The 288,358-nt window shown below is 37.8% G+C and overlaps 2 protein-coding genes across 3 annotated transcripts; one reads left to right on the top strand and one right to left on the bottom strand.

Annotated features, from left to right (window-relative positions):
• Nucleotides 1–108,885: 108,885 nt before the first annotated feature.
• Mei4 (meiotic double-stranded break formation protein 4) lies at nucleotides 108,886–253,733 on the bottom strand. 2 transcript variants are annotated; one of them, XM_059268291.1, is made up of 4 exons: nucleotides 253,478–253,733; nucleotides 223,612–224,123; nucleotides 175,582–175,713; nucleotides 108,886–109,449 (listed from the first exon to the last, which is right to left on the bottom strand). In XM_059268291.1, the coding sequence occupies exons 1-4, from the start codon at nucleotides 253,731–253,733 to the stop codon at nucleotides 109,198–109,200; spliced, it is 1,152 nt and encodes a 383-aa protein (XP_059124274.1). In that variant the 3' UTR covers nucleotides 108,886–109,197. The 2 variants fall into 2 exon arrangements, with proteins under 2 accessions (XP_059124274.1, XP_059124272.1); XM_059268289.1 differs by having other exon boundaries at nucleotides 223,612–224,150; nucleotides 253,502–253,733.
• On the top strand, nucleotides 135,250–151,330 carry LOC131914592 (zinc finger protein 431-like). Its single transcript, XM_059267209.1, has 3 exons — nucleotides 135,250–135,442; nucleotides 135,779–136,075; nucleotides 151,257–151,330. Exons 1-3 carry the CDS (start codon nucleotides 135,250–135,252, stop codon nucleotides 151,328–151,330), a joined length of 564 nt encoding a protein of 187 aa, XP_059123192.1.
• Nucleotides 253,734–288,358: the final 34,625 nt, after the last annotated feature.

Here is a 288,358-nt window from a genome sequence, read left to right as displayed (position 1 = left end):
GAAGCAATAAGCATGGTCATGCAATAATATCTGAGGTAGACTGATTTACTTTTTCCAGTACAGACCCTCAAAATACTGTAGCTGGATCACATGGTAGATCTATTTTGACTTTTCCAGGAAGCTTCCATACAGATTTCTATAGTGATTATAAAATTTGTATTAAAAAAAAACCTGTATCTGTTTATTTTTATGAGTGAGTGGTTTTGCGTCAGTGTGTGCAATGCATGTGCACTATGTGTGTGCCTTGTGCCTTGCAGAGGCCAAAAGAGGGTGTTAGATCCAGTAGGGCTGAGGTTGTGAGCTCACAGATATTCCTCTGGGAGATCATCTAGTGCCTTTAACTGCTGAGCCATCTCTCCAGTCCCAGGTTTATATTCTTAACTGAAGTGAACAAGGGTTTCTTTTTTCCCTACATTTTCACCTGCATTTGTTTTCATTATGGCCAATCTTATTGGGGTAAAGAGAAGTCTGAAAGCATTTTAACTTGTGAATCTCAGATGTTGATCAGTTTTTAAACATTTATTGGCAATTTATATTCCTTTTTTTAACCACTTATTTTATAAAAAAAAAAGAACTTGATTATATTCCAGTTTTTTATAACTGATGATCCAGCTTATTAGTCTAATGACTAATTGGATGTTTTGGTTTCTTGATGTTTGTGGTTCTTTATGGACCCTAGATATAACTCACCTGTCTGAGACATGGTGAAGTTTTTTTTCCCATTGTATAGGTTATTTCTTTCCCCTGATGATTGTTTCCTTTGCTGTCAGAATCTTCTTAGTTTCTTTTATCCAATTTTGTCATTTTTAAAAAATATCTACTATGCTATTGACATTTCTCTGCTCATGAGTTCATATTGTAAAAATGGCTAGATTAACAAAAGCAACTCAGAGACTCAGTGTAATCCACATTATGATTCTAATGACATTCTTCATAGAATGAGAAAAAAACCTAAAACTTATGGAGACACACAAAAGGCCCTGAATAGGTAAAGTAATCTTTACCCATTTACCTATTTACACAAAGAACAAAGCTGAAGGTGTTCCAATATTGGATCTCCAAGTGTACAATAGAGCTACAGTAACACAAAGTGCATGGCACTGGTAAAGCATAGATACTGGGACAGAAAACCAAGAAGAAATGAACTCAATTACTGCCTTTTGACAAAGTAGACATAAAACAGCCTCATTAACAAATCATGCTGGGAAATTAGATTTACCGACGTGATCAAATCAAAGTAGATACATATCTGTTATCCTTCACCAAAAAACAGTTAAAAATGAATCAAAGGCTTTAATGTAAGACCTGAAAGTTTAAAAAGGCCAGAGGTAAATAGATGAAAAATACTTCTGGATATAGGCTAGACCATTGATTTTTTTTTTTGAAAAGCAATACTTTTCTCATTAGCATGCAATTGATAAAGATACAAATACATAGCATAGCCCACTAAGATACTTACGAAGCAAATACAATATTTCAGATAATGCTGTAGCCTAATCTATGCACAAGCCTAATTTACTTTAGGGACTTCCCCAAGAAAACACAGGGCAACTTCTAAATAACTATATAACTTATTGATTTGTTTGACTGTCACAGGACAATATATATAATTTCTTTCTACTATTATGACCTTAAGACATGACACCAAGTCACCCCTGCCCATGACTGATGCCCTTTAGTGGTTACATCAGCATGACTCAATATTTTTATTAATTAATACTTCATTTATTTTACATCCCAACTACAGTTTCCCCTCCCTCCTCTCCTCCCATCACTTCTTCCAAACTCTCCTCTGCCCCTCCACCCCAGAATCCACTCCTTCTCTTTTGTTATCCCAAAAGGGGCAGGCTTCCCATGGGTGTCTACAAAGCATGGCAAATCAAGTTAAGGTAGAACTAAGCTCCTCCACTTGTATTTAGGTTTGATAAGGCAACCTAGTATGAAGAATAAGTTCCCAACATCCTTCCAAAGCAGGCCCCTATCCCACTGCTAGGAGTCCCACAAGTAGACCAAACTACCAGAACTCTCACATTCTTAGAGGGGCTAGGTCGGTCCCATGTAGGCTACATAACTGTTTCTCCAGTGTCTGTGAGCACTATGAGCCCAGGTAGTTGTCTCTGTGGTTTCCCTTGGGATAACTTTGACCCCCCTGACTCTTATAATCCTTCCTCTCTTCAACAGGATTCCTGTAACTCAGCCCAGTGGTTGGCCACGGACCTCTACACCTTCTTCCATCAGTTACTGCATGAAGGCTCTCTGATGACAATTAGGGTAGTTACCAATCTGATTACAGGAGAAGGCCAGTTTAGGCACCTCTCTACTATTGCTAGGAGTTCTTGCTGAGATCTTTCTTGTAGATTTACATTAGTTTCCCCTGCATTAAGTTTCTATCTGACACTGAAATCTCTCCCCGATGAAGATATCTCTCTCATTACTCCCCCCTTTATCCTGCCCCCAACCTAATCCCCCATGTTCTCATCTCAACCTGCCCCCAGCTTACCCAGATCTCTTCTATTTTCCCTTCCCAGGGAAATCTACTCATCCCTCTTTGGGGCATCCTTGTTACCTAGCCTCTCTGGTGCTGTGGAATATATGAAGGTTATCCTTTACTTTCCAGCTAAAATCTGAGTATATACTTTTTTGTCTTTCTGAGTCTGGGTTACCTTACTCAGGCTGATTTTTTTCTAGTTCCATCTACTTACCTTCAAATTTCCTGATGTCATGGTTTATAACAGCTGAATAATACTCCATTGTATAACTGTACATCATTTCTTTATCCATTCTTGGGTAGAGGAGCATCTAGGTTGTTTCCAGGTTCTGGCTTTTATGAATAATGCTGCTATGAACATAGTTGAGCAACTATACTTGTGATATGATTGAGCATTCTTTGGGTATATGCCCAAGACTGGTATAGCTAGGTCTTGAGGCAAATTGATTCCCAACCACAATATTGATTTCCAAAGTAGCTTTACAAGTTTGCACTCCCATGAGCAGTGCACAAGTGTTCCTCTTGCTCCACTTCCTGTCATTTGTATTTTGATCTTAGCCATTCTAACAGGTATAAGATGGAATCAGTAGGATTAACATAGAAGAAATGGTCACCTTACCAAAAGTAATCTACAGATTCAATGAAATCCCCATCAAAATTCCAACACAATTCTTTACAGACCTCAAAAGAACAATACTCATCTTCATATGGAAAAACAAACAAAAACAATCCAGGATAGCTAAAACAATCTTATACAATAAAGGAACTTCTGGAGGTATTACCATCCCTGATTTCAAGATCTACTACAGAGCTATAGTAATAAAGTGACTCAAATCTTTTATGTTTAGTCATTAAGAAGTTGACTCAACTAGGACCACTGAAGCTCATGTATGCTTGTTCTACCAAACAGCTTAGTAGGGTAAACATCAGTAATCTCTCTCTTCAATTATGGCTATTAATTTCGGGACACAGGACTTGAGGACTTTTTCATGTGTAATTCCTAGACCAAGATAGTCTAGGAGTCTGAACATCTATAGGTTATTAAATATTTAGAGAGGCTATCCAAGAACAATCTGCATATTCTACATCATTTCATTCTCTTATACATCATCAAACTATATTTTTGGGAAAAGCTGTAGAATTCTTTGTGTTTTAATTTTGTTGAAAAATTGTTTTCAATAGACCTCTGTCTTTCTCTTATAAATATGAGTTCTAAAAATGGAAGATAAAATGAAAAAGGACCAGTTAGGCTACCTTCTGCTAACTCTCTGGCATATACCTTAGAACTCTAGTTAGAATTTAAGATATTTGTCCTGCATTGCCCTCATCTTTGACAGGTTAGCCATGACATAGGGGCAGAACAGAATATCCTCCTGCACCTCCTAGTTTTGGGTAGAAGAGAAGCTATTTGCAGCAAATACATTACAGGGGCTAATTTGCCTAAAAGTTAATGAGACATAAACCCTTAGATGTGTTGTTTACTTCCCAAGGCCCTTTGCTTCATTTTGAGTTTATCATTTTATATTAATCTCCTTAAAGCTATCTTTCTGCAAACAAGCTCCAGTGCCCACAAAAATTGTATCTGTTTCTAAAGGTGTATGATTAGATAAAAAGCATAGTTCTCTCTCATAAGCTGTGACAGAATTGTTAGCTAAAGCCTTTTGGAGAAGAAAGGAATTTAAGGATTGTACATTATACTGGTAGAAGGAACCAACTATCTTGGGAAGAACCCTTATGAAGGCAGATAGCCTGCTCCATATATACTATTTTTTTTTTGTATTAAGAGATTTTCTATTCGTTTTACATATCAACCACAACTTCCCCTGTCCTCCCTCCTCCCACCCCCTGCCTTCCCCCCCACAATCCACCTCCTCCAAGGCAAGGTCTCCCCTGGGGAGTCAGCCCAGCCTGGTAATTTCAGTTGAGGCAGGTCCAAGCGCCTCCTCCCTGCACCAAGGCTGAGCAAAGTGTCTCAGCATAGGCACTAGGTTCCAAATAGCCAGCTCATGCATTAAGGACAGGTCCTGGTCCCATTGCCTGGGGGCTCCCTAAACAGTTCAAGCTAATCAACTGTCTCACTTATCCAGAGGGCCTAGACCAGTACCATGGGGGCTCCTCAGCTATTGGTTCAGTTCATGTGTTTCCACTAGTTTGACTAGTTGTCTCTAATCGTGGTGTCTATATCTCTTGCTCATACAGTCCCTCCTCTCTCTTGGCAATTGGACTCCTGGAGCTCCACCTGGGGCTTGGCCGTAGATCTCTGCATCTGCTTCCATACTTCTTTTTTAATATTGGAAAAGTTATTTCTACTTTAAAATTTTAATTATTGGAAACAGAAGAAAACATAAACAAAATTCAATCTGTGTTATCATCAAAATAGTTGTTACAGAAATTTATTTTAGAAAAGGGCAGAGTGACCTGATAAGGCAGCATACATACTTCTCACCTCAGCCCATCTGTACCTTGCATATGATCCATGAATATCAATGTTCTTTTAGCAGCCTCTTGTAATGTCCACATCCCAAAGAATCACCTTTCCAGGATAAATTTTATGTAATATAATACTTAGGGATATTTTGTACATGAATTCTTTTATATTTCATCTAATGAGCTCATTGACAACTATCTTCTCTGTATTCCTTTACTTCATTCCATATTTACCTTTAATCTCACTGTTTTAGTTCCATTTTTCTTCATGAGGTCAGAAAACATATTAAACACTTCAAAAGCATTTAATGTCTTGGTTGCATTTTTTATTTCTTCCTTCTTGAACACTAAATGTTTTCTACTACTTTTTAATGTGAAAACTTTCCTTGAAATGCTTCCCTTTTATGTCAAGCATTCTTTCTTTTAAGAGACTGCCAATCTCCTTTTTGTCTAGTGCCTCTTTGTTTCTACAGTATTCTTGTCTTGTGGGAAAATCAGTGTCAAGTGGGACTTTTGGGTATCTTCTCTGTTTACAGGGATTATAAAAGTCCTTACAATCATGAAATGTCCACATTGGCTTTCATGGTGTTGTGCTCTCCCAGGATCCGCTTCTAAAAAAGATGAGCTATTTTTTTAAATGCACAACCCTTTGAGCTTTGAAAGCTGTCTTTCAGCGTCCCCTGAAGACAATTAGTGTTTCAACCCACCGGGGACACTGCCTTTGTGTGCTTTATTTCAGAATACTATCTTTGGTCATTTCCATTCCCGCTATAGGATAAGCCATGAACTTGAAGTCAAGAGACAGCTGGGAGAAGCATAAGAAATATGTATGTGTAGAGTGTTAGCAACTTGATAGATATAGTTCTCATTAAAAAAGAATATCACTCTAATAGCATGTATGGGTGACTTGAAAGACTCTTATAAATAGTTCTGTGATGGAAGGTGGCAACATGCTGCCGTTGGGGATCAGGTTGATGTCTGTCATGTGGGCTGCCATCGGCAACCACATTAAAGTCCATGATCCATGCTGCCATTGGAAACCATGTGGGAGTTTACGATCTGAGCTGCTGCAGGCTGCTACAGGAAGGAGGCTTTTATGCAGTGGTATCAATGACTGCAAACTCATAACTGAGAATGAGAGACATTGAAGGCTTCTGTGGCAACCTTCCTTTCCCTGCCCCCCTCAAAGAAACAGTCTATACAGGAAGCTATTGAAGAGAGTCCTTAAAAACTGTGATGAAGATTCCAGTGTAGCTCTTCACAGTTGATAGTTTCTTGAGGGTTGGGGGAGAGGGGAGGACTCAGTTTTTTTTTTTTAAGGGCCTGGTCACTGGGGATTTGACCATCCTCCAGTGAGTATATGGGCAACACAGATTGGACTTGATAGTTTTCTTGTTGGGGGTACAAGAGTGGGAGGGTGGACTTGGGAGGAATGGTGAGAGAGTGGATCGGGGTCATTGTACAAGCTTCCCAAAAATTAATAAAAATATTATGTTTGCGGGGAAAAGTGAAAAGCAGGAAAAATAAAGTACTGGAAAATAATAAACATTTGCTGTGATCTCATTCTTTCCCCCAGTAAGATGCTGCTTCTAAAATAACTCTGTATCACATATAGAAATAATGAACACACATGTATATGTACAATGAAGGTAAATACATATGTGTATATACATACATTTGTAGTTCCATATATTGGTAGCAATACAATGTGTTAGTGAAATGCTAAAAGTGTTCACAAATCTAACTAAAACTCTTTTTTTCTTTATTTCAAAAATTTGATATTCAGTCATCTAAAAATCCTAAAAATCTGTTTCCATTATTTTTTTCCCAAATATAAGGACATTAAATATACCCATTGTTTACTTTTAAACCCATTTACATTTCTAGGCTCTCTTTTAATGTTCTAACATCTGAAGAGTCTATTTGGTGCGTGAAGCTGATGCCAAGTCATATCAAAGCGAAGACAATGAAAGCAGCCCCGCTTCTGAAAGCACATGCAGAATCGTGAATACTGTCGGTGATCCAACCCTCAACTCTAATGTAGCATTTTAATTTTGTTTCATCTTCCCTTCCAGCTCATAGTAAAAACTCTTTTGAAATTTATAGGGTTCTTTTCATAGAAAATAACTAAAAACTTTCATCTTTCAAGAGCATAATAAAGTGTTTTCTAATCACAGATTTGTGGCGTTCTCGATATGTTACTCCTCTAATTGGATGCCTTAAAATAACCATTGCAATTCTCTTAATCTATTTTGCTAAAATGACAATAATGGAGTTAGAGGATGAATGCTAGAATGAAAATCCCTTCTCTAAATGAAGAATAATTATTCATGCTGGAAAATTATCAGAAACAATATCAAGCTTCATTAATAACATGGGAGGTGAATTGTGACATTCTGCACAGTTGGAAATATTTACTACTTACAAATCACTGCAAGAATCAATATGGCTGTAGAAGCTGAGTGTGAGGGAATATAGAAGTATACTTTCGAGTTCAAAGGAGCTGAGTGGTAATCCAATCTAGATTTACTAATTTGTGGTTGTCTTATCCACTGTTTTGTTGCTGGAAGGCGGCAAAACAGCCAAGGAAACTTACAAAAGAAAGCATTTAGTAGGAGGCTCACACCCAGTACTACATTCGCTAACTTAGCCCCCATTGCCCTCAGTTTTGTTGAGCACCAGGTGATGTTTTGTATCAAGGAATTTCTTGGTACAGAGCCAGGATAACAGCCTTCTCAATTGGCTCCTTCTCATTGAATGACAGAAATGATCATTATTTACAAAATGTTTGGGACTCAGTTTCCATGACCTTTGTGGTGGCTTAAATATGAATGGCTCCCATAGCTTTATATACTTGAGTGTTTGGTCCCCAGTTAATGGAACTGTTTAGGAAGGATTAGGAGGTGCGGCCTTTTTGGAAGTGTGACACTGAGGGTGGGCTTTCAGGTTTCAAAAGCCCATACCAGGCACGCTGTAGCTCTCTCTTCCTCTTGACTTCAGATTAGGGCATAAACTCTCAGCTATGCTGCAGTTCTGGCTGCTGCCAGCTCCCTCCCCTGGTGATCATGAACTTACCTGCTCAAGCTTTGGGATCTGAGCAGCCCAGCTGACAAGATGCCAGAACTGATCGAAAATATAATAAAGATTCTGAAAACTTATTTCTTCGCTATTAACTTTGGGTTTATGAATATTATTTCCTAAGTATTTTCAATATACCTTGTATATTGTTTAAAAACTCAGGTCTCATATATCCAAAACAAAATGAAATGGGAGAGTCTTGATTATTTTAGTTTGTTGTCTACAGTCATTCAAACCATCTTTATATTCTAATTTGTCTGATTTCTTGAATGGAGCATCAACACGAGAGAGAGAGAGAGAGAGAGAGAGAGAGAGAGAGAGAGAGAGAGAGAGAGGAGAAGAGGAGGGGAGGGGAGGGGAGGGGAGGGGAGGGGAGGAGAGGAGAGGAGAGGGGAGGGAGGAGGAGAGGAGAAGAGAAGAGAAAAGAGAAGAGGAAGGGAAGGAGGAGGAGAAGAAGAAGGAGAAGAAGAAGGAGGAGAAGAAGAAGGAGAAGGTGAAGAAGAAGAAGAAGAAGAAGAAGAAGAAGAAGAAGAAGAAGAAGAAGAAGAAGAAGAAGAAGAAGTGAAGAGGAGGAGGAGGACCTGGACCTAAGTTTGAGTTCTACATCTGCAAATCAGTGATTAAAGGATATTTGCTGGTGAACAACTCTGGCTCCCAACCAGGAATTAGACCTACATCTGCTACTGTGTCTATATCATTATGGATACAGTCACAATGGTTATTTTTACTGAACGAATGCAAAGTATAAAATCCTCTAAAATGCCTATGAAGGTCTTCTATCCTTTTAACCAGTTATCTTTTTCTAAGTGTGTGTGTGTGTGTGTGTGTGTGTGTGTGTGTGTGTGCTCACGCGCACATATGTGGATGCAGATGTGCACATGTGAAAGTCAGTCCTCTGATCCTCTCCATCTTTTGTTTGAGAAATGGTATCTCATTTGTCTGAGTTTTCTATTTAAGTCAGGCTAGTAGTCCTGTGAATTTCCTGAGATCCACCTCTCCCTGCATCCCACCATGTCATTTTGGGGATTATAGGTAAGGGATCCTGTACTCATTTATATATGGGTTCTGAGGATCCAAGCTCAGGCCTTAATGCTTCCAAGGCAAGCACTTCATCAAATGAGCCATCTCGGGGGGTGGGCTGAGGGGAAGGGGAGGGGGTCGGGAGGGGGGAGAACAAGGGAATCCGTGGCTGATATGTAGAATTAAATTATAATGTAAAATAAAATTAAATTAAATTAAAAAAATGAGCCATCTCCCCTGCTTCTCAATTATCTAGAAATACTCAAGATTACAATAATACTGTAGCTGGTTCTCCACAACCATCTTTAAAGAGATCTGTCAAAAGAGTGAGTAGTAGAGAACAAATAATCACTTTAACAGGTGTGTGTATGCACTGTTGATGCACAGGAAGTCCAGGGACAATCTGTCTGGTACTTGTGTTCTCATCTATGGCGTCATCTGTTTCTTCTCTTACATCTGCCTGAGCAGTTTTCCTATTTCTCATTTCCTCCCCTGAGTTGGTCTATATCAGCATAAAAGGTGAGCTAATCTACACAGAGGATAATGAATATTGATCTTCCAATTTAGCCCCATAATATGAACAGCAGTGGATTGAGTTGGAGAAAATCAGGTGTAAAAAAATCTCATGGTCAAACTGAAAACAGCTGCAAGCTGTGCTTTGTGAACCATGTCCTCAGCTGCATGACTTCTGCCTTCTCTACAGATTTCCAAATGAAAAACACATCAAAACTTGGCTGGTTTGGGACTGACACCCAATCTTCTTAAATGGGAAAAAATAATAATGTGAATATTTTCAAGCCACAGGGGCTTTATACTAACACACAATTTTTAAAAGCATACATAAAAAAAACAAAGTGATTTGATATTCTTCCCTAATTCTATCAAATTCACATAGGAATTTGATCATTAAAATAATCTGAGATATCTAGACAGCAGCTTGTAGATTTTCCTTTTGTTTCTTCACTTTTTCTATCTAATTTTTCAAACATTTCTGATCACATGCTACATGATATTTGCACCCTCACCCATTTTGTAGACCCTAGATGCCAGTGTTTAAAAATATAAGCACTACAGTGTCTTTATAGCACGCAGACTTAATTTTAAAGGGCATGAGGTAATCACACAGTAGCCAGAGGTGGTGTGTTATGAACACATGCATCCTTCCTCCCATGCTTAAACCACCCGCCTCTCCCACTCTTTCTCGGACCTCATATATCCTCACCTAGAAACTGACCAACAGTTAGTTCTTTGAATGTTCACTGCTAGTTCCTGCCCTGACTTTCACCAATGAGAGGCAAAGCTATTTAAAGATTGATGTGGGATGTCTTTCTGTACACTGTGAATATGTGTTGCTCCCATTGGTTAATAAGTAAAGCTGCTTTGGTCTATGGCAAGGCAGGATAGTGCCAGAGAGAAAAGCCAAACTGAACAGATGGAGAAAGAAGGTCAGAGTCGAGACAGACATGATCCAGCCGCTCAAGGAACAAGATGCCAGTAGACCGGTAATGCCAAGGCGACATGGCAAAATACAGATGAATAGAAATGGGTTAATTTAAGATGTAATAGCTAGCTAGCAGTAAGCTTGAGCCATAGACCAAACACAGCTTGTAATTAATGTTAAGCATCTGAGTGATTATTTTATAAAAATGGCTGCTGCCTGGCCAGACCATGTGGGACTGAGAAACTTCAGTCTACAGAAGACTCAGTTAAGGTGTGAATACTTCCATGAAGCTTTTCCTGGATGTATAATAAAAAAATAAATCTTCATCCTTTGATTTTCCACTTTTTAGTATATTCAACATAATTTCATTTATCATATCTGACTGCCAGAGCAGATTATAGTCACATTTAGGATAAAACTTTGTCTCTGTCTTAGGACCCAGTTTTCCCTGGTTGATACACTACAGATAGCTGATTGTTAGGAAGCATGCATAGGCACAATTTTAACTATATAGATTTATTGAATACTTATGGACACTGGATGGACTATTTATACCACAGAGTTATGACACAAGAGTCACAACAACTTATTTCTGTGATGAGAGTGAAAGTCACATTGGACGATTAACATGCAGAGAAAAGAAAACATGTTTAAAGACATAAGACCAAATTAATATCCACAAGTGTTGTATAGTGTGTTTCCTGTAGATTCACACACACAAAATAATGCTGATCCTTTAAACAACAGCAGTATATCCTCTCTCAGTTCTGCACATCAGATATCAGTGAGACTGGGCTCTATTCTCCATAAGAAGCACTCACTGGTCTACTGGCTCTTAATAACTAACAAATCCCTTCTGATAATGGCTCCTTTATTCTCTCTATCCATTGGTCACTATGTCTTTCCATCTTTGGTTCTATTATTCTGTTCATTCTGTTCATTATTTATTTGGGCACTTTGGATTTTATTTAGGTCTCAGGCAAGATAATTTGCCATCTCAAGATCCCAACATGATCAAACACCTTTTTTCTTTTTTTTTTAACTTTAATTTTTTTTTGAGAATTTTATCCTTTTTTCAATGTAACTTTTTTATATTTTTATTTTATAATTAATTTAATTTTACATATCAGCCATGGATTCCCCTGTCCTCCTTCCTCCCACCCCCCAGCCGTCCCCCTCAACCCACCTCCCATTCCCACCTCCTCCATGGCAAGGTCTCACCTGGGGAGTCAGCCCAGCCTGGTAATTTCAGTTGAGGCAGGTCCAGTTCCCTCCTCCCTGCACCAAGGCTAAGCAAAGTGTCTCAGCATAGCCCCTAGGTTCCAAAAAGCCAGCTCATGCACCAAGGACAGGTCCTGGTCCCACTGCCTGGGGACCTTCCAAACAGTTCAAGCTAATCAACTGTCTCACTTATCCAGAGGGCCTGCTCCAGTTCTGTGGGGGCTCCTCAGCAATTGGTTCACAGTTCATGTGTTTCTGCTAGTTTGATTGTTTGTCCCTGTGCTTTTTCCAATCATGGTCTCGATAACTATTCTTGAGTACTGTATTTATATCATTTCCACTCCATATTCTACCCCAAAATTTCGTCCACAACTCCTTGACTCTCTCTCTCAACTTTATGGCCTCTTTTGCCTTAATTATTATTCTTACTTATTGTTTTACACATACACACACACACACACACACACAACACACACACACACACACACACACAACACACACACACATACACACACACACACACACAATGTATTTGAAATTATACTGGTCTAGGAAAGCAGTAGTAGTAGTCTGTCTATTAGGAACCATGATTTCATCAGCCTCTAGAAGTTGGGTAAGTTATAGTGCTTCATAGAATTTTGATAGAACTGCCTGCATCAATTGTCTCCTTCTGAGAAGGCTTTAAGTCCATTTAGACTGCTGTTGGTTATGCTACAGACAGAACTGCTGCTATTGTATCCTTGGTTTCATAGGCTTTACTACTGGATGGGACTTGCTTTCCTGTCTTGGAAACTTATGTAGCATCTTCTGGTACTATGAGAGCTAGTCCTCAGAGATAAGGCTTCCAGGTCAGTTCTAGCTTGATTTCTCCAAGTAAGCCCTGTGTCTGAAACATGCAGTGGCTTTAGCAGTAGGGTCTTACCTTCAAGTCATGGTAGGCAACCCACTGCAAGAGCAATAGTGGACCTTGTATTTGGACTCTATTAGACTACCTTGGCCAACAACTGGAAGGGAAGTTTCCCATGCCTGGCACTGGGGTTTTTGTTAGCTAGGTTATTGCTTTTCAGGGGAGCATTATCATTCCAGTGGCAAAACTTTATTTAAATTATTTATATATGTATGCACAAAAACTTATATATCATATGTGTAAATTAACGAAACATAAAACAATATGCTTCTCTGTGGATTTTTCAAACATTCCAGTGTTACTTATTCTTCATCTCTCTCCTGTATTGCCCCCCGCTCTCTCCCCAGATAAAGTCTTCACCCCATTTTTTCTTATTTCCCCCATCATAGAAACTGTGTCCTACTACCTGCCTCTCTAAAGATCCCTCCCACACTCCCCTCAACCCCATGATTTCTTTTTACTTTTCTGGTTTCTGTGGTTATTCCAGGCTATATACTTCTATCTAAAGACTCAGAACTGGGATCCATAAATAAGAAAGAACATGTGATGTTTGTCTTTCTCATTCTGAGTTAAAATACTCAATATGATCTATCTTTACTGTGGAATAGTATTCAATATTGTATAATACCACATTTTCACTGGACACTCATTAGTCGATTAGGTTGTTTCTATTTCCCACTTATTGAGCATGGAGCAACAATGAACAGGGCTGAGCAAGTATCTGTGGAGTAGGATATTGAGCCCTTTAGGCATATTCTGAAGAGAAATGAATGGATCATATGGGAAATCTACTTTTAGCTTTATGATAGTGCTCCACACTGAATTCCAAAGTTCCCACACCAAGTTGTAATCCCACCCACAGTGAATAGGTTCTCCTTTCTTCCACTCATTATAAGCATTCATTACCAGTTGTTTTCTTGCTCTTAGCCATCATGGCTATAGTAAGATAATAATCCAAAGTAGCGCAATTTGCATTCTCCTAACTGTTGAGGATATTGAACACGTCTTACAATTTCTTATTCATTTTTGTGTATTCCTTCTGTTCAGACCAAGAGCCCACTTTTCAATGGGGGTCATTGTTTTTTCACTCTGTTTATGAGTTCTTCATATATTCTGGATAGTAATCATCTATCAGATGTATAGTGGACAAAGATTTTCTCCCACTCTGTGTGCTTCCTCTTTACTCAATTGTTGCCTTTGCTGTGCAGAGGCTTTTTAGTTTATGACATCCAGTTTGCTCAGTTTGCCTTAATTCTTGAGCAAATGGAGCCCTGTTAAGGAAGTCCTTTCTTACACCTATATCTTGTAAGGCATTGCCTATATTTTCTTCAGAAATTTCAGAACTTCAGGTTTTATATTAAGGTCTTAGATCCATTTGGAGTTGATTTTTGTGCACAGTGATAGATATGGGTCTAATCTCATCTTTTGTGTGTGGACATCCATTCTTCCCAGCACCATTTTGTTGAAGATGCTTTCCTTTCTTTAGTACATATTTTTTTTACATCTTTATCAAATATGAGACAGCTGTCACTACATGTACTCATATTTGTATCTTCAATTTTATTCTATTGATTTACATGTCTTTTTTTCTGGCACCATGTATTGAGCATTGCTATAGTTTGTATTACAACTTGAAGTATGGTGTGGTAACTTTTCCAGCATTGTTATTGGCTATTCAGTATCATCTTCAATTTCATATGACTTTTAGGATATTTTTTTCTATTTCCGTGAGGAACTGTGGGCATATTACATTTATAGTTTCTTGAGACTGGTACTATATGATAATAGGTGAATTTTATTCACTTTGCTACAGGCGTTATTTTATGGTTTGGCTCAATCTATATGGCTGCTTTGGGAAGTAAAAATTATCCTGACTGAAAAGATAAGACTCCTGAAGTGCCAGGGTTTGGGTGACTCATTCAACAGCAAAAGCAGCAAGTGGTAGAGACTCAGTTCAAATCCAGAACTGTCTGCAGCTCAGCACTGTCTTCCTATTACATCCCGACAGCTTCGTAATACTAGACACTGACAGATGCATATGTGGTTATAAAAGAAAACTACTGACATTTTAAAGTCTGTTGTTTTATCAATTTCTAAAAGTCCATCGATTATTAAGCATTCTCATATAATAGCTGTCTCCCTAGGAAGTGTTTTTCTTGACATGAGTGCAGAATTGTCTCCAATGGGCTGCACAAAGGGTGAGAAGCAATTTCATCACTGTACCACAACAGTGTAACTTGAAAATTTTATTTAGAAAGTTAAAAAAAAAACGTTGAAGCTTTTGGAATACGCAAATATAAACTACAGTTTAGACATGCTGATACCATACACCTTCAATCCAAGTGAAAATGACTAGAAGTCAGTTGTGTTGTCACTATAAAATGATGAGCTTTCAGTAAACATTGGACCTCAGGTTCAAACACATGCAAATAATATTGTGCGTTCTCCCCGATTTCCCCTAAGCAAACCCAGAGGCTTTGAAATTGCATTAATGAACTCTGATAATTAACTCTATACTTTTTGGTGAATATTTTAAAGCTTCACTTAGTAAAATGATTTTTAAAAATTCAGGAAGCAGTACCGGGTCCTTCCTACCCCAGTCGCTTATTTTGCCTCTTTTTCTGGGCCCTTGCAAGCACGAATTAGTTTTCTCCTGCTTGTGGAACAAATTGCCCCACATTTAGCAGCTCCAACCATCACATGTTATTAACTCACAGTTCTGTAATTCGGAAGTCTCAGCAGACCTCTGCACAGCTAACTCTCTGCCCAGTGATTTCACATGATTGGCAGGACTGTATTCCTTCTTGCCGTCTTGAGAAATGAATCAGCTCCTCATCTCACTCAGGTTGCTGACATCATGAAATCACTTGTCTTTGTAGGACTTAGGTTCCTCATGCCTCACAGAGAGCTCAGTGGTATATTTGCAGCTTCTAGAGATTTCCTGTTTCTTACTCCAGTGGCCTTTCCCCCCATCTTCAAAGGCAACCATGGCAGATGGCATCCTTCTTATGTTTCAGATGCCTTTGATCTCCCTTTTTGTCCATATCTCATTTACTCTTCTACTGCATCTTTTTTTTTCAGACGCTTTTCTACTATTTCCATCTTCATTTAAAAAGTTGCAAGTGATTACCGTGGGTGCAGCAGGGTCCTCCAGAATATACTGTTTATTTTACAGCCATTTTAATGGTAGTATTAATTTCATCAATCAAGTACATTCAAAAGTACCAAGATTTAATTTAGAAGTTAATTTAAATGTGGACTTTTATATATTATTCCAGATGTATGGCTATTTACGAACTCACAATATTGATTATTTTCAGGAGGCAGTCAACATCTCTGCACATGAAGACAAACTACATTATATTTTTGCAATACTGTTTTAAAGTTAGCCTGTAAGGGAGATGATGAAGGTAAATGAGAATATTGGGTCACTGCCTAGAATTTTGCCTAAAATGGATTGTAAAATGCACTGTATACTTTTATTCCTAATTCTATATTACTTGCTCATTTTCCAACTCCAGATAAATGGGACGGGATGGATATCTGCCTGAATACAACTAATGGACACAATCTGCACACACACACACACACACACACACACACACACACACACACACGCATGCATGCGCGCGCGCACACACACACACACACACACACACACACACACACACACACATTGTCATGGGTTTCACAAAGACATTTTCACAGGTATACGTAATACACTTTGTCCATGATCACTCCTACCCTCCTTTCTCTCCACTCCTGATGTTTCCATCATTGCCCCTGATAGTCTCCTATCTACTTACAGGTCAAAAATGATTCTACCTTTCTATATAAAACCTAAGATCTACAAGTGACAGAACATGTTATATTTTTCTTTCACCATCACTTATTTTGCATAATATGATGATCACCATTACATCCATTTTCCTGAAACGGATGTTACTTCACAAAATTTAAATAAATACAGCCATGTTGTCATATTGCATGTGGGAAGCAAAGGTTTGATGTAATCTACTTAAAACCATGTATTCTCAAAAGTGTATATATCTAACACATCAAGAGCAATGGACACGGGCTACTAAATAGAATAACAGTATATATTAAAATCTTTAATAAGGATTGTCAAGAAAAAAACATTTACTACAAATAGAGATTTTTAAAAAACGCTTTACTATAGGCTGGTTAATGATTTTTTTTTTTTGAGACAGGGTTTCTCTGTGTAGCTTTGCGCCTTTCCTGGAATTCACTTGGTAGCCCAGGCTGGCCTCGAACTCACAGAGATCCACCTGGCTCTGCCTCTCGAGTGCTGGGGTTAACGATTTGTAATATGTCATCCTAGTATGGTCTTGTCTTGCAGCAAGATACCACTATTCCTTTCAAATGCTTCTTTTCAGACTTATCCTAGCTAGTGATACGGGAATTATCTATAAAATGCAACTAGACATTGAAAGATGGCTTCTGTATGTCAATTGATTGTAAACCAATATAGGCAAAACATTTAGACGTTTTAATAAAATTTACTTCCTGAAAAATGAATTAATGCTTTTTATTAATATTCAAATGCCATTATTAAATGTATCATCCAGATTTAAGACAGTTTTAAACCTTGGATAATAACTGGTTACTATATTATCCAAAGAGTAAGGATGCTAAGAAACCAATTTTTTTTATGAATAAGACAACAGAGCCAATGTTCTAACCACAGTGACAGTTTAATTTTAATGTAGCCTTTTATATATTATTCCAGATTCAAGATTATTTACAAAATCACATTATTGATTATTTTCAGGAGACAATCAACATCTCTGTAAACAAAGGCAAATTGTATTATGGTCACACAACACTGCTTTACAGTTAACTGTAAAGAGACTAATGAAGGTGTTAGGGAACTCAGGTTCAATAATTAATCAGACTGCTCATTAGGAAAACATATGAGACTAATAATTTGATTATTAAATCACTGTCTTAATAGTATTTATTCAAGTTGTTCAACAATCATTTACTATTTTACCAGAAACAACAGAGGATGTGGCATAGGTACAGGCAGGATGAGGGACAAACAAAATACATTAAGTTTCTGCTCTAGTGGAAATTGCTTGTTAACAAGGGTACACAAGAAAAGAATCAAGGAAAAGAGGGAGAAAGTATTTACATATGGCTGCTAAGTGTTTTTTGAATGAGTTCATAGATTTCTAAAAAAAAAATAAAAATAAATGTACAAATGACTGGAAATTAAGATATTCCCAATAAGTGAGATCTTAATCCAGAAAGAGAACCACTTTAAATTGATGGAAATAGGAGTTTCCTGTAGAAATTAGACACTGTGCAATAGCGGAGGAACTAGGAGAATAAAGGTTCATAAAGAAGAGCTGGACATCGACTAAGCAGTTGCAATGTCAGTAAACAATTACTTTTTGAAGGCATCTTTACCAGTAAAGTCAGTAAACACAAAGCTAGAAGATGTAAGATCTCTTCTTTTCTTCCTGTGATTTTGCATGTTGCTCTGCTTAGTTCCCTGGTGCTAGGCACTTGGCAAGCATCATTTAAAATTCTTAGGAGATCCCCAGAGGACTGGCAATATGCCAGAGCAGTTTTTTTTCCCCCTGACTTTTCTGAAAAGGGATGGGAAGTGAGAAGAAATGTGCTGGCCGGTGTAACATTTATGTCAGTGTGATGTCCCACAGGATGTCAGCCAGCCGACTGCTCTCGTCACTGCCTGTGCAGGGAGAACAATACTCTCTGATGCCAGAAGTCAGAACGGAATCATTGGATGGAACAGATGATCTGAACGTGTGATGCTTCCTCATCCTTAAGAGCATGAAGCATATCCGTGCAATAAATATCATTTTCTAGAGGGTGTTAAGAATGGAGAACCATATCTTCAAACTGGCAATCTTTGTAGCATAAAAATAGATCATTGCACATTTTAAACTGAAGGAACAGGTTGACACATAATTTCTAAAATGTGATTTTAGATTTTTTGGATGTCTGGAAATGGATGAATTTTATTTCAGTAAGCCTTTGGAGCTTTTCTGTGCCAGTTATGCTATTTTTCTGCAACAATCTCTTTTCTTGTTTTCATTAGTTCTTTGAGAATTTCATATTATGTGTTTGATCATAATATACACTTTCGACCCCAAACTCCTCCCAGATCTACCTCCTCCCCTCTTCTACTCACACAACTTTGTATCTTTGCTTCTTTCTTAATAGAGTCTAATTTGTGTCACCCATGTATTCTTGGGTGTGTGCCCTTCCCCTAGAACGTGGCTGACCCACCAGGGGCAATCAGTCTCTTATTCTTTGTATTTTGACCAGTTGTGTGTTTCATTGTTAATTTCCACCTATTCTGCAAATAGCTTTGCTGAATATCAACAGATGCACTAATCTATGATATAACAAATCATTAAGAGTTGGTTTAATATTAAGCCCATTGAGTAGATTAAGGAAAGCATATTGAAAACTGTAAAAGAGAAAGGCCAAGTTACCTTTAATGGCGAGCTCATTAGAATAACACTTGGTTATACCTCAGGAACATTTAAAGTCAGAGAATGTACAAAGATGCACTCCAGTTTGGAAGGACCACAACTATCATCCCAGACTATTATACCCAGCAAAACTGTTTGTTAAAACTTAAGGAGAAATGAAAGTGTTCCATGGTAAAGACAGATTACAGGAATTTGTGACTATTAAGTCAGCCCTACAGAGGATACTAGGAAGAATATTTCAGTCTGAAGACAAGAGTAAACATACCCAAGATATCAGGGAACAAACAAACAATTATCTTTTTGTTGTTATTTCAAATTGCCCTACAGTTTGCTATGTAACTAATTCTGGCCTGAAATTTATGTCTATCCTCCTGTTTCAGTATATTGAGTGGTAGAATTACAACTGTGGAACTTTTCTCCAAGTGTCAATAGCCCTAGTGAAAAACTTAGTTTTTAAATGTTTTATCTTGTGTATTTAGATATTACTTATTAAAAATAAATCAATTTGAATCATAAAGGAATGTAATATTAAAAACAACATCCTAAAATTTATTGTAATTAAAATGCACTGACTTTTTATATTTTCAAGCTGAGTATCTTCAGACTTCTATAAGATAATATCTATATCAGGGAGCATTTTGAATTGACAATTGCTAGAAAATTGAAATGGAAAAATGCAGGTTTGGCTGCAGAGGAATTGTTACCTTAAGGGCTGACTAAAAGCATTTTTTTCTCTTTCTCTATCAAGTGGATTCAGAAAGTGTCATTAGAGTGAAAGTAGCCACTGCATGTCATTGTCCCAAGGTGGCTGGGAAAAATGCTTTAAGAGGAGGTAAATTACATACTAAAGTAACCAATTTTATTAAAATGTGGACATCAAGTTGAAGGAACTTCAGCAAACCTGGTAGTTAAGCTTCCTTGGGTATGCTCTTTACTTAACAATTGGAGAAATTACTACTCATTGCACCAGTGTTAAAGGTATCTCTATAAGTAGCAGATGACAGCCCTCTCTGAAGCAAAACTAAGCTACACATGGTGCCTTTGGCATAAAAGTCTTACTAGGAAATTTCATATTTTCTAATTTCAATATGAAAGTGATTACAGCAGAGCAACACAGCTGTTAACAAAGTAAGGTCAATCTGCAATTTTTTTTTAATTTTTCTTTATTAAGAAATTTTCTACTCACTCTACATACCACCCACAGATCCCACCTCCTCCAGATCCCACCTCCTCCCTACCTCTCTGCCCCAGCCCTCTTTCCCAAGACACCCCGTAGCCCCACATCCCCAAAATCGAGGTCTCCCATGGGGAGTCAGCAGAGCCCAGCACACTGAGCCTAGGCAGGTCCAAGCCCCTTCTCACTGCACCTAGGCTATGCAAGGTGTCGCACCACAGGCACCGGATTCCAGAAGCCTGCCCATAGTCCAGGGACAGATCCCGATCCCCCTGCCTGGGTGCCCCCCAAACAGTTGGAGTCAAACAACTGTCATCTGTGTCCAGAGGGCCTAGTCCAGTCCCATGGGGGCTCCACAGCCACCAGTCCACAGTTCATGGGCTTCCACTAGTGCGGCTGGTCATCTCTGCACGTCTTCCCATCATGATCGCAATGTCCCTCGCCTGCAGTATCTCTCCGCTCTCTCATCAATTGGATTCCTGGAACTCAGCCTGGTGCCTGGCCATGGATCTCTGTATCTGCCTCCATCTGTCACTGGACAAAGGCTCTATGATGACAGTTAGGTTATTTGCTAGGCTGGTCACCAGAGTAGACTGGTCCAGGCACCTTCTGGACCACTGCCAGCAGACCAAGGTGAGGTCAACCTTGTGGATTCCTGAGAGCCTCCCCAGCACCCTGTCTCTTCCTATTCCCATAATATCCTCATCTATCATGGTATCTTCCTCCTTGCCCTCCTACTCTGTCCCTGTTCCAGCTTGACCCTCCCATTTCCCTATGTTCTCATCCCCCACCCCTCGCCCTCTGCCACCCCCCCATACCCAGTCCACTCATGTAGATCTCATCCACTTCTCCTTCACAGGGTCATCCATGTGTCCCTCCTAGGATCATTTCCTGTTAGCTAGCCTCTCTGGAGCTGTGGGTTGCAGTCTGGCCATCCCTTCTCTCACATCTGGTATCCACTTATGAGTGAGTACATACTATTTTTGTCCTTCTGAGTCTGGCCAACATAGTAAAAATGACAATCTTACCAAAAGCAATATACAGATTCAATGCAATCCCCATCAAAATCCCAACACAATTCTTCACAGACTTGGAAAGAACAATACTTAACTTTATATGGAAAAACAAAAAACCTAGGATAGCGAAAAGAATCCTGTATAATAAAGCCACTTCTGGAGGCATCATGATTCCCAACCTCAGGCTCTACTATAGAGCTATAGCAATCTGCGATTCTTAAAGGAGCATGTTCCCTTTCGATTTTCATCCTATGTTTTACGGTGACCACAACAATGAAGACCTGATTAGCACTGGAGTACACAAAGTCAGATTATGGACCAATTTTTACCACTGTTAGATTTACTACCTCATTATTACACACTGAATAATTCTTAATTTTCATAAGCATTGCTAAAATTAAGTGATATAATCTCATGTTTGCTTACTATTGAAATACATTGTGTGTGCACAAGGTGTTTTTCCTCCCTTCCTGGGGTTTATTCATTATGTCTCAACCTCCTAAATGAATTTCCTATATAAAAGAGTTTATTGTAATACAACTTCATATCTTGCTGCACTGTTCTGACCAACATTGATACGTGATATCTACCCAACATTCCTTTAATAGCTCTTTCCTTTCCCAAATAATGATTGCTGTGGTATCACAGGACTTAGATATGGTCTTTGGTCCTATCTGTAGTTTCAAGACTCATCAGAGAGGCTTAGAACATAGCCCCTCACATGGAATAGGAGTAACTATTATAATTCATCCCTTTACCCACATTTTATGTCCCCAAACTCCTCATATACAACCATCTCCAGGAGGTGATTTTTTTGTCTTTCGTGAACTCATTTATTTTATTATTATATGTGTGTGAGTATTTTGCCTACATGCATGTATGTACATATGTATGTATGTATGTATGTATGTATGTATGTATGTATGTATGTGCAGGCACCATGTCTGGTGCCTGGGGAAGTCAGAAGAGGGTGTAGAGTCCTCTAAGGACTGAGTTAGAGATCTTCATGAACTGACTATGGATTCTGAGAATCAAACTGGGTAACAAGTGCTCTTAGCCACTCAGCCAACACTTTAGTTCCAGCAGACCTCATTTCTTAGTCCACAGAGAAAGAACCAGCTATCGTCTCCATATCTCTTTACTCACTGGCATCTGAGACAGCAGATTTTGCCTTTTTAGCAGTTACTGCTAATGTTTATAGCTCAGACATCCATCCATTTTAGTCCCATGTCCTTTCCTCCTTTATCTTTCTAAGCACATAGCTCTGGAGAAAGCCTGTCTTCACTCGGTGTTACCACTGTTACTGTTGCGTCCTGTCAGTCCTATCATCTTCATTTGAGTGTAGATATAGAATGTACCCTGAAGGTTGAAGGCTGGGTTTCCAACCAGCGGGTGTTATTGGGAAGCAGTGCAAACTGTAAGAGCAATTAAGTCAATGGGAGCATGATGTTCCCACCATGATGTTAGTCCTACCTTAGACTCAGACATGGGACCCATGGATCATGGACTAAAACTAATTCTCTGAAATCATGAGCCAAAATAAACTTTCCCTTTGTATCGTTGATTTTCTCAGGTTTCTCTTTACAGCAATGGAAACATGAATATAACCATGCCCTGCCCTAAAATTACCTGATCTTGCATGGTCTCAGAAACGAATACAAATACGCAAAACTTGCTAGTGTTTCCACATTAACCACACATTTCATTCTAGATATAACAGTGGAAGCCAGGTCCCTGTCTGAAGCTGTTTCTAATTTGTTTATTCCCATTTTCTTTTTTATCCAGGACTTAACTCCTATCTAACAATAATGTTACTTTTGAGATCACAAACTTTTATACCTAATTCTAACTTCTTAATTTATTTAAATCGATGTCCTAATTAATGATTACCTTACTTTCCTTATGCAATTTTATGTTCCATTTGACAACCCAAGTGGAATGTCTATAATTATCATGACCAAATCCAGAGTCCTCTCCTTCAAGCCAAACCTGAAATCAAGAGTTTTCATGAATCCTTCAATATCAACATCATCCTGTTATCACAGAGAGATGAGGAATGGATCTTGGATGTTTGAGGTAGTTTTGACTTCTGTACTCTCTACCTCATGGATATCACTAAAACTATATAATATGGGAGTCACACTCTGATAATCTCAGCATTTGATTAGCTAAAGCAGGAAGACTATCAAAACTAGGCTAGCCTGGGTAATAAAATTACACCTTATCTCAAAAAATTATTATATTAAATTAAATTACTATAAGATAGTAAAGCTTTACAACAGTTATACCCATGACTTTCAACTCCACGTGGGTGGAAAAAATCTGACAGTGTCCACAGGCTCTACTTGGTGTATTCCTAGGACTCCAAATTTATCTCCTACTTTTCTCTACTCTACCTAAGAAGAAACAAAAATGGATAATAAATTCCTTAAAAAGTTTAACATGATTAGCAATTACAGAAATGCAAACTAAAACTTTGAGATTTCATCCTACTCGAGCCAGAATGACTAAGACCAAGAATATACTGATTTTTAAAAGTGAAGGGTCAACTTGTTAATTTGCAGTGGAGAATATGCCACTCACCAAGAACTATATTTGCTGTGTTCTTCCCAAAATATACCCTCCACAATACTCTTCTAACTTGAAATACAATGTTACACTCTTGTGTTCTAACTCCTATGACTGTAATGCAACTTTCCAGTTTGAGTCCAATGTTCTAACAGATGACAATGATTGTTCAGTGTCTTGTCTTAATCTCAGTTTGTTTTGTATAATTTAGTTTCTTTCTCCATTCTTTCATTTTGGATTAAAAATTTCAGTTCTTTCTAGCATCCCTGCCATAGATACTTTCATGGGATATGCAACAATAAGCCTCATATAACGCCTGAGCAAGAGAAGGAGGGAATCTTTGTGGATTTCTGTGGGCCTCTCTAGCACTTTGATTCTTCCTATTCTCATGTGGTCTTCATTTACCATGGTCTCCTATTCCTTGTTCTCCCTCTCTGTTGTTGATCCAGCTGGGATCTCCCACTCCCCCAAGCTCCCTTTCCCTCGATCCTCACCCTTCATTACCCCCACTCCTGTCCAGGCTGTTCATGTAGATCTCATCCATTTCTCCGTAATTGGGCGATCTCCGTGTCTTTCTTGGGGTCCTGTTTTCCAGGTAGCCTCCCTGGTGATGTGAGTAGCAGTCCAGTCATCTTTGTTCCACATCTAGTATCCTCCTATGAGTGAGTACATACCATGTTTGTCTTTCTAAGTCTGGGTTACCTCACTCAGGATGATTTTTTCTAGATCCATCCATTTGCCTGCAAACCTCATGATGTCATTGTTTTTCTCTGCTGAGTAGTATTCCATTGTGTATATGTATCACATTTTGTTTATCCATTCTTCAGTTGAAGGGCATCTAGGTTGTTTCCATGTTCTGACTATTACAAACAATGCTGATATGAACATAGCTGAACAAGTGCTCTTGTGGTATGATTGAGCATTCCTTGGGTATATGCCCAAGAGTGGTATAGCTGGATCTTGGGGGAGATTGATTTCCAATTTTCTAAGAAAGTGCCATATTGATTTCCAAAGTGGTTGTACAAGCTTGCTGGTAATGGTGGAGAGACAGCCCGAACTGACCTACTCTGGTGATGGGATGGCCAAACACCCTAATTGTCATGCTAGAAACCCCATCCAACTACTGAGGGATCTGGATGCAGAGATCCATGGCTAGGCCCCGGGTAGAGCTCTGGGAGTCCAATTAGCGAGAATGAGGAGGGTTTATATGAGCAAGAATTGTTGAGACCAAGGTTGGATAAAGCACAGGGACAAATAACCAAATGAATGGAAACACATGAAATATGAACCAATCACTGAGGGGTCACCAACTGGATCAGGCCCTCTGAGTGGGTGAGACAGTTAATTGGCTTGATCTGTTTGGGAGGCATCCAGGCAGTTGGACCTGGTCCTGTGCTCATTGCATGAGTTGGCTGTTTGAAATCTGGGCCTATGCAGGGTCGCTTGACTAGGCCTGGGAGGAGGGGAATGGACCTACCTGGACTGAGTCTACCAGGTTGATCTCAGTCCTCAGGGGAGGCTTTGCCCTGGAGGCGGAGGGAATGGGGGGTGGGCTGGGGGGAAGGTGAGGAGGGTGGGAGGGGGGAGAACCAAGGATTCCGTGGCTGATATGTAGAACTGAATTGTATTGCAAAATAAAATAAAAAAAAAGAAGAAGAGGGAAAACAGTCGGATTCTCTGTTTTCCTGACAGTGAAATAAACCTCACCAGTAGACTTGGTTACTACAGGTTCTGTGACTCTTTCCCATTGTGTACCACATAAGATACTCAAAATTTTAGAGAAATTATTCATCTCTGAGAATTTAGACACAACAAACTTCTCCCTGTTGACTCCATACCCTGTGAGCTATCAGGAGCTGTCAAGACTTCTCTATTCATCTCTCTTCCTTATCCCTGCCCCTCTCCTCCCCTCCCCTCTCCTCTCCTCCCCTCCCCTCCCCTCTCCTCTCCTCCCCTCCCCTCCCCTCTCCTCTCCTCCCCTCCCTTCTCCTCCCCTCTCCTCTCCTCTCCTCTTCTCTCTCTCCTCTCCTCTCCTGTCTTCTCTTCTCTATTCCTCTTCCCTCCCCTCTCCTGCTCTTCTCTTCATCTCTCTCTTCACTTTCTCCCTCCTCCGTTATCTTCCTGTTCTCTCCTTTCTTCTTTTGTGTTCCCTTTTCCTTTGTATTTCTCTGCACTTGCTTCTCTCCATAGCTGTAATTTTACCCTTGTGGGCTGAAACCTAATTATTTTTTCTATTTCAACATATAATATCAGTGCCCTTTCTTTACAATGAATCCTTTACCTAACTAGCACCTTTAATTTCTGATGGAACAAACTAGGAAGATTCATAGTTCTTGACCTATATTCCTACACACAACAACTTACTCCCAAACAATGAGCACAGACCTTCCTGGTTATTTAAACAAAAATTAAGGGGTGGAGGAATTCTGCCTTTATATCAGATATATCACGTGTCCTCAGTGAGCCACACTCTCCCTAAGTTTCTGAGCATCAGATATTTTGTAGCTTCCTCCTGCATGCATTTTCTTCTTTGTATTTCCTACATAATTCTTTATATTTCCTAAGCTTGCAGCATATCCACTGTTTTCTGTCTCCTTTCAGTGACGTTTTGTGTCTGACCTGCAGTATATGCGACATGACAGAGGAAGAGGGAAGGATGTTACAGCAGACATGTTCAGGCTGAGGTGCACCTGGGAGATGACATATCCCAGAAGGAGGAGCACAGGTCCATTAAAAATCCAATATAGATCTCTGCATTAAATGATAGTCAAGATTAACAATGTCTTAGGCAGATAAATATAAGCATGTTGTATTTTATAGTTTATGTATAAAATAGCCCCAGAGCTCATATGTCAAAGCTTGGCACTCTGCTTAATGTTTACAGATTAGGCTTTGGGGAAGTATTTGGATTTATAGGGCTCTGACGTAATTAATGAGTTAAACCATTGATAGACTCATAGTTGATGGTCTTATTGTGAGGTGCTAGAATCTAGGAGATGGGGCCTGTTTGAGGAAGTAGGTCACTGGTGAATTCTGGGCCTCCTTCATGTCTTTCGTTGAATCCTGACTATCTCTAGGTAACAGCTACCCTCAGCCATGCTCTTCTCCCTTCCTACAGGCCTGAAAGCAGTGAAACCAGCTGAGCACAAAATGAAATCTCTGAAGCCATGAGTAAATTGTTCTCTCAAGGGTTTTGGTACAGAGACAAATGTAACCAACATTCTTTTGCTACTACCTTTCACACACATATGTATGTTGAGGATATTTTGTTTAATACTTACATGATGTGCTGACTACTCTGTGACCTTGAAAACACACACACACACACCCTCTTTTAGTGGTCTCCAGTATCTAATTAACTCCAATTATTTATGCATGGAAGCTCTCATCTTAGTGCTCAAACACCGTGTTTTAGATCATGATCCAGTTCATTATTCCCCAATTTACCTTGTAATAATCAATGAGATTCGTGAGACCAAGTAGCTAATACCTGTTAGTATTTTGCACTTCCTGTAATCAGCAGAACTTCTTCGAATAACTTGTTCTAGAGATGTCTTACTTCTAGAAATTGGTGGATGCACAAACATATTTTACCAAGATTATGGTTTCTCCTAACACCACAGAGTGGCATTTTCTGGCTTTGTCCCAGGATTCTAAGGAAGGATCCCTGTGTTTACTGATTAATGATAAAGTGCAGAAACTTCCGCTTAAACTCTTTGGGAAAAAGTTCTAGTAAGAAGAGTATTTTTTTTAATCAAAAATAAGAAGAGATTTTTTTTTAACTCAGAGGTGTTTATTGACCACTATACGTAATATGAACATCTTTACAGCCTCCGTTTTCATAGCCTTTACCTTCTAAGGTCCTAGATAGATACAGATTCATCTAGATTGACTTGCTTTAATGCTGTTTACATCACTCCTAATCTTGTCAAGTTACTAATGTAATGGTATTTAAATGTATAGTCATAGTTTGGTCATTACCCTGACTTCTCATCAGCTATTGTTCTTGTTTACTTAAGAATATCGAGTAGCTATCCTACCAATCAAATCTAGACAAGCTACCCCTCACCCCTGGGCATTCTATAGAGACAACTTGCAACACGCTTTTTTGTCAAGGTTTTTCCCATGCAGCCTCTCTCCTGGCCATTTTGTACTTTTTACCTGTTGTTCTAAGCATGCCCACTTCTGTTAATTCTCCAAGCTTTTGCAAACACTGCACGTTCTCTAGAATGACTTTCTTCATGTCCTTCACATCTTACATGCAGCCGGATAACCAGAAAAGCATCTCCAAGTACCAGAGTCACACTCTTTCCACGTTTGTGTCCCACTCCTCTCCTTTGTACTTCAAGTCAATTCTTCTGTGATAGCAATTTTTGGATTGCTACACTATCTCTTTGTCTACTGAACTTCCCACAAGGTAATTACTTATTTTGACAAGTATCGATGTTTGTAGAGACTATCTATTCAATAAGTATATATTGAATAAATTAGACAATCTTTATGATTTTTCCCTTTCCCGAATCTTTTCACAAATAAGAATTATCAAATTTTTAAAGTTAAAGTCTTGCTAAAATACAAAGCTTATACCTTAGGATACGCTAAAATTTCTAAAACCTGTAACAGCAAAACATCGTTGCCTTTAATTTTAAAACTATTTGAAGATCTTGCTAAATAGTTACGTCAAGTTTTCCTCAATACAAACTTAAAATGAGTGCCGTGAATATAATAAAAATACAGCTCTCCTCTGAATATCCAATGCTTTAAAATTTTTAATGTAGACTGTATAGTGCAATTTTTATTTTTCCAAGTTCTCAAATATTTCTTCAGAACGATCTTGCTAGTATATTACATTCACCGCAAGTCTGCAATAAAATCTGGAAGGTTTAAATACAATGTGTTGCCCATTAACTCTGTGAATTAGGGCAGCTTCTAAAGGAAAAACAACTAAATTGCAGTCAGCATGAAGAAATTGCACTGGGTTATGATTGCTGTCTGTAAGCTGTGGCCTTACATTATCCTGGCATGTGCCTTAAGGGCACAGAAAGTGTTACTAAATTAATTTTAGATGATACACAGTTATGTTTCCTTTAATCACAGAATCTGAAAGCAGTATGTCCCTTGATGCTCTACAATCATGTTTGGAATCCTTGGAACATCATTTTACAAGGTGACTTATTTATAGGAAAATTCTCCTTATTTTGCCTCAAGAAATTTTCTTAGATATTGGCAGTAAGATTCACTTCTTACTTCCTCCTAATGTGACTGTGAAATAAGACACACACACACACACACACACACACACACACACACACACACACATACACACACACACACACACACACACACACAGGGTGGGGCACGGCACATATGTGCACATATTTCATATATCTCATCAAATTTCAGTTACCCTATCTTCTCCTGGTGTTTCAATATACTCTAGAGCTGCTAATAACAGATAACCATAATGCTCATGAAGAGACTTTGTGATTCCTTTCTCATTCTTTATGTTTAATTAAATTTTCTTTATTTTGACATGACTATAGATCCATTTGTTACTCACTTTCCTCCAGGGAACATATCTTACAAAGCCACTGGAAAAAAAAATCTCCTAACAAGGGCATGGGTGTTGATTCAGTTAATATATACAAATACAAATGCCTATCTCAGGAAACTAGAGCAAAAAAAATCTTAATTTAAGCACACACTAGAAATAATGAAAATTAGAGCAGAATTAAGGGAGATTGAAGTGGAAAAATAAACAAAAATAATTTAAAACGGGTACTTCAAAAAGATCCATAAAGTTGATAAGCATCTAGTCAAGCTAGCAATGGAATATGTATAAAAGCTCTAGCATCCATGAGAGGAGTGAAGACAGAATCATCATTGAGGAGCCTTTGAATACTTAAGGATGATAAGCAAATATTATGAGAAAGTTTATGGCCAAAGGTTTTAAAGTCTTAGATAAAATAGCCAGTTTTATTAAAGATATGGCTACCAGAACTCCCTGGAGAGAAACAGATAATTTGAATATGTTTATAGTCATTTAAGAAATCAAATTACTAACACTAACTCTTCCTAAATGGAAAGCTCCCGGTCTAAGTGATCAAACTGGTGGATTCTAGCAGACATCTAGAAAGGAAATGACACCAATTTATCCAAATACCATCCATAAAACAAAAACTTACCATGTTCTCACTTATTTGTTGAATTAAGCATTGTTCAGATATCCAAACTAGATAAACATTTCCCAAGAAAGGACAGCTATAGATAAGTACCCTTTACAAGTGCTTATGCAAAAATTCTCAACAAAATTTTATCATATACAACAAACAAGTGAGACTTATTTCAGGTACACAGAACTGATTGAGCATTTGAAAGTCAATGAATGCAATCTTCCTTATCAAAGATTAAAAAAAAAGAAAATCGATGACGCTCTCAATAGACACAAAGGCACTTCAGCTTCACAACGCCAATCTTAAGGAAAAGAAAACCCCTCAGCACTCTAGGGAGCAGCCCTCTGCTTGCTTGATTTACAAAAGAATATGTACACAACACCTACAGATATTATCATGCTTAATGGCAAGAGAGAAGCTGGGTGTCTTCTTTGCAAATAGAAAGAAAAAATGAGAAAGCTGCAAGGCTCCTGTTCAAAACATGCAGAAAGTCCTAGCAAATATAAAAAGAAAATGAAGGCAAACAATGTATAAATTGGAAAGAATAAAAAGAAGCCCCTTTTTAACTAAATGAAGTGATTATCTACCCATACAGAAAATTGGAAGTAATAAAGATTTGAACAAAAAGTTGCAGTCTACTAGGTTAATATACAGAGTATGTGAATTCTCATATGCCAAAGATAAACAATGGAACTTGAAATTGAAATAATGCCACTATAGTTGCACCAAAAAAAGGCAAAATAATCTAGCAAACTACGGGTGGTGGTACAATTCTATAATTTCAGTGTTCTGGAGTTGGATGCCAGATAATCATTAATTTGAGTCTAACCTTGGCTACAGAGAAAATTCCAGGTCAGTCTGTGCTATGCAGGGAGACCATGTCTGAAACCAAATAAAGAGCAGAGTTACAAAATACGGAGAAATCTGCCCAGGATTAGTATGTAGAAACCACAAAACTCTAAGGACATTGGAGATTAGCTTAGTCCAGTGCTGTTCCAGGGTTTATTTTTTATCCTGTCTGCAATGTATTGTAGCACATTAGGATGCCTTTGTTGTAACATTTTATAAAGAGAGAAATCTTTTTTTTTTTTTTGTAAAGAAAACAGACTCTAATATTTCCAGCACTAGGAAACTGAAAGTTTTAAAGTGTTTTCCATTAGATTTGCAATTATTTAGAGTGCAGATTCAGTGGCAGAAAATGACAGTTCTGACATCACATAAATACTGCAGGCAGATAATGATGTGTTGATAGCTGGCATCACAGTTGAGTCACTAATGTATATACTTCTTTCAAAGAGTCTTTCCTGATCATTTCAATCATCTTTTGAGTGATATGCTTTAATGCTTCAATTCCACCCTTTCCACCAGTACCTTAGACTCTGAAGTTCAACGTGTACTCTCTAGAGTAAGACTGGAGATATTTGCCTTGCAAGGATTGGTGATGATCAAAGGCCTTGTGCATACCTCACGTTGCCCATAACAGATGATAAGTGAAGAATGGTGTGGATTTCCAAAACTGACAACATATGCTGCTAATTACAGAGAACGTTGGTGATGCTGAGGGCTAATGGGGTATTGGGAGTAGAGCAGAACAACTATTCCTTAAAAACCAAAAGGAAAAGTTTGATCATTCTTGGGCCTAATGGTTTTCCTGTGTGCAGCTTACAAAGCAGTCAAACTTTATGTATAGATGCCAAAATATTGATCACTAATACTTCACAAGCCCTTTTCCAATTTGTTATGTTTTCATTTCTATCAATCCCCATTGCTGCTGAAGAGAGCCTGTGGAGACACATAACCTTGAACAAAGGCATGTGGGATGTATACAGATGAGCAGGTGCCTTCCAATCAGCCATATGAGGACATCAGGAGTAGGTTAAAAAAAAAATACTAACTCTACCCTGAATACCAAGTATGTACGAGGCAGATGGCTGAAAATGGCCCCTTTCCACATATTTGTGCAAGCAGTCCGAGCTGATCAAGAGTTTTACAAAGCCTGGAGACTTGGCAGGCAAAAAGACCACTAATGTCTCCATTCCCTGTGTGTCTCAGAACTAAAGCATTCATGCAAATCAGTGTGAGAACTCAGTGAATCTTAGCCCTCTAACACTTATTTTCTATAAACTTTGTAATTGCATCTTCATAACAGCTCTGTGAGGTAAATTCTATCAGCATTATACAGGTGCAGAAATGAAGCCTTAGGGATGTTCAATAACTTGATCAGATCACACAAGCAAAAGGTAGATGTAAGACTTGAAGCAACAACTGTCTCAGCTCAGCCCCCCAAAGTTTTGACTATTATTGTGAATTAAGACATGAGTTCTTTGTTAATTAAGAAAAATTTTAATTCATTTTATATACCAATCACAGATCCCCCTCTTCCCTCCCTTCCAGACCCCCCCTGGCCAAACCGCTCCCCATTCCCTCCTACAAGAAGGTAAAGCTTCCCATGGGGAGTCAACAGAGCCCAGCAGATTCAGCAGAGGCAGGTCCAAGCCCCTCCCCCTGCCTCAAGGCTGTGCGAGGTGTCTCACCATAGGTAGTGGACTCCAAAAGAGCTCTTAACAGCACAGAATGAGTTCACTTTCAGAGTAATGCCTGAAATCCGTTGGGGGTTTCCTTATTAGTTAGTTAATGTTTTTATTGCTGTAACAAAAATAAACCTGACAAAAATAACTTAGGAAGGGTTTGTTTTGGTCTTCAGTTTGAGTCCCTCATGGTGGGGAAGGTATGGTCACCTTACATCAACAGCCAAGAAACAGATAGAATTGTGGTACCCAGATGATTTGGTCCTTTTCCTAGTTCACCCATCGTTCCATCTCATGGAATAGTTCTTTCCACCCTCAGCGTATGTCTTCCACTTTTAGTTAGTCCTGTCTGGGAAAGCATCCACAGGCACACTCAAAGGTGTGCCTCACTCTTGTCCTTGACATTGACTAATCTCACACGACTGACAAATTAATTCGCTACCACAGCACCTGGCACAGTTCTGATACTGCTCTGCCCACATGATGTCACTCACTTTCTAACACAGCACTGGGATCTAGGTTTCTGTTTTCCCATTTTACAATGGAATGTTCTAAAGCTCATAGGAGTTAGGTTATTTCACCCAAGAACATGGGTTCACAATGTAAGGGCATAGACTGAATCTTGTTCTATCCAATTCCCAAGTCCGTGTTCTGTATTTCCAAAGAATGAATGTCAGCATAGCCAGATCTTAAGAAAACAATGGCCTTATGTACATACAAGTCCTCATTTCATATGGGCTATAAGATAAAATAATCATGTCTACAAAGCATGGCAACTTACAGGTACTGCCTTGTGACTTTATTCCCAGTTGTATCTCTTCAGTACTCATTTACTGAGCTTCAACTCTACACAATGCTCAGCATTCTTCACAAGATGGATTAGGTTAACCTTGTCATTTTCCAGGACAGAGGCTGCTGCAGTTCTTAGTGGAAAATTTCCTTCACAAAGCTAATTTTTTTTGTCAGGGTTAATTTCTTTTACAGCACAGACTAACTATGCCCTTGTTCCTAGAGAAACAACATTCATCATATGGTTTGGGGTATCTGAATGACAGCATGCCCCAAGTTGATTGGTTTTTCAGGTGATGAATGAGCATGCCCCTTAATTCTGCAGAAAAGCAAAAATCCTCTCTCTGGCCCAAATCTCACAAAACTTATCCTGCTCCAGGTTTTCAACACAACAGATCTTTGAACTTAACAGAAACAAAATATTGTAGGAATGAAAAATAGCATTAATTAAAAGGGTCTGTTGATTTCCAGGCAAATTGCTGTTGTAGTCAGAGCAAAGAGAATGGGATGCTGAGATTTTTATGAGTCAGAGGAAAACTCCTAGTGTTATTTATAAATCATTAGCAAGGCTTGTCCACTGCTTCCAGGACCATCATGATAGACCCACTTTTAGGACATAATCATTACCACCAAAACAATGTGTGAGCAAAAGATTTAGTAATAAAATGTGTGTTTCATTGACAATAAAAACATTACTGATGACTACAGAAAGCCAGAAACCCTTAGAAAAGTATGAAGAGAAGAGGCAAATTGCTTGTAACCACTGATTCCAAATGTCTTTTGACAAATCATAATTTTAATTGAATTGAATTAAAAATCATAATACATAGTAAAGTTTAACAATGATCTAATAATTAATTTAACTTAATTTTAGCATATTTTTTAAATTGCTAATTATATATAAATTTACATAGTTGAGATATAATTAGTGGTTTTTTTATAATATATATTTTAAATTATAAAATAATTAAATCATTTTCCCTTTTCCTTTTCCTTTTTCTAATAGCACCCATGAACTTCCCACTTGCTCTCTCTCTCTCATTTTCATGGTCTCAGCAGTGTTTTAATTTAGTATCACATGGTAAGCACATTAACACTCTTCACAGTTATAATTTCTCTTGCTGGATAACGGGTGTCCTGTTACATGATTGTGCATCAATTTTAAAGAAAATGAATGTATTTACGTAGAAAATGTTTTATATAAAACCATAAGCGGGAGAACAAGGGAATCCGTGGCTGATATGTAGAACTGAATTGTATTGTAAAATAAAAAAAAAAATGAACTAAAAAAAAACAACAAAAAACCATAAGCTGATCATTTATAATAATATAATTGTTTTCATTTGCTAATGTTGTTTCCATCAACTGTTAAACTGCCCTCCTTTGAGGGACACCTATCACTCTTCTGATTAAAAGGACCAGTGAACATTAATTTGAATGCTGGACCACTCACTCACCATTGTTGGTCTTCGAAATTCAGATTCACTGTGTCAGGCAAGTTAGTGCTGCCTAACATCCATTTGCACTTGTAAAACATGTGGGAAGTGTGGGGATGTATGCTTGCAAATTAGATGAGAATACTTAGCAAAAAGTAACTGTGGATTTTCTCATTTGCTCAGTATTTTTTTTTTAAAATGGGATTCCGGACTGCAAAATTTAATCTCTTCGCTTCCTGTGCATAAGGAAGGGGGCAAGTTTAAATTTATTTTTTCTTATAGAAGACAAATTATGATTCCCCACAAAGGGACGATCATCCAATCATTCTAGAATCACTACCCACGACCATTATAAAAATCGATGAGAAATGATACTGAGCTTTAATGTCCAGGTATCAGACCCTCTTTTTTCTTCCTCTCTTAATCTAGGCCTGATGTTTCTTGAGGATAATGATCTATGCTGATATCATTTGGATTTTTTTAAACATAAGAAGCAAAATTAAACTGTACAATAGACTTTTTTTTTAAGTTGTAAAAGAAATAACCACTATGGTGCTAATTTATCTGATTTAATGCTTGCCCAAAGGATCAATAGGAACATGTTCATTAACTGATAAATCAAATGTTCCTACTTATTTGTGCATACCATACCAGAGAAACTTACCTTTGCCTGAGGGTCCATTTCTGTTAGAACAAATACCAGTTGAGTTTATTTGAAAGCTAATGAACCCCCATAGAAGAGGGAAGATGTCACAGGCCCAGAGAACAGTACACTGAATTCTCTACAATATATTGATCTTGTGTGACAGTTCCTTATTCTTTAAAAGTTCTTTTCCATGTAGTCTTGTCAGTTATGACCAAGGACCTACTATTTTCTTCCTGTTTCTTATGTCGCAGAAGGTAGAGTACTACACATACTGTGACAATGAGACATGTCATGTGTACAAAGAACTCTCCTTAAGATTTACTTTTGCTTCTTTTTGGATTAGAACCATGCTAACAATTACACACAGAACTCTTATACACAGAGAACTCATACACTCAGGTATAGGCTCTTTGGTAGACATTTAAATTAAGAGAACACAAATTTGTGTACATTATTGCCTGTGCCTTGCTCCTTACTTGATTAAGTCTGTGTTTAGGCCCTTGTTGTCATCTGCTTGAGTGCAGTGCTAGTGTTGTCCATTAGGTTAGCACAAATTAAAAGATGTGAGGAGTCAGTATAGATTGCCTTCCGCTACTGTACTGATTAGTGTAGTGCTGTGGGATGTTCTGTATGGCAAATGTGTTGCTAATTAGTCAATAAATAAAACACTGATTGGCCATTGGCTAGGCAGGAAGTGTAGGCGGGACAAGGAGGAGAATAAAGCTGGGAAGTGGAAGGCTGAGTCAGAGAGACACTGCCAGCCGCCATGATGAGAAACAGCATGTGAAGATGCTGGTAAGCCACAAGCCATGTGGCAAGGTATAGATTTGTAGAAATGGATTAATTTAAGCTGTAAGAACAGTTAGCAAGAAGCCTTCCACGACCATACAGTTTGTAAGCAATATAAGTCTCTGTGTTTACTTGGTCGGGTCTGAGCGGCTGTGGGATTGGCAGGTGAGAGAGATTTGTCCAGACCGTGGGCCAAGCAGAAAAACTCTAGCTACAGTGTAGGGACAATTGTGTCTCATCAGACTATTCCAAACTTTGTTATTAAATGTGAATACACTAGATTTTAAGCCTTTAAGGCATAATTTCAAAAAAAAAAAAGATGGAAAAACCAATTGTAGGGAAATTCATTAAGTGTCAGCTATATTTATTTACTTCCATGTTTAAAAACATACAGGGTATTTTTTGAAATAAATTTAAATAAATAGGAAATATAATTCATCTTCCTATACAATATATGATGTATTTAAATGCGATTTTCACTAAAAATTGTATAGTTTTATAGCATAATCAACCTAAAACAAAAATAATTGCCTGAGAAATATTTATAACTCACATGACAGACAAATGACAATTGTATTTTTGCGATAGCCAACCTAAGTATTTTTCCTAGATTTTTAGTGAGGTCTCCAATTTAACACAAATTTATAATTTATGGTTGGTGAAATACCATCTAATTCCCCAGAGTTTTAGTTCCAATTAATAACACCCTTGTTCACACCAGTAACTCAAACATACATGTCTTTAGCCTGGTCTTCCATTTTGCCTTTTTTCTATTTTTCTCATAGATCATACTGTTATTGTTGTTGTTTTGGTTTTCTATCACGTTCCTAATCTGTCATCCAAAGGACATCTTAAACCATGCACTTCATTCCATCCCACTGCTACCGATAACTGTGAACACTCAGGTGAGAATTCCTTGGCTTCTCTCATGCCACTATTGCCTAAATTTTCACCAGAAATGTTAATCTTTGTACAGCAAGAAGGTTTTTGTATCTTTTCACCAATCATACTGTATCACTTTATAGGTGCTGCAACCTGATAGATCTGTTTAATTGCTTCCTTCCCTTGGCAGCATAGTATTTGAGTCTCTTCTAGGAAAGAGACCCTTTATTGTTCAGTCAGAGTGGTCAATCTTGAAACCATATACATATCAACGTCAATGTGATATAATTATCTTTCAATTAAAAACAAAATAAATGGGTTTGTCAGGTTGTATTTATATGTATTTGTGCATACATGCATGTGCACATACACAAATGTATATAACAATAGTAAAGAAAAAGAGGCTATTAACTTGGGACTTGGGAGACATGGAAAAGTTTGAGAGAAAGTAGCTGGGAGAGGCTAGAGGGAGGTAAGGGAAGAAAAAAATGATACAATTTTATTTCAATTAAAAGCATATTAAAAAAAATAAAAAATATAACTACCACATGACCAAGCAATACCACTCCAGGGCATACACCCTCAAGACTCTATATCCTACCATAGAATTGTAGTTGTTGTTTTTTTTTTGCTGTTTTACTCTTTTGGGGGCCTTCCACCCAGTTTCCAAATAAATCACACACAGAGGCTTATTCTTAATTATAAATGTCCGGCCTTAGCTTGGTTTGTTTCTTGCCAGCTTTTCTTAACTTTAAATTATCCTATCTACCTTTTCCTTCTGGGCTTTTACCTTTTCTTACTTCTGTAATCTTTCTTTTACACTGTGGCTGGCTGTGTAGCTGGGTGGCTGGCTCCTGAAATCCTCCTCCTTCCTCTCTCATTTCTTCTCATTCTCTGACTACATCTTCCTTTTCTTTTTTCTACCTTTTATTTATACTCTCTGCCTGCCAGCCCCGCCTATCCTTTCTCCTGCCTCACTATTGGCCATTCAGCTTTTTATTAAACCATCAGGTGTTTTAGACAAGCACAGTAACACAGCTTCACAGAGTTAAACAAATGCAACATAAACAAAAGTAACACACCTTAAAATAACATTCCCCAACATAGAATACTTGGGTATCCATGTTTATTGCTGCTCTATAAATATAATCACTGCCAATCAGTGATTTATTTATTGACCAATCAGCAACACATTTGACATACAGACCATCCCACAGCAGGGGGTAGTTGGGAAAAGGACATATGGAATATGAATAATAAGAAAATGAGGGGAGGTTACTTCAAGGGAACTCATAGGTAGCAGGAAAGGAAGGGAAGACATGAAAATATGTTTGTTTGAAATTGTAGAAAATACATTTGACAAAGTCGTTGAATTCTCACATTTGGCTGTTGGTGAAACAAAATGGTTTAGGCACTTTAGGAAGATACTTGCTGTTTCTCAGAAAGTTAAGCATTATACTACCATTTGGAACAGAACTTGGAATTATATGTATTTCTTCAATATTCACAGCTGACAAAAACTGGAAGCAAGCAGGATGATTTTTAGAAGGTGGAAGTATAAGTACAGTACACCATGCTTGGAGTGTATGACATGGAGTGAGGTCATGGAACCTCATGGGTAAATCCTCACTATGTATTTTTAATATAAGAGGTTTGCATGAAGATATTGCAGAGTGCATGCTTATGAATGACATTCTGCAATATCACAACTATGGAAATGTAAACAGATTCAGCATTGCCAGGGATTTAGAGAGAATAGAGACTATATGAATGAAGCACAGAGACTATTTGAAGGCAGTGAAACGGTATTCTTTGTGCCAAAGTATTGATATAATGTGTTTATCAAAACCAAGGGTCCTGTAAGAAAGTGAACTTTAATATATGCAGTTTCTTAAACCCCAGAGACCTAAGAATTCTAGGATAGAATGCAGACTATAACTGCCTTGCAAGTGTAAGAAGCTACCTCACTGAAGTGGAAAATAGTTTGGATAAGTGCTAGACTAAAGAAAATAGTATAGTCTATAAAACTAAAAAGTAGGTGCCTAACACTTTAATTGATAAACTGTTTTCTGTATGAAAATAGATTATCAATATTGATCCATTAGTTATACAGAACTATACATGAATATGCATACAAGTACACACATGCACACACACACACACATAGTTCTTTATTAAGTTAAAGGGAAGGTTGTGTGTTCTGGCTAGTCTTATGCCAACTTAACATGAGCTAGAGTCATCAGAGAGAAGGGAACCTCAATTGAGAAGTGACTCTATATGATCAGACTGTGGGCAAGACTGTAGAACATTTTCTTAATTAGTGATTTATGTGAAGGGGGCCCACCCATTCTGGGTGGCGTTATCTCTGGCTGGTGGTCCTGGGTTCTATATGAAGCAGGCTGAGCAAACCATGAGGAAAAAGCCAATAAGCAGTACCCCTCCAAGGTTTCTGCATCAATTCCTGCCTCCAAATCCTGTCCTGCTTGAGTTGCTATCCTGACTTCCTTCCATGATGAACATTGATGTGGAAGTGAAGCTGAATAAATCCTTATCTTCCCAGGTTTCCTTTGTCATGGTGTTTCATCACAGCAATAGTAACCCTAAATAGCATTTGGTGGTATGAGTAAAAATTCTATTGTTGAAGTGGAGAGGAGCAGATAATCAAAGGCAGATGACTAGTGACCCATGTGGTAGTAGATTAGAGATGGATACATCAGTGTAAACTCACATGTATCTTACATACAGGTGGAGACATATACAAGTACTTGTCAGTATATGCCTGTAGCATGAATCTTAAAGAGTCTTATTAATAAAATCAAACCTGGAGCTGGGTATTGGGGTGAATGCTGGAAGATCAGAGAAGCAGAACAAGCTACAGCCACCTCACCTTGCCAATTCCTCAGCTGATCCTGTTTCCTCAGACTGGAAGCCTCTCATTCCTCATCCAGAATGAATCTCAGCTGAACTGTTGCTCAAAAGCCTAAAAGCTTAATCAGCTCTAGTTCCTGGTCCTCATGCCTTAAATACTTTTCTGCTTTCTGCCATCACTTCCTGGGATTAAAGGCTCACTTCCCAGGATTAAAGGTATGAGTCACCATGCGTGGCTGTTTCCATTGTGGCTTTGAACTCACAGAGATCCAGGCGATCTCTGCCTCTGGAATGCTAGGATTAAAGGCATGTGTGCTGCCATTTTCTGGCCTCTATATCTAGTGGCTCTTCTGTTCTTTGACCCCAGATAAGTTTATTAGAGTGCACAATCTTTCGGGGAACACAATACCACTACATATGCCTTTATATGGATTAGTATATTCATATAGATAGCCTTTCTCTGCTAGCTCAGAAGACCTAGAAATGATGATCTGATAATAACATGGTAGGAACGGGTGGATCTACCTCTTGATTTCTAATACTCTAATGGGAGGAATCAGCACTTAGTCTTAGTGATGTTGCTGATGTTCAGCATTAGATACATATCATAAATTGAATCATCTTACAATGACAGAAAATAAGGAAGAGTAAAAAGACAAACACAAGAAATGCAAAAAAAATCCCTTATTATAGGAGCATATGAAAAAGAGAGATTAGGTAATTGAAAAATCTCCAGCCACCAGAGTTGAACAACTTACACAGAAAAAAATGAATAGCATAGTATTATGCTATAGCTCAAAAATATGAGACAATTTCCATGAATCCATATTACCTTCCATAAATAAATTAATAAGAATGGACACACCCTGATAGAGGAGTATGTAAAACCTCATAGGCAGCCACTCCACCCTGAAGAAGATATAAGTGGTTTCATAATCCTTAAGCATGCCTAGAATATTATGACTATTTTAAAAAACAGATGACAGAATTGAAAGTTGGGAGAAGAGAAAAAAGAGGCGTTCAGTCACTAGGTAAACAGAAGGAGTGATGTCTTCATCAATTTATGTTACAACTTCCACCTGCAGCTTTCAAAACTTCTTGTTTCCCTTTGTTCTACTGAAAGTAATTTCTAGCTAGTGCCTTGGAGTTTTGCGTAATGCAGAATATTTAAATAAAAACATTTATTTTGAGTTGACTCGCTTTATCTGAATCTTAGATAAAAATAAGTCTACTTTGTGAAATTGGGGGGATGATTTTTTTCCTCCACACCCCATAAATTTGATATGAAAAAGACAAGGCTTTATTTGCTTGTCTTGTCCATTTGTTTTTCTTGAGGAATGAATATTTTTCTGATTAAAATCTTTTTCCTTTGTGATTTTTACTTTTGATTCTTTTTTATTGGGCTACTTTCTTTGTGGAAAATGGCCCTCCAAGTGACGTTGGTGATAATAATTCATATAAGTCATGACAATATACAAAATAAATATAATAAAAACAGCTGCGTATGTGGGTATAAAATGCATTTCAAATAATATAAAGATATTCATACATTCCATTTGATTGTGCGTCTGAAATCCTCTCCAATTTAATAAGATGTCAAGAGAGTTATTAATAAATGAGAGCTAAGCACCACGGCGAAGCGTGGGCACTGACTTCTTAAACCCGTGGGAAAAGGACAGCTTTTTAATTGGACAAGATGCTGCAGCGCCAGAGTCACAGGGAAAAATGTCAGATTCCTGAGCAGCAAAATGCTTTCTGTCCATGTCAATGATAAAGAATAAAACAAATATTTTCTTTCTTCTCTTTATGAACTAGAAGACCACATACAGATATTCAGGTCATGTGTGCTTGTTAGTGTTAATGAGGTACAGGGTAGCACACTAGTCATGTGTCTAAAGTGCTTAGTGGTGACCAACTGATGACTTCTCAAACAAATATATTTTTTATTCTCCTCTTCCTTGCACATTCCAGACATCAATGTGGACACAAGATTTGACACGGTGAGACTATGTTTGCAGTATATAAAGTTGATATACAATTTTACCTGAAATACTGATTTTTCTTATTTTCATTTCTTTTTTAAGTAATAAATTTTTTTATTCATTTTGCATACCAACCAGAGATCCCCCTCTTTTCCCTCCTCCTAGCCCCCCCAGCTTTCTCCCCCAAACCACCCCCCAATTCCCTCCTCAGGCAATGTAAGGCCTCCCATGGGGAGTCAGCAAAGTCTGGTACATTCAGGTGAGGCAGGTCCAAGCACCTCTCCTTGCATCTCCCTGCATCAAGACTATGCAAGGTGTCCTTCCATAGGTGGTAGGCTCCAAAAAGTCAGCTTATACACCAGGGATGGATCCTGATCCTACTGCCAGGGGACCTCTTAAGCGGATCAAGCTACATAACTGCCTTGCTTATGTAGAGGGCCTGCCTAGTCCAGTCACATGGAGGCTCCACAGATGTTGGTCTAAATTTCATGAGTTCCCAGTAGTTTGGTTTGGTTGTCTCTGTAGGTTTCCTCATCATAATCTTGATGCCCCTTGCTTATAGAATTCCTGTTTTTACTCTTCAAATGGACTCCTGGAGTTTGGCCTGGTGATTGGCTGTGGATCTCTTCATCTGCTTCCATCAGTTACTGGATGAAGGCTCTATGATGACAGGCTATTCACTGATCTGATTACTTGGATAAGCCAGTTCAGGCACCCTCTCTACTATTGCTGGGGTCATCCTTGTGGATTCCTGGGGACTTCCCTAGGACCTGGTTTCTCCCTATCCCCATGATGTCTCCCTCTATCATGGTATCTCGTTCATTGCTCTCCCATTATCCTATCATAAAAATATTCTTGGCTTCTAAACATCTTAAACAAAGAAGTTGCTCATATAAATTAGATATTTGTATAGCTAAATAACCTGTATAGCATTTAAGTGGGTGCTAATAGTATTAAAAGTAAAGTCTCAGAGAATTTTCCATTTGCAGTAGGTTGTGATTAATACAGTTGTTCAAAGTGCAGATAATAAAAGACAGAGAATGATCATCACTAAATGGAACATCTATACTACATGCCCTCCTCACATGCCTCAGGGAATATTGCAGAATAGGGGCTGGAAAGAATGTAAGAGGTAGTAAATGAATACAAAGAAACAGTGCCCTCCATACACAACAGGGCATCTGCCGCTCAGGAATAATTGTCAAAAAGGGGTAGGGGAAATACTATAAGACCCAGAAGTCGTAGATGACTATGAGGAAGACAACAGAAATGACTCTTCTTAAAAACTAAAAATTGTATACCACTTTGGTAAATTATATTAAGATGCAGATGAATTAGAATAATTCAAAGTACATGTGCAAATTTAAATAGTCTATTTAATCTGAACCTCAAGACACCAACATTATTTTGAGTCGAATGGAAGATAAGGTCATGTTTTTAAAGGAGTAAACAGCTGTGTAAAACAGGTCTGAAGTGTTTCACCATCTCCCAGTTCCAAGCATATGTCAAGAATTGAAAAATTCAGTTCAATAATATAGGTTGTCAGAAACTCCTGAGTTTAGAACATTTTAAATAGAAGATCTTTCACTACTTGTATTTTCATGAATGAGCAAGAACATGGCAAATCCTGTTGAGAGGTTCTGTTTTCTTAAGTTTGTTATTTAAATTTTTAGGAATATAGAATTTTAAATTTAAACTTTTTTCAAAAAGTCTTAGAAACCTACTGAAGAAGCTTCCTTAAAATATATACACACACACAAGAAACACAATTTGGAGTTATTGTATAATGGGGAATACAGTGACCCAACTAGATGCCATACGCTACAAAATAAAACTCACAGTACTGGTTTTATGTTACATCTTTCTGAGTCATTGGATGAAAGGGTACTTATAGACAATCCCAAAAATTACATGCCATTTCCAATGCTATTGGCTACCATCCATAGCCTGATAGTAACACCTCATTGCCAAAGACACCACATATTATGGTATTGAACGTGGGGAGATTGAGCTGGTGCTCAATTAGAATCTTGGCTGGATGCAACTAAATCTAACTGTAGTTGTTGTTTCTCTTATTCTTTGGCTCTTTGGGGGTCTGCCACCCAGCTTCCAAATAAATACACATGGAGTCTTATTCCTACTTATAAATGCCCAGCCTTAGCTTGGCTTGTTTGTTGCCAGCTTTTCTTAACAATTATCCTGTCTATCTTGCCCTTGGGCTTTTCCCTTTCTTAATTCTATATACCTTCCTTTTCTTCTTACTCTGTGGCTTGCTGTGTAGCCTGTTGGCTGGCCCCTGGAGTCCTCTTCTTCTTTCACTTCCCCATCTTCTCTTTCCAGATTTCTCTTCCTATTTATTCTCTCTGCCTGCCAGCTCCTCCTATCCTTTCTCCTACCTCCTATTGGCTGTTCAGCTCTTTATTGGACCAATCGGGTGTTTTAGACAGGCAAAGTAGCACAGCTTCACAAAGTTAAACAAATGCAACATAAGACAAAGCAACACATCTTTTCATCATTAAACAAATGTCCCACAGCATAAACAAATGTAACATCTTAAAATAATATTCTACAACTCTTAACTTTTATGTAGATGTTGGGGATGTGAACTTGGATTCTCAGTCTTCCACATCAAGCATTTTACCATTTATATCCCCCCTACACACACACACACACACACACACACACACACACACACACACACACACAAAGACAGAGTGTTTTTAACTATATAGGTGATGCTGGCCTTGAACTCATGATCTTCTTGCCTCTACCTTCACAAACACTGGGATTGCAAGAGTGCATCACCATACTTGGCTATAAAACCATTTCTTATCTAAAAGGTCAATGTCTTCAATGCATGGAATGTTGTCTGGCACACATTTAGCATTATAAATTACATTTATTATAACGATTGTTGATTCTCACCAAACTCTGTAAAAAAGAAATAAAAGTTACTATACCATTTTCCAGTAGTGTGGTCCCTTCTGCACAAGCAATTTACTAATGTAAACAATCTTACTCTTCTCTAAGAATCCAAAAATAGCTTATCACATAAAAATGGGGAAAACAATACTCTTTATATAGAGAGACAAATACACCATAAAGAAATCAAAGGACTCACAGGCAGCTGAGCTTCCCAATGACCTAACCTAGGTATTCATGTGCATGAAAGACAAGAAGACAACAAAAATGAGATTGCATTGCTCATAGCTGCTTTTACAAATGATCCATTAGATCCTATCTCGTTCTCACAACATAAATATATGAGTCCAAGGCCAGCTTGGGCTACATAGAAGATCAACATCACCTCAAATCATTAAATAAATAAATGAATGAATAAACAAGCATAAAACAGAAGATGGGAGAGGTAACTAGGCTCTATGCAGCTATGAGTTTCAGGATCTGAGATTCTAATACACAGAATGTAAGTTTGGATGGTGTGCCTCAACTACAAAACAGCAAATCCAAGTTCTGAGTGTAGAGGTAGCAGGCCCAGTGTATCATCTGTGAACCTGGCAGGATCAGGAAGCAAATGTCAGGGCATTGAGAAGGACAAACGAATTTCAGGTCCAACCCTAGCTTCAACTGGGCCTTTACATAAAACTTATTAAACTTCTGCCTTCTTTCATCTATGCTGTCAGAACGTTCAATATAATGGAATGGTAGATTTTCTTTAAAATGTCAACCAGAGAAACTGTGTGGTAGGCGTCATTAAAAATGAATATATACACTGTCAAATTTTACTCTGTGATACCTCCCACCTCTAAGGCTTCATGATGAACATAAGGACAATGACATTAAACAAGACTGAAGCAGTGAGGGGACAGATAGACAAAGCAATAGCTATGTCGTGCTGTGATATTAACAGCAGCCGTGGAGGTACTAAGGGGGAAAAACAATCTGAAAATGCCAAATATTAAAATTAGATATAAACTGATGAGACCCTAAAGCATGCTTATATTATTTAGTTCATGCCTGAGCAAAAACATAAGAAGGGGCTCTAATTAGTCTTTCAGTTGTTTCGTTCTGAACGTGTAATTTCAAACTACAGAAGTGTGCTTGAAAGCAGTTATTTTTTCGATTAAACAGCTTGTAATCTATTTTACACTATTAAGTGTATTTTAATATATAAAATTTAAACAATAAAATATTTCCATATATATATTATATGAAGGTAAATGAAGACTCTCAGTTAATGGAAGAATACAGGGTTTCTCATATTGACACTTTTCAGATATGGACTATGCTCACTGTGGTGGAAAACCATGGGTCTGGAGGTATTTTGTTTCCCTGATACTTAACATCAGAGGGTAACGTTTCAGTCATTCCAGAAATTCAATTAAATGTTGAGAAAGTCTTTTCTGTTGTTTCTCTTTATGTAAGAACTTTCTAGCAGTGCTAGAGAAATAGTTCATATTTTAAAGTACATTGTTCTTACAAGGTTGGAAGAACGGAGAGAGTGTGTGTGACAGGGTGGGGTAAACATCTGTGTTTTTAAGCCCTGGGTTTCCTTTATCATTACAAATGTTGGAATAGAAATCAACTTACTCACAGGTTTAGCTCCTGAGTGTTACTGATCACTTTATTACATATAGCAAAAAATGACTGATGTTTGTCTGACAGAAACAGACATGGAGAAGGGGTCTTCTTCGAGGAATCCTACGGGATACTGGATACTCCCAGGGAAGACAAAAAAGTGTTCTAAGAAGCTATCGTTCTGGCTGGTTGAGGACAAGATGCCCTCTGCAAATCATCATTCAATACATATCTCTAACCTTTCTTGCAGACCAACAGCCTTAATCTATAGGAAAAAGTTACCAAAATCTGTTGACATTAGTTTTCATATAAAAGGTCAGCATATAAACAACAACAGTATTTCTTGATATTGAAATTAGAATTAAGAATAATTTCTTAAAACATCACTACTATAACACATAAGATAAAATATTTGGGAATAACTTCTAACACAAGTATTTGGAGAATAATCTCTGTTGATGTGAGAAACGTTTAAAGCCATAAGTGACTGATGAAAAGCTTTGTTCTTTATTAGGAGGATGCAATGCTTTTAAACAGCTTCTCCTTGAGCAGAACTAGAGTCAGTGCAGCCCCAGTCAAAATCCCAGCAGGGGTGTTTGTGGAAACTGAAAATCAGGTTTCAGAATTGATGTGGCCACTCAAAGAACCTAGAATAGCCAAAATGAGTTTGGAGAAGAAATGTGTGCGTGTGCACTCTAAAGACTCAATCTGAAAACTGACTTTATTTTCCCCCATTTCTTTCTTTTTCTTCTTTTTAAAATTGAAAATAGAGTCTTATCTCATACAATAAATTCATACCACAGTTTCCCTCCCTCTTGACCATCTTTTGTAGCCAGGCAGGCTTCCAGTGGGGGAACTGGGTTACACTTGGTTGAGTTTTTGAAAATTTAAACAACAATATTCAAGATTATGGGTTCTAGCAGAAGTGGGGACTATGAATGTATTGATTGGTTTGTAATAGAGATTTCAGCCAATGGTTTAAGGTCAAAAAGTTTTTGAGTATATAGGGAAAGTTATTTTTTTAATATTAGTAACACAACTAAAGTCAATAAAAAGCCATGTATCAATTATTTTACACTTTACAAAAATAAATTGATATAGGCAATATTTAAATATGTCGATATGTTTTGCAGTTTGAATATGAAATGTCCCTCCCCAAATGACTCGTATGTTGCAAGCTTTTTCCCCTATTCAACATCCAGAGATGGATATTGGGGGGATGCAATGATTGGATCATGAGAGATCTGACTTCATTGATGGATTAATTGGTGAATTCTATATATAATGGCTAGAAGGATTAAGTCACTGGGAGCATGCCTTTTAAGGCTATATTTTGTACTTAACCCACCCCTCTCTTCTTCCTGTCCCCCCTCTCTCCTCTCTCCCTCATTCCCTTCCTGTCTTCTGTCTGTGAAGAGATCATCCATTTTTCTTCAGCACATGTTTTGTGACATGGTTTTCTTCCTCAACATGGGCCAAGAAGCAACATAACTTATGTTGGATAAAAACTTCTGAGACTACAATCAAAAATAACCCATAATCCCTGATTTGATTTGTTCAACTATTTTGACATCATGGTGAAAACTTATTAACCCAATAGAGAAAGTCTGCTATCAGTAGGCAAGGACTTATCTGAAATAATGAAAATGTATACACTCCTAGGGATAACACACATGCCAGAGTCACAGAAGGCTTATACTTAAAATGTGGACACTCTATTTTAAATAATTTACATTTCAATAAAATATTGATTAAGGAGGGAACAAATGAAGATCGGTACTACTGGAGGCTGAAAAGTTAAATATACAAGAAAGAAAATTAGATTTTTTGAAGTATGTAAGTCTAAGATTTTGTTAAGAAATCAGGCAGATGTTTGCTACAATTTTAAAAGATCACATTTGATAAGGAATTAGCATGGAGTTGGGGTTCAATCCAGTAAGTGAGGAAACAAGAGTAGAGAGCACATAGAACATTTCATTTTGCTTCCATCATCCCTCTAACAAACCTGAGTTCATAGTTCATTCTATGTCTCAACAGTGCAAGCAGGATGTACTGAGGGATAGTTAATGAGCTTCCTGAAGAGCTGTGAACAGTTGTCTTACTCCACAGAAGTCGATTGGGGCAGTTCTGATACACTCAGTGAGAGAACAGGGAAAGGCAATGGGAGGAGGAGAGAATGATCATAAAACCCTGAGAAATCCAGTTTTCCATTTTTTCTTAGAATATTAGAAATGAACACTGAAAACAGTGATTGGTAATTTACACTGAAAATGAAGGAAGGATTCAAAGGTGAATTACTCAGATTAGTTTGCAGACATCATAGGAAATAGGTTTACAATCTCATCAACCATCATACATGTGGAAATATTCTAATATGTTTACAAGATGTTTGGTGAGCTTAATAAAAATCTAAAAAAGTTAGAAAATAGGCGTCCATAAAGTTTCCTTCTAGAATATGTACCCATGGAAATAATCTAAATATACATAGATACCTGCACAAAGGTGTTAAATAAAGTAGTTTTGAAATAGGAAAATACTATAAATAATTGTAAAATCATTAATAAGTGCACCCACCAGAATTCTGGTTATTTTCAAGTTGTGTCATATCAGGAGAATTTAACAAAAAAGCAATTTGAAAATATATTAACCCTAATATGTTGAGAATGTTGCTAATAATACAAGGAGGAATTACCAGCACTACCTATAGAGAAAAGCAGAGTTGTCATCAAGAGAGGAATGAGGCGTCCCCTTCACTGGAGCTGAGAGATTTCATCAAGTAATACAGGATGCCCATTCCACTACTTACAGAAAGAACAGGCTAAGCATGATGATACAGCTGTAATTCCATCACTTGGAAATATGAGGCAGGAGAATCAGAACTTAGAGGCAGTCCTAGGTTCTGTAGAGATACCTGTCAAAAATAAATTAATAAAATAAACATAACTTTAAAAGAAAAATAAAGCCACAAGGGGAGGAGGAGCAGGAAAAGAAGAGAAGAATGGGACTTGGAGGAAGAGGACAGAATGACGAGGAAGAGGGAAGGGGGAGAAAAGACAAAAGAGTGAAGGGAGGAGGAAGAGAAAAGGAAAAAGGGGAGGAAGAGGAGGAAGAGAAATGGGAGAAAGAGGAACTTCCCTTTTCTCTCCAGCCTGTTACTTGTGCTTTTTGAAAGACAGAAATCAAGAGGATTTATTGGTGCTGTCAATACAGGGCAGCCTCACATGACAGAAAAGAAGACAAATAAGTATGGAAGACATTGAAGGTGTATATGCAAAACAAATGTATAAGAATTTGCATTTACTCATTGAAATAAACTGAAGTGTTTAAAGTTAAAAGGCAGGGAATCATGGCTGCAAGTGGCTGAAACAGGAAGATGAAAACAATGAGCTATAAAATCTATTGAAAGTTCATCAAATACTAGCAAATAATGAGTCTGTCAATTTCCAAAACTCAGTTATCACTGCAGTTTATGAAAATAATAGAAACCAGGAAATTTCGTATGGGTCAATTGTATCCCTCCAAAAGAGTTCTGTTGTGTTTTGGTTTCCTCACACTTTCTCTGTGAGGAAAGGCTCTAAAAGCCCCAGTACCATGTCCACTGTGACACTGATTGTGGAGATCACGCAGATTCGGATCTGCAGTTTTGGATAGTATACCCTTCCATTCTTCTGAGGCTAGGGAAGGGCCATTTCCTTATAGATCCAAACTTAACCATACAGAGGTGGCTGATCTGAGAGAAATATTCAAGCTCTGTGTTGGTGTCTCTGTGCCATGGTTGAAATTTCTCTATGTGTTCTTGCATCACAAAACTTAATTGAAGTGTATACTTGTGGAATCCAACATTCATTTCATAAACAGAGGTGTTTAATAGAAACTGTGAGTCTAATACTTAGTATCAAGAAGTAATATTTTAGTTGTAGCCTTGATTCAGATCTCTGTGATTTGTTGCTCCGTTATCTGAGGATATTTTTCTGTTACTCATATGAAATTATGAGGTAGAAAGCTGGGTTATTTGTTTTTGAAGGACCTAATTGTAATAAAGATTATTTTAATTAGTTTTTATCTTCTTAGCCAGAGTGCAGAAGAGTTAATATATACCAATGCAGAAAGTTCTGAGAAATCTCATACTCTTCCTTTCTCCATTCACACCAATTGTAGATATGTCCCTTTCAGAGACAGAGCCTGAACATGGATGAAAATCATTCAATAGCTGTAAACCCTATGGATTGAAAATCGATTAAGAAATAGGACTTTGTTGAATTATCATGAAATAAATTTAATAAATAAAAGAAAGTCTGTGCCACATTGAAAGATCATGATGATTAAGTCTATGGCTTGGTAATGGCAATAATTATTCATCGAAGTGACTATAACATGCAGAAGAATAACAGTCCCTAATGCAGTGGTTTCAAGATGGACAGAAGTATATCACATACCGTAAAAAGATACCATATAAGCGATAACATTCAAAATGTGTCTTGCATGATGAGTAGGAAACAAGAAGACAAGATGTTGCTATGAAAATGTTAGTAAGTACTGGGAGAAGAAAGAAGATCTGGACTATATTATTGAATCACTTTTGCTGAAGAATACCATAATCAAAGTGCAAGGATCACTTGAACAGGATGGTTAAGGAAAAGCCCTGAAAATAGAAGGCAGGAAAACTTCTTCTGAATTAGTTCTAGCTCATACCAGAAGACATAAAGCCCAGAGAGAGATGGACATAGTTAAAATGAGAGCATCTGTAATTAGGCACACCAGGCACTAAGTTAGACCCAGAACCCTTGTAATGGAAGGTAGCACCCATGTATCTCAGAAGCCAGTTTTGTGCCTAGAACTTAGTAGGGACTCAGTATCTATTGTGAGAATTCATGAGTCAAGGGATGAAGTACAGAGAAGAAAGCTGGAGTCTATCTCATTAAATGAAGGAAACAGAGAATATGAATCTAAGATGAGTCAGGCTTAGCCAGGCATGAGCAGAAATATTAATTCAGGAAAACAGTTTATTTTAGGGATGAATAATATGTTCATTTTTCTTAGGTGGATTTAGAAGAGGAGCCAGAGGACCAGGAAGTCTGCTTTGAGATTGTCTTCTGGAAATGAAAGTTCCATGTTTCATTTTAAATTAGGCTGCTTGTTTTACTTACGTTCATGTTTTTGTCATTGTTATTTGCATATTGTAGATACTAACCATCTGTCAGATGTTCTACTGATTACCCATGCTACCACAACAATATGGTTATCTAACTAAGACCTGAACAATGACAATACCAATAGACATGCTGTGGAATGGAGAAATCCTGTGAAGTTTCACCCCATAGACAAAGAACTACAGGTAACTTTAACTACTAAGAGAGGGAGAATAAGTCTTTCCAAGGGAAGAGACCCTAATTGGTTATCCAGTACAAAGTGGTCAGTCCTGAAAATATATACACCCAAGCAACACTAAAGACTCAGCAGGATATGTGTGTGTGTGTGTGTGTGTGTGTGTGTGTGTGTGTGTGTGTGTGTGTGAGAGAGAGAGAGAGAGAGAGAGAGAGAGAGAGAGAGAGAATAGTAAAAAAAGAGGCTAGCAATTTGAGGGTGTAACATGGGAGGGGTTGGATGGAGAAAAGAGAAGGGGGAAGTGATGCAATTATATTTAAATTAAAATTTAAAAAGTAGACATACAACCTCTCTGCCAAGCTAGATCCTACACATCTTTTCCCAGAGTCTAGCTAGTTGAGTCTGATTCATCCTCTCCTCCAAACACTTTCCCCAAGCCCCCATGTTTATCTCAGGGTGACACATCTAGAGCTTCATCCTAGTCATCCATTCTGCCTGCTCTATTTCCAACTTCTAGCCTTCTGCCAGGACCCTCCCTGCCTGTCCTCCACCTACATGCCCCTTCCAGACCACCATCCAACCCTTCCACCCGGGCAGATCCTGTACATCTTTGCCAGAGTCTGGCTTGGTGAGATTTCTTAATTCTGTCCTCCATGCATCCTCTCCAACTACCACCATATCTACCATCAAACTCCAGGACTGGACCAGAATGGTCATCCTGCATGCCAGCCTCACCCCCTGTACCCAGCTGATTTTATTCCGCCTATACCATATTCACCCATTAGGCTCAACCAGCCTGCACATCCTGTGTTCTGCCTTAACTTGCTCTGTCCATATCCGAAACAAAGCTAACAAAAAAGCTCCACATGCCTATATCTCATCACAAATGGATAAAAGCATTATCTACCCCCTCCCCCAAATTGATCAGTCCTATAGAAATGTTCACCAATGAAAACTACCTAGCTGAACCCCAGGGCACAGAATTAAAAATAACAATCTAAATTTCATCAAATATTCAAGGAGTTTAAATAAGGAAAGTAACAGCTCAATAAACTTGAAAAGAATTAAAGACCCAAACATTAGTGCCTGTGGCCATGCCAGAGGAGCAGCAGGTGGCAATTGACTTCAGGGGATCAGCCCACCAGCATGCAAGGCACTGATGAGTGAATTTCATATAGGAAAGGCCCTGAGAGCCTCAGCCCCAGAATGTCTCTTGCTACTGCTGTGTCTTTCCATGATTGCCACTGACATTTTTCTTGGTATCTAGATGCTGTGAATGGGCTTGGGGAGATGTCCACTGCCCTTAATGTGGTATAATTATCTCTTGGAAATAGCCCATTATACTGGGCATTTTTACCTGTGGATTATTATGAAAATGATTTCATTCTAGACTGTACTGTTTAACTGAAGCAATGATTTTATGTAATAATAATAATGTTAGTTTAAATTTTTATGATTGAGGGTCTTTAATAAATATAGTAAATGATTATGATACAGGTGAACTTAGTGGGAAAACTAATATAGGTAAAAGCAAGATATAGTAGTGCCTCCACCCCTGATAAAGTAGGGCCCAAGGAGGACAAAATATAAGAACAAGGTAATGTCACACAGCAAGTTTCTCTTGAGGAGCTATATATAGACTATGGATTAGTTTAGTGACAAAGAAAAACAAGTGAGTCCCAGAAGCCCAGCTAACTCAAGTTCTTTTATTTTTATTTTTTTATTTTTACTTTTTTTAATTAAAACTTTTTTTATTCATTTTACATACCAACCACAGATCCCCCTCTCATCCCTCCTCTCATTCCCACCAAGTCCATCCCCCATCCTCTCTTTCAAAAAGGTAAGGCCTCCCATGGGGAGTCAGCAAAGCCTGCTACATTCAGTTGAGGCAAGTCCAATCCACTCCTCCCTGCATTATGGCTATGCAAGGTGTCCCACCACAGGTAATGAACTTCAAAAAGCCAGTTCATTCACCAGGGATAGATCCTATTCCCACTTTCAGGGCCTCCTTTAACAGAGCAAGCTACACAACTGTCTTACTTACGTAGAGGGCCTACCAGGGAACTCCTACAGCTGATAAACACTTTCAGCAATGTGACAGGATACGAGATTAACTCAAAAAATAATCAGTAGCTTCCCTATATACAAATGATAAATGGGCAGAGAAAGAAATCAGAGAAATATCACCCTTCACAATAGCCACAAATAATATAATACACCTTGGGGTAACTCTAACTAACCAAGTGGAAAACCTGTATGACAAGAACTTTAAGTCTTTGAAGAAATTAAAGAAGATATCAGAAAATGGAAAGATCTCCCATGCTCATGGATAGGTAGAATCAACATAATAAAAATGACAATCTTACCAAAAGCAATCTACAGATTCAATGAAATCCCCAACACAATTCTTCACAGACCTGGAAAGAACAATATTCAACTTCATATGGAAAAACAAAAGACCCAGGATACCTAAAACAATCCTGTACAATAAAGTAACCTCTGGAGGCATCACTATCCCTGACATCAAGCTCTACTATAGAGCTATAGTAAAACAGCTTGGTATTGGCATTAAAAACCAATATGTGGATGAATGGAATCAAATTGAAGACCCTGACACTAATCTGCACACCTATTGGACACCTGATTTTTGACAAAGAAGCCAAGACTCTACAATGGAAAAAGAAAGCATCTTCAACAAAGGTAATGGCATAACTGGATGTCAACATGTAGAAGATTACAAATAGATCCATATCTATCGCTATGCACAAAAGGGAAGTCCAAGTGGATCAAAGACCTCAACATAAATCCAATAACACTGAACCTGATAGAGGGGAAAGTAGGAAGTAACTTTGAATGCATTGGCGGAGGAGACCACTTCTTAAATATAGCACCAGTAGCATAGACACTGAGAGCAACAATTAATCAATGGGACCTTCTGGAACTGAGAAGCTTCTGTAAGGCAAAGGACAATAAGACAAAATGACAGCCTACAGAATGGGAAAAGATCTTTGCCAACCCTATATCTGACAGTGGGCTGATCTCCAAAACATATAAAGAACTCAAAAAACTAGATGTCAAAATACCAAACAATCCAATTTAAAAATGGGCTATAGAGCTAAACAGAGAATACTCAACAGAAGAATCCCAAATGGCTGAAAGATATTTAAGGAATTGCTCAATATCCTTAGCCATCAGGGAAATGCAAATCAAAATGACTCTGAGATACCACCTTACACCTGTCAGAATGGCTAAGATCAAAAACACTGTAGACAGCTTATGCTGGAGAAGATGTGGAGCAAGGGGAACACTCCTCCACTGTTGGTGGGAGGGCAAACTTGTACAGCCACTTTGGAAATCAGTATGGCGGTTTCTCAGAAAATTGGATATCAGTCTACCTCAAGAACCAATAATACCATTCTTGGGCATATACTCAAGGGATGATGCTTAATCATATCACAAGGACACTTGCTCAACTATGTTCATAGCAGCATTATTTGTAATAGTCAGAACCTAGAAACAACCTAGATGCCCCTCAACCGAAGAATGGATTAAGAAAGTGTGGTACATATACACAATGGAGTACTACTCAGCAGAAAAAAAAAAAAGACATCATGAAATTTGCAGGCAAATGGATGGAATTAGAAAATACAATCCTGAATGAGGTAACCCAGACTCAGAAGAACAAACATGGTTAAGTACTCACTCATAAGTGGATACTAGATTTAAAGCAAAGGATAACCAGATTACAACAAAGAAGCTAGGTAACAAGGAGGGATGCATGGATCACCCTGGGAAAGGGAAATAGATGAGATCTTCTGAGTAAACTGGGGGTGAGAAAGGCAATAAAGGGGAGGGGAGGGAAGATGAAAACATAAGGGAACGGGATGGTCGAGCTGGAACAGGGAGGGGGTTGGAAAGCAATGAAAAAGATACCTTGATAGAGGGAGACATCATGGGGATAGGTAGAAACCTGGTGCTAGGGAAGTTCCCAGGAATCCACAAGGATGACCCCAGCTTAGACTACTGACAATAGTGGAGAGGGTGCCTGAGCTGGCCTACCCCAGTAATCAGATTAATGAATAGCTGTAGCTAGAGTTTTTCTGCCTTGCCCACAGTCAGGACAAATCTCTCTCACCTGCCAGTCCCACAGCCGCTCAGATCCAACCAAGTAAACACAGAGACTTATATTGCTTACAAACTGTATGGCCGTGGCAGGCTTCTTGCTAACTGTTCTTATAGCTTAAATTAATCCATTTCTATAAATCTATACCTTGCCACGTGGCTTGTGGCATACCAGGATCTTCACATGCTGTTTGTCATGGCGGCGGCTGGCAGTGACTCCCTTTCCCTTCCTGTTCCCTTAATTCTCCTCTCTGTTAGTCCTGCCTATACTTCCTGCCTGGCCACTGGCCAATCAGTGTTTTATTTATTGACCAATCAGAGCAATTTGACATACAGACCATCCCACAGCACTTCCCCTTTTCTTTTTTAAAAAGGAAGGTTTTAACTTTTATACATCTCCAAAGCCAGCTTGGTATATTTGGGAATTTGGGCATAGCTTCTCTTACTACTTCCTGCTGGAGGGGGGCGCTGTATCTTATGGGGACACAAGGAAAATTTAAGGATCATGGAGTAGTCCGTGAGGCTGTATCATCTGAGCCAGTTGCCTTGAAACGATTCTGGATGTTGGATCATCTGGGCCACAGTGTCATCAGAGACCTTTCAGGTGGTCTTGGCTGGTCAAACCTGATGTATCTTAATCTGGAACAAATCCATAGCCTCTGGCTTTCTGTGGAAACAAAAGCAGAGCCTCCTTTCCAAAGCAACATATCCTTACATCCAAATTTTGAAGTCAAGGTACCTTTAAAATATACATTTTGGCATAACTCAACAGCTTTTACAATCAAATGTTTTTCTTCAGTTACAAATATCAAAGAGAACATAATCCAGATTCTCTGTGTGGTAGCCATCTTTACGTGGCTTGTTTTTTTATATTACCTTGAGCCTATTGCTTTAAACTGCAGCATTCTAAGACTGAAAAGGCGCAGTGGCTGCTGGCTCCGCCCACTTCAGCTTCCCAACATGGCCGTGGTTCATTTTCCGCCAGCTCTGGGAGCCATCAAGTCTCAGAAATAGTGGGTCTATGTTTTTATCCAAGCAGCGTGTAGCCCAGAAACCTCTTTTATTTTTTTTTTGTACTAGCAAAGGCTAAATCCGCCACACAGCTTAATGTGCCACTTGCAGAGGCCTCATTCCCGCCATACTGTCATCATAGAGTTTTCATCCAGTAACTGATGGAAACAGATGCACAGATCCACAGCCAAGTACCAGGCTGAGCTCCAGAATTACAGTTTAAGAAAGGGAAGAAGGGGGCTGGAGAGATGGCTCAGTGGTTAAGAGCACTGGCTGCTCTTCCAGAGGTCCTGAGTTCAATTCCCAGCAACCACATGGTGGCTCACAACCATCTGTAATAGGATCTGATGCCCTCTTCTGGCATCAGGCATATATGCAGAGCACTCATACATAAAATATAATTAAATAAAATTTAAAAAAAAAAAAAAAAAAAAAGAAAGGGAAGAAGGATTCTATGAGCAAGGGGGCATCAAGCTCATGATGGGGAAACTTACAGATACAACTGAATCAAGCTAGTGAGAACTCATGAACTTTAGATCAACAGCTGTGGAGCCTGCATTGGACTGACAAGTTCTTTTAATCTTCTTTTAATCTTAATGTTGAAATATATGTTCACGGGTTTTGTTGTTCATCATGGCTAAAACCCTTGCATATGACTTAAGGTTAGGTTAAGATGTTTTTTTGTTAATGGCTTTGAGGTAAAATGTCTTAAAAAAATTTAAAGGCATACTTTTAATAGTTGAGTGAGGGATTCATTGAGGTCAAGAAACAAGAACAATGACAGCCTGGGTATTGCTGGCTAATGTACCTTTCTTGCTAGGATTTGTTGGTGATCAAAGATGATGATGAATTCTTTGCACCCATTTCTGTCCTCTACTTCCTGATATATGGGTATGCACTCTGAGGATTTAAAGTAGAGATGACTGATTGTTTTTCATATATATATATATATATATATATATATATATATATATATATATATATATATGTTTGTGATGCTTTTAAGGTTCCTTATAAGATTTCTTTTTGAGGTAAACAATAAAGTGATTGATCTTTTCTTTATAACAACGAAGTGCAGCCTGCCAGTAAAAGAACTGGCTGAGAGAAATACCTTGCTTGCTTATACTCTGTTAACATATAACTAGTTACTTGGATATGAATGTATGTGGGTTCTTGGGATACTTTGTTTTTCATCCATAGTGTGTGGGATGTTTAATCATGTAAGGGAAATAGGAAACATATTTTTAACCTGTATTCATTATAATAATTCACTTGAAAAATAGAATGTAACCATATTATAATTTTCATATTGCTTGAAAGATTTTGCTGGGATATACAAGCTGTAAAGGAAAAATAAAGACATGATGGTAAGAGAGAGAGACTAGAGAAAGACTGTAAGAGTGTGTGTTCTTTCCCTTCTTCACTGACCCTAGAGAGTTAAGTTTTGCCTCCCTCACCGTCCCCAGAGAATTAAATTTTACTCCCTCAGACAGAAAAATCAAGTTGTTTGATAGTGTGTGGACTCAGTAGGTTCTCCCTCAAACCCTGAGCTGCTGGAGGCTGGTCCTCATAGCAGAAAGACATTAGTATGCGTAACTATAGTCATCAAATACCAAAGAATGAAAGAACATAGACTGGAGAAAACAGAGCATCTTCAACAAATGGTGCTGGGGAAACTGGATGTTCATAGGTAGAAGAAGTAAATTAGACTATATCTTTCACAAAACCAATCACAAATCAACCAAAGACTTAACTGTGAAACCTGAGACACTCTAACTTTTAGAAGAAAATACAGGCAGTATCCTACAGGATACAGTGATAGCATAGGTCTTTCTGTATAGAACACCATTTGGCTAGGAACTGAGATCAACAATTGATAAAGAAGAGCTCAGAAAACTAAAAGGCTTCAGCAAAGCAAAAGAAACAGTCAAATGGATAAAGAAGAAGCCCACAAAATAGGAGAGAATCTTTGCCTGGCAATACATTTGGCAGGGGATTGATATCTAGAATATGTAAACAACTAAAACACAAAGAATATTCCAAAAGAACAAACAAAGTACTGGAGGATTTCTTATGATTAGTTGAGAAATCCCACAGCATCCTCATCATCATATTTTATGGGTGAAAGGCAGCCCAGATTCCAAAAGAAGGGGATACCTATAATCATATTTCACTGGAAAGCCAACTTTGGAGGCTATGTGCCCCAATCTTATTCATCCCAGAATTAATTTTAATTTAGAGGAGTAGTTATATGTTCATAAAACACCACTTAGGTCAAGAAACAAACTAACCAGTGCAATAGACCCTCCATCTACCCTCCTCTTTCCTTTTCTGTTCTCCTCCTAATTTTAGTCATTAAAATCTCCATTGGAGGTAATCTCTATTCTAACTTTAGTTACAATTATTTCTTTGTCTTTCTTAGACCTTTACCATTTTTTTTGTACATGTTCTCAGGCAATATGATTTAGTTTTTCTTGTTTTTAATACTTTCATAAATGAATTTTGCTCTGTGCATTCTTCTGAGGATTGCTGGAGATTGTGTTTTCAAGCACAACATTTTTGCATGCAGACATCACTGGTTCACTTACATTGCTTTGAAAAAGCCATGATGTGACTGTAATATTCATATATTGGTTCCAGTTTAGAATGATGTGATATTGGGTTGTCATTTTACATCTGTCAAACAGGATGTAGCTTGAAATACACTTGGACTTACTTCCTGTGCACATCTGCCACTGTTTCTCTCTATTCTTTGAGTTGGAAATGATTGATATTTACGATGAAAATTTTGTGGATGACTCAAACTGATTTTCAAAATGACTGAACTCTTCTTAAATAGCAGTTGGCCTTTTTGATGATGAGTATTCCAAAAGAAGCAACATAATCAATATATGTGAGTTCCTATTGCTTCACTTATATCAACACTTGCTGTTAGATATTTTAGTGTTCACTAAACAAGCAAATGAAAAGTTCCATTTCAAACCATTTTTAATTTGAATTTACCCAATTGTGAATGTGGTATGGTGACTTTTTGTGTACTTACACACCACTGGGATCATTTTGAATGGTCAGGTCAATTCTTTTAATTCTTTTTTTTTGTCTTACTGCTTCATAAGAATTTTCATATTTCATATACATTTTATGAATATTATTCCTCCATTTTGAGGTTTATTTTCTCATTCTCTTATGCATCATCTTATGATAGTTAATCCTTCATTAAATGTATTAAAATTTATCAACATTGTCCTTTATCCCTTTACTACGATGATGTGTTAATGTTCTTCAGAAAGAGCTTGGTCAAAATGAGAATGTCAATATATTGACAAACATTAATAAACTGCTTCAGCTTTTAAAAAACTATAATTGACAGCAAACTTAAAAAAAACAACAACATAGAAGACAGAAAGGAAGCAGAAAAGGATCAAGTATTCAAAGGGTAAATAATGAAGAAAGGGAGTCTATGAGGTTAGGAGAGCAATGAGTGTTGCCCAAGACCTCCAAAGCAGATGGGAGCTTATACAATTATAAGTAATGTTTGATTCTGCCAAGAATCCAAGGACCAGGAGATTTCAATTGGCCAGATTTCTCTTTCATTTCCTATCCTAATTCTATTTGCAGGTGTCCCATTCTTCCCTCTGGTGGTCCATTGACTTCTTTTGCCACCGACCCTTTTATTGCCTGTCTCATGTGATTAACGTATTTCATTTATTAACTTAAGTCATCCAGTCACTTTTTAGGAGTGGGAACACTAGGACTCAGGCTATATGCATGGATCAAAATCATCAAGATAGCGAGACAATTGGACAGTATGTGAATTTCACTTTTAATTACAGTTTTAATACATTATGCTTTAATTATATACATTACACATATACAGCTACATATACATATATTTATTAATACAAAGACTGCAATTATGTTACAGTTTTAATATAATACTTCCATTGCTTCTGTTTCCATCAGCAAAAGAATTCAGTTGTCACCATCTATCCTATTATTTATACCCTGAGGAAATTAAAATAAAAGCCAAAAGATGAACAGCATTACTGATTATGTTAAGGCATGTTCTAGATGCTAATATATTGTTTTGTGAAATGAAAAGCAGATTTTTAATGGAATTTTACTGAATCTCTTGGTCTCATTTTCTTAATTTTATAGCTAATACAACATTATTGCTAAACTACCCAATTTTGTAGATAACTGGAACGACATACAACATCCACAAAAATAGCAAATTAAGAAGTCAGATGAATAAACACTATGTATTGCATTGAAATTTCTTTGCTATATTGGGAGAGATGTCTTCTCTGACTAACAGCATATGATTTGTCTTTCTCTATTAATTTGAACTACAAGGTAATTTTAATGAGGTTTCTCCATAGTTGATAAATATATATGACTACTCACTTAATCTAAAGACAGATGACAAGGTAAAACTATACTTCCAACAAAATATGTTTTATAGGTAAGTTATTCCTTCTTTTGAAACTTTTAATGGAGTTAACTTCTGGGGTTTTATTTAAAGATACTTTAAATGCTTTTCTAGCTGTTACCTAACACTGTACTCTCCATGGGAGACATGAAAGTGCCCATTATTGTGCTGGGGAGTAATATAGTTCTTTACTAATTCTTGGTTCTATACCTTCCTCCCAAATAGCAGGCTGTCAGAATACTTCTGATGTAACTGCAATTGTGATTAATGGCACCTCCCACCACATGTTAGTTTGTTCTTTGTTACCCACTATGTGTTCTGAAAACACAAGGAAAACCTCTTTGGAAATTCATGGTAAACAAAATTCTAGAAGCTTCTGAATAAGCTGGAACCCAATAGATCAAAATAACAGCTCTAATCTTTGGTGAGCATTTATAGTATATAACTCACTCAATAGAAACAAGAATAGACCCTCACATCACATGGTGTTACAAGGGTTGTTGGAAAGGGAGCTATTGAACCATCAGAGGGAAGAATTAACCACCTGACATTTGCATGTATACTAAAGAGCTGGCAAGCAACAGCTTGCAGAAAAACATAATTATAATAGGAAAGGAAATAGAAAGGTGGGCAATGAAAATCTCATGGTCCTATGCATATATATATATATATATATATATATATATATATATATATATATATATATATATATAGTGAATCCTGTAAGATAGGAACTATTATTTTCTTTCTTCTGCAGATGAGATATATGAGGTGCAGACAAATGAGAATCATTGGTGGGCATTAGTCTTTATATTCACTTTCTCAATTAGAAATAGAGAAATTGCATGAGTAAGTAACAGGTGAAAATTATCTACCACAAAACAAAGTAAGGAGAAGTCTTCAGCTCCAACATATAAGTGGAACAGATTCATGAGATACCAGTGATTATATTTTTTTTGGTATGGGGGAGTGCAAAAGGTGAATTAAAAACACTAATTAAAATAAAGAATAGAAAGTTAGAGGGGGAAAAAAAAACCTGGAGGTGTGCACTGGAAAAAGATTTTTTCAGGAGCCTGTTCAGATGAGAAGAGGGTTACAGAAAACAAAGTCTAATGATGATCACCTTAGGGTTCCACTAAGGCTTTAAAACAGAGCTCACAGAGACAGGTGACCTGAGCTCGTGGGAGAGCTCATGAACTCTGGACCAGCAGTTGAGGAGCCTGCATGGGACTAACTTAGGCCCTCTAAATGTGTGTGACAGTTGTGTAGCTTGGTCTGTTTGTAAGGTTCCTAGCAGTGAGATCAGGACCTGGTCCCTGATGCTTAGCTGGCTTTTGGGAACCTTTTTTCCATGCTGGATTACCTTGCCCAGCCTTGGCACAAAGAGAGGAGATCTGTCCTGCCTCAACTTGACTTGCCATGCTTTGCTCAAGCCCACGGGAGGCTTGCCCTTTTCTGAATGGAGATGCAGAAATGGATGGGAATGGGTGTACATGGGAAGTGGGGTGGGGAACCAGAGGACAGGAGGGAAGGGAAACTTCAATAGGTATGTAAAAAAAATTTTAAAAATGTTATTTAAATAAAATAATATTTAAAAAGAGACATTAAGTATATATATAAAAAAACCAGAGCTCAGTGCAGTTATTTGATCCATGAAGTGGAGAAAATGCCAAAAGAATTCAAATGAAATTTGACGACTTAACTTCTAGCTCCAACATAATTAGGTAGAAAAACTTTGAGCTCCATTTGCATTCCAACTTTGGGGCCTTGAAAATGTTAGCGCCAGGCCTGATGGGAGGGGCAAAGCTGTTCTCTGTCCTCAGCTCTCAAGGCCACAGTAGAGATTTTAGGTCATTGCTATGCATTTTCTCCTCCAAACAATCAGGGTATATCAAGCCTGCGCCACACTAGGAAACCCATCCTGCTTAAATTTGATATTAAGATCGCCAGGCAATGTCCACCATCAATGCACTGTAAGAATAGTTCCTATATAGTAGTTAACTTTTTTAAAGAGTGAGAAAAAACTTCTCTATGAAATATTCATAAGTTGTTGCCTTGTCTTTTATTTTTTTTTTTTAAGGATTTAAGGTTATTTAGAAAGATGGAAGATCTAGTGCGATGATACTTTCCATAGTGTAGAGATTTCTTTTTGTGTTCCATCAAGTGAACCGCTAATCCTAGAGAAAGTGATTTCTGCCCATGCTGTCTTCTTTATGGGTAGTATTAATGTTGGGGTTATGAGTAGTTTCATTTATTAATTAAGGTTATATATGAACCATTGTTGTCATGGAACTTTTCATCATTTTCTCCAATAAAACTTACTTTCTTGGGAATATAAAAGAAAGGACTTATCTAACATAAAGTCCTTGAATGTCACAGAACAATGTCATAATTATTCTATCAAAAACAGAAAAAATAATTAAGGATAATATAATTGAGGAGTGTCAGGACTGGGAGCTGGTGTTCCTTAAATGAAAGACTCTAGAGAAGTATTTGAAAATGTGTGATCCAATACAGCAGAGCTCTTCAATGATCTTTCAAGAAATCATTTTCTGGATGGAAGAATTTCCAGGACACTCTAGGAAGCTCTGAAGTTTGTCATAGTAAATCATTACTGATTTGATTGATTAAAAATATTAAAACTATTCCCTGTGGTTCTGAAACTCAGACATCTTAGATCAAAGTGTCAAATAAGCAACACTTTCTCCAAAGATGCTAGAGAGGAGACTTTCTTAGCTTCATCCTGCCTCTGACAGGGGAGGTAGGTTTTGTTGTTGTCTGTTTTTGTAGAATAAGCCCAGTTTCTACCCCTGTCTTCACATTACGCTTTCTTTACTCGCCATTGCATGTACAGCTAACCACAAGCTATAATAACCTCACCTTGAGACCTGTGTTAATCACAGCTGTAACAGCTTTTTTCCAAATAAGGTGATATTGGCAAATTATTTACACATTTATTATCTGGGAACAGTATTCAATCAATTATGAAGACTGATACATGAATCTTAAAAATGAACTCTCCATATAGTTTCTAAAATCTATTAGTAGAAAAAATTTATAACCCTTCAGTATTCCAATTCAAAATAGAAAACCTTCTCAACATATGATACTTCATAAAAAAGAGGAGACACTTATTTTGTGTTTACTCATAAATACAACTAAAAAATATTTTATTAGAATAAAGCAAATTTAGTTTCAGAGCAAATTATTAGTCCACTATTAAACCTCTCAGAATTAGGGACCCTAAATCAAAACTAAGTGCATGTACTAGCAACTAAAAGGCCATTTGTGTACTATAGAAATAAAAGCAAAGATATGCTAGAGGCACTTTGTTGAAATAATTCCACTCAGCATGTCCACACTGGGCTAATACTACCTATTATTTGTATTATTTTTGTGAAATATTACATTGGTTCTCACTGAGGTTCAGTCAGTTGTGTTCCTTTTGAGATCAGTATTATGAAAATATCAAACATAGCTAGCAAAAATCTAAAACAGCTGTAATATTTCTATGTTATGTAAAGAGAAAAAGCTTACTTAAATTTGAGAATTCTTTTCATAATTTCCCAAAAGAAATCAGAAGTTTTAAATAAAAGAGTTACAGAAAGGAGAAAATATTAACAAAATTATTTTTGTCCTTAGAGCATTCAAGAGAGGAAAGAGAGAATGGAGTATAAAAATATAGAGAAAAAAAGAGGAGGAAAAAGAGGAGGAGAGGGAGGAAGAGAGGGAGGAGGTGGAGAGGAGGAGAGGAAGAAGGAAAGGAGAGCACTGGGATGCTTCTGTTCTCTTGTCTGGTAGAATATACTAGTGTTTTCTCTCACCCAAGAATTACCTGCAATAAACAAAAATAGAACACAGCACTGATAAGCCAATTAACTACATTTAAGATTCTTTTGTATGTTTATTCTCTAACAGTTTGAACACAACACACTGAAACTTTTCACTACTTCAAATACACTTTTGAATATAATAAACTTTGGAAGTAATCTTCAGGAAAGGGAATATTTGAAACGAACTGTTGGTTAGAGTTGGTTTTGGAAATGTCTGATAAACTAATTCACCCATTGGAGATGTTCAGTAAGTAACTAATTTCCATTTTATTTGCAGTGACTGGTACTTGCCAGTGCATTTTTAGCTAAAGCAGTACATTTGGTTTCCCACCCAAGGCTGGAAAGTCCTCAGGACTTTCTGCTTCTGATTGCCCCTTTGAGAGTGAGAACAAGGGTCACACACAAATGCTTAAGGATAGAGCTGCAAGTTTGAAATGGCCCAAATCACTGGGTCAGCCATTGAGTTAAGCACCTAAGAGAGTTTCACAGTCTACAGTGACTTTGAACTGCAAGAGGCCTCAACCCTACACAAAGAACTTTAGGCAACTGAGGAGAACTGATAGCAGGTGAGATGGTCTTCCCCAGGGGAGAGCACACAAATTGCTTGGCCAGTACCAAATGGTCATCCCTGGCAAAATACACACAAGTGACATTATACAGACTGAGCTATATCTAGGAATACATATGTGTGTACATATACATATATATCAGCTAATGAAAAGAGAGTCGATGAATTTGAAGGAGACCAGGGTAGAGGGTATGGGAGGATTTGGAGGGAGGAAAGGGAAGGGAGAAAATTTGTAATTACATTATAACTTCAAAAATAAAAATTAAAAAATGCTAAAATATATAACCATTGTCTTGAACCACTGAGATTTAGGATGGAATGTCATCATAGCACACGTATGTTCTAAATAAATTAAATGTCATAATCCATTGAAATGGGTGATTGATCAGTGGGTATAAAGACTGGCAACCTTGTCTTCCTCCTCTGGATGTTTTTACAGCTTGAGACTGCTCACCTACAGAGACCTCCTATTGCAACTAGCTAACCTATCCCCCAGTGCTGTACATGGAAACCACACTGAGGTTCCAAGTTGTGGTGATATCAGACAAAGAACCCCACCTGATTCCAGCATTATTGTCTGTCTGTGTGTCTGTACTTTCCTCATTCTCTCCCTACTTTTAGCCAGCATTCTGGGACCCCAGCCTCACTAATGGTGATCCTTATGTCCCGTGTTTAAGCCTTGGCTTAAATTTGCAGTAGAGCCCTAATAATAAGCTTGCCTGCAGAACTTACTTCTGCTGTAACTGTGATAAAACAGTAACAACTTCCACAAGCACTCTTACCAAGCTAAGGCTCCCTGTAACTGAACAGTTAAGTGTATTTCATCATTCTACTTGTACAGATATGTGCCATTCAATAGAATGTTTCATATATTTAAATGAAAACTGAATGAAACAATTGAGGGATATGAGGGCTTTATTCTTCTAAAAATATTGTTTCTGAAAAGCAGTGAAGCACTCTAATAAATCCATGATATACATTTTTTATGTATTTATTTGTTTGTTTGTGTGTGTGTGTGTGTGCATGTGTGAGTGTGTATACGTGCGCGCACATCTCCATGCATAATATAGTGCACATGTGGTGATCATAGGACAAATTGAAGGAACTGGTTCTTCTTTCACTATGTGTATTTCAAAGATCAAACTCAGGTCTTCATGCTCAGTGATATGCACTTCATGCATTGTGTCACCTCACCGGACTCCCCCCCCAAAATGTAAACACATATAGCTGACTAATTTTTAACAGGGATATAGAGAAGACACTTGAAGAACTAATAATATTAAATAAATTACGTTTGGAAAAATGAGCTTTCCTCATTAACATGAATAAAGGTGCATGACACAAAATACATCAGCTCACAATGGACAGCCAGCCAAAAGTGAGGCCTTGATCACAGGCTCCTAGTAGAATACTGCGAGGATGCTCCTTGACAACCAACTGGCTGATAATATGATATTATACATAAGAGATGCCAAAAATTCCATCAGAACACTTCTAGAAACAATCAACAATTTCAGCAAAGTCACAACTTATAAACAACCAGAAGCCTTTATGTGTACCAGCAATAAACACTGAGAAAGTGGTCATAAGCACACTCAAAGACTATGGAAGTATCTTAGAATAAACCTAATGAATGAAGTGAAAGACCTCTATAACAACAACAAAGCAAAATAAATAAATAAATAAATAGAAATCTCCAAAGAAAGAGGTTAAATAAAACTCTAGAAAATTGAAAGACATCCCATGTTTATGGGTTGGTAGAATTAATATTGTGAAAATGACTATTCTACCAAAAGCAATTAACAGATTCAATGCAATCTCAATCAAAATACTCCTAACATTCTTCACAGAAAAATTAAACTAATATTAATTTGTCTTTTGAAGCCAGAGGTTCACTAAGACAACATCACCATGTAACCTCAATATGGTGACATTTTATTTGTACTGAAATGTGATTTTATTTGTATGTTAATAAATAAAGTTGCCTGGGGGTCACAGCTATTAGCAAACCATAGCAGAAACTGGGCGGTGGTGGTGCACGCCTTTAATTCCAGCACTTGGTAGGCAGAGCTAGGTAGATCTCTGTGTGTTCAAGGATACAGCCAGCATGGAGACACACTCCTTTATTCTCAATACCAACCATAGAAGACCTGGAGGTCTGTACAGACAGGTAGAGACGAGGTGGTCATGTGGTTGGGTTTACAACCAATGAGAAGGCAGAGCAGAAAGTCTATATAAAGACAAACACACAGGAAGTAGTTCTCTTGGCTGAAGAGGATAGCTGCAGAGTGAAGGGTAAGGCTCTTAGCTCTGACCTCTTGGGCTTTCATCTTTGCATTGGTTCCGTGTTTCTTATTGAATAAGACGGTTACTTCTACACCTCAATTGCATAAGCCATTAAATTCTGCCTGTGAAGTTTCTGACACTTGATAGAATCCTAGAGGTACAGATGATAAGAGTTTTTCTATGAGAAATTTAATTACTAAAAGACTTAGCTGCCTCTTCATTTTTTAATTACCATGCATTAATTTTCAGCTTTAGACTACTTTACTTCTAATGTGTTCTCTTCAAAACAAACTCATATTCTACATTCCCGAATCTCAAAACACACACTTTCCCATTAATACTAAAAATGTGATTAATAAAAATAACATTTTATTTAATGGTCACCATGGTAGAAATTGACAAAAATGTAGGCTTTGGTAGATTTGCTTTGTATTAAAGATATTTCACCTGGTGACAGAACAAGGTGATGACTGATATCCTCCAACAATCATCTTCCACAAACATACCAGTTTGAACATCTGTTCACACACCAAACTATATTCTCAAGTGCTAATGATGCCAGATGAAATACCGCAGTCACTGGTTCTGGCATAACAGTAAGAAAACATGCTCTAGGAATTGAGCTCAGTGGTAAAGAAATTACTTAGCTTCCAAGATCCTGGACTTGATCAAACCATCACACATTAAAAAGTGATTGAGTGAATGAATGAAAAAGTCTGTTGGAGAAGGCAGAAAGGAAAGTCTCAGCACCATCTCCAGCTCTCTTCCAATCAATGGAGAGTGATGTCTCATACTTGGGAGAGGTAGAGGGAATTAATTCCGGGCTTTGAAACCTAGTACCAGTCTACTACGTGACCCAATGTGCAGGGGGAAAACTTCACAACCTCTCTCCCAATTACTAAGCACTAGAACTTTAGAACTGTGTCAGCAAGGTAGCTAATTGCCTTCCCCTATTGCCTGCAGCAGACAAAAAAAAAAAAAAAAAAAAAAGAATGAGTGATTCCAACTACTGGGAAGCAGGACATCAAAAGTAGCACAGGACTTTGTCTTTGAGCTCAATGTAAGACCCAGGACATAAGAATCAGCATTAAAAGGAAAGACCTCTGTACCCAGTCCAGAGCTCACACATGGGACCTCTAGATCTGGAGGAACATCAGGTAGAGAATTTTACTTCAGTAGGGCAGATTATAGTTTTGCCTGGGTATCAAGTTATAGCTGCAAGGATCCAAAGGTTTCAGGGAAAGGATGACAAGAAAGATGGTCCCTGGCTGTGTGAGTCAGTATAACTGTGAAACTTAGATGCAACTCAACTTAGCATCAGTTTGCATGAACAAGGAATAGTCCCCACCCAACCTCCCATCCAAACCTCAACACAACTATGTCCAAGCCATGCTTAGGGACTGGCCTAACTTGTGCCCTAGGGCAGAAGGGCTTTCAGAACACATTGTTGTCAATCATAGTACATGCCTGGATATATCCTTTAGACAGTGCGGGTCCTTGCAGCCATGAGACTCAGGGAGGACCTGCCCACATTAGCTTCCGCTTTAGTAGACAGGAGGCTACCATTACAAATAATACTTAAACTTTGGGCAGCAGAGCAGAACAAATACTCAATGTCCTGAAGGTAAGAGAGGGTCCTTAGCTCAGTGGGGACTTTTCACTGGAAGTGCCAGGTCAGAGAAACCTAATGACATTTCCTAATATGGTTTTACCTTTTACTTTTGAGATTAACATAATTACATCTTTTCCCCCTCCTATGTTCTCTCTCCAAGCTCCTCCCTTATACTTTGCTTTGTTCCTTTTCAAATTTATGACCTCTTTTATTCATTAATAGCTATTATATCTTACAGGTATATGTACGTACACATACATTCCTAAATATAACTCCTCGGTCTATATAATGTTTATTAGTATGTATGTTTTCAGGGCTAGCCATTTGGTGTTGGATAGCAACTGGTGCGCTCTTCTCTGGGACAGACTATTTCTCCCACTCTCAGCATTCCTTAGTTGTCTGTAGTTCTTTGTGTAGAGTTGAGGCCTCTTGGGCTTTCCATCATCTACATTGTCATGTCTGTTGCTGTCCTTGTTCACCTCCCATTTAGGCAGTCATATTGATGGGACTTCACAAGGTAGCATCTGACATTACCAGGAGACATGATCTCATAGTCACCTCCCCGATTAGGATTGCCTCGGCACATACTTCGATCGCACACGAATCAGATTCAGTTTTCTCTCAGCGCCCAGTACAGAGGCCATGCAACAAGTTCTGCTGACTCAGCTTTGATTCTGACAGCTCCTGTTTGGGTGCAAATTGCATTGTGTAACTTTTCCTGTGGATATAGAAACAAAGAAAGTCTAGATTGAGTCATATATTGGAGTGACACTAGCTCCCAGGGGGTGTATAAACTTTTCCTAAGTGATGTAAACAGGTATCTCTTCACCTAGGATAGGGCATCAATGTAAGAGCATGGAAATGATTCCACCCAAGTCTGGCTTAGTGAACCACTGAGTTTATTGGAATCACTTTCATTAGTATGAGGGAGGATGACTCAAAGGCAGCTGAATTGCCAAAAACCTCAATCCTGCTCAGGCTATGAGTCACAAAAGCTGAATCTTTGAGCTTCTCTGTTTGCTTACCCCACAGTGTTACTTTAATCTTTGTTGGGGTGGGCGTGCTGGGGGAGACTGTGAATGTTGGCAGTTTCTGGAGTTTCCTAAGATTTGTGAGTTTTGATTACTTCATGAGTTTTATTGGGCTCCACTTCAGGAAAATGTTTCAATTCAGAGGAAACAGCACCATGGCAAGCATCAAGTGTTTCATGGTGCTGGGCACAGCAGTGGAAAGCTTTGTCCAACAGCATATTTGAAGACCTAGGAACTGAAAAGTACTTAGAGTTAAAATGGAACAGATAACACAAGAACAACAAAGAACAACAAGGTCTATTCTCATCAGTATACACAAATTCTGATGGCTGGAATTGAGAGACTGATGGCAGGTGAGCCCATGGGAGGAAAAGACTGCATTTGAATTCAGAAGTAGACTATGCATCCACACAAGGTGTTTTCTTCACTTTTATGTATCCTGAATTTAACATCTTATTTTAATTTGGGTGACCATCTTTTTCTGATCTCCTCCACCATAATTTTTTAGGTATGATGGGGCCAAGGGGTTCACTGTCTTAGTCTTCTGAATCCTGGGAGTGTTCTAGATTACTTGATTTTTCCTTCCCCCATCTTTTCCCAGTTCACCCTTAGCCAAAGCTGATGATCTCCTCTCTGCCTTATTTTTCCAGCTTCTGTCCTTTTCACTTTTCTCATTTTCTTTGCTCTTATATTAATATCTAGTTTTACTCATCTCATTTTTGCTATTATTATCCTCAGTAACTAGCACATTATGATATACTGGACTATGTATGGCTTTTCCTTTATCCATTAAAATTTACTGGAGTTGAAGGGGTCAATGTTCATAGTGGTGGTGGTTACCTCTGCGATTAGTGGTCTATTCTTGAAGTAGTGCTGGATATCACTCCAAGAACCATGAAGATATGAACTGAGCACTTAGCTACTGAGCAGAAACACAAAAACATGACAAATGAAAGCAACATAGTTCTCTGCAAATTACTAATCCCACAGTAATAGATTCTAATGAGAATGAGCCAGATAGCTTCCTAGACAAGGAATTCAAAAGACTCATTATAAGAACACTCAGTAAGACCAAATGTATGAATCATGGACATAAACAATAAGAAGAAATAGAAGTTAAGAGGCTAGAAAATATATACCATAATATCATTGCAGAAAACTCTCAAAATATAAGGAAATACATAGCTATCTATATACAGGAAGTATGTTAAATGACAAACAGAAATGAATCCTACCCTTCTCATGTTCTCATGCTATATTTAAAACATTAAGTAAACAAACAAACAAAAACCCCTGAAATCTGCAAGACAGAAGTGTCAGTTCACATATGAACATAAACATAACAGAGTAACAGCAGATTCCTCAAAAGAAACTCTAAATGTTGGGTAATGGATGAGACGATGTATTTCAGACTCTATAAGGCAATAGCTACCAATCCAACTTGCAAAGTCCAGTAAAGCTATACTTGATTAAAGGGAAAAATATTCCATGGTAAACACAAAGTAAAGGAATTCATGAGAATTAATGCAGCCCTACAGAAAATTAAAAAATCCTACACACTGAAGGCAAAGATAAACACATCTATGAAATCATAGGAAGAAGAAACCACACTGAAATGGTAAATAAGACAATAGAGATTAGAAAACCATCAAATCTAATAAGAATAACAAAACAAGAATTAAGACACATGTTTCAATAACAATTTGGACTGTTCATGCTCTTAACTCTCCCAACAAAAGTTATTGACATGAAGATGAAAACCAGGAACAATCTGTTTGTTGCCTTTAAAAAACAACTTCAATAGCCATCATAAACACAACCCGAGGGTGAAAAGATGAAAAGAGGCATTAAAAATGGAACTAGAATTAAGACTGGGCAGGAGACAAAGATTCACATGCCCTTCTGGGGCTCTCTGCCCTGGGCCAGGAGGAGACAACAGGAGCCTGCCCAGTACCATTAAGACTGAGTGGAACATGAAGATCCACATGCTCACCTGGGGCTCTGTGCCCCAGGCCAGGAGGAAAAAACACAGGCTCTATTATGGTGAGCAAATATAGGATGGGGTATGGAAGAGAGACAGTGTTATGCCCATATCACGGGGACCCCCCAAAAGACCACCACGGAGATCGAATCCTATCTATAAAAGCAAAGAGCCTTTATTTTTCAAGCTCTGAGCTTCGTCTCTCTGTCCAATGCAGCAGTGAGAGCAGAGAGCCCTGAGATCAAGTGGGGTGGGTTTTTTTCATAGCAGAGGTTGAGGTAAGGATTTCCAGAGTTCAGGACCCTGATTGGCTGACATTTGTCTAGGGGTATAGGAATGTTTGGAATGTCAGGTATTTCCTCTTAGATGCAGGCCCCACTGGGTGGGGTCAGCTTATGGCTCTTCCTGGGTCCAGGTGTTGCTTCCAGAAGCTGTGTCTGAGCCTCTAAGCCTGTCATGGCAGCTGTGTAGTCAAGCTGTTTGGGGGCTCCCCACAACAGAGTGGTTCATATCCTGAGGAGAGAGACAGATTGGAAGAGGTGAAGGTGGTGAGGAGTGGATTGGTGGGTGGCCTACTTGCCACTGGGGATGACGGTAATGTCTAGGGCCTGGGCTGCTGCCGAGGGCAGTGCCTTAGCCATGGTCTGTGTTGATGTCCCTTGCTCCTGTCACCACTGAAGGCTGAGAGGATAGGGCAGCACAGAGCTGGTCCTACCCTCACTGGCTGCAGCGCTAAAGAGAGCAGGTTACATACCTCACCTGGGCAGCAGGATAGAGCTGATCCTGCTGACAGGGCCTCAGGTGAGCTGGTCCTGAGTGCCTGAGATGTGGAGAAATGGTCCTGCCTCTCTCATTTGCTATATGGTGGCATGGGTGAGGGAAAGATGCCCTTCCCCCCATTGCCCCTCACCCCTGGCTGCTCGCAGCAGGCTGGAGAGCAGGCCCCTGTGTCATGAGAGTGGAAGAGCTGGTTCTGCCACTCACTGGCTGCAGCCCTGGGGAGAGCAGACCCCGTGCCTCACCCAGGCAGCACAATGGAGCACACCTTGTGGCAGGGGGTGGGGGGTTTGGGGAGTTTGGGGGGGTGGGGGTGGGTGGGTGGGGAAAGGTGAGCTGTGAGTGTAGGAGAGATGGCCTGACTACACATCTGCCATGTGGTAGGGAAGGTGAGGGGAAGATACCCTTTGCCCCTCACCCCATTACCTGCCACAGGCAAGAGATCTGACCTTGCCCCTCACCATCTGTAGCACTCCCAGAGAAGGGACCCTGTACCTTGCCTGGGCAGCACCGTAAAGCTGACCCCATTGACAGGGCTTCCGTGAACTAGCCCCAATAACTGAGGAAGATCTGTCCCCATCCCTCATCTGCTATAAGGTGGAGTGGGTGAAGGAGAGAACCGCCCCCCCCAAAACACACACACACACACACACACACACACACACACACACACACACACACACACACATCCCTCACTGCTTATGGAAGGTGGGAGTGCTATCCCTGAGGTCATGAGCTGGCCCTACTTCTCACCAGCAGCGGCACTTGGCAGAGTGGCCTCTGCACCTCACCTGGGCAACACAGTAGAGCTGTGTAGAGTGGTGTGGGTGTAGGTGAGCCAGTCCCTGGGGCATGAGAGCAGGAGAATTAGCCCCACCCATTGCCATTTACTGCCTAGGGTGAACCAGTCTGGGTGGTACTGGAAAGCTCCCCATGGTGATGAGGATGTGGGAGAGCTGGCAAGCTGGCCAACCCAACAACCACCGCGGCCCAGTACCAGATGAGTTGGCTCATCCCAATATCCACCCCACTTATGATCTACTGGAGCACATGAAGGAGCCAGTCCTGCAGACCCAAAGTTGCAGGATCTCCATGACACAGCACAACAATAGGATATCCAAGAGGAGTTCTGGTAAGGGTGTAGTAAAAACCAAAGGCCTTGAACCAGACCACTGACTCATCGCAATGAACACATACAAGTAAAGATGTGTGAACTAAAGTATATACTGTGTGACTCATTGTGTCACACTACAGTTTCTGCGATGAGATTTTTCTTTTTTCCTTTCCTTTTAACTTTTATTGTTTTTTTTTTCCCTTGGGGGAAGGTTGCAAGGGCAGAGGGTAGATGTGAAGGAATGGGGGGAGATGAGTGTGATCAAGATGCATGATGTGAAATCCACAAAGAATCAATAAAAAATTTAAAAAATGGAACCAGAAAACTGGCAGGCATAGCTATACTAATACCTAACTAAGCAGACTTAAAAACCATTTATGAGAACAGATAAATATAGATTAAAGGAGAAATCTACCAAGAGAATATTACAATCCTAAAAGCATATGCACCATCACACACTGTCAAGCACAAAAGAAACACGACTTGATGGAAAGGAACAGATTAGCATCATGTGGTAAAGGTAGGTGACTCCACTACCCCATTTTTACCTGCAGATATGTCATCCAGTAGAAAAATAAAGACAGGGGTTAAAGGGCATACAAACTGAATAGACATAATAGATATTTACGGAATATTCCCACCACAGCCCATGAAAAATGTATTTTCTGCAGTAGACCATGGGATTTTCTCTAAGACAAACCATATTTTAGTACACAATTCAAGTCTTAACAAATTGAATTTTTAAAAATGAAAAACAAATTATTTCTTATATTCTATCTAAAACAGAGAATAAAGCTAGAAACCAAACAGAAAGCTGTAGGGCATCCATGAACTCCTGAAGCACAAGGGTACTGCATAGACAAAGCAATCCTAAGTGAAATAACAATAGGGAGTCACCACAAATGACGAATACATTATAGAGCTACAGTAGCAAAACCAGTAGAGCACTGCACCAACAGACTAAAAGAATATAGACTAACGGAATAAAATAGAGGATTCAGAATCAAATCCACTCAGCTGTGTCACCACATTTTCCCTTTTATTCTAATAAAAATAAAAAAGAATAAAACATTTATAACTAACATAAGAAAAACTATATATAATAAGTACAATAACTATATACAATATATAATGTGATATTTTATTTATATGTTAATAAATAAAGTTTGCCTAGAGATCAGAGGTCACAGCAAGCCATAAACAAAAGTCAGGCGGTGGTAGCACATGCCCTTAATCTGATCACATGGAAGGCAAAGTCTCTGTGTGGTCAAGGACAGAGCCAAGCATGGTGACCCACACCTTTAATCCCAGTACCAACCATAGAGACCTGGAGGTCTGTATAGACAGGCGGTGAGAGGAAGCGAGGTGGCTAGGTTAAGAGCCAATGAGAAGGCAGAACAGCAAGGCAATAAACACACAGGTTAGAAAGGAAGAAGCTGGTTCTCTTGGGAAGCTACGGCAGTGTGGTGATCTAAGGTTAGTTGGTAACTATTTCTCTGATCTCTATGGCTTTCACTGCTGTATTTGTCTCTGTGTTTCTTATTTAATAAGACTGTTTATAAATTCGTCTACAAGGAAGAGCATGGATTTATCTTTTTCAAGATAATTCATTTGTTCCTTTTACTTATAATACTCTCCTGACCTTTCTCATCCCAACAACTTAGTTCTCACAGGTGCTTTGCTCCTTTTCTTCCCTGATTCCCCGCAGCTGATACTTTTTGAATATTCTAGATACTCTACAAGATATAAAGCGTTCAGTTTCAGCCATACCATCCAGTAATGAAAGCCAGGGTGTATTTAGTGAGCTAGAAAATTGAAACTAAATTTCCATGGGAAGAATAATAGGTGAGAATAGAACATCAATTCCAAGTGTTATATTAAGAGATTGTTTCATTCAAAACAGACTCGAAGCATTTTATCTACATTCTCTCTCTGCTATATCCATTTAAACCTTCAAGTTGGTCTTAGCAACTATATGAGGGACTTTTTTGTATTCTCTGTAATCAAATACCTACTCTCCTTTCAACATTGGAAATGAAGATTTGCCCAATCTGATTTAATTGATTAAAACTGAATAGGTGTTCAAAATATACACAACCAGATAGTCACAAAATCAGTTTTGGAGCAATTGCCATATTAAATTACATTTTTCAAAATTTTATTAAAAATTTTTGAGTTCATACAATATATCCTGATATATTTCTCCTCTCCCAACTCTTCCCAGATTCTCCCCATCTCCATACCATCTGATTGCATGTTCTCTCACATCTCCCCACAAAATAATACAATAAACTTACATACATAAAAAATACATACAGAAAAACAAAAATCAGAAACAAAAATATACAAGCAAAAAAGCCAATAAGATAAAAAAAAAAAGTGCTCAAATAAAGATGTATGAGACAAAATGTCTACAAATAACATTGAGTTCATTTGTAATAGCCATTCCCTCCTTAGCATGGTACCTACCCTGAATATGATTAACATACCCAGAGAGACCCCATTAAAGAAGACTAATTTTTTCCTTTGCAAGCAAGTACCAATTGCAGATAGCTTCTTGGTTACGGGTGGGAGTCCATGTTCTTTTCTGCTTCAGCAGTGGGACCCCATCTGATGTTAACCTGTGCATCCCTATGTGTGTGTTGTCATAGTCTCTGTGAGTTGATATGTGCATCAGCAAATTTGTATAACCACTGTGGAAATCAGTGTGGCAGCTCCTCGGGAAGCAGAAATGTTCCTTAAGATCTAGCTATACCACTTGTGTGCATATGACTAAAAGACTCTACATCCTACTGTAGAAATACTCGTTCATTCATGTTCATTCCTCTAGCCATAAACCGAAAACTGTCTAGACATCTATCAAGTGATGAATGAATAACGAAAATGAGGTACATTTATACAATGAACTATTATTCAGCTGTTAAAAACACAAATATAAAATTAACAAGAAAATGTATAGAGCTAGATAAAATAATCCTGTGTCAGATAACCCAGATCCACAAAGACAAACATTGTATGTTTTCTCTTAATGGTGGGTGTCAGCATTTTGTTAGTTTAGGCTTTTGATATGCATGCTATTATCCATATCACCACAGAGATGAAGAATTTAGTAAGGGATTAGGGGGTGTGGATAGAGAACCTTCCAAGGAGGAAGAAATAGAATATATTCTTAAGGAGGGATCGGGAGAGTGGATTGGTAAGTTTTCCTGGTTTTCTTAATGAAACCAAATCTACAGTTTACTGAAAACTTAGCTTAACTCATCTGCTTCCTACTCTGGAACTATGTCTCACAGTCTTCAAGGTTATTCTCTCTGAAATCCAAAACTAGATCATTCTTTCTATAGATGGGGAAGATTTTACATGTTAGGGAACCACTTTTGATTGGCATTATTTATTATTACACCGAGGCTGGCATAATTTATTATTACACCAAGGCTAACATCACTCTTGAATTATAGCGGTTGTTTCCTATCCTCAAATGACTATTTTGTAAATTGCCAGCTATGTGACCTTTGGCAACTTTGATTGTCGCATCTTCATCATCTATAATGCGAGGATAATTATAGCACTTAAGTGATAGAACATTGTAAAGATTAACTGTATTAATTTCCAAGAGCGATTCAGGCCGATGCCTCACTCATAATGATGGTTCAGTGGACAACAGCTGAGTGCTCTTAGTATTAAGCTGCTTATAACTAGTTTGGAGAGGTTCTCACCTACAGTGTAGGTCACTAAAAGTATGAATTCTTGAAAGGAAAATGCTTATGGAAACTGATTATCTGCAATTATAAGTCATTTGCATAGACTTTTGTGACATTTTCAGGGCTTAGAGTTATAGGAGATAGAGTATTTTTGCTCAGAGATAAGTCTTAGGTAAGAAGAGCACTAACTGTGACATAGGAGAATTCCTGTAGAGCCTGATCCTTGTAGTTTAATGGTGGGAACATCCCCAATTTGCAGTCTTTTCAGCTGGCATTATAATAATACTCAAGATTCAGACTTATGAAGAACACGTTGATATGACATATAAAAAGGCATCTATAAAGCAGCTTGGCTTTGATATGGGTAAAGGAAGTGAAACTTTTCTCCCTCTACCTCCATTACTTTAGTTTTAGGGTTCTTTGTTCTTCTTTTGTAAAACTAAATAAGGAAGATTTTATTTGAGATTTAACTGGAGGTTAAAAAAGCAGGAAGAGCAGTCTCCGTGGTTGCAGAAACTCTTAATTGGACACCTAGAAGCAGAGTGAGTGAAAACAATGCCAAAAGTCAATCTATCTATATGACTTCAACTTCTGTCTGCATTGGAAGTCCAGAGGGTAAATGTCCAAGGGAGGGGGTTGAATTAGACAGGCTTCAGAAATTAGCTGGCTCTTGCATGAATAGAAATTTTAATTTGTCCATTTGTGAACCTTTGTGCTCTCTTAGTTAACTTTTTCTCTCTTGTTTTTATTTCTGAGAATAACCTTTCCTTTCTAAAGGGCAAAGTTACAGCTGGAAGTGGGGTTACATGAGTTCCCAGGGGCCCAGCCAGAGGAAGTCAGCATTATAATAAAACTGAGAATATTCTAAAAGGCAGGAGAATGACACTGGGAGCTACTTAGTAATCTAAAGATTCTGCTGCTACTATTAATTTTAGAAAGCTGGGTTTGGTTATAATTAATAATACCTCATGAGAAATAGGAAAAAGTACTCAAACTTCTTGTCTAAACTATAGAACTTTCTGTTTCTTTAGAACTGCAAAGGAAAATGTGAGTTTGTCAGTAGGATATATGCTCGGAAGCAACATGTTTAGAGAAAGGTAGACATGTTCATAATGTATTTACTGAATTCTTAATATGGTTGAATGAAGTGCATTTCAAAGAATCCTTTGCCTCCTGCCCCTTACCCGTCAGTGATTCCCATCCTCTGCTGTGTAATGAAGCCAACCAGAGGCTACTAAACATAACAATGCTCAGGATTATTCTATTGAAGTTCCCAGGTGAGCGGATACAGACAGGGCTGGCTGGGTCTTATGCAGGGACATGGGTCCCCAGGTTTTAATTGGAATCTTAGCTCATTGTCTCCAGGCTTGCCCTTTGTAGTGATAATAAACAACTAGTCAATGGCATACATGATCACTTAACCAAATATTTGATAGCAAGTCAAAGCCTCAGGCCCTTTTTTTTTTAAACAAAAATTTTTTTTATTAAGATATTTTCTATTGATTTTACATACCAACCACAGATTCCCCTGATCTCCCTACTCCCATCCCCCTAGTCCTCCCCCACAATCCACCCCTTATTCCCACCTCCTCCAAGGCAAGGTCTCCCATGGGGTGTCAGCCAGCCTGGTACACTCAGGTGAGGCACTTCCAAGCCCCTCCTTCCTGCAGCTGGCTTTTTTTTTTTTTTTTATGCCGAATACCGTTTATGGAGGGAGGAGGTCTTAAATACAGGCTTACAGCACAATGGGAGAACCCCGGAGGGCAGAAGTTCACTACGGATGTTTTACAATCTTGCATCTAAGCTGTTAATGTCCATTATGCAGGATACACAGACAAGGAACTTCCCTTAAGCATTCAGGAGGGTAGAACCTGGCAGGGAATTAGCATAGGGAGGATATCAAGGTCAAGGTCAGCAAGCAAGGCAACAGTTACCCAAAGCAGGGACCAGGACCCTACAGGTCCCCCTTTTACTAAAAAATGAGCTTCTGACTTAGGTTGCATGGGATGTCAGCAGGTCACCTTACCCATCATGGAGACGCCTGCCCAGGCCACACAGGCACTCTGTCTTAGGTTGTCTTAGTCAATGTTGGAGAGGATGTGGAGCAAAGGGAACACTCCTCCACTGTTGGTGGGAATGCAAGCTTATACAACCACTGTGGAAATCAGTATGGTGGTTTCTCAGAAAACTAGGAATCAAACTACCTCAAGACCCAGCTATACCACTCTTGGGCATATACCCAAGGAATGCTCAATCATACCACAAAGATACATGCTCAACTATGTTCATAGCAGCACTATTTATAATAGCCAGAACCTGGAAACAACCTAGATGCCCGTCAACTGAAGAATGGATTAAGAAAATTTGGTACATATAAACAATGGAGTACTACTCAGCAGAGAAAAACAATGACAGCATGAAATTTGCAGGCAAATGGATGCAACTAGAAAAAAAATCATCCTGAATGAGGTAACCCAAACTCAGGCCCTTTCTGAGTTAAAACTGGTACTTATACCTTGCCTCTTAGAAACCTTGCCATGCTTTTCATTGTAATTTTGATGCTCATGAGGAGAATTATTATGACTTAGACTGCCTGAAATGTGAAGATAAAGATTTGAATAAAATTAAGTTTTAATTGAACTATTATGGCATCATTTATTATCAATTCCCATATTCCTTTGTGTGTTAGCTTAAATGTAGTTGGTCTCCATAAGTTCAGAGGGAGTGACATTATTAGGAGGTGTGGCCTTTTTGGAGTTGATATGGTCTTGTTGGAGGAGGTATGTCACTGTGAGGACAGGCTTTGAAGTCTCTTATGCTCAGCACCCAGTGTCACAATCTACTTGTTGTCTGTTGCCTTCTGATCAAGATGTAACCAGCACCATGTCTGTGTGCATGTTGCCATGCTCCCCGCTATAATGATAGTGGACTGAGCCTCTGAACTGTAAGCAGCCACCACCTCAATTAAATGTTTTCCTTTATGTGAGTTGCTGTGATCATGGTGTCTCTTTACAGCAATACAAACCCTAACAAGATACTGTGTAAAAACATCCCTGGAGTTATTAGCATTTTATATTTAAAATATTTCAATTAATTCTTTGAGAATTACATATATTGTGTTTTGATATCACATCCACCACCTTTCTCCATCTTCTCCAAGATCCACCCCCCCCCCCATACTTAACTCTTTGTTCTCATTTTTTCTAAACCCATTGAGTCCCATTGATGATGCATTTATGCTTTTTTATTTGTGGCCATACACTAGAGTATTTTAGATCTACCAGGACCCATACCCACTGACAATCAACTTCAGTAGAGATAATGATGTGGGGCAGTACTGCAAGCCTCACTTCTCTGCCGCTTGCTCCTGCTCCAACCACCCAGGAGAGAGCTCGCAACTCCTCTCCTCCATACTTATGCAGTCAGGAAGTACTCAGAGAAGACTACACCCCATAGGACTAGTCAATCCAATACCACTGGCTGGACAGATTGAATTCTCACAACAAGATAACACATTCCTGACATTAGGTTTTTTTTATTTGCTAGCCTGCAGTGTCCAGTGAGTGCATTAATGTGCTTTGGGATAATTCTATGAGAGAGAGAGAGAGAGAGAGAGAGAGAGAGAGAGAGAGAGAGAGAGACAGACAGAGACAGACAGAGAGACAGAGAGACAGACAGAGACAGACAGAGACAGACAGAGAGACAGAGAGAGAGACAGAGAGACAGACAGAGAGAGACAGAGAGAGAGACAGAGAGACAGACAGACAGAGAGACAGAGAGTGAGAGAGAATTTACATTTAGGAAGCATCTGCAGTAATAGATTTTCATATACCTTTTCAGAAGAACTGCCATTTTTTGAAGTGACTGCCCATTGGTGTTTAGTTTACATATTTATATAGAATTCCATGTTTCCTCAAAACTTTTATTGTTGGAGATTTCTCCAGTTTTCCTTAGTCTTCTGTTAGAAAGAGAATGTTGAACTTTTATTAAAATTATTGGAATGGGAGAGGGCACTACTGAGCAGTAAGTTTCAAGTACAGGTTCTGTAGAAAGCTCATTTCTGTTTTATTACTGTAACATAGAGGTATATGAGTCCTGGTTTAAATTCTGCCCGAAGCTTGTTAGATGGAAGTAAAGAAAGGTGAAAAGAAAAGTACCTTAAATTTAAACTGCTGGGTAAGACTACAGTTTCCCCAGAAGCTAAGAAGCATTTAATTTCCACTAGTGTTACTTGGGGAAAATATCAGCAGAAGAAATTTAGAAATGGGAATAGACCCTCCATCTTCTGAGACTCAATTTCATATGGAAAAAAAAAAAAAAACAAAAACAAACAACCCAAGATAGCCAAAAGAATCCTGTACAATCAAAAAAATTCTGGTTTGGGATTTCAGGATAGAAATATTCCTCTCAAAATTGCTGTGTGTAATTTTTTTCTTTTGCTTTTATTTACAAGTTAAATGTAATTGACAAAAGAATCAATAACCGTATAACTCTTTGGGAATTTAACCACTCCAGAAAGGGTTTTGAGAGATGGTTCAGGGGTTAAAAGCATGTACTGCTTTTACAGAGGACCCACATCAGGAAGCCCACAGCTGACTGTAACTCTAGCTCCAGGGCATCCAAACCCTCTTCTGGACTCTGTGACTACCTGTGCTCACACAGTCACACAGAGACAGACATGTATTCATATAACTTAATAACTATAATAAATCTAATCCTTTAAAAATAATAATATATCTATTTACTATGGTACTCTTTAGTAGCTTTCTATGTTAATGTCCATGGGGATACTGGTGAAATATGCAATATATTTTTTATCTAAATCTTTTGATTTATAGAGAATTTCACAACTAAGTACGGGTATTTACATCAGTTTTGCCCCTTGAATTGGTAGTGTCCCCTTTCTCTCAAATGAATGCTCTTTTGACATGACAGAGATACTGTACTGTCTCCATATGCCAATGGCCAGTACCAAAGAACTGAAGTTAAAATTGTGATTCAGCAGGACCATGGGACCCAAGGCCTAATTGTCCAAGAGTACCTTGACTGGCATTCTGTGGAGCTTTAATCTGGGTAATTGCTCAAAGCGGGGGCGCAAAACAAAAACAATGAGACATAAGCAGGGTATTTCTTACTACTATCACCAGATGAACTCAGGAGACAGAAGGTCTCATGTCCAATAGAGGCTACTGGCATTTTGAATGTGTCGAACAGCATTGCTGAGGAAAGGGGAGATTTCTTACCTGAAGCATTTCTGGGAAGGTGGAGTCGATTCTCATGTCCAATAGAGGCTACTGGCATTTTGAATGTGTCGAACAGCATTGCTGAGGAAAGGGGAGATTTCTTACCTGAAGCATTTCTGGGAAGGTGGAGTCGATTCTCCCAAGGAAGTAAACAAAGGCCTAGGGGAGCAGAGTTCACACAGCAGGATAATATTGAAAAGTCCATTATATTGAAGCTACCCTGCACCCACGTCTCAGCAATATGGTTACTTAAACAACACCTCCTAAAGACAATACCAGTTGACATGCCATTAAAGAAAGATGTTTCACAAGACTCCAGACCGAGATCTAGATGAAGAGTTACAGGCAACCAATGGCTGTTAAGATAGAAAGCAGTCTTCTCCAGGGACAAACCCTGTGTCATCTAACCCCAGTGGTCAGCCTCAAGCACAAGTACAGAGGAGCAACAATGGACTCAGTAAGTGATAGGTATGTCTATACACACACACACACACACACACACACACACACACACACACACACGCACACATACATACATAAAGTACAAATACATGCATACACATATACATACATTGTGTATATGTATAATCGCAAAATATTTAAAATAAAAAAACTTTCTCTAAATCTTCTGTGCATTCTTGGAAAGCTCTGTATGAAAGAATAAAGAAATATAACCTACCACAAAGAATGAATAACATCTTAAAGTGTTATATAAGTGATAAATTCAATGTATGTTTTAGGTAAAACAGAAAATAAACAATCATTAGTTTGAGTAGAAGCATATGCATAAATAATATAGAAATAAATTTAAATTTATCTCTTTATAAATGTGTCAAGATATTTCTATAATAAAACTCAGTGAATGGCTGGTCAGATATAAGCATTTGAATTATGAAGTTATAACCATTTTACCTTAATATAACTACAAGGAAATATTATTGTGGCATAAGGAAAATAATGAACTCTGTTGTATGTGTAGAAAAGTTTATCTTGTTTGGTCCAGGAAGGAATATCACATGTGCTAGAAGAGGTTTGTAGTTTTTCTAATGTTTAATGAGGGATCTGGATTGTGTGGGGAAACTAATGAAGCATATATTAAGTTATGATTTTTAAAATTAAGTTGTTAAAGTTACTGTGATCTGTGGTAACTAACAGGCAATATGGTGATGGTTACATAAAGCCAGTTATCATGGCAGTGGTCAACCTTCTATTTTAGTTAAAAAATTTTAACTTTAATATTGATTATTAAATATTGATTTTTTTTTACCTTCCCAAAGAGTCTTTATTTTTACATAGCTGAATTGCAAACCATTGGTGACTTTTTAATGCATGCAGTCAAATTTTTACCCACAGAATGTCTACAAGAATTACAGCTTTAAAAAATACAACCAGTTTTTATATTTTTAAAATATCTGAACTCAAATAAATTAATATCTCAAAAAGTACACTCCTCATACTATTTGTTTGGCATTTACTCTAATTAAACTTTTGTGCATAATGCCTGTGGGACACAGTCACGTCAGCAGTGCAGTGCCCTGTCCCAGTACTGTGACTGCAGCTTGCAGCTTTGGACACATATTCACAGACATGGCGTACATGCAGTAATAAAATAGCGTCTTAGAAAAGAACAAGAGTTCATTGCACACCGTGCTGCTCGCTAACTGCTGTATGCCGCAGTCCAGCCCGCAGTCCAGCTGTCCAGAAGACAGTTTGGCCAAGGCTCCCTGGGAGCTGGTCCATTTCCATGGGGTGTGGTGGCATACTGGTCCCCTCATCTCCGATTGTGGGGCTGCTGCACTGCCTTAGCAATCTTGATTCCAGGAACTTAATTCTCCCTGTCCAGCTGAAGACAGCTACACAGCTCCAAGTAGGGCCTCTGCAGGATGCTTTTCCCCCACTGCTACAGCTCATCTCTTCCTGCTGTTCCTTCCCAAAGCTTTAACTTAACCAAACCATAGTGGGCCAAGGGCTGGGGGAAACTGTTTAAGCTCAAGCAAGGCTTTGTTTTCAGAGCAAAAGAAATCTAATCTCTCCTTTCTGCAGCCTAAGTATGAGTGTGTCCCTTAAAAATTCCAATTTGATCACAGTATTAGGGTAAAGCCAGAAAGCTGGCTAATTTGTTTCAAAGTACAAGCCAAGGCATTTTCTCAGGAACTTTCTAGGGAGAAGTAGAAAGTATCCCGCATGGCCTGCTGCCATGAGGATTTGGTACCTCCAGAGGCCTTGCATACCCAACTGGGTGAGCTACTGCTGCTACCCAACCCAACCCAACCATTTGGGAGATAAACCTTCGTGGCTGTAGCACAGGACATTGGTCCAATATGTAGCACTCAGGCTGGGAAGTGGCATGGACTGAGCAAAAACTCCTCCTTTACTTTAGGATTTCATCATCCGAATTAGTTCCCATCTCATAACCCTAGGAAAGCCAGGAGACCTCCCTTCTCCCTTGCCAAGTATCAAAGCCAGCAGTGCTGTGTGGTACTGGAGGCAGAGCTTCTATCTTGTGTGCATCTTGGCCACCCGCCTGTTAAATATTGATTTTTAAAGAGTCAAAACTACATCATTTGATTAGTGATCTCCATTGTACAGGGTCTGAACTCTTCCTAATGTCAAATCCTTAAGTTGACACCTGCTGTGACTGAGTTCCTGTAGACATTGTGGAGGCCTCTTGCTTGCTCCTTTTTTCTGGGACATTCTTTCCAACCAGCATTTTGGAAATTTGGACAATAGTTCTCTTTATCACCGTGGTTCTCTAGTAGTATTTGATTGACCTAAGGTGGACCTCAAATTTTCATTTAATATACTTTTTTGGGGGTAATACAAAACCAGATGTGTGGCAAATATTTGTAATCCAAATAATTGTGAGCCTAAGACAGGATAATTGCAAGTTCAAGGCCAGTCCAAGTTACACCAATAAAATCTGCCTCAAATGACGACAATGACGACGACGACGACAACAATGACAATGTTTGAAACAAATCTACTGCCTGTGATCTGAGGGACATGGAGTGTAGACTTAGATGCTTAGTCATTTTAATGAATCAACTACAATGGAAGGGCTATGAATATGAACTTTGGATGCTAAAATTTATAGTTTCTGTTCTATGCTATATCAAGAGGGAAACATCATGGGGATAGGGAGAAACTGGGTGCTAGGGGAGTTCCCAGGAATCCACAAGGATGACCCCAGCTTAGACTACTAGCAATAGTGGAGAGGGAGCCTGAACTACCTTACCCCCATAATCAGGTTGGATGAATACCCTAACTGTCATCACAGAACCTTTCTCCAGTAACTAATGGAAGCAGATGCAGAGATCCACAGCCAAGCAATAGGCCAAGCTCCAGGAGTCCAGTCGAAGACAGGGAGGAGGGATTATATGAGCAAGGATCATCAAGATCATGATGGGGAAACCTACAGAGACAACCAAACCAAACTAGTCGGAACTCATGAACTGTGGACCAATACCTGTGGAGCCTCCATGGGACTGGACTAGGCCCTCTGTATAATTGAGACAGTTGTATAGCTTGATCTGATTAAGGAGCCCCCTAGCAGTAGGGTCAGGATCCATCCCCTATGAGCTGGCTTTTTGGAGCTCAAGACCTATGCTGGGACACCTTGCACAGCTTTGATGCATGGGGAGGGGCTTGGACCTGCTTCTTCTGAATGGACCAGGCTTTTCTGACTCCCCATGGGAGGCCTTACCTTGTTGGAGGAGGGCATAAGGGAATGCGTTGGGGAGAAAGGCTGGAGGAGCAGAAGGAGGGGAGAGAGGGGAATCTGTGGTTGGTATGTAAATGAATAAAAAATTTCTTAATAAAAATAAAATTATACTCTAAAAAAAGAGTTATTTATACACTGCTTTAAATTTTCTGTAAAATATCCAATGTCCCAAACTCTCCTCACCTTCTGATGGTACTACTGCAGTACACAAGACTTACTAAAAGGAATTATGGGACTAGGGCTTAGAAAAAGGGTGTTCGGAGTTAGCTAGTCACCTACTCTCCTGAAGATGAAGTTACAGACACTCTCAGAGTTGGAACCTGTGTTCTGACACATAGAAGTGGAGACACAGGTACAAATTAGTGTCCATTACCTCTCAGTGTGTCATTTTGTCTCTAGTATGCACCTATTATAGTAAATTTTAAAATATGTAATAAATTATAATGGAATCCTTGGTTTAGGATTCTTGTGTGTAATGTTTACTCCTATAGATATTAATTTTTGGTTTCTATATTCTGATTATATGGTTTCTTGCTATGGTTTATGAAAAAGAATCACAGATTTTCAACATATTATGTATGGTCAAAGTTCTAAATTTAGTTCCTTTCAGTTGTTAGAAATAAATGAAAATATTAGGACAAGAATGATCCAAAACACATTAGCTGATCATTTAGAAAAATATTTACTGAGGCCTTAGTGTGAGAGACAACTTGATGATTCCTTTCCAACTGAGAAAAATAAAATAAAATATACTTAATATATGTTGTTAAAGTAAGCCCAAGGAAGGGAATGTAGCAAAAAAAAAAAAAAAGAAATACACATTTTTGTACAGTTTTGTAATTTTAGAGTGTAGTCTCATTGAGAGGCTGTCAGTTTCAAAGAAATTCTGGAAGTAAAGAAATGGACTGTGAAAATCCATGGGATTGTCATGTTAGAAAGACCAAACATCTAGTGCAAAGGCCTTGAGGCATGAGTGTGTCCAAAGTACTCCAAAGATAGGAAAACAGTGTGTAGAATGGATCCAAGGGAAGTTCATGGATAGCTGGACAGAAATGTAACAGGTGAAGGGGCATGGATCATACCAGTCCTGCATTCACTTCTCTTTATCTTTTACTTTAATGTGAAACAATGATGGGAATTTGAGAGGAGCAGGAATCTCTGAGTGGCTGCTCAGAGACTGTTGTCCAGCAGGGAATGGTTAGGAAGCCTTTGTAGCAATCTAGGCCATGGAGAAAATGACAGCTTAGAGTAAGGAAAAGGAGGAAGAGTTTGAATATTTCAAGAATGGAGCTGTCAGGATCTATTAATAATATGAAGACTCCAAAATAAATAGAAATTAACAAGATCACCAATGACTTTGTTCTGAATGACCAAAACTAGACTTTCTTTTTGCTAATAGCTACTCTAGAATTAAGACATCCCATAGACTGTTCAAATCATGGCAAAATGGCACAGGTTGAAGGACATTGAGAGCAGAAATTTCTTACATGTTTATCTCAGGTGAAGACATCTATCCTTGATGATGGTCATATTTAGTAAATCAGATAAGGACTGATGAAGATGACATTAAAATCAAGGGGAGAAGACACATCTCCAGAAGCAAGCAGCTCACAGGACTTGGAATTGTATAGGGTGGGAAGAGGAAACTGTGGGGATGGAAGATTCCATGTGCAGGTCAGTTACCCTGAGGTCTTGAAGTGGCATGGGGAGGAAGAGGGGGAGTGAGAGTGGGTATGTGGATTTTCTTATCAGAAACTCTAGAAGTGTTATCACTCAAGTCAACTTTTCTGTCTAGAGTGGAGTTTCTCAGTATACCCGAGGCTTTTAGGTCATTAATTCTTCAAGCACAAATTTCTGAAACACTTTATGGCCATATGGAATCATTCACCAGGAGCTTCTGACTGTGTTGTTGTTTATTTTGTTAGTTTGTTAATTTTTGCATGAGATTAATTACATAATTCTTTTCTTTTTAATTGTACAATATGGTCAAGTGACTCAGACATCCTCATATTTGCCCATTTTCAGTGATTTTCACATCTAAACCATTTGTGATGAAATTTGTTATTCAAATGTTAAATATCTTATGTTAGAGGTTAAATTAAGGATGTTTAATAAGCTCCAATCTTGTGATTGATTCTTGGATGATTAGTCATCTTATTTAGGATTAAAGTTTATTGTTTATTGTTATTTTTCCAAACTTAGCAGAAGGGTATTTGACTAACAGTTAACAGAAAACATAAGGATTGGAGCAATTGATTCAAATTCAACATGCTCTCATTCGTGTGCCAACTTCAAGTACATCTGTGAGCAAGAAATCTTTCTTTGCAAATAAAACTGATTTCTGATGAGAGGCTAATTCTGTTTGACTCTGCCTTGATGATAAACATCTGCTCAGTGATCCTGACTTCTTTGAGAGCTCACCACCACTCAAGAAGTCAGAAGGCCGAGATAATTACTTCCCTCTTGTTTAAAGGCAACATCCATTTTCCACAAAGAAAATTTTCCTTGCTGTTTCCTCTAACTGTCAGCACCTGTTGGTAAGTCTGCAGACAGCATCTTCCTTGTGGCTGCCTGTTCAGTTAGTATTGATGTTTGGGTGGTGCCAAAACTTTCAGTTTTTAAGTAGGGAAACAATACATCTGCACAGCTCACTGCAATCACTCTGCATCCTTGTCTTTCTCTTTCATAACTCATTATTTAGGAAGAGATATGTTCCTTCATCTGAGTTTCTTTTGTAATAGATTTAAAATTTAAATATTATTATTTACTGATTCATTCATCCTTTTGTTATGGTTTAAATATGAAGTGTGTCCCAAAGGACTCTTGTTTGAAGACTTTGTTCCAAGTTGGTGGGGCTATTAAGAAGTGACTGGCTCCAGGAGGACAATAACTTCATTAAAATGTCTATCCAGGGATGATGAAGTGGATAAGCAGTTAAACAAACTTGCTATACAAACCTGGTGACCTCAGTTTGGTAGCTGGACCCAGTAAAAAGGAGGAAGAAGAGAACTGACTCAGTAAATAGTTCTCTCTCTCTCTCTCTCTTTCTCTCTCTCTCTCTCTCTCTCTCTCTCTCTCTCTCTCTCTCACACACACACACACACACACACACACACACACACACACACACACGAGAGAGAGAGAGAGAGAGAGAGAGAGAGAGAGAGAGAGAGAGAGAGAATACTACTAATAATAAACAAATAAATAAATAAATAAACATTTTAAAGAGATCTATCCATTGATGGGGTCCATGATGAATGGGTATAGGTCACTGGGTTATCTTTAAATGCTAATTCTTGCCCTTGAACCTTTCCTGTTTCTCTTTGATTCATGGTCATCATGAGGTGAGCATCTTTTGCCTGCTATGTCCTTTTACTGCTCATGATGTTCTGCTGCAACATAATCCTGAAGTCAAGGGATCCAGCTGATCACAAAGCCCAAGATCATGAGCCAAAATAAACCCTGTCTTCTTTTAGCCTGTTGCTATCAGGCATTTGTCATGGAAATACAAAGTGATTAGCATTCCCTTCCCACCTCCTCATTCCCTCCATCACCTTCTTCCTCCCTTTTTCTTCCATTACATACTCATTGAATATGTATCCATTTATTGTGCCAAGAGTGTGACAGTAAGAAACAAATTATTTTTTAAGGACTTTCATTCAGTAGTTTACAACTAACAATGAAACCATAAATGCTCATATGGAAAATAAATGTCAACATCACTCAATGAAACAGCCTGCTAACTCAACTTCCAGCTTGTATTCCTGAACCCTATGGCTTATTTTTAATATAGCAGACAAGAGAAGTGCAAATGTGGGTTAGGTCAGGGAACTCCTATGTCCAAGCCTTAGGATGGCCTCCCAGCACTTAAATTCTTCCACTTAAATTCCACTTAAACTCTTCCCCAAAGTCACGTCCCAACATAGGAAAGTCTACACATTGGAGTGGATGTGACCTATTAAATGTATTTTAAAACCTCTCAAACACATTCTTATTTGGTGACTCTGCAAATGTTCCCCTTTTTTTAAAATGACTTTCATCACATTTTCTTGTGATCTAGTCTCATTAAGTATGTGATCAAATGACATCATTCCTTTCCCATAGCCAACCTCTCACTGCCACTTTTCTACATTAATAGTTTCCTATATCTCTTTGTCTAGGGGAGGGGACATGCACAGGAGTCAGATTAGAGCTAGATGTGACCTTCAAGCATCCTCCCTGAGGACTAGTTTTCACAATACTTGACTGTGCATGCAAGAAGCTAAAGAGGAGAAACAATCAATAGTCCTACCCAGTTGTAGTGCCTACGAATCACAACATGACCAATGTAGCATGACATCCCTAAAAGTACAATAGTGGCACTCACATCTTGGAGGTAACCAACAGCTCTATAATTGGACTTAAAGTCTGTTCAAGAAGAGGGAACTCTTGCCTTGTACTGGAAACATAGTGGGCCTAGTGATCTCATGTATCTTAGAGAACTTAGTAATGCCACTTTACTAGACCAACCTAATTCCTAACTACAGTCTAAATACCCTCATACCTACAGATAAATGTAGTTTTCACCCCTAATCAAATATGTTTCTCTCTGAAACAGACAGTAAGTGAGTTTTTATTTCCAAAATAAAAATTTAAATCATTTCTGATTCATGTTTGTCCCCAAATGTTATATGCCTTCTAAAATTCTCCCCTTATTAGGAAAAAGTTCATTGCAGATCATATTTTAATTACACTTAAGCTGCTATTTTAAAAACTTGTCAGAAACCCATACTGCAAATGACATTTTAAACCCTTCTCCTTATTATTTACCACAAATGCTTGTTATTTCTCTGACTGATACCTAGGCAGCTTTGAGAGAAAAATCTATTAATATCTCCAAATTTGCATTTTTATAGCAGTTTTCTCAATCCTTCTGCACAGTATAAGAGTACACATTCTGACAGGTCCCAGGCAACCTATGAGGAAGCTGTTATGAGAGGTAGGAAAGTATGAGAAGAACATTTGACTTCACTTTAAAACATCATATTTGGGGCCCGACACAGTTACCATCTGCCCCAGACATGGTGCTCATTAAAAAAACAAAAACAAAAATAAAAAAAAAAAAACAACTGGCCAATAATTTGCTAACTAGAAACCAAATGTCCTGGAAAAGTTAGTCATCAATTACTCTTTGAATGGGTTTTCATCATATTCTCCTATATCCCACCAGTGAATACACTTCAAATACATTTGAACCTGACATAACCTATATGAAAATTCCTCCACTCTACTTTTTAGCTCATGACTTGCTTTACTTTATTATGATTCTGTAATTTTTTGTTGAGATGTTGTCTGACATATTAAATACTATAAATAATGCTCACAGCAGTGTTATTTGGAGCCTAGGTTTTAATATTTATGTTATTTACCAAAATTCTTTCAATATGTAAAGGTTAGAAAATTTACATGGATCAAGCTATAGACTATTTTATTATAAAGTTGAATTTGCTTTAGGTGATAATGACAACTAACACCACAGACAACCACACTAGTCAAGGTACCCAGAGAAGGGGAGTGTGGAAGTCTTAGCCCTTATGGTATGTCATTATCACAGTTTCTCCCCCCAAGGCTAGGGATCACGGCAGAAGACTGTGGAAAGACTGTAAGAAGCAGAGTTGGTGGAGGACTACAAGGAAACAGTGCTTTGGGTATATACCAGGGAAGGTGAAATCATAACAGTTGAGACAACGTGAACAGGACCTGCATACACTCATGCCAGTCAAAATCTCAGCATGAATAGGGGAGATAGAAATGAAGTTCCTTCCCTAGCTGAAGAGCTATTAGCAACCAATAGCTGCTGATCGAGGAAAAGAGTCAGATTTTGCTAGTGGTGGGTTTCCTACTAGGTTGACCATGTTCCAATTGATGGCCACACATCCAGAAGTATATGGTCAGCTCAAATTAGACTCCATGAGTTTAAAATTAAAATAAAAAATGCCAAAGTTGGTTTTTTTAGGGAAGAGTATCTAGATCTGAGAGGAGCTGAAGGAAGAGTGAATATGACTAAAACACATTGTAAAAAATTCTCTAAGAACTAATAATAAAACTACAAAGAAGTAATCTCTAATGTGGAGCAGAAACTTCTGTAATGATGGAGGTATTGTTTTCTCTATAGACATGTTGTGGAGGAGGTACTGAATGAAACATCAAGCATCTAGCCTTTATGGCAATTAGTTACTAAAAGAATAGCCATAGTATCATCTATGGTTTAGATACAGCTTATCCCTTAAAGATTCATAAAGTGGAACCACCCTGTGTTGCTTTATATTTGTTTTTCAAGTGTGATGATATTGAGAGTTGATGGATCTTTAAAAGATGACCCTACTGTGAGGTCAGATCACAGGCACCGTCTTCAAGATCCAGTTAATGTAGCTTCTCTGAGAATGGAGTGGATTCCTAGAGAATGAGTTGTTATAAAGTGAGTTTGGCTGTCTTAACTCACCCTCTCACATGTTCTACTTCTGCATGTGGCTGGTTCCTCCTCTGCTTCTCCACCATGCCATGACACAGCTATAGCATCCTTGTCAGGAGGCCACTGACATTCTGTCTGGAGTTCACAGCTAACATAATTATGAAACCACAAACTTTCAGTTTATAAAGTCTCCAGTAATCACTAAAGTGACTAAGACTTTATCTTCCAGAGTGGCACCTGTAGTGTGGTGTCACACTCCTGGTAGTTTAACTTCAGAATCATTTACCTCCTGAGCTTTTCCTAATTTATACAAATCTAAAGCTACACTTCTAAAAAACAAATTTGGAGAATTTAGGACTACAGGAAAGGCTAATCCCAGTTGATGTGGCTTTACTCAAGAGCTTCCTTACAAAAAATGGTATTTAGAAATGTTTGTGATGTTTTAAATTCTTGGCTCACAGCAGTGTAAGAGAATCAGGATCTTATTATGTCAGCGTCAAAAGTATTTGTCTAAATAGCAAGACTGGGATACCCAAGAATAAGACAATCTGTCTGACGTTCTGAACTGCTGCATTCAACTTAGATTGAACATGAATCTTTGTCATATCTCAGTAACAACATGTTGAATGGAAAAGAATACAACCATACATCCAAAATGGGGACAATGAAGAGGACACCAAACACTGAAGCTCACAGAGCGTTTCATCAGCAGAACAGTATGTATTTCCAGGTTTGTTTCAGTTGAGACTGCCTTGATTCGATATTCCTAAGAGAAACAAATATTCCTTTAGTCAATTCCTGTCATTCTTATGCTCATAGTCCTACAGCTAGAATCAGACAGATGATTTAATTGCTTGCTCAGTTTACTGAGACCTATAAGTAAAGGAGGCATAAAAATACAATTTCAGCAAACTATGGAAATTATATTCATGGATTATTCTGATGACTCTAATCCCTAGATCAATTTCCTGAGAGGTTTCAAAAGATTAGAATACAGCTATTTAAAAAAGGATTGGAAATCCAGAGTGTTGGTATTATTGAAAAGCATGATGGTAGTGGTAAAACTGCTTTCTTTTGAAATTGGTCATTTGAAGACTTTTAGATATTGCATTTGAAATGAGCTCCCTAAGTCCAATAGACTCAGTTCTTTTTTTTGTCTTGTTTTTCTTACAGATTGCTGGAAACTGTACCATTTATAAAGAATGGGGTTTACTTGATGAGGGATGGAGAGTCCAGGAGCATAATTCCCATATCTAGTATGATTGCATGTGCTGCATCATCCCATGGCATATGACAGAAGAATAAAAATGACAAGTGAGGGAAAGAAATGATCTTTAGAAATAGTTTACGGGTTTATATGAATTAGAAAAGGATGAGATCCAGTCTCATGATAACTAAGCACATTTCGAAGAAAATAGTATTAGTCTATCTATGATGACTAATAACAGTTGTCTACTTGACCTTGATCTGTTATCAATTAAAACCCAAGTGACTGGGCACTCCTGTGAGGCACCTTTTTAATCATATTACTTAAAGTAGGGAGATCCAACTTTTTTTTTTTTTTTTTTTTTTTTGGTTTTTCGAGACAGGGTTTCTCTGTGTAGCTTTGCACCTTTTCCTGGAACTCACTTGGTAGCCCACGCTGGCCTCGAACTCACAGAGATCCGCCTGTCTCTGCCTCCTGAGTGCTGGGATTAAAGGCGTGCGCCACCACCGCCCGGCCAGGGAGATCCAACTTTAACATAGGTAGTACCTTCTGATGGCAGACCAAGACCATGTAAGACGGAAACTGATTTTTGATTTTTTTTTTTTTTTTTTGGCTTGTTAGTCTTCTTTCTCTACGTCAAGTTCATCTATCCTGTTGCTGTCGTATTCCTCAGCAGGTGTTGAAACCAGCTTCTTTGGGCTTCTCATGTTGATCCAGGCTCAATAGTTCTCCAGGAACCCTCAAAGCTTATAGCACTATTTTGGGACAGCTGAGACATCTAGCCTTGTAAACTGAGTAACCACCAAAGTCACAGACTCTCAAGTGTGAGACAGCCATTGTTGGACATTCTAGACATGTCACCTAGGATCTTAAGGGAGGTGAGAACAGAGGCAGCCTTGGGAATCTGAAAGGGGAACTAAGTAGGAAAAGGAGGGGGATCAGCTGCAATGAAGATGCTGTGATAAAATTCATGTCTTGTATTTTAACAACAACTTAATACTAAAAGAAAATTATTCACTACAAGAAAAAGGGTGAGACTAGAGGGTTAGGCAAGCTAGTGAAAACTCCTGGTTTTTAAGCCTGATGACTAACTGGGCTCTAACCCTGGAAATGACAATTCCATTCTTGGTGCCCATAAAATGGTGAAAGGGGAGAACAGACTCCTAAATGTTATCCTCTAATCTCACAGGAGCATCATGAGATGCATAGATCCTTTCAATACACATAATGAGAGCATGTGCATGTGGGCACACACACACACACAAAAAAAAAAAAAAAAAAAAAAACCTGGGTCTAATTAGGTTTAACACATTACCAATATCGTCCTACATCTTGCAGTACCAAGAAATGACCAGAATCTTGATATAATATTTAACTGGATTACTAGTGCCTCAGATAGATAAGAGATTGTGATCAACTGTATAAACAAAATGATCAAATGACATTTCACCTTAGATTGTTGCAAACAAAATAAAGCCCAAAGCAAACAAGCACAAAAGCAATGTGTTTCTCAGAACATGCTACAAATTCCAGTTGGGTAACTGCTGATCACATCAGTGTTTCCTTTAAGATGGTGTTACTCTTTCTTTTTTTAAAATGGTGTTTCTTATCATCTGAAGTCACCACAATAAAGCCATGCACTGTCTGGATAAAGTGATCAAGTTAACAGAAGAAATGGAAAATACTCTTCTAAAGATACTAAGTAAAATTTGTTAAAAACAATTAGAGGCTCAGAAGTGCCTGAGAATTTCTATCTATATTTTTATGTATCAATATTTTCACATTTATTTGAACAAGAACAAAGCACTTTTATTGTTGGTACTCAAGGGGTATATGTGAGTGTTTTACTAGAAATTTGAGGTTTATATAGAAAATATTAAAACATTTGCTGGCCTTCCAAACATTATCTCATTGCCTGTTAATTTTTATTCTCAGGGAGATGCTATCTAATTAAAAATAGAAGCTTTAAGGAAAATAGAATTTGCTTTATCAAACTTGTCATAGTTAGTTTCAAATATCAACTTGCCTTAACCTAGAATCCTAAGAGCCTCAACTGAGGAACTGTTTAGGCCAGGCTGACACAGGGACATGATTAGGGGGTGTGGTCTTGACTGTTAATTGGTGCTGGAAGGCTCAGTCCACTGTGGGTGGTGCATTTCTTGGGTTGGATTCGAACTATATAAGACAGGGGGAAGGCTGATGAGAGCAGCAGTAAGCAGGCAGCGTGGGTGCATTCCTTTTTTTTTTTTTTTTTTTTTTGCTCTTAACTGGGGTTACAACTAGATGCTTAAGTTCCTGCCTCAACCTCCACTCGGTGAATTGTAACTTTAATTGGAAGCAAAATAAACTTCCTGCTGTGAGTTGCATTGGTAAGAGTGTCTAATCACAGCAATAGAAATGTGACCAGAATTAAACTACTTCACAGTAAATTGCCCATGTATTCTATGTAAGCTTCAAACAAGTTTATTCCCAGCAAACTCCCACATGAAATTTTTCATGGGTTGTATTTATATCTGCCCCAAAGTCCAAACAAATCCTTTGATAGGTATTCATGGAAATGTAGAATCAGCAAAGTATGGCTCTCTCATAGTCCATCTTGAGGCCTCAAACTGTAGCTCATGTGTCTGATATGCTTATTTCTGTGTTAGTTGTCAGATCAAGGTCACTGGAAGTTAGTACAAATAGGTTTAGTTGAATATGCAATTTGCATGTAAGAGAATTGACCAGGGTCCTAACAGAAACGAGCTGTTATTTTTTCACCATAGTTCTACTATTGCTTTTGTATGTTAACCCTTGGATCATGTCATACAGACTCATTGTTGGCTTATTAGTCATATTCTTTTCCTCTCCCACTGAAATCCTCTAATCCTTCCTCAACTATTCATGAATGAGAGACAAAGCCTAAGCATCATAGACACAATTTACATCTAATTACTTGTTTTATGTTTGCTAATCTATTCCTGTTCCTTCTATACTAGCTCAAAGTCAACATCATTCTCGATTATATAACATGTGCCAAAATTCTTATTTGAAGTATTGCATAATATTGATTTTTTTGAATATTGAAGTTTGCTTGAATTTTAGATTTTATTTAGTAAAACAATTACTGTATTATAGGATACTCTTATTTTGCTATGAGTATTTTCCAGGTTTTGGTTGTTAAAATTTAGAAGTAAACTAAAATAAGGAAAGAAAAGAAATAGGAACAAGTTTTCTTCTCCCATGGCCTCTCAGCATGATCTAATTTTGGCTTGAAAATACCCAATAATATATAATGAATGCAGAAAGGTCACTTATAAATGGTCATGCTTGTGCTTCAAGATCATTTTGTCATAATGCCCTCCATTTTCTGTACACCCTGGGAAGTAAATAATTTTAATTGTAAATAAAATGTCATGCTGACATAGTTACAATCCAATGTTTGTCAGATATGTTATGCTCCAAGGACATGGATCAAAGACACATTTGCCTGGAATTATTTTTAAAAGTTTACTTCATTATAAAGGAAAACTTTAAAAGAAAATCTCCATAATTATAACTACATTACTTCTTTCCTTAGAAATATTTAACTATTTGGATTTTTCAGTATTCTCTATATTACAACATCCTCCATGCTTTTGTATTTTCTCTACTAGCTTGATAATTTTCACAATTGTTAGAATGCCAGTAATTTTATTTCTAAAAATGAAAGTCGCATTATGTTGTGTCTTTTTGCAGGAGGGATCAAGCCTAGTTCTTATGTGACTGCCTGTTCAGCAGTGTACTCCACTTATAAATATGGACTCTTTGATATATGCTTTTTGACACTCTAATGGATTTTCCATATTCCTTCTGAGCAGCAGCTTGGCTCCATCATAGTCTTTTAGACTATTAATACATTCCGGCATCATTCTGCCATGATTGATCAAATTTACTGTGATGGTTTCTTTGCCCCATTTTGAAGAGAAAAATATAGTGAAAATATAGTCACATCTAATATCTTGCGATGAAATACCTCCTGTACTTGTAAAAGAATTATCCACAGGCAGAAAGGGCTTATCTGTCTTTTGAATGGGGCAAAATTTGAAGACGTCTCTGCATACAGAGACAATGAGAAGTGAAGCAAAACTAGATTGTTTCCTTTCTCATTCCCCTTATATTTGTATGTTAATGGTTTTCCTGTTTGCAGAATTCATTTCTTCATTCTCTTGAGTTGGCAATAAATAGAGGTATGGTCTTCTGTAGCTCTAACTCTAGAACAATGGAACAGTCAGTATGGTGCTGCACCACTATATTGTGCAATACTGGCTGCTTGGCCTTTTCTTTTATACTCAACTGTGTCTTATAGGAAGAATATACATAAGTAAACTGTTATTGCTCGACAGTCAATGAAAATCACCTCTACACAACATGGAAATTCTGTGTCCACTGTTTCATTGTCTGAATAATGCCAGAACCTAAGTCCTGTTTTCAGAAAATAATGTTTCCTTTCAGACACTAAAGGAAGGGAAATAAACAAGACACTCCTGTCACTGATCTTTATGTAACTCTTGGTGCAGGGCTCTTCTTCAGTAACTTTATTAAAAATAGAACAAGTAAAGATGGAAAGGATTTGGAGTTTCCAACAACAGTTTGTTGAGACAGAAATGATCATTTGTAAAGAGAATAACTAGAAACTAGAATGTTTTAACTAAACAAGCATTATATATATGATGTTTTTCCTGTGAACAAAAACCATAGTTAATCTGATATGCTTTTTACTGGTGCTTTATTTATAAGTATCCATAATTTGTAGCATATTTTCTAAAACAAAACAAAACAAAAACAAAAACACTTTTTAGTTTTCAGCTCAGTCTACCTAGGAACCAGCATCTACAGAGAAGAGAGAGAAAACACATCACCTGTGCATCCTTGCACATCTGTCTTTAGTCATCCACTTCACGAAGTAAAGGAGTTCCCTAGATCCGCAATGGCAGTGGCTTCTTCAGATGTGTATTCGCCTACCAACCTGTGTACAGCTCATTCACAGTTTAAGAGTTCCATCCTATGGATGATGGGGTATATTACCCTGCAGCATCCACAGGGGAGTGAAGAAATCACTAGTGTGCTTAAAAATCAACAAAGTTTGGGTCAGCTGTCTCTGTGTTTTCCTCATCATGATCTTGACCTCACTTGCTCCTGTGATCCCTCCTGCCTCTCTTCAACTGAAGTCTAGGAGCTCAGCCCAGTGCTTGGTTGTGGATCACTGCTTGCTCAGCCTTCACATGGGGGAGGGTCTTGGTTCTGCCTCAACTTAGTAAGACAAACTTTATTGACTACCCATGAGAGGCCTTACCCTCTCTGCAGAGTGGTTCAGGGTGGAATTGGGGGGGAGGCAGGAGAATGGGAGGGAGGAGGAATTATTGGGATTGGTATGTAAAGTGAAAAAAAATCTTTTAAAAAAGTAAATGAATTTTAAAAAATCAACAAATTTATCTTATCTGCACTTATTGATCACTTACTATGTACCAGAAATGCCTGGTTCCAAGCTTTTCATGGACTCTTCTTCAGTATTAGAATTTTAAGTGTCAATTAAGAACCAATTTTCATCATTTTAAAGACATCATTAGGTCAGTCATTCAACTAACAGGCTATTGTGGCTCGCTCCTTAATATTTCTTGTATGTTTGCCATCTATAAACAAACTAGTGCTGTAACAAGTTCTTACAGTCAATCTTTTGGCATTTTCACAGCTACAACCAGGAACGTCTGACTGATTGATTAATGGATCCACTGGTACATGTCTGACTTGAGTATGCTCACATGCTCCACATGAGATGCAAGGATAAGTGGTATTTCATCTGATGACTGTTGACAGGAAGATAGACTGTTTATGACCTTGAAATTAACAGTTAGTGACTACCTAACTCAAGGGCAAACAGACCAGGTTAGGAGTTGGTTAGTTTCTGGTAGTTTGTGTTTCAACAAGCCCGTGGTGTTTATTCAAAGTGACTCACAATATTATGGTTTAAAGGAGATATATTTTGGTTAATGTAGTTGTCAGCTTCTGGCTGTCATGTCATGGAAAGTCTGGAAGAACTAGAGGAAGAAAATAGTTGTTTGCTCTATCTGTGTTATAAGGGGTGTATATGGGACCAAACTGTTTAATGGGCATATTGTTTGGACACCAGTGGTCCTAAGAAAATGTCTCTCACTAGTGGGGCTAGGAAAGAGATATCATAAGTAAATAACATATAATAGTTCATATATTCAACATAAAAATTAGAGGATCAGGTTGACAAAAGGACAAAAAAACACTCTCCTCTAATGGAACAGTGTGGTTCAACAACTTTATGAGTCTAGTATCCCCATAATACATGAGCTACAACTAGCTTTGCTAATCTTGCACAGAATTCAAATTCCAGAGAAACATTTATCAAGGCTTAAGTTGTATCATGTGATCACATCTCAACTGGGAAAAAGCAGTATATCCATTTGTTAGTCTGAAAGACTGCAGAAAGAGGAAGGGAATTCACAGAACTTAGAACATCGTCTCCAAAAGAAAGCTAACAATTGTGTAATATTCTCAGGGAAAATTGAAGCTGGACTTCAGATCCAACAGGGATCCAGAATGGCAATGACAAGCCAAGGCAGGAAGTCTACCATGGGAGTAGGGCATAGAGGTCATCTCCATGGTGGGGGACACCTGGAATCTGTTCCACTGCACCCTGGATGGTAGAAAAGGGCCTTGCTAGATGCATCACCATCTTCAGAACTCACTGACTCTGGAGTTACAAAGGACGGTTCATCTGTGCAGCACGATCAATGAAAATCAAGTACACTGTAAATTATGAAATCTGCAAAAATATTGCTAATTGAAAGATAACTTATTAATTATCACATTCATCATAGTCACTATTAAATAGAAGTTTAAATCAAGTAGGAACTGGATTTCAGTATGGCTTAGCTATGAGTCCATTTTGAGTGCAGGTAGAAGACGTGGAGTAGAAGAAAATCTGAATAAATAAAATGTAAAAGTCACCTAGACGTGGTGGCACATGCCTTTAATCTCAGCACTATGGAGGCAGAGGCAGGCAGATATCTGTGAGTTCAAGGCCAGCCTGATTTACAATGTGAGTTCTAGGACAGCCAGGGATACACAGCAAAACCAAAAAAAAAAAAAAAAAAAAGGAACAGTCTCTCTGCTCTGACTGTGGACAAGCCACTTAACTTCCCTGCTATTTAGCTATAAAGTGTGGCCAACTGACCTTATAATATTGCCTGGTATTTCAGGAAGATTGGATGTGGTATACAAGTAGATGATTGGAACACTGGTCTGTAACAAATATTATATAAGAACTTGCTCCTCTTAGTGACATTTTCACTTTAGAGTTCTCAAAGGAATTTCTGCATGTCACTTCACATGAAAAAAATCCTATGGTGAGATTTTACTTTTTAAAATATTAATTATGAACAGAAGAAACATTGCCAAAGTCATTTTATGAGGCCACAGTTACCCTGATACCCAAACCACATGAAGATTCAATGAAGAGAGAGAATTACAGACCAATTTCCCTCATGAACATTGATGCAAAAATGCTTAATAGTGGCAAGCCAAATCAAAGGCCACATCAAAAAGATCATCAAACATGATCAAGTAGGCTTCATCCCAGAGATGCACAGATGACTCAACATATGAAAATCTGTCAATGTCAAACACCGTATAAACAAACTGAAAGAAAAAAAAAACCAAATGGATGAGATCTACATGAGCAAACTGAGGGTGATGGGGAGTAATGGAACATCTCATTAGATGATGAAAAAAAAGCCTTTGACAAAATCTAACACCCCTTCATAATAAAAGTCTTGGAGAGACTGGAGATACAAGGGACATACCTAAACATAATAAAGGCAATTTACAGCAAGCCTATATTGAACATCAAATTAAATGGAAAGAAACTCAAAGCAATTCCACTAAAATCAGGAACAAGATAAGGCTGTTCACTCTCCCCATATCTATTCAATATAGTACTCGAAGTTCTAGGTAAAGCAACATGACAACTAAAGAAAATAAAGGAGATACAGACTGGAAAGGAAGAACTCAAAGTAATGCTATTTGCAGATGATATGATGTATGCATGAGCAACCCCAAAAATTTTACTAGGGAATTCCTATAACTAATAAACTCTTTCACCAAAGTGGTTGGATATAAGATTAACTATAAAAAAAATCAGTAGCCCTGAAATCAGGGAAACAACACCCTTTACAATAGCCATAAATAATATAAAATATATTGGGGTAACTCTAACCAAGCAAGTGAAGGACTTGTATGATAAAAACTTCAAGTCTTTTAAGATCGAAATTTAAAAAGATATCAGAAAATGGAAAGATCTCCCATTCTCATGGTTTAGTAGGACTGACATAGTAAACATGCTTATACGGCTAAGAGCAATCTACAGATTCAATGCACTACCCATCAAAATTCTAACACAATTCTTTACAGACACTGAAAAATTATACTTTACTTAATACTAAAAAACAAAAAACCTAGGATAGCTAAAACAATCCTGTACAATAAAGGAACTTCCAGATCTATCACCATCCATAATTTCAAGTTTTGGTGATAAAAACTGTATGGCATTGGAGTAAAAATAGACACATTGATTAATGGGATCCAATTTAAGACACAGATGTAAATGCACACACCTATGGACAACTGATTTTCGATAAAGAAGCCAGAAATACACAACTGAAAAAAAAAAGCAACTTCAATAAATGGTGCTGGTCTAACTAGAGATCAGCATGCAGAAGAATGCTCGTAGATCCATATCTATCACCCTGCACAAAACTTAAGTCCAAGTGGATCAAAGACTTCAACATAAAACCAGATAAACTGAAAACAAAAACAAACAGAAAAAAAATCCCAGATACACTGAACCAAATAGAAAAGAAAGTAGGGAAGAGCTTTGAACATATTGGCACAGGAGACAATTTTCTAAACAGAACACCAGTAGCACAGGCACTAAGATCAACAATTAATAAATGGGACCTCATGAAACTGAAAAGCTTCTGTAAGGCAAAGGACACCATCAAAAGGGCAAAATGGCAGCCCACAGAATGGGAAAAGATTTTCACCAACTTCATATCTGACAGAGGGCTAGTATCCAAAATGTATAAAGAACTCAAGAAACTTGACACAACTAACTAAACAATCCAATTAAAAATGGGGTACAGATCTACACAGAGAATTTGCAACAGAGGAAACCAAAATGACTGAGAAGCACTTAAAGAAATGTTCAACATCCTTAGCCACCAGGGAAATGCAAATCTAAGGACTCTGAGATTCCATCTTATTCCTGTCAGAATGGCTAAGATAAAAAGCACAAATGACAGCTCATGCTGGCATGGGGAACACTTCTCTACTGCTGGTGGGAGTACAAACTTGTATGGACACTTTAGAAATCAATATGGCAGTTTCTCAGAAAGTTGGGAATCAATCTATTTCAAGACCCAGCTGTACCCCTCTTGGGCATACACCCAAAGGATGCTCCATCCTATCACAAGGACACTTGCTCAACTATGTTCATAGCAGCTTTACTTATAATAGCCAGAAACAACCTAAATGTCCCTCAACTGAAGAATGGATAAAGAAAATGTAAATTCACCCAATGGAGTATTACTCATCTGTCAAAGACAATGATACCATGAAATTGCAGGGAAATGGATGGAACTAGAAAAACTCATCCTGAATGAGGTAACCCAGACCCAGAAAGACAAACATAGTATGTACTCATTTATAAGTGGATATTAGCTTTTAAGTAAATGATAATCATGCTACAATCCACAGACCCAGAGAGGCTAAGTAACAAGGAGGGCTCTAGCGGGGGACACAAGGATCTCCCTGGGAAGGAGAAATAGATTTCGTGGGTGGACTGGGTGGGATGGGTTTGGTAACAGGAAGGATCAGGTGTAGGGGGAGGGAGAAAACACAGGAAGAAATGACTGGAATTGTGGGAAATTTGGGGGTGAGGTGGAAATCCAGTGCAATGGAAATTCCATTTAATCTATGAGAGTAACCCTAGCAAGGACTCCTAGTAATGGTCGACATGGAGTCTGAACGGGCCATCATCTGTTACCAGGCAAGGCCTCAAGTGGAGGGACTGGGACACTAACCCATCCACAAAACCTTCAACCTACAGTTTGTCCTGCCTTCAGAGTGTTCTGGGACTGGAGCCTAGCCAAATGTTGTGGTGATATTTTGTGTGTGATAGAACAAATGAAGCTTGTCTGAAGATCAGAGGGCAAAGCCAGCCACTAGTTAGTCAGAGGCCAGGCAGTGGTGGCACATACTTTTAATACCAGCACTTGGAATCTCATGCCTTTGTTTCCAGTAACTGGGTGGCACACAAGTTTTTAATCCCAGCACTAGGGAGGCTGAGACAGGAAGTGATATGGCTGAGAGGACTATAAGGTGGGAGGAGACAAGAGCTCAGCTTTTTTGGCTGTGGAGTTGGTGAGGTGAGAGGAGGTTGCTGTGGTTTGTTCCTTTGTCTCTCTGATCTTTCATCGTTTACCCTGATATCTGGCTCTGGGTTTTTATTAAGACCAATTAGGATTTGTGCAACAAATCATCATCAAAGAGACCAAAGAGATTTAATACAGTGACTGATGGGAGCAGACGCAGAGTCCCACAGCCAAACGTTTGGCAGAACTTTGGGAGCCTTTTGAAAAGGGCAGGGGGGAGGAAGGATCTAAGGAACTGGAGGTGTCAGGGACACCAAGAGAACATGGCCTACAGAATAAATTGACCAAGACTCATGGGGGCTTGTAGAGATCAAGGAGACTGTAAAGGTCTGACCTAGGCCCTCTGCATATATGTTATGGTTGAGTAGCTTGGTGTTCCTGTGGGACTCTTAACAGTGGGAGTAGGTGTGTCTCTGAGTCTTTTGCCTGTTTCTGGGACCCTTTTCCTCCTACTAGTTGCCTCATCAAGCCTTGATGAAATGTTATGTGTCTGGTCTTATTAAGGTTTGTTATGTCATGTTAGGTTGATATTCCAAGGATACATACTCTCTTCTGAGGGAAGATGGAGGAGGGGAAAGGGAAGGTGCAGAGAGGGGAACTGGGGGAGGAGAGAGGAGAAACTGCAGTCCAGATGTAAAGTATGGGAGAAAAATTAAAAAAAAAAAAGAAAAATATAAAAAATACATTAATGATGAAATGGGAATTTTATTTATATGATAGAGACAGGGTGATATCCCCATTTTTAATTCCAAGTGCTATGTTCTTCTACTGAAAGGCTTCCATCAAGTCAGGGGAGACACAGAAGTCCCAATGCCCTCTGGTATTTAATAATAATGCGTAGTTAAATTCACAACTTGGCCTAATCATTTAGGCATGCATTCAAAAGAAACACATTTTCCTAACAGTAGCAGATACTGCTTGTTCTTTACACTTTAAATCCAGAAGACAGATGCCGTTAAGAGAAATATCATGGTATCACTTGTCCTGTGTTGTAAGATGACTTAGTGATGCCCTTGTCTTCTCTTGCCTTCGTTTGCTTTTCATTTATACCTTTAACAATGTGTTCCCCTTTGAACTCCACTGTTGTTTCAATTTGTCAACAAAGGCCCATTTCAAAAGGACGTACATGTAGTGCCATTGACAAGCAGAGGGCAAGCAAAGGCCTTACATGCATTTTCTACATCCCAGGAAAAGGCGTGAACAAGAGCTGCCTAAACTAAAGCTACTTTGGGGAACACATCACTGACACATTTTAAATGAATTAATTCTGCCCATCTTTTTCTCTAAGACGCAGCCTTGAAGACATTTTCTTACTTAAAAAAAAATGGTTTAAAAAAATCAAACATGGGACTGAGGAGACAGCTCAGTTGGAAAAGTGCTTGCCTCCCAATCATGACAACCTGAGTTCGAGTCTCACATGAAAAAGCCATGGTGGCATGTGCCTGTAATGCAAACCCGGGAGAGGCAGAGATAGAATGTCCCTTGAGCCTGATGACCAGCTCATCTAGCCTAATCTGCGATTTCTAGGCACCAGTGAGAGGCCCTGTCTCAAACCACACAAAGAAACAAAACCAAACCAGAAACAACTAAAGGACTGTTCCCAAGAAACGACACTCATTGAACTTTGGCATCCACATTCATGCACATCCATGCATGCACACCTACATACACACATCCACATATATATCCACACATCATACTTGGATGACAGCATCACACTATGGATTATAGTCCTGAAATAGATATTTTTCCTCTGACTGAATAAAAAAAAAATGATTTCATTTTGAAGCTAGACCAAGCTATGCTCAAATGTATTACTTATTTCCATGTCTAAATCTTGGGAGTTAACTCTAATCCATATATGGGTGTCTGATCTTGATCTTTGCATGCTTAAGGACTTAACACATTTTATCCTCAGGAAATATTAGTCATACTGACTTACAAAACAATCAGATACTGGAGTAGAATTTGTATCTATGCCACTTAAGTGAACACCATCAATTGGAAATCTCAACTAAACATTTATTTTAGAAATAAATAAAGGAATATTTAAGTAACCCAATTATGCTTAGTAGCATATAAGATTCTGAGCCCAGTATTGTCTGCTATGCTTATACTTTATCAAGTAGCAAACTAAAAGACCCCATCAGTTGCAGCCAACTATTCTTGGTAATGGACCACAGTAGGAGAGGACAGTAAGTGCTCAGTCCTCTCAGGGGAGTGGCCTGGCTCTGGAACTCATCTAGCACAAATGAACATCATAGTTATCCCAGGGACTGGTCAGTGTCCTGCCTGAAGGTTTGAGGCAAGAAGCCACTGTCACCACCACTTAAACTCTAAGAAAGGAGGTTTTTTTTAATGTAATTAATTGAAGCATATATTTTAAAAATTGAAATATAATCAAATCACTCCCCACTCCCTTTTCTCCCACAATTCTCAGTTACCTTCCCACCAACTCCTCCCATGTCCCCTTCTCATGTTGATAGCCTCATTTTCTTTATTATTATTACATACATATATAGATACATTTATACGTATTCAAAAATATATAAATAGAGCTGCATCTGTTCATTTAGTGTGTGTATGTGTATGTGTGCATGTGTGCGTGTATGCGTGTGGTGTGTGTGTGGTTTCAGGAATGAGCACTTTTCATTGGATAACAAATGAGGGGGCTCATCACTGTGGCAGGCTAATTCTCTTCCTCCAAGCAGTCATTAGTTGCCTTCAGTTCTTTATCTAGGGGTGAGACCCCAGGAAATTTGATCCCTTTCATGTTAATATGTCCATTGATATTGCCATTTTCTGGTCTTGTTTATATAGCCATTTCTTGCAGAGTTTTTTTTATAACAGATTTCCTGGTAAATAATTCCAAAAATAATCCTAGGAGATGATATAATTTTATATACATTATAGAAGAAAATAGCAAAGTTTTTTTTTAGTACTAATGACATCTGGAGATGATAATTAACTTATAAAACAGAATTGCACATAATTAACAAAGGAAAGAAAATTACATTATATTTTCTTTAAACTGCACAATAGAAAAGTACAAAATGTATGCTCATTAAGCTTGTCTGTTATAATTTTAATAACTGAAATGAAGTAAAGAAAATTGGGTAATGGAAAAATTCAACCCAGTACTTTTAATAAGTATAAAGTGTATTTCTTGGAGGACATTAAGATTCATAAAAGCATCCCTAATGACTTAATAATATGCAACTTTACAACATTTTAACAATCATAAGGGCAATAATGTTTTTAATCAACAGAAAATTTGTTTTAAAAACAGACATTTTAAAGAACCAATTAATACTTCAAAAATACTTAACAAATATGTTGATTATGTAAAATTAAAAACCATTTGTTTCCAAGGCCTTTTCTCCTTTTGTAGAACTATTCTTCAAGAGGAAAATGACAGGAGTACAACTACAGAATAAATTTTTATTTTTTTTATCATTTACTTAAACCTTGTATTTAAATGTGTTAAATGACAGAAGTTTAATCTGTATTTCTTTACAATTTGTACATTTATATCAGATGGGAATTTTCACAATTTACTACATATTATGAGATAGACAATTGTTGGTCCATTTTAGAGAACAGAGCTAGACTATTGAGTGAAGTAAGATACAATGCATGAATATGAAGGGCACTGTCAACTGAAATTGCCTGATTGTAATATAGAACAGCGATTCATCTTCTCCTCTGCAAAAGACTTATCACTAAATTTAGTTAATAATTAGGTTGGTCAATCAGTTTAAATTACTCATTTAAAAACATCTTTGAAAAAATTTAAGCACACCATTTTCTGATATACGGTAGACTGCTAAGGAAATGACTCATTCTAAACAGTCTCCATCTCTTCTGAGTTCAAGAGAATGCCCAGTCTCCATAAGTAAAAAGTAAATAAAGGAAACGCATCTGAAAGTCGGAAGATGGTTTCATCATGTTTCTGAAGAAATGTCTGGATTTCTGGGCTGCTGTGATCAATGTGTAAAGTGGGCTCTCCCTGGGTTTCTTGTTGAAGAAGTTGCTCCAGAATCCAGAACAGAGAGAAAATATTTTCATAGCGTGTCACATCATAATTGCCTTGAACCTACAAAGAAACAATAAAATCCATAAAACACTGGGTGGATCAGATAAGAAAATGTTTATATAGGATTATATTGTCAGACAAAAGAAAAGTTTCTGATTGGTTTAATGCCTTCTGTTTTCCTGTTCTTTGGTTGTTGGACTGGGGAGACAACTAGATTGGTGGAGTGGGAGAAAGCAAACAAATACTTAAACGACTTTCCAATCACGGCGAACGATTCCTTTCTTTCTTATTAATTAAATTTATTCATTTATTTTACATCTTAAGTGTAATTTCCCCTCCCTCTACTTCTCCCATCCCTTCCTCCACTTCCCTCCTGTCTCCCCCATCCATTCCTTCTCTGTTTCTGTTCAGAAGGGGGCAGGCCTCCCATGCATGTCAACAAAGCATAGTCTATCAAGTTGAGGTAGGACTAAGGTCCTCCCCTTGTGTTAAGGCTTGGCAAGGCAACCCAGTATGAGGCATAGGTTCATGGAAGTCAGCCAAAGCATTAGGGACATAGATCCTTATCTAAAGAGCTCAACATAAATCCAGCTACACTGAACTTGAGAGAAAAGAAAGTGGGAAAGAGCCTTGAACACATTGGCACAGGAGACAACTTCCTGAATAGAACACAAGTAGCACAGGCACTAAGATCAAGAATTAATAAATGTGACCTCATGTAACTGAAAAGCTTCTGTAGGCAAAAGACACCATCAATAGAACAAAACGGCAGCCCATAGAAAGGGAAAATATTTTCACCAGTCCACATCTGACAAAGGACTGATTTCCAGAACTCAAGAAACTAGACAACATAAAACTAAATAATCCAATTGAAAAAAGAGGATACAGATCTAAACAGAGTGTTGTCAACAAAAGAATATCAAATGGCTGAGATACACTTAAATAATTGTTCAATATCCTTAGCCATCAGGGAAATACAAATCAAAATGACTCTGAGATACCTTCCTACACCTGTCAAAATGGCTAAGATAAAAAACACAAATGACATCTTATGTTGGAGAAGATGTGGAGCAAGGAGGAACACTCCTCCACTGCTGGTGGGTGTACAAACTTGTACAGCCAAGCTGGAAATCAATATGGAGGTTTCTCAGAAAATTGGGAATCAATCTACCTCAAGATCCAGCTATACCACTCTTGGGCATATACCCAAAAGATATATACCACAAGGACACTTGCTCAAGAATGTCCACAGCAGCATTATTCACAACAGCCACAAACTGGAAATAACCTAGATGCCCATCAACAAAGAATGATTTTTTTTCTTAATGGCTTATAAAGCTTGACATCTTTTTCTACCATTGTTCTACACATTATCATTCCTAAAACTCCAATCCAAGCATCTTAAAATCCAAAGTGTTTTGGATCAGAATATGATAGTGTAAATGGAAATTTCCATATGTGGTCTCATATGATGTATTATAGTATAATACCAGTAGATGTACATGGATATACTGTGTAAAATGATTTACAGGCTGCATAATAAAGGTGTTCATGACCCATAAAGGAATTTCATGGTAAGAACTGTGTTCCATTTCCAAATGATCTTATCAGCTGCATGCAAAATCCTAAAGGTTTAAAATCTAAATTACAAAATACTTCTGGCCCCAAGCATTTGAATTAGGAATATTGCTCTTCATTACTTATTTGCATGTAATTACTTACTTACAAGTAAACATCTCAAGTGCTCAGTAAACAGTTTAAACATAATAGTGTAAAGTGTTAAATTCAATCTTGTGTGTACAATTTCCAGTGCATGGCATTCTTTCCAAGAATCATAGAATGACTTTTTTTTTGTGGGTAGGATTGTAGGGACATGTATGGAGGTACAAATGGTAGACTGAAGATATTAGGCAACTAGATATCTTCTCATCCTGAGTCTGCAGAAGTCAGAAATTAGTGCTTAATTGTATAGAATCACATACATGGACGGAAGTACAGATACGCCCTGTAGGAATTATTTGGCCTGGATGGCCATATATAAGCAAGGAAAAGGGCCTAAGAAGTGCAATGGAAAACTTAAGAGAATAGAGGTATCAGTGTGGAAGCATAAGCTTGCTTCATTATTTCCTTATTAATTAAGAAGTAAGTCAGAAGTCCTAGGAGGCAAGCTGAATGCTTATCACCATTTTACAGGCAAGAAAAGAGCCACAGAAGTACACTAATTAGAACTCTAAGTCTACAGATCTTAACTAGGGACTTTTCTTACACAGTTTTGCTGAAGTTCATTAAAGAAAGTATTACAATTGGGGTTAGGAGAGAAAGAACGTGTTGGAAACATTTATCAGTGCAATGCACTGTGATGACACATAAATAGATAAACCTTCTTGCACAGTTAGAGGAATTTACTCTTCAAAAAAGTAGCCTGATAAACCCAATTATAGAGATACAGATTGCTGGAAATAAACACTTCAAAAAGTGCCATGTAATGAAGCCCATCTGCCTCTCTTAGATGTGGCTGAATACCATCAGGCTTCAAGAAGCAGTTACTATTGTTACTCCTTTGCCACACACAGGCATGCTTCATTCCCAAGCTGAGGCCATTAGAGAGCGCCCATACTCTCGACATGGGTTCTGTGGCTGTAACATATATTTCTACAGCTTACAATGGGCCACTGCCATACTGCAACAGTTTGCATTGGTCTTTAAGACCCTAGAGCCTCCATGTCTCGGTGTGCCTATGATCTGGGTCCTAGCTATTCTAACTCTAAACATGTTTGGGTTCTCTTGCTGTACATAAGATTACCAATGCAACTGCATGCTATTATCAAAAGTAGTCAATTATTGTCCAGACCCCAAAGACAGCCCACCCACATGTCCTTGTGCTTCAGGCATCTGCTCTGTAGGTGACTCAACATCTGACTGATGCTGCAAGCACTGTGAAATGTCCTAAAAGACAACTCTGATGCCAAAAGGGACCGTCTCAGACACAATTTCTCTCCCTGGTGAAAGGAAAAAAAGTGACTGGCCAAACCTGATTACCACACTCAACAAATTCACTGCCACAGCAGATTTTGAGAGCCCTGGCTGCTAAGGAGTATTCTGCCGACCTCCTCTTACTCACTGACCTCTGACAGCAGTGTACAGAGGCTACATGGCTGTAGTCCCCCTACTGACTGCCTGCCCCAATGGGAAGAAGACTGCAAAGTTTTACCACATCAAAATTAGTTTGCAAAATGTAAGAGAAACAATTGCTCTATGGAACACATGGACATCAATGTAAATTATCAAGAATTTAACAAAATCAAGAGGCATATTGCCACAGACACAATAATCCTCCAGAATCTACACCAAAGATTGAAACACAAACTGTTTGATGAATAATTTTAAATATTTATTTATGGAAACTCAGTATGTTTAAGAAAATAGAGAAGTCAATAAAATCAAGATATTAAAATTAACAAATTGAAATTATTAAAAAATATTAAAGTAAGTGTAAAGTGAAAATTTTAGTTGGCAATAAAATTAATAACAGCAGCATTTATCAGAGTAGAAAAAAATCCATTTCCAAATAATAAAGAGGGGAGAGGGAGAAAAATAATGAAAATGACTGAGAAAGTATAGATGATTTATAGGGAACTAATGAAGAACAGATGTTCTAATTTTACAAGTAAGAAAGGAAAAAGAGACAGATAATGGACAGAAAGAAAATTTAAATCAACAATAGATGAAAATTTCTCAAATTTACAGATGAATTTACATGCCCAGGTATAGAAAGGACAAGCTAGCCAGTGTCAATGTGAAGAAGACCACACTACTACATATTATAATCAAATGGTCAAAATTAAAAGATGATAGAGATTATGAAAGTATCAAGAAAAAACACATCATATATATGGGGTTATCACTTGACTCAGTGGTAGATTTCGCAGTAGAATGTTCACAATCCATGAGATAGAGGGTAATTTATTCAGACAGCAGAAGAGGAAGAAAAACACCCCCACGAAACACACTTTATATGGTATAGAAGTCCAGAAGTGAGAAATAGATGAAGAATTCCCAGACAAGCAAATCTGAGCATTATTCACCCTTGAGCCTCTCTTTAAAAAACCAATACATGATGGAGGGAAGTCTTCATGCTTAAAGAGAAACACCAGGCTACTCAGTAATTTAGCAACATAAAAAACAGATGAAAGAATAAAACACAGTGGATACACACAGACAGACATACACACACATATATAGTTAAATTCAGAGTACTCTTTTTTCTTAAACATTGCATATAAATCAATTATGTATTTAGTATGAAGATTTAAAAGATAGCTTCAAAAATATTTTACCTGATGAACAACATAAAAAGATATAAAATATGACACCAGAACATAAAATGTAGAAAGTGAATATTGTTTATGAGGTCTAAATTATTATCAGCTTAAATAGCCTCGTCTAATACAGAACTTCTTCTAACTACAAAATAAAAACATAAAAGATATTAGAAACATAAAAAAATACATGTAATCAAAACACATCTCTAGAGAAAAACATGGAATCATGTAAAAGGGTAGCAAGAAGGGAGCAAAAGATATATAAAACAACCAGAAAATATCAACTTGACAGTACTCAGTCAGTACCTATAGATGTTGGATATAAATGGGTTAAATTCAAAATACAGAGTGCTATCTCAGTACCAACTCATAACATCTCCAGCACAACTCTTGCATCTAAGACTCAGGAATCATTGCATAAGAGGTAGAAAGAGTCTAAGAGCCAGAGGAACAGGGAGTTCATTGTGAGATTGTCTCTTCTAGGAATGTTAGAGGCTACACCCATATATTTTCACCAATATGACTGTCGAACCACGGGTTGCACATGGACAATACCAATAAACACACTAACTCGGATGGGGAAAGGTTTATGAGGTCCCAACCCTACACAAAGAACGGTAGACAACTAAGGAATGCTGAGAGGGAGAAATAGTTTTCCCCAGAAAAGAAACTAAGAGGGTCATATCTGATTTCCCCACTTCTTCATCAGTAAAACCCTACATTTTCCCAATGTATCAATGGAACAATTAAACGTTTCTATTCTCTCTATTCTTTAGCATTCATTGCATGAATTATGATGTAAAAGATGGAAGTATAAGTAAGTGATGAGGCCGTTGGGAAAGGTGAGTGCAAACTAAATATACTGGAAGACACTTTTGTCTTTCCCCTTTCATCATTGTTCCCATGGGAATATGGACACAGTCTTAGAGGTAATACTGTCATATGGTAAGCCACAGGATGATTAACACCCATACAGAAAAAGTGCCAGACTCTTTAGGGCACTGTGCAGCCAGGCCCATCCCACACTCAGGGATATGCATACTGTCTGCAGTAGGTTGGAGTTCCTGTTGTCCATTTCCATCTTTTACAACTTGCTTTTTCAGAGTTTAATTAGGTAGTTGAAGCTTCCCAGTTTCCTTGGCCTTGAAAGTTACTGCTTTCTGCTCTATCTTGTACAGAAAAGAGAGATAGCCAAAGGGAGAAAAGGAAAGCCAGAATCTCTGGCAACAGAAACTGTAAAACAAAATAAAAGGAAAGGAAAGGGGAAAAAAAAGGTACTGTACACTTGAGGTTTAGTTTGTGGTTTGGAAGTTTATATTTAACTGCAAAAAATGAAAATGAGCCAGGCGGTGGTGGCGCACGCCTTTAATCCCAGCACTCGGGAGGCAGAGCCAGGCGGATCTCTGTGAGTTCGAGGCCAGCCTGGGCTACCAAGTGAGTCCCAGGAAAGGCGCAAAGCTACACAGAGAAACCCTGTCTCGAAAAACCAAAAAAAAAAAAAAAAAAAAAGAAAATGCTCCAGCTCATTAACAATGTGATAATTCAGGTGTCCACCATGGGGACACAGTGGTGCAGCCTGGCCTGCTGAGACACAAGCAGCCTGCCATAGACAGTGTTAAGACACACACCACATTTTTGTGTTGCTATAAAAGCAGATGTGGAAGGAAATTAGCATGTTAGAGAGAAGAGAATTAAGTCAAAGACTATGGCTGTATAATCTAAATGTTAAATTAAATGTTCGCTGAATATAATGTATCATTAGCTTGGTATTCTATGTGCCAGATTTTGTTGGACAGAAGAAAAAGCAAGATACAACTAAAATTAGTCTTCTCCCAAGAGAATGAATTCAACACAACACTTTAAGAAAAAGGTCAGTTGTCACCATGATAATTAAGTGGGAAAGTTGCCCCTGACCTTTAGTGAGTTATCCATTTTATTTAGGAGACAGCAAAGACAGCAAAGTAGACTTCAGACAAAGATTCCTGGGGAAGAAGTTCATTCTCTGAGCTACTTGCTCAGCTGCTGGCAGCTTCTGAGGCACCAAAGCATACTCCTAGGCAGAACCAAAGCCCAGTGAAGACAGTACCCGATCACACTTGCAGCCATGCATAAGCTCAGAGTGGATCCGCCCATCTACATGACCAATGGACTGACTGCAGTGAAGCCCACACGAATCACACTGTGTCTCTTTTAGAGGTTGCACAATAGGCTTTCTCTCTCCCCACACCCTGTGTTTTGGGCCTATACCAAGGGCATATACAGCTGTAGTCAGAGCAGAGTGTAGTTAATTAAAAAAGATTTTCTACTGTTAAGTTGCAAGCTGTGGTAAAATATTGGTATAGACTCAGGCATCATCCTTTAATCAAAGGCCCTAGGAAGGAGACTTTAAAGGAGAGACACAGTGAGTAAAAATTCTTTGCAGCTCCTTTATATACCAGTATGCTTGCATGACTAAAACAGGGATCCTAGAGATTACTTCTAAGAGGATTTTGTTTGTTGGTGGGCTAATTTAGGTGAAAATTTTTATATTATTAAAATTGTTATGTGGGATTTTGGTATTTTACCTCGTTTCTGTGACAAAGAGTTCAAGTATTCCAGGTTATATTTGCAGGATGGTATTCGTCAATGGAATATATGCAATAAAAATTAAAAATCTGTTTTTCATTGTGAGATTTACTTTATAATGCTATTTACATTAAACAATATTATCTATTTTTCTTAAATCTGTTTCTAGAGGCTGAATTCACATGGTAGAAACAAAACCAGTAATTTTATTTAAGAAGGCAATTTGTACAAAAATCCACACAAAAAAAGAGAATGACAAGTACTTGTCTGACAATGGTATGGACGAAGGCCACGACAGGAACCCACGTGACAAGGCTCCTTGCTTGTGAAGGTATCTGAGATAACAGAATGTTGCTAAGCAAGATATGCGTGAAAGGAAATTGTCAATTTAACATAATTCATGCCTTATTAAATTCACTAGGAAATAATAACAGTCAGTTGTTAAAAGGATTAAAATATATTAAACATTTAAATAACATTAATGATGCACAAATTTTCAGATAAGCATTATCCGTTATGATGTTTTCATAATTATCTTATAAAAAGTGAAAAGAACCATAGAGTCCAATCACTAAGGATGTTTTTCACGTAGAGGGAAGATGTAATTATTGAAGGATCATACTGATGTCAATTATTGGATGCTTTTCAAGCTTCTGTAAATTGTATGCAAAGCCTCATGACTGTACTGTCACCTATTTCCTCTTGTCAAGAATGTCTTTCACACACTGCAAGAGAACAACAATTCCTCCCTCTTTTCTGTGGAAGACTGTAGTACCAAGGACTCTACATGTGAGCCACCACTAGAAGGCCCAAGGAAAGTGTAATTGCAGGATCAACAGTCTAATGGAGTATCAACAAATGTGAAGGGCCCTTTAATCTTCTTCCCTACCTCCAACCCCATAACTAGATATTATGCTTGAAAATCTAACTTCTTTTTAATTAAAAAATTATTCTCTAGTCATCTAAGATGAAGTGTGGACACTCCAAATCTATTCTAGACCTTTGTCAGAAAAAAATCAGGAGTTGGTATATCACTCAATAACATAATGGATACATTCAAAGTATTTTAAGATTTTGTGTTTTCCTTTCCCCCTCGGAGAGTATCTTGTGTGTTGAATTCCACTTAAAACTTTGCTGGTCAGTATATCAGGCAGGTTGGTAAACATGACAGACAGTTGACATCAACGATAATTCTCAGACCCCTTCACTAAAAACAGAGAGCTCCTGAGAGATGGAAATTGCTTTTCTTTGTTACCAGCCAACTTCATGTGGTTTAGCCTGTACTCTTACCACTTTCTCAGGATCTGAGATCTATTGGGCCTTTCAACCCTAGCCACAGAGACTTCCTTACCTTATTTGCAGCAAATAATGGCTGGACATAGGTTTTAAATATGAGTCATTTGTTTATTTTGCTTTGCATCACAAATCTTGACAAAATAATAAAAATCAAGTTGTTGTAGAATATTAAAGATGTATTACATTCATTTATGCTGTGGAATATTTGTTTAATCATGCAAAGATATGTTGCATTCTTTTATGTTACATTTGTTTAACTCTGTGAAACTGTGTTACTTTGCCTGTCTAAAACCCCTGATTGGTCTAATAACGGGTTGAATGGCCAATAGCTAGGCAAGAGAGAGAAACAGGTGGGGCTGGTGGAGAGAGAATAAATAGGAGAAATCTAGAAAAGAGGAGAGGGAGGAGCGACAAAAGGAGAAGGAGAGGAGGATGACAGGGGCCAGCCACTCAGCCACCCAGCCACCTAGCCACCCAGCCAGCCACAGAGCAAGAAGGAAAGAAATATATAAGGAATAAAGAAAGGTAAAAAGCTCAGAGGCAAAAATGTAGTTAAAGAGAAACAATATAATTTAAGTTAGAAAAGCTACCTAAAAACAAGCCAAGATAAGGCTGGGCATTCATAAGTAGGAATAAGTCTCTGTGTATTTATTTAGGAGCTGGGTAGTGGGTCATTAAAGAGTTAAAAAAAAAAAACAAAACCCAAAACTATACCAGGTGATTAAGCTGCCAGTCAAAAGGCCATTGAGGAAGAACAGGGCAGAGGACTGGAACAAATGCAGTTAGACTCTCATGACTAATTTGAGTGGTGGGTGGTGCTTGGAACTTTAAAGTTTACATATTTGTGAGCCTTGTTTTCTCTCCCTTTTATCCTATTGCAAGTACTTGCTGGGTACCCTAGTATGCTTATCCCAAGATGCTAGAGATGCAATGATAAACAGAACAGGATCTCTGCCTAAGAGTATTTCTAGCATGGGTGGAATATTCCGAAGCTAACATGTTTGGGACAAGGTGTACTTAAGATTTCAGCTTTCTATTTTTCCAGAGTATATGTTTGTAGTATATACAACAGTACTTCTAGGGGAAGAGACCCAACTCTGAACATGAAATAAAATAAATGCTACATGAAGGTCTGGGATTAATCTTACACTGTATTTTCATTGTTCCTCAATTTTCAGTGAAACCTGTGGATTCAGGTATGGAATTTTCCACTACCGCATCATGCTGGGACTGAGAAGGTTTCAGACTATGGAGGATGTTGGATATTAGATTTAGAGACATTCATCATATAAATATCCAGGAAGGCAGTGAAGCTGGCAAATAGCAGAGTGCATGCTATAGGAGGTATTTAGGAACTTTTAAGGAGGAAAGACAGCATCTTCAACAAATGATGCTGGGAAACAGAATATCCATAGTCGGAATAATGAAATTTGACCTGTGTCCATTATCTAGCACAAAGATTACATCCAAGTGGATCAAAGGCCTCAATTTGAAACCAGGAATGCTAAAACTGCTAGAAGAAAACAGGCAGAGACCTTGCTATGATAAGGCGCAAGAAAGAACTTTCTGAATAGGACTCCACTTGCCCAAGAATTAAGCCCAACAATTAACAACTAGAACTTCATAAAACTAAAAGCCTCCATTTCCTGGAATCATTTGATGAAGATGCTGTCTTTCCTCCTTAGGTGTTCCTATATAACTCCTATAGCATGCACTCTGATATTTACCAGCTTCACTGACTTCCTGGATATTTATATGATGAACATTTCTAAATCCAAAATCCAATATCTTCCATGGTCTGAAAACCGAGTCCCAGCATGCTGTAGTGGAAAATTTCATACCCGAATCTACAGGTTGCAGTGAGAACTGAGGCACAGTAAAAATGCAGTGTTAAATTAGTCCCATGGCCAAGGGGTGGGTGAGATTAGAAGGGAGTAATTCAATATAGGTAATATGAAGTGGGAAACTGAAAAACAAGATGGAGACTAACTGGGGAGGAGGAGGGGAAAAGATCAGGACAGAAGGAAAAGGAGAAATAAGGAACCAATAACACCAAGGTTGTTTAGTAAGGTGTCAAAGAATCATATTATTTTGTATTTACCTAAAATTATACACCTATAAATATATATACACACACATGAATAATTTGAAGATGCACAGATACACAAATACACACACAGACACACAGACACAGACACAGACACACACACTCTCAAACAGTTCTAGCAGCTGTAATACCCCTGAACAACGAAAATGACCAGCATGGGAAGACTCTACAAAGGTGAACACATGGCATTCACACATGTGTAATAACCAACAGTTGTCTAACTGGATTTAAGGCCCACTCAACAGGAAGGAAATTATGCCTGGTACTGAAATTCTAGCCAGCTTCCTGGGGCCACTAAAGTCAGGGGCAATAGAAAGGAATTTACCTCCATCACTTTGCTAGGCCCACATGATTCCTGACTACCTTCTACATCATATACGTATAACCAAGATAAGGGTCCCTACCACACATTATCAAAAAAAGCCTTTCCTTAGAGCCGATGGAGAACATCACAGAAGCCGCAACTAGACACAATGCAGAAATCAGCAAATCATGGAGAGCCCAGCCCCGATGGATACATCTACAACACAGCTCCTGCATGTACGGCTCAGGGAACATCACAGAAGGGAGGGTGGAAAGACTGTAAGGGCCAGGACTCCAGGAAGTTTGTGGTGAAACAGTGTCTCCAAGAAATGGCTGCATAAAGAAGGCTAGAGCAATGGCAAGATCAGTAAACATGTTAATGTGAATGGTGGAAAACTTTGTGGGTTCATACTTCTAAACAAAGTATTGGAGGCAACCATTGAGTGCCAGGAGAAGAGAGAATCAGCCTCTCCCGGAGATGAGTGCCCATGCTGATGGTCCAATGCAGAGCGGCCAGGCTTGAAATCATATACTCGCTCTCTCTCACACACATACACACACACACAAAAAAAAAAACCCACAACATTGACTCAGATAGTTGTAGTTATCAATGTGTGCATACACTTTTATACATGTATATGTATGTAACAAAAATAACCAAAGAAAAAGAGGCAGCATGGGAGGGGTGAAGGGAGGAATGGGAGGGGGAAAGTAATGTAATTCCATTTTACTTAACAACATACTTAAAAAAAAAGAGAGAAATCAACAAAGAAGTGGGCAAAGATTTGATCAAATACAAACTGAAATAATAAAAGAGTAGAACTTCTGCATAAAGAGAACCGTCATACTTAAGCATGTGATAGCATTTAAAGGCATTTCACGTGCTTTATTACCTTTTATTTACATGATTTTTATTAAATATATGACATTTAGTAATCACATTTGGAACATAATTGCTTGTTTCTTATCTTTAGTCTGAAATTTCAGTAAATTTTACTTTTCTTAGAAACTAAAACATTTTGCTAACATTATAAGGTGACATAGTCTTTATTCAAATACACACCCAAATACAAGGCCTGAATTTAATATAACAGTGACATTAAATAAATCATACAATAAAAACCCTTCAGATCCTCCAAGGAAGTTTTTTTTCAATGAGGTAAATATTAGTATTTTATCCCTAATATTTTTCCCCCTAGGCAACTCATTATGTTTCATGTGTACAAAATGACATTGTTTGCTAAACAAATCACTTATTGAGAATAAAATGCTACTCATCTGGATATCTACCTTCCAAATGTTAAGTATCTAGGATCTGCAGATGCAGACAGTACAGTGACCCCCAAAGACCATGTCTTGCCTCCTATGGCTGGATGCATAGGAGTCTCTGGGCTTCTCTCAACCATATAAGGAAATCATTTTGAGGGCAACAGAGTGGAGAAGGAAATGCTGCTCCAAGAAATTAACAGGAGTGAGAATTGACAGCAAAGGAGGAGGTAGGAAGCGTTGTAAAGCAGACATGCACATTTCTGGGTATTTTAGAATGGGAATGGATGTCAGTATACTTGAATGTGCTTCCACAGACATACATCTAGCAGCACACGATTGAAAAACAGGTAGCAATTCTAAGAAATGTATAAATGGTGGAGACCAGTTCAGTCTTGTAGCTAATGAGTCAATCAATCATTACCTAATAAAAGAGCCATTAAAACTCTGGACAGCTGAGCTCGCTGGAACTTCCTGGTTGGTGAACAAACCAATATACTAAGTGGCTGAAGCAACAGGGAGAAACCATGTAAACATTGCCCTGCACACTGCCAACAGTCACCTTCTGCATCTCTTAAACTGGCTGATTCTGTTATAAATTCTTTGTAATACAAACAAAACAAAACAAACCAACAACACAGGAATGACTGAGCTAGGATACTGTGGGAACTCCCTCACATTTACATCCATTTAGTCCAAAATGCAGGTTCCCTGGAGACCCCAAAAACTGCAAATTGGCTTCTAGAATGAGAATAGTTTTACTAGGTATTACCTTTGACCTCTGGCACTTCTGCAAATTCCAGGTGTTTAACATCAGCACTATGGTGAACTGAATTGAATTTTATCCCACCTGCATGTCTTGAAGTGAGATAAATTTTTGTCAATATGCAAATGACCTTATGAAGTCACAGGCTTTAAAATTTCACAAACCTTTCTGCTCATATTTCCTATTTTAATGGCCCTCCATAATGCTATTTAATTAGGTTACCCCTTTCTGTTTAAAAGCTTTTCATTTCTTTCAGCTCAAAAATCTTCTAACTAGAGAAGTTGGTATAGTAATTACAAAAAGTAGACACACGCAAGTAAGACAAAACATGAGGTAGGGAGAGGCAGGAACACTGGGTTGGGGCAGTCAAAACTGCTTTGTACATTCAAATCTCTGCAGAGGCAGGGCTGTCATCTGGGAAAATGCAAGTAGCTATGAGACTGAATTCATAGCTTTTACAGTTTTGATCCAGGCAGTTACTTAAGCTATTATGTGAGTCAGACAGAAGTCATCTAAAAGAAAAGTTCTACTTTCTTTTGCAATGATTTTATATAATTTTTTGAAAGTGCATTTTACTGTGTGTTTCAATAAACATCAGACCTGGGCGGTTTATTCAGAAAAAGAGCTCTGTCTAAGGAAAGCAGAGAACAGGAAAAATTGAAAGTCTCCCCTTGAAGACACATAATTCAACCTGAAACCTTGATCTGCTTTCAGCAAATGACATTTTGAACATAGAATGACATTGTGTTTATTCATGGAGAATCAGTATCCTGCAGAACACATTACTAAGTCTAGTAAGTGATAAACATGACGAACACAAGATTTAAAAGACACTTCAAATGTTATCATTAGAAAAAATATTAAATGTTTTTAACAAGTCACATTTATTTGACATCACTAAACAAACAAACATATACTAAAGAAATAATACAACATTATGGTGACTGCAGTTTTAATCTTAATTAAAATCCATATAAAATCTGTCTGACTTCCTAAATATAGAACCTAATAGATTTTTTGTTTCAGACTGATGAACCACTAATAAGGTGAGCACATTCTAAAGGAAAACTTGTGCCCAGTTTTCTGACATTGTTTTGCTTATGACTACCATGAGGAGGTCTACCAGCACTCTCCCTGTGTTGTTAGGAGATGTTTTCATCCCTCCACAGGCTGCCTGCTTCTCGATCATGGAAGATGGGTGGTGTCTTCTTTCATAACTAGTGTCACTGAAAAGGTCAAGGACATGCTGTAAGCTCTTTATAGAAACTTGCAGGGTAAGTTAAGGTATGCTTAGCACAAGTCCGTGGAAAAACAATGCACCCTCATTTATTCGCTGCCAAATTTTATAATTAAAACTATGTATAATTTTTATGTGCAATGGTACAAATATAAAGTCCCCTAAATGCTTTTGTTTTTAAAGATGCATACAATATAACTGACAGACAGAGTTCTCGCCATCGCAGGGCTCATTCTCAAGTAGTACAAGCACGGAGTGAGCAGCTGTGTAAATAATTTATCTCTTCAATTGTGTGAAGTGGTACGACGGAGGAATCCGGCTTTAGAGAGTGCTCTGTTTCTGTGGCTCCATTGGCTTTTCTGATTTTCATCAATTATAATGTGTGTCTCATTCTAAGGCACAGTTTCATAACCAGAACAGCTTATTGGGATGGCTTCCGTATGCTGCCCTAACAGTCTCTTTGTTGACAGCTTGCTCCTGGGGAATTCAGGGGAACAAATACAGGTTCCACAGATGGAAAGCGGAGCCCCTCACCCCATAGCCAGGAGGGGCAGTTTCAGAGCAATGGTTATCTTACTAGTATATACTTCTCACAAAGATTCAAATGCTTTCCACTGTCAGTGAATGTCTATATGTGGCCATATGATCACATTCTCAAAAGCATAAATTTGAAAATGCACCTCTCCAGAATACAGGATAGTACTGTCCATTTGCCTCACATTTGCAGATCCGAATTCAATCTCAAGCACTGAAAACAAAGCAAAACAAAACAAAAGATGCCCAGACCCAGACCTTTGATAGATCATGTCAGGCCATATCAGATTTAACTCAATAAAACAGTGGTGTCATATAGTTCAAAGTTTTGTGTGTGTGTGTGTGTGTGTGTGTGTGTGTGTGTGTGTGTGTGTAAATAAAATTAACTGGTTCACACAATAAAAACAAGGGAAACAGAAAAAAAGAACAAAGTCCTGAAGAATTACCTGTATGGCATTTAATACTAAAACACTGAGAATAAAATAAAGTGGCTATTTATAATTTAGCTTTTAAAAACAGCTTTTAGCCAAGATTAGTAATGACCAGCTATCAATTTTATGAAACTTTAAAAATAATTACTATTTAAATTTTGAAATGTCTCCATAATTTCTGCTTATTTCTGAAATTTCATTAAGAAGTATAAGCTCACTCTTTAATTATAGTCCCTTTTAGTTAAACACAGACTGAGGCATCAAGTTGGTGAGACTTTAACTCTAGACAAAGAACCACAGGGAACTGAGGAACACTGAGTCAGTGAAATAGTCTTCCTCAGAGAAGGTGCACCAATCAGTTATTGAAAACCAAAGGGGCAGCCCTGAAAACATACATACAGGTAACAGTACACAGATCAAGCAGGGTGTATTTTTATTTTTGGCGCGCGCGTGTGCGCGCGCGCGCACACACACACACACAACAACAACAACAACAACAACAACAACAATTAATGAAAAAGAGGCCCTGAATTTGAATGAATGCAGCAGAGGACATAGGAAGGGTTGCAGGAAGAAAAAGGAATGGAGGAAATGATATAATTATTTTATGATGTCAAAAAAATTTAAAATTATTTAAAAAATTTCAAATCATTTTCATCAGGAAAACACTTATGACTAATTCATTGTTTAATTCTTCACATATGGGATATTGACAACCATAATATTGACTATATGTTTGCTTTTATTTACCAGTTGAATGTAATAATGTCTTCAGATCACAAGGTTAGTTGTTCATGTTAATTTTATTTTTTGACCCAAAATGTGAAATACAGAAATCTAAGAGGGTTATATTTTACCACAAAACACAATGGCATCACCCTTGATGATCATTCAGTGCCTGAATCAAACAAAAAATAAAATTCTTTGAAATGCAGTCAGTGTGAATTCATTGCTAGATGCATTTTATAACTATGTGCTGTGTCATTGTTAGACACTCGCAATTTATTTCTATCTTGTTCAGTCTGTTACAGCTGGGTCATCTAGTTGTGATGTAGAGCAGTAAGTTTTTAGAATAGCCATAATAGGAATGATCTCTCCCAAGCAACATTCTGGCCTCCTCGCAGATCTTGTATTGTTCACCCACAAAAATAAACATCTTGAGAGGGAGTTGTAGATGTAACCAACCGTCTTATTAAATAAGAAACACAGAACCAATGCAAAGAAGAAAGCCAAGAGGTCAGAGCTAAGAGCCTTACCCATCTGCTGCAGCTAGCCTCTTCAGCCAAGAGACCTACTTCCTGTGTTTTTGTCTTTATATACACTTTCTGTTCTGCCTTCTCATTGGTTGTAAACCCAACCACATGACTGCCTCGTCACTGACTGTCTGTACAGACCTCCAGGTCTTCTATGGTTGGTATTGAGATTAAAGGCCTGTGTCTCCAATGCCGGCTGTATCCTTGAACACACAGAGATCTATCTAGCTCTGCCTACCAAGTGCTGGGATTAAAGGCATGCACCACCACTGCCCAGCTTTTGCTATGGCTCTAATAGCTCTGACCCCTGGGCAACTTTATTTATTAACATACAAATCACATTTTAATACAAATAAAATACCACTATAGGGAGTCATTCCCAAACCACCAAATGTCGTTTTTACAGCTCTCCTCTTGGTGACTTCTACAGAAACATGTTTGTGTTCTACAGCACAGTGTTTCTACACTCTCCAAAGCCAAGCCCCGAGAAAAAGATGCTTCTACAAGTCATGGAAATTAAGGATTGTTAGGTATTTGTTTTGAAAATTTTGGAGCTGACTTTTTTAAGGATCAATATTTAACATAGTCAATTGAGACTAAATCACTAACCTGTTGTATATAAACCTCCAGGGATTGGCAAATGAAGAAAAACATCTACTTCTAGCAACCAGGAACTGAATAGCCCATGGGAAAAGGGCCTGCTTTCACTGTCTTTAGAAAATTGGCAGTTTAACTATTGAAAGATTTTTTTCTGATATATCTGTCCATGAAACTTTGAGCTATTCCATCTGTTAGTGGGCTCAGATCAATAGAACTTGGAAGGAATGTAAAGACTTTAAATGAAATTTGAAAACATGCACACTCACATTTGCAATAAGTGACCATAAAGTTGTGTGATTACATTCATTATTTTTTCTTTTATTGAAAACAGATTGTTTTCTCATACATTATAACCTGATCATAGTTTCCCCTCCTTCTACTACTCCTAGCTCCTTCCCACTTCTGCTATTGAGAATTCTGTTTAGATCTGTTCCCCATTTTTAATTGGATTATTTGTTTTATCAGATGTGGAGTTGGTGAAAATGTGTTCCCATTCTGCAGGTGGCCACTTTGTCTGATAGATGGTATCCTTTCCCTTTTAGAAGCATTTCAGTTTCATGAGGTCCCACTTATTAATTGTTGATCTTTGTGTCTGCACCTGCACTACTGGTGTTCTGTTCAAGAGTTATCTCCTGTGTCAGTATGTTCAAGGTTATCCCCCACTTTCTTTTCTATGAGGTTCAATGTATCTGGTTTTATGTTGAAGCCTTTGATCCACTTGGACTTGAGTTTTGTGTAGGATGATAGATATGGATCTATTTGCTATCTTCTACATGCGGGCATCCATTTAGACCAGCACCATTTGTTGAAGATGCTTTCTTTTATCCATTGTATATTTATGGCTTCTTTATCAAATATTAGGTGTCCATATGTTTTGATCTATGTCTCGGTCTTCAACTAAATTCCATTGATCAACATATCTGTTTTTATGCCAATACTATGAAGTTTTTATTAATATAGATATGTAATGCAACTTGATATCAGAACTGGTGGTACCTCCAGCAGTTCTTTTATTGTTCAGGATTATTTTAGCTGTCCTGGGTTTTTTGTTTTTCCATATGAAGTTGAGAATTATCCTATCAAGGTCTGAAAAAAATTGTATTGGGATTTTGATAGGATTACATTGAATCTGTAGATTGCTTTTGGTATGTCAGCCATTTTTACTATGTTAATCCCACTGATCAATGAACATGAGAAAGCTTCTCATCTTCTGATACTTCTTCAGTTTCTTTCTTCAAAGAGATGAAGTTTTTACCATACAAAACTTTCACTTGCTTTGGTAGAGCTACCCCAAGATATTTTATATTATTTGAAGCTATAGTGAAGGGTGTTGTTTCCCTGATTTCTTAGTCTGTTTGTCTTTTGTATATAGGAGGGCTACCGACTTTTGTGAGTTAATCTTATATCCTGATACCTCACTAGAAGTGTTTATCAGCTACAGGAGTTCTCTGGTGGGATTTTTAGAGTCATTATGTAGACTGTCATCTATGAATAATGACACTTTGACTTCTTTTCCAATTTGTATCCTCTTGATTTCCTTCAGATGTCTTATTGTTCTAGCCAGAACTTCAAGTACTATATTGAATAGATATGGAGAGAGTGGACAACCTTGTTTTGTTCCTGATTTTAGCGGAATTGTTTGAGTTTTTCTCCATTTAGTTTGATAGTGGCTATAGGCTTGCAGTAAATAGCCTTTATTATGGTTAGGTACGTCCTTTATCTCTGGATCTCTCCAGAACTTTTATCATGGAGGGGTGTTGGATTTTGTCAGAGGCCTTTACTTCATCTAATGAGATGATCTTGTGGTTTGTGTCTTTCAGTTTGTTTATATGGTGGATTACATTTACTGATTTTTGTATACTGAACCAACCCTGCATCTCTGGTATGAAGCTTACTTGATCATGGTGGATAATTTTTTGATGTGTTCTTGGAGTCTGTTTGCCAATATTTTATTGAGTATTTTGTATCAATGTTCATGAGGTAGATTGGTCTGTAGTTCTCTTTCTTTGTTGACTCCTTCTGTAGCTTGGCTATTAGGGTAACTGTGGCCTCATAAATATGAAATGTGCAATGTTCCTTCTGTTTATATTTTGTGGAATATTTAGAGGACTAATAATTTGGCTTTAACTCTTCTTTGAAAAAGCTGGTATAATTCTGAATTAAAACCATCTATCCCTGAGCTTCTTTTGGTTGGGAGACTTTTAATGACTGTTTCTATTTCACTAGAGGTTATAGGTCTATTTAAATAATTCATCTGATCTTGATTTAACTTTTGTAAATAGGAACTCTTGAGAAAATTATTCATTTCTTTTAGAATTTCCAATTTGGTGGATTACAGGTTTTTAATGTATGTCCACATGATTCTCTCGACTTCTTGGTGTCTGTTGTTATATCCACTTTTCATTTCTGATTTTGTAATTTGGATAGTCTCTCTGTGTCTTTTAGTTAGTTTGGATAAAGTTTTGTCTGTCATGTTGATATTCTCAAAGAACCAACTCTTTGCTTCATTGATTCTGTGTTTCTGTGTATTGTTGTTTTTGTTTCTATTTTAGTGACTTTGGCCTTCAGTTAGATTATTTCTTGCTGTCTTCAAACTTTTAGGTGTGATTACATTTCTTTGTTCAAGAGCTCTTGGGGTTTGCTGTTAAGTTGCTGGTATGACATCTCCCATTTTTATTTCAAAATTTAAAATGTTTGACTTAGAATGTTTTCAGAGTAAAAAATATTCCTAAGAGATAAAACCACATTCACAATGGCATATGATTAAATTTAGCTTCAATTTAGTGAAATGCCATTTGCAAGGTAATGCAAACTCAACTTACAGTGTAAATATGAAATTACTAATCAGAAGGAAAAGAAAGAAAAAAAGATAGTAGTTGCCCCCCATCTTTGTTTTAAATATAGGCACTAAGTGCTATGAACTTTCCTTTTAGCACTGCTTTCATTGTGTCCTGTAAGTTTGGGTATTCTCTATATTCATTTTCATTGAATTCTAGAAAGTCTTCAATTTCTTTATTTCTGTCTTGATCTATTTTTCATTCAGTAGAGAGTTGTTCAGTTTCCATAAGTTTGTAAGCTTTCTGTTGTTGTTCATATTCAGCTTTAATCTGTGGAGTTCTGAAAGGATGCAAGGAATTATTTGAATTTTGTTATATCTGGTGAGACTTGCTTTGTATCTGAGTATATGGCTAATTTTGGAGTGGTTCCATGAGTACAGAGAAGATGGTATTGTGTGTGTGTGTGTGTGTGTGTGTGTGTGTGTGTGTGTGTGTGTATGTGTGTGTGTGTGTATGTGTGTGTGTTTTGGTGAAATGTTCTGTAAATATCTGTTAGGTTCATTTGGTTTAGAACACCTGTTTGCTCCAGTATTACGGGGTTTAGTTTTTAATCTGGATGACCTGTCTATCGGTAAGAGTGGGGTACAGAAGTTTCCCACTAACAGTGTATGAGGGTCAATATGTGATTTAAGCTGTAGGAGTATCTTTTTATGAACTTGGGTGCCATTTTGTTTGGGGGCATAAGAATTAAAATGTCATTTTGGTGATTTTTTCCTTTGATGAGTATGTAGTGTCCTTCCCTATCTCTTTTGATTAGTTTTGGGTTAAAGTCTATTTTGTTAGATATTAAAATGACTATGCCAGCTTGCTTCTTAGGTCCATTTGCTTGGAATATCTTTTTCTAACCCTTACTCTGAGGTAATCGTTATCCTTGATGTTGAGGTATCTTTCTTGGATGCAGCAGAAGGATGAATCCTATTTTCACATCCATTTTGTTAATCTATCTCTTTTTATAGGGTAATTGAGACCATTGATATTGAGAGATATCAATGACCAATCACTGTTGTGTGGTATTGTATTCCCCCAAATATTGTGCATGCTAATAAACTTATCTGCGGTCAGAGACAGAGCAGCCACAATATTAAACATAAAGGATAGGCAGTGGTAGCACACGCCTTTAATCCTAGCATTCCAGAGGCAGAAATCCATGTGTTCAAGGATACAGCCAGGCATGGTGACTCATCATGCCTTTAATCCCAGAAAGCAAGCCTTTAATCTCAGGGAGTGATGGTAGAAAGCAGAAAGATATATAAGGCGTGAGGACCAGGAACTAGAAGCATTTGGCCTGGTTAAGCATTTGGCTGGTTAAGCATTTGGCTGGTTAAGCTTTCAGGCTTTGGAGAAACACAGTTCAGCTGAGAGCCACTGGGATGAGGACACAGAAGCTTCCAGTATGAGGAAACAAGACCAGCTGAGGAATTGGCAAGGTGAGATAGCTGTGGCTTGTTCTGTCTCTCTGATCTTCCAGCATTTCACCCCAATACTTGGCTCCGGGTTTGATTTTATTAATAAAGACTCTTTAAGATTCCTGCTACACTGTTGACTTGTTATTTTGTTGATTTTGGTGGTGGTAGTAGAGTGTGTGTGTGTGTGTTTTTTGATTTCGTTGTTCTGAGTTTATTTATTCCCTGTGTTTTCATGGCTGTAGTTAATCTCCTTAGGTTGGAATATTCCTTCTAGCATCTTCTATAGGGATGAATTTGTAGATAATTACTGATTATACTTAGTTTTATCATAGGATATCTTATTTTTTCCATCTATGGTGATTGAAAGTTTTGCTGAGTATGGTAGTCTGGGCTGGCATCTATGGTCTCTTAGAGTCTGCAACACATCTATCCAGGCCCTTCTGGCTTTTAGAGTCTCCATTGAGAAGTAGGGTGTTATATTAACAGGTCTGCCTTTATATGTTACTTCGTCTTTTTCCCTTGTAGCTTTTGATATCCTTTTGTGGTTGTATTGTATGTTTTGTGTTTGATTATTATGTAGTGAGGGTACTTTCTTTTCTGATCTAATCTATTTGATGTGTTGTACACTTTTTGTACCATTATAGCCATCTTCTTCTAAAGAAAATTTTTCTTTATGATTTTGTTAGAAAAAAATTCTGGGCCTTTAAGCTGAGTTTCTTCTCCTTCCTCTATACCTATTTTTCTTAGTTTTGGTGTTTTCATAGTTTCCCAGATTTTTTTGATTTTTTTTTTGTCAGGAGTTTTTTAGATTTAACATTTTCTTCGACCAATGTATTTACTTCTATCATATTTTCTACACCTGAGATTCTCTCTTCCATCTCTTGTAATCTCTTGGTGAAGCTTGCCTCTGTAGTACCTGTTTGAATTACTAAAGTTTTCATTTCCAGAATTCCTTCAGCTTGGGTTGCCTTTATTGATTCTATTTCCAATGTAAGGTCTTGAACCATTTAATTTATTTCTTTACACCATTAGTTTATGTTTTCCTGGATTTTTAAAAGGTATTTATTAATTTAAGGTTCTCTATCATAGTCATAAAGGTTGTTTTAAGCTCTTTTTCTTGTGCTTCAATTATGTTAGAATATTCAGGGCCTGCTATGGTAGCAACATATCGCTCTGACTGTTGTTAATTGTGTTTTCATGCTGATGTCTCAGTTATCTGGGTTTGGGATGATTAAAGTATAGGTGCTAATTTCTGGATTTGTCTTTTTCAGTAGGTGCTTTGTTCCTTGGTTTCTGTTTCTCCTTTAAATATTCAGAGTTCGATGGCTGTATATTGCCTGTTTTCCTGGCCAACACAGCTGATGTGTTCACACGGAATGCCTACTGGCATTAGAGGCTGGGTAACTAGGATGAGTTGGGTGAAGGAAGGTTCAAGGAGAAGGTCTTTGTGATCCACTGGAGATGGGTTCAGAGAGGAAAGTGGGAAATTAGTAGAGCTGGTGATGAGACTGGGGGGGAGGCGGATATCAGATTTCAGGAGCAGTAAAAGTGTGGGTCTGCCTTCAGACTCCTTGTTACCCTGGGATTTAAGGCACTTGTGTTAGCAGGGGGTGCCTACTGGAATTGGGGTCTGGGATACAGTGAGTTGGGAGAGGAAATGGTCTGTGGGATTCACAGGAGATATGGGTGCAAGGAGGCAGGGCTGCTGCTGGTGTTCTGTTGTAGCACTAGGGACTAGACTGCTGTGGGATGGGATCTAGGGGAAAGAGAGACAAGAAGGTCTGCTGGCAGCCTACCTGGTTTTCTGATAGTGTCAATTACATTCATTTTCAAGTGACATAAAGCTTATGTGTATATTAATATATACATATTTATGTGAAATATATAGTTAAACTGAAAATGGACATTTATATAATTCTATTGGCATTTAATTTTAAAGCATAATTTTTCTTAAATGATTAATATCTATTTTTGGACTTAAATTGGTGGCTCTTTCACAATAATTTACATGAGATAAATTAGGCCCTTATATCAATTGTTATTACCTTGCTATTTCTAAATTTCAGTTTGTATTTCCCTTCTCCCTCCCTCCCTTTTCATAAAACTTGGATCCAGCCGGGCAGTGGTGGCGCATGCCTTTAATCCCAGCACTCGGGAGGCAGAGCCAGGCGGATCTCTGTGAGTTCGAGGCCAGCCTGGTCTCCAAAGCGAGTTCCAGGAAAGGCGCAAAGCTACACAGAGAAACCCTGTCTCGAAAAACAAAAAACAAAAAACAAAAAAAAAAAACAAAACAAAAAAAACTTGGATCCACTTCACAGAGATCAAAAGAACTCCAGGTAAGTATAGCAGTACAGCTTGAGTTTTCCCTACCTGTCCATTCCTAAGGATGCTATTTTCTCTTTCCTGGTGTTGGAACTCCTCCCCTTCCCAATTACTACTATGGGCCTAAAAGTTCCAAATAAGTTCATAATTTTAATTTATACTCTTAGTTTGAACTTGTCTCAACAGGTTTCCACTTGGCTGGCAGACATCCAAACATCAGTTGCTGACTACAACTTGCTCCAAATGACCATGAGCTCTGGACTTGCTAATGCCTGATGTGGACCAGTCCAGCCAATGTGATTGTTCCCTGTCTCTACAGCTGGATCCGATAACCACATACTTCTGACAAATGCCGCATTGCCCAGCCTTTGAGCTTTTTTGAGCCCTGATAACAATGTTCCATTGTCAGTTCAAAGCAGTTCCAGAAGAGAATACATTGTCCCATGCTCCTTGCCCAAAATAGGTTGAAATGCTGAGTCAAGAGAAAACTCCCTGGCATAGAGGACAAAATGTCTACCTATAATGCCCATTGACATACTAGGAAACTGGGCCCAGAGCTGTCAATTGATAGATTTATTAACTAAAATGGTTCTGTAATAAGATAAGACACTTGACCTTCTTTATGCAGAACCAAAGAGGTATTAAAAGGCCTTAAGAAATTGTTATTTCTATATAAATCATTCAAGATTATAATCTGCTGGTACTCAAAGATCAGAACTACAGGGCCTTAAAAATGACAGTAGATGTAGATACCACAGCCCTAGAAAAATATGTTACACATTTAGAAGATTTGCTCTCCTCTATAGCTGAAATAGTTCTCCAGGATAGAAGAGGCCTTGACCTAAAATTTGTTCAGTTGGTCCCCCTGGTTATCATTCTTTCAATACGGGGACCTACAAAAGGCCTTAGGAGAGCAATGCTGTTTTTATGTTAACCACTCAGGGGTCATTAGAAACTACAGGACCCTGTTGAAAAAGTGGATCTATGACAGGGAAAGGCAGTGGCAACAAGGAAACCACCTTGGTGTCTGCCTTAGCTAGCCCCTTAATGATCTTGCTTCATTTGAACCTTTTTACAGTGGTAGCCTAGGACCACCTGCATTTCAGATGTTTACATTGAGATTCACAACAATGACAAAACTGCAGTTATGAAATAGCAATAAGCCTCAAATATTATGGATTGGTATGGGCTTTTTGTATGATGATAAAAATGTAAAGCTATATTTGATCCAACTCTGGTTTATAATATATTCCATATGACAATAGAAATTGAAAGTTATAAAGATCCATTCAGATTAACAAATGCTAACTTAGAGATTTACACCTGTCTTTGCCAAGCACTCAACACCAAGCTTCTAATGAATTTAAATAAACAATGTCATAGGTCTGATAGATAAAGTATTTGGTAAACAAAATATATATTCTCTAATGGAGTTTCTGGTCCCCCAAGAGGGTCTTTTTCTGAGTTGGGCCATATCTCAACTCACAAGCCCCTTCATCTTATAAAAGCTGCTAACATGTTGAAGACTGTTAGGAAACACAGGTTGATAGTTGGTCATTCATACCTCATAGACAGATAGTCCTCAAATAGAGATCTGCAGAATATGGCATTTAAAATGTTTAATTAAAAAGCTTTTTGTGATAGAGGGACACACCAGCTCCTGGCAGTACCCTTATTTCCTCCAAAGAAGATAGATGGGCATAGAAGAACCTCCAACTGGAACTTGCTGCAGAGTGGCAGCACCAGCCACTGAGCAAAAACTGCCTTTTACCTTAACTACTGCCTTTTGCCTCGATTGCTGTCAGGGCCTTTTTTAGACCATGGACAACAGGACTCTGGGGAATCCATTGCCTCACTTTTGCCTAGACAAGGTAGGTTGGTCCTCCTCACAAGTTCCTACCCAATAACTGTCCGATCTTCTGAGACCTGACGTTGTTGCCCTGAGACCTCTACACTCCATGACCATAGAGGAACCTAGGGTAGCTGTCTAGGTAGCTAGGAGGTAAGTCTCTGTCATTTTCAATCATTAACTCAGGTAAAATGTCCTTCTCAGAACTCTGATGCTGTTTGATGACTAGGCTAGTGATGGCTTTGTATAACAGCAACAACTAAGGCTTCAGCTGCCTTCTCAGTTCTCTTTATGAGTAAAATTCAGGCCACAGATCTCCCTCTCCTAGATCTACTATTAGGTCTAGACATAAGTTACCTTGTTACCATATTAGAAAAAAAATAAACTCACAGAAGAGATTTCAATGTAAATTTTTACTATGGACTGCCCTCAGTAATCAACCAGCTGTGTCTCCTGGTGAATTAGATAAAAGGAATAGGTGCTTTAAAGTTTGTTTATGTACAGATAGAAAAACTGTCTCACTTCTGTTCATTTCCTTACCCTTCTCAGATCTGATGGTGTTTGATGACCTTGGTACTAACAGATTTGCCAATTAACAGCTCTCTCCCCCAACCCTAAGGCTACAAGAACCTTGGTAGCACATCAGTAAGTTTTCTGTTAAAAGTATAGACAGGGAGAAACTGCTGCCAGCAGTTTTGTGAGCAGTGCTGTGAGAGTTGCTGCAGGGAGCTGAGCAGAGAACATGGCTGAGCTGGGAAACCACAACATGAATGCAGTGACCTATAATGATGTGCATGTTGACTTCACTTGGGAAGAATGGACTTTGCTGAATCCTTCCCAGAAGAATCTGTACAAAGATGTGATGTTGGAGATCTACAGGAATCTCACTATTATAGGATACAAGTGGGAAGACCATAATATTGAAGAACATTGTCAAAGTTCTAGACAACGTGAAAGGAATGAAAGAAGCCAAATTACAGAGAAATCTTCTGTGTATTCTCGATGTGGTGAAATTATTGCATGTCAAAATAACCTTCAAAAGCATAAAAGATCACACACTGGAGTGAAATCTCTTGTATGTAATCAATGCGGTAAAGGCTTTGTATGTTACAATCATCTTCAAATGCATGAAACAATACATACTGGAGTGAAACCCTATGAATGTAACCAGTGTTCCAAAGCCCATGCTCATCACATTACTCTTCAAATACATAAAAGAACTCATACTGGAAAGAAATCCTATGAATGTAGTCAATGTGGTAAAGCCTTTTAATGTCACAATCATCTTCAAATACATAAAAGAACTCATACTGGAGAGAAACCATATGAATGTAATCAGTGTGGTAAAGCCTTTGCACAACACTATCATCTTCAAATGCATAGAAGAACACACACTGGAGAGAAACTGTATGAATGTAATCAGTGTGGTAAGGCCTTTGCACAACAGGGTACTCTTCAAAGGCATAAAAGAACACATACTGGAGAGAAACCCTATGAATGTAATGAGTGTGGTAAGGCCTTTGCACAACACAATACTCTTCAAAGGCATAAAAGAACACATACTGGAGAGAAACCCTTTCAATGTAGTCAGTGTAGTAGAGCCTTTATATGTCACAGTAATCTTCAGAAGGATCAAAGAACACATACTGGAGAGAAACCTTATGAATGTAATCAGTGTGGTAAAGCCTTTGCCGGACCTAGTAATCTAAAAATTCGTAGAAGAACACATACTGGAGAGAAACCGTATGAATGTAATGAGTGTGGTAAGGCCTTTGCACAACACAGTACTCTTCAAATGCATAAGAGAACACATACTGGAGTGAAACCATATAAATGTAATCAATGTGGAAAAGCCTTTGCACGTCATGGTTGTCTTCAAATGCATAGAAGAACACATACTGGAGAGAAGCCATATGAATGTAATCAATGTGGAAAAGCCTTTACACGTAATATTTATCTTCAAATGCATCGAAGAAAACATACTGGAGAGAAACCATATGAATGTAATTAGTCTGGTAAAGCCTTTGAAAGTATCAGGAATCTTCAAAATCATGAGAAAATATCATATTGCAGAGAAATCCCATAAATGTAGTCAGAGTGGTTAAGGTTTGTGTTTTACATGTGAGTAAAACTTTGTGTCTAAACAATCACTTAAATCCTTTGCATATTACAATAGTCTTTGACTACCTGAATGTAGTAGAACAGGCCCATAGTGTTGAGGAAATTGGCTCAAAGCAGTTGCCAAGGCATGCACATAGTGCTGTGGGAAGTTCTGTATGGCAAATGTGTTGCTAATTAGTCGATAAATAAAACACTGATTGGCCATTGGCTAGGCAGGAAGTGTAGGCGGGACAGGAAGGAGAATAAAGCTGGGAAGTGGAAGGCTGAGTCAGAGAGACACTGCCAGCCGCCATGATGACAAACAGCATGAGAAGATACCGGTAAGCCACGAGCCATGTGGCAAGGTATAGATTAATGGAAATGGATTAATTTAAGCTATAAGAACAGTTAGCAAGAAGCCTGCCACAGCCATACAGTTTGTAACCAATATAAGTCTCTGTGTTTACTTGGTCGGGTCTGAGGCTGTGGGACTGGCAGGTGATAGAGATTTGTCCTGATTGTGGGCCAGGCAGGAAAACTCAAGCTACAAATGGCGCCCAACGTGGGGCAAGAGTTTCCACCTAAAAACTGAGAAAAAAGATTCTAAAACGGAGCTAGAACCAGCTTCCTAATTGTCTCTCTCAAATGAGCGGCAGCTTCCTTATTGTCTCTCTCAAATGAGCGGCAGCTGCCAGTTTGAGCTACTTGTGAGTTCCTAGTGTATGCGCTCAACCTGCACTGGTGGGAATGAGGCCTCTGCAAGTGGCACATTAAGCTGCATGGTGGGTTTAGACTTTGCTAGCACAAAAAAAAAAGGTTTCTGGGCTACACGCTGCTTGGCTAAAAGCATAGACCCACGATAGCTCCCAGAGTTGGGGCTAAACGTAGCCATGTTGGGAAGCTGAGGTGGGCGGAGCCAGCAGCCACAGCTGCTGCATTTTAAGGCAAGAGATTCACAATAAGACAGATTCAGATGTAATAGTTTACAATGTGTGTAAAATATACGTAGGCTTGAAAGAGACAAAAAAGGTGATGTATACAGTTATATAAAGAAATAGTTTTTAAAAATAAAGTCTTTAAAGAGACAGTAAAGGTAGTATAAAAAATAAGCCACGTAAAAATGGATATTACACAGAGAATCTGGATTGTGTTGTCTTTGGGATTTTTAACTGCAGAAAAACATTTGATTGTAAAAGCTGTTGAGTTATGCCAAAATGTATATTTTAAAGATACCTTGACTTCAAAATTTGGATGTAAGGATATGTTGCTTTGGAAAAGAGTCTCTTTTGTTTTCATAGAAAGCCAGCGGCTATGGATTTGTTCAAGATTAAGATACATCAGGTTTGACCAGCCAAGACCCCCTGAAAGGTCTCCGATGACACCATGGCCCAGATGATCCAACATCCAGAACGATTTGAAGCAACTGACTCAGACGATACACCCTCATGGACTATTCCATAATTCTAAAATTTTGTTTGTATCCCCATAAGATACAGCGCCCCCCTCCAGCAGGAAGTAGTAAGAGAAGCTACGCCCAAATTCCCAAATTATATGTAATTTTACTTTGTTAAGGTTAAAACCTTCCTTTTTGGAAAAAAAAAAGGGGGGGGGAAGTGCTGTGGGAAGTTCTGTATGGCAAATGTGTTGCTAATTAGTCGATAAATAAAACACTGATTGGCCATTGGATAGGCAGGAAGTGTAGGCGGGACAAGAAGGAGAATAAAGCTGGGAAGTGGAAGGCTGAGTCAGAGAGACACTGCCAGCCGCCATGATGACAAACAGCATGAGAAGATACCGGTAAGCCACGAGCCATGTGGCAAGGTATAGATTAATGGAAATGGATTAATTTAAGCTATAAGAACAGTTAGCAAGAAGCCTGCCACGGCCATAGAGTTTGTAAACAATATAAGTCTCTGTGTTTACTTGGTTGGGTCTGAGGCTGTGGGACTGGCAGGTGATAGAGATTTGTCCTGATTGTGGGCCAGGCAGAAAAACTCAAGCTACAACATAGTGTACTTCCTTATGAGACCACTGGGAGTCTGCCTGAGAGCCTAGCAACTGGTGCTGTCAGGGTACCTGATTATGCTGCATCTGCATGAGGGCCTAGCAACAGACACTGTTAGAATTCCTGATAATGTCACCAGATTGGGACACAGTCTGAGTGCTGGGAGGAGGGTATATAAGACCTTCCCCATCATTGAATAATCAATTCTGCTGTTTGCCTTCAACCAAAAAAAAAAAAAAAAAAAAAAAAAAAAGTATAGACAGGTGTGACTCATTCATACACTACATGGTACAGGATAAACTGGTTTCATATGTAGCTTCAAAGGTTCAGTGTTTTAACATTGATAAATGCAATTTTGATAAACTGGTAGAGCACTGACTACAAACAGTCTTGGGAGCCCTTAAATTTCTGTGGGCTTTACTGTTCCCAGCTTTTAGAGACAGGTTAGCATTAGAGAGGGTATAGAAGCCTCCCTCCTCCTCCTTCACTCACTCAACCACTTCCATTTGGAATATTTCCTTTAGTTATAGATTTAAAGATGTGTTTCACTAGGTCGAAACCAGGCCCTAGAAAATGTTCATACATTTTAACTCAAAAGCCATAGCAGATGTAAATCTGTTCCAGTTGTTTTACAGACGCTTGCTGGTTCCTGCACAGATCCACCCCTCCTGCTAGACTTGTGCCAAGGCCAAACCCTCAGGGGCCCTCCAGATACACCACCAGCATGAAGACTAGCAGGTGTGTCACTATATTACTGTAAAATTCCCTTGGAAGGATGTGGGGGCCCACAGAGGCTCCCTCAGAAGAACTTTTTCAAGGTCAGAGGATCTGAGCTTGCTTTACCCAGCAGACAGCATAATAGGATGATTTGGCCATAGATATGGTTACCAGGTATTTTGAAGGGTCTACATTTGACAGTACTTTGTGCTTTGATCTTGAAAAGGGGAGATCTTTTGCCTTGCTCCTTGGTATTGTATAAAAAGCCCTTTGGAATAAACCTCAAGGTGACAAGGTATTGACCCAGAACCCTCCTGAAGCTTTCCTGTGTCTCTGTTTTTCTTGTCATCTACTATATTTCTATCTTACACTTCCTCATTCCTCTCTCCTCCCCACAAGAACCCTTCAACAGGTCAGAGGTGGACTCCCACATATGGTGCTAGAACGTGGAACTTGGGTACAGAAGATAAAAGGGAAGAAACACTGCAAGTTAACTAGGCATGCTCGGATAATTAATTGGGGTGCAGTGATTTTCTTTTCTTTGGGAGTCAAATTGTAAATATAGAATAGGGTAATAGTAGGCTGCAGCAAGAATCTCTCTCTCTCTCTACTAAGTTAGGTCTAAAGTTGCATATTAGTAGATCATAAAAGTTTTTGTGAGATTTGAGAAATGTAGGCTTAGGTATAGTAGAAAGTAATTTAGGAGAGAATAGAATAGGTCTCGAGTGCAGGACCTAGGATGCAGACAGCAGCATCCGGGGCTGAGCAGCCACTACAGACTTAGCAGTCCAAGTGAGAGCAGTAGCTTCAGAAGCCCCCACCACAAACAGCAGCAGCGGGAGCAGCGGCTGATCTAGCATGGGCATCACTGAGACTCCAGGGGCACCATCGCTTGGCAGGCTGAATGGCAGCGGAGATGTGGTGAAAGCCGGGCCAGCCAGAGCTCCTAGCGACAGGGTGAAGTAGAGTCATGGGGCTGCCCTGAGACTAGCATTCGGCTGTGCAAGTAAGGCAGCACCCAGAGGACACAAGGCCACTGGCAGAACAGGTAACCGGACTCTGGGTGCTGAATGGAAGCCTCATAGCAGGGGGGAGGTACCTTGAGTCCTTGTGACATAAAGCAATTGAGAGCCTCAGGCTCCAGGACACTGGGGCCTCTAGGCCGGTGGGCAGAGACAGGAGGCACAGATGGACTAGGATTGTAAAAAAGCCAAAATGGGACGGAGCTAGCAGCCAAGGTTGCACAGCTTCTGTTTGCTGGTGCCAAACAAATGAGTGGCTCCTTTAAGAGACATTCTCCTGGTTCATGTTGGCTGCACAGAGCTTTGTCGAAGAGGTCTGCAGCGGCTCAGTTGCATGTGATTCAAACTTCGCCCTCACAATCATTTCCCAGCAATGCATCCCCTTCCCACATCTCCCTGAGTGCAAACTTGTATCTGTCTGTAGTCTGAAATAATTGTATGGCAAAAGTTGCTTTAAGAAGAAGTCATGTTAATTATCTATTACCAGAGCGCAGTTCAGGGAGGTGTATTCATAAGAAATTCAAAACACAGCTTCTTTAGAAACTGCATTTGTGTGCTGTAAAGAACTAATAATGTGACTTCCTGCTCGAAGCCAGCATATCGCAGCTTCGCCCAGGCCATAATTACATTCATTTTTTGTCAACAGTTTGAATGGCATGTAATTATCTGTTCTCTTCTAATATTGTCCCTGAACTGCTCTGTTCAAATGCCTTAAATAAAAAGTCATTCTGGAATTAAAGGAAGTCAAATGAAAGAGACAACCTTTAGCTTTACAGTTTGGACACAGAGCTTTGTAAATAAGTGGCACTTGTCAGCAGTATCATCTGGGTTAAGCAAGCTGAATTGAGAGGGGTTGTGTTCACTCTTTTTGGGATTCTCCATGTTAACAACACCAAAATGTTTCCTTTGAGGGGACAAGCTCATCTGTGTCCTTCTGCCTCTTAGCTCCCATCTGAGCTTGTTTCTCCTACTTAGGAATACACTGTAAACCTTAACCCCTTCCTCTCCCGTTTTTGTTGGGACAGTTTTGAGAAAAAACAGTATCATGTCTCTGCTGGCCCTGTCCTCAAAAGCCATCCCAGGAAGGAATTTCTGGATTTTGTGTGTTTCCAAGCACATATTGTTTACTCCATCGTCCCCCAATTCATCATGAGAGTACTGAATATCCCCTTTACCATCCAATCAGCCACTTCATGTATTAACCAGATATTTATCCCAAGTACACGGTGTCCTCACTGCATCAAGACTCTGGGCTTGCGGCCCTTTCTCCATTATTTTCTCTTCAGACAATACCCAGCTCATTCCCTTATTTCAGGCAGACTAGCATTCAGATGGCACTTTTCAGAAGTCCACCCTGACTGCATTGGTTTTGCAGGGATGCCGCAACGAGGTAACATGGGTTGGGTGACCCAAACAACAGATAGGTATGTTCTCACAGCTCCAATGGCTAAGTCCATGATCTAGGTGTCAGCAGCATCAGTTTGCTCTGAGGCCTCTCTCCTTTGCTTTCATAGGCCTGGGCTTCTTGGTATCTAATTTCCAGTACCTTATCACTGCACTGCTCATGTTGTACTTCATTTGGGCACGGCTACTTCTGGTCTTCTAGATGACTGCAGGAAGATGAGTAAGCATGGAGAATGCATTTACTCATCCCATCCCCGTGGGGTCTAGGTTATCCAGTATCAGATTCGTTCTCTGGAGTTTTTCTCCACAGATTTGACTATCTTTTGAATGCAAGACCAAGGGAAGGTTTAGGGTCTTGCTTTCATTTCCTTTTCATTATTCTCAGCATCTATAATTATTGGAATCCCAAAATGCAGAAATCAGACATTTTATGTGGAGAAAGAAGATGGGCATATTAAGAACAAAGTTTAGTGAACGGTGTTGTGAATTCTTCTGTTATTAATACATTACTGTTAATTTTACAAAGCAAAATCTAAGGGTATATTTAGTTGTATATATGTGATTTTCATGGAGGACATTTTTTATGAGTACATAATTAATGTATAATGGGTTAAGATACCCAAGTGTTGCCTTTCATTATTAAGGAGTTGTACTGCTGGTCAGTTCACAGGAGCCCTTAAGTCCAGTTGTTAAAATTACATAATTGCAGAACATGCATAACGAGGGAGAACAAATCAAACTAATAACTGCTCTGTATGCTGAGTAATATCAGAACAACAAAGAAAGTGAAACTACAACATGTATCTGCATAAATTGTCCTTAGAACTAAAACTGAAATCAGTACTACAACTGGAAAACAGTTCCCTCTATACACCAAATGCCTTGCCTCATTGCTGCTAGCCTCCACAGCCTCCACTGTTCTTTGGCTTTTTATCTTCTCCTATGTATCTACTGAGGTTTCAGATCCTTCTTAGCCATGAGCATGTCTCAGAGTGTTCTTTCCTAAACTGTTTTTAGTTAAACTCTTTCTTTAGTTGAGGGGTATATAATAATGACAATTACTCTTATGGTATTAGTACACAAAAAAATCATTGTTTCTGCTACCAAGAAAAAAAATGTAAGAGGTCATGCAGTACCTACTAAGTGCCAGGCAATGGGCTAAGTACTTCACACACGCTACATTGTTTTATCCTTATACCTACTGATAGTCCTGTAATAACACACACTGGGCAAATGAAGAAGCTCAACCACAAAGAAGCTACCTAATTCACAAGTTATTAAGTGCTAAGGAATAATCCTCTTGTACACTGTAAAGATTTATCACTCAAATTGGCTTAATAAAATGCTGATTGGCCAGTAGCCAGGCAGGATGTTAGGTGGGACAATCAAACTGAGGACTGGGATGAAGAAGGGCAGAGTCAAGAGAGAAGTGAGTGAGCTGCCCAAGAAACTAGATGCCAGAGAACAGATAAAGCCATGGACCATATGGCAATACACAGCTTAATATAAATGAGTCAATTTAAATGTAAGAGCTAGTTAATAATAAGCCTGAGCTAATGGCTGAGCATTTTGTAGTTAATATAACATTTTATGTGTTTATTTGGGACCGGCGATCGGGACAGAAAAACTACCTTTACAACTAAGCTGTCAAGTCCCTGCATAGCTTTTCAACCACAGCTGCTTGACTTCAGAAACTAAACTTACAACTGCAAACAGCCTCTCAGAATACATCTACACTGATTTTTAGAATGTGAAAGGACACATAAGAATGTTAAAATGTTAAAATTTATAAGAGAAAAACCAGGACATTTTATGGCACAGAGGTTCCTAAAATATCTATAGCTTAATTTTTCTAAAAAAAAAAAAATTACTGATGTTTGATCTAAGATGTAGTTTGACTCTAAACTCTCATTTTAAAGACAGCAATAGCAACTGTTGAATGAAAGATCTAGGCCTTCAAAGCTGTATAGGTAAACTATATGAAGGTTTAAGAGGTAGACAATTCACTTACCATATAAACCTTTGCTATCAAACAAAAGGGCAACTAATGGAGATTGTCAGAAAAGGCAGAAAATAACGTGATCACTAATGAACCCGAAACATGACTCTAGATAAGGCCTATATGGGTAATGGGGTTGAGAGGAATTCCACATCAGAAAAGACTCCTGTGAGAGAAAGTGATGTTGTTATCTGCATAAAGACACTAGAGACCAGCTAGGACATCATGAGACTCGGGTAAACAGACTTTGAAGAACAACAGATTTGAGAAAATCCCTGAGAAGCTTATATAAGGAACATACTCAAGATTCTATCAGGGGTTTGATGCCATGCTCTGAAGCCTAAGAGTTCTTTCGGAAATACTGAGGTTTGGATGAGAAACGTGGATTGTTAAATAAGACAATGCTCCTTAACTAAATAAGGTAACTCTACAGCTTTTCGATGCAGTTTTATCACCCTTGCTAACATTTATCAGAGTGTGAACACAGGCTTTCTAATAAAACACCCTGTCCAGAATGCTTGCTGAATCTTTCTAAACAAGATTATGGCTCCATTTTCTGTGTAGTCATAAGCCAGCTAAATAACAGAATTAGGTACACAGGGCAAATATAAGCAAGCAGTTCTTCCCTCTGACTTCATTCAAATTTCATTCCACAGTTTTTGCAGAACTGCTTGTAGAAAGGCATGCATTTCAGCAGAAAGGGGTGTAAAACAGTCAGAAAGTACAGGCTGAAATCCTTCTGAAATTAATCAGCTTTGCTGATTCCCACTTAATTTCACCTGCATAGTAGGAATATTCAATGCCTGTTCTACCTGTTACAACAATACTGCAAAACCAAATCAAGTTATGTGAACAAAATTCTGGAAAATGTAAGATTTAGTTACCCTGTGATTTATAATTCTTAAAAATGAATGAGTTTAATAAGTCACTAAAATCAAATTGGAAAAATCAATACTATTAGCTAGGAATGTTTGTAAGATTTTCATCTGGTGTTTGATCAATGGCAAGCATCTGACATAATTCAATTGACATGGATCAAAAGCATATGGCTACCAACACTCAGGTAAGTCCACAGCCTTCATCCTCTTTGTATATGGACATTGGGATTCTTGAATCTGCTGTTCAAATGACTTTGGAAATAAAAGACCAACAGCTTTAAAAGTAATAAATAAAAAGACAGCATTTCCAATTATTTAACATACATGGTATTCATAATAAAATTCTCTATTCATAATGTTCACTCATTTCCCACTGAGAGTGTTCAAAATGAAAAGAAAACTATATTAAAAGGAATTATAAGAAACTTAAAATTCATTCTAAATGGTGTAGAATCTCTATGCAAGTAACTTGTGGCTAGAAGAGCTGGCTCATGTCTCTATTCCCCTAACTTTGGAATTCCAGACCAGCCTGGTCTATATAGAGTGAATTCCAGGCCAGCCAGGACTACAAGGTGATACCCTGAATAACAAAAAGAAAACAAAAAATAACAACACCCAACCCACAAAACCCAAACCCCAAACCAAACAAAAACTCCTGCATGGAAATGTAAAGAAAGATATGAAAAGGAATTAGCAATTAATGACTAAATTTTAGTATCTGTAAGAATGTTGCTTATTTCTGAGGCTGAAACTGAAGACTCACTTTTCCAAACAGCAGTCTATATCTGCTTAAATTAATTTATTGTTTTGAACAATACACTAGTCAATAAATGTTCATAATATGATCAAGAAATAGTATAATTAAACGAGTAAGAAATGAGTCTTAATTAACATGTATATAATTTATTAAATTAGAACAGCTTTAAAATGGTTACACAATACTGAAGCAGTTAAATATTATTTGACAAATAAGTTAATGCATCATAATTTTTGGTATAATTAACTTTTAAGAATTCTACTAAAACACACTCTATCTAAAAGGTTCTCATAAATTTTATAAAACTGACCATTAATGGATTAATTGTGACTGCATGTATTTATTAAATGACACATTTACTCTCAATCTGCATCAGTGGCTAAAAAAAATTCCAAATCTTCTTTAAAAAGAAAAGTGTTGGGCCAGAGAATGTAGTGCAGTCCACAGAGTGGCAGCCTGGCATGGAGGAAGCCTTGGCTTGTATTCTTGGCACTGCATAAACTGGGCACAGTGGTGCAAAACCTGTCATTCTAGCAGTTGGGAGGTAAAGGGGGTATCAGAAATTCTACATCCTCCTCCACTACATAGCAAGGTCAAGGACAACCTGGGGTACATGAGACTCCGAGGAAAGCAGAATAAAGGAAGACAAAACAACAGTGCATCAATGAACGTTGATGTCATACTACTTCTTTATCCAAAGCACTTCTTTGCAGTTTTTAAGTCAATTGCTTTTTATTAGATGACTGAAGCAACCTTATAATTTTAGTTAGAAGCATTAAAGTATACTTGAATGAAACTCCTTTCATACTCTTTCGGGCATCATTTGTTAAGATGAAAATATAGCATGGGTGTTTCAAACAAATTAGTAAAGTGCTTGTGCTTGCTGTGGGATGTTCTGTATGGCAAATGTGTTGCTCTGATTGGTTGGTAAATAAAACACTGGCCAGTAGTCAGGCAGGAGGAAGTGTAGCCGGGACAAGGAGGAGAATAAAGCTGGGAAGTGGAAGGCTGAGTCAGAGATACTGCCAGCCGCCACGATGACAAACAGCATATGAAGATGCCGGTAAGCCACAAGCCACGTGGCAAGGTATAGATTTATAGAAATGGATTAATTTAAGCTGTAAGAACAGTTAGCAAGAAGCCTGCCAAAGCCATACAATTTGTAAGCAATATAAGTCTCTGTGTTTACTTGGTCGGGTCTGAGCGGCTATGGGACTGGTGGGTGAGAAAGATTTGTCCTGCCTGTGGGCAAGACAGGAAAACTACATGTGCTCCTTGTGTAAGTTAGTTAGTAGTACCTCTGAGGCAGATGACTTCTCAGCATCAGTGCCTTGAATGTCTGAAACTGTGTCCAAAGCATTCTTTCACACGAAGTTGAAAACAACGGCTCTTCATAGGGAATTATGCATTTCAAGAGTGAACAAATATATCCAAGAACTTTATACGCTGAAAGTTATTTGGGGCAAACACTTCATTTAGCAATATACTTTTATTACTCAAGATTGAATGTAATCGCTGTTCAAAAGGACCTTTGTATACTTCAGAAGATCTAACTTTGCAGCAGGCATGTATATAATTAAAGTGGCCTGAGTGGCAAAAGATTTCATGGAATTCATTGTGGGAAGTATTCCATCACAACTCAGACTGATAGTTTTGGGGTAAAGAACAAGTGAACAATTGCCACTTGAGATGCTGAATCTGTCATTTCTATGAAATCATCTCCAAATTATAAGTTGTGTGATGAGAGAATTTCATTAAAGAAATACCAAATATTCACTGTGGTAAAGGCAATATTACACTCATTAATGATGTTCATTTTCCAACTAAAATTTAATTCTTACAATAATTTACTTAATAGCATGTTAAATTAGTTGAGATGTATACTTTAAACATACCATTTTATGTAAATCTTTTACAAAATACTTATGAATAGTACCAATTATACACTATAAATTATATGACTGTGAAATAAAACATTCTAGGCAAAGTGAAAATATACAGTCATTCAAAACCACTAAAAGTTAAAATGAAATTTCAACTTTTATGCTGTCTCTGAAATGTGTGGGGAGTACACACTTGAGAAAATGAAAATGAACGGATTCTCAAAAAAATGTGTAGATATGAAGATAACTTATATAACACACTTCTGCATATATTCCTACACAGCCAGTCGCTGAAACCAAAGTCCTGGTGAGCAAGTTCAGAAGAATGGAGAATTTAATACAAATATGTAAAGTGATACAAAAGGTGACCTGGGCCAGCAGGCTGTTCTTTGGTGTTAAGTCTCCAAAACAGACGACCATTGGATGGGAAAACAAAGATGTGAAAGCTGGGGTCAAGAGGTCTTGAATAAACTATACCTTTTGCCAAGCAAGTTTATTGAGAAGTACAGCAACTTGTATATAGTTTGTAGGAGAAAATGAGAGAAAGTCAGCAGAAAGCTGTCATACAGTGAGATGAAGTCAGTAGGGAACTAATCAAGCGATCGTGCACAAAAAGTACATGTGATATCCCAAGTGTGTCACAGACTGAATACACAGTGGCCATGGGACTGTTAACCATAGTCCTTTGCAAGAAGAGTTGAGCCTCAGGGTCAGAAGTTACAGCTTGCCCAAGGCCCTGGCTCCAGGCTAATCCTGGCTTTACCATGCATGTTACTTGTATTAGACATGGAACTACATTCTTTCTCCATACATCAGGGTCTCAGGAAAAGCCTTGGATCATCTTGGCTCCCAACAAAGAGTACTAAAATATGGAACTAAATTTCAAGAGAGCACAGATGTGTGATGTGTTCAGGGAAAAGACAGGTAAACAAAATGTTAATGTTTTAGTCCTATTGTTATTTGGGGAAAATACAAATTAGTTATAGATATTGACTGAGAAATTATATACTTCAATATGAGTTTAAATAAAGTAAACCATTTTTTAACTAATTTAAGGTAAACAGACTCTACCAATAAAAGACAGGAGGAAGGGAAATTAAAATAATAGTGAAATATCATGATAATCAGTAGAAAAGATAAGAAGTATGCGATATAAGGCAAAGAATAATACATTAGTGATTTTACTTAACTTGACTTCAACATATGACTCATTTCCTTCCATCATAAGGAATACAAAAACCTGAAATTATTTTTCTATTCTTGGTAATGTTCCCTCTCAGCTCAGCCCCAAAGAATGAAAGTACCATGAGGGACTATTATTTTCTTATTCACTAGGATGTTTAGGAGGTTTATATAGTGTTACATGCTGATTACATTGGACAAATACAAAATAATGAAACACAAGTCATATGGATGGATCACAGAGTGGGCAAATGCTAACATAATCAAAGTAGCCTGGGTGCCTAATAGACAACAACAGTATTCAAGATGAGAACTATTGAATAAGGTTGAAAAGGTTATTTCATGCTGAAAAAACTTATAAAGCACCAGAAATACAAACAAGAATACAAATTATATAGCTGCAAACAACAAAGAAACAAAGAATATTCCACAACAGCATATTTTTATCTAAAATCATATTAATTTAATGTTTCTAAGACAAAAAATTTATGAGGAAATAAAGTAACTAAGCATCCATATAATAAGACAACGTAGTTGATGTACACAGAAACTGTTAACAGAGTATATTCTTTTAAAAAATCCTTGTATATTAAAAAAAAAAAACAGAAAAAGAACAGTAGTCATGTGTTAGATCACAAAGAAAATTTCAAACCATATTAGAAAGTATAATCATAAAGGCCATATTTGAGCATAATGTAATTAAATTGGACTTAAAGCGAAAAAAAGATAGCAATAATGCTCTCAATAAAGTCAAGACACTTGGAAATAAATAGACATAAAATGCACCTTGAAGAAAAGACTTGACATTGCACAAATGCAAATTTTCCTTATGGCAAACCACAGACTCTCTGCCACCCAGGGAAAATTCTAATTGGATATTTTAATAGATCCCAAGTTGACTGTAAAGTTGACTAGGAAGGGAAAATTAATCATCAATAAACAAGTAAAGTATTTTCAATATAGGCTAATATTCATATAACCAGAGATTATAAAGGCTCACAATGCATTGCAAATGAATTGTACTCATAGATGCCCTAGTCACTTCAGAAGAGGCATTAAGTGATCGCCTAAAACAGCAGCCGCAGTGACCCACCAAGCAGTTGTTAACGTCAGAACTATAAATCAGATTTTTCCAATATTCTGATGATTAAAGTAATGAATATACTCACATATTGACTTACCATGATTTGACAGATATCTTTTCCTTCAAGCTAAGGACATTTAGTTCACATACTTGACTTTAGTACTCACAAAACATAGGTGCATCAAATGTATCGTACTGCCCTAAATAGTGTTTCTACTGTTAGGATGAAACACTATGACCAAAAGCCAGTTGGGGAGGAGAAGGTTTATTTGGCTTTAACTTCCACATCATAGTCCATCATTGAAGGGAGTCAGGACAGGGACTCAAGTAGGGCTGGAACCTGGAGCAGGAGCTGACATGGAGGCCATGGAGGGGTGTTGCTTACTGGCTTTCTCCTGTGACTTGGTTAATCTGCTTTCTTAAAGAACCCAGGATGACAAGTCTAGGGATGAGTCCACTCACAGTGGGCTGGGCCCTTCTCCATCAATCAAAAATTAAGAAAATATCCTACAGGCTTACCTATACCCCAATCTTATGGAGACATTTTCTCAATTGTGCTTCCCTTCTCTCAGATGACTCTAGCTTGTGTCAAGTTGATACAAAATTGGCCAGCACACATACTATATAAAGAAATAGCTCCAAATCTCAGTTTGCCAAAATATATGCAGTTGCCAATAACTAGGCTAGAGCTACATACTAGACCTTAGTCAAACTCTTGCATTCTCTACTCAGTAGTCCTGAGGCAGCCAACATATGGAGCCACTGACACAAACTTGGAGATTAAAGGACTTTCCTCAATTCAGACATTATAGACTCATGACACTACATGGCCAACATTAGTTCATTTTCATTAATTATTTATCTATTAATTAATGGTGTTAATACTTTCATAAAGCTTTAGTTCTTGATGAATCTAGGGAACTTTCCATGAGTACAATGGTGTAAACAGGTAGGGTCTCCTGGAAACAGAGGGTAGAAATAGCCAATGGAGTTTAGTGTTTAGATACAAATCTGAATGAGCTTGAGGGATGGGAAGGAGTCAGAAAGGGAGAAGGTTTGCTGGGTGAGGATGCAGCACTTTGGGCAGAAGATCAATGTGGCAGTTTGAAAGAAAATGGCCCCCAAAGGGAGTGGCACTATTAGGAGGTGTGGTCTTTTTGGAGGAAGTATGTCACTGTGGGGGCGGGCTTTTCGGTCTCTTTTGCACAGCTTCCCTCAGTATGACAGTCAGTTGACTTCCTGCTGCCTGCAAGATGTAGGACTCTCAGCTATTTTTCCAGCACCACATCTGCCTGTATGCCACCATGCTCCTTGTCATGATGATAATGGACTGGGCCTCTGAAACTATAAGTGAGGCACTCCATTTAAATAATTTGCTTTATAGGAGTTGCAGCGGTCATGGTATCTCTTCACAGCAATAAAAAACACTAAGACAATCAGTGTCAAGCAGAGACAGAATGTAAAGATGAGAATGCTATATGTAAGGGTACACTGTGGGAAATGAGGCTACAGACAGGAGCATGATCACAGAGCTGATGCACTATGCTGGGAAACTTAGATTTTATACTGTAACTAATGAGGTGCAGGAAGGGATCCAAGTATGAGAGAAATCTATTTACTTTTCTACTCTTAGAATTTACTGTTTTAAAAAGTAAACTTTATTAACAAAAAAACTTGCAAATAAAAAAAATTAAATGTTTTCCTAGTTCTAACTCTGCTGTGAGATTTTTGGTTTTGTGTAGGGATTGAGGTACCTGCCCTCAGCCCCTACCCAGGGTCCTCCGAGAAATGCTTCGCAGGAGCGAGGGAAAAGTGATGGATTTCTATAACTTCACATACATGAGCCAATGTTCTTCATTCTATGGGCTCTTTATTGTTGTGTTCTTTGTCTCTTCCATCTTTATTCTTCTCTACAAATTTATTCTTCTACATATTTATTCTACTACAGCTCTATTCTAAAATGTTATATATCCATTCATTAGCAACTTGTTAGAAAAACTACAAAGTAAACTCTTAGGGACAAGTATTCTGATAAGAGTTATGTTTGGCAAAGACTTGGTCAACTTAATTGGTGATTGACAACAGCTGCAGATTTTAAAAAGTTTTGGCTCATCTCCTAACAGGAGAGCTACAATTGTACAATGAGAGATTTAAGGAAAAGGCAAAAAATATGTTTACTATTTTATGTGATTAATAATATCCAGACATGGTTAATCAGTTAATAGCCTTTTTCTGTTAATCACATGACTCTCAAGACCTATACATAGTTAGTCTACTGAGCCTAAAATCTTGCATTAAAAACTGGTGTAGAAACAAATACAAAATGTTAATTGTTTTTTGAATCAGAGTGAGAAGGTGCCAGTAGAGGAAGCTTAGGGCAACATTGGTGCTATTGATCTCTTGAAGGACTAGAATATAACAAGGCCAAACACCTGCACTATCACTTCTAGTTTACTATAATTCTAAAGGGTTTTGATGCAACAAGGCCAGGTACCTGAAATTCTGCTCTGTGAAAGTTCCACAAGGACACTTTGTCAATTTTGCATTGTTAGTGGCTAAGCATAGAGAACAAGATCTCTAAGTGTCTGCAGTCCACATGGAACAATAGACCTAATTATGAAGCATATTTTAGTATGTTTCTCTTTATCAAAATTGTACAGTTAAATAAGATAACATCTTGCCTATCCACAACTATGTGTGCCCTTAAGATTGAGATGTAATCATGAGATTACATGTACACATTACATGGAAATGAATAGTAAATGGGGAGATATTATAGCTGTTCTTCAGGAAGGAATGCAGTTCTTAGGGAAGAAACGAAGTGGCACATGAGAGAAATACAGACAAGAATCAACTGGTCATTTATAGTTAGTAACCTCATGGCCTTGCCTGGTGGGGCTCCCCATCAAAGAATCATTCATTTTGTGGGTTGACATATGAATATCAGCTATCACCTGCTGTATACTCTCATGGCCCTTGACAGTTTTGGTGGTGGATAAATGCATAAAGTCATATCCAATACTAAAAGTATAAAATCCAATGTGAAGCTCCACAGCTCCATTCTAAATGGCTATTCTAACTGTATAGAAGGTCACTGAAATGTATACACTTTGAGTCTGGTTAACTTTGGTGTGTGATATTACTTTTCTTTCCTATTCAACTTGACATATGGTTAACTACCAGGAGTCACATTGTTAAAACAACCAAAACCAAAACAAAAACAAAAACAAAATAGCTGATCTTTATCCTAGCAGCTATCAAATGCCAATAGCTGCTCAGCTAGTGGTGTGATTTTTGTCCTCACTTTCTCCCCACTCTATTAGGATCGTGCGTGCCTTGGGTCTTGTGCATGCTATCATAATTACTGTTAGTTCATATGTGCAACTGCCCATGTGTCCAGAAACCATTGCTTCCTTTATGTTATCTACCATTTCTAGCTCCTAAAATCCACTCCCCACCTTGGAATATTCCTGAATCTTGAGGAGAGGGGCATGATTATGTCCTGTATGTGGCTGAACACTCCACAGTTTCATTTTTTGGACAAATTATTAGAAGAAAACCACATTAGGATAAAAGAAAGTAGTGACATGTTCTATAAAAGCACTCTGCATATTTTGATTAGAAACTCACTATTATTACCTTGATTCAAGTTGTAATTAAGCTATCTAAATTACCACCTGTGATGGTTAATCTAGATTGTCAACTTGACAGAATTTCGAATTACTTAAAAGAAAAACCTCTGGGCATGTTAGTGTAGAAATTTAATTGGGTTTTAATTGAGGAGTGAAGACCCTGGCCTGAATAAAAAGGAGAAAGCGATGTGGTCACCATACTCACTTTCCTGTGCTTCCTGACTGTGGGTGCAATGTGACCAGCTGCCTCATGCTCCAAAGACCACACCTTTCCAACCCAACCATGATGAATTACATCCTCAACCATGAGCCAAAACAGACAAAAGTTGATTCTTGCTAGGAATTTGTTCACAGAAAAAAGGCAGGCAACTGATAGATCATTTTAACCTATTGAGGGGGGTAAACTAACACACCTGCATTTTCTTCAGAGTATAATTACTACCCATGGCTTCTGCTTCAGTACCTACTTCCAGGTTACCTTGAGTACCTGTCTTTGTTATCCTTGGATTCTAACCTGTGTGCCAAATCAACTCCTCTCCCCAAGTTGATTTTGGTCAATGTTTTATGACAGCAACAGAGGTGCAAACCAGGACTCAGCTTTCTCAAGAGAATCTCTGAAGTTATCTTTTAGTTTGTACTTTCTTTTTTTTTTTTTTTTTGGTTTTTCGAGACAGGGTTTCTCTGTGTAGCTTTGCGCCTCTCCTAGAACTCACTTGGTAGCCCAGGCTGGCCTCGAACTCACAGAAATCCGCCTGGCTCTGCCTCCCGAGTGCTGGGATTAAAGGCGTGCGCCACCACCGCCCGGCTAGTTTGTACTTTCTATGCCTCTAAAGTATCTTACTTTCTATTCTAGCAGAACTTAATTTATGACTCAATACAGAACTCTAAAACATACATGCGAAACTTCAGACCATGCTTTAACTCCTCTGAGAAAGACATTTTTTCACAGAGAATAAGATTTCTCCAGAACTTGATCTATCACAGTTTCAAAGCACCTGGTTACTTATTTTCTTATAGGCTTTTCTGTAGAGAGCTGCGTACAGCCGTGCCTTAAAGATGGCACTGGCTTCTGCCTTCCACCCTCCCAACAGTGAGTGCTCTCTGAGATAAACAACTCCTTATTTGGCTAAGGCTAGGATCTGGCTTGCTTCCGTGCACCTGGACCTATCCACAGTACCCACGTGGCAGACTGGGGTAGGCTACCCAGAGGTTATTTAGGTTGTGGGTTGGCTCTCCCCGGGTCAGAAGATTGTCTCAAGGTTCCTGAATAAACTGCTTGGAGAAGAGCCTGGTGTTGCGTCTTCCTTGCTGGTCAAGGGGGACGCGACACTTTTCCACAGCCCTTCAGGTTATATAAACTACATATTTGTTATCTTTGACTTATAACAGAGGAACTAAGAATTAGAAATATTAAATGTTCTTCTATTTCCCTAAAACTATGGAGCCTTGATTAAATTGCCAAGACACAACAGCAGTCTTCATTTTGCATTGTTAAATGCATTACCATGGACAATTCAATGAATCTATGTAATTCATCTTTCATTGGTAAATGAAATGATCATATACATTATCTTTATTTTCCATCGAGGCTCTCTGATACTATAATATACTGAAAAATTATCTAGTTCCTGAAATTGACTTTTTGCTAACATTAACCTGTCTCATTGGCCTTACTGATTATTTATTTTATAAGTTGCTATTTCTAAGAATTTGTGTCTTCTTAAAATTCACACATTGAAACAATGGAATGGTGTTAGAAGCTGGGGCTTTTTGGAGGATTAGGGCTTGAGAGTGGAGCCATGGAAAATAGGGTTGGTATATAGAATATGCCCAAGGAACTCAGCTACCCATTCATTTTTGTGAGGATACTTCATGAAGATAGCTCTAAGAACCAGGAAACAGATACTAATGTCTCAGAGTTGGGAATTCCCAGGTTCTAAAATTTTGATATATATTTTATTTTGAAATCTATTCTGTGGGATTTTGTAGCTTAAGTAGAGTAAGAAATATACAAATTCTCAAAATACAGTTTTTAAAGTTTTATTGGTCCAATAACTGTCAAAGAGAAGAATGTAATTTATAAATTGTCTTTTTTGCAGTTATTATACATAATCATAATGACTATGCATTAAGCAATAGTAAAATAGTGGTGCCTAAGCACCAAGTCAAAGCAATGTCACCAAACTATACAAGTGATCATCATTATCAGGTAGCACATACTATAAAGGGAATAGCAAACAAAAGAAGCATGAGCAAAACAGCCATAAATAGGACATCTCTGTCACAGCTCTTCCCCTCAAGCTCAGTGGACATCACAGAAGAGGAGATAAAAAGGTTTTTAAGAGCCAGACACTGGAGAGAAATGGAGCTAAACAGTGTCTTCTGGACAGGACAGGACACAACACCTGTGAATGCACAGCATCTGTGGTTCTCTGCACAAGACCTGCACAAGAACAAGCTAGTCAACAATTGACCAAGGAGCTACTGATGGCTGACAGCTGCAGGGAAAGGCAGAGTCTGCTTTCTTTAGGACTGTGGTCCCTGGTAGGTCAATTATGCTCTGGTGGATAGTCTTACACATATACACATATGGGCAACATAAGTAGGAGGATTATACAAAAATAAAAACAGGACATTAAGTTGAGAAGGTGTAGGGGATGAGACACGGATCTGGGGAAATTATGGGGGAAGTGGGAGGAGAATATGATCAATATATTAAATGTAAATATGAAATTCTCAAAGAATTAATAAAACATTATATTAAAATAAATAAAGAAGTGTTGTCTCAAAGAATGTCCTTGATGGATCAATAAGATCATCAATTTGGTTAAATATCAGTCCTTGAGTGTAGAAATTTTGAACATTCTTTGTGACTAAACAGAAAGTCCACATAAAATACTTCTTATGTGTGCTGAAAGGTTAGGTTTTTCATCAGAAAATGACAAGTGACTGAGTTTGCTGCTGAACTAACCAATAGAGTCAACAGACACCTATGAAAGAAGTGAAGATGTCACTTCAAAGAAAACCAATTATATTTGTTATTGAAGATAAATCCATAATTTCAGGCAAATTTAGAAATTGGATAACCTTGTATCCATTTTAGTGCATTTGATAGTTCCCTGATATTCAGAGGCTTTTCTAGTGAGATCAGGAGAAAGACTTACAAAGGTAAAATTTTCAATATTGTGTAATGGAATGTATCAGCTGCTAGAAGTTTATGTGTCAGTTACCCAATATTTTCCAAATGAACAGTACATAGGAAAAAGATCCATTCAAAAGATCCATTTCAATGGGTTTGAAAATACCAGAATCTGGAAACTTAAATGTTAAGGCTGAAGATTAGCTGATCCCAAGGACAAGTTTATGTTCTTGCCATGTCTATATGTCTCTCCTATTTGCTCCATGTTTCCATATTCTATTCAATGTGTGTGTGTGTGTGTGTGTGTGTGTGTGTGTGTGTGTGTGTATGTGTGTGTGTAATGCACATGAATGTGTGGGAGCACATGACTGTGTGTTCAGTCAGAGACCAGAAGAGGGCATTCTGCATTGTCCTCTATCTTCTTTAGTGTCTTAGGACATGGTCTCTTAGAGAACCAGAAGCTCATTGTTTTTGGTGAGACTTTACTGGCTAATTAGTTCTGGAGATCCACTTGTCTCTCTCCAATACTCCAATAATCCCACATTGCTAAGCTTATAAACAAGCACAGCAATGCCAGGCTTTTGTGTGGATTCTGGGGATTTGAATTCAGGTCCTTGTGCTTGCTGAGTAAGATCTTCTCCTTGGAATCATCTCCCTAGACCCTGTAATCAACATCTAAGGGCTTTCAGATGTCACACATTGGAGGTATTATATATATATATATATATATATATATATATATATATATATATATATATATAAAATTATAAAATGAAGATGTTCTAAGCCAAATTTTTGAAATTTCAGCATACTGAAGACCTAAACAAAAGTTTATTATTTATTTCTCTTCTCATAAAAGATTCAGAGGTCTACGACAGGATAGAAATACTTCCAGCACTATATCTACCTGTAAACTTCCGTGACAGCGTAACTCTTTGTGAAACTTTGTCGCTCTTATTTGAAATTTATTATCTCTATAATTTCAGTACTTCATAATTAGGGAACACTATAAAGCTGGTGAACAGAATCTTAGTCTGTTCAGGCTTCTACAGGTAAATATCATAAACTGACTAGACAGAAACAGCAGAAACTTATCTCTAGTTCCAGAGGATAGGAAATTCAAGATCAAAGCATGTCAGTTTCTTTGACTATGAAGGCCTACTCTTTTTTGAGGGTGCTTTATGTCTGTGTCCTTCCTTGGTTTAAAGGACAAACTAATTAATTGGGTTCTCTTCATAAAACAATTAACCCTATTTCTGAGGGATTCAACTACATGACTGGGTCACTATCCAAAGCCCCTGCTTATTAGTACTGCATTTAGTGTGGGATCAGGTTTCTACAAGAAAGTTTGATGGACACAAACATAGAGACATAGCAATAGGTTGTAGCATCCTGAAGAAAAGTCACATTTCTTACTATCTATGGTTTTCTTTGTTTGTTTGTTTTGTTTTTTGAGACAGGGTTTCTCTGTGTAGTTTTGGTGCCTGTCCTGGATCTCACTCTGTAGACCAGGCTGGTCTCGAACTCACAGAGATCCGCCTGGCTCTGCCTCCTGAGTGCTGGGTTTAAAGGCGTGTGCCACCACCCGGCACTATCTATAGTTTAACCAGAACTGTTCTAAAATTAGTTAGTTGTCATCTGTCTTTCAAAGCCTTTGCATATATTTATAGCCCATATTAATTAAACAGTAATGGAAGCAAATATACACACATATAATAAGTGGTATATCTTATGAATAAGGTGGCTCACTGTATGATGTTTGTTCTTCTATGCATATATGAAAAATGGAAGCAATCTGCATAATTCATAAGCATCTCTGAAACATACTAAGATAATGCTTATTATAAATACAAACACCAGGAAACTTTTAGGCCCTTTGACCACAGAGAATAGGAAATGTTCTGATTTGAGAATCTTAAACATCTAATGAAAAATACTGTATGTAGAAAGCAATTAAAGCATGCTTGTTGGTTCAAAGATATACACTACTGAACACATTTATTCTTGTCTTTAAGCTGGACATAATCACATTAGCTTATTGTGAAAGGGTAAAACCACCTTGCTAGCTTTTCTGAAGTTGTACCTTAAACGTTTCATCTTACAGTATGAACATGTTAAGTAATAAAGTTCTCCTTAGAGTAATAAAACTTCTCAATATTTTTGTTTATTTCTGACGGTTTTTGTTTCAGTGTTTCACGATGCTAGAGAGTTTTTGAGAGGGCAGCTGACAGTTTCTTAATGGAGAATCATTTAGGTTGTAGGACAAAACTATGATGCTCAGAAGGGATATTTTACTTCTACAGAAAAAAAAAAAAACTATAACATTCAAGTTAAAGCAGATAATGTGACTGAAATCCAAATAAAAATTTAATGAATGTTTGAATCCCTAACCCAGTATACTTAATGAATAGATTGATATGCAAATCAATTTAAAGTGATTTCTTAGAATCCTTTGTAAATGAGCTAAAGCTGATTTGGATGTGTGTCTAGGCCATTACAGGACTAACCGGATACCCTGTAGTTAGGATGAAGTTCACACATGCAGAAGCCATCCCTGCTTTACCTTTTCAAATCTCTGCCATCAGCTTCTCTGAGTGTTTTTAAACAAACTACTCCTCTACAGACGAAGTGAAGTAGAATGCTTAATATATCTCTCACATATTTAACCATTTTCTACATGTCTGAGATGAAAGTGTAAGAAAAACTGCTATTATGGTTTACCAAATCCTGCTGTTGCTTTTACACATCAATATCAGATGTGTTCATAACCAAGCACTTAAGATCAGTGTGCCACAGGGAGTGAGCATTCATTGGAAACAATGCCCCAAATGTTAACATAGTATTGTATGAAACAGCAGTTCCACCCAAACCGGTCATATTTTCAGGAACAAATATTCACTGACTGAGTTGAGGAGGTTTTATTGTAGTGCTACAGAGAATGGCCTGAAATGATCACTTTGGCATTCCAAGACCACTACACAGCTCCTGCTGCCTACAGTGCACAGCAGCTCTGTATTAACCATGGTTGTGGAAAGAAGGGGAGCTTTCTTCACAAATCTCTTTGAAGTTCTTATTTTTTCTTATTCATATTCTTTGTCTAAGACCTCTGAAGAAAATATACCAAGAAAAAAAACCCTAATGTATATATAGGAGATAATAAAGCACAGGTTATATTAAAACGGAAATCTCCAGGTGAGCATTAGTGAAAATACAAAGTAAAATCTTTGCACAGTGAAGGAATGGAACTGTACAACCTTCTCACACAGGACAAAGTTGCTGGTTGTCATTCACTGAGCTGGCCTGAAGCGCTTTCTGTGTGTCACCTTCACTCTGAGAACTAAGTACTTTCTTTTCAGTAATGCAACTGCAGAATACCAGCCACCAGAAAACATACTTTTCTCCCTCCCACCAATGGCTCCTTCTAGTGTGAGGAGGGGGAAAGAGAGATCTGAATGGAGGGAGGATACTAGAACACAGGGGGAAAGGAAAGGGAGAGAAAAAAGGGGGTAGGTGCAGAGAGTAAGGGGAGGGTAAAGTTAGGAGTGTGGGAACAAAAAGGTAATAATCTCCCAGATACCATAAACTGCCAAATAAAAAGCCCCGTGTATATATATACCTTCCCTCAAAGTTGTTGAACAGAAATGTCCCAGAGATGCCCCCCCCCCTCACCAAATGATACAAGCTAACACCACTGTCTTTGGTTACTCATCAGAACTTGATGGTAAGACTGTACTCCTGAGAATACCACACACAAGGGCCACAGGGCATGGAGCAATCAAGTTAGTCCTGATGACTAAGTGTCCTCCCTTGAAAGCCTTCATATTATCCAACAGTGCCATACAAGTGGCCTTCTAAGAACAGAGTGTCAGGAACAGGTTCTTACCACCAAGTGAGTAACTAAGATCAATGGCCATAACCTGTATGGTTTTGGAGTTCTCTCAGAACCCCCTAAGCAACAATCGAAGGGATGTATCCCATAGTTAGCACTGGGATTTTTGTTTGATAACTTGTGGATTCTGGGACCAACGTTACCACTCCTTGAAGAGTAACTCGATTATTTTCTGTATTAAAAATATTGATGATGTATTTTGGACTAGATGCTCAGGTATTTCTCTTCATAAATTGCTAAGTCTCCCATGTACTATATCTCAGAGAACCCCAAAACATATTCAGGTCACAGTAGCTCAAACACTATTATTAGATTAATAAGGTATAACAATACAGTTTTAAAAGAAGTTGCAGTTCAGATTCACAGTATCAGGGTTTAAAAAGAGGAAACTCACATTCTAATAAACTACGAGTCACAATTAGAGAGATAACCTCTTGCCTTCCTGGCCTCACGAAACTAACCTCTTCAATTCCTCCGGCAACCCTAGTTTCCTTGAGAGAAGAGCTTGCATGAAGACCTGGTTACGAGGATGTATAGCAGATCTGGACGTGCCACGTCACAGCCACCAAGCCAGCCTTTCAGCGGTCTCAGTAGAATTAAGTCCATGGCCCACAGAAGGGCTTAATCATGCTTCCTTATGCTGCTCTTTCTGCTTTTTCACTCACACATGAGATCCAAGACAGCCTTTACTTGTAAGCACTGAAGTACCTGGCACCTTTCTCTCAGGTTCCCCTCTCCTTCTGCTTCACATGCTGCTATCATCTTCAAGAATTCCTATGCCCTGTAGATGAACTGTCTAAACTCCAACCCCCACTAACAAATGAGTCCTCTGTTCTTCTCTTTTCTCCCCACAATTGATCTCAACTGTGTGACTCTGTAGCCCAGGCTGGCCTTGAACTTGTGATCCACCTGCATCTACATTCTGGGTGCTGTTAGTAGGTATCATGTGAATTGCAGCTGACTGGGACCAGAGAAAAGGTTCATTGGGTAGGTCTGGTAGTACATGCCGATGAACTTTTCATCTACTGTGCACTGACAACTGGAAGTGTTATGGCTCAAAACTCTTAAACTGCAGATGTAAACTCCACCCTCAGAATGCAGCTTTCCTTTTTCTGTTTCTTTCTTTCATTCATTGGACTTGCATGCCATATCCCAGAACCACTCAGACACCCTCTCTAACAGCAAAACTTTTAGTTGCTTTTGACTCCTTCAATAAATACATTTTAAAGCATCAAATATGTGGCCTGGATATATCCTATGGTCTACAAAAAGGAGAGACCCTCAAATTCATCTTTTACCTAAAATCCATCTTTTCAGGGATCAAAGGCTCTCTGCATAAAGTGAAGGGGAGACACTGATTCCACTGTTCCTTTCTTTTTTCTTTTTTAATTTTGAATCACAGCTTAGAAAATAAGTGGTGGGAAGTTTTAAGTGAATATTGATCATATAAACTTATAATGTTTATTTAAAATGAAACACCCTTATTAGTAATCTCACTATTTTTGATAGGTGAGATATGAAACAATGAACAAAATTTTTGCTAATCTCAGTATATTCAAAGAAGCAAATGTAAACAATATTGGATTATAACTATATTTGTATTCAATAAAATGTGTTAATATGTGTGCTACAAAGTGGGACTAAAAGGAGACAATTGATCTTGGTTATAGTTGTTAGAGAAAACGTCATAGATAGCATTAATTTGGTTTTAATTTCATCAGAAAATTATTCAGAACAAACATTATTATTCGCTACCAATAACAAGACACAAAGACAGAAAAAGGTAGGCTGAGATACATTAGAATTTCTTTCATTGCCCTGACCCTGGTGATTCCTTTTTAATTACTGATAAAGCTCAACACAACAATCTTTAAAACTGTGGCAATATATTCCCATATATGGAAAAGGAAAGAATTAATCATATTTAATTTGCATTTTATTGCTAAGGTAGCCAAATACAGAGGAAATAATTAGCATTATTTTTTGTAGTTACTCAAAGCATCTCTTGAATTAATTATCTTCCAAAGCATAGAATTATTCAGACAGTGACTGTGCACCTGCTTTCCCCCAACCAAGTGTTCTGTGCATAATGACTCATGCTCCACTTCAGAAAGCTAACAGCAAGCTTTCCTCATTATTTTATTTAAGTGCATTTTCCATTTTTCATTAACTCACCAAAATAAATAATAAACTTATGTTCCCTTACTCTTTTCAATTCTTAATAAAGTTAACACACCCTTATGGATGATAAGGAGTCTTCTTGAAAATGATTTCTGCAAAACTCAGTCCTCCAATTTCTCACTAAAGAAGAAAAAAGGAAAAGCGAGCTCTACGTCAGTGGCTGATGAAGCTTGGTAGAGAAACACAATCCACACCTTAAAAACTTTCCTGGATTCCACAAATAGTGAGGGTGGGGTCCTAGGTATATAGATGCTATATATACTGCAACATGTAGCAAAACTCTGGAAACTGCCAAGCTCATCCTATTAGTCTGAGTATCTCAGGCATCCATTGAAACATTATAGTCTATGGTACAGGATTCTACATGGGTCTAAGTCAAAAAGGACTGAACATGGGAATAGAAAAGGCCTTTTAACTAATACCTGAGTGCACAATCATTAGGGATAGGAACAACTCACATGACCATCCACTGGGAAAACCATAATTAGCTCCAACAGTGATGCCTCCTTAAGAGTATAATTGAACAGAAAAAAAGAAAGTGACTTGAACTTAAGTAAATAAATGAATAAGAACTGGCTTTTTGAGAAACACCAAGTGGCTAAGGAAAGGAAGAGTAACTTAAGTATTAGGCAGAAATACAAGACTGGAAATGACTTATTAAAGCTAAGCCATGGAGATCAACAGAGAAAAGAATCCAACCCACATGATCAGTGACACAAAAGAACATGGACCCATCAGAAAAAGTGATTAAAATGTAAAAAACCAAGCAGACATTGACTTGCAAAAAGCATATACATAATTAAAGAAAAGTAGAATGTAGTGAAATGTGGAAGTAATATACAAAATTCCAAGATAAAAATTGAAATGTACACCACCAGCAGAAAATGCTAAGAACAAGTGTTAAAGAAATTGAGTAAGTAATGAAGAGATAACAAATAAAGTTGTGAGGAACTAGGACAAATATAAATTATGGTAACTATAAGCCATAAAGGCTTTTCAATTCAAAAGATACAGTTTTAGGAATTATACTCTCCAATGTAAAAGTAAATTAAGAATGCTGAATTAAGAATTAGAGTCAAAAAAATTCTGAATACAAAATGGTAATCTCTAAAACCATATACACACACACAAACAACAAAGTCAGACCCAGCAGGATGTATTTATATTTGTATACCCACACACCATACATATATATCAGTTAGGTAGTGGGGGGCAGGTGGAAGATGTTGAAGTTGGGGGCATGGAAGGAGTTGGAAAAATGTACTTGAAAAGAGCTGAAGGGAGAAAAGGAAAAGGGGAAAATTATGTAATTCTATTTTAATTAAAAGTGTCTTATTCTTTTTACATATCAAAGTATATTTTTATTTATTTTCTAATTGAAATAGCTTTTTCATTTTTTAAAAAATAAACAGATGGTCAGACCCACATATAGTAGTTTGCTTATTATTGCTATACAGTCTCGATAATTTTAAAAAGTTACTAGCAATGATTTGAAAATAATTTTTAATAACTAACAAAGTAATTTGCTTACCTTTATTTTTATTTATATTGTAGGAATAGAGGGACACAGTATACCATGATACTTGTGCAGACAGAAGTCAGAGGACAACTTATAAAGGTTGGTTCTCTCTTTCTACCATATGAGGCCTGGGACATGAACTCAGTTCATCAAGCCTGATGACATGTTCCTCTCTGGGCCATCTTGCAAAGTAATCTGCATTTCTCAAGAACTAAGAATACATATTTCATTTGTAATTTTTATTTTAGAATTGAACTAAGAATCTTATAAATGCATATAATTTATTTAATTTCTAATTTTTAAAGGAAGTTGCTTAGAAGCACAATAAAAATATTAACTGTAAATACAAAAAAAAAATCTATACATTTCTACCCCCGGACTTTAAAATATTAATCTCAAGGTCATTTACTATAAAATCAAGGAGGTTTTCCACTAGAATGCAGGCACAAGTGTGGAATATTCCTTTAAACTGTGTGAATATATGTCACTGTGATTGTGAAGTTGACTGGTCAATAGCCAGACAGAATAAGGTTAGGAGGAGTGCCAGGAAGAGAATGCTGAGAAGAAGAAGACAAAGTCTGAGGAGTCATGAGGGAGGCACAGGAGGAAACAGGAGATAAACATGTCATGCTGAAAGAAGGTACCACCACATGGCAGAGGATAGATAAGAAATATGGGTTAATTTAAAATGTAAGAGTTAGCTAGTAACCAGCCTGAGCTATCAGCTGAGCATTTATAATTCATATTGAGTCTCCGTGTTGGTTATTTGAAAACTGGCAGGCAGGAATGAAAAGTCCACCTACACATAAGATTTAGGCATTAACATATAATGGAGGTAATATCACTAAATTGGTGTCATAGCAGTGTAAGAACAGATGGAGATATCAGGGAGTAAACTGTGTCTATGTATAAACTGAGTATATAATGGGGGAAGCCTTACAATCCAGGAAAAGGAGTGAGAGCTGCTAACCACTGCACACTGCATTCTGCATACCAGCACACTTCTGAGATACACCAAATGACTGATCATATAACAGACACAAAACAGATCCCTAGCAACATCAAAAACTAAGTGAACAAATGAACCTCCCAAATAGAATACCTGAAGTATTAGGCACCTATTTTTTTCTTTACAAACTCATGAAGACACAGTCCTAACATTGTTTTTAAAAAAGAACCACCTGGAAAACAAGGTCACCTTGGAGGGCACACAATAGTAAGAAAGACCAAATGACAGTCTGTGTGAGACAGCATTCCAGAAGAGGACCATCTCTCTCCTTGACTGTCTCCTCACAGCCATCTCCACCTCTCGACACAAGGCAGACTGTTGACTGCAAGAGGAAGTTTTGTGTGTGTTGAGGTGTCTACACAAGCTGAGCCATCAGACAGAATTATTAATACACAAAGAAAACTCAAGACTCAAAGAGCAAGTGACTGACTTCTTGCATGGTTTCATTTGGCTTCTCTTGGTTGGGAAAAAAATACATTTCTGATAATTTAGCAAAATCACTAACTTGTCCTTAAAGCTTGGAAATATAGTTCATATATAAATTAAAGTTTAAACAGATTGTTTTACTCCTTGAGGATCATTAGTCACACTTCCTAGTACCATCTCTACCTCATGCTTTTTCTGAGAAGTGGGGGAGGACTGTTAAAGATATTGAATACCTTTTCAGTTTTACAATATCATCAATACAATCTTTGCTTTATATTTTTCTCAAGATGTCACAAAACGTATGGCATTTAGTCACATACAGAGATTTTAAGAAATAATGATACTTTGATAAATTCATCACATGGTTTAGAATGTGAACTAAATCCTTTACAATTTACTGAGTTCTATACATTTATTTGTTTCTTGCTTGTAACCTCATCATCCTTTAACATAAGATTTTGATTTGCAACACAAACTTCTTTACTGATATCCGGAAATTGTGAGAACGTCAAGGTTATTTGAAAATGACAAGGGTCTCAGTCTTTTCTCTGGAAAGCTCCTGCTGCTTTCCCAAGGCTTTGACAAATATTTTAATGTGTGAGCCTTCAATGTAGACACAGACTGTCTTGCTTGGGGCATAAAGTATTTATGAATTACAAGTACAAATTTTAGCACATTCGTTGCGATCATGAACTCTAAAGGATTACCATCAATATGACTAACAAGAGAAAGACAAATATAAACAGATTAATGTGCCCTTCTCAGAAGCAGCAGTTATTGGCATCTGCCCACCATAACCTGGGAGGCATTCTCCAAACTTAATGGCCACAAATGCAGAGTTTTCAGAGAACCTATACTTAACGCTGGATAAGCCATCGCTCTGAAAGCCATGTTTTAAATCCATGGGTATCTCATTGCCTATACTTACTTATCAGAGAGCTACTGTGCAAGTCAGATTTGCTGGGTTCTAGTGTATGTCATGAGCTGTTTTCCTAAACTGAACCTTTCCATGGGTTTCCTGGGGGCTCAGCAACAGCAGTCTGGAGAATATCTTTCAGTCCAACCACTAGATTCCTGCCCTCTACAGTATCATGATAACACCAGCTCTTAAAATTAGTTTCTAAACATATTTCTGTTTCTAGGAAGGCACTGTAAAAGAGGTAAAGCTTCTTTAAATGGTTAGGAGAATGCTTTCTGAATCCTCACATTTGCTGTTGCTGTTATTAGAAGATTTTGAAATTCAATTTGATTAGTGGATGTGGTAAACTATCGAGCTGTTTCTTCCTGCAAAATATTTAGTAGACTGTATGTAAGAATTAGTCCACATATTCATTGAATGGCATTCAAAATTGACGCTGGTAACTTTTAATTTGTTTTATCTTTCCCCCAGCAAGCAGCTTTTGGTTACTACTTTCTACTGTATTCACTCTTTCTTAAAAGAAAACTTTTTTTTTTTTTGAAACAGTGTTTCTCTATGTAGACCTGGCTGTCCTAAAATTAGCTCTATAGACCAGGCTGGCCTCAAACTCACCAGCCTCTGCCTTCCAAGTGCTGGGATTAAAGGTGTGCACTGCTGGTATTTTTCACTCGTTTTAATATCAGTGATATTTAGTAGTTCATTCCTTTTGTATATTTGAACTTAATTGCTCTCTTGTTTTTTTCATTTCCCACATTATGAATAGGCTCTCTTCAGCATTATCAGAAGCCCCTATGCTCTAACCTCCCACATGCTTTATGTGAACCTCGATAATTCTGGGTGTTTTATAATTTAGCTCATTTTTTTCTGACCACCAATAAAACTTTAAATTTGCCCTATGTGGTTTGTAAATTCTCTCTCTCTCTCTCTCTCTCTCTCTCTCTCTCTCTCTCTCTCTCTCTCTCTCTCTCTCTCTCTGTGTGTGTGTGTGTGTGTGTGTGTGTGTGTGTGTGTATTTTAAATTTCCAAAGAGTTATGGGGTTATGGGTGAGTGTCTATATACCCTTCTGTAACTAATTACTTGTTAAATCCTGTAGTGATTAGAAAATAATCAAATACATAATTTCAACTCTTTATATCTTGTTAAGGTCTGTTTGTGGTACCTCAGTACCTGTTTTTCACTCTTGAAAACAACTATTAACTCTACTGCTGATTGATGAACTACTCCAGAAATAACACTAAGGTCGAGCTGGGTAATAGCTTCGTTAAGCTCCTCCATAGTATTTATTGATTTTCCATCTAGTGTATTATCAATAACTAAGAAATGAATACCAAAATACTCAAGAACACCTAGAGACATATCCAATTCTACTGTAGTTTTAGCAATTTTTCTTTTATGTGTTTTGCTTTATCATTAGTTTGCCAGGTGCTTTCACTTTTAAGAATATGTCTTCTTGGTAAATATAATCATGTGCTAAGAGTTAGGAAGAAAGCAACCCTTCTTGGAGGCAGCTGGCCAGGTCACAGCCCAAGGATGTCAGTGTGTGCTCACAAAATCAGTAGCCAGGAGAAGTATGTCTGAGTCTTATAGAAGTTCTGCTTTTTAGTTTTCTGAGTAATCTCCATACTTATTTCTATAGTGGTTGTATCAGTGTTAAAGTTAATGTGTCTTTTGCAATTAGGCACCTTACAACCATAGCCCCCAGGTATCCTGAACACATTTTAGTTGACATTTACATAATCTCCGTAGACCAAATATTATTGTATTCTAGATTTTATAGAACATTAGAAAAACAGTTTATTCTATTAGATTTCTAATACTGTGGGGAAATACCTGGTATTTCCTGAGAAATCAATGGTAAGGAGACAGATTTATTTTACTACATGATTTCTGAGATTTCTGCCCACAGTCAGCGTGGGTCCTGGGGCAAGGAAGAAAGTTATGGAAGGAACTACTTGGTAGAGTGGACTTGCTCATCTCATAGTCTGGAGCAGCAAAATGAAAGCCGACTTCTCTAACATGGTCCCTGTCCCATGCCCATTGAACTTGTCTCTGCGTGCTTTCGGTTGCTGTGACCAATTATGACCAAACCAGCTTGGGGAGAAGAGGGCTTATTTGACTTGCACATCCTGATCTCAGACCATCATGGAAGGGAATCAGGGAAAGCACTCCAGAAAGAAACTAGGAGGTCAGAACTCATTCAGGAACCATAGAGGAGGGCTCCTGCTGGGCTTCTCTGTGGCTTACTCAGCCACACATGCATGGTTCATAGTGGGTTGGGCCCTCCCACATCAATCAGAAAATGCCCTACAGACTTGTCCAATTGAAACTCCCTCTTTCCTGGGGTCTCTAGCTTGTGTTGAGATGATAAAAAACTACCAGCACAAAACTATAGATACACAAATAGTTAACGTATTTATCAGAACAGAGCCTTAAATAGTCAATTGCCCCTCAAGGCTCATTGTTTCAATAGCATCACAATTAGGAGGAAACTGTCAGTTTTTTGAGAGATGGTCAGGCTTTTGAGAGACACTTAAGAAGCAAACCATAACCTATCCTACCATATTTATCAGATACCAAGCACTTACTTCAAAACCCCGCAGGTTGAAAAAGCTTCATCCTGTAGTAGCTGGTTATCATCAGAGAAATCCAGAAATCCATTGCTGCTTCATACACACACACACACACACACACACACACACACACACACACACACACACACACAAATAATAACAATGATGATAATAAACTAATAATTTTAAATGTAGAGGTGGTCATGAATTAGAGACCCAGCAGTGGGATACGGAGGAGTTGGAATAGGATGCAGTGGCATGAAAATGATGTAAATACAGTACTCATATATAAAATTCTGAAACAAATGCAAAAATAAAGTAAAATCTAGTCCATTAGCGATGAACAATCTGGAGAACTTTCAATTCCTTTGATCACTGAACTGACAGATGAACTTTTTTTGTCAATGAAAAAGAGTTTTAAAAAGTCTTTCAGGAAATGGAGAGGTTTTTATGTTAATTCTGAATTTTGAGACATCTTGAACCTTGTTCTACCCATACACAAGGAATACAGGAAAGGGAGAAATGCACATGTGTGATAAATCGGGACTTGTTATCAGGAATTTCTCATAGGTCCTTTTAAATAAAACAAAATGAAAACAGAAAAGCTCATGCCAAGTCCCTCTAATCTTTATTTTGTCTACTTGAGCACATTGATATAAATTCTGCTCTACATGATAGATTGACTGATGGCTGACTAAACCAAGGCTCTTTGATCTGCAATATCACTAAAAGATTAATAATTTTGGAAGAGTACAGTTTCTCTCTTATATGAAATAGGCCAGCTGTTCCTTGCTCAGATTTATAGCTATGATTATTTTTCTCAGTGTCTCATATTAAAAATATTTATTTTGTTGATATAGTTTACCCTGATGTAGAAAATTAGTTAGTTTTATATTTGGTATAAATATGTATATATGAACATGCCATATTCAGAATACTACATGACTGCTTTTATTAATGAGTTGCTTAGACTTTATTTAAATTAACAAGAAAACAGATATCTAAAAGGAATAAACAGCATAGCTTTTGAGACTGTTTCCTACTATGTTTTTATTCTGAATTTTAAATTTGTCATCATGTAGGAATTTTATGTACTTTGTAAACACTAGGTCTCTGAACTATTTAATATGAATATGAATATGCTATTCAGAATTCAGATCTCATCCATCCTTATCAATGTTCCAAATGTACTTTTCATTTTAATAGTTTGGCTACTGTTCCCAAAAACATGCTGAGTAGAAGGCAGTGTGAACTGCATCTAAGGAGAAAAACATTTCTGAAAAAATGCAATTAAATTTGGATTTTCATCTTCAATCAATATACTTCTGATATGCAAGGAGAATTTTTCTCTTTAGTATAAAATATTTATAAGGCAAAGTCATGGGTGTTCACTCATAAAACATGCAAATTTAAACAGTATTATTTCTCGTGTATTCAGATTCTACAAAATTTTAAAGACAGTTTTTAATCATGTGTACACTGGAAGAGTATAAAACATGTACAATGGTTTTGTATCTATAATATTGCAGCTGACACATGTAAGTATTTTTCTTCCTTGGATATTTCCTCCTCCCTTTTCACTCAATATAATTCTTTCATAATCTATGAACAAAGGGATAGGGCCAATCATTGTAAAGAGGCATGGCAATAAGCAGGCAAGATAATGTAGCTGAGAGCTCACATCTTCAAATGTAAGCACAAAGAAGATCAAACTAGAGGTGTGAGGCTTTAAACTCTCCAAGACTGTCCCAGATGACATACTTCCTCCAGCAAGGGCACACTACCCAAACCTACCCAAACAGCACCACTAACTGGTGACTAAAATTGTTCATTCATACTGGAGCCTATGGGGGACGTTTATCATCCAAACTATTACAAAGATACAATTAACATTCATGTATAAGATTTTTAAATGTAAACATTATTGAATTGTGAGGCCAAATGGTGGTTTAAGAGAATGCTTAACTTTCTGAGAAACTATGTACCTTTGTTACATTCCCAATAACAATTTATAAATTCAGGTTGAAACCCACATTTCAATATATAGTATTGTTAGTCTTTTGAGATTTAAAAATTCTATCCAGTGTATCTTCTTGTTCAATTATTCATGTTCTTTCTGATGACTAATATAGCAACTTTTATAAAGGGTCTATTCAAATATTTTCCTCATTATCATACTGAGCATTGTCCCAATCTTTCCCAATGAAATTGTCTCAAAGTATAAAATCAATTGGCTGCATGTATGAGGAATTATTAACAGACTGTTAGCCACAGAAAACGATTTTGGATTTTTTATCTTCATGGCCATGTTAACTATAAATGATATCGTAGCCATATTATTCCAAAAGTACAACAGCTCAACTTGCTAAATGGAAATGATACAAAAAAATATTCTGTATTTTCAGGGCTAACTATAACCATAGAAGCAGCATACTGAAAAAACAGGTTATGTTTATAATATACACATATGTATACATATATACATATATATGTATATGCATGCAATAAGAATTAGTGAAAAAAGAGACCATTAATACGAAGGAGAGCAGGGGTATATGAGAGGGTTTGGAGGGAGGATATGAAAAGAAGAAATGTCGTAATTATATTAATCTCACAAAAACTAAAAAAAAAAAAAAAGAATGTTCCATGTTTCCAGCCTGGGAAAATAATCATTCACTTTTCACCATGGGGTATGGTAACTGTAATTTTTTCACAGACAAATCTTAACATATATAGACAATTTTCTTCAACTTTAGTACAATTTTTTAATCATGCATGAAGGATAAATTTTGCCAATTTTCCACATACTCAGAAATACAATTTGTTATAACTTTTTAAAATATGGTGATTACATTGTTTTATTCCTGGGGTAGATCCTGCTTGGTTACTTGGTATTATTATTGTCATACATTGCTTGGTTCCATTTCCTAATATTTAGTGTAGCCTCTCATTCTATGGTCATGAGAGGTATCAACATTATCAACATAAGGCTTTGGTATTTGTTGTTAGTGTCTTTTTCTAGTTTTGATAGATAACAGTGAGCTTCTAAATTGGGTTCAGAAAAGTTTCTTATCCTCTAGAGCAGTGATTCTCAACCTTCCTCGTCCTTTGACTCTTTAAAACAGTTCCTCATGTTGTGGTGACCCCCAATTACAAAATTATTTCATTGCTACTTCAAAATCATAATTTTTCTAGTTATAAACAGTAATGTAAATATCTAATATGCAGAATATCTAATATGCAATCCCAATGGGGTCATGACCCACAGGTTGAGTAACAACGTTCTAGAGTTTGTGTAAGCATAGTATCATTTGATCCTGAACTTTCACTTGGGAAATTGATTATAATTGTAAATGTAACTTCTCAAGTTAACAGAAGTTAACTTTACCTTCTACTTCTTCTTCGGTTCATTTAGGAAATTAGCAACTAAGGATTATGTACTTAATATAACTTATAGAGCTTACTGGTAAGGATTCCTTTCATTTTTATATTTACTTAGGTTTTGATTACTTTGTTCATAAATATACTGCTATCAATATTATTTTCGAAACTCCCATCTTCTTATTACTGTTTTCATATTCTTTAAGATATTTAATAGATTTGAAATAGAAGTCTTTAAACTACCGTAACACATTTATAATAACTACCAATGGCATTATCTTCCATCATTTTTTTCCATTTCATTTTATGTGTATGGACATTTAGCATGTATGCTTTTGCATCACGTGTGTACAGTGCCCTAAGACAGCACAAGAGTATGTTGCATCACTTCAGATTTTCTGCCTGCTGTGAGCTGCCTTATAGGTACCAGGAACTGAACCAGAGTCCCCTAGAAGAGCACATGGCGCTTTTAGCCACTGAGCCATCTTTCCATCCCCATTTTGGGTTTCATTTCTTCTACCTCATTTTTTTCCTAAAGGTCAAAGGTTATATACATCCTTGTTTTATATATATATATATATATATATATATATATATATATATACATGTCTAGAGAGAAGACATAAATAAATGTTACTGACTTTGTTTTTCCACTGTTGTCTAGCAGACAGGTACCCAACTGCGGATCAGTTAAGACCTTTGGAAAGATTGTCTCATATTTCCATCAGCCTACATTTATGCTACTTCAACGCTTCCTCAAGTTCAGCACATCCAAACTCAATCTCTCTGTCCACACACAAGCATTTTTTCCACAGTAGCCTATTTCAGTGACATTTCTACATCTCTTAATTGGGCATTTTTTTGTTTTTGTTTTTGTTGTTAGTTTTAATCTCTCCACATTAACGTTCCTTTAGAATCGGTTGGTATATACAATGAATTGAGGGCTGGGAATAAGTGACTTCCTGTACCTGAGATCTTCAATGTCCCTTTGCATTCCATCTGGCTTCCCATATGTAAGCTCTTCAACTGTGTATTATTACTGCTCATTCTCTAAGAATATGGCACTGACACTCTGAGCCCTAGATGTGATGGACCCTATGATCTAAAGTTATCATTCATGCTTTATCTCCTTTTCACAGTTTAAAATAAGTGGAGAATGCACAGAACGATATATTTTATCTTTCCCTGTTTATGTTATTAGTTGTATTAAAAGAAACTGTTTAATTGAAAGTAAGTTATACAGTGAGCTAGATCTTACATAAGGCTCACATGGGCTGCTTCTGTATACTATGCTGACACATAACATTCTGAACCCCAAAGAAGATCCAGCACTGATGGATTCAGTACACAGTTTCCTGGTCATGACAGCAAAAGTAGTCACCCATGCCCTTGATAGTCTAATTCTGCAGTATGGTAAAGGTTTAGTTAATGAAAGTACAGCCCAGAGTCTCATACTTCAGCCTGCTTCCAAATATCCATAGCTGCTCATTAATTCATTTGTTTAAATTGGCTGCACTGCATTCAGCTATTTGCCATTAGAAATGCTGACTTATAGTTTCTTTGTCTTTGATCAATACTAATATTTGAAAGGGTTGTCAAAAGGATTGATTAGGAGAGCACAAGTGAAGCATTTACCACAAATGCCTGCAAACAATTCACTATTGTTTGCGGTCTTGTTTTTTTTTTTCTTCTTCTATTATTTAAATTCACTGTCTTCCCTTCAGCTTTCTTCCCCTCCCTCCTTCATATGTGTTTTAAACTGCATGCATTTATGTGTACCAAGTGCAATCCAATACCCCTGGAGGCCAAAAGAGGCCACTGAAATTGCTGGAACTGGCAGCTATGAGATGCCAGATATGGATGCTTGAACTTGAACATGGGTCCTCTGCAAGAACAGTATGTGGTCTTAACGATTAACCCATCTCTCTAACCCCCTTTTTGTTCTCTTAAAGTAGCATAACAGAACACTTAAGTATAAATTATGGCTTTTGCAATTGTCCTTCTGAAACCATGGTCAAGTGTCTTATTGACTTAAGGCTGGGTACCTTAAGGCTTGGTTCCATATCTATGATGCTACTTCAAAATTAAACTAAACTACAAAGATGAAATTTTGACTTCTCAACTTGTTATTATGCTCCAGATAAATAATTCAATTCAATTAAACTTATTTCCCACAGTGTTCCCTGTTAAGTGCCAAACCCATCTTGTTTCCTCAGAAACCCTGGTAAACCTCTTCTTACAAGCAACAGTCCAGTTCCTTTGCATTCTGCTACTCTCTGCTGATTCCACTCAAATCTGTTTTAAAGTTGTTCCTTTGACAAGAAGTGCTTTGGGAGCTTGTAAACTACTGTGACCAGTTCTTTGACCTTGGAACTTCTACAAACAGCACCATGCATTTATTTCAACATTTTGTTCTTTTTAAAGTAATCAGCTTGACTTATTCATTTCTCCTTTAGATTTGTGACAGTGACTTTGTAAATTTATCTCTCAGAAGCACCTAAACAATGCTGACTAGATGATACGCTGTGTCATCCACTGAACAAGACTAGAAGAATAGTTTTAAGACCATTCCATTAAACATAGAGAAGTCAAAGGAACATTGTTAAACCAAAATCACTTTAAAACTCTAAGGTATATTTGAATTATTAAATTGACTTTACTTTTACATAAATTTGCCAACTTCCTTCTGATTTCTTTTTAATTGTGTTCCTGAATTCTACAATAGAGATGGTAAGTAACATAGAGTAAACATATGCAATATCAATGATCAACATCAGAATCTGGGAATGGCTTCTATTCCTCCCACTTGTTTGACAGAGGTAGCATGTAACACTTTGTACAAATGAAAGGGCTGGGAGCACTGGTGTTAAGTCTAGGCAGCACTGTGGAAATGCCAGGCATGCTTTTGCAATACTGATGCCAACTATCCTACTTCAGAGACCTCTGCTTAATTGGACTGCATGTGGCTTGACAACAGGATACTTAAAATTCAGCTGGAAAATTCTCTCAGGCAATAGGGTAGAAGAACCATTCTCTATTTAGTATCCTCAGGTCCACCTTATTTTCTCCTATTTCACTTTATATTTCCATTGGGAATATTTAAGTCTGTTCATCTAAACATTCCTTTGCTCAGAACAATAGAACTTTGGTACATGTGTGTCAGTAAGGAGGACAAAATGGATTTATTAAACAACAACAACAAAACCTCTACTGGCTGAAGTACCCTTGTGTAATTTCAGTAGGCGGGAACATTCACATATATTAGAGATAATGCAACAAGTGAAATAGTACAAAATCAATAAATCAATACGGGGAGAAGAAGAAGAGAGAGAGAACAAAGCCAAAAGCTGATAGCTGTGTTAAACCCAAGTTAATGAGTTACAGCTTCAAGTTACATGTACCTGATTGATGGCTCCCAGGTTGTCCACAAAGCTGTTCACTTCGGATAGTAGTAGCAATATAATAGACTTCCTCAACAAGCTGCAACTTCCTAGGGTCACGAGACTCTGAGAGACATAATGCTGCACCTGGAACTACAAATGAAAATGAGTGAGATTCTATTTCCATCACATTGGCATATTTAATGCACAGCTTCTAAGGCTTTTTATTTCTAAGGTAGATGCTCTACAGAGTACAAGATGTTAGCATACTTCCAGGTTAGTCCTGAGAAAAACTGTAAAAATAATTTTAATAAAATAGGTACTGTGGGCCGGGCGGTGGTGGCACACGCCTTTAATCCCAGCACATGGGAGGCAGAGCCAGGCGGATCTCTGTAAGTTCGAGGCCAGCCTGGGCTACCAAGTGAGTTCCAGGAGAGGCACAAAGCTACACAGAGAAACCCTGTCTCGAAAAACCAAAAAAAAAAAAAAAAAAAAAAAAGGTACTGTGACTTTATGTAGCAGTCAAAAGTTTTAAATGTATGACAGGGTGCTAAAATGGAAGAAGTTGAACTGTCAAAAAGTATGAATGTACAATAGGGGAATAAGGAAAGTAATAAAGAGGATTTTTAAGTCCTGACATGATAGAAGACAGGTAGACAGACATATAAACAAGCAGATTTAAAAGGCAATGAGCGAACTTTGAAGTAGATGAAAACTTAAGGGTCTTCTGTGTGTCACACTTCTACAGTGGAAGAGGACAGGGTAGAACATTTCTCTGTTTTCCAGGAGTCAGGCTTTATAGGTTGGGAGGAAAAAGCACATTGACAGTCTGAGTTCCTCTTTGTTAGTTCTTTTAATTATTTATTTCAATTTTATTTATTTATTCATTCATTCATTTATTGCACATGTACATGTTTGCATGTCTATGTGTATGTGTGTGTAAGAGTATCAAAATGTACAAGCATAGGTCAATGACAATTTGTGAGAGTTGGTTCCCTCTGTGCACGTGTGCATCCCAAGGTCATTTGGCTCACTGGCAAGCTTTTATCCACTCAACTATCCCGCCAAACCATCACCATTAAGAAAGGTTTAAATGCCAACAGGATACAACACATCACATCTCTACTATTAAGAATAAAGTCATGTGATTAAAAATCACACCATGATATGTAAAACTCATGAGAAGGGTTTCATGTATATGACCTTTAAAGGAGCCAAGACAAAAGAGACTTAAGATAGAAATCGTCATGTACATTGACTGTTCTCCATAAGCTTCAATTACACCAAAGAGACATCAATTTCAGTGCTATGTACGCAAGATGAAATGGTGAAATGTTACACTGTATCTTTTTGGATGAACATTTATCTACAGATATATTTCTGATTGATACTTTAATAGTAAATATTCTTTTAGGACGTTCACAATGGCAATAATAATGAGCCCTGTAAAGATTACAGAGCTAATGAAAATATTTACTATAACTCCAGAATATATAATTATATTTCACAGTAGCCTAAGCTAACCTAATTATGGAACTACGCTATCCTAGGGACACTTAGATATTTCCTTATCGTTGTTTATTAACAATATAATTGGTTTAGATTCAGATTGCTCATTAAAACGTAGTACTACTGGTAAGCTTAAAATGTTTACAGCATTTTCATTTTTGTAGTTAAAGAAAAACATGACCTATCTGAACGCTATGAGATTTCAGATGGTTATTTAATTTTAACTGGTGCTTCAATTGTGTATGGACCTTTCTCTACATTTTGATTCTTTAGTCAGTAAGTTCAAATGGAGAAAAAAATTGACACAAAATAAAGGGGACTTTGGTGTAGTAGTAAAATGGTGATGCCAGTAATGAGGCTATATTAGAGAGTCTACCACCTGAATCAAATCTTAGCTTGCTGTTTCAGAGCTTAAACTAGCACTCACTACAGCCTTTGGGTCACAGCTTCCCCACATGCAAACCAACTGTGACGGTAACTACATACTAGAAGTGTTAAGCACATTAAGTTAAGACAGTAAAAATGCTGAGCTTAGTGTCAGATACCTAATAACGTACCCAATAAGCAACACAATGCTATAATTCATAATGATAATATAAAAGCATTGATGGGTGTATGCTATAAATTTAATTTACTAGCCACTGAAACGTTAAATGCTACAAATAAACTTTATTATGGAACGAATGTAATCCTGCTAGAGAATGATGCTGAGAATTTCAAAATAAAGACCTCATCGATAGCATAGAAAAGAACTACTATTCTGACTAAATTTCACAAGGTAAAAAAGGTTAAATAACTCTTAGTTCAGTTTACAATTCTGTAAATGTTATTTTTAAATGACCTCTATATATCCAAAGTTATAATCGAAGCTTCTCTTTCTTTGATACATAATGGAACCTCTTAGAAAGACTGATATAGAGGTCAGAATTATCAACAATATATTTTAGCTAACTATGAAACTATGAAAACCCTAGCTCAACACTTAAATCAACCTTTCTTTTCCTACTGAGACTTCCTTTATTTCAGGAACCTAAAGAGCTAGAAACAATCTTTTCCCAAATGCCTATGAAGTGAGGATGAGCTGAGCTCTGCTGATGAGATGAGCTCACTGAGCCCTGAATTAAAAGTGTATTACAGATAGCCGGGCGGTGGTGGCGCATGCCTTTAATCCCAGCACTCGGGAGGCAGAGCCAGGCGGATCTCAGTGAGTTCGAGGCCAGCCTGGACTACCAAGTGAGTCTCAGGAAAGGCGCAAAGCTACACAGAGAAACCCTGTCTCGAAAAACCAAAAAAAAAAAAAAAAAAAAGTGTATTACAGAAGAACAGGCCAGAAGTGGGTGCTGAGTGTGCATTTCGTGGACAATGACCTCTCTCAGCAGTCATTCAGAATCTAGCTAATTATGCAGGTTCTTAATCATCGCAGAAGCAGCAACTTCCTTTGTGATCCCATGGGCATACCAGGCTTTTATTTTGGGCCACCAAACAGCTCCCAAATTATGACATGAAGATTTCTTATTAGTTATGAATGCTCAGCCTAGCTTGGGCTCATTTCTGACTAGCTCTTTTAACTTAAATTCATCTGTTTCTCTTTCCCTATCTACTGCTTCGGGGATTTTTACTTTTCTTTCCTTCTGCATATCATACTTTCACTGCTTCTTATGTCTGGCTGCCTGGTGGCTGCTGGCTTCTCGCCCCTGGTGTGTCCCTCTCTATCTCCCTTCTTCTCTCCTCTGTCCTTTTTCTCTCACTCCTCTTTCCCTTTCCTAGATTTTTCCTCCTATGTATTCTCTCTGTCTGCCAGCCCTGCCTATCTTTTGACTGCCTGGCTATTGGCCGTTCAGTTTTTTACTAGACCAATCAGGTGCCTTAGGCAGGCAAGGTGAAACAAATGCAACACATGTTTTCATAATTAAACAAATGCAACACAAACAAATGTAACACATCTTTACATAGTTAAATATTCCACAACACTATGGGTTGGAGAGTTCTTCCTTAAAACTCACTTTTCACAAAGTGCTTCATGATGCATGTTCATCTGGGGGATTCATGGGGCACATTGCCACAGTAAAGGCTTGGAATATGGAGGGCAGAAATTCCTACCACATGCCAAATTACTTGTCCACGTGAGCTACATAGAAGATAGACGGTTCTTAGAGCAGCAGTGGATGCTTAACTTAATCTAGGTGTACTGGGTTACATAGTGTTATTGTGCAGAGGTAGCTTTCCTGGAAGGAGCAACACTAACTTACACTTTGTAGGCACATGGTGATTCTAATACACAGGGAAAGTGAAGCAGTTTGCATTCACTTAGTTAACAAGAGCATACTTTATTTCTCTACTGTTTAAATCTCTGTCCGTCTATTGTCTGTTAGCCACTAGTTCACAAGAATTGCAATCTTCAAATAATTCCACAGGACACCATAGTGATGTATGTATTATACTGATGGTATTCTAATGGTAAAAAGCAGGTATTCTCAAGGCTCTAGAAAAACATGAGTATTCCAGAAAGTAGGAAATAAGTCTCAGAATTTGAGTACATGAGAAGAAAACATGCTTGATTTAGAATAAAACATGTTGCTTCAGTATGCATTTCCTATAATTAAAGATGAAATGTTTGAAAGGCCTTTTGTAGTACTAAGGCAAAACATACCCATTTGGTTTATAAACTAGACACATATATTGAGTAAATTCCAAGGCTTTAAATTTTGAGAAACAAGTTAAAAAATGAGAAAAACAAGTAGGTCTAATACTCGGATCTGTGAGCTATCTGTAAGATCCAATGTGTTGGTATTACATGGACCCTGTAGCCCATCCTAAAAATATCACATCCTAAAAATAGGGGACCTGGCATCTAGGACAACATTATACTCTTTGTGACAAGTAATTATGACTCTATAGCAAGTAAAACAAAACTCTTGGCTCATGCTATCTGGCCCTGCTTGATCCTAGGACATTACCTGATTGCATTCTGCTCAGTATGAACCTGAGTATTAACTAAAATCAAGTATCCCATCATTAAATAACCATCAAGTAGACTAACTATACACAAAACTGGAAAGTCTAGAACTTACTGTGTAGCCCATATTGGTCTGGAACTCATGGAGAGCCTCTTGCTTTAGCTTCTGGAGTGTTAACATTAAAAGCATGAGCCACTTAACAACCAGCTCCAACCCTACTTTTAAATGAAACTCTGATTTGTCATGCCAGAACTGACAATAGAGTAGGGGAAAAAAAAGTCCAGAGAATGAATGGCTGAGACTGTCTCCCACCTGTAGTAAACCAGAATGAATAAGGCGCCTCGTAACCTCTGGTGCTTTCAAAGAACAAGTAGCCTGAATCTATGACGTAGAACTGATACTGTTTCTCAAAGATACTAAAACATGAGCAATAAAGTGAAGGTAAATGTTCCCTAATCAACTGTGTCATACCAATCATGTCCAAAGGTACTCGTATAAAGATATAGAAAAATACATACACTGCAATATGTTATTTTGCTTTGCAAAACGTCAATTTCATATTTTAGTGTAAAAGTTTCTGCCACAATTAATTGCACAAACCAATGTGAAATAATTATTTACATTAACATTTTCTATAAGGGAGGAGGCTACTCAGGAAAACCCCATGTTTCTAAAGAATAGGAAAAATATTAAAGATTAATAGCAAAAATTAAATAGCCATATGATTCAAAGTTGATTTATGGTAAATACTGACAGAATGTGGTCTGTGCACCAGGATGACTAAGTTAGTCCTACTACTTATGGAAGACAAGATGCTTAGAAAAGCTATCACAATTCAATCCACTTTCATCCTGATATGAAAAGCTTATAAATTTAGAAGACATGAATGTTATGTTTATCTAATTAACTAGAGTAAAGAGAATTGGAGAACTGAGTACTGGATTTAAATTAAAACTACTGAAGTCAGACTGATAGTTAACAAGCATTTAAAATATTTTTTATTAAATCCATTTATGTGTATGCATACATGTGTATGTGAATGAATACAACATTTGTATAGGTGCTGCAGAGGCCAGAAGACAGTATCAGAACCCCTGGAGCTGGAGTTCCTGAAGTTGTGAGCTATCTGACATGGGCTCTGGGCATTCAATTCCAGTCCTCTGGAACAGAAGAGTTCTTTCCTTCACCACTGGACCACCTTCTGGTCCCAAAGTGCTAGTTTGGATACTAAACTGATTAACATCATGCAAAGTAAACTCTTTAACTATTGGACATACCTTATCTACTGAATAGAACATCTACATCAGAGAAGAATCTATAGATTATTACAGAACCTCAGGGACCCGGGATCTATTAAAGTACATTCCCCACAAATGTGTAAGCCTTGCATTGGCTAGTCAGAAGCTGCATTTCCATGTCAGCTAAAAGGACGACCATTCTGTTGTAGTATTTCCAGACTTCTGTAATCTATATTTTCTTGGAAGGTTTTATTTTTGTTTTTAAAATGGTGTGTGTGCCTGTGTGTGTGTGTGTGTGTGTGTGTGTGCATGTGTGTGTTTGCATGTGAGTGCATTGCCTGCAGAGGCTAGAAGGGAAGGCCACACTTAATGAAACCAGAGCTAAAAGGAGTTGTGAGTGGCCTGATGTGGGTCCATGGGTGGAGGGAACTGAACTCTGATTCTCTGCAAAGGCAGTATGCACTTCTAACTGCTGAGTCGTCTCTCTAGCCCCTTCCGTGATGTATTTTAACAGCAAGATTTCTTAGATTCAGCATTGTGCATATTATCAGTGAATGATGGACAGTGATGCCAGCATACTCACATGTAACCTGTGGCTCATGCTACAAGATAGCTAGAACACAACCCAACACAAACGCACAAACTTCTTGAAATATATTATAGGACTAATTTTAAATTACGTTATGTGTATGCTTTGTGTACCTGTACATCTGTGTACTGTACATGTTTAGTATACCCACAGAGGTCAGAAGAAAGCATTATATCCCCTGTAGCTGGAATTACTGATGGTTGTTGGCTGTAATGTGGGTGCTAGGAACCAAACCAAGGTACTCTGGGAGAGCAGTAAGTGAGCTTAACCACTGAGCCATACCCAGCCCCTATGAGATTATTTTAGAATTTGGAGGGGTTTTTTTTGTTGTTGTTGTTTTGTTTTTTGTCTTCCAACTTAACTGTATGGTTTCTGAGCATGAAATTAACATCTGCATTATGCTTCAATCTCAAAAGTGGAACAATCCTGGAAGAGAACCTTCAGGGGCTAGTATTATCAATGCTCTTAACAGTGTAGCAATAGCTACTTCTAAGAATCTGCCAAGTAGCTATATCTATATTTGGTTTGTAGATCAGATTTCTACTACTAAGTATTTCAGGAAACCACAGTTTGAGAAGGAAAACTAATTACTCCTGGCATTTGGAACATAAAAATACAAAACAACTTTTGGGAAAAAGCAATATCAATTTCAGTTTTTACAACTCCTATAGATTAAAATTCAGAAACATGGGCTTATAATAAAAGCTGTACAAATAAACTCAAAAATAAGCTATCATCTAATAAACAATAATAAAAATTACAAATATGATTTCCAAAGACATGAGGCATTAGTCAGACATTAAGTATGGAAGAGAAAACAATTTTGAATAAAATTACCCAGAGTATTAGAAAAGCCAAAAAAACTGTAAATGAGAAAAAGAAGATTAAAAGTTTAAACTAAGCCAATGAGATAAATAAGAGATGAGAGAGAAAGGTAATAAACTGGGAAAATGAAGGGAAGGAAATCAGCTAGAGACGGAAAAATACGAGTAGAGTATGGAGAGAGGCTATGAGTCAGATCAGAACCCAAAGGTACACCTTATTCAGAGTGAAAGGGGAGGAAAGAAGAGATGATTACTCAAGGGATAAAAGGAGAGCAGAAGATGAAGCTCGATTGCTCAGTGGTGAGTCCATAGCAGACTGGCCTAGAAGGCAGACATCTCTGGGGTTGACCCTTGGTAAATAAAGAAAGCCAGTGTGGCAGGGAGGACAGCAGGAAAGGAAAAACGTGAAAGGATAAGGGAAGACATTTTTCTAGGTACAATGAACAACAAAGGTAATGGGTACAGAACTACAATGCATATTAAAAGAAAATGATAATAATATTGACAACATATTTATTCAACAAAACAGTCAAAGCTTCAATGCTCTATCACCACCATAATGCCTTAACAAAGTATTTATTAACCTATAATTCTATGTATTCGGCAGAAATATTCTTCAAAAAGGAGAATGGATGTATGAAATATGAGTCAGTTTATCAATGACCGAATCACAATAAAGGGACAAACACTTTGTCCAAAAGGCTCTGTTCCCTTTACTTATGTTCATCTATTTTAAAACATTTTTGAAACAGGATCTTACTATGGAGCCCTGGTTGGCCTGGAACTTGCTGCACAGATCAGTCTAGTCTTGAACTTGCAGAGATCCTCCTGCCTCTGCTACCCTAGGGCTGAAATTAAAGGCATGTACCACCACGCCTGGCCCTATTTTAAAATGTTTTTATATTTAGTTTTATATTTCATTTTAGTTCACATCAAAGCAGAGCATACGCTAAAATTAATGTTTGTTAGATGGATTGGTAACACAGTAAGTTGAATAGTGAGAAAAAGAAAACATGGAAAAAGTAAGGTTCATAATAAAAAGTGAATCAAGCTTTATTGGGACACAGAACAGGTAAAGAATAGATGTGAAGTAAATAGCAAAGAACAAAAAATAAATAAATATTATGAAAATAAAAATTCTTAAAGAAAACAAGTTTGAGGAACCAAACAACTAAGTTGTAAGTACAGGAATCCTGTAATTAATGAGACATCAGATGATGGTAATGGAAAGACTTATAAAATCTCAAAACAGAAAGAAAGAAAGAAAGAAAGAAAGAAAGAAAGAAAGAAAGAAAAGAAAGAAAGGAAGGAAGAAAGAAAGAAGGAAGGAAGAAAAAAAGAAAGGAAGAAAGGAAGAAAGAAAAGAAAAGAAAAGAAAAGAAAAGAAAAGAAAAGAAAAGAAAAGAAAAGAAAGAAGTTATTCTAAAGCCAAATCCTAAGACACAGCTAGAAAGGACTTCCATATGAAAAGAACAGCTCTTACCACATCTTTTGGCTTTTGTGCATCTGGCAGAGGAAAGGATCAGCCACATTATAAATTTCTTACATGTCTGAGCTCAACATGTTTTGTCATTTAGGAAATTTTTCTATCCCTCTCTTCAGGGAGCAACATCATTCAAAAGAATACAGGGTACCGTCAAGAGGGATAAATTCTAACATTTAAGTTTATCGATATTTCTCTAAACCATATCCATAAAGTATGAAAAAAAAAAACTAGCTCTATTGCCTATAATTATTGTTTACATTAAGAATATAAAATATATAATAGAAATGAATAAAATATAGATACATATTCTACATAAAACAGAATAGAAATGAGCTATGATAAAATGCTGGTTGTATAAGTATTCAAGTAACTATAAAGGGAAATTTCACAGGTTCCAACCATAGACAAAGAACTATAGGCAACTAATGACTGATGGGAGCGGAACTATCCTCTGTCAGGGATGAGGGACTTTAGTGGTTGTACAATGCAGAGTGGTTAGCCCTGAAACCATAGACACAACACCAATGAAAACAGATTCAACAACACAAACATATGTGTGTTATACATTACACATATATGCATACATACACATATAAATGCACATATACATACATATGTAACAATAATAATCAAATAAAAATAAGCTATCAACTTGAGACTCTAGGGTAATTGGAGGTGTTTCAGAGAGGGAGGCAGGGACAGGATACAGGGAGAAAAATGAAGGGGAAAGTGATGTACTTCCATTTCAATTAAAAACATTATGAAAAAAGTAAATACAGACCATAAGCCCAAAGCAACAACTCATGCACATGTTTGCATCCATGCATGTGTGCCTGTTCACACACACACACATACCACACCAGAAACACTGAGCAACAGAATTTTAGCAGATACATACCTCAACAGATATAACATTCAATGCAAAGAAAGTTGTTAGAAAATATCTACTACTTATTTTAATTTGGAAAATATACAAAAACAAAGTTAAACAACATTCTTAGTGACACAAGGCAATGTATCTATTTTTAGAAAGAAGAATCAGAGAATAAAAATCAAAATCATATTTAGATATATAGACCATAAGTAGCATGGAGTCGGGGTATTGTCTATTTACCTTCTTTTTTTTTTTTTTTTGGTTTTTTTGAGACAGGGTTTCTCTGTGTAGCTTTGCACTTTTCCTGGAACTCACTCTGTAGTCCGGGCCAGCCTTGAACTCACAGAGATCCGCCTGCCTCTGCTTCCCGAGTGCTGGGATCAAAGACGTGCGCCACCACCGCCTGGCTGGCTATTGCCCTTCTTGACCTAAGACTGCCAGTTACATATACATGTATACACATACATATATATTAATAATACATAATATATATTACATATATAATATATAGTATGAATTCTAAAAAATTAGTAATATAAATATGATGATTTTTTGAAGGAAAGAAGACATAACAGAATTTGAACAGTTAGCACAACCAGGGCAGCCAAGAGTCTTGGCATAAGACTGAAGGTTTTGGTATGTTAAACAATAGATTCCCCTACATGAATCTATTAAGTCTACCAATTTATTCAGCAAAACAAAAAGGGGCAGGTGGAGAGATAGCTAAATGGCTAAGAACACTGGTTGCTCTTCCAGAGTACCTAGGTTCAATTCCCAGCACCCACATGGCAGCTCATAACTACCTGTAACCATGGTTCTAGGGGATCCATTGCCCTCTTCTGGTTCTGAAGGCCCTGCATGAATGCATACAGTGCAATGGCATACATGCAGGCAAAAATATTCATACACATAAAATAATAATAAAGATTTAAAAATAGGAATCCTATCTAGGTATCAATAAAATAGGAAAACATGGAGATGACATGAATGGGAGGAAAGACCAGGTCTGACCTTTGGGAGTATATGCTTTTCTATAGAGCTAAAACATTTTTACCCTTGCTTTGAAAGGAAGATTTTATGGGAATCATGTTATCTCATTTAGATTCTCCATTGTGCTAATGATAGTGATTATAGGAAGGGATAATGATGTTTGCTTGTCTAAAGGGTAAAATGACAGTGATTATATGAAGGGACAGTGAAATTTGCTTGTCTAAATATCAATAGCTACTTTCAGATACCCAGGATACAGTAAAGTCAGACTTTGGAGTCGGGAGCTCACACAGTATGTAAAGAGAGCAGGCCAAGAGGCTGTGTCAGGAGGGTGACATGGAGATGCCTAGTGCCGATTTCCTTGCTCCCAAGACTTTATTTGATTTTGTTTCACATCATCTGGGTCTTCCCTTTCTTTTCGTTCATGAGCTGATTTCTATTGAGCTCAGGCAGATTTATTGTTCACCAGAGGCTAAAACTAATTTCTGAATGTGCCCTCACTACATACACCACTGGCAGAGGGCCCTTCAGGGCATCTCTCAAATACCTTTCATGTCACTTCTGTTGAACACTTGAAGTATGGGGCTAATATTTTATGACCAGGATGTTTTTATTAACACAAACAGGTTACTACTTCTTTTCTCCCTGACATTATGGAGTGGGCAGGCCTTTCTTTTCTGTAGTTGCAAAAAGGTTGCTTTGTTTTGCCCTTGATGTCTGTGTTCTAGAGTAACTCCTCATCAGTCACTTCCTGTTCTTAACATGTCCACCAGCAAGCCAGTCTTTCCCATTGTGATTTCCACTTCCTTTTCCCTCCTCATGCCTACACAGCAATGAATGCTGTTTTTTCCTATGCTACAGAAATACAATTATAAACATGATTTCTCAATAACAGAACTAGCTAGATTAATCTAAACACTAGCTTTCCTAGATATCCTAACACATAGTCATCCCAATATTTGCTTTTATTTCCTCTCCTTAAGTAGATATTTTAAAACCATTGTTACTAGTAGATATTTAAATCATCATTGACCATTCCAAACTTGAACTTTATCATTTCAGTGTGGCTCGACACACACTCAGTCCAGTGCAATTCATCTGACTTTGCTAAGCTTACATATTCTTATTTGGAACAAGTAAGAGTAGAGCTGTACTGCCAATATAAATTATGTAACCTGATTCCAAGAATCCTTTAAAAACAGTTCATAAATGATGAAGAGTTGCAGTGTTGCAATTGTTAAATACTCCTGACTCATGCAGCCAGAGTTAGCTTTCGATTTCAACTTGTCCTCACTAAACTGTTGTCAGTATTTGCATATGCTTTATCTTCAATACTATCATCTGTTCCCACATTCAGGGTATGCATTATGCTTTTTTTTTTTTTTTTTTTTTGGTTTTTCGAGACAGGGTTTCTCTGTGTAGCTTTGCGCCTTTCCTGGAACTCACTCTGTAGTCCAGGCTGGCCTCGAACTCACAGAGATCCGCCTGGCTCTGCCTCCCGAGTGCTGGGATTAAAGGCGTGTGCCACCAACGCCCGGCTAAAGATTTATTTATTTATTATGTATACTGCACATATCTCTGAAGGCCAGAAGAGGGCACCAGATCTCATTATGGATGGTTGTGAGCCACCATGTGGTTGCTGGGAATTGAACTCAGGACCTTTGGAAGAGCAAGCAGTGCTCTTAACCTCTGAGCCATCTCTCCAACCCCGCATTATGCTTCTTACACACACTTAATAACTCCACTTGTTACTTGATCAGAGACTCCAGACCCCAAATATTAACTGCAAATTCCAAGGCACCACTGCAGTTCTATATAGTAATTATATCAATTCAAAGATGTATAGTAATATTATATTATAAGATATTAATGATATCTTGGGAATATTTTGACTCATTAGAACGTAAGCTTGTTTGGAAAGCACAATTGACAATAGATCAAGGTTTTATCACATTACTGCCAGGCCAGTCCTGGCCCAGTACACACTCCCAAATGTTCTCCCTCTTCTAATCTCTTTTGGTGGGACACAGAGAATTCAGCAGATTCAATGTGATGCAAGAATCCAGCAGAGGACTAGGAACTGAGGCAACTCTGAAGCTACAGATGGTTTTCTTCCGGGTAATGGATTTGTAAAATCTAGTTTCTGCTCGAAAGAGAAAAACCTGGTATTTGTCTTTGAGATTTTGGCTTATGTTGCTTAACATGATGGTCTCCATTCAGTTTCCTGAAAATAGGAAAATTTAGCCTTAAAGGCTAAATAATATTTAACTAAAATATGCATACACATCTACTCTGATTCCATAAGATGGTGTTGTGAGTAGTGCTATGATGAAAACAAGTGTGTAGATATCTGTTTTATGCTGACTTTCCTTTCACTGAGTGGTATAAACTTAAGGGTGGTATAAATGAATTATGTGATAATTGTAAATGCAGTATGTTGGGCCCTGACCCTATTCCTTGGGTAGCTGTTGCCATGCTTGCTGACCTTGACCAGATGTCCTCCCCATGCTAATTTCCTGCTGGTTTCCTTCCTCCTAAACAGCTTACCTGAGGTTCCTTGTTTGTGTATCCTGCATATTGGTGTGAACAGCTAGGATGCAAGAATGTAAAACATCTGTAGCAAACTTCTGCCCTCTGGGGTTCTCCCACTGTGCTGTAAACCTGTGTTTAAGGCCTCTTCCCTCCCTCAATAAAAGGCATTCTACTGAGACAAATGACCTGCTGTCTTGTCTCTGTTGTAATCCTTAGCCCCTCTCTTGGACATGGTGAAGGGGTAGTAGCGCGGGCGCTACAGTAGTATTTTAAGGAACCTCCATTTCGGACTTCCAGAGGGTCTAGTCTAATATACATTCCTACTGAGTGTATATGGGGGGGCTCCTCCTTGCTCACTCTTGTCAATATGTGAATATTCTTCTGATGCCAACCACTTTGACTGGGTTGAAATTACTGTTTTGAGGGACAAAGTGTTAGAGTGATTCATTACATAGCAAGAGTGAAAGCAGTCAGAATCACTCCACAGCATTAAGAAGAATGACCTCCAGTCTCTACTCAGTGTCAGATTAAGCCAGCAGGATTCCCTTTCATTTTGATTCATTTGTTTTGAAACAGGATTTTAGGCTTTGAGTATAAGAACACTCAAGAAGATCCAGCAAGTTTTAAATGCATGTGCTCTACTCATGAAAATAAGGCAGGGTTTCTAATCCTCATCAGGGAAACAGAAAAACAAAAACTAGTGGTACATCATTTCCCATGATTCTACATGCAGATGTTATATAAGGGTCAAGGTGATGGCATTCTATTTATAGCAGTCAAGTAATCCAGAGCACTACTAGTAAAATTAAAATATTAATTTATTTAAAATTAAAGCTAAATTTTTAAATTGCTTGAAATATGACTGAATCCTATTCTTTTTCATTTAGATGGACAAAATTAACAATTTAAGAATCAGCAAGAAGTATAGTTAGATAAAAATACAATTTTAAAAACAACAAAGGTCATTGTTTATTAATATATACATAAATATATACAAAATAATATATTAAGTTATATATATATGTGTATATATATTTAGTATTTCAAGACAGAGTTTCTCTGTGTAGACCTGGGTATCCTGGAACTCCCTCTGTAGACCAGGACAGTCTGGAACTCAGAGATCCACCTGCCTCTACCTCCAGACTGCTGAGATTAAAGTATGTGCTATCACAACCAGCTCTGGTTAGTTATTTTATGTAGGGCCCTGGTCTCCTCCCATATTGAGTAAAGCCGTTGCCTGCTTGCCGACCTTGACCAGATGTCCTCCCTGTTCTAATTCCCTGCCGGTATCCACCCTCCTGAATGCTTTAGGGAAGTTCCTTGTTTGTGTATCCTGCATATTGGGCGTTAACAGCTTAGATGCAAGAATGTAGAACATTCAGTAGCAAACTTCTGCCCTCCGGGGATCCGCCATTGTGCTGTAAGCCTGTATTTAAGGTTTCCTCCCTCTTTCAATAAATGGCATTCGGCTGGCACCCGGCTTACAGCCGTGGCGAATGACTCGCTGTTTCTTGTCCCTTATTTTTTATCCGCAGCCCCTCGCTCGGACATGGTGAACGGGTGACAGTAACGCGGGCGTTACCGTTACAAATGGAGGTTCCACCGAGATCCGAGAAAGAAGGGACAAGCTGATGGACACCCGAAAGGTAAGGCTGGCCAGCAATTTAAAGAAAAAAGAAAAGATGAGGGTGAATTGAAATGGGTGCAGCTAGCTCACAGTCAGTTGATTGGACTGTTGAAGCAGGAAGGCACCGAAGTTAAGAAAGGGCAAGACAGCTAAAGATTTTAAATAAAAAAGGAAATCTTCCCAAAAGAGAAGAAGGAAGGAAAGGAAATTTCCTGTTAGAAAAGGGAAAAAAATCTTAATCAAGAAAAAAGGATTTTCCCGGTAAAAAGGGGAAAAATTTTGAAACTAGGCCTAAAGATTGGGGCCCTGTAGAAGAAGGATGAACAAAAGAGAAAAGCCTCTTCCCAGTGGTAATGGAGGAAGAAAAGACTTTTTCCAATTGTAGAATTTTCAGGATAGCTGAAACTCTGAGCTCTTTCTGCAGTGCAGCATCTGAATTACAAAGAATCGGCAGGTAGGCCTCATTGCTGCTGGCTGAACAGCAAGAGAGCCCAGAGCTTAAAGTTTTACTGTCTGTTTGCTTAATTTTGGTTCAAATGCTTTTTATTTCTCCCTCAGAGTGGGAACAATTCAATATTTAGGATCCCTTCGTGGGAAATGTTTTTCTGTTTTTCCCTTATGGTGGGAATAACTCATTAGGTAGTCCCTTCATGGGAGTAGGAAGTTTAAACATGAGTTTGTGTGTGCGGGGCGCGCGCGCCCAGCGTCGGCAGTGGTGGACATGCACAAGATAGCTCGGAGCGGCGGGCGGACAGGTACAGGCTGGTGAGAGGTGGAGCTGCAATGGAGCGCGGCCCAGGCGGGCACCAGCACTAGAGCCTGGGCACTGGACGGAGCCAAAGCTAAGCCACAGCTTCAGCTCGCTCCAAGTGAGCAGAGGCCCAGGAAGGGACTAACGCTAAAAGTTTAAACAGAAATGTGTGTGTGTGTGTGTGTTGCATGTCCAGTATAGCTGTGGTCAAAGGCACATGCTGCAGCAGCAGTGTGTGAGATAGCCCGGAGCAGTGGGTGGGCAGGTATGCCAAAGCAGCAGGCGGGAGGCTTAGCCACAAGGCCTATGAGGGGAACAGACTCGCGGGCAGGCAAACAAGCAAAGGCCAGGAGAGGGACTAGCACCTAAAAGTTTAAACGGGCCTAACTTCTGGTGAAAAATGGTTTCGGTCAGGACATAGAATGCTAAGTCAATGCTGTTGAATTTCCAGGGATATTAATTATTCATTGTATAAAGGATGTTCTGTTCTTTTGATTGTCTTAATAAATGTTTGGATTCTCATGGTAAATAAACTAAGGAACAGAATTCATAATTGTGAACTATGTATTAGGTATGCTCTTGTCTGTTGATCATTACTGAAAATTTGGCCCTGCAATTAAGTTGCTTTCTAGAAATTCTTGGTTTAATTCTATAGAAATATAACACCTGAAATGTATTGGGTTGTTAGCTTATTAAATAATGTTGCTAAGATAAACCCATAAATAATAATCTCTTACTGATAAAGAGGTTACAAAATTATTTTTCCAGTAAATAAAATACAAGTAAATTGTTTGGTCCACATTGTTAATATTTGGCAATTTACATTAATGTTACTTGGAATCTATAAAAAAGGATCCTCTTTTTAAGATTATATAAAAATACTCAGAAGTATTACCTAAAGTTACCTCTTAATCCTGTAGAGACTGTATTTAATGCTTTTATAATTGGTATATGTAAAAAGGACCATGAAAATAGAAGCTGGTGATAAAATTGCTCGATTAATATTGCTTTCATATTTTAATTGCAAAATGGCACCTATATGTAGAACTGGAGGCTTTGAAAGTATAGGAAAAAGGTGTTTTGACAAACAGTTATCAATGATAAACAGCCTAAATTAAAAATAAAATTATATGGGATTGAGATTAAAAGATTACTGGATTCTGGTGCTGGACATATCTATAACTTCAAGAATCCTGAGATCCCAACTGGCCTCTACAAGAAGTCAGGAAAATGGCGGCTATTACAAGATCTTAGAGCTGTAAATAAAACCATGCTTCTCATGGGAGCAACACAACCTGGCTTGCCTGTTCCTGTGGCAATTCCTAAACATTGGCATTTAATTGTGATTGACTCATATGGATGATATTTTATTGGCTGCTAAAGATAAAAAACTTGTTTTTGATGCCTTTTCTAAATTACAAGAGGTTCTTAGCCTGGCTAATTTACAAATTGCCCCAGAAAAGGTACAGGTATCTTTTCCCTATCATTATTTAGGTCATGAATATTTTGTTTTTCTCATTCACCTACTGGAGCATTTTGGCAAACAGGTTCTATTCTATGGGTACATTCCCCAGCTTCTCCAGCAAAAAACATCACTCCTTATCCACAGGCTATTGCTCAGATTATATTTAAGGGAATCAAGATCAGTGTTCAAACTTTTGGTAAGGAGCCAGATATTGTGGTGACCCCATACACCCAGTCTCAAATAGCATGGTTGCAAGCTAATGATAATGATTGGACCATATTGACATGCTCCATGCAGGGTCGGTTTGATACTCACTACCCCTCCAATGATGTGTGTCATTTTTTTAAATTGCATCCTGTTATATTTCCCAAGATAGTACAGATGACTCCTATTCCTCAGGCCCGTGTAGTATTTACTGATGGCACTTCACGTGGTTTTGCTGTGGTGGTTTCTGGTAACATAGTAAAGAGAATAAAAGTCCAGGGCACTTCTGCCCAAATGGCAGAGGTACAGGCGCTGTTGCTTGCTTTACAGATGTTTTCTGATGAGAGTGTAAATATTTATACTGATAGTCAATATGTGGCACATGCCATTATGCCTTTGGAGACAACAGCCTACATACCATCCATTTCTCCCATTCATGAATATTTATTGCAAGTGCAAGGACTTATATGGTCCCGCTCACATAACCTTTATGTGGGCCATATTAGAGCTCACACTCAATTGCCTGGACCTCTAAGTGAAGGTAATCAGAGGGCTGACGCCATTACTCGTATGGCTGTCACATTAATTTGCTCCACCTTTGATAAGGCTACTCAGTTGCATCAACGTTATCATCTTAATGCTGGATCTCTTCGTCATCATACAGGCATAACCCGGGAACAAGCCATCCAGATAGTTAAATCATGTCCTATTTGTGTTGAATTTTTACCTGTTCCTCATTTGGGAGTTAATCCCCGAGGACTTTTACCTAACCATGTGTGGCAGATGGACGTCACGCACGTGCCTTCCTTTGGAAAATTACAATATATCCATGTGTCTATTGATACATATTCTTCTCTAATTTTTGCTTCTGCTCATTCAGGGGAAAAGATTAAGGATGTAAAGAATCATTGCCTTAATGCTTTTGCTTACATGGGCGTGCCAAAATGCATAAAAACTGATAATGGTCCCGCCTACAGCAGTACGGGATTTTCAAAATTCTGCCAAGACTTTTCTATTGTTAATAAGACTGGTATTCCTTATAATCCCCAAGGACAGGCTATAGTAGAACTCTGCCATCGTACCTTAAAAACATATATTGCTAAAGTAAAAAGGGGGGAGCTAGGGGCTCATCTCTACTCTCCACATTCTACTCTTTCCCTTGTTTTATATATTTTAAATTTTTTATCGGTGGATTCTGCTGGAGTATCCGCTGCAGATAAGCACTGGAGGGCTCCTGTTGCAAATCATCCTCTGGTGCGATGGAAGGATCTTTCTACTGGCACTTAAAGGGGACCCGATCCGGTGTTGGTGTGGGCCCGGGGATCTGTTTGTGTCTTTCCACAGGACAATGAAGTTCCTCTTCGGGTTCCTGAGCACTGTGTGCGCCCTGTGGCTGCTGCTAAATCCCGACATGGCAGAGACCTATTGGGCCTTCATAAAAAACTCTCCCCTTCTGATGCCAATGGGGATTGAGAGCCCAATACGGCCAGCCTTGGCAAACATTATTGTAAGCCTAGGAAGTGTAGCCATGTGGTTGGATTCTTCAGAAGGTAATGTATGGTAACCTTTTTTCAAAAATGTTGGGAATGTGTCACACCTTGGAGATTAAGGATAACCATGAAGGTCACTGACCTCTATTTGTTAACAGTAACATGCCAGCTAAGCCTTTTCACATTTTGCAACCCTCTTCAAGCTGGTGTAGTACCTACTTTTCAGGAATGGCTCTGTGCAACATCTATTGGCCTCCTGAAATTCATCTAGCCTCTTTTGTAGACACCTTAAAATTTGTGAGCCTGAATGTAGCCATTTATGAGACCATTAGTTCTGCTCCTTGTTTGCTGTTTTTGTTTTTGTTTTCTTTATGGTTCTTAGTTGTTCTTTTGCAGACCTGCCAGCCTAAGTAGTGCTGGGATGAAGAAAAATGGGCCTTGGTGGCTCGTGTTCCTGGAGCTGCGTTCATGCCAGTGGACTGGGGCAGTTAGATACAGATGATGCTCACATGCTCCAGAAGACTCTGACATCGCTGTTGCCATTGTTGCTGTTACAGCGGTGGTGGCCACTGCTGCTACTATTTCTGGGATGGCTATTTCATAATTGGGTTCTACAGCTAGCACAATGGAGATCCTGGCAGCAAAAGTAGCTACCACAGTTAGTTAATCTTTTATTGGGCATGATAAATTTAATTCAACAGTTATATACATTTAAATTGGCTTTGAAAGTTGTAAAAATTATTTAAACTCAAGTTCCATTTGTTTATGGGATACCACTTTACAAGGACTCCAATTTGCAGTAAGGCTCGTTTAAGAAGGGAATGGCTCAATCGCCTTTAGCCTCCTGGCTATGGGTGGGTTAGGACTACTGTTGGTCTTTTCTGGGTCGCACAGATTGCAAGCCCAGCGCCACTTTGAGATCTTTGGCAACAGTTTACTCTACAGCTCACGTGGTTGAGCCTGTATGATAATGAGTATTCAGAGACGGGTAATGCTTGGGGGGCGCTCACCAACCTAAGACAGAGCACTTGCGGGGCCTGGGCAGGTGTCTCCATGACGGGTAAGGTGACCTGCTGACGTCCCACGCAACCTAAGTTAGAAGCTCATTTTTTAGTAAAAAGGGGGGACCTGTAGGGCCCTGGTCTCCTCCCATATTGAGTAAAGCCGTTGCCTGCTTGCCGACCTTGACCAGATGTCCTCCCTATTCTAATTCCCTGCCGGTATCCACCCTCCTGAATGCTTTAGGGAAGTTCCTTGTTTGTGTATCCTGCATATTGGGCGTTAACAGCTTAGATGCAAGAATGTAGAACATTCAGTAGCAAACTTCTGCCCTCCGGGGATCCGCCATTGTGCTGTAAGCCTGTATTTAAGGTTTCCTCCCTCTTTCAATAAATGGCATTCGGCTGGCACCCGGCTTACAGCCGTGGCGAATGACTCGCTGTTTCTTGTCTCTATTTTTTATCCGCAGCCCCTCGCTCGGACATGGTGAACGGGTGACAGTAACGCGGGCGTTACCGTTACAATTTTATAAAGAGTAAATGAGGATAGTTCAAACTGTGAAGTGAGTAGATATCATTTAGCATACAAAAAGTTCATCCTGGATTCTTTGAGGAGAGAAATCTGATTGAGTAAGGCAGAGATAACTTTTACAGTTTGTTCCTCCTGAAGACCAAAGGAGGACCGATATTTTCTCAAAATTAAATGTTCTGGGATAAAATACATAACGACTTTTTATGGATGCCTGGTACCTGTTCTGAAAAATTGAAACTCTTCATACCCAATTACTTCTGCTTCATAAGAAATTACATAAGTTTCATCTGCATTGCAAAGATAAGATCATTTTTGGGGGTGGAATACATGAAAACTAAAATCATGTCATCAATTTCACAAGTGCCAATTTTTCTTCTTAGTCTCCAGATGGTCAGAGTATGTGAGTTTCAGCTAAGACTGCATAACACAAAACCACAGCATTAACCAGGAACTGCAGGACTGCCTAAGGCTGTCCCCAACAATGACACCCTCACATATGCCACATGCCAGCAGGATAGCACTCTCATCCTCCATGGTGCTTTGTCTGCATTCATTGACACTCACCAGGAATTGATGGGCCTTAATTCAGTGGTTCTCACACTTAGCCAGGTCAAGATATATGAGATGTGGTACACAAACACGTGAATTCACACTATCTCAAGGCTGAGATAAGCAATACCTAACAATCCTGGGAATGAACATGTAACTACTTAGACAGCGAAGCCACTATTGTCAGTGTTAAATGTGTTGCAAACGTTCTGATAAAGATTTAAAAATGACCTATCTAAGGGCCAGTCAGGCATAAGCAGGAGTCACTGAATGCTTAAAATGAAGAAATAAACTACTGATAAATGATAGAATGGGCATTAAGAGTCTTTACAACACATATACATAGAGACAGGATTATACTCTGAGTAAGTAAAAACAAACAAACAAACAAACAAAAAACCATGTGCTAATTGGCCCATGATGTCTCTACCAGAGCATGAATATATTTCTAACTGGATGCAGCCAGTCCATGGCACAGCTGTAAGAATGAATAGCAAGGCCTCCCTTTGCAGGGGTCAGCTTTCTTTACTGATGACTATTGAGCCCTGCTTTGTTCTTCTAATCTCCTGGTCAAAGACTACAGAAATATTCACTTAATAACCTGGCCTGTGCCCCTGACACTAACAAGTTCTGAAACTAATTTCCTTTTCTTAATCTTTCCTCTGAGTTTCACAGCATAAGCGCAAACTCTGGTAAAGAGCTAGTCCCAATTCACTTTTGCTGTGATGTTCCTGATTCTACAGGATCTTTCCTCAGCAAGCTAACTGCACTAACTTTCACTGGGCACCGTCTCTAATGTTTTCTACACAGTGAAAACCAATAATTTAAAGTCTTTGTGAAAAATCTTTCCATTTTAAAAGTATACACAAAGAAGAAAAAAAATGAAAATCTCTAGATCCACATTTTAATACACTCAAAATACAACCTCATTAAAATTACAGATTTTATACACATTAAAAATAAAAATATGTAAGTAGGTGCCACGAGTAATTTTTAGACAATAACATACCTAATCAAAGAAGAGAGGTTTCTGTAGGATTAAAAAATGAAATAATTTAATGCCAACTGCATTTAAAAAGAATGGAGGAAAGAGATTAGTGAGCCTTATATAGAGAACACTCTAAAAACCACACACACCACACACACCACACACACACACACACACACACACACACACACACACACACACACACACGTGCGCACAGAGGCACACTGTACTTTTTTTTTTTTTTTTTGGTTTTGGTTTTTTTCGAAACAGGGTTTCTCTGGTTAACAGCCTTGGCTGTCCTGGAACTCACTTTGTAGACCAGGTTGGCCTTGAACTCACAGAGATCTACCTGCCTCTGCCTCCCAAGTGCTGGGATAAAAGGCATGCTCAAGTTTATGAATTATAAAGTTTTTTATTTATTTATTTAGTTATTTATTATGTATGGTATTCTGCCTGCATATATGCCTGCAGGCCAGAAGAGGGCACCAGATCTCATTGCAGATGGTTGTGAACCACCATGTGGTTGCTGGGAATTGAACTCAGGACCTCTTGAAGAGCAGCCAGCGCTCTTAACCACTGGGCCATCTCTCCAGCCCCTGAATTATAAAGTTTTTATGATATGAAATATTCTTTCAAAAGTACTTAAGTGTTTCTAAACACCATCAACAAACTGTCTGAAAAACAAATTAAGAAAATAATCCCATTTTTAATAACATGGAAAAAATACGTCAGTGGAAATTTAACCCAAAATATTGAAGACCTTTATACTGAGAGCTATATACACTGGCAAAAGAAATAAGAGATGACACAAATAAACAGAAAGATATCTCATGTTCATAAGTTGGAAGAATATTGTTAAAAATGTTCATACTATCCAAAGCAATACAAAAATTGAGGTAATTCCTATCAAAATCCCAACATCGTTCTCTACTGAATTAAAAAAAAAGTCAATCTTAAAATGTATATGAAGCTACAAAAGATAACGCATAAAGCAATTCTGACAAAGCAGAGTAGAGTCTATCAGATGTTTAAGTTTATGGTGGGGCCAATGAGATGGCTCAGTGGGTACAAAGGCTTGCTGCCAAGTTTGAGGATCTGAGTTCAGTCTCCAAAGCACACACAACAGAAAGAGAGAACCCACTCCTGAAAGTTCCTCTGCCCTCCACACCCATGCTGTAGGACTTGCAAGGAGTCACACATTTCATAAATAGATAAGTGGGGTTTTATTTTTAAAGCAAGGCTACAGTAATCCAAACAACATATTATTTTGAAGAAAATTAGACATATTGATCATTGGAATAGAATAGAGAAGCAAAAAATAAACTCGCACACTTATGGTAAGTGATTACTCACTGCCTTAGTTCCATTATTATTGTTGTGATAAAATAACCTACAAAAAAGAACACAGGAGATCTGCTAGCTACATAGTGGGAGTTATCTGAGAGAAAGGATCTTCAACTGAGACCATAAGATGGGGATGAAGGCAAGCCTAGAGAGCATTTTTTTAATCAGTGATTAATGTGGGAAAGCCCAGCCCATTGTGAATGGTGCTACCCCTGGGTGCTAAAGAAAGCAGGCTGAGTAAGCCATGAGAAGTAAGCCAGCAAGAAGCACCCTTCCTGGGCCTCTGCATAAGCCCCTACCTTCAGGTTCCCTCCTGCCCAGCTTGAGTTTCTGTCCTGACTTGCTTCCATGATAAACTTTGATGTAGAAGTATAAGCAAAATAAACCCTTTCCTCCCCCAAGTTACTTTTGGACATGGTGTTTCATCATAGCAATAGAAACCCTAACTAGACAGGAAGAAAGGGTTTAATTTGCTTAAAATTCCATGTTACAGTCCCTCATTTGAAGAAATCAAGGCAGCCTGGGACTTGAAGCAGCTAGTCATATCACATGCATGGGCAAAAACAGATCAGAAAAAAAATGCACAATGCAAGCTATTTTTTTTTTCATTTTCAAACAGTACATTTTGACCATATTCTTTCTCCTCCTCCAAATCTTCCCAGATCCCCTTCCCTTTCTACCTACCCAACTTCATGTTCTTTCCCTTAAAAACAAAACAAAACACACACACACACACACACACACACACACACACACACACAGCCTGAAGTCTGTTTTGTGTTGGCCAACTGCTCCTGAGAATGAATCCTGCCCTGGACAGTGTTTGATGTTTGATATACTGGTCAGATTTTTGTCAACTGGACACAATCTAGGGTCATCTGAGAAGAGGGAACCTCAACTGAGAAAATGCCTCCTTCAGGTAGGCCTGTAGGCAAATCCATAGAGCCTGTTCTTTATTAATGATTGATGCTGGAGGGTTCATGCCACTGGGAGCTGTATTACCCCTGAGAAAGTAGTCCTGGGTTGCATTAAAAAAAATAAGCAAAGTGATTCACAGGTGAACTAATAAGTAGAGTTCCCTCATGGTTCTGCTATCCCAAGTTCCTGCCTTGGGTTCCTGCCCTTACTTCCCTTCATGATAGGCTATAATCTACAATAAGAAATAAATACTTTGCTCCCCAGACTGCTTTTGGTCATGGTGCTTATCACAGTAACAGAAAGCCAACCAGGACATATACTTGTTTGGGCTCAGTGAATTTCACTGCTCTTACAGAGTTACCTGGCTACAGAAGTGGTGCCACCCACAGTGGGTTTGGTCTTCCTATATCATTTAACAATCCCCAAAAATATACCTAGAGGACAACTCAAATGTAGACAGTCCTTCACTGAGACTCTCCTTCCAAGTGATTATGGGTTGTGTCAAGTTGACAATCAAAGCTAACCAACACATACAATAGTATAAAAAGTCTTTAGCAAATAGTATGAAGGAAAAGAGATACCATAGAGAAGAATGAAAAAAATGTAAGAATTAACTAAAAATGGATTGAATACTTATAAATTAATACCTGAAACTATAAAAGAAGTAAAGAGGAGAAAAGTTTCATGGCCTTGGCTTATGCAGATTTCTTGAACTGAACTTAAAACATGGGCAATGAAAACAAAAACAGGCAGAAAGGATTTAAAAACAAACAAACAAAAAACTAAAAAGCATCTAATTTCACAATAAATAAGTAAAGATACAATTCACTTACTGAGAAAACATCTGTAAGTAACACATGAGATAGGGAACTAATAACCACAATATAGGAAACTCAATGGTAATGTGATCAAACAAATAACTTAAAATATGGAGAGAACTAGAATAAACATATTGGGGGATTTATTAAGGCAACTCCATGTAGTTATAAAGGAGGTTTATTTTGGGATAACTTATAGCCAGTAAAGGGGTTGGTTTCACGATCTGGGAGAGGTGGAGCCCAGTCCAGTGGTGTTCTCTGGAGCACTCTGCTCGGTCTACCATTCAGGATCACAAGGAACCAAGAGAGCTGGCACATCCTGATCCCAGGTCTTAAGGGCTCCAATCTCAGACCCACCCCAGGGGCAAGTCATAGGCAGGCGTGACAGTTACCAGAAGCCTCGCTAGGTTAGTACTTCCAGGTCAAAGCTGAACCAGCTACCCACTGCATAAACATTTCTCAAAGGCATTCCAATTATAAAACAGTATATGAAAAATACCCAATATCACCAACATTCACCATTTCTATACCCAATATCACCAACATTCACTATTTCTAATCATCAGACAAACTAAAATTAAAGCCACAATGAGCTGATATTATAACAGTTAAGTTAGCACTTACCAAATTCTCACCACAAAGAATTGGTAAAGGTACAGTTCAAATCCAGACTACCTCACAACCTAATACTAGAATGTGTTGTTAAGTAAATATAAAACTACTAAATACATGTGTTCGCTTAAATAAATTAGTTTTCCAATAACTGAGATGCATCTGTAAACAATGGAATGATGTGTGTGGTGTCTATTTACACAGCCTTCATCAATTTTAAAAGAAAATTATAGTACAACTAAGTTTTAATTAAATATCTTGAATACTCAATCATGAAATCAATTCCAATGCAGGCAGCTCTGATTTCAAGTGTTTTTCCACCTTCTCTTCTTACAGAAAGAGATCTAATCAAGAAGATATATTCCAATCCATCAATTTGGAGTCAGAGCATACATACTTACAAAAGAAAAAGGAAACATGTATAGCCATAAGACATGAGCAAAGATAGAGATCTCTGCTAGACATTTGGAAGAAAAGCAACTTATTTGTAGATATTTCCTGCTTATGTACAGGCCTTTGATTTTTGTAAATTTAATTTTTCTTTATTCTTTTTTCATTTTTATTAAGAAAATTTTTTATTCATTTTGCATACCAATTAAAGATTCCCCCACTTCCCTCCTCTCTAGCTCCCATCCAAAGCCTTTTATTATTAAAAATTAATTATATATATACATATATATATGTGTATATATACACCCATCTATGACATGTATTTTCCCTTTGACAGAAATAACTACGGACAAATACTAAAAAGCCTACCACAGTCTGCATTCTAATAATTTCTCATGTCAATGAAATAACAGCTTAGCTGGAAATTTTCACTCTGATGCCTAAACAAATACTCTGACATTTATGAACTGGACTGTCTTCCCCTTTCTTCTTCAGCAGTGGGCAGATGCTTTGTCCCTCTCCTGTAGGGTTAATGGACATTTTCACTTGTGCGATCAAACTCTTGCCAATATCTTCTATGGATCGCAGCCAGTCTAGAGATAGGTCTAGTCAGAAGTAACTGAGATAAACTACTCCTAGTTCTTTATTCCACAGCATTTACCATTCTAACTCCAGAGCCAGGCTTCCACAGTCACTAACAGGTGGCCTGGAGGAAGATTTGGAGATTCAGTCAAGTGTTAACTGCAACTTTTTGCAGTTTGGCATCAAAAAATGCTGAACCATCTGCCAAGCACACCTCTATACTCATTAAAACTATCTTTTCATGTCTGTTCTCACCTGGGAAGATGTGGTGGACAGTAATGAGATTCCACATCTGAGAGTGGCCAACATATCCCAGCCAGACTTGCTCAGCATGCATTGATTTAGCTCACTTTAATTCACATTCCGTCGCATCCATCAACATAAGTCATACATTTGGCAGACCTTATATTTCCACTGTTGTCAATTCACATGCTATTAGTAATTTCTTTGCTTTTTTTTTTAAATTTGTGTAGCAGAGTCTGAAAAGAAATCTGAAAATACTTATTGAATTATACAAAGGGAGCTGCAAGACTTAGGAGATTAAAATACAAGAAACCTAATTAATTTTAATTTCAAATAATAAACGTTTGTTTTGAATAAGTAAGTTATACTGACTGATCTGATAATCCATGTGATATACTTGAATCTGACAACTGATATCTAAGCTATCTATAACACCAATCATGCACCAATCAGGCACCAATCATGCAGAAAGTCAGTTTTTACTTGATTGAAAAAGGTGTAGGTGATGTAGTCAAAGATGTGGAGCACAGGCACCTCCCACAGCCCTTGTGACAGCACAGATCCTAGCCTATAAAGTCTAGTATCATGATTTATTACATGGAGATCATATGTTTTCTCTAAATGTACAGAGGTGAAAATCAACTATGTGCATGAAAGTGAACAATATAAAAATGGGAACTGAAGATACCGCTATATATGAGTCACTGGAAGTTTTTAATAAAAGAACTTAACTATCCACTTTTCAAAAAGACCATAACCTGTTAATGTTTTGAAATAGAACTACTTCATTCATTGCTATTTGTGTCTATACTCATGCCATACTATTAATTATTACTGTCAAGATCTCGATGATACCCTTAAATAAGCTGGGGTAAATTCCAACACTGTTCTGCCATAATAAAACTCTGTTCATCATTCTCTGCACTTTTACAATACGTGATAGTAGCTTTACACATTTTTCTACCTGAATTTAGTTTACTGCCAGGCATAACACAGACAGTCAATAAATCTCTTGAGTAAGAAGATAAACAGAGATGATATAATTTGTCTTCTCTGGAAGACACTGATATACCACCTAGATACCCATGCACTGAATCACTGTCACCCAGGCTACAAAGACAGCTGTTGACAGCCTCCAGCTTCCAGATCCTTCAGCTAGCTGCTCAGCTGCCATAGACATCTTGTCCTAAGTTATACCCCTCCCCAGATGGTCCAGCATCAAGCCCTGACTCACACATAAGCATAATGGCCTGGACCCTGTACAAAACAAGCCTAGACAATGGCTGTGTGCATTGCAACCAGAAAAGCCATAGGTACATGGCTGACAAAGCGTTTGAGAGCTCATATCCTATTATAGTTACACAGACACTAAAAATAGAGCTATGGAAATTCATGTTTGTTCTCTTAGATCCTAGGTTTGCTTTAGTCTGATTATCCTTCCTACTCTCTCATTCCTTCATTTGACATACAAATGTTTACTCTGTGTCATATAAGTATGTAACTTTCTTGGCTTTTGTACAGGAGCTCATGATGAAATAGTTTGTCTTGAATCTCAAAGGAGGTTTTAGACTTGCACTTATAAACAGTCTTGGAGGTTAAGACTTGGAAATTTGGGATTATATATATTTAATGAATTCAGCATTACAAGATGGACATGATCATCCTGGAGCCAGGGCTAGATTGCTAGAGTTTGGATAATAAATGTTCCCTAAAGACCCATGTGTTAAGACATCTGCTCTTGGCATGTGATGGAGCCTTTATGAGGGATCATTTACTGGGAGGTTTTAGGTTTTGGGGGTATGCCCTTGGACAGAATTATGGTACCCTATTTTTTTCCTTTCTCTTGTTCCCTTGTCATGAGGTGGACCTCATGCCTCTGAGACAAGTTGCTGTAAAGATATACAACAAGGTTAGTGATGGACTGGGATGTAAATCTAAACAAGCCCTTCTCTCTCATGTCACAGAGGGCCGCTAACACATCCACCCATATGTAAATATATGTGTGTATACTGATCTCATTTGCCATACTGTATATTTTCACAAGCACTGCTTCTGTTATCCTGCAGTAGAAGGATCGATCCTGGGCAGGAGGTTTCAAAGCGCAGCAGGTACAGGAACGCAGAAACTAACATTTCAGCATCTTAGAGTGATATTATACTCTATGAAAAAGACAGCTGAATGGCACTAATAAAAGGGAATCATATTTCCTTCTCTTAAAACCCAAAGCAACAAACATACAGACATAAGACTACACATAAGTCAACAGCATGTCCCAAGTGCATTTTATGTACATGCCTTGTTGTGCGCTATTCCTTTTGTCCTATATTCATTAACTATTTATTTTGCCAGAACAATAATAAAGGTTGAGATCTATTACATACAGAAACCCGAGGGCAGGCCACATGAACGAACAATGAGAGGTCAGGACATTCCCACTTAATTGGAGAAAGTTTACCCTCCGAAGAAATGGAAAACTGATTTCATTTTTAGGACCTTAGGAAATTGTTTAATAATCTGCTCTCGTAATCTTCTCTAATGCTCTAAGAAGTTGTTTTGCCAAAAAGAACCCTTTAAGTCTGTAGAATGGAATAATATTTTTCTTATCTTGTTCTCAGCAAAGATGGAAAAGAGGACCTAATTACTGGAATAAGATTTTCTTATACTCAGAACTGCTGCAAAATGATCCCTCAGCTATCTGCCCTTATCCTGTTGGAAATCCATTCCTTACGTGGGCGATCCTGGTTCTCAAACTCTTTATTATGAGCAAGTATATTTAAAAGATGTAGTTTTTCTTATATAAACCACTGTTAATAAGTAAATAACTGTTTTTACTTGTCTTATTTCCTCACTTTTCATAAAAATGTAAAGTTCTAATTAATATTCAAATGGAATAAAATATAATTTAAAAATCAACTCAAGTTCTTTTCTTTGCCCTCTAAGGAATGATGTCCCCCAAAAGAAGTATATCTTAATGTTTGTTACATAGAAGATTCTTCAAGCATACAGTTTTATATCACATATCTAGCTGAAAACAAATGAATACAATATTATCTAAATTGGGAGGTTGGAAAGCTCATGAAACTTTAATGAGTCACCTTGAATAAGAAACATATGGTAAAACATGATGATCACTCAAGGAATACTATTTCATCCATATTCAAAGGGTGGCACAACAGAGTTCTGTTCTGTGTCTGGGTTGTACCAAGTCTCATTTACTCCTTATCTTCCCAACTAAAGGTATCTTCTATTGAATAACATAATATTGTTATTCTATCAAATAACATAATATATTAATAATACTTTGTAAAGTTGGCATAAAAATTTTTACCATTTTCTCATTTGTTATATTTGGTACATGTAAAGACTCAGGATAAAATATAAATATTGTTTAGAAACTTAATTCCCATAATGTTAAAGCAATTTGATTCCTAAGTATCAAATAAATATGACCATTCTAACTAAAGCTGAAATCCAAATTCTACAGCTTCCCAGAAAATTTTAAAATATAAAAAACCCACATAAATGATACATTTAACACACTAAAAAGAAAGCTGAAAAAAATGAGAATTTTATTATCTTATGCTAAAGTAATTCCTTCCATATGTAAGAAGTATGATTTGAGCTATCATATATTTTTGTCATGCCTCCTTTCTAATCTGAAACATCATTGGATATGAGGAAATTACATTTAAAGTAATTATTAATACATAAGAATTTACTACTGACATTTTGTTGCTTTAAATTTGAGTTTCTTTCTAAGTGTCTTCATCTCTTATTATGTTCTCCTTTGATTTATTAAGTTTTGTGGTAATGTGATTTGATTTAAGGTACAATTTGTCTTTTAACCTTTATGTTATGATTATATGTAGTCTGCAAACCACTATCACAGTGATAGAGTATTCTCAATTTGTTCAAATATTTATCTTTCCTTTTGAGTTTTATACCTTTACTTTGATATTTAATGTCCTTCTACTTCAGTCAAAGAATTCAGCTTTGGTATTTCTTAGGAAGACATATTTTATAATGATAAACGCCCCTGACTTTGTATTGTCTGAAAATGTCTTCTTTCTTTGACTTCTGTAGGACAGTTTTGGGGAGATCAAATATTACTGGTTTTCTTTTGTCTGTTTAATTGGTTTGTCTTTGTTTTTACATTCTAAATATCCCTAAATCACAAGGTTCTGGTTGGAAAATTTGCCATATATAATTTCCATTATATATAACAATTTACTTTTGTTTCTTGAGATATCTGATGTTCTCTCTTTAGTAGAAATCTCAAGAAAAAATAAGTTTGATGAGGTTTTGTTCAATGAATTTCTGACAAAAACAAGAAGAAATAATAGCCTCTTTAATAGATGTTAAGGAAAATGTATGTTCAAACACAGAATATGGAAATTACAGTATTACTCAAGACAACACATAAATAACTCATTGAACACAGGAGCAGTCAAGATGGTGCCTATGTACAGCCTTCACCTCTAAGGAATAAAGCTCATGGTACTGTAGGTAGTCTGCATGCTACCAAAGGAAAATCAAAGGTAAATCAAAAGAGAAATGAAAGTTAAATATCAGGCGAGCTACAAACCCTTTTATCTACAATGGTGACCTGTCTGCAAGATATGTAGGTACAATACTGGAACAAAGCTTGTAGGAGTAACCAACAAATATCTAATTTGAGTTAAGACCCACTCTTGGTTCAACTTCCTATCTAATTTCTTCTTTCACCATTTTTTCTAACTGCTGTTGTTTGTTTTTGCTCTTTTGAAGGCCTGCCACCCAGCTCCGAAATAAATCACACACGGAAGTTTATTCTTAATTATAGATGCCCAGCCTTAGCTTGGCTTGTTTCTTGCCTGCGTTCCTTAACTTAAATTATCCCATCTATCTTTTGCCTCCAGGCTTTTCTTGTTCTGTTACTTCTGTAAATCTTACTCTTACTCATGGCTTGCTGTGTAGCTGTGTGGCTAGCCCCTGGAGTCCTCCTCCTTCTCTGGCTATCTCTTTGTTTTTCTTCCAGATGTCTCCTTCTATATATTCTCTCTGCTTGCCAGCCCTGCCTACCCTTTCTCCTGCCTTGCTATTGGCCATTCAGTTCTTTATTAGACCATCAGGTATTTTAGACAGGCACAGTAACACAGCTTCACAGAGTTAAACAAATGCAACATAAACAAAAGTAACACACCTTAAAATTATATTCTACAACATCTAACCCTATTCATCTAAGCTGTATTCGCTAGATGATTCTTATCTAAGATCCAAAGTTTTCATATGAGGAAGACTAAGTTGAAATGAATACTTTGTTGGCCCACCCTAAAGTCAACACTAACAATTTCTCTCTATTGCAAAAAACAGATGAACAAAGGCCCAGTGGCACATACAAATGCAATCTTCCACATACTTTGCTTTCACTTTGTTTCAGTTTGTTTAATTCTATGTACCTCTTCTATACAATCACATGACAAACTCAAAACAATGAAGGGAAGGAAAAAAATGTGTCTATTTTTGTCCTCTCATTACCTTCTATTCTCTTCTCCATTCCCCAAACTTTATTATTATAAAGTGTGGAACATATTTATACCTCTGACTACTGAATTATTCAACCTAGGCAGGCATGCATGGTTGGGGATTTCTTTGGAACACATCTTCACAATTGTTTTAATGATTGATTTGACATTTACATATCATCTCTCACTCCAGAAAGACAGCTACATTTAATAATAAAATAAAAGTATTTACACAAAGTTTTACAAATTTACAAAGTACTTCCACAAATATCATTTTATCCTCATCTAATTCATTTTCAAATGATAAAATGCAGTCTGAGAGATCTTACGTGACTTTGTAGTGAGTGAAGAGCTTTCTCATTTCCTAATACAAAGCCTTCCTAATTTCCTGAACTCTACACTATCCTTACTCCAAATGTTTATCTGATAAAGAAATTCTTGTATGAGTGTCTGATGTCACAAAAACAAGCAGGATGGCAGGAATCGCTATCAGTAGATTCTCTTGAGCCTTAATCCTTAAGGATGCTATTATGCTTTATAACTGACTTCAGAGTTGCTCATTAGAAAAAGAAGGAGAAAACAATAGGGGATACCTAGGACAGCAACTGAACAGCATCCATGTGGCCAGTTATATCCTCTTTACTATTTATCTTGGGGTAGAATAACAGAACATTTGCCAGCCAATATGGTATTCTGAAAAGGCAACACATGGCAAGTCAATTTATTTTGGCCTTTACATTTAACAGTGCTCAGCACCAGGTAACTTGCTCATACTGAGCAGACTGCAGGTTTTTAAAAGAGCTTCGTAATAACCTCTGTTACTGAGCTGCTGTTCTGCCAGCTTTAATTGACACTTGCACCTATGAAGGTACAGTTTTTCCTCAGCATTAATTCTCATGGTATTTAATTAATTTGCAGAAAATAAAACCTCAGGTTCATAGATTTGAAGTGTGTCTAGGAAATACATTAACCTATTTTTAGATAGACTCTATCTACTATACAGCCTTTCTAAAAAGTATGTCCCAGTTGCTGAGTCAGGCTGTGACTGTTACAGACATAGAATAAAAACATAGTCAGCAAATGATAGGTGTCTCTTGAACAGCTTCAAACCGTGGGTAAGCAAACACCATATTAAGATACCAGTGTTCATTCCAACACAAGAGATGTTAAGTCGTTCACACTAAATGCTAATGGAATGGCAGCTTGCTCTGTCAGTTACCAAGCACGACATGTGTTTGTACACCTTTGTGTGTACTGATGTTTAAAGACCCTGCCTCTTAGCAAAGCGATTACTGCTCTGATCAGCCCTAACCAGCAGTGAAACCTTTAGAAATGTCACAAACCATGAGATCCAGTATATCTGTCTGGTGGGGACATATGTATAATTGATCAAAGATCCAATAAAGAACACTGCTGATTCTACACCAGTTAGCGCATACAATGTGAGGGACTCTACACTAAAGCTTTCTAAGTTTATTTTTCTTAATTTAGCTATGGGAGGTAAATTTAGACGTTTCAGATTCATTTTCAAGAGAACACACCTTTAAATTTAATTTTTTTGAGAATTTCATATTACTACTGTATTTACATCATTCACACTCTCATTTTCCCCCTACAATTTCTCCAGTGTCCCCCAACCTGCTCTCAAATTCCTATCCTCATTTTCTTTAATTACAGTTGTGTGTGTGTGTGTGTGTGTGTGTGTACAGTCTACTGCATCTACTTACTGTTGCTCATATGAGTATTTATGTGGGGATAATGACCACTTGGGATTAGATAACCTATTAGGAGCTCATCCCAGGAGAAGACTAAATACCCCCTCTCTCAGAAGCCACTAATTACCTTTTGTTCTTCATCTAGGTGTTGGGATATATGAGATTTCCTCATCCACTCTGGCAGGCAAACTGGTGGTGGTGTAGTGCAGGTTTTGTTTAGGTGATCATATTTTTGAGATTTCATGGGTACAGCTTCTCTATCATTTATAGAAACATTATCTCACAGCTGATGCCCTAGTCCTCTCGCTCTTAACATTTTTTCATATAAGAGCAAAACTAAGAACCCATCTTTTTTATATAACTATATTCACATATTAGTTGACATGTAATCAGTGATTAAATGCTACAATTTACTTTTGTTAAAAATTATGACAAGATCAAGCTGAAAGCACCTAATATCTAGCATTTTGTTCAACTTGCTCTTTTTCATGAAAAAAAAAAAAAACAAACAAACCCAAGATTATATCCGAAAGACTAATTTTAGAAAGTCTCACCTTTTGGGTAAAAAAAAAAATCTTTTATTCCAAAAAGCTCACTTTCAGGACTCAGAGGAAAACTCACAGTGAAAGAAATTAGTGAACTGCTGAACAAGGGGTTGGATTGCTATGGGCTGCAACTAGACGTGATGATTTGGGAAGGTAGCAACTTTCTTGTTCGAGGGAAGTAATGAAAACTAATCAACTAAAGTTAGATCAGAGTTTACACGGCTGCAATCTTGAGAATAGTATATCACATCTTTACACCTCAGTTTTCCCATCTGTAAGGCAGGAATAACCACCTTTCCAGATGGTTACTAAAATTACATTTACTGATCATTTCAAAGTAGTTAGCAAGAACTCAGGAAATGTAGGTCTAACAAATTAGAAGTGGGAATCAAAACCTTTTAACGAGGTGTTTCTAAAATTTAATGTCTGTATGAAATACCCGGGGACCTTATTAAAGGATAGATTTAAATTCTGTTGTTCTAAAACAGCAGCTCAAGAGTCTGTATTGTAACAAGGCTTCAGGTGATGCTCACATGGCTGATCCCTGAACCACCTTCTGAGCAATAAGGTTTAATAGACATTAAAACAGGAACCCGCATCTGCACGCTGTAGAAAAAATAGAGGCCTTTGTGAAATCTAACTGCAATGACATCGTCTTTTGCAATTTAGAATTTTTTGTTTTGTTTTGTTTTTGTTTTTGTTTTTCAAGACAGGGTTTCTCTGTGTAGCTTTGCACCTCTCCTGGAACTCACTTGGTAGCCCAGGCTGGCCTCGAACTCACAGAGATCTGCCTGGCTCTGCCTCCCAAGTGCTGGGATTAAAGGCATGTGCCAACACCGTCCGGCTAAGAAATTTTAGAAAGGGAAATAGAGTATCTCTGTTTAGACCTATCATGGCCTTAGGATATATTACTGAAAGACTGGTATTAGTATCACTAATAATGCTTTACCTTACCAAGTTACTTAGTATTTTTAAAAACTATTACAGCCGGGCGGTGGTGGCGCACGCCTTTAGTCCCAGCACTCGGGAGGCAGAGCCAGGCGGATCTCTGTGAGTTCGAGGCCAGCCTGGGCTACCCAGTGAGTTCCAGGAAAGGCACAAAGCTACACAGAGAAACCCTGTCTCGAAAAACCAAAAAAAAAAAAAAATAAAAATTTAAAAAAAATAAAAACTATTACATAACTTTTTATCTTCATATGTATGGCTCATGGATTGAATTTGGTAATTTGGGCATGATCCTGACATGTATTTTTGGTTTATATTTTTGTGTTGTTTTTAGTTTGTTTTATGGTTCTGGGGGTGGAATCTAAGAACTTCTGTGGCAACCATTCGTGCTGAGTAATATCCAGCCTTTGAAACCTCCTTTCCTTTTTTTCTCTCCCCTGTCTTTCCTTCTCTTTTTGTCTTAAACCCACTGAAAAAATATCCAAATAAGATAATGAAATATTCTAAAATGTACAATGTTACCAATTTGATTATCTATATAGTTCCCCAGCATTAACTCAAAGATGAACCTACTTCCCTTTAAATTTAATTAGTATATGTGGTGTGTATGTGTGCATGTGTGTGTGCGTGCGTGTGTGTGTGTGTGTGTGTGTGTGTGTGTGTGTGTGTGTATGTGTGTGTACGTGTGATATGTCTGAGTGCAGGTATGCCTGTTCCATGGCACATGTACAGCTTCAGAGGATAACTTTCAAAATTCAGTTCTCTCCCTTTATGCTGTGTTCCAATGACTGAACTCAGGTCATCAGAGCAAGCACAGTACCCACTGAGCCACCCAGCCGATCTTTCACCTGTTTTTGTAGGAGTAACATTATGAACAGCAACCCATCAGGATTTGAAACAGCTAAAGCAGATTCATGAAAACGGTACTAAATTATCTAGTTATACATCACCATGAAATGACTGTAACTTAGAACATCATTCAGTTCTGACCTTAGGAAAACTGAGTAGCAGGCAGCCAGTTTGACTAGTCCCTTCTTTTAGAGAAGCCTTCCTTTGTTGGCTTCTAGGACTGTGCTTTCCCAGCTTTCCCCCTAAAGGCTCAGCTTCTAATTCATTCACTTATTTACAATAATTTTCATCTGTGCATGATGCTTACAGTTCTTTTCCCAGGCCTCTGTCATAGACACAGCTCTCTTTCTGTTTGCAATTTGTTTTCTCACAGTTTAAACAAATAAACAAATGCACCCATCTCTACTACCTCTATAAATTTATCTCATGGCAAGTGATCTCTTTTGAGCTCCACACTAAGAACGCTGACTGTTGGCTTTGCTATCTGACTTACAGGTCTCTTGCAGTTATTCTAAAACGCTGGGTCAGAAAGTGAACTTGGACTATGCTTCCTCTCTGCTAACGATACCTCTTCATTCAGTAGTAACCAGAACCTAGAAATAATGCTCATGTCTGTTTCTCCTTCCTCTCCACCTCAAACCCACAGTCAAACACTGTAGATTCCCTGCACTAATACTTACATTTTTGATATTTTCAGTAGTACTCAAGTTGTTCAAAGATATGCTATTGTGCAGGTCTATGTTTACTTCCAGGATGGTAGTTCTGCATGACTTTCCCTGTCATTTTAACTGAAGTGCTCTTAGCTGATCTTTTTGTTATCTGCCTACATTAGTGTAATTAGCACATCAGGTTTTACATTTTGCATGCTTAGATTTGACTGTCTTGGGCACTTACTCCTCTCACCTCACTCTTCCCTTTCTCTCCTCCAAATATGTGCTGGTTATTCTTAATTTTGGCTAAATCATTATTCAGTATTATTTACATCATCATAAATACTTATAGCTACACACCATATTTTCGTGGTCCAGAGGGTGCCTGGACCGGTCTACTCTAGTGACCAGCCTAGCAAATGACCTAGCTGTCATCATAGAGCCTTTGTCCAGTGACAGATGGAGGCAGATACAGAAATCCATGGCCAGGCACCAGGCTGAGCTCTGGGAAGCCAACTGATGAGAGAGAGGAGAGATACTGCAGGCGAGGAACGTCAAGATCATGATGGGAGGACGTGCAGAGATGACCGGCCACACTTGTGGAAGCCCATGAACTGTGGACTGGTGGCTGTGGAGCCCCCATGGGACTGGACTAGGCCCTCTGGATACTGAAGACGGTTGTTTGGCTCAAACTGTTTGGGGGGCACCCAGGCATGGGGATCGGGATCTGTCCCTGGTATACAGGCAGGCTTCTGGAACCCGGTGCCTGTGGTGTGACACCTTGCACAGCCTTGGTGCAGTGGGAAGGGGCTTGGACCTGCCTAGGCTCAGTGTGCTGGGCTCTGCTGACTCCCCATGGGAGACCTTGATTTAGGGGATGTGGGGATGCGGGGTGGCTTGGGAAAGAGGGCTGGAGGGTGGGAGGATGGAGGAGGGGAGATCTGTGGATAGTATGTGGAGTGAGTAGAAAATTTCTTAATAAAGAAAAATGAAAGAAAAAAATAAATATATTTTTCAAAACAAAAAAATATATTTTCCTATTTAATAACTATTTTATTTTATTCACAGTTGATTTTTTAAGCATTTAATAAAAACTCATCCCTAGCTACTCTCAAGATGTTCACATATATTACATATTCCAGCAACATACTTTCCTTAATTTCTACTAAATCTAATTGACCCCAAGCCTGAATGATGGCTCTCTCAGCTTAGACACAGCTGCCACTCCAAAGTCTCCTGTCTGCAAAGCTCTCTCGTCATTTCTTCTAGTTATTTGCAACTAATACTTTTTATTTTGTTTCGTTTGCTAGCTCATTTAATCACAGAATAATATCCAGTGGGATCCGAGAAGGGTTGCCTAGGAAATATATTTTATTGTTTTGTTTTCAATATATCCTGACCACAGTTTCCCTTCCCTCCATCCCCCACCAACTTCCTCACTCCCCCAGATCCATTCCTCCTCCACTTCCTTTCAGAAATGAGCAGGCCTACCAGGAATATCCACCAAACATGGAATAGCAAGATCAGGTAAGACTTGGCACAACCCTCCTATCAAGGCTGTGTGAGGCAATCCAGAAGGAGGGAAAGATTCTCAAGAGCAGAGAAAATAGCCAGAGACACCCCTATTCCCACGTTTGGGGCCTAGGGGTATCCTTTAAGACAATGTGATAAATTGGTCAGAAAAACTATTCAAATCATCCCTAACATGGCAGGAATGAAGTAAGATGGAAAACAAACAGGCCATACTGTGGATGCTTCCACGGTTCTAAATTCTTCCACTACAGGATTTGGAAACTCCAATTCGCTTTCATTCCTGACATTCTGTTTGAACACTCGGGTGGGATTTTGTTTGTTTTAATTTTTTTCCCTCTTCTATCTGGAAGTGTACAGAAATTTGATTTATTTTGTCCTAGTATTCTAGAGTTTCACAATGATGACCTTAATATAAAATCTATTTCCGTGGAAGTACTGGATACTTGGGAGGTTTTCCATTTTGAATTACAGGGTTTAATTTTTAGGAAGCACTTGAAATACTACAGATAATTCTTCCCTGCCCCTCCAGTTTTCCCAGCTCCCTCCCTCTGGAAATCCTACCATTCAAACACTGCTCTACAGGCAGTCTCTCATTTTTTGCTTGTTTGCATATATTCTATTTTTCCTCTCTTGTACTTCCTGGGAGTTTTTCCTACATGACCTTCTAAGTTTTCAATTTATATGTTTTATCACCATGTTCTTACCTTTCAAAAGGTCTTTTCCATTTCCTGAAAAACTTTAAATTGACTTATTCTTTTTTTTTTTTTTTTGCAATTGCAAAGCGTGTTTTTATCTCTCTGAGAGTATTAAAGTGCATACATGTCTGTACAGTTTAATTTTTTTAAGTTTTTCTTTCCTGCTTTCTCTCTGGTTCCCTCATGCTATTGACAAGGTCAGTTTTTTCCTATTAGAATGCTACCTCCGAAATTTGAAATACTGAATTATATGCTTATATTTAAGATCAAAGATTAAAGGGTGATTAGGAAGTCTTGTTTTGTTAAAGGGGCTGATGTGATATACGTTTCAGGTGGTGATATTGCTCCTTCTTTTTTATGGATCGTTTGTAGTAGAACACATACGTTTTTCCTCTTGGGACAATCATTTTTATTCCAGAAAAATCTTCCCATATGCTGTCTGAGCAGGTAAAGTAAACTACCTCTCTGTTTCTAACCAATAATACCGATGTTACTCAAAGTGAGATATCTGAAACTCAAAACAATCAGTAAGTTACCATCACCTATCACTGAACTCCAAAATTTGAAAGGCTTATCCAGTTAAGCCATGCTGTGCTTGAATTTTCAAGGGAAAAAAAGAGCTTAGATCACCTTAAGTGCTAACAAAATGTAATGACACCTATGAGTGGAAATCTATAAATTTTGTAGGCCTCAGGGTTGCCTTAACCTAGTTCTTGTTAAAATTTATTTTATTCCCTGAGCTTTACCTTCCTTCACAAGGCTGTTTAACCCTTCTGATATAGGAAGATGACTGGAAGATCCCAGCTTTACATCATCACAAGAGAGAGCAACATGAAGAGATCAAGACCTGCTTCTCAGTATACCCCAAAGAACGAGATCAAACCACCAGAAAGGCAGAGGAAGCCCCTCCTGGGCCTCTGCCTGAGATGTACTTTATTTCCACCTGACAGAGAGGATGAAGTCAGGACTAACCTTAAAACACAGAACTAAGAGAGGGATACATGGCTACGTGGAGAAACAAGTACACATTTTAATAAATCTAAAGAGTCATAGACAGAAAAAAAAGTCTTCCAAAAAGATATCCACATTAAGTCCCAGGCACTTGTGATTAATACTACCTTCTGTGGTAAAAGACTCTTTACAGAAGTGATTAACTTAGTGAGCTAGAGATGAAGAAATAACCATGAGCTATGCAGAATCCATTTTTTCATTTATTTTCATTTATGAAGCTTCTAGAGAAGTCAAAGTACATTTCACAAAAATTGGTGAAGCAGGAGGAAGATACATTTAACATATATACAGCCATAACCATATAATTTATATTCAATTAGAAAGGATGTTATAAGGCTGGACATACAATTATAAAGTTTCCAAGATATGGTTACTTAAGAGCCAATAAAAAAAAGAAGGTGATTCTACATTGTGCCACAGAGCAGGACTTTTGCTTTTTTCTTTTCAGCTATCTATAAGTATGAATCTCTGCAACACCTTCCAAAGCAAACTGCAAATATTCTTATTATGAAATTGAGTGAAATATTACTAAGGTGTTTGTTTCCCGGTGAATATATCTTAGCCCATATATATAAGTCAGTTTGTTTCTTCTGCATTTAGGAAAAAAATGCAGAACGAATTTTTTTTAAAGTAAAATGGAAATATGATATAGTAGAAAGAAGAATTTGTCACCCTATAGTTAGATTTGAGACCTGGTCTTTTCATTACCAGTTCATTAAGTATTTTGAATGAGTCTTTTAACTTGCCTGACTTTAGTGTGTTCATCTAGAAACTGAAGATAGCAGTAATAGCTATTACATGGTTCTGAGCTGTGGTCAGAACAGATAATAGACTCTCAGGGTGAGTGCTTTTGAAGCTAAAAGGTAGATTATGGAGTCAGACCGCTATTAATTATCTCAGAAAGAGATATTGGAATGTACGGTAGCTTTGAAATTAAGCTGCACAAAGTGCTGCTCTGGATGTTACTTCTTCCTCAACCTGAACACAGAAAGCTGAAAACCGCTGTGAAAATCTACAAACCGTTTGTTTACATACTAATGCAGTTATCAAAATGAGCTTGAGGACTGTACCTTATGACACAAATGTTTTACTAAATATTTACTATATTAAATGAAAACTGCAAGAAAGTTATCCTATATTTAAAAATTAGCTCTATGTATAGGTGGAAATGAGTCACAGAACTTGTAGTGCTTTGAAAGAAAATGGTCCCCACAGACTCAATAATATAAAAGCTTAGTCAGCAGTTGGTAGACTGTTTGGGTAAGATTAGGTATGGCCTTGTTGGAGGTGGTGTGTCTATCACTGGGAGTGGGATTTGAAGTTTCAGAAGTCCACACGAGGCCCCATGTCTCATTCTCTGTCTTCTACAGGTGGATTGGAAAGTAGCTCTCAGCTACTTCTCCAGAAGCATGCCTACCTGCTTGCCGCCATGCTCCCTGACATGATAACAATGGATTAACCCTCTGAAACTGTAAGCCCTTACATGCTTTACTTTATAAGAGTTGCCTTGGTCATGGTGTCTCTTCAGAGTAATAGAACAGTGACTAATTCAAAACCTTAAACTTGAAGTCCACTTATTTTTTTTTTCCTGAGGAATAATGCAAAATAAAGCCAACTTAGTCTAGCTTTAAAGAAAAAAAATCCTTCTGGCACACTCTAAATAAACTGATAAATGCCTATGATAAAAACAAAAATGACAGAGGGTAGCAAAGGTTTTGAGAAAGAACAAAAGGCATAAGATCAACAACTGTAGCATTACTGCAATGGCACTCTAGCTCCCAGCAAAGAAATGTGCAGCCAATGCTACTACCTGTACAGAGTGAAATTTGGAAGGTAATAAATATGCTTCACTGGACAACATGATTATAACAAGAAGGAATTATAAGATATAACCAAGGAACACACATTGATGGGGAAAAGATCTAATTTCATGAGCCATATTCTTCAGATTTATCCATGAATTGCCTGAAGTCAGTCCACGCAAATATCACTTTGATTGTGGCAAAACAAACCAACAAAGAACAACAAAAACAAACCAACAGCCATCTGTGAGGAAATCAACTATAAATTTCTGGATCAGAGTCACAACAGGACAGAGCTTTATGGGAAGGAACCAGTCAATGAAACTGACACTCAGATAGTTAATTTATAGTAGAGTTCTATTAAAGTGGAAGGAAAAAAATTCCAGGAAATCCTAGTAGTCACTGCAAGCTGCAGCTGTGGAAGGCCAGTACATGTACCAATGCCTAATGTCTCATTAGCTGACAAATGCAAGCATGCCAGGAATGCATCAACCATGTTAGCAAGGCATGCTGCTAGGGAAGGAACTCATGGTGCTCAAATGTGTGAGGGTGCAGGAGACATAAATAGCCACTTTTTTTAAACCCTATTTTTAGTTAAAAAGAGCCCTCATCAGGGACCTGAAGATACAGCTCAGCAATTAAGAGCATGTGCTTCTTTGCAGGAAACCCAATCCAGTTCCCTCATCCACGTGGAGGCTAACAACTGTCAGTAACTCCCACTCCAGAGGATTCAAGGCCTTCTCACCTCTCACTCACTGCATGCACATTGTGTACACTTGTCTACACAGGCAAAAACAGCCATACACATAAAATAAAAATAAACATTTCTTAAACAGAGAGACCTCACTGAGATACTGGTGTGACCTCAGGCAGAATGCAGAAAACAGAATGGGTTTATTTTTCAAGAAGAAAAGGAGAGACAAATATATATCTATTGTTTGCACGATGCTAAATAGCAAGCTACGAACTTTTCGTACTTTGTTTTTTCAGTAAAACGTTCCAACAGCCCTAAGATGCAGTCACATTTCTTAGCTCTGTCTTACAGACATGCAAATTAGATAACTTACTCAAGGTCACAACTAGTAAATAAGACTTTCATCATACTAATTTCAGCTGTAAATCTGTTTAAAATGCCAGTTTTTTGTTTGTTTGTTTCTTTTCTTGTGTGTTTTTTGAGATTTCACTCCTTTCTAATGCAGGCATTCACCTCTATATTTTCTTTCTATAAAAACATTTTTTTGTGAAATCCAAGCATTTTAGTAAATTTTCATTTGCCTTGAGAAACTTTTGAAATTCTTTTGATTTCCTTCTTATTCTTCATGATTGCTAAATGGTTGTTTAGTTTTCTACAGTCCTGTAAATTCTCTCATTTTATTTATTTTTCTTCAATTCTCTCTTTATTGCACAGTTGTCAGAAAAGATGCACTGAATAATTTTAGTCTGTTACACGCACCAAGCACCAAGGCTTGTTCTATGACTTAGATATGATTTATCCTGGAGGACGTTGTAAGTGTGCTTGAGAAGAAATGCATTCTTGTGTTGAGTGGAGAGCTTTGCCAATGCCAGCTAAAACCATTTGGCCTATACTGTTCCTTTAGTGACCTTTTCTCCAGATGTGCTACCCATTACTGTAAATGAAGTATTTAAATCTATTAAGAAGAGCAAACAAAGTCCAAAATTAGCAGAAGGAATGCAATAGTAAAGATTAGAACAGAAAAAAAAAGAAAGCAAATGAACAGTTTAAAAATCAAATTGAAATTAATTTTATATAAAGGAAAAATGAACAAATCTTAAAGCAAAGACACAAAAAAAAGTTAAGTAAAATTATGAACACAAGGAGACACATTACAGTGGATGTCTCAAGCACAAAATAAATATTAAGAACTATTATATGAACAATTTTAGCAAACGGAGTAACAGAATGAATGGATACACTCCAAGAAAATCAAAACTTAAACAATACTAAATGAAGATGGGACAGGAAGAATGGACAGACTGACTTGAAACATAATAATGAAGAAAAAATGTGGTTAACAGTCACCCTATTTTCACAGATGAATTCCATAAAAAACAAACAAACAAAACAAAACAAAAAACAAAGACTCACAACTAATTCTTCTTAAACTCTTTCTAAATATAGAAAGAATTTCAAATATATCTGACTATTATCAAAGGTAACCAAAAACAGGAGAGATAATAAGACAGTTAATAAGAGAGTTAATAAGACAATTTCTGAAGTTAGGTGAGAAAGTCTTTGATGGAATACAAACCAAAGTCAACAAAACATTAAAAGGATCAAACATCATTTTCACTTCAAATGCATGTCAAGGATGCAAGGCCAGTCAATCAACATGACACAACATGTTAGCCAAAGTAAGAGAGAGGAAAAAATGAATAATCTCAACATGTAAAAAAGCATTTACAACCTAGGACTAAAACAAAATAGATATTGTAGGGTCTCATCCCAATACAATAAAGGACATGTGTAAAAAGCCTACAGCCAAAATAATAATCAATAAACTTTCAAATAATTTTCCTCTAAGTTTTGAAAAAGGCACAGATGTTCACCCTTATCATTTTTTCACCAGGTTCTTCTCGATCTAGTCAGAGTAGCCAAAGAGAGTGAAGTGGGAGGAAAGGAAGAAGGCGGGACTATGCTCCTCTCGGTCTGCTTTTGTCTCCACCCCATCATGTCCTAGGTCCCCCACTTTTGTTTTTACTTTCCAGTTGCTATGACATAAACACACTGAAGGAAAAAAGGCATCCCATATTTGTATGTAGTAAACAGTTCACTCTAAGTATGAATTGGTTTTGCTTATCGACTATAAATTTGAGAAAAAGAAGATGAAAGGGAACATCTACTCCAGAGTTTTTCTGAATCTTAGACCTTATATGAATAGGAATTCCTAAAGTATTAAAGAGTATTAAAGAGTCATACAGACCAAATACTCTGAATAGGCCCTGCCTTCTTTCATGATTGCTAATAAAAAAGGGCATACGGGTACCTACCCCCATGTCTGTATTATATTCCAAGGATGCTCTGGAGAAGGAGACAAAGACAATCTGGAAGATGTTCCTATACATCCTCTTTATGGGTAGTTGTCAACAAAAGCTCCTCTAGATTGTGTCCTTGCCATTTGGGATATCTTTGATCCATGGGCTCTATTTATTTATTTATTTATTTATTTATTTATTTATTTATTTATTTATTCATTTGTTTAGTGCATGGTGGGGCTCTATTTATTTATTTATCTATCTATTTATTTATTTATTTAGTGCACAGGGCCTGGCCTATAAAGGTGTCCTCTACTGAGAAACACATAATGAGTAACCAACAGGGTAGAAAGTTTCCACAGCCGGGAGCTGACCTAGCATGAATTGAGAGTCAGATTGTTTCTTATTGGGTGAGACCCATGTTATAAGTTCCAGTGTTTCCTACATACTTCACAATCCCTGCCAAGTGCTGTCAGTAAAAGAATCACCTTCAGGATTCAGGAAAGCCTCCACTGACAGCTGAGGAGCAGACTGGGTGAAGCAGGAAGCACTCATTTCTAGGCCAGGGGAACAGAAGGTGTTAAGATCTGGGGTTCTGAAGTCAAACTGCCATGTTCTGAGTAACCGGAATTAATAATCGAGGTGCTGGCTTCCTCTGGTTAAGACAGAGTATGTAGCATCTAATTTTACTTTCTCTGATCCTGCTTTTCCATCTCCAACATCATGCCCTTGGCCTGACACTGGCCTGGCCTCTGTGGCCAGGGGATGTCCAAGAGAGTAGAGGATTCTCTTGGTGGCTGAGTGTCTTTGCAGATGTCTGCTTTCCCTCCCAATTAGATACTCTCTACTCTGCCAGGAATGGCTTTACATCTCTCCCCTTATACAGCTACCCTCTCTGTGACTGCTTTCAAGTATAAGTGCTACTTGTGGCAACCTTGAACCCTTGCCATGATGACCACGTAGTGAGATCTAATAGGGAAGGTGGCTATAAATAGCCAGTTTTTGTAATAGTTGATAAATATCAGTGGCCTGAATGCAGGCTGAGTATGTCTGAAACTCTGCTTGCCAAATCTAAAAGTACCCATGACCTGCATGTAACTTCTTTTAGTTGGGAGACATCAGACTCTGGGCCAAGTCACAGGTGTGAACCTCTCATAACCAATTATCTCCTGAAAGGTCTCCAGCCTGTTTGTCTGGGATCAGATAGGAAAGTGATGGGCACCAGAGGCAAATCTGTGAAAGAGGGCCAAGCCTGCTTGTCAGCTACGGCAGCTGTGACTAATATAAGACCAGTGCCACTGAGGTAAATCTGATGTAAAGTATTTCCTAGGATTCAGCAGAGACTATGGTCCAGAGCGGCCAAGGCTGCATCTTTTTTCTCTCAGCCAAACTTGGTAATGTCTAAGAGTCTCCCACATGGTACTGGTTTTAGTGGCATAAAAGCCAAAGGAAATGCCAGGATTGTGTGATGACCAGAAGTGCTGTGTGTGCTCTGGCAAGGAGAGTCAGAGAGATAGAGCGTCCCAATTCCTTTAGAGCCCAAAAGTACATGAATGAATCCTAGATATTGGATGGACACAGAGCTGTTTACAGTGTCAGACTTCAGTTTTGTTGTGAAGTGGTTCTGAGTGTGCCCTAGTTCTTCCCTCTCAGATTTAGAATTAATAGACAATTTCTGCAAGTGACTGGAATTTCTGAATTGGTAGGTAGATGGGTCTGAGAATGAGGAAGATCAGTCTTGACTCTAGGGCTCCCCTAGTAGATGAACGGCCTAATAAGCCTGAGCCTATTTGTCTCCTTTCTGCATCAGGCTCCGTCTTTAATTCTGTAAATGATCATTAGATCATGTGAGGCTAGTGCAGAGCAGGACTCAGAACACAGGTAAATGGGGCTTCTGGTTTCCCTCAGAGCTTATTGTGGTTCATGAAAAGAGGAAACTGGGAGATGGTAGTGGATTAAGCCATGGGTAAAGTGTGGAAAATGCATCTGATCTGCCCATGGGACAGACTAGACCACACTAACATTCTCTGCTGACAGACTGGACATGCCCATCTAGGTGAACTAAGGAATGAAGGAAGAGAGAAACAACTCTGACCCAAGGCTTCTCTCTTTGCTTATTTCTCTGTCTCCACCTTATTGCAGATGGGACAAACTAATTCTAATAAAGTGACCACTCAGCTGACTTTTCAAACACTGGGCAGAATTAGAATTGCATCCTTAGACATTCAAACAAACAAAAACCCTGACTTATTTCTTTTTCATAAATCATAAAGAATATAACTCTTTATTATGATAGTGTAACTATATTTTCCATTATATTATTTAAAATCAGAATTTAAACAGATCATATGTAAAGGTAAGTAAGTATGCAACCTTCTCTGACTACTTAATCCTATAACAATACACCTGTTATCTATATCAACTTGGCTCTGTGATTTGTTTATTGCTATTATAGAAATAGAAAATATGAAATTATGACTTCAAAGTTACTCTTAACTCCTATATAACTTTAAAACATAATTCTGCCAAATTTATCCCTTTGATTGATGCCAGGGAATGAACTCTCTGTTGGCTAGTCCTTGGGTGAGATGAGCAGAGGAGAGTTCATTTCACCTCACTAATACATTCTGATCAATAAAAAAATTCCTAAATCCATCCTCCGTAGGCTTTACTGATATAATCTCTGAAAGAATGAAGAGCAGTGACTACCATTTTAAGGTGTTCAATAAATATGGACATGTAAGTGGAGGCCAGCCATGAATATGAAAGACAGAAAGGAGGGGTATAAGAGAAAGACTGGAGAGAGAGAAGGAAAGAGGGAAATGTTGCAATTATATTACAATCTCAAAAAATAAAAAAAAAATCAATGACACAATAAGTAAAAATTTAAAATACTAAAAAGTGTGGATGTAATTTTTTACTAGTATCACACACTTAAATTTTCTGCAAGTATAACTAAATTTTTAAATATACATAAAACTTAGAAATAGGTTTTTACCTATTCATTTACATTCTGTATGCATATACCTCCTCTGCTATATGCCTCCACTGACTTTTTTGAAAGAAGGCATGGTCCTGATATGGCCTGGGGAGTTTCCTTTTAGGCATTCAGATGCACCTATATTCATTCACATAACCTTCTTGTTAGCAGAGTTGAAAGAAAACAAGTACAGAGGCCCAATTACAGACTCTCAGCCACAAATGCAAAAGAACCACCAAATATCTCCACCAAAAGGAATGTTCACTGAAATTTCTTGGAGCTTAAATCATAAATAGGTAATATATATATATTACTTACCCGGTTTATACTGCTGTTCCCTAAAATAGCCTGAAGTAGAGTTTTCTCAAATTCTTCCAACTTCTTAGAACATTTTTTAAGAATATGATTAGATAAATTAAAATCACTCGCCAGTCTAGCTAATGTAGCAACAGCTTCCATCCAAAAGCTTGAGAAAGGGAGTTTAGGGTTACGGTAAAACGTGATCAGGCCATCTAACAACTGTGAAACAGAATCAGAAACTGCGGAGGAGTCTTTTTCAAAGTGGGTTAAGTACACTTTCAGACTACTGGATTCTCTCAGTTTCTTCAGTTCAAGCAGATGTTGCAAGAACTGCAAGTGAGAAGATGGAGGATTCTCCAGGGTGGTGCACAGCTGTTTCTCAAGAGGCAGTGGTAGAAGGGACGAGGGACTACAGCTCTCCACAACATGCTGGGACAACTCTGCAGATTCACTTCTTTGCTCATTTGATAAAACACATCCAGAGTCATCCATCAAAGCCAATGTATTTTCAGAACTTGTAGGCTCCTGATCTGGCAATGGGGGGAACACATCGTGTCCTGAAACAGGAAGATGCAAAAGCATTATCTTCCTGCAGCTAGGTGTCTTAAAAACGATATAATGATTCTCTTCTAAATGAAAATACTACATAAAACATACAAACATACATAACCATTTAGCAAAACAGAAACTGTTTAGTTTGACTAAAGAAATGGTTTCACGCATTTTCAGTTAGATCTCTCATTCAACTACAAGCATGTTCCTCCCTGCAGAACTGAAACAGGTTTTTAAAAGATTTGATTTCTTTTTGATTATCTGTATGTATGTGTCTTACGTGGCTATGTATACCTCAGTGCAGTGTGCAGAGGCATCAGATCCCTCTGGAGCTGGAGTTAAAGGTGGTTGTGAACCACAAAATGTGGTTCCAAGACACTCTGCAAGAGCAGCGAATGCTCCTAATCACTGAGCGTTTCTTCATCCCCACCTGGCACAATTTTGAAACAAGTATTTCCATCCATGTGTATGTTAGAAGAGAACAATACTCAAGCTGACCACTAACTATCTATCCTGGCTGCTTTATTTTAATACCCTCAGCAAAGTGTCATGGGAGTGCATGTTGGAGATGAGAATATGAAAATTCAGACACAGAGAAGAATCTCCTCTCAGTCCATTTAAGGAATGCATCCACTCTGCAAAAGGGGACCAAGGTGAAGTTTTATGTGGTACAAATTATAGTATCAAAGTTAAATTATTGAACTGAATAAAAGAATAATTACATTTTATTTTGAAAATAGTTTTAAACAATTTCTATTTTGCCTCCACTCAGTTTTTACACTGTTGCTAAATGTTTATGTACAACTTGTAGGAGAAATGGTCAGTGCTGTAACCTGCTACTGGCTTTGAGAAATCCCTCACAATTAACAGAGACAATGAGCAAGGATCAACACTTAGATAACTTAGATCAAATGATAAAAATTTCCCAGGTAAGTTACAGAGATATGATAGAAACATAGGTAGGTACTTATTGCAATAACCAGTTTAAACAAAAACTAGCTCACAATAAGTTATGCTTTCTCACGGCATAGGATCACCAATTTGTAGTCAACATACAATGTACTTTCCCTCCTCCCTCTTCTTACTGCTGAGGATGGTACCTATAACTAACGTTACATTATCATCCAAAGCTTTCTTTAGGAAAATATTTGTGGCTTAACTCACTGAATAATCATGGGCAAGTGAAACTATAGTGAGTATCCTTATAAAACGGAAGAAGCAGCACATTTTTTTCCTTAGAGAAGATTAAACAACTGGAGTGTTACTATTAATGCATTATAATCTCTGGCAATAGTCATAAGCAAAACATTTATTGATAAAGACAAGTAAACCACCATACTTGTTTGAGAAAAATACAACATGAAAACAGCAATATATCCCTGACCCATTAAGAGAGCATTCCACAGCAGCAATCAGAACCTACTCAAGTCCTGGGATCTGTTTTCAGAGATCTCAAAACTAATAGAAAACATCATACCAAGTGGACTTCACAGATGTGTACAACATATATACCCTATCCAACAGAACATACATTCTTCTCAGCAGCTCCTGGAACTGTCACTGTTTTAGTATTTTACACGCATTATAAGCCACAAAGCAAATCTTAAAAATACAAAATTACATAAACACTCAAAAATTAAACAACACACTCTATAATAACCAGTGGGCCACTGAAGAAATCATGGAGGAAATTTAAAAGTAACTAGAATCATATACAAATAGAAACATAATTTATGAGAACTTCTGAGCTACATATAGCTAAGGTATTTCTTTTTTTTCCTATTATATATGATTAATTTTTTTATTTTATTTTATAATTTAATTTAATTTTACATATCAGCCACGGATTCCCTTGTTCTCCCCCCTTCCCGCCCCCCCCCCCGCCTTCCCCCCAGTCCCCCTTCCCCCCATTCCCATCTCCTCCAGGGCAAAGACTTCCCTGAGAATTGAGTTCAACCTGGTAGATTCAGTCCCGGCAGGTCCAGTCCCCTCCTCCCAGGCTGAGCCAAGTGTCCCTGAATAAGCCCCAGGTTTCAAACAGCCAACTCATGCACTGAGTACAGGACTCGGTCCCACTGCCTGGATGCCTCCCAAACAGATCAAACTAATCAACTGTCTCACTTATCCAGAGGGCCTGATCCAGTTGGGGCTCCTCAGCCATTGGTTCATAGTTCATGTGTTTCCATTTGTTTGGCTATTTGTCTCTGTGCTTTATCCAACCTTGGTCTCAACAGTTCTCGCTCATACAAACCCTCCTCTTTCTCAACAATTGGACTTCTGGAGCTCCAACTGGGGCCTGGCCGTGAATCTCTGCATCCTGTTCCCTCAGTCATTGGATGGGGTTTCTAGCACAACAATTAGAGTGTTTGACCATCCTATCATCAGAGTAGGTCAGTTCGGGCTGTCTCTTGACCATTGCCAGTAGTCTATTGTGGGGGTATCTTTGTGGATTTCTGTGGGCCTCTCTAGCACTTTGCTTCTTCCTATTCTCATATGGTCTTCATTTATCATGGTCTTTTATTCCTTGTTCTCCCTCTCTGTCCTTGATCCAGCTGGGATCTCCCGCTCCCCTAAGCTCTCTTTCCCTCGAACCTTGCCCTTCATTACCCCCACTCACGTCCATGTTGTTCATGTAGATCTCATTCATTTCTCTGTCATTGGACGATCCCTGTGTCTTTCTTGGGATCCTGTTTTCTATTTCATATGGAAAAACAAAAACCCAGGATAGCCAAAAGAATCCTGTACAATAAAACAACCTCTGGAGGCATCATGATCCCTGACCTCAAGCTCTACTATAGAGCTACAGTTATAAAAACAGCTTGGTACTGGCATAAAAACTGACATGTGGACCAATGGAATCGAATTGAAGACCCTGACATTAATCCGCACACCTATGAACATACAATTTTTGACAAAGAAGCCAAAACTGTACAATGGAAAAAAGAAAGCATCTTCAACAAATGGTGCTGGCATAACTGGATATCAACATGTAGAAGGCTGCAAATAGATCCATATCTGTCACTGTGCACAAAACTTAAGTCCAAGTGGATCAAAGACCTCAACATAAATCTAGCTAAGGTATTTCTAACAGGAACGTTCTCAGTAATACGCTTTCCTTAAAGAATAAGAGAGATCTCAAATAACTTAATTAAGTACCACAAAGTCTTATAGAAACAGTAACAATAAAAACGAAAAGCAGCAGACGGCAAAAAATTATAAAGATCAGGGTGCCCCCTCCCTGTTGATACATCTACTATGAAACCCCTGCACCTGTGGTTTGGGGAACATTGCAGTAGATGAAACAGGAGCTTGTACGAGTCCAAGGACCAGAATATCTGATATGAGATTACGACACTTAGAAATGCCAAGGAAGTTAGACCCATGATACTTCAACAATATGGCTGCCTAAGGAAGGTAGGTATGCTAACACGGAAGCAGGAAATCTTACTAGGCCCCAGCCCAAGATGAAAAGCTATAGGCAATTAAGAACTGGTAGGAGAGGGATATTTTCCCTGGGGAAAAGCTCCTAAGAGGTTATCTAGTATCAAGTGGTCAGTCCTGAAGATATAGGCATACAAGCAACACCAAACAGACTTAGGTTTTATTTATATGTTTTTGCATTTAATTATTATATACATATGTAACAATAATAATTAAAGAAATAGAAAACAAATTTGAGAGAAAGTGAAGAGGGGGACATGGGAAGAAATGGAGAGAGGAGAAGGAATGGGAAATGAGGTAATTATATTTTAATTTTTAAATTTATCAACTACCAAATAATTATGAAGATTAGAGAAGAAATTAATAAAATGTAAACAAAAGAATAATACAGAGTTGATTCTTTGAAAAACTAAACAAGTTGGTTAAATCCCTAGCAAAATAACCACAGAGAGAGAGAGACTCAAATTAATAAATTATGGATGAAAGGGGGAATTTACAACAGATCCCAATGCATGGTTCATAGAGAACCCATACATGACACTGCTAAAGTGGCCAAGAACTAGATACATCCTAGAGATGATCCCAGGAGAAAACCTAACTACTATTATTTTGCCAAAGCAATATAACAATAAAATATCTCCTAATGGCATAGTTCTATAGCTATAGACCAAGGCCTCACTCACTCCTCACAAGAGAAGATTTTTCTTGCAGCAGATGAGAATTAACACAGAGACCCACAATTTGACAATGAGTCAGTGAACGACTTCGGAGAGCTAAATGTCTTATCAAGTCCCTTTGAGGCTCGGGGATCTATCTGGAAGAGGAGGAGGAAAGATCTTGAGAGCCGGAGGTGATTGACGACTTTAAGAAGTCAGTATCTTGCAGACTCAACAGGACGGACGCACATATGAACTCAGAGAGACTGTGGCAACATGTACAAGGTCTGCACAGGCTCAAGCTTTAAGCATTCCCTGCATTGTGAGGGGGAAGTGGACACTGGATCCCATTCCTCATCAAGAAGCTATTTGTAATTGATAAAATGCTGGCAAAGGGAAAATCAGTTTTCTCAAATGGAATGTCACTGGGAATATCAAGCACAGTCCAAGGCAGGCCCCATGCACACGAGTAGTTGATTAACACAGAAGAACTCCATGGTTTTTTTTTGTGGAAGTTTGATTCCATTTTGGAGGGTTTTTTTTCCTTAATTTTTTGATATTCATTTTTATGGTTTTATGATGTCTTTTGGGGGGAAAGAGAGAAGGAGAAAAAACAAAGTTGGGTGGGTAGGAAGGTGGGAAGGATCTGAGAGGAGTTTGTGGAAGGTAAAACATGATCAAAATATATTGTATGAAAACAATTTTAAATAAAAAATATTAACAAACAAACAAACAAAAACCCTGGACAATGAAGGAGAAATTATTTAGTTCCTAAACACTTATAACCTATCAAAATTAAATCAAAGAAATACAAACAACCTAAACAGATTCATAAAAAGTAACAAGGCTGAAGCAGTAATAAAATGTCTGCCATCAAAGAAAAGTCTAGACATGGACAGATTCAAGGCTAAATTCTACCCTACATTTCAGGAGGAACTAACATCAATACTCTGCAAACTGTTCAACAAAGTAAAAAGGAAAGCCATTGTGCAAATTCATTCTATGAAGTCAGTATTGTTCTGATACCAAAAGGAGATAAGGATAAAACAACAATAAAAATAAAAAAAGAAAAAGAAGGAAAAAGAAAAAGAAAAACTACAGACCAATTTTCCTGACAAATAATTCAGGGTGCTGCCAGGAAAGATCATTCACAGTCTTACCCAGCTCTGGCCTCTGTGAGCTACAAGTCCAAGATGACCACCATGATCTGTCCCTGGTGAAATAGTGGCATGACTGTTTGGTGGTAACCAACTACCTTCTGATTAGATTCGAAACCAGCTCCCTGGAAGATAATCCATGCCTAGAATTATAAACTTGGCCAAAAGCCTATCCCAGGAGGCCATAGGCCAGCTTGGAGGAAAGGGGGAGTACTATTGATGTTTTGCTACACGGACCCAAAGTCAAACTGTCTTCTAAACATTTGTATTTATACTTACTGACTAATGCTGTTCTCAAACTTGGTTAAAGAATCCCCCCCCCCCCCCCCGTGGGCAACAGTTAGTACAGAGACCCTTAACTGGTTAAAGTATCGAGAATAAGTGAGTGTTAAGTGTGCAGCTCTCAACATGGCATCTGTTAATATCCCTCCAAGGCCCAGAAAATGGTGTGGAGGAGAAGAAAGATTATAAGACCCAGAGAATGAGGAAGAGTGCTATGAAATACTGTCTTTTCTCGATGTGGCATGGCTGTTACAATTACAAACACAGAGCAGCCAAGGATACCTGTACAAGACCAGAGAGAGAGAGAGAGAGAGAGAGAGAGAGAGAGAGAGAGAGAGAGAGAGAGAGAGAAAGTAGTTTGCAACAACAAGGAGTTCAGAAATCATGGAGGAAGATAAGAAGGTAATGGGGAATAAATACAATTACAATACAATATTCATTCATGAAATTTTCAGAACATGTTCTAAAATTAAAAGTGGTAATGGCTGCACAATCCTTTGAATATGTTGTATTAAAAGACATTGAATTGTATAAATAGGCAAATTGTATGCTACATGAATTATTTACCAATAAAGATTTTCTTAAAGAAAATTATAGCAAACTGAATTCAAGAAAACATTCAGATCATACACCATGACTAAGCTGCTTTCATTCCAGGAATGCAAGATTGTTTCAGCATATTCAAATAACACATGCTATTATCAACAATCCTATAGTAAGTTCTATACTGAATGGAAAACTGAGAGCAATTCTTCTAAAATCTGGAAGGAGATGAAGGTGCTCACTCTCTCCACTTCTTTTAAATATAGTACTTGAAGTCTTGGTGGAGTAATAGGACAAGAGAAAGAAATAAAAGGGAAAGCAATAAACGAACTGAAATACAAATGGCAAAGAAAGAAGCCACAGTATGCATAATTACAGATGGCATGATCCAGGATTTAAAATATCTTAAAGACTCCAACTAGAAAATTGTTAATCTGATACCATGTTCAGCAGAGTAGCAGTACACACAATCAACACACAAAAACCAGTAGCTTTTCTATATTCTAGAAATTAACTGAAGAAGAAAGTAGCTCATTTATTATGCCTTCAAAAATTCAAATACCTAGGAATAAGCTTAACCAAGGGATGAAGACCTATACTGTGAAAACACTTATGTAAGAAATCGAAGAATACACTAGAAGATCTCCTACATAGACTAGCAGAATAATGTGAAAATGATTATATTACTGAAAACAATCTATAGATTAATGCAATTTCCATTAAAATGCTAACTATTTTCCTCTCAGAATGAGAGAAAAAATAGGGAAGCACAAAAACTCTGAACAATCCTACACCAAGCAGAAAGAGGAACGCTAGAGACATCATAATCCCTATCTCAAGCTATACCACAGAGCCACAGCAGCAACACGGCATGGTAGTGGTGCAAAGTCAGACATGTAAAAAGAACAGAGAAACTAGATAGAAGTCCTCACAGAAACAGCCAGAGGACTTCAGAAAAAGACATCAAAAATATGTCGGAGAAAAGACAGCCTTTCCAACAAATGATGCTGAAAAACTGGGTTTCTACACGAGAAGAATGAAATGAGATCCACATCGCTCACTCTGCCCAAAAGGCAACTCAAACAATAAAGGCCTTAACGTAAGACCTCAAATTCTGAAACTATTAGAGGAAATCTTAAGAAAAATCCTTCAAGATAGAAGCACAAGCAAGGATGCCAATAACTCAAGAAATTACACCCAAAAAAATGAACATAAGATTGTATAAAATTAAGAGGCTTCTGCACAGAAAAAGAAAAAAAAACTTGCCTGAGTAAATAGAAATCCTACGGAATGAGAGGACCATTTCTTAATTTACTATTGTGCTGAAAATAACAGCCTTCCAACTTGTATATTTGACCTTCCTAACATGTTGATTGGTAGATTTAATAGAGATAAAATGTACATAAACAAATTGATATTGTACTCCAATAAACATTACATACTCAATAAACATAAACCACTGCTATAAAAAACTAGTACACCTAAGAAATCTATAGTGAAATATGTATCATATACAGAAATTGAGGGAATGAGATATTAACTAAAAGCTGTAACAAATACTACCTAAAGATTCTCTCTACAAATTCTGTATGTATCTCTTACACAATGAATCATAAATATATTCTATTTCATTTTGCTGAACCATAGGCCTTACATTGATCTGTTTTTAAATTCTAATATAAAGCCATTTATCATTTTAAAATAGATCTCAATAATATTCAACAAAATAAAGTGTGTGCCTTCCTGTAACATACCTTGTCATAGAAATATTTCCCCAAACATCAGGAAGGAAGGAGGAAATGTCCCTTACTAGAACAGAATGAGCTTTTCTTTTCTGGTCATGCCTTCACCTTATTGGATGAGGCAACCCAATCTATTGTACTCAGTCTACTGGCACAAATAATCTTACCCCAAACCAAAGAGTTCCCAGATATCTGAAGTGAAACTTAAATTAATAATCAAGACACCCATTTCTAAGTATGCCCTCCTCCAATCACTTCCTCATGTTGGTTCATGCCACCTTCATCTCTTGAACATATAAATGCAACATCTTCACCTACATAATCAATCAGCCTCTAGTTCTGTCTCCTCTAGGCTACCTTCACTAAAGTACCACTTCAGTGAAAATATTCCAGAAGCTTCTCTCATGTGATAGAGCAGAGCCCTCCAAGGTCCTCAGATCAGCACACAATTCCTATCACTCTTTGCCCCCCACATTTTTATTTAGTTTACATTTATCTCCACCCTCATTTCATGCATGTAATGATAAGCCACATAGAGTTCACAAAACCTGCCACACTGTTTCCCATAGCAATGAATTTGCACATACTGGTCCCAGATACATACTGATTTTTCTTCAAATCCAGTCTCTTATCCTCTGTGAAACTGTCCAAGTTTTCCTTAGGCTTAGAAAAGCCTTACATACACGTCATTACTACTCATCTTAATCTGTTTTGAATATATTAGTGATTCCATACTGAAAGGAGAAGTTTCTGAGGAAAGAGTTTATTTGTGAGGATGTTTCTATTGTTTAATGCCTGCTTTCTACCTCGTTGGTAATTTGAATACTTATTGAAAGAATCTCTCTCTCTCTCTCTCTCTCTCTCTCTCTCTCTCTCTCTCCACACACACACACACACACACACACACACGCACACACACACGTATATTATGATTAAATCATATAACATCCATTCAAATATATTCAGCATAGGGATGTACAATTTGCCATTACCATTTATGATGTCCAGGCATTAATAATCATTATCCAACATAAACTCATGCATTGAATAATGTAAAAGTAATGTTTATGCCACCTGGTGGTCAAACAGAAAATGTTATTTAAAGCCATTTCATAATTCTGTTCATAATAATACTTTTTATAATTTTTGAAGTTATAAGATAATTAAATTTAATTATAATGTAATTACATATATATATAAAATTTAATTTTCCCTTCCTCCTTCCAACCTTCCAATCCTTCCCATGACTCCCCTCCTCAAATTCATGGCCTCTTTACATATACATATATGTATATATATTCCTAAATTCATAAATACAAACTGCTCAGTCCATGTCACCTGTCTTTATATGATCTCAAGGCTGATCACTTGGTATAGGACAGTCAATTTGGAAGCTCTTAACAACAGTGTTTCAATTAAAAGCAAGTGTTTGTTTCTTCCTCTAGGAATATATATTTTAGCATGTGATGAAGCATATTTGAAAAACATTGACAAATAAAAGGTTTCAGCTGTATTTTATCCAAGAATAGCAATGTACATCACCATTCTATCTTTAAATATACCAAAGAGAGAGAAATGTCATATACATGGAAATGTAACCAAATGGCATGATATCTCTTGGCTGAACCGTCTTTTCTGAATAAAAAACAAAATGTGTATTTGTGGGCCGACTTTGACATACACAATCTGATACTACAATTCCTCTTGCCTTCAAGTGCTCAGGCTCCGGGGTTTCCTTAATGATTCTTTCCTACAGCATCGTCTAGTTCCCTAAAGGGAATTTTCTTCATTGTTATACTGTTTTATCTGTGGCTTTCTTCACCAATTTCACCTTCCTAAATATCTCCATCACACAGCCTCAAGGAATTACTTCACTAAAGACTCTCAAATCTATATCTCTAATCCCAACCCATTCTCAACTAATTGGTTTTCTTGGCTGACTATAGTCCCTGTTTTTAAATGGTGACAGCATTTTAATGAGTTATTTCTTACAAAATAATTATTAGCATTTTATTCAACTTAAGTTTTAAAAATAACTATTTCTTTCTGATTTGAACTTACGATATCTAGGTTTAGCATACATGGGGTAAACTAAAGAATTTCTGAAAAAATTAATGAAAGGCAGTATAGTGAACAAATTTACATGAGTGCTCAGCATGTGGACATCCCAGGGGGTGGCCATCAGTACTGAGATAATCAGATATTGTCAACTCATTTTGCTACCCATCACATGAACAAATGCCTAACAGGAAATAACTTCAGGAAGTTATTATCTTCACTTTAGCTCAGTTTGAGATGACTGGAGCCATTCATAGAATTGAAGGTGTTATGGAAGACCTAGGTTATCCTAGGTAGAAGGATAATAAAAATACTTGCTCATATCGAAGCGGACCAAACAGCAAATCTATAAATCTCAATCTTGCCCTGCATGGGGCCCACCACTTAAAGGATTTCCAGCCTCCCGTAACAGTGTCACCAGCAAAGTGTCAGAAATTAAACATGTGAACTGTGAGAAACATTTTATATTCAGCCACATTTTGGCTATTATCTCAACATGATTGACCTCTGAACCTAAAACCTCCTAAGTCCAAAAGAAATCAGCACCTTCCATTATACTTAATCCCGACATCAGTGCCATCCCTCTGTCTCCAGTGTTTGAAACTTGAGAATCTACTTTGTGAGCCTCATACACTAACACATATTGATCCTGCCTATCTTTCTGTTCCTTGAAGTTTTTCAGTCTGTTCAGTCTATTCTCGTTTTAGAACCTCCCTTGCATTAAACATTCTATGTGAGTTGCTCTCTCAAGCTTCATTCACAATTTGTCAAGGCTGGCTTCCTGTCATTCAAAATCTCTTTAGATGTCATTTCTTCAGAAATCCCTTCTCTAACCACTGCCACCTAAGGAAGCCTCCAGATGAATCTTCATGCTATCTTCTTATTTTGGTTCCCTAGCCAGTCGCTGTCACTTCCTGACCACTTCCCACGGTACTTTTTGTCTTCACCCTTAAGAATGTATGCTCCAAGAAAGACCCAGACTTTCTGGTCTACTGCCACATCTCAGATTATGTAATTCTGAGTAAGTGCTAAGCATCATTAAACAAACAAAACCCTGTTCTATACCACAGATACTTTTATTGCTATGATGATATAATTATATGTAAAGAGCAGGGCTATGACAGGGAAGGTTCTATCTCCTGTCCATTTCTTCTGTCTAAATAACATATTACTAAGATAACATAAAGGGATACCTTAAGGAAAACATGCCTCTTGCAACATGTATACCATATGGCAAATAAATGTTAGGTTCCTCTTCAGTTTTCCTGCTAGGAAACTCACAAGGCTCTTCAATACCAACTGCAAAAGCACATTTTCCACTGGTGTCATGCATCCTCTTAAAAGGACCCACCCTAGTTTGTCATTGTTTTCTACACCACCCATTATTCTCAGCTCTACGCCAAAGTCAACTTAAATGGTTTTCCAGTAGATTTTTATATTTTATCTTTACACTATTCCCTCCTGCTTAAAACACCTCACTACACAGAGCTGTCTAGAAGTAAATTCTATACACTCATTATTAAAACAACAACAACAACAATAACAAAAACTAGCATAGTGAAGTCTTTCAGCCACTGCAGTATTTCCCTAACTTGCATCATAAAGGGAATATATTACAATTGAATAGCTACAATTGAGTAGTTGACAGACACTCAGTATTTCCATGGGGAAGATATCAACCTTGTATCTCAAATAAGCATTTCAGGAGTGTCTCTTATTTATATCAAATATAATACTTTTTCCTTCGCAGACACAGAATTAAAGGAAATACATAAGTCTCAAAAGGCACTGTTGTTCTTTGTTCCCAAACACATGCATTTAGAATGTTTTACCTGTTCCTTACTAGACTCTAAATCTCTTATGATACAAGACGTTATTCTGAAACACCTTACTTCTCTAATGTTAGTCTTACCTGCAGAAGAGAGTTGTTTCAGGTCTTTAAAAACCCAATACCGTCAGCTCACACTCCATGCCAAACACACTAGATGTTCTAAGCCTGGGGCCCAAAAGTCAATAGTTTTTAAAGCTCTCAGATGATGCTGATGGGAGAATCATTACTGTCTATTAATTTATACTTATTTTGCTATTTTTGGAGAGAACAATGACTTAAGCCTTTTCTGTGCCATTACAAATAACACCTCCATGACTCCCAGAATGCCTTCCTACTTTCTCTCATCATGCTTATCTGTTGTTGAATACTTCTAAGCTCAGTAGCAACTGCAATCTCTTTCCATGGATTCTACCATTTCTACCTAGCAAAGGTAGAAGCTTTACTATTCTAGCTGTCCATTCCACCTTAGCCTAAGTCGTTATTAGTTCCTCTATGATATCACAGCCTCCTTCCTACTCAGCAGTCTTGATTCCTCTCCCACTGACAATCCAATCCGCACAGAAGTGACAGCAAGAAGTTTGAAACTCCTAGCTAATTTAACCAATGGGTCTCTCCACTGTCACAAAAACTTTACCCACGGAAAAAAAAAAGCCCACATAAGTAGTACAACTGCTCCTCCTTGGCCTTCATCATAGCCCCAATATTTCTTATTCTCTCTGTCTCACAACCAGTCTGGCTTAGGTTTATTTGCTGACCTTTCTTTTCTTAAGACCACTGAGTGGACTTCTCTTTGAGGAGTTGGCTTAACCACCTCCTTCTGGGGCTCACTGCCCATCCAGTCTAACTTTTCTGTTCTTTTCCACTCTGAGCAATTCAACACCACAGCCTGCTTTATTCTCTTCTGCATTTTTTTTTAAAACAGACTCTGATATCCCTTCCTAGTTGGTGTAGCATGAATTGTTAAAAGGTCTTATTAACAAAAACAAACCTGGAGCCAGGTATTGGGGTGAACGCTGAAAGATCAGAGAGACAGAACCAGCCACAGATAACCTCGCCTCGCCAATTCCTCAGCTGATCTAGTTTCCTCAAACTGGAAACCTCTGTATCCTCATCTGAATGGATCTCAGCTGAACTGCTGCTCAAAAGCCTAAAAGCTTAACCAGGCCCTAGTTCCTGGTCCTCATGCCTTATGTACCTTTCTGCTTCTTCCCATCACTTCCTGGGATTAAAGGCTTGTGTCACCATGCCTGGCTGTTTCCAGTGTGGCTTTGTACTCACAAAGATCCATCCGGAATGCTAGGATTAAAGGTGTGTGTGCCACCATTTTCTGGCCTCTATGTATAGCTAGCAGTTATTCTGTTCTCTGACCCCAGATATGTTTATTAAGGTGCACAATATCACTACAAGCTGGTTCATAGTTATTGTTGTCTGTAATGTGAATAGAAATTCTATTACTTCTGTATTGTCACTATAGAAAGTACAGAAATAAGAGTTGTATTGAATAAGAAATGAACTGATGAATTAATGTAACCATTTCAAGATATCTTGCCTCTCTAACCAGACACAAACTCCTAATGAGTAAACAGACTTTTTCTTCTTTTCTGCTCTTCAAAATCAAGCACCACACTGAGAACATGACATATTCAAGTATCTGCTCATTATTTTGACTATTTCAGTAGATTCTCAGTATTTATTTCTGAAATTTAACAGGATTGAGAAATATTGTAACTAACTTTGAGTGTTTCCATAAACTTTCAATTGATAAACACTCAAACTAAATTGTCAACTTACTATATCATATTTAAAAACACACAAGACATCTGTAATTTTAACTCATACCCTAAATCTTTCATCTTTCAATTCCACTCTCTAAATCATATCCATATTTTTGGAAGACAAGATGGAAAGGTCAATCTATAGTGGTAGGCTTTGCCTCTCCAGATCCTGATTTCCTCGTGCAAGCCACGCATATTTTATTAATGTGCATCTGCTTAGATGAAATAGATAGGAATACCGATCAGGAAATGTCCCAAGTCTGAGCTGTCTGCCTGGATAAAAACCCATTCTGACTAGAGGATTTGTACAGCCTATTGTGGATAGCTGGTGACTTTGGAGGTTGGTCTAGTTTCAAGATACTATTTTTTTTTATGCTCCATATCTTGAAACCAGTCTATGATATATAAAACTTGTTTAAAAGCCATCAAAAAGTTCAGTGTGCAGCACTAGTTACTATACTTTTTCCTAAAATCTTATTGACAGTCACAGGTACTAAGCTAACTATTTTCTATTTAGGAAAGGGGAAATCCCACAAAATTCCTGACAATCTTGGTCATCACTGTATTTTGACATCATTGCTTTTAATATGGTTATAGTGGGCAACTCTACCTCCCTATGCCCTTTCTTTGACAGGAGCTATTAGCTCCCACTCTGAGCTAATGACAGTTCAGACTATCTCTAGGTAACTGCTAAGCTTATATCTTTAAAAAAGTTGACATCTCCAATGAAATAATCTTGCGGTAGTAAGATACAGAAGACATTTATAAAATCCTTTTTAATCTTCACTTTGGTGACCACTGATAGTATTTCCTACAAGCGATGGCAATAATCATGATAAAATCCATAAAGCACACCTCTAATTGTCTTTAAGAATACTGATGTATTTACCTATTGTCTGTCCTGGGTAGTAAGAGTCCCTGAGAAGTCTATTAACCCAGGTGAGAAGAGACTGCCCTGGACACCTACTAACCCCTAAGAGTTCAGAATTGGCATGTACAATTTTATGTAAATACCACATTCACTGCAAGAGAAATCCAACACTGTTATCTTCCAAGTACCCAAAAGAAAAGAAAAAAATATTGGCTCATTAAGTTGCCTCCCTTTCTCTTTTTAAGTATGAAATATTTTCAGATCTTGTAAGTAGTAAAAGCTAAATCACATAGGCGACCATCACTTTGAATGAAAAGCAATTCTATCTCAAGCTGGGCCTGCTGTACCTATAATCCCACACTGGAGAGGCTGGGGCAGGACGTGTTTTAGTTCAAGGGTAGCCTGTGTTACACAGCAAGTTCCGGGCCAGAATCTCCATGTTAGAACAAAAGAAACTTTGTCTCTGTTCTAATCCCCTTTAAGCACCCTTTTTCTTCTCTTCTTATGGCTAGTAATTTATTCAATAAACTATATTATTTTTGTCTCAAAATGCACTAACTAATATAGAATCTTTTCATTGACTTGCTGGCCTCCACATTTGTTCTAGTTTGTTTTCTGTCACTGTGTTAAACACCAAGGCCAAAGGCAACTGGGGAGGAAGGGTTTGTTTGGCTTACAAGTTACATACAGTCTATCACTGAAGGAAGCCAAGGCAGGAACCTGGAGGTTGGAACTGAAGCAGAGACGGAGGAGGAATGTTGCTTACTGGCTTGCTTCCTCTGGCTTGCTCAGCTACCTTCCCTTATGCAGCTCAGGCCCACCTGTCTTGGAATGGCACTATCCCAGACAGGCTCAGATCTCCTACATAAATTTTCAGTCAAGACAATACCACACAGACCTGACCACAAGTCAGTGTGATGGAGGCAGTTGTTCAACTGAGATTCCTTCTGTTTAGGCATGTCTAGACTTGTGTCAAGTTGACAAAAGCCAACCTGCACAATCCACTCCTTGTCAAACTTGGCATATAAACACAACACCTGAATTACAGCTTGTCCTTTCTTTGTCCTCAAGATTATGTGTAGATATCACAATATAAAGTACAGTAAAACTATACAAGTCCCACAGTCTTTAAAAAGTTCAACAGAGTAAAAGTGCAACGTCTCCTTAAAAATCTAAAGTCTCTCAACTGCGGGCTCCTGTAAAATCCAAAACACGTCATATGCTTTCTCATTATAAGAGAGAAGAACCATAGAGCACAGTGACAGACCAAAGCAAAATCTAAACTCAATATTATGAACAGTTCATTATCTGACATTGAAACTCACTCATGATCTTCTGGGCCCCTAAGAGCTTAGAACCTATAATGCTGACACCCACAACACACATCTTTTTTGGTAAGCTCAAGCCAGTCTCACTCTACACTGGTCACTGTCTTGGTCGGTCACCCCACAGTCCTGGCACCTCCAATATGCTGGGGTCTTCCCTGCAATTGTGGCTACAACTACACCGGTGGCCTCTCTTGGCCTCTTACAACTCCAAGCTTCCATTTCTCTCTATGACTGCTTTAACCCCAGCATCTCTACTATAACTGACGATGCACCTTCACCAATGGTGTCTCTTGGCTTCTCACAATCTCAAGTCTTGGCTTATCTCCAGGGCCCCTTCATGTTTTCAAAACCAGAACCACAGGGGAAGAGTCTTACACATTCCCAAGTTTTGCTTCCAGCTTGAGATACAGTCTTTGGTCCCTCTGGACCATAATAGCATTTGTACATGTGAACTCCTAATAGCTATGGTTGTTGCCTATATAAGGCCAGCTGAAGACTAAGCAAGTCAACATTCCTGTATGAAAGGTAGCGTGGCTCATGAGGCCACACTCTTAGTTTGTACTATTATGTACTGTCAAGAAAGTAAAAAGGGGCTGGAATAACCATTGCTAACTAGCCATACAAAGGAGCCTGAAAGCCTCCTAACAGTCCAGTCCTAAACCCAGCCGTGCTATCAGGCTACCTAAAAATGCAAAGCCTATTACACTGTCCTTTCCCACCAGTAATTTCAATTCTTGCACATCTCACAAGCAGAGCTATTAGTGTGCCAAAATCTGTATCCAGTTGTATTCCCCACCCCCAAAAAGGGCCTATGTCAAGTGCCTTATTCTCTCTGGTTTGTTAAGATATAATTAACAAGTAAAATCATTATATTTAGGATGAAGAATATAATACAAGTTCTGTTATAAGTACTCTTTGTGAGATGGTTGTCAGGTCAATTAATACATCCATCATTTCAAATACCTAACATTTTTGTGATGAGAATATTTAAGATGCATTCTTTCAGCAATTTCTATGAACACACTATTAAGAATTACGATCACTGTGCTGTAGCAGATGTCTCCAAACCTTACTCCTCCTGTCTACATAAAATCTTGAACCATTTGACCAAAACCTCTCTATTCTCTCCCTACCTCCAGTATTTTGAAACAACAACAACAAAAATGCATGCCTGTACTTATATGTGGAATATAAAACAGAGCTCAGAGAAGAACAGAGCAGAAGTACAGAGCTGGAGTATGTCAATGAGTAGTTCAATGACTAAAAAAGATTTAAATTAGGTGGGATTAATACTAGAAACTGGTAATAAAAGCAGTTATGTTTAATATTGAAAAAAAAGTTACCCTCTAAAACGGCAGTTTCAATTTTGGCTGTATTTTAGAAAAACCCTAAAGAAAATGAAAAACACTGATACTTTAGAACAATCCTTCACCTCTAGATCCTGGTATCACTCCTAGAAATCAGGTGATTCCAGCATAATAAATAGTCAAGGCTGGTGAATGCCACACCTGGAATAGTTCGTGTATACCAACACTAAAGCGACAAACACTTTCAGAAATATGTCTAAAATAAAAATAAATTTACAAAATGAAAACGACAGATCTCTCTGTGGTTATTCATTTCTGGAGTATGGGGAGATACCTATGGGAACTCCTGATTACTAACATAGACTTGTCGGTGCGGAAGGTCTGGACTGATATTGCAGTTGCTGTTAAGTGATATAAAAGAACACCTCAGCTTGCCATTGCTGTGTTCACAGTCTGCATGGCCAGGGCTCTGTCCTTCCTTTCAGTCTTTCTCTCTGTCTCTGTCTCTGTCTTTGTCTCTCTCTCTTTCTGTCTCTGCCTCCCTGCCCCCCTCCACCCACCTCCCCTCTCTCCAGATCACCTGGGCACACACCTCTGGCTCTAGCTATCCCTGCCGCCTCTCTAGTCCTGTTGCACAGCTACATAGCCACACAAAGCAGCCTATCACCAAGGACCAACAACTGCTGAGAAATTACAGATATGATGAGATGCTTCATGGTTCGCTGAAGAAGAACTAATCAGATGAGGTTAAACATTCATACAATACACAGGTAGAAACAGCTTCAGAGTCACTGAAAGCACAGTAAATTATTAATAAAATTAGGTATTAAAATATGCAAACTACAATCTAATTTGTAAGAAGTAGGTCAAAGAATGGGGACATTCTGTTAAAAATACTACTTTATGGAAAGAAATGGGCAAATTATACTAAATTCCAGGGTAAACTGTATTTGTTGTTGGAATAACAATGGGCAAAAGCAAGATGCCTAAAGCCTGTAAATTCTGTTTTAATTACAAATTAGGAAACTTGAAACATTATATAAAGCCTGTATATTCTGTTTTAATTACAAATTAGGAAACTTTAAATACTATATAATGCCTGTATATTCTGTTTTAATTACAAATTAGGAAACTTTAAATATTTATAAAATATGTAGAAGGAACAGAAGTCATCTTTCACCAAGATACATCTCTCAACATAAAATTTAAACTCCTTCTATGAATCACAATTTAATTTACATTGGAAGATTTACCAAGCCTCATGAAAATAATTTTTATTATTTCATAATTATTAGCTTAACTTGAAATTATACTTTAACTAGACTCAGAAATACTATGGAGAGCAAACCTATGTCCAAGGTCTCACTGAAACTAAAACCATGGGAAAGCAAAAAAGCAACTCAGTTATTTTTCATATGAATTTAACTTAAAAAATAGAGATATTTTTAGCACCAGAACACTGAAAATCTAAAACCCAGATTTCAGTGAACAATCTATTTCCTGTATATTTTACAGCACACACACTGGCAGAAATACGCAGAATGTACTAAAGACATATAAGCAGTATTTATTTTTAACTCTGAGAAAAGTTGGATACTGAAAACAATAGTCATATACTGTCTCCAAATGAACAGAGGATGTGAAACAATGGGTCTTTTCACTGGCAAAGTACATCTCACACCACTCTAATGTCTCTTGTAGCACATCAACATCCCAAGACATCTCTCTGAAGTATTCACAGCTGATTGTGTGCCACATATACTGAAATGTGCAGTTGTATGTATTCTTCTTAGAAATATACTCAACATGTTTTACTCTAAAGTCAGTTACTTAAGGTTCTAGATGTCCTGAAACATGATATAAATACATGTGGTACAGTTCTGCCTTTGTGATGTGAAACTTTATTTACATGGAAAAATTGTTCTTATTTTCTATAATTTTCTGATGCTCATTCACAGCAACATATTTATTTTTATCTCGTTTACCTTGGATATTTTTCAAGTGATTGTTATAATTTAACACTCATATAGATTGCCAGTAAGCAATATACAGAATTTCTTCATAATTATGCTTTCCCTACAAAATGTCTTTAAAATTGATGTAAGAAACAGATACTCTCTTGAGGGGAAAAGAATGGCTGCCTTATACAACGGTATAATTCACATCCTAAAATATGGAGTGTCTTAGTAGATTTCAAACAGCATCCACAGGTGCTTACTCAGGAAAAGGGCAGTAAGGATGCAGGAAGAAAAAGGGGATGACTAAGAAAAACAGAAGTTAGCCCTAAAAAAAAGTGAAAATATTCTACCCCTGGATTCTTACTATGCTTATATACTTATCTCACTTAATAGTACGAAACACTATCAAACACCACTCCTAAAATCCAGTTGATGCTACTGATTGTTTGCTGGCTTGCTTTCTCTTAACTCTGCAGCCTTAATCAGACTCTAAGTGAACACTGAATTCTGGAACTGTAGGCTCAGTATTTTTGCTTGTTAGTACGAAATGCTCTAAGGCCTGCTGCTCTCTTCATTTACTGCATGCAAGTATTTTATCAGGCAGTAATTTGGTTTCTATGTGTTCATTTCCAGTCACTTTCTAGATTAAGTCTCATGACTGTATATTTCAGTTTTATTTCTCTAAACCAGTACCATTGAAACTTCAGCATTCATCATGAGGACCTAAAATAGTTGTTAAATCATGGTCTGCTGGGCATCCAAAGTTTCTGATTCAGTTTTCAGGTAGGATCTGAGCATTTCACTTGTCCAATAACTTTCCAACTGATGTTATTTATTGAAGGAAATATCTTAATGTCAGAGGGAAACTTTGTTGAGGGTTCCGCAGGACCCCACTCAATGTGCTATCATTTATTTAATTCAAAATAAGCTCCTCCCTCTGCTTTCCTTGTTTAACACTGATCATGGAAAAGTTATGGGTGACTTCCAAAACAGAAATTAAAGCTGCAGAGAAATGAATGCAAAAATGAAAATCCAAAGGCAGTTGAAAAGAATTAAAGAATGGGACCAAAGGGTAGATGTGTAGCTGGAGAATTTCTCTCCAGCTCCCGCCACCAAGTCCCGCCAGTCCCAGAGCCCACTTATAAAATAAACACACAAACTCTTACATTATTTAAACTGCTTGGCCATTAGCTCAGGCCTGTCACTGTCTAGCTCTTACTCTTATATTTAGCCCATTTCTATTAATCTTTACTTTGCCACATGGCTCATGGCTTACTGGTACCTTACATCTTCCTTGTCCTGATGGCGGATGACAATGTCTCTCTCTCCGCCTTCCACTTCCCAGAATTCTTTTCCTTGTCCCGCCTATACTTCCTGCCTAGCCAATGGCCAATCAGTGATTTATTTACTGACCAATCAGCAACACACTTGACATACAGACCATCCCACAGCACTTCCCCTTTTCTTTTCTTAAAAAGGAAGGTTTTAACTTTAACATAGTAAAATTACATATAACAAAACAATTATCAAGCAAGAATTACAGTTACAATATTAAAGAAGAGATCCTATCTATCTTATATTTGTAAGTTTAAGGTTTTATATCTAACTTATCTTTTATTATAACTAAGGAAAATTGTAAGTATCTAGTCTTTAACCACATCAAAGACCTCAGAAGGATATATTACTACCTGAGAAATGGAGAAGGATATAAGCAACTTTTAGGAGTCTTGTAGGGTAGACAGAGACAGCTGGCAGCCTGACGTGGCCTTCGCAACTCGGAAAAGGTACAGTGCCCTTTTCTTCGAAGGCAGCTGAACAGGCAGTGGGCCGATGGCTTCTGATGTGCTATGGAACAGCAGCTGAAACAGTTATTCTTGAAGAGTAACTAAGCTCACGCCTCTCAATAGTAGACTGGCATTTGATAGAGAGATGTGGAGAAGAACGGGATGCTGAGATGAAGCCATATGTACACAGCCAAGAAGAATGGAGAGCTGAACTAAAAAACCATCAACATTTTCCAGAATTTAAAATCCTGAATCATGACATGACATTAGTGGAATTCAGGTGTTTCTGGTGCATGGACTGCTCTCACCCAATGTGAGGTTGAACTGTTGACCTTGTGTACATCTTACTTCACAAATGAGTCTGTCAGATATGCTAAGCCTATATAGGCTGAAGATGATACCCCAGCATTGCGGAGAAACCTCAGGTGACTGTCCAGGCAGTTGGCTGTTTCTGTCAACTCACAAATTTTTGGAAGTTGCTTGCATGCACTTTCTGTTTTTATTTTTGTTAGCTAATATTATTTCCTTCTTGGGTCTCTGAGGGAGTTGAAGATTAGTTAGTTATAGTTGAAGGTTAGTTAGTTGAAGATTAATTAGGATAGAAAGTGAATTAGATACATTTTGGACTTAACAAAATAGGATAATGAAATTATCATCTCTGAATTTGTCAAATACAAATGGACTAGACATTGTTTAGACATTTATTATTTGTATATATTGTATATAGTTATTGTACTTTTGTATATAGTTTTTCTTTTGTTAGTTATAACCTTTTTCTTTTTTTTCTTTTTATTAAAATAGAAAAGGGGAAGTGCTGTGGGATGGTCTGTATGTCAAGTGTGTTGCTGATTGGTCAGTAAATAAATCACTGATTGGCCATTGGCTAGGCAGGAAGTATAGGCGGGACAAGGAAAAGAATTCTGGGAAGTGGAAGGCGGAGAGAGAGACATTGCCATCCGCCATCAGGACAAGGAAGATGTAAGGTACCGGTAAGCCACGAGCCATGTGGCAAGGTATAGATTAAAGGAAATGGATTAATTTAAGCTATAAGAACAGTTAGCAAGAAGCCTGCCACGGCCATACAGTTTGAAAGCAACATAAGTCTCTGTGTTTACTTGGTCGGGTCTGAGAGGCTGTGGGAATGGCAGGTGAAAGAGATTTGCCCTGACTGTGGGCCAGGCAGGAAAACTCCAGCTACATAGATGTGTAAATGAAGACTACTTGAAGAATGTGAACCTTCAAGGATAATGCCAAATTGATGCCCAGCGAGACCATGAGAGCCTCTTAGCTGTGGGCCCTTCCATGGGGTTCAGGACACCCTTCCTGCTTCTACTCATTTTTATTTTGGATCCATGTAGCAGGCTACCTAGGATTTTTTTTTTTTAATTCCCTCCTTCAATATCTTCCATTTTCCTGTCTTCTAATTCTTTATAACTACCTTTACACACCACCCAACTTCTATTCTTATTTCATGTTCATTTCAATCATCTCCTTATATTGGAAGGAGAAGTCCTAGCCTTGCCAGTCACACCAGAAGCATCCACACTACCTGAACAGAAATGGAGACTCTTAGCCACGCCCCCCATTTGCCTTGCTTATCTGATTCTATTTTTGCTTTGATCATGAGAATGTCAGTATACTGTACATTTTCCAGAGATAGCTACATGGATTTTGTTCACTGAATATCCAATTTATTCTAAAAAAAAAGCATAAATTTCATTCTCTAAGCCTTAATATTAAATTCAGAATCATCACAAATTTAAATTTCCAATCCAGCCTTAATTTCAAAAACAGATGAACATTGGGGCATTTAAAAAGCACATATACAATATACAAAAAGCTAAAAATAATCCTAAATATAAGAAGAATATTGAAATTTGTTGTAGGTTTAGGGGTATAGCTAAGAAATAGTGCATATACTTAACATCCATGATACCATGAGTTCAATTTCTAGAACCAAATTAATAGTAGTAATACTAATAATGAGAAATATCTGTGCTATTGGCTGGACTAACAAAAAATCACATTGGGCAAACATCTAAAAATCTGAAAGTATTCTAAACAAGTTAAGCTTCTGTTTCAAAGAAGCTGCCATTGTTACTGTCCATTTATTTTGATCTGATTGAACTTCCTGAGAGGTACTAGTCCAGAGATTCATCCTACCAACATATCTTCAACAAGAGGTTAGACTTGCTCTTTAGCTATATCTGTTGCTATAAAGGCTAGGAAGATCTCAATAAATAAATAAGTAGATAGATAGATAAATAAATAAGTAAATAAAAACCCCACACACAAATGAGCAAGGATAGGTTTTTACAAATATCAATGTGACTACATACATTTATTCTACAAATAGTCACTAACCACTCCTGAAAAGGCAAGTACTGGGCTAAAAATCTGGTTATACTGATGGTGAATATCAACTCAATCCCTGTAAGCATGGTTCAGATTCCACAAGCCAGACGGAATTAAACCCTTATAATTTACTTTACACATGCTGTGAAATACAAACTGTGATACCCACAGCATGAAAATCTAATTTAGTATAGAGAGGTAGTCAGAAGTAGAGTATTGAAACTGTATCATGAAAAAATGAACAGTATATAGGCAGACAAAAAGGAAATGGCGGATATCCCACCAGAAGTAAACAATGCATGTATAAGCTTCAAGAGAAAGCAAAAGGAAGATGGTATGAGAGAAACTTCCCTGTGCCACAGTACAGAATGTGAATGAACCCAAAGTTAGGAGGCTTAGATAGATTCAAAAGTAAGCTCCAGGCAGATATTGCACAAAGTTGTAGTCCAACCTAAGGATTTCAGGCTTCATCCCAAAGCAATCAGAAGACTTGAGATAAGATGCAGTCCAGAGTAGGAAATGCTGATGCTGCAAAAAGAAATGTATTTTAATTGGGATAAATTAAGCAAGAGAAGTAAATTTGAATTTGGATAATTAGGTAAAACTATTTCCATTAGGAATGGACAGATATGAGAGATTCCAGTGATACATAGAAAATAGAGTGCGGTAATTCAAGAGGTTACTGGGCACCTAACAAAATGTCCTAGAACCCAGCTTCTGCAAAGAAGATAGTTAAATCAAGCAATTGGATGCAGAGATGAACCAAAGATATGGGATGAAGGATGGCGTCTGTCTGAAATATTAACCATTACAGAATCAACTCCATGGAAAGCTCAACCTTTGAAGGTCTAATCTGTTCCCTGTGTCAGCACGTCTTTGGTCCTTTTATGTCCTTTTTGGGCCATTAGCACCTTTCTGGCATGATTCTATGCTTTTAAATTTCTCTATTCCATTTATTCAGCCCTAGATTAAGTATGGCAAATTTCATGTGGCCATCTTCAACAAAGCTGTTCCAGATTGAAGAACATTATTTTTCTTTCATTTTTTTCCCTATATAAAAGGCACCATGCTCATTATTAATTCCACTCACTCATGACCTCCAATTACTCCTCAGAAATGAAGAACAAAATACCTGTTAACAATGATTTTACCATCCTCTATTTTTTAAAAGTTCACTAGTAAGAACTGCATCATCTACAGAGCAACGTCACTGGGGTACAGGTTCATCTTGCCCTCATAGGTTTCCATCCTGACCATGTCAGCTAATGGCTACCACAGTCCCAAATCATCTCTCGGCTTGGCAGAGTGCATACAAGAAACAAGAGGTTGGGGGGAAAGATTTTTCTATCTTTCATGGGCCTCTAGCACTTCATCCAAAGAGGTAGATCCTCTCAAGTGCTTTCTGACTTGCACTGGCCAAAATTGGGCCCCACAAAACCTAGATCAAAACTCTCACAGGCAGTCCTAAGCCTTTTATGGGTCAACCCACTGGCCACAAGCATGTTTTCCAAATTAAATGAAGAACTTTACAACAGAAAGGAGCTGCTTACTGAGTAGAGAATTGTGTCTGACACAAATCACCAAAAAGGCTGAGGCAGATGCCACAAGGTGTCTAGGAGTCTCCCCTTTTGTCTGCTTTCCTCACTTGCTCCTTTCTTTCTGCACTTCCTTCTTGACTACGACTGAACATTTCAAAACCTCATCCCTTCTGTAGTAAAGTTCCTTAAGGAATATAATCCTCAGGAAGGAAGTTAAGAAAATAAATTAGAATTCAGAAACATCTGGGTTTCTCAGGTGGTGTATAAACCATTCCAGCTCTGCTTTATTTAATTCTAGACTGTTCCATTAGTTCAATGGACAGTGGATTCTGTAAAATTATGGTCCCCAGACACTCCATCTTTCAATACGGGTTTGATTCAGCATCTATTAAGAGCCTCCGAACACCTATGAACAGTTACAAATAGAAAGCAACATTGAAGCCGGGCGGTGGTGGTGCACACCTTTAATCCCAGCCAAAAACAAGCAAACAAAAAAAAAAAACAAAACAAACACTGAAAACTCTAGAAAGAAATATTTAATAATATAAATATGTGGGTTTTTTCTATGTTTTGATTCTTGGGAGTAGCTTTTGTAGAGCGAACCCTGACATCCTTTCGAATTATCAATCTTTAAACAACCACTAAGTTCTTCTTTTACTTGCCTGTCATTCTAATGCCACCGTTTGCTTCATTTTTCATCCCCTCTTTAACGGTTACTCAATGACTGCACATACTCAGTTGTTCCTAGTTTGTAAGATGGAGAGATGGGCCACTTCCAAGCGTCTGTGCTGAAACACTAGACATGCAACTCCTGCTTCGAGGAAAACTTACTTTAATTATAGGATTTTTGAAAATTTCTCTCACAGGCACTATTAAGTGAAAAATATAACACACGGTATTACCCAGCCCCTTACTGTTCATACATACTCACAAACAGCATGCGCACTATGTCACTGCTACAAATAGATTTTGGGATGGCAAGGAATATTGTTGATAGCATAGAAACTTACGTTAGCAAAGTTCAAGATTGTAATATTTTACATTTTACCATTATATGAATTCTACAACTTCATGGAAGAAAAAGAGCAACTGTTTGCTATTTGTTCACTGGGTATATTCAAATAGCTCATTGCCAAAAAAGGACTCTATAGAGACAAAATATGGCTATTAATTAGGTAGTGCTATTTTTTTGGCTTATGCATGAGATTTTAGTAATATTTAGATTCTAAGTCATCATGTTTTCCACATACTAAGTCATCATGTTATTGACACAGTTCTTCTAAGTTAGTGTCTCCCCATTACCCATTGCATGCATGTGTTCAATACACAGGCACACACAAATACAAAGATGCCTCCTTACCTCTGCAAATCTTTGAAATGTTAGAATCAAACATCCCTCACCTACCCTCACAATTCAGTGTTGTGATATTTTATTTGTGCTTTAATAAATAAAGCTTGCATGGAGATCAGAGGAAAAAGTCAACCAGTATAAGTAAACACAGAAGTCAGGCAATGGTAGCGCATGCCTTTAATCCTATCACTTGGGAGGCAGGGATCTGTCTGGATCTCTGTGAGTTCAAAGCCACACTGGGAACAGAGCCAGGTGTGATAATACAAGTCTTAAATTCCAACACTAGTTAACCATGGAGGTCTGGAGGTCTGTACAGACAGACAGGAAGTAACAGAGCTAGGCAGGAAGAGGAAGTGATGTAACTGAACAAAGAGAGCAAATCAGATGGCAGAACAGCAAGGCATACAGGCGTGGGTAGACAGGAAGAAGTATTTTGCTCTTTGGAAGCTGCAGAGTTGGTGAGGTAAGGTTAGCTGTGGCTTTCCCTATTTCCCTGATTTCTCAGGTTTTCACCCCCATATCTGGCTCCAAATTTTTTATTTAATAAGACCATTTAGAAATTCGTCTACAGTTCACTTATCCCTGTAAGTCTTAAATTGTAATTACTTAAATGCTATGAAAAATTCTAAATATCTGTTTATAATTCCTGCCTGCTTTCCTGCTCTGAGTTTTCTAATCATATATCTATCTCCATTCTAGGTAAGCCCTACATTTGCCGGGAGTAGCCTTTATTCAGACAAGCCTGCACTCAACATTTTATCCTATACATTTTCTATGTTCACATAGAAAGTATCAAAATCCATTTAATAAACTGGGATGGAAGTTTCAATATTCTTAAAATCACACTTACATGATCTCTGAACACATTCCTAACAAACATCAGAAATATACACTTTTGAAACCATCCCAAGACATCTGTTCTGTAAGTTGTGATTCCCATGAACCTAGTTCAACTGATCACTCTTCAACAAGATATCTTAGTCTGGTTTTCTGTTATTTAACTAAGAAACCACAGACTTATAACACACAAAGAATACATGTATATTCAGCTGATACTTTAAGAGGTCCTGGATAAGTGGCCACATCCGATAATAACTTTCTTGATGCTGGGGATTCTGCATAGTCCAGAGTTCTACAGCAGAGTTGAGAATCATAGGGCAAGAGGAGTTCTGTACACAGAGTCTAACTGATCAGTAATAACAGACACACTCTGATAACGATCCATTAATATACTAGTCTAGACATCTTCTATAGGTCCCAACTGGTCACACCTCTCAATAGTTCACACTAAGGATTATATTTTAACATGAATTCAAATCATGGGCTTTCGTGAAAGTTTTAAAAATTAAAATCCCTGTCTCCAAGGACTGCTATGTTTCACATCCACTCACCAAATATGCATTGAGCACCCTGTAATGTGTTAAGATTTAGGCTGGGAAAAACTAAAGATGCCTCCTCTTCAGTGAACTCAGACACTAGATCTGGACAAAAGGTGACAACCCAGCAGCAAACCTTCCACATACAGAATGACTCGTGGAAGATGAAATATAAGCAGAGTGGTCGGCAAAGACCTCACTGAGGAGGTGACATTTAGAAAAACAGAGCGAAAAGCACAGACACAGAATATCAGAAAAGATAGCAGAGACACACCCTTCAAAAAAGAAACTTCAAGGATATAAGATGGGAGGGTGGATAAGGTGGGGAGGAAGAGATGAGTAGAGGTGACATCAACTGTGGGACACTATGTAAAGTTTTAATCTAAAATGAAACAAAAGTAGAAGTTGGGGAAGTGTTTTATGCAAAGAAGTAACATGATCTAATTTATACAATGATCTGATTTATGTATTTTTTTTCCAGTTACCAGATTGTTTCCTTATCAATCTGCTTCAAACAGTTCCTGAACGAAGTGACTTAGGTGACACACATTCCAGTTTGCTCAAGAGAACCCTGGTTTGCCTGTACTGTCCCAGAATAACCACTAATACATTCTCCTCTAACTTTCACAAGAGTCCTAATGAAGACATTTACATGTTGAATGTAATGACAAAGAATACAGTAAAACATCCTTTAGTCGTTATTCAGCGCCTTTCTGAGCTTTCCAAACTCAACTCTCTTTTCTTCTTGTCATGGCCAACTTGCTTAGAGGAGTTCTGGTTGCTCCGAAAGGCAGTGCTACTGGGGCTCTGAAGGGGTGTGTATTCTCTACTCGTCCCTCTTTGCTCACACTTCTGCCGTTTGCTAGGTCCCCGGCAACAATCTCATTGACAAGTGCACAGACCTGGAGGACCAGACCTCTGTAACTTCAAAGAAATTAACCAGGATGAATGGCTTCTTTGGCATTTTGTCATTCTCTCTGTCTGGGCTAATTTTAGGTCTGTTTCTCCCACTAGAATGGTAGGTGATCAAGAGAGAAAAATAGTACCTCATCTTGTATATTTTGGGGCCCTAATTACTCACCAGAGCCGGTACTTTATAACTGATAGCTATTATATAAAAGAAAAATACAACAGAATTTAAGAATGAGATTGTAGAATGAATTTCTTCAGTCAACCCCAAACATGCTTGTTACTTAGTGGTAGAATGCTTGGCTCTAAGATATGCAAGGCCTTAGGTTCAATCCTCATTATACTGATTACCACAATAACAACAATAATAAAGAACTATTTTCATATCTGGAGTACTTTAATTCTGTTAACTTAATCTCCTAGTCTAATGTGGTTCCATTCATTAAAAGGTGACAATAACTTGTAATGATTAACTCAAAGTAAAAAAAAAAAGAGGAGGTATTGTATGAGCCAGAATTGTTAAGACCAAGATTGGAAAAAGCACAGGGACAAATAGCCAAACTAGTGGAAACACATGAACTATGAACCAATAGCTGAGGAGCCCCCAACTGGATCAGGCCCTCTGGACAAGTGAGACATTTGATTAGCTTGAACTGTTTGGGAGCCCCCCAGGCAGTGGGACCAGGACCTGTCCTTAGTGCATGAGCTGGCTGTTTGGAGCCTGGGGCCTATGCAGGGACACTTTGCTCAGCCTGGGTGAAGGCAGGAGGGGACTAGACCTGCCTTGACTGAATCTACCAGGATCAGCTGAATCCCCAGGGGAGTCCTTGTCCTGGAGGAGATGGGAATGGGGGGATGAGGTGGGGGGAGGGCGGTAGGTGTGGTGGGGGGGTGGGCAGAGGGAGGACAGGGGAATCCATGGCTGATATGTAAAATTAAATTAAATTATAAAATAAAAAAGCACAAACAAAATAACAAAAATTGTATGGGGCAAAAAGGAGAAATAAACATTCTCAGGTTTTTGTAATAAATTTCTAGCAAATTATGGTAATAATAGGTGTATAAATTACTGAAAAGTGATTTCACATACTCACCATTCTTAAGCAATCCTGAAGAAATCCTACTCAGGAACAGTTTTTGACGTAATAGCAGAACTTCAGCTTCTAAAGCTTCAACTTTTGATTTCCATTTGGACTCCTGTTGGGTCACCAAGGTGGCAAGGTGCTCTGTATATTCTCTGCTGCTTCTGTCTGCTGGTTTGGAGTGGATAATCGCCAAAGCCAGTGCCAGCTTTGAAGTTTTCAAATACCATGTCTGAATATCCATCTTGGCTTTTGTCCCTACCATATAATGAAAAGAAGTTACAAAATTTCCTTTTAACTTTCACAGAGCGTTTTATTTGAACAAAATTGAGCTTCCGGAGTAGTGCTAATTAAAAGTTTATAGTTATAAATTGGTTCTAAGCAACAGAAACAAAATTCTCAGGAATAAAAAAATAAATAGTATGAGAGCTCATGAGTTTTTCCCATCCACTTTAGCATGCCTTTTGCTGTCCTTGTTCAATTCATGTTTAGGTAGTCATATTAGTGAGACATTGTAAGTGTAGCTTCTGACATAACTAGGAAAGACAATCTCAGAGTCCTCAACTAGACACAAACAACTACAGAAAAGTAAGGAACACTGAAGAGTAGAAGAAACACTCTTCCCCAGTGAAGAACACAACAACTGGCTATCCAATCCAAATGGTCAGCCCCAGAAACATACACAGGAGTAACATTATATAGGCTGAGCAGGTTGTACTTAGCAATATGTACACACATAGACACATATGTATGCAGCAACAATTAATGAACAAGAAGGCCATAAATTTAAAAGAGAGCAAGGGAGGGGTATATGGGAAGTTTTGGAGGGAGAAAAGGAAAGGGGAAAACAACGTAATTATATTTTAATCTCAAATAAGCAATAAAAAAAATGTTTCAAATATTTGCATTGTTGAAGTTGTTTGATCCTGCACTTCCAAGTATTCCAATTGCTGCCCTGAGCATATGTTTCCAAACCATTAACATCTCAGTCTTACAATATGAATATACTGAAAGGGAGAACATGATGCATGATCACCCTTAGTTTAATTCATTAGTTTAATCATCATCTCCACTAAAGGGTAAGTACATTGTGGCTTCCACCATATTTTACTGGATTACCACAGAAGCTTTGAACATAAAACATACTATAAAAATGTTTACTGTGTAGTAAAAAGTACAGTAGCTGCTCATGCCTGCAGTTTCCACTTTCATTGCATATATTCAGCCTACTGCAGATCACAGCCATTTGAATAAAAACTTATATATATTTTGAACATGTACAGATTGTTCTTCTTGTTATTAATCAATGCCATGCAACAACTCTGCATAGTATTCCCATGCTTAGGTATTATAATGATGATTTGAAGTACACAGGATGATATACATAGATTATATGTGAATAGTAAACCATTTTATATGAAGGACTTTTGCATTTAAATATCTTTATTGTAGTCAGAAATTCTCCTGTGTCCCACCCAGTCTTGTAGCCACTCAAGACCCAAATAAACACACAGAGGCTTATATTAATTATAACTGCTAGGCCATTAGCTCAGGCTTATTACTGACTAGCTCTTACAATTAAACTCAGCCCATTTCTGTTAATCTATATGTTGCCATGTGTTCCGTGGCTTTACCTGTGTGCCATTACATGCTGCTCCCTGGACATTGGGATGGCATCTCTCTCCTCTGCCTTTCTTCTTCCCATATATCTACCTGGATTTCCGGCCTGCCTCTAGGCTGCCCTGCCATAGGCCAATGCAGCTTTATTTATTAACCAATCAGAACAACACATATTCACAGCATACAGAAAGACATCCCACAGCACTTTATATTTGAGGGGATCCTAGAAACCATTTCCCCAACGCTCAGAGATAACCATGCAATGTTTCAGAAAATTCAGTGTGTCTGGTTACCACATTGATACTAACAACACAATTTCACATTATACCTTATATTTCATTAATGCCAATTTCTCAGGCCTATCTTCCACTATGCTAGGGCTGCACTGCCCAAGTTCTTCCCTGTTCAAATCTCTGTTAATGAATTTTAACCAGTTATGATGCCCTAACTTCCTTAGAGCTGCCTAAGACCCATCTGTGTATCCTTCCTGGATAACCCATAAACCACTGATTCAGTGCACTTTAAAATGATCTGAGAATGAATCAGACTCCTCAGATTTACCCTCACCCACAGGCACATGTACCTATCTGATAACCTGCCACTGGGAAATAAAATGGCACATTATGATGAGTATTCTAATTGTGCATGTACATGTGAAATCCAGAAATCAATGTTGGGTATCTTCTTTATCAATTCCCCGCTTATTTTCTGAGACAGTCTTTCTCGCTGACCCAGGGATCTTACCCATTAGTTAAACAAGCTGGCCATGAAAGCCCAGGGATCCTCCTGTCTCTGCCTCCCCAGCACTATGATTACAGATGCACACTACCACACCTGCTCTGTAGATGGGTCTCAGGGATCTGAACTTGAGTCCTCATGTTCGATAACTCAACAATCTCCCCAGCCTTTAATGGTTCACTAACATTGTGCTGAACACAGAACTCTGTGTGCAATATGTTTTTCACACTGATGTTTTCATACTGAAACCTGGGGAGGACAACCGAATAGTTAAGCATATAAAGTCAGGGTTAGAAATGTGACTGTTACTTAGTCATCAAAAAGTAGATACTGCTGGACAGTGGTGGCACACGCCTTTAATACCAGCACTCGGGAGGCAGAGGCAGGCAGATCTCTGTGAGTTCGAGGCCAGCCTGGTCTACAAAGTGAGCTCCAGGAAAGGCACCAAAACTACACAGAGAAACCCTGTCTCGAAAAAAAAAAAAAAAAAAAAGTAGATACTAGTAGGAAATGCTTTATTTGATGCAAAAGTATTAATGATGCACTGACTTAAGCAAATGAGAATACAAAAATGTAAATATAGTAAGGGCCCTAGCTACATAAAAAACAGAAACACAAAAGCTGTAAATTAGAACTTCTATGTAACTGTAGAATTACTGATTTTTATAATTACATTTGTCTGCCATCCTAGTTATTCTCAATGACCATTTATCACATTATATTAAATTACTACAGAATACATTTCCAAAATGAAAGCACAGTGACACTTTGGAATCTTTCACCACTGCCGAATACAGAAACCAAAGACTACATACTAGTGAGATGGCCATGCTGATTAGAATTACAACCCCACTAATTTTGACTTGGCAAGTCATTCCACTTGCTGGTTCATCGGCCATCTGTTGTGTCAGTAACAGGGCTAAGGCCTCACACACTTGTTACTAATCTCAGAGAAGCATCCTGCATGCAGATCACAGACACGTGGATGATTTTCCCTGAAGAAGGAACCTTGCTTGTATATTAACAATATCGACTCCCCTCCTCCACATACACACACGAACACATGAACACATCCACACATACACACACACACAACCAACTAGAACCTATTTAAGTTTGTTTCGGTTAGAAAAAATTCTCAAATGCAAGTGTGAATAGTGGGAATTTAACCTAGAAAGAAAAACTAGAAAAATAGTTTGGTAATAGAGTGAAAAGCTTCCTAGATCATAAAAACAGCCAACTCCCCAAACATCTTACAGAAATACTTAATTGATTTAAGTCATTTGATTGAATTCATGTTCTGATTTTTAGACTTTTTATGAGATTTGTCTTTAAACCATGATATCATTAATCAGAAAAAAGATCAAACTGCTAAGTCCTTTGGTTTGTTAATAACTCAGGGTCTGAACATTAATTAGAATTGAATCACAAATGAGCAGAAACAATTGCTAACAGAGATGCCTGGTGCAGAGTTGTAGGGTATAAATCAAACTGAGAACACATACAGACTACAAACTACAACCGGACTGGGCTCCCATGGTGTGTGTGTGTGTGTGTGTGTGTGTGTGTGTGTGTGTGTGTGTATGTGTGTGTGTGTGTGTGTGTGTGTGTGTGTGTGTGTCTTTTAATTTTCTGGTAGCCATACAATTCTATTTGCCCTAAAATCTTATGAAAGAAGTACAAGCTTCTATAACGTATAAAATATACGTTTGGCCTTTGTCCCCAGATTTTGACACAAAACTCCTGAATCCTCAGGATTAGAAACTCCCAAGTGGTAATAGATACTTATATTCTAATGACGTAGTTCCCAGCATGTTTCCAAATGGGAACCGAGTGCCAGAGACACCAACCATAATCAGACAGTTGGAATTGTCATTAGCAACTCCCATCTCAACATCAGGGGAAGAGCAGAGACAGAAAACTGGGATAATAATGGGTCTTGCCTACCTAGTGACAGCTAGAGCAACAAATAGTTAAAAAAAAAAAAAGAAATTTAAACAATAGAGAATAGAGAGATTCCAGGCTAATAAACACATCAAGAGGATATTGATGTGATTTGCTATTTTGCTTCCTGTGTTTTTCCATGTGGGTGGAATAGAGGGGGCAAGTTTTGTCTCCCATACTGAACCCATCTGTGCACAAAGCTGGGGCCCCATGCTGAGGCTATCAAAGGGAACTGGCATGGCCTGGTGGCTTTTAGAGCAATCTCTTGGGGGTCATTGGGGTGAAAATGAGTATCACAACTTTGTGCATTCCACACCACAGAGGCCATTAGTGTCTCTTCCATTCATTCCTGGCATGAATCTGTTGTTGTTTTTTCACTCTTTACTCTTTGAAGGGCCTGCCACCCAGCTCCCAAATAAATACACAGAGAATTTTTCTTTCTTATGAATGCCAGCCTTAGCTGGGCTTAAATTATCCCAGCTACCTTTTGCCTCTGGTCTTTTATGTTTCTGTATTCTATATATCTTTCCTTCTTTCTTACTCTGTTGATGGCTGTGTAGCTGGGTGGCTGGCCCCTGATGTCCTCCATCTTCTCTTCCCAGATTTCTCCTTCTATGTATCCTCTCCACCTGCCAGCCCTACCTATTCCTCTCCTGCCCTGCTATTGGCTGCTCAGATCTTTATTAGACCAATCAGATGTTTTACACAGGCACAGCAACACAGCTTCACAGAGTTAAACAAATGCAGCAGAAAAGAATGCAACACATCTTTGCATCATTAAACAAATGTCCTACAGCATAAACAAATTTAACACACTTTTAACTAATATTTCACAACATGAATCCTTTGTGGCACACTCTAATCAGCATTATTTACTTTCTGATTAGTAGATTATGAAATCCTTTATTTAGTTGGTCAGGGCACAGGTAATCTGAAGATCCTGCATCAGGCACCTGAGTCTTTGTATCTGAGCCATAACACCTGTGCAGTCTAACATTGTCTTTGGGTTACAGGGGTCAGAAATGAACTGAATTATTAGACACCCCATTGATATCTAGAGAATTAGAGAATTTGTTGTTGTAACTGGAAAGAACCTTAGCTTCCTAACTATATTCAGAGAGCCTTTTTAAATTCAACTTATACCCAAATAAATATAGTAAATAATTAAAATGAACATTTAATGTTCCCCAAGTAAGTCTTTAGTGTCTTTGAATTCTTGGTAGTTTGAAATATAAAGTTTGATATTTATGTATTATATATATTAGTTTAAATGGGATTTTTCTTTCCACTTGGGAGCAGTCCTTACCATAAAAAAATCCTCCATTGAGCTGTGGAATACTAATCTAGTGAGTTCCTATGGTCCCTGTATTCTCCATCTGGCAATGAATGATACCCTGTCAACATGGTTTCTGTAACTATACTAGCCCTCTCTCTTCTGTTTCCATAATGAACTGTAATATGATACTGATGATCAAAACTTCTGAACTACCAAAACAGTTTAAGTATAATCCAAGATTCTAAAGTTGCTTAATTTCCAGGAACACTGATAAAAATCCTTTAATAACAAAAGCCACAGCTCACTCCATCATACTAGTAAGAATTTATAATAATTATTCACAAGAATCAATTCCTAATATGTTCTAAGTATCTACAAAAGGGTTCTGACCTTTGTCCTTGCAATATAAATTGGTTTTACCTTTACAAAGCATCCACAGCTACATATGAAAATTACTCCTCTAAATGACTCATAGAAAACTTTGTTTATCAAAAAAACCTGTCATCAAGCTGAACAGCTAATAATGATTAAATTATTATATATAACAAAATTAAGAAAAATTATTTTTAGATTTTTTTTAAATATGGGAAAACATGACCAACAAGGCATTGACTACAAAGTAGAACATAAATTAGTAAAACAGCATTATTTTAAAAAAAATTCTGATAGAAAACATACATGGAGATTTGGAGTTAAAAGAGGAAAAAAAGAAAATGAGCAAAAGAAGGATAAGAATAAAAGAAATGGGAATGAAGAAGACGGACTTACACATTGAGTGAGTTGAGAATAAATGATAATTTCTTGTTTATATCATCCTACGTTCCCAAATTTTCACAATAAACATGTAAAACACAAAACTGTCTCTATATTAATCCAACAGAAACTTCCCCTTTGCTATACTTTTCAATGTAAAACTTATAGGACTATTTTTAAAAAAGAATAAAATAGGAAGGATTAAATTGGGGGGAGTGCAAGGGCAGAATAGAGAAGGGAATACATGGGGAGGGACAAACAGAGCTAAAGGTCTTTAAAAAAGTCATATAGGAATCTACTGCTGTAGAAGCTTCCTAAAATATATATACAAAAATATATTCATGGAGATTAGGTTCTAACATGGCAACAATTCCCCAATTAGACACCACAGGCTAACAAATAAAAAGCCCAGTGACAGAAAGAGCTCACCGCCTCCGGAGTGGTTGGCCAGTGAGGTCACACAGATGCCCACATATCACAGGATATTGCCAATGATCTTGGTCACCCTCCAGGACTTAGCAGTAAGACTATTGCTGAAGATAACACATACTTGAGTACATGGAGAAATCTGGTATCGACCTAGAAGCTTCATCCTTACGGGATAGCTTATATAGTACTGGAAGAGGATATGCACACTACCAGAGGAGAAAATTAATTATCAATCTCACCTCAGCTGTGAGCTCTAGGAACTATAATAATAACCAGCCTGCAAGACATACCCACTAGTGCAACAGAGCACAAATATTGTCCATTTCTAATTCAACTGAAGGCAAACTTCACAAGAAATCCACACTTGGCATGGTTACTGAGGCCAACAACCTGTGGTTATATGGGTCGTAGACCTTAGAAGAGAACCTACTACTATTATTCTGCCAAATGGGCACATTTTTAAACTGACTTCTAATGACTTGACATATTGGGGACCTACACATTAATGCAATTCACAACCCTCATCAGAGAAGCATCTATTTGCAGTAGCAGATAATTAACACAGAGACCCACCACTGGTCAAAGTGCAGAGGATAGGAGACTACAGGATGCTCATTCTAACTAGGACCCCTGTATTGCAACCCCTCCTCACAAGGCTCAGGGATCACTGTGGGACAGGGGACAGAAAGGTTTTAAGAGTGAGACATGATGGATGGCCACAAGGAAACAGCGTTAGCCAGACATAACGGGATGTTTGCACAGAAGCAGCCACAGCAGGTGTAACAGCAGCATAAGGTCTCTGCAAGTTCAAAACGGACCAAATGCCATCATGGAGAGGGGAGGCAAAACAAAGACCCTAGCTCAGATTTCTGTGGGAACTGATAGCTGCCAAGAGAGGAAGAGTCAGTTTTCTTTAAGAGCGTGGTACCCGGTAAGCCAACCGATGCTCGATGGGTGGCCACACATCCAAGAGTCACATACTTATGGGCAGCACGAATTTACTTGGTAGGTTTAAAATTTATGAAAAAATTAAAAAGAGGACACAAAGTTAGTGGATAGAGAAGGGGCAGATGGACCTAGGAACTGGGGGATGGGAGGTGTATATGACCGAAACACATTAAATGAAATTTTCAAATTTTAATATATATTAAATTAAATATATATTAAATCATAGCAATAGTATAAATTAAATTTAAAAAATTATTTTTAAAAATAAAGTACTCATCTCACCACATACACAAAATCACCTCAAAGTGTTCTCAATATTTAAATGTAAAGGCTGAAATTTCAAATATACTGGAAGAAAATACATGCAAAGGATATTTTTACATTTCTGTTAAGAGTTTTCAAGTCTGATTGCAGAACATAGGCAAAAAAATAAAAAAGGAATTAAGTAGACAAGGGATTGTATCATGCTAAAAATGTTTTAAGCCAACGCAACAATCAACAGAATAAAAATAAAACATATGTATTTGGAAAAATACACCTAGTAATGCATTAAATATGCCAGATATGAAAAGAACTCACTTCAATAGAAAGAAAACAACCCAAAAGAAAGTGGACAGAGCCTAAATAAATATTTGTCAAAAGAAGACATACAAATAGCCAACACATCCATGATAAAATGCTCTACACTGTAAGTCATCAGAGAAATGCAGGTTATATACACAATGAGATGTTACTTCATGCCTAGGAAATTGAATTACCCAAAAGACAAGAGTCTAAGCAGGTGTAGCTCTGTGCTAGAGAGCCCACCTTACCTTGAGACCTTACCTTGAGATGCATCCCAAGTACTGTAAAAAAAAAAAAAAAAAAAAAAAAAAAAAAAAAGGTGGGGGGACAGGGAAAGAAGGAGGAAGGAAGGAAGAATGGGTGGGATGCGGGAAAGGAAAGGAAAAAAAAGAGGAAAATGAAGGAAGATAAAAAGAGAAAAGAAAAAACTTCTTGTCAGTAGACAGCAGGTGTTTGCCTATCAAATGAATGAGAAAGAAGTACATTATGTATGGATTATGGAATAAGATTAAGTCTCAGAAAAGAAAGACATTCTACCATTTGAGAAAGCATGAATGAATCTGAAATACAATGTAAATGAAATAAACCAGGACAGAGAGACAAATGCAGTATCATTTTGGATCAGGAACAAAGGAAAGAACAGAAAGATAAAAGAGAGAGATATAAAATATATCACCAGTTTAAAAAGTCAAGCATATAGAAGTAGAGAATAGAATGAGTATTGCTGGGTAGTGATGAGATGTTAATTAAAAAGAAACAAAGTTTCTCTTAGAGTGAATAAATTGTAGGGACTCTGGGAATATGATGGAGATCATCATTAATAACAATAGAAACTTAAAAGTTGCTATGATAGATCTTAAACATTTTTTAGCACAAAACTCTATTATGTGAGGATATATGAATTAGTTTGATTTACTGATTTCCCAATATGTACAAATGTCAAACTATTCCGATGTATACAATACTATATATATATATGTATAGTTGCTTATTAAATAATATAAATACAATGTTCATATATGGAATATTCATTAATTATGAGATGTAGGAAAATATATAGAGGTGAGTTTCAGATTAGAAAATGGAAGATGGGTTTAGATCATCAGTTCTCATCCCATGGGTCGCAACCTCTTTGGAAGTTGAACAACTTTTTCATAGGGGTCACCTCTGACCATAGGAAAACATAGATATTTACATTACAATTCATAACAATAGTAAATTAGAGTTATGAAGTAGCAATGAAAATAATTTTATAGTTGAGGGTCACCACAACATGAGGAACTGTACTAAAAGATAAAGCATTAGGAAGGTTGAGAACCACCGGTTTAGAATGAAGCAGCAGAGAGCCTTATTCCCATTAAACAACAAACTAAAATACATTGGTAAAACATTCCTTAAGCCACTAAGATGAATGTGGTCAAAAAGTCAAAATAGCAAAAGAAATACCTATGAACAAGGACAGGGAAATATGTACTCATCAAATATCAGTATTGGGTCAGCAGAGCACTGGAAATACCAAAACAGTAAGTTATGATGAGATTTTTAAAATAATTAGTTCACTAAAGTTTGGACAACATCTAATATTTAATTTTTGGGATGGATCCAGCTGACAAATTCCCTAATGATTGTTATAGTTTCAGCGCACAGTTACTGGGAAGTGCTCAGCTGATTAACAACATGTGAAGTTTTACATAAAAGAATCAGGAGTTACTAAGATTTCAGCTCTGTCTACTTTAATTATTAAGGCAGCTTTAAAAGCCTTCCTAGCAGAGTCTAGGGGATGGGAGGCTGGTAAAGATAAAACGGCGCTGTCATGCGGTTTTCTTTTCTTTTCTTTTTTTTCTTTCTTTCTATTTCTGTTCCAGTCCAATCAAAACAAACCAGCTATCATTTTGTTCTTGTTAAAAAAGAAGAGTTAACTCATCATAGACTGTAAGTCTCTAAGCCTCCTCCTACTGTTTCACTGGTTTGGTTTTACATGCCCCCACCCTCTCCTTCCCACTCCTCCTTTGCTATAGAATGCATTTTCTTTGAACTCTTTCAGAAACACACATGGAAACGATGTATCACAGACATTTTATAAATTACTAAAAAGTACACAGGCTTACACAACAAATCATATACTATGTTACCATCAGCTTCTAATTCATAGATCCCCAAAAAGAAATGGGTGCAGAGGGTTACTACTTACACGTATTTTAAAAAAAAAAAAAAATGTTTAGAAGAATTATCAGTGCCTCTCAGTTACACTATTTCATAAAGTGAAATAGGTATAATCCTGAAAATATATATAAAAAATCATGTTAATTGCAATGTATATAAAATATCTGAGGAACTACATGACTCAAGCCCATAAATTCCACAAATTTGTGTTATTTAAACACTATACTCCAGATCTCATAAAAATGAAAAGACTATGCAAAACATAGACTAAAAAACAGCCAGAAAAAGTAGCAAAGCACTTCCCCCAATCCCAGGAGAGAGAGGCAGCTGGCTTCCAAGGACCAGCTAAGCCAGGTATTCAGTTTTGAATGATAAAAGATGAGAGGCAAGATGAAGAGGCAAGTTTCCAAGAATATGTAAATGTGACCCCATCAAAATAAGGTCCAATTTGCAAATACTGCATTACAAAAAAACAAACAAACAAAAACCTCTTCCTAACCAATTTGAAATTTATTTCTGTACCATGTGAGGATATGAACTCAAGGAAAAAAATAAGTAACCACACAGAAACATTTTCCTTCGTACTCATTTTTAACTCTGAAAACATATTCTGTTCCTCTGAAATCTCAGGAAGGGAACTACAAATTCCTGCCAGCAATTGACAGTGTTTCAAAGCCTCCATTTTTCTAAGACAATCTCATAATCCTTTTTCCTGTTTGGATTTCTATTTCAAGGCAAACTAGATTACAATTCTAGTGTCACAAGCCTAAATCATATATTAAAAAACAAAGACAATAAACATCAAATATTCACACATGTTAATTGCTATACCACTCACAACAGCTAGAAAGTAGAAACTTGTCTAGCTGTCTATTAATATATAAATGGATAAAGAAAGCATCATACACATACATACACATATGTGCACACCACAGGCACAAATGGAATTATTTTCAACTATAAAAGAAAATGAAGCCATGGTACTCCATATAAGGCAACAGAAATAACTCATATTTAGAAAAATAATGCATATTTTTCCTCATATCTAATTCTAGACCTAAATTTATGAATGTGTGTGTGTGTGCATACATACAGACATAAAGTATCTGTGAGCACAGGTCCTGAAAGAAGCATAAAAGAAACCATGAGAGAGAAGAGATCTTGAAAAGGGGGAGGAGGCAGAGGAAAAAAGGTAGGAAAATATTTACAACATAAAAGCAGAAAGAAGGGTTAAATAGAGGGGAGAAAGGGAGGGCAAGAAGAAGCAGGTAGTGGGAATGAAGGACAGAGGAGGGAGGGCAAATTAGAACAATGTATAATGATATATATATATATATATATATGTCATATACATGTCATATATATGTCATATATATGCTACACATATATGAAAATATCATAATAAACTTACTACTTGGCATACTAACAAATAGATTTTTAAAGTGGAAAACATACTTTGAGCACAGAAAAGGAAGCAATGAAGTTATGTACAATCTATGCTAATAAATTTGACAACTTCCTATCAAATAAATAGATACCAAAAATAGATAGAAAAAAGATACTAAGACTTACTAAAATACTAAAATAAACAAACAATTCAGTCTGCATCTACTAAGGGCATTGGATTTTTACCAAAAACACTGCCACACTCAAAGACAGCGTGCCCTCATGATTCTACCACAGAATCTAGCAAAACATTAAGAAACAACTGTAAATACTGAAGCCTAAAGTTTGCAAAACTATAAGGTACAGAATACATCTTAACAATTTCAATAAAAAAAGATGGGGGGAAAAAAGCAGTTTCTCAGACAATTGGGAATCGATCAAGACCCAGCTATACCACTCTTGGGTATTTACCCAAAGGATGCTTCATTTTACCACAAGGACACTTGCTCAACTATGTTCATAGCAGCTTTATTCACAATAGACAGAAACTACAAAAAAAAATTCTAGATGTCCTTCAACCAAAGAATGGATAAAGAAAATGTGGTACATTTACACAAATAGAGTATTACTCAGCTGTTAAAAACAATGATATCATGAAATTTTCAGGCAAATGGATGGAACGAGAAAAAAAATTATCTGGAGTATATATGCTATATACTCACTCATAAGTGGAAATTAGCTTTCAAATAAAGGATAATCATGCTATAATCCACAGACCCAGAGAGGGGAAGTAACAAGGATGGCACAAGGGGAGACACTTGAAATTCCCTGGAAAGCAGAAACAGTTTCAAGTAGACTGTGGGCAGGTGAGCTTGGGAACAGGAGGGATGGTTGGGATTGGAGAATACTAGAACAACTGGAAAAGGGGGCATTTTAGGGTGAGGTAGAAACCTAGTGTAATATGTCATAGAATATTATTTTAAGGTGTGTTACTTTTGTTTATGTTGCATTTATTTAACTCTGTGAAGCTGTATTACTGTGCCTATCTAAAACACCTGATGGTCTAATAAAGAACTGAACAGCCAATAGCAAGGCAGGAGAAAGGGTAGGCAGGGCTGGAAAGCAGAGAGAATATATAGAAGGAGAAATCTGGGAGGAAGAAAGAAGTAGCCAGAGAAGGAGGAGGACCCAGGGGCCAGCCACCCAGCCACACAGCAAGCCATGGAGTAAGAAACAAAAAAAAATTATATAGGAATAGAAAAAGGTAAAAGACCAGAGGCAAAAGATAGATGGGATAAATTACATTAAGGAAAGCTGGCAAGAAACAGGCCAAGCTAAGGCTGGGCAATCATAAATGAGAATAAGTCTCTGTGTGATTTATTTGGGAGCTGGGTACCAGGCCCCCCAAAAGAGCAAAAACCAAGAACAGTAATAAAATTCACAAGAATCTACAAGGATGACTCCAGCTAAGGCTCCTAGCAATAGGGAATAATTAGACTGAACTGGCCATCTCTTGTCAACAGGCAAGACTTCCAATGGAGGGATTGGGACACCAACCCAGGCACATAACTTTCAACCTACAGTCTGTGATATGCTGGGAGAAAGGTGACAAAGAAATTATGGGAATGACCAACAAATGCCTAGCCCACCTCAGACTCATGTAATGAGAGAAAGCCCACCCCAGACATTGCCTGGAGCACCAGGACTCAAAGACTGGATAGCCCAGAGATCTGGGATAGAACCAAACACAACTAGCAAACAAAAATTAAATTAAAAAGTCAATATAATGATGCCTAATGATATTCTGCTATACTCCTAGATTGGTGCCTAGCCCAACTGTCATCAGAGACTTCATCCAGCAACTGATAGAAACAGATGAAGAGACACATTGCCAAAAATTAGGCAGAGGTCAGGGAATCCTGCAGGGAAGAAGGATTGTAGGAGCCAGAGGGTCAAGGACATCACAAGAATCAACTAACCTGGGCTCACAGGTGTTCACAAAGACTGAAGCAGAAAGCCTGCATGGGACTGACCTAGGCCCTCTGTATATATGTTACAGTTGTGTAGCTTGGTCTCCTAAAAGTGGGAGCAGGGGCTGTCTCTGACTCTTTTGCCTGCTTTTGGGACCCTATTCCTCATCTTGGGTTGCCTTGTCCAGCCTTAATATGAGGAGAGGTACCTAGTCTTACTGTAACTTGATATACCATGTTTAGTTGATATCCATGCCTGACCTTTTCTGAATAGAAACAGAGGAAAAGTGGATATGAGAAGGGCAGAGGGGAGTTGGGAGAAGGGACTGGAAGGAGAGGAGGGAGGGGAAACTGTGGTCAGGATGTAAAAAAGTAATGATAATAATAATAAAAAATCATAAATAAAAAACAACATATTGATAATATATATATGTGTATATATACATTTAACCATGCTATAAAAATGTAAATAAAAACAGTCTAATATAAATCATGAACTGAGATACAAAATTCCTTTACAAAATATTAGAAAACCAAATCCATTATCACAAAAGTTTCTCCATGAATACAAGATGAGCTTAACACTCGAAAAAATATTTTGATAATTCTGAGATTTCTACACCAAAACATTCTCTTGGTACAAACATGCACACAATCATTTAGAAGTAAAGAGACAAGGCTCTAAAGCCACACCATTTCTGGAAACAGATATCCAAAAAAACCAGGAACAAGGATCAAACTAGTAACAGTAGCCTACTCTTTGTATTTCTGCTGGTAATAACATAATCTAAAGAGATAAAGACATATTGATCAGAGAAGAATAAAATTATCTTTAAAAATTATCTTTATCAATATTGATGTGATTGCCCTTGGAAAAATTAATGAATCTTGAGGCATCCAGAATTTTTGAGAGAATATATTAAAGCTACAAGATGAATAAGAAAGAAAATCCATTATCTATGCAAATTTTAATTAGAAAAACAGAACTTGGAATAAATTTAACAATAGATACGACAGATAAAGTTCTAAATAAACAGAGAGATTTCTGGTCATGGATTCGAAAACATATTAATAAGATATTAAATGCATCCCTATAATTAATTTATATACACAATCCTAATGACTTGGAAGTCAGAGGCAAGAAAATAATTATAGGTTCAAAGTCAGCCTATTTTACATTAATAGTTTCAGGACAGCCAGGAAAGATCCAGGACAGTCCATAGTAAGACCCTGTCTCAAAAACAATTAATGAACTAGATAGGCATAGTAGTGCATGCCTTTAATACCAGCATTTGGGAGCCAGAGGCAGGCAGATTTCTGTGAGTTCAAGGCCATGCTGGTCTACACAGTGAGTTCCAGACAACTAGGGCTACATAGTATGACTTTGTCTCAAAAAAAAAAAAAATTAGCTAAATTGAAAAAAATTTAAATTTAAAATTAAAAACTACAATAGCCAAGTGAATATGAAAACATGAAAATTGGGAAACAAATTACTTGAAGAGAAACTTAAAAAACATATATTGTAATTTAGGCACTACTGACTCTAATATAATATGAACAGAATAAACAGACCAGTGGGATAAAGTACAGATTTCAGAAACAAGCTTACTATAGGGAAATACGGATATATACATGAACACTTTTCTACATTATTAATCAGAATTCTGTATTTCAGCAATAGATTCCTTACCCTAACGTCTTATCTATATAAAATATCTAGTTTGAATAGTAAATTTATATACATAATATTGATGGTACCATATTGAACTTTGCCTTGTATTAACTAAACTGGTACTGTTAAGCAATATTCTAATTGGCTGTGGTAGGCCAATTTTTGACCCTTCATCTTTAGCATTTGAAATGCTTTGTAGAATATATTTAACCTAAGTTTTATTATCTCATTATGGAAGTCTTTTAAAACCAAAAGAGGACATAAACTATAGCAAAGAAATGATACATTTTACTGCCTTAAAATGTCAAATTTCTGTCATTGAGTCACATTAAAACAGAAAACGTAAGTCATGGCTTAAGTAAATGTGTTCTCAACACATATTTAAATAAGGGATTAATATTCATATCAAAAGAATACATGTAAATCAATAGAAAAGTGAAAATATTAGAAAAAGTGGGCAAATTATGTCAAAAACCAAAAATCTATTCATGAAAAATACTATGTGAACACAGAAAAGACCCACTTAATAGGATAGAGAAATGGTCAAGTATTCATAACTTCATCATATAAAATAAAACTTATCCATGACCGAAATATTTACTAATATAGTCACAGCTAAACAAATAGATATATTTATACAAATAAGCTTAAGTAGTAAAAAAAAAAAATGAATTAGAACTGCCTTAGCCTCCACAATAAGTAGACTTTACCACAGATTGAAGAGGAAGGAATTTACCAGTGGGGTGAAATGTCTCCTATCCTTGTTTCTAGAGCTAGGTTTAAAGCAAGGAAGTAGTCACACTGATTTGTTATTATTGTATCTTTTTTGCCTTCCTGTATATCTGAAAATGTTATAATATATACTCATTTTTAAGACTGGGTAAACTCAGAAGTGTTTCAAGTGGGTGCCCAAAGATGGAATCGGGGTAACAAATTCATATAGTTCACATATTCAAATCTAACCCAATTGCTGAAGGAAGCATTTACTATAAATGCTACCAAAAATGTAGAGTTACCATTTTTAAAGCAGTGTCCTGTCTTCTTCAGCAGAATATTTCCTTCAGTTCTTCCTGAGACTTCTCTGAACTCACGTATATGAACTCACCCTTCCACGTATATGCTGACAACACCTTAGAAAGGTAGTGTTTCTGATGTGAACTCCCACATCAAAAGTACACACACATTTGAACTATTTTTAAACTGTTCTCAAAACCCTTTAAACACAAGGATGTAAAACGCTTACCAGAACCTATACACTAAATATGTTACACTAAATAATATACACTAAATACACCTACAATATGTTGTGGTAAGAAGCTAAAAGCATAAGGCAAAGTGCACCTCTTCTTGGACGTCTTCTCAGGCAGGGTAGCCCCAGGGTTATTCCCTGCTGCCAGTGATGCTAGGGTACTCGTGAACAGTCTGAAAGATCCTAATCGTTTCTATCCAGTAGAATGAACCTCCTTGGGGGTAAAGGCTACATTAGCAATCATAGGTGTAAGTAAGGAGATATACTGAACTAGACCATCTAGTAGAAGGCCTGAGCCAAGGAACTCAAACCATGTCCAGCATGCTGAATCCAGCTCTTCCCTTTGCTTGCTGAATGTCTCAGAGAAATTTTTGCATCTCACTTCAGGCAGTATATGAAAAATATAATGGTAACAGGAATCTTGTAGGATTGTGTCTAAATCAACCATAACTCATGATTAAAAAATTAATATGAGGACCATCGAGATGGCTCAGGGAGCAAAGGCACTTGGTGCCAAGCCGAAAGGACCTGAGTTAAATCACAAGGACCATATGGTGGAAGGAGAGAACTTCCTTGAGTTGCCATCTGACGCCACACCTGTGCTGTGTTGTGTGCATGAACACACAGAATGCACGCGTAAACGAGAGTGAAAACCTGAAGGCACAGTCACACCTGTCACACCAGCAGCATGGGTAGCATTCTTCCCACTACTGTCAGAGCTACACCATGACACTGCTTTTTATCTGGAAAGAGAACAGACCCCGAGAAGCTTCTTGACTACATAATTCCTTACTTTTGCTCTTTTTTTCTGTATCCATTTGACCATTACAGTAACCCGTTCTCCCTACCTCCTTAACACCAATCAGTGAGCGCAATCGAAATTATAGCTCTTTGTGTTGCGTGAAAAATAATTATTCACATCTGTACCCTAATGTTCACTTCCAAACAATGGTATCTGTTAGCTTAACAAAAGTTTCAATGTGATTGCTGTTACTAATTAAGGTTTATACTGAAATTATACCCCTGGTGAAATCATTTTAATTCTAATATACTTCACAAAAAACCTTACGATATTTTCATAGACCCATGATAAATGCATATTATCCTAAAATATATATCCCTCACCTTCAGATATAAAATGGTATGTAAAGATACAGTGTACTCATTGGTCATCATCTGCCTTGCCAGACATATTTGCAAAGCCTTTGTATTTAGTGATGACAGATTCATAGGATACTGCTAAAAGCACCCTTGTTATTAAAAACATTTCCAAACACATAAAAATATCTTTAAGTAAGCAGCCACAAGAGTTTTCCTGCACCTTGCCCAATCATGATTCTGCAGATTTAAACTCAGAACAGCCTGACACAGCACTAACAACTGACAGCATTATTTGATCTGGGTAGATGTGCAAACACTCACCAACAATAACAGTACATGTCAATAATTCATAGGTCTAGAGTCAACGCTCTGGGTATGGAAAGTGTATCTGACTTTTCCCTCTGGATCCCAAGACACCTTTTGACTATGAAGACGTTCTTCCCTGTTCACTCTGCCAAGAGACATATCACCTGTTACAATGAGACATTCTGCTGACTTATGTTGTTTTCTTCCATAAAGCCAGGCAGTCAGCTCTCTGCTGTGCATTACTCTAATGACAGAACAGAAATCTGTTGGGAAACTGCTTCATCCCAGTGACCATATCCTACAGCCATCCTATAGAAATAAACAAGGTGTGCTCAGGACTTAAAGAGAGTTTCCTGAACTCTACCCATTAGGGAACAAGTAGATATTCTAGTGTCCCTAGAGAAGTGGTTCTCAACATATAGGTCACGACCCCGTTGGAGGTTGAACTACTACAAGTAATCAGCTAAGATCATCGGAAAACAAAGATATTTACATTATGATTCATAACAGTAGCAAAATCATGGTTTTGAAGTAGCCACAGAAATAGTGTTATGGTTAGGGGTCACCACAGCATGAGGAACTGTATTAAGGCATCACAGCATTAGGAAGGTTGAGAACCATGGCTCTAGAGCCCTCCCTATTTGTAGACTGCATATCAGCACATCTGTCTCCCCTCACTTGTTCATTTGTCTTCAGTTACTAGGTCCAAAAAAGATATTAAACTAGAAATATCCAATTATCTAAGGCTGTGGTCACTTTCAGGGACAAAAAAAAAAGACTGTAAGATACACTGTCAATCTAAAAAATCAAGAAGAAGAGCTACAAAGAGACTACAAAAAAATTAATGATTTGTTGATACTCTAAAAGTCAGCATGCATTTGCCCACTAAACTATGACTTTGGGCCATTAAAAGATAAAATCAATGATAAAGCTCCCTTTTTCATCATAGTTAGTATTGTAGACTCTTAGCATTATAACATTCAACACCAGGAAATGTAGTACAGGCAACTATTTTGTCAGACAACATTCGTGGGTCACAAAAAAATTAACTGACCAATAAGTGTATGAAACTGAAAGATCAAAAGAAAAATTAATCCAGTTTCCAATTGTATATTTTCTTCTGCAAAGAAAGTGAGCAAGCCTGGTAAGAGATGGCTTAGGACGGTAAAGAAACTTGTCATGCAAGTCTAGCAACCTGAGCTCAGTCCCTGGAAATAAGGAAATGTGACTGAAGAGAAATGACTACACAAAGTTGTCCTCTGACTTACAGGCCTACAGAGAGAGACACACACACATACGAACACCATGACAAGCATGCTCCTTCCTCACCTACATCATGCACACACAAACACAAATTTATTGTTATTATTATAAATACTGTTATTACTATTAATTTCAAAATTAGAATGTGAGCAGCATCTCTACCCCAGCTCTTGGGTGGGCACAGCACCCTGAAATGTAAGTGTGATGGCAAACTCACTGATTTATTTAACAAGTTATCTGTTGGTCACATACTATGTCCTCAAAGATTGTGGCAGTGATGGAAACAGGTAGAACACTTAGTGTTTTCATTCAAACAGGAAAAATCACTAAGAAAATAGGCAGAATGTACATATTTCAGATTGTGATAAACAGCTACAAACCACTTAGATAAGCATGAATAGAAACAAGATTGTCTAAATTTTAAAGAGTAATCACAAATGACCCCATTTAGCAGGTGACTTCCTAGCAAAGATGCATAGAGAAGTTCCACCCCTTTGAAAGAACATGGAAATGCAGGCCTGGCAGAGAGGCGATGAAAGGCAGTGGCTGAGATCCATGGTGTTTTCTCAAGCACCACTTTATTTGACCCCCCCCCCCAAGAATGCTACACCCAGATGGAGCTGCCAGAAGCTCAGGAGCACAGCCTTGGAAAGCTGCCAGGAGAAAATGGAAAGACAGATATTCAGGGTTTTTCCAGAAGCAGATCTAGAACCAACATGTGGAAATTACAGGGAGACAAATTTCCAATAAACAGACAAATAAGATCTACTGATAAGAGCTGTCCAATAATAGAATGTGCAGTCTCGTGACGTTATGAAATTCCAATTACTGGAGTTACTCAAGCAGAAGGTGAACAGCCATGAGCCTGAGATGAGGGACAGATTTCAGCACTGATATGAAAGCTATACAGTTTGACCATCGTCTTTTCCAACTCTAAATCTGTAATCACACAAGCACCAGACAAGTGCTAAATGGCAGTGAAAAGTTCCCGCTGTGAAGGCCAAAAGCTTGGGTAAAGTGTAGGCTCCACCTCTCATCCATTTTGTTTGTTTCTTCTTCACAACCCTGCTGGATTATCCAAAAAAATAAAGCCAATGGTGCAAGCTACCTCACAGAGTTAGGATGAAAATAAAATGAGATAATTCATACAGAAGATTTAATGAAGTATCTGGTATCTGGGCAAAAATGTGAACAGTTCAATTATAATATGGATATGTACGTCTAAGAGTACCATATAAAATATATACATAACGGGGATAGATGAACTGCTCTCTGCTTTCAGTTTTTTGCTCAGCACCAGAAAGAGTACAGTGCCCAAAGCTGAACTCTTAAAATATAGTCATAACATGATGGTACTAAAAAATAGCAGAAATAATAAACACCTATAAGTAGGTTTCTTTTCAAATTTATTCATCATATTACACTTCCCTTCAACATGAGATAATTTTTTCCATCATACTTTAAAAGTTTGAGCTATCCATTTGAAACTTATGAAAAATGGTATTTTTTAAGCTTTTTGAAAATTTAGTTATATGTCTTTGTATGATGTATGTGTGTCAGTGCAGGCACATACACAAGTCATAGGCCAACACTGTGGAGTCATTTTGCTCCTTCCATCTTTAGATGGGTTCTAGAGATTGAACTAAGGTCATCAGAGTCATGCAACAACCAGCTGAACCATCATACAGGATCCAGGATTCTCTTACCGGAATAGTTGTTAAAATTGAAGAACCTGACACATGCCTATATTCCTAGCACTGGGGAAGTAGAGACTAGAGGATACCTGGGGCTTACTGGCCAGACAATATAGCAAATTGCCAGTCACAAGGTTCACTAAGAGATCTTATTTTAAGAGAGAGAGAGAGAGAGAGAGAGAGAGAGAGAGAGAGAGAGAGAGAGAGAGAGAGCGCTGGACAGCTATTGAAGATCTCTGGCCTCCATATACATATGCACCCATGTGCACATACGCACTCACACACAAATACAGTAATTAATTGTATGAATTTCTGCAATCAGAAGTTTCTTGTCCTGACTTTTCCCAAATACCTGGCAGCTGCTTCCCAAATAATTGACTCAGAGACTTAATATTACTTATAAATGCTTAGCCAGTAGCTCAGGTTTATTACTAACTAGCTCTTACACTTAAAGTAACCCATAATTCTTACCTATGTTTAGCCACGTGGCTTAGTACCTTTTCTCAGTATCTTGCTTCCTCTGTATCTGCTTCCTCTGTTCCTGGCTGGCGACTCCTGACTCTGCCCTTCCTCTTCCCAGCATTCTTAGTTTGGTCACCCACCTATACTTCCTGCCTGGCTACTGGTCAATCAGTGTTTTATTAAACCAATTCAAGGGACAAATCTTTACAGTGTACAAGAGGATTATTCCACAGTTAATTTCTCTTTTGAAAACTTGGCAATATTTTTAAGCAAGCAATGGTTAATGCACCATGATTTCTTTTGGGAGGGTCATCTTTTCAAATTTATCAGCAAACTCATTAAAATTTATCTGATTACATAATTATGTTCAACCGATGATATAGTACAGCATTTTCTATTTAACTTTGCTTAATTAATTGAAAAATAATTTTATTAACTATAATGTCAAAAGTTACTTTCATGAAGCAACAGAGATCATATTAGCTGGGATGCATCTTTCCTGACAAAGATGAGTTGGGCAGAATCTAATAAAATATCTATTTTACAATAAATTCCAGAAATTGCAATACTGTTCACAGTTATTTATATAGTACTCATTCTATGAACTTTCAATGCTCCTAACAGTTGAAAATTTCAAACACAAATAAAAGTTCCAACAACTGAAAAAAAATTAAAGTCTTCAGTAAAAGAAATAACACCACAAAATCTTCATCTATGTGTTTTCAGTGTGTGCATGTATGTAAACACTCAAGGGCAAGCATTAATGGATGTACAGAGGCACATGCTTTCCTTTCAAAATTATAGAGCTCAATTCCACATACCAAGTGAGATAAACTAGAACAAGGAAGACATGTGCACTTGTGAATTCACAACAGTTCTGGTTGCCTGCACAGGACTTGCACAAACCAGTCAATATCCCAGCATGGAGGATGAAGGTATCACAGACCCCCATCCACAGATAGAGGAGCTATTGACAATTGATTCTTCTTCTCTATAGGTGTGGTTGCTGGTATGTCCTCCACATGCCAACAGATGACACCATACCCACCATACCCATGATTGCATGGGCAGCACAAACTGGAATCAGAGGCTTAAAATGAGAGAGAGAGAGAGAGAGAGGGGGGGGGGGGGGAGAGAATGAACATGTGGTTGGGAGGCTTGGGAGGAGTGGAAGAATGAATCTTGTAGGAATTAAGGGATGAAGTGATGGGTAAATGTAATCAAAATACAGAGTATGTATGGAATTCTCAAAACCAATCAATCATTTTATTTTTAAAAGAGAGAGAGAAACCGGGGTTGGTGTGACGGCTTTGTGGCTAAGAGTACCTTCTTCTCTTTCAGAAGGCCAGAGCTACAGTTCCCATCACCCACACTGGGCAGTTCACAACCTCCTGTAACTCTGTGGCTAAGAGTACTTTCTTCTCTTTCAGAAGGCCAGAGCTACAGTTCCCATCACCCACAATGGGCAGTTCACAACCTCCTGTAATTGCAGCTGCAGGGGATGCAATGCCCTTCTTACCTCCAAGGGCATTGGCATAAATGGACACATAGACATATATACATTTTATTGCATTAAAGGTAATGCCTTAGGAAAAAAACAGTAAATTTGCACACACAGACATGTCTGGATACTGGAGGGGAAATGCACTATGAAGATGCAGGAAGAATGCTATTCACAAGGAACACTAAAGATTGCCAAAAAACCACGAGAGACTAGGAGAGATGTGTAGAACAGAGTCCTTCTCACAGCCCTCCAAAGGAACCAAAAACAACCACTTAGCATTTAGGCTCCATCTGCATGAGAAAATAAGCATCTTTTGCTTACAAAAAAAAAATACAGAAATCAACTAAGAAAGCCAATTGTTACTTCCAAATTCTTTAATTTTCCTCTTATTTACAAGCATGTGTGTATGTCCAGGTGAGTACACACACCATGTGTTTGGGGTGCTAGGAACAGGGCTTAGATCCTTTGGAAGAGCAGTACATGTGGCTTTAACTCTGACTTATCTCTCTAGCCCTCAAATTAATTCTCAATAAGCAAAAGCCAGGGACATGTATTTTTTGGTTTGTTTGTTTGGTTTGGTTTTTCAAGACACGGTTTCTCTGTGTAGTTTTGGTGCCTGTCCTGGATCTCGCTCTGTAGACCAGGCTGGCCTCGAACTGACAGAGATCTGCCTGGCTCTGCCTCCCAAGTGCTGGGATTAAAGGTGTGCGCCACTGCCTCCCAGACGTGGGAACATGTATTTTATGCATGTCTTTTTAATAACAGAAAATGGAGGAGAAAGAAATGTAGAAAGTCTGGCAGTCTCTCCAAAGTGTGGCATGTAGCTAACAATTTTAATTTGCCATTACCTTTTTGTCATTCTGGATAAAATGACATGTGATCTTCATAGAAAAAACAACATTTAGTAGTGGACTTAAATAAGGAGAGGAAATTCACCCTTTAGAAAAACACACAGATGTATCACTTTATCACTTGATGACTACTTCTGAAGTGGGAACTGCAATGCTTTCAGAAAGGTATAGCACGCTTTAAAAAAATAAAAGGGAACTCTTGGAGCTGAGGAGCATGTAGCTCACTAGTAGAGTGTTTCCTTAGTGTGTGTAAGGCCTGTGTTCAATCCCCATCACCACAAAAAGAAAGAACACAAAGGAAGGAGGAAAACAAAGGCGATTATGAACGATGGTATTTTTATGATGTAAAGGACTTGGATTACCAACATATCTGATTCTCATAATAACCCTGTGATGTAAAAGAAGCACAAAGAGTAACCTGCCCCAAATCCCATACCAGGAAATAAAGACAGAATTTGAGTGCACAACCTTTACTCTTTCTATATTGCCTGGCAAGTGAACACTGAAAAGTTAGCATTTGTGGCACAAATAACTATTTGAGTATATTTCCGGTATAAGAAAATATAACACCAAAACCATGCTGCATATACCATGAATTCCTAAGAGCTTCACATCAGAAAGATGATCCAGTCTGTCAACTAATGACAGAATTAGAACTCCAGCCCAGACTACACAGACATGAACGATATTGAAAATTTGATTACCTAAGGATCAACTCTCAGCAATTCCTTCCACATGCTCTGTACTCTGATTTGATTCCCAGGTCCACATTTGACAGTAAAGCAGCATAAAGCTCACTTTCCTAAATCACTCTCCAAGGATCTGAATAGAGCAATCAAGCTCTCCCACCGCAGTTTCCACACCAATCTCTCTCAGCATCACAGCTCCTTTTCATCATGCCTGCCTCCTCTGATGATTCTCTGATTTGCAAAAGTCCTCTCCAATGATATCCAGTGCCAAACCTACAATTTAATGATGAATAGAATCAGCTACAACTCCTGAACTTTTTCTTAATCCCATCCAAGATGATATTAAGCTGTAGGTCACTTCTCAGGATAGTTTAGGGAATAAAGGAAAATAAGATTGGGAGAACAGGACCTTGACTGTGAGGCAGCAAAATTTGAACTTCCTATACTAGATAGCTAGAAGATAGCTTGGCCCTCAGCGTGGATAAGTGAAATAATCTGAGTGGTATTTGAAGAAGTGTATTCTGCTTGGTAAGAAAAAATTGGAGAGATGTTAACACTAGAAAATAAAAAAATCTAGAATGACAGCCAGGCCCAAACAGAAAAGTGTGCACAAAGAATGCCAGCTCTGGAAGGTTGCTACCAGACTGGACAGGACAGATGAAGTAAGGCTCTAATGTGACTCCCACATCTGGTCAGTGAAGTGATGGACCCCAGTCAGAAACACATACGAAAAGTATCCGAAAGCAAAAAGAACTCAAAATAATGCTGATAAAATATTTGCCCACTGGCCGGGCGGTGGTGGCGCACGCCTTTAATCCCAGCACTCGGGAGGCAGAGGCAGGTGGATCTCTGTGAGTTCGAGGCCAGCCTGGGCTACCAAGTGAGTTCCAGGAAAGGCGCAAAGCTACACAGAGAAACCCTGTCTTAAAAAACCAAAAAAAAAACAAAAAACAAAAAACAAACAAAAAAAAAATTTGCCCACACAACTTGAGCTTTTGTTTCCTTTAATTCTTTACTGAACCTTAATTTTTTACCAATGAGTGGTAAAACAGAAGGCAGGCACATTAATAACTGAGGAACTTACTTCCCAGCCACATCATTTGAATAAGTTTCCCTCTTGATTTCATACAGCAGCCATCTTTTTTAGGACTGGTTGAGAAAACTGCTTTTTGTCAATTTATTTACCATCCTTTTAATAGTGACGCATTATGAAATGCACCAGTTGCTCCATATGCTGTCTGCAATTACATTGCATCCTCTAATATTTACATAGCATTTAAACTAACATTTGTTTTAGGAAACTGCTTTTGATGAAGTTTATCAGTATATATATATATATATACATACATATATTTTATAATAATATATTTGTTTCGAAGTTGCAATAGCTACGATTAATAATCAGATTAACAGATAAAAGTCATGAATGTTTTAAAAGACAAAACTTACATAATAATGGGTTATTTAGGTTATAGCTATCAGGCAGATACAGTTTTAGGAAGCTGTAATCTTTTGAGAACTACATTAAATGTTCTGTGCACTGCTATAGAATATTAAAGTCTTATATTGTCAGTAATCATTCAGAATCAATGAATGGTTGTACCAGATACTGGACATTCAGAAGTCCCTCCCCTCTGGGCTTTTAACCTGAGGAGAGTAGTAGAAGCAGAAGAATAAGAAAAGAAGCCAACTACAGGCCAACACATGAAAGCTTTTGGCCAATCAATGAAGGAGTTTATCCTCCCATTGTTCTGAGGAGGTATAAACAATTAGCACTGGGGGGGGGGAATAATTAGAAGGTTTTGATTGGTTTTTCATACCTACATAAGTTTATCCTCCCATTGTTCTGAGGAGGTATAAACAATTAGCACTGTGGGGGGGAGTAAAATAATTAGAAGGTTTTGATTGGTTTTTCATCTTGCCATAACAAGTATTCATGTAAATAAAAGGGAGATATAGGAAAAGAAGCAACCTTTGAAATATACTTTCTAACACACTAAAGACTAGGAGGGTTACATCTCTATCATCAACCATCAGAATTAGTTTCTAATAGGCTGTTTTTATTATTCTATGCATCCCAACCAAACTAAAGCATGTGTTAAATACAAGAGGGTTTATTTTCTAGAGTTCTGCCATAGTGAATGTGATCTAATCAAAAACGAAATAGAGAATGAATTCACTAACTAAATCAGAAGGAAGAATTAGAGAAGCTGAAAATTATCTGAGAAGCCTGCTAAAAAAATAAATTGGACTTTCAGTATAAAAACCAGATAATTTAATGATTCACTTAAGAATTCACTTCTAAACATTCAAGTCAGTTTGATGGTCAACCGAAAAGGTGATACATTTCTATACATTTTGTGATATTCACAAGACTTAAGGGATATAATTATGAACACAGCAGAGATTTAAGGCCCAGAAAAAATTTAACCCCAAAAAATAAACAGAACAAGATACTAAAAATACAGACATGTGGTAATGTTTACTATATAGATCTTAAATATAAAAAGTTTGTACTGATTGAAAATTGAATTATAGCTAAGTCTATGATAGAAGGGAAAAACTTAAGTGATCATCAAAGACAACTGTTCACATCATATGGGGTACTTGTATAAGAACAGGCCCACAGTTTACTGTACCTATGGACACAGGGGAGAAGATGTTGCTCCTTTTCATCTCCATCTTCCAGGTGAAGTTATCCTGCTCACCAAAGCTCAATCCAGCATGATCACACAACACATTTGAATAGAGTTTCTGTCTAAGCACCCTAATTTCAGACAAAGTTGGCAAAGAAATTCTATCAAGAATAGAATGAAGTATAAATAATACTTGTTCCATGAAACCCCAATGAAGATGACAGAGACCGTATGGAAGGAGTGTATATATTTTCTACCAGTCAGGTATATCTAAACATTGTGTGAGAATGTAAAGACTGGTGAGTTCCCTACTGAAGAAGTGTTCAAGTACAGCAGGGTATGACAGAATTGTGGTAGACAACCTCAACCTCTGACCACAGGGTTAAGTGAGTCGCCTTCCATGACCATCTTGACCCCAAGATCCTGTAATAGACTGAAGCAGATGGCTGGCTAGGTTGGTAAAGGTAAGGGCACTTGCCACCGGATGGCCTGAGCTCGATCCCCAGAACCCAGATGGCACAAGGAGAGAACTGACTCCTACACATTTTCTTCTGACCACCACACATGCACCACGGGTCTTGTAGACACACAAGCACATGCACACATACATACACAAATGAATAAATAAAAAAACAGAGTCACTGACTTTGATTAAACTAAATCACGCTTTGACATACAATATGTATCTCTGGAAAATGTTAAACCTACTATGAAAGCCAAGAGTCCATTGAAAAGCTGATAGTACCCCAATCTGAATAATGTGAGTACAGTTGTTAGCAGTTGTTTCTAAAAGTGGGGATGAAAAGATGTTAACACAATGACCTCCAAGGAGCTGGTAATCTCAACAATACAACAGAGGCCTCCTTCCATTGATAAAAGCCTAAGGTGTGAGAGCTAGATCAGTTAGGAGAAATGCAAGAGAGAGCTGAGTAAGAAGAGGACCTCTGATGGGAGGTCTGGGCTGTGGGGAGCAGCAGACATCAGAAAGATGGAAAGAACGGGTACAATATCTGGAGAGACAAGAGGAAGATGGAAAATATGCACCACACATACTAACAAAGCCACACAGAGCAGAGGGTGGACTAGGAAAAAACCAAGACCGTGAGAGGGGCTGAAATACATTCTCTGAGTAGACTTCCAAAGACACAATTTGCATTTTTACCAGGAGAGATAATGTTTCTTACTATCATTTTATAGCCTCTCTCGTTTTCTTTCACTCATCTTCTCTGGATTTGTTCTTTGAACTAAGTATTTAAAGGAAATATCTGCTCTACCCCAAATGGTAGTATTTTCGAGTCCTGTCACCTAACACGGAAATCAAATGTAGACTGTTCTAGCCTGCCTAGAGCAATCCTCCACCAGATAAACTTGCTAGTTATTACTTTGTTCAACAAATAAGCCTAATTAACTCTTACTTATCAGACACTGTGCTAGAAATGAATATACATAACAGGCAATAAAACTAGTCAATCTCTACCTTTATGTGGCATTCAGCTATATATCATTCTGATCTGTAGTACTCCAGATTCACTAGGAAATCTCAGAGGTGCTATAAATCAGAGGTTGGCAAACCATAGCACACTTGTCAGATGACAATATCCTGTCTCTATAAAACACAAAAATAAAAATAAAAATAAAATGTTCATAGTCATTTGATTATGTAGAGCTGCTTTTGCATTAGAACTTCAGTGTTGAGTAGCTGCAATATAAATAGTGTGGCTTACCAAGCCTTAAATATTGACTCTCTGGCAATACATGAAAATATTTGCCAAACTTTGCTCTAAATAAAATCTAATGTTTTTTTTATTATTAAGAAATTTTCTATTCAAAAATCTAGTGTTTTAAAAATGGTTTATTTATATTAAAACACATATAGTCATATGCTGCAACACATACACATGCGCACACACACACACACACACACACACACACATACACACACATCTAGGTGCCTTAGTTAAAAAACATATCATGAGAAGAGCTGGCATCCTATAAGATAATATTTCTGTTGTTGTTGTTTTACTTTCATTTATACCTCCATCGCTAAAACCAGTAACAAAAAAAAAATCACATGGATAACATCATCTACTGAAGGCTTTACTCTCTTCAAGTGATGATAACATTGTCTTACATTTTATCTAGTCCTCATTATTCACCTTCTTCCACACCACAGAAGGGCCTCTTTTAAGAGAAGATCCTTATTAAGAAAAGATTCTGAATCACACCAAACAAAATTTGACAGAGGTGATTTTAGGCTATCTTGTAAATTGAACAATATAGATTGTAAAAGCATTTGGCCAACACTCAGTGCTATAATGCCAAATCAAAGCAGCAACAGTAATTTTGCTTCCCTGCAGAGTGGATGCTTATTCCCCGATTGGGGAATTGACTCAGAAAGCATTAAAATTTAAAACAAGAATGGGAAAAAAAAAAGATACTTTCATTAGCTGTTACCAAAAAATCCCTAATAAGAAGTGACAGACACAGCACTTGCTGTGGTTTCTCCAAAGGATGCGAAAAGACTTAGTCTGTGGTGGCTGTGGCTGATCATCGATTTATCATTCCCAAAACCTTTCTTTTCCCCTGATGGGAATAATTGTACTGTGAATAAATGAAATGGCTGCTTAGTTCACATTTCATCACCCTGAAGCAACAATACTAGGCTTGAGGAAGAACCTCACAAAGTGTTGGTTCTTCAAAGTCTTCCCATCTACCCCACCAGCCCAATGGGAAATACATTTCAAATGCCCAAGAGTTGGGATTGAGCCCAACATTGAAATATGACCGAGGGAGAAGTTAATGGTAAGTGAAGACATGTCAGCCTGGGAAAGGTATAGTTAAGCCATTAACAAGGATCTAAGTTTACTCCATGCTTGAAGTCACTTTCCTTGGTACTCACAGGACATGTAACTTCCTTCTAATGCAGGTAGCCTAACCTATGTTCTTTCCTATCAAGTATCAGAACTACACCTGGATTATGTTGTCCAATTAGTTGTTTGGTACTTAACTCCCTCCATAGTTAGTAAATGCCACTGATCACAATCTATCTCACTAGAACAGAAATCCCTATTACTAATAGAGGATGAGTACTGAAAAACTATTAGGTGATTAATATACTAACTGAATTGACAAAAAAACAAGCTAGATCCTTAGCCCCTCAGGTAGAATGCAAGAAAATATGATCATTCTGTGATATACACTCAAAAATAACAGCCAGTATCTTTCTGTCCTTATATACCATAAGCAATGTTCCAAAAATATGCACCAATTGAATCCGTGTATCTCCTCAATTAACCATTCTCCCTCTTTAGTTCTTTCAATCTCATCCTCTGGCTGAGGACTCCCTTAGTTTTTTAGATATCCTCCAGCTGAGGGTATACCTCAGTGATAGGGCATTTGCCTAATGAGCTCAAGGGATTTGACTCCATCCATAACATAGAAAACAAAAAAATAAGGATAAACTCAAACTGTTCCTCTGTTACAATTTCTTTTTTTATTTCATTTTTGAGATTATAATATAGAAACATTTCTTCCTTCCCTTTCTTCCCTCCAAGCCCTCCTATATACCCCTCCTCACTTTCCTTAAAATTTATGGACTCTTTTTTACTAATTCTTATGGTACATATACATATGGGTACCTAAATATATAACTAGTTCACTCCATATGATGTTATTTTTATGTATATCTTCAGAGCTAGCCATTTGGCTCTAGACAACCAATTGGTGTGCTCTTCTCTGGGGAGTTCACCTTTCCCACTCCCAGATTTCCTCAGTTGTCTACAGTACTTTGTTTACAGTTGAGGCCTCATGGGCTTTTCCCCATCCATTTTGACTTCTACCTTTCAAAATATCATGATCCTCAGATTTCTCCCACCATTAACAAAGGAAAAAAAAAAACTACCATCAGATCAGAAACTGTGAAATTGTTAGAGGAAAAATTAGGAAAAGCACTTGAAGATAAATGCATAGACAAGGATTTGACAGAACTAAAGTCATCAACAAAATAAGGTCAACAACATATGATTAGGACATAACGAAATTAATGTTTCAGCATAGAAGAGTAGATAGTTAATAGAGTGAAGCAAGCCTATAGAATGAGAGACAATTGTTAGCTATTTTTAGGATTAATATCGAGAATATATAAAGAACACAAAAAAAACTAAACAAAAAACGAAACAACTCTATCAATAAGTGGGCTAACAAAGTAAATAGACAATTCTCAAAGGATAAAATGCATATAGTACACAAACATGCAAAAAAAAAGTTCAACCTTACAAATCATCTAAGAAATAGAAATCAAAACATTATAGAAGCTGAGCAGGTTGAATTTATATATTTATACACACACACACACACACACACACACATATATATATATATATATATATATATATATATATATATATATAACAACAATTAAAGAAAAAGAGGCCATAAATTTGAGTAAAAACATGGTGGAGGGTGTACAGGTGAGAAGATGGAGAGAGGAAATTCCAGAAAGTGGGGAAATGATGTAATTGTAATCTCAAAGGAGTTTAAAAATATTTTTAAAAACTATAGTGAGATTCTATTTTCCCATAGTCAGAATGATAATCACAAAAAACCCACAAAAAACAAACAAAATAAACAGCAAAAAAAAACGAAGAAAAGAAAGTTCTAGTGAGAATGTGGACAAAAGGAATGCTTATACACTGTAGGTTGAATGTAAATTAGTTCAGCCACTGTGGAAGTCAGAATGGAAGTTTCTCCAAAAATTAAATATGAATCTTCTATATGACCTAGTTATATCATTCCTGGGCATTTACTCAACTGATTCAAGTCAAGCTATCACAGAAACACATGCACACTGGTGATATTAAAGCACTGTTCACACTAACCAATTATGGGACCAATGAAGCATTCACAACAGAAAAAGGGATAAGGAACACATGTTACATCTACACAATGAAATATTTTTTCAGTCACAAAGAAGAATGAAAGTCCTCTCCTTTGCTGGAAAACTGATGCAACTGAGGATGATCATTTTACGGCAATTAAGTCAACATCTGCACGGCAAATATTTCTTTCATTCATGGGGCTCCTAGTATTTATAGATACACAAAGTCATGTGTATACATATGACATGAAAGCAAAAATAAAACTGTCTAGGACAACAAAGGGAGGGGGAAGGATAACTAATGGGAAGGGGGATGTGAAAAGAGAGTAGAAAGGTATGAAGTGGAATGTGCTGGCATAAAATGTAAATTTACAAAATCTTTAAAATTATTAGTTTTACTTTCAAAAATAGAGAAGTTTTCAATACTCCCAGGGGACCTAAATGTTCTGACCATTGTTACAAGTGACATAATTGCCAAATCCTCAGTGCACCTTCTTCCAGCTGCAGTATCTGACACTCACAGTCACTCCCCTGTTCCTAAAACACTTTCCTCTGTATTTATCACTGATCCCACCCTGATCCTATTTCAGTAGTGAGAAATGTACCCCCTTTTTCTTTACTTATTAACCTATCTTACTTTTATAACCCTTCAGGGTTCTAACTCAACTCCTCCAAACCATTCTCCACAATGCAGTCATTAAGTACGGTTACCTCACTAATACTTCAAATGATTTGAGATAATTTAGCTGCCTATTAAATTGAGGCTCTGGCTTCTGGTTTCAAGCATCTTCATACAACAAAAATTAACATATACACACTGTATGTATATACCATGAAAGCTAAAATACACTAAACTTCAAATTTCTTTGAAATACTAAACCATGGTATACATTAATATTATACAAGTTTTAACAAGGCCTCCATAATACTGGTTTTAAATATCTGATTCCAAATAATGATATTCCCATTGTTACTCATTTAAAAAAAAAATACTAAAAGTCACAGATCTGTGCTCCTGGTCTTCATTCCCAAATTTTACATCTGAATAGGTCGTTTCTGTGATCCACTGACAACCCTGAAAATCATCTGGCTGCTACACGCCTATACAAAGATACAAAGTCCTTCCAGAAGCTGTAACAAAACAGAGTAATGGATGGTAACTCACTCATGAATCTCATCATTGTAGTCAGAAGATACACTGAAAATCACCTAATTTTAAGTAGGAAAAAAAAACTATTACACAAAAGTCAAAAAAATGATCAGAATGTACGTAATTAACTTGATAGGAATACTGCAGTTGAAAAGGGCCTGATATATCCAGACTTGGTGGCTCACACTATAATCCCAGCATTTGAGAGTCTGAGACATCAGAATTGCCATAAGTCTTGAGAGCAAGGGGTCAGGCTGGCCTACAGAATGAGACCTTGTCTCAAAAATCCAAAGTATGTGGGGAAATTCGGTTGATGAAGACTCCATATTACCGAATTCTTCTTATAATGTGTATATTTTATGACTATCAAAGTACCGATTTGTTTTCTATGTTTTCTGATGGAATTCAAGTCCTAAATATACAACTGCAGGCTATAAAGCCATGCAAGGCTTTACCTAACTCAATTCAAATTACTTATTTTCTGCTACTTGGACATTCCAAACTCACCAAACCCTCACTAGCTCCTTCTGTAATGTAGACCCCACTCCTGGCCCTGTTCCTCAGATAGGGTACATATCCCTCCATAACCTAGTTCTTCTCCGATGGGTGGATCTTATCCTACCACCGCATGCTACTCAGATCCTTGAGACAAGATATCCCATCTGCCCCAACTTTAACATCCTCAACAACTTTCTGCAGTTCCTCCCGGTGTGTACGTGCTCAATCAAAGATCTGATCAACAAGTGGCTAACCAGTCCCAAAATCAAAGATCTGATCAACAAGTATCTAACCAGTCCCAAAAACGTCCTCTTCTCCAGGAAGCCTCAGAAACAATACTGATAGAGCCAGGCTTGCACACAGTCTGAGGTGTAAAACACTCCACAGAACACACGCTTTGCCCGCCAAAGTTTCTGAGGCTCCAGATGCAATCTACTTAATCAGTTACAGAAAGATCCTCCAGGCAGTGGTGGTGCACACTTTTAATCCCAGCACTCGGGAGGCTGAGGCTGGTGGATCTCTGTGGGTTCGAGGCCAGCCTGGTCTACAGAGTGAGTTCCAGAACAAACAAGACTACACAGAGAAACACACAAAAAAGACAAAAGAAAAGGAAAGAAAGACCTATCCCCATGCATGAAGAGACCTACCTCCTCCAAGGGCCAAGGGCGCGACACAGAACCCCAAGCCACAGCACCTGAGAGCATGCGCTGCCTGAAGGGACCAGAAGCCTGAGAGAACAGAGAGCGGGCTGGCGCTGCACAAATCTTGGGCTCCTGAGCAGGAAGGACGCCCTCAGGCGGCAGGGGAAGCTCAGGGGCTGGTGTTCCCTGCCACGCGCGCGGATGCAAGCGCTGCCCGCAGGTAGGCGCCAGAGCCCATAGCGTCACCCCGCCCTGCTCCTTTCTTCCCGTGCCAATCAAAAGAAGGAGGCGGGCGGAGACCACAAGCCCCAGAAGCGCTTGCGCTACTCGCCTCGGAGAGGCTCGGGCGGGCTCGGGTGGGCTCGGGTGGGGCTCGCAACGGGTTTGGCGGGAATAGGCAGAAGTTTTCTGCATCTTGGCGCCTGCTCCGAGCTTCCAGAATCGTCTAGCTCCTCTGCTGAGAGAGGCAGATACCCTGGCTGGTTT

Source organism: Peromyscus eremicus, chromosome 7 (assembly GCF_949786415.1).
Source record: "Peromyscus eremicus chromosome 7, PerEre_H2_v1, whole genome shotgun sequence".
NCBI classification, from domain to species: Eukaryota; Metazoa; Chordata; class Mammalia; order Rodentia; family Cricetidae; genus Peromyscus; species Peromyscus eremicus.
The sequence above is the reverse complement of the archived record's forward strand: the minus strand, read 5'-3'. Positions and strand labels throughout refer to the sequence as shown.

Excerpts from the sequence above, each read along its gene's own strand:
- LOC131914592 (XM_059267209.1), top strand. The coding sequence starts at position 135,250 with ATGAATGCAGTGACCTATAATGATGTGCATGTTGACTTCACTTGGGAA. Across the intron at positions 135,443-135,778 it reads TTCTAGACAACGTGAAAGGA|ATAAAAGAACTCATACTGGA; the intron begins ATGAAAGAAGCC and ends ATCTTCAAATAC. Across the intron at positions 136,076-151,256 it reads ACCCTTTCAATGTAGTCAGT|GGATTGAGGTACCTGCCCTC; the intron begins GTAGTAGAGCCT and ends GGTTTTGTGTAG.
- Mei4 (XM_059268289.1), bottom strand. The coding sequence starts at position 253,733 with ATGGATATTCAGACATGGTATTTGAAAACTTCAAAGCTGGCACTGGCT. Across the intron at positions 224,151-253,501 it reads TTCAGGATTGCTTAAGAATG|GACACGATGTGTTCCCCCCA; the intron begins GTGAGTATGTGA and ends TTCCTGTTTCAG. Across the intron at positions 175,714-223,611 it reads GGAACAGCAGTATAAACCGG|TTCCAGGTGCAGCATTATGT; the intron begins GTAAGTAATATA and ends TTTCATTTGTAG.